General features: G+C 40.9%; 2 protein-coding genes and 2 long non-coding RNA genes across 11 annotated transcripts; 1 reads left to right on the top strand and 3 right to left on the bottom strand.

Moving 5' to 3' along the window:
* Positions 1 to 40,335: 40,335 nt before the first annotated feature.
* On the bottom strand, positions 40,336 to 222,512 carry ARL15 (ARF like GTPase 15). 8 transcript variants are annotated; one of them, XM_081213203.1, is made up of 7 exons: positions 222,493 to 222,512; positions 220,196 to 220,382; positions 204,947 to 205,039; positions 131,497 to 131,641; positions 128,032 to 128,091; positions 124,186 to 124,394; positions 40,336 to 40,606 (listed from the first exon to the last, which is right to left on the bottom strand). In XM_081213203.1, exons 2-7 carry the CDS (start codon positions 220,241 to 220,243, stop codon positions 40,454 to 40,456), a joined length of 708 nt encoding a protein of 235 aa, XP_081069329.1. In that variant the 5' UTR covers positions 220,244 to 220,382; positions 222,493 to 222,512; the 3' UTR covers positions 40,336 to 40,453. The 8 variants fall into 8 exon arrangements, with proteins under 8 accessions (XP_081069329.1, XP_081069332.1, XP_081069330.1 ...); XM_081213206.1 differs by lacking the exon at positions 204,947 to 205,039 and having other exon boundaries at positions 222,493 to 222,511; XM_081213204.1 differs by lacking the exons at positions 204,947 to 205,039; positions 220,196 to 220,382; positions 222,493 to 222,512 and adding exons at positions 168,389 to 168,445; positions 186,764 to 187,224.
* Positions 222,513 to 223,303: 791 nt separating this feature from the next.
* Positions 223,304 to 238,911, top strand: SNX18 (sorting nexin 18). Its single transcript, XM_081212907.1, has 2 exons — positions 223,304 to 225,104; positions 237,785 to 238,911. The coding sequence occupies exons 1-2, from the start codon at positions 223,418 to 223,420 to the stop codon at positions 238,036 to 238,038; spliced, it is 1,941 nt and encodes a 646-aa protein (XP_081069033.1). The 5' UTR covers positions 223,304 to 223,417; the 3' UTR covers positions 238,039 to 238,911.
* Positions 238,614 to 262,924, bottom strand: LOC308597475. The gene is made up of 2 exons (XR_014013022.1): positions 262,870 to 262,924; positions 238,614 to 239,773 (listed from the first exon to the last, which is right to left on the bottom strand). It is a non-coding gene; the product is annotated as an uncharacterized lncRNA (long non-coding RNA).
* A 4,629-nt stretch (positions 262,925 to 267,553) lies between these two features.
* Positions 267,554 to 272,105, bottom strand: LOC308597399. The gene is made up of 3 exons (XR_014012933.1): positions 270,815 to 272,105; positions 268,204 to 268,261; positions 267,554 to 267,653 (listed from the first exon to the last, which is right to left on the bottom strand). It is a non-coding gene; the product is annotated as an uncharacterized lncRNA (long non-coding RNA).
* Positions 272,106 to 279,736: the final 7,631 nt, after the last annotated feature.

Below are 279,736 nucleotides of genomic sequence, written 5' to 3'. Positions count from 1 at the left end.
CAGGGACACCTCAACCCAATTCAGACAAAAGAGTTTCTAGGAGAATCTCAATGTTTCTGGGCTCTACCAGCTCAAACTTCCAAGTTGGGATATATGATCACCCTTTTCTGTTTTCCTGCCCCAGTAGCATATTATCATCTCCTCCCTTTCATTGATCAGCCTGAAGCCCTAGTTCAGGCATCCCAACTTGGCGCCTTCCGAGTGTTTCAGATTACAACTCCTCTCATCCACCACAGCTGGGCTCTTTGGGGCTGATGGGAGTTGTAGTCCAAAACACTCAGAAGGTACATTCTACAAATACAAGCTGTAGAATGAGGGGACCTGGCACTAGGAATCGCCTACACCTGTGTTTTCAGCACTGAACCAAAACAGAAAAACAAAGGCTGTGTAGAGCAACATATAAAGTGCACGCGTACACACACACACACCTGCCAAAGAATCCAGGGGAACCTGGGAACACAACCTGCACCATCTTTGCCTTGGTGGGAACATGACCTGCAGCATCTTGTCAAAGGTTATAGGACTGGTCGTCCCATGTCACATTCACACGATACATTTAAAGTACTATGATACCACTTTGAACAGTCATGACTTTCCCCCAAAGGATACTGGGAGCTGTAGATTGTGAAAGGTGCTGAGAGGTTTTAGGAGACCCCTATTGCCCTCCCTGGATGCGGGTGGCACTGTGGGTTAAACCACAGAGCCTAGGACTTGCCGATCAGAAGGGCGGCGGTTCGAATCCCCGCGACAGGGTGAGCTCCCGTTACTCGGTCCCTGCTCCTGCCAACCTAGCAGTTCGAAAGCACATCCAAGTGCAAGTAGATAAATACGTACTGCTCCAGCAGGAAGGTAAACGGCGTTTCCGTGCGCTGCTCTGGTTCGCCAGAAGCGGCTTAGTCATGCTGGCCACATGACCCGGAATCTGTACACCGGCTCCCTCGGCCAATAAAGCGAGATGAGCACCACAACCCAAGAGTCGGTCATGACTGGACCTAATGGTCAGGGGTCCCTTTACCTTTAACAATTCCCCTCCCAGATATACCATTCCCTGGGTACAGAGACTGACTACTAAGCCACTCCGTGAAGTGCAGCTTTGGGAGGGCAAACCTGTCAACTGCCCCAGAAACTCAGGACATCCGGTTTTTCCTGCAAGAGTACAATGGCCATATGGGGTTCCTTGCTCTGAAGTGATTTTGCCCTGAAGAAAGGGGGGTTGGTCTCGTGTAGTGCGCCATGTGTTTTGGGGAACTGAGCCTCAAAAAGCACTTTTTCAGACCTGGAAGATGGTGTCCCAGATTTGGGTTGCATTGTTTTGGAGCCCAACTCTTACCAAACCACAGCTCCTTTTAGGAGATGCCATGACTATTTACAGTGGTATGAGAGTGTTTATGGTGTAAATGTGGCCCAGTTCCCAGAGAGGTCAGGATGCTCGCCTGTGAGTACCCAGAGCCACCCTCGCTACTGCCTCCCTGTACCCCAATGTAATTCCCTCACCTTAGTAGGGGTGTGTGTGGAATAGGTGTTTGCAGAGCCTTATTCTCAGCAGGCTACGCATCCAATTCTGCTCACAACGATTGAAAGGGGGGGGGGAGCTGTTTGCCCTTAAATCTTTGTGACATCTCTGCTGGAGATTCCTTCCAGTCAAATGAACTTGGAGCTTTCTGCAGGTAAAGTATGCGATCCGTCAATGAGCCAGGTTTTCCCCCGCCCTCCCAATACATAGGTTTCATAATTTCCTTTTAAAATCTACATTAACCTCTCTGAAATGTGAGCTTGCCAAATGACTGTGGGACAGGCTGGAGAGTAGATGATACAACACTGAGCTCAAGGTGCATGCCAGTGTACACACAGGACTTGTGTACATGGAAGTTTCCCCCGTCACTTAGAGACAGTGTGGCACAGTGGTTAGTGTGCTGGGCTGTATGACCTGAGAGGCCCGGGTTCAAATTCACACCCAGCCATGAAGCTCGATAGGTGATCTTGGGTCAGTGCCTCACTGGGGTTTTGTGAGGATAAAATAGGGAGACAAACTATGTAAGCACCCTAAGCTCTTTGGAGGAAAGCCGAGATGCAGAATTAATTAATTCACATGGCTTGGGTCCAGGCTTCCTCAACAAATCTGCCCAGGTGCTAACATCCTTGGGTGAGCATCTTCTTAGCCCCATCTATAGCAGAAGCACGGCTGCTGGTGACATTGTTTGCTTTTGTGTTTTCTAAAGTTGTTTTTAAATGTTGCACTCCCAGTTTGGGAGATAAAGGTAAAGGGACCCGTGACCATTAGGTCCAGTTGTGACCGACTCTGGGGTTGCAGCACTCATCTCGCTTTATTGGCCGAGGGAGCTGGCATACAGCTTCTGGGTCATGTGGCCAGCATAATAATAATAATAATAATAATAATAATAATAATAATAATAATTTATTATTTGTACCCCACCCATCTGGCTGGGTTTCCCCAGCCACTCTGGGCGGCTTCCATAGAAACCAAAAATACACTAAAACATCACAGATTAAAAACTTCCCTGAACAGGGCTGCCTTAAGATGACTTCTGAATGTCAGGTAGTTATTTATCGCTTTGACATCTGATGGGAGGGCGTTCCACAGGGCGGGCGCCACTACCGAGAAGGCCCTCTGCCTGGTTCCCTGTAGCTTTGCTTCTCGCAATGAGGGAACCGCCAGAAGGCCCTCGGCGCTGGACCTCAGCGTCCGGGCAAAACGATGGGGGTGGAGACGCTCCTTCAGGTATACTGGGCTGAGGCCGTTCAGGGCTTTAAAGGTCAACACCAGCACTTTGAATTGTGCTAGGAAATGTACTGGGAGCCAATGTAGGTCTTTCAAGACCGGTGTTATGTTGTCTCGGCGGCCGCCCCCAATCACCAGTCTAGCTGCCGCATTCTGGATTAGTTGTAGTTTCCGAGTCACTTTCAAAGGTAGCCCCACGTAGAGCGCATTGCAGTAGTCCAAGTGGGAGATAACTAGAGCATGCACCACTCTGGCGAGACAGTCCACAGGCAGGTAGGGTCTCAGCCTGCGTACCAGGTGGAGTTGGTAGACAGCTGCCCTGGATACAGAATTGACCTGCGCCTCCATGGACAGCTGTGAATCCAAAATGACTCCCAGGCTGCGCACCTGGTCCTTCAGGGGCACAGTTACCCTATTCAGGACCAGGGAGTCCTCCACACCAGCCCGCCCCCTGTCCCCCAAAAACAGTACTTCTGTCTTGTCAGGATTTAACTTCAATCTGTTAGCCGCCATCCATCCTCCAACCGCCTCCAGACACTCACACAGGACCTTCACCGCCTTCACTGGTTCTGATTTGAAAGAGAGGTAGAGCTGGGTATCATCTCCATATTGATGGACACCCAGTCCAAACCCCCTGATGATCTCTCCCAGCGGCTTCATATAGATGTTAAAAAGCATGGGGGAGAGGACAGAACCCTGAGGCACCCCACAAGTAAGGGCCCAGGGGTCTGAACACTCATCCCCCACCACCACTTTCTGAACACAGCCCAGGAGGAAGGAGCGAAACCACTCTAGACGGTCCAGAAGGATGTTATGGTCGATTGTATCAAAGGCCGCTGAGAGGTCCAGCAGAACTAGGAAACAACTCTCACCTTTGTCCCTAGCTCACCGGAGATCATCAACCAGCGCGACCAAGGCAGTTTCAGCCCCATGATGAGGCCTGAATCCCGACTGGAAGGGATCCAAATGGTCCGCATCCTCCAGGCGTGCCTGGAGTTGTTCAGCAACCACGCGCTCAATCACCTTGCCCAAGAATGGAAGATTTGAGACTGGGCAATAGTTGGCCATACTGGCCGGGTCTAAAGATGGTTTTTTAAGAAGCGGTTTAATGACCGCCTCTTTCAGCGGATCTGGGAATGTTCCCTCACAGAGGGAAGCATTCACCACCCCACGAAGCCCATCGCCCAGCCCTTCCCGGCTTGCTTTTATTAGCCAGGATGGGCAAGGATCAAGGAGACAGATGGTTGGTTTCACGCGTCCAAGCAGCCTGTCCACATCCTCGGAGGTAACGGATTGAAATTGATTCCATGCAACTTGACCAGACAGAGCTCTAGCACTCTCCTGCCCCAGCCCTGCTCCCACGGTGGTGTCTAGCTCCTTCCGAATATGAGTGATTTTATCTGCAAAAAACTTTGCAAAATTGTTGCAGGAGATCTTGGGGTCTTTACAAGGCCCCGGTGGTAAAGGTGGTTCCATTAAATTGCGAACCACCTGAAAGAGTCTCCTGCTACTATTTTCTGCAGATGCAATAGAGGCGGTGAAGAAAGTCTTCTTTGCCATCGCTATCGCCACTTGGTTGAGCTCTAACTTGTGTCCGGTCAGATTCAGAGTGAGTTTTCTGCCACCGACGCTCTAGACATCTAAGCATGACTAAGCCGCTTCTGGGAAATCAGAGCAGCGCACAGAAATGCCGTTTACTTTCACGCTGGAGCAGTACCTATTTATCTACTTGCACTTGGACGTGCTTTTGAACTGCTAGGTTGGCAGGAGCAGGGACCGAGCAACGGGAGCTCACCCTGTCGTGGGGATTTGAACCTCCGACCTTCTGATCGGCAAGTCTTAGGCTCTGTGGTTTAACCCACAGCACCACCTGCATCCCAGTATGGGAGATAGGTGGGATATAAATATAATAAACAAGCAAGCAAGCAAATGGGAAGCAGGGCAGGGCAGCTACAGCTATGCATCCCTTTGTGCTGATGTACAGAGTGGTGTCCCTTCAGCCAAAGGGAAGAAAGAAAACCATTATGGCCAATGCAGCTTTTTGCATGTACTGCAAAGCTTTGAAGTAGCAAGCGCCCAATAAATGCAAGAGAGCTACATTTGCTTCAACCAGACACACTCAGGAGAAACACAGCTGAAGCACAAGGAAACATTTCGAGGAACACACTGAGCATGGATCTTTCTGGTTGTGACATATTGTGCCCTGGCAATTAAGAATAAGCAATTCCTACGAACTATTTTTAAATGGCTTTTCCTCGAAGACCGGCTGAGCAGCTGTGGCCCAACTCTGACTCAACAGTTTAATTGTGCACAACCAATAAAATATGTGTTTACAACCCATCTGCAATATGCTGTGCTGTCAGCATACAAAACTAACCAAATGTGCCAGTGTCTCCTGCCATTAGGAAGCAGAGCAGGACAATAAATAAATAAAACCACAGTACTTGTGCTCCATATTAATCTATATACAGTGGTACCTCGGGTTAAGTACTTAATTCGTTCCGAAGGTCCGTTCTTAACCTGAAACTGTTCTTAACCTGAAGCACCACTTTAGTTAATGGGGCCTCCCGCTGCTGCCGTGCCGCTGCTGTGCGATTTCTGTTCTCATCCTGAAGCAAAGTTCTTAACCCGAGGTACTATTACTGGGTTAGCGGAGTCTGTAACCTGAAGCGTCTGTAACCCGAGGTACCACTGTACAACAACTACCTCTGCTCTTTTTTTATGTTCACAATCGCTCAACTGAACAGATTAGAATGGGGTACGAGCCACGGAACAGTGGCAAAAGGCCCCATCTTCAGTCGCCAGCACGTCCAGGTAGGGCTGGAAATGTCCACCATCTGAAACCCTGCAGAGCTGCTGCCAGTCAGTGTAGACAATACTAAGCTAGATGGAACAATGGTCTAGCTCAGAAAATGGCAGTTTGCTACAGGCACTCTTAAGCATATATACAGTGCTTTAACTCTACAGCACTTTTCCTGTGTAAGAGGTTGTGTGAGGCCCTGCGTAAGACCAGGGATGTGAGGAGGCAGCAGTTTCCATTCTAACTTCTGTTCTGACCTGCCTTTGTTCAGCGCTGTTTCTGTTCTCCTGCAATTCATTTCCCACCAGACACTACATTCTTCATCGCTTCTCCTGCCCCTCACAGCTTTTATAGCCCACGTATAGTAGGAGTATTTAAAATAAGGGTCATCATAGCGTCCTCTTTTTTGCTCTTCAAAATATGGCAACTCTACCCTACTTGAAACCCTGGAGAGCTCCTGCGAGCCGGTGTAGACAATTGACAGCTTGATGGACCAATGATCTAGGTACAAGGCAGCTGCCTATACTATGAATACCCACTTCAAGAAAAAGCATACGTACATTGAAAAGGAGGATAATCCCTTTACCTACTCAAACTAACAAAATGAATTTCAAGAAGGACAAATGTAAGGTTATGCACTTAGGCAGAAATCATCAAAGGCACAAATATGAGGGGCACCTGGTTTATTAGCAGTACATGTGAAAAGGATTTAGGGGTCTTGGTAGACCACAAACTTAACATGAATCAACAGTGAGATGCGGCAATAAAAAAGTGAATGCAATTCTAAGCTGCATCAGCAGAAATATAGTGTCCAAATCAAGGAAAGTAATAGTACCGCTCTATTCTGCTGTGGTCAGGCCACACATGGAATACTGTGTCCAGTTCTGGGCACCGCAATTTAAGAAGGATGTTGACAAGACAGAACATGTGCGGAGAAGGGCGATCCAGATCATCAAGGGTGTGGAAACCAAGCTAGCAGGACCAGTGGTCAGGGGTGATGGGAATTGTAGTCCAAAAACATCTGGAGAGCCAAGTTTAGGAAACCCTGGACTAGATGATCCTTGAGGTTCCTTTCAACTCTACAGTTCTTTGATTCCATGCCCTGCTAACGCTCAGATGGCTGGAATGTGTTCTACGTGGGGCAGCCCTTGAAGGCAACTTGGAAATTGCAACAGGCCTGAGATGAAGCAGTCAGATCACCATTTAGAAGCAATATAATCCCCATTTTAAAACAGCTACACTGATTGCCAGATTCTGGGCTCAATTCAAGGAGCTCACATATGGCAATGCTCATCAACTTGGGGGGGGGAGCAGCCCCCTCAAGTGTTTTACGGGAGGGCAAAAACCCCTTCGGCCTCCAGCAGTTGACTCCAGTGCCTTAGTTTGTTAAAGGTGCTGAGAGTTGTTAGGAGACTCCTATTCCCCTCACAGAACCACAATTCTCAAAGTGGTTTAGCAATCAATCCCTCTTCCCAGGGAACTCTGGGAACTGTAGCTCTGCCGGGGAGTAGGGGGTCTCCTACCAGCTCTCAACACCATTTATCAACCACAGTTCCTGCAATTCTTTGGGGGTAGCTGTGACTGACTAAAATGGTATGATACAGCTCTGAATGTATAGTGCAAGCAGGATTGGAGTTAGGTTACCCCCAAGAAATGGCTTGAAAACCTCCCAACTTAGGTAATCAATTCTGTTGTCAAGCTGCTGATACCATTTTTGTTTTAAATGTTCAACCCACCCTCTTGCAATGTAAGTCAATTAAGAAGTGTTTGTATTTGATATCCCACTTTATCACTACCCTAAGGAGTCTCAAAGTGGCTAACAATGTCCTTTGCCCTTCCTCCCCCACAACAAACACTCTGTGAGGTGAGTGAGGCTGAGAGACTTCAGAGAAGTGTGACTAGCCCAAGGTCACCCAGCAGCTGCATGTGGAGGAGCGGGGAAGCGAACCCGGTTCACCAGATTACGAGTCCACCCCTCTTAACCACTACACCACGCTAGTTCTGTTTTCTGCGACAGCAAAGAAGTCTTCTCTTCTCTCGGCTGAACTTGCCCAGATCCTTCACCCTTTCCTCATGGCAGGACTTATCTCACATACCTTTGCATCTCTATTGTCCTCCTGTGAACTCGTTCAATTTGCCTTTTAATGTGCAGAATCCAGAACTGGACCTAGAACACCGGAAATAAAGTGGAACGACTGACTTCCTGTGACTTGGGAAGCGGCAATTTGTTCACGCAGGCTGAATTCACGAGCCAGTTTTTGCATCACACTGATGACTTGCTTCGCCTTTTGCACATGGGGTTGTCTTCTGGCAGTAAACCAGCAAATCCCCCATCCCCTTTCCTTCTCCAACAAAAACATGGACCAGAAACACTGAAGCAGAATACTGGATCCCTAATTCTGGTGCTCCCCGTATATGTCCCCTAGACTGAAGATGCCATAATAGAGACTCTGTTGGTACCCTGGTACTATTTACCGTATTTTTTGCTCTATAACACGCACCTGACCATAAGACACACATAGTTTTTAGAGGAGGAAAACAAGAAAAAAAATTCTGAATGAAACAGTGGATGTATCATTTTTGTGCTTCATGCTGTGGCCACAGACATGTGATTTGACAGTGAGTTTGGGGTAGCCCAATGCAAAAATCCTGAGAATCCATGTGGATCTGTGCTTTGTAACCACGTTTTTGCACCATTGTGGCCCCAGGCAACAGTGGGTGCGTGATTTTTTTGGTGCAGGCTGTAGCCATAGACAGGCTATGTGATCTGATGGTGAATTTGGGGTGACCCTGAGGCAGAATGCAGGAAAGCAGCAGCCTCCTCTACAGCTTTCCCTCCTCCGTGACGCGGGATCTGATTTTTGCCTCTGCACTCGGGCCAGTCTGCTCCAGGGACCACACATTCACTCAATAACACGCACAGACATTTCCCCTTACTTTTTAGGAGAAAAAAATGTGAGTGTTATAGAGAGAAAAATACAGTAAACAGTTTATCTGCAAGTGGCTACCCAAGGAATACAGTCCAAGGCAAGGTGGGCCTTTTGGTCTGAAGCTGCTCTTCTGTTCTTCACTGCTGGGCAAAATGACCACAGTGACAGGCCTCCTTCCATGCATTTCAAACACAGAGCAGTCCTTTCCCTTTCAAAAGGAGCTTTCTACACAACAGCGTGTCAGGCAGCAGAGTCACACATCATTCATTGCCTATGGCACATAAAATCTAATGAGAGCCAATTAGAGGCATTGTCTGCACAGTTCTGGCAGAATCACTAATGGGGCTACTTATATTTTGGGATCTCTGTTTCAAGAAAGGAAGATAAAACACACCACCGTTCATTCAAACATCATTTACCCTTTTCTGCTTCCCCACATTTTAAAAGACAAAACCAAGGCATGCCGCTAGGAAGACAAAGTTTCTGCCCTCAAGTTTCCTTTAAAAATGCAAACAAAAACCATTTTTAAAACAAAAGCAATTTATTTTCATTTCTTTAAACCTACTGTGGCACGCTTGCTGTTGTTGTTTGAAACATTTCGCAATCTGATGAAGTGGACTGCGAGTCAATCAAAAGCACGTGCTCTTTAATAAATAATAATAATAATAATAATAATAATAATAATAATAATAATAATAATAATAATCAACTTATGAAATATGCGAAGAGAAATGAAATGACACCTGACGCATAATTTGATCTTATTCTCATTATGTCATACCGCCAAACGATAGCAAGCGCCTGGCAATTAAAGGAACTGAGTACCGTCTGCCTTTGAAAACAAATGAAGAAATGCGACAGAAACATTTCTCTCTCATTGTCTCTATAGAATACTTTCCCCGCTCAATGCCAGGGACACTCTCCCTCCCTCCATTCCTTTCTTATAAGATCTCTCTGTCACTTCAGAACTTGTTTTTACTGTTCCATCCCCTCTTTCTTCACCTCCTCTCCCCATTGCTGCTTCTTCATCCTCCCACTGGTTAGCTCCCAGCTCCACCCATCAAGATATCATGTGAGTCTGTGATGCAGGAATTCAATATATTCAGATCAAGGCAGTAATCTTGTTGTAAGACCACCCCCACCCCCACCCCAGTGAAGATGATCTGGGCCCAGATTCAATACATGGAACTGTCTTTACAATTTCATAGATCTTTCTAATTAGTTTCTTTTTTTAAAAAAAAAATTATTGGTTTTTCACCTTTTATAAAGACAAAATACACACAAAAAAGACAAAAGACAAAAACATGTATAATTTCAGAAAATCCTACTTTCCTAACCTTGTTCCCTGACTTCCCCCCACCCCCCTTCATGCATCCCAATTCCCAGAATTATGTCAGCAAATTGGTATTTCTCCTCTTAACCATCTTAATATTACCTCTTTCATAAAGAAAAATAAATTTTTCTAAGTTGGACTCAAATTCCCTTCCATCGATTTCCCATTTTGTCTTAAATAAAGGTCATATTAACTAAACCCAAAGGTCTTGAGTGTTTTTAAAATTCTATTCTTCCCTCCCTCCCATCCCCGGTTTTCGTCCCTTCCCCAATACATGTCCAAAATAGCAATTCTTAGCCTGGGTTCCTCACGTCCGAGGCTTTCAAGTCTCTTTCAGTCCCACTCCGCCGGTCTTGTTGGTAGTCCTTTATGTCGGTCGTCGAATCTCGAAAGAGTTCTATCACCATCAAACCATATTCTCTTCCCACAAGGGCATTTGGAAACAGCTGCTGGAAAATTTCCACAAGGCCTGCATCTTCAGAGTCAGAGTCAAAGTGGAGGCCCCAATCATATTTCTTTATTTTAAGTTCCTGTATTCCATAAACTCCCGGGGCCTCCTCCTTCTTCTTTTGCATCTTTCGCAGATTTGTGGTAGATATGATCCAAAAGTCTCCTTGCTTATATTCCACAGATGTCAGCTTCTGGTTGGTGCTTTCCAACTTTATTTCCTCTTTTTCTTGTTTAGTCTCTTCCACTTCTTTAGATATCATTTCCAATTCAGCTGTGGATTCTTTCTCATTCAGGTCCTCAATACATTCAGCAGAGCTGCTTGTTCCAGAAGTCAAGGTCATAAGTTGTTTATTCATAGCCAGACTCTGCTCTTGTAAGACTCCCACAAAATGAAACATTCTTTCGATTTCCACTAGTAACTTTCCATCCACAGCCATTGTAGTTTCACAGAGTTCCCCCTAGAGGGAATCTGGTTACTTGGTAATCTTTCTCCAACAATCCTCTAACTTATTGTTATTACTTTGTTTCCAACAATTTTAGTTCAGTTGTAACTCATTTTAGTCCAGAGGGATCTTAAATGACAAATTTTTCCACTCTAAACTGTCCGTTTGACAGCTTTGACAGCTGTCAAACTCCGCACCTCTTCCACAAGCTCAAAAACAGGACGCTCCCGGGCCCGGGAGGGGGGGTTGTTTACAACAGAAAGAAAGCTTCCAAAACTCCACTCTCCAGCTCAAAATTTCTTTTTGCCAAATCTTGGAAGTTAAAATCTTTTTTAACTCACCCCACAAAGGGTAGGCTCTCCAGCTTAGTTCTTAAGTCGTTGCTTTAGATCATCTGCAAAAGGGGGGGTGCGGACTTCCTTTTAGCACACACCCCGGTCGTCTCAAATTCACGGGATAATATTCTTAAAATCCAATTCCGTCTTACTCACGGGTTATTCTTTTCAGTCCGAATTTCAAGGAAGGAAGTCAGCGCTCTCCAGTCATGGCTCGCGGCTTCGCTCAACCGAGGTAGCGATCGACTCTCAGCGCCACGCCACCCTCCGTACCCTCTCCGCAGCCTTTAAAAAGGCTCTTCGTGGGTCGGGGGCGCTTAAGGCGCCCACCGAGTCTTCAGTCTGCAGGCTTCAGCGCCTGCGGTTTTTAAGGGTCCCCGCGTCGCCGGCGCAGCAAGACCCGTCCTCAGCTGAGCAGATTCCCTCCGCAGCTCGGAGGGAATCCGCCATTTCCAGATCGCGCCAACCCGGAAGTCCGATCTTTCTAATTAGTTTCTTTTCCTGTCCCTTTTTGGTTTGTGACCTTTATCGTTTCCTTTCTCCAATGTACACCTTAAACCCTATGCCTTGTGTACTTGCAAGGAAATTGCAATGGGATCTATTTTAAGTTTATTTTAATACAGTAGATATCTAGCTTGCCTTTTAGGTGTATTATACTCTCTGAAGTTGTTACAGCAATTCAGTATAACGCAATGCTAAAATTCTAATGTTTACAATAGCAATAAAACCATTAAAATATATATTTTTAAAAAAAACATTAGAACATTGAAATAACATTTTAAAAAATTTACTCTGGATAATTTATGCACAGCACTGAAGCTTTGAGCTCATATATTACTTTTTCTAAAGTGCTCACTCTATTTCTCAGACATTAACTCGCTCGGTATTGCAGTACCTGGGGATACGGAAGGAATTAACATTTTAATGTGAACCTAATTTGTACTTCCCAAAACTATTTGTGAACTGGAATGCATGTATCCTTCCACAGTAGCACTTCTCTGAATTTTGTGATACAGCATTCCAATGTGTACAAAGCTGTGACTATTGGAAGTGTGTATAAAATGCACATGTTATTGAAAATAATGTGTTGAAGTGCATTATACCAGAGAAAACTGCTTGCAAAAATGTGTATATTATGCAAAATGGCATACAAAAATACATACATTTGGAGAAATGCACACTTAAATGCTGAAAACATTTCATCTTTAAAAAAATAAAAATAAACAGATTGATGTGAAAATATGGAGGACTAAACATAAGACTGGAAAAGCTGAGATAAATCAAAACATACAGTTTTACCCATCCACAGTGATATCCCTTTTAAGGTAACCAAGTAAAATCAGACAAACATGAGCTGGAGTCAGAACTTCGCCAATTTATGGATCAAACATTTGTCCCTTTCGAAAGATGTACAATCTGAGACACACTTTAAAAAAATGTGCCAATTATTTTTAGGTTAGCTGTATGCTACTTGGGGTTGCACCCATGAATGCTTATTCTTAATATAAATACTTTTTTAAAAAAATGCAGATGTCAGGCACTTTATTTAAAAAATGGCTTTTCCTCTTCACTCTCACACAGGAGGAAACAGCCCTGATGCATGTACCCTCTCCAAACAAATCACGTATCGTAAGTTATCTTCAACTTACTGATGACCCTTGGGAAACGAGAAGCATATTGGAAGCCTTGCACGCCATGGCAGAGAGGAAGGGAAGTAGTGGCACAACTATAAACAAACTATGAAACACGCAGTTACGGCGTTTGGTGTAAATTGCCCACATCTCTTCCATTCACGTTTACACATATTTTTGTGCCACTTGTGGGACACAGAGAACATCTGCATTTGTCTTGTCAAGGTTTGCAGACTGCACTGACGAGTGTTCCTTCCACCCTTGGTAAAGGTAATTTGGGGCCCAGCACAAAAGGGGTTACGAGAGGGGGGTATGATAGGAGGAGAGACTTAGCAGAAAGAAAATAGCCGGACACTCTCCCCAGCTTGTTTGATGGAGATGCGACCTGGCAGCATTGAAAAGCTTCAAGATTAATGGAGAAAAGGGGGAATCTGACAGCTTTTCCGCTGGTTTCACTTCTTCTGGGTGGGCCGATTGGTCTTGAATGTCACTTGCTACTTAATCTTGTGTATCTGAAACAGACTGACGTGTTTGGGGAGCCCTGCTTGCTCTGTATAGACATCAATTGGTGAGGCAGATAAAAGGAAACTGCCTTGAATCGCTCTCTTATGCCTTTTATAGAGCAATTTCTGACAACAAAATAATTAGTTGCCCCAACCAATGAAACTATCACACTCAGGATGCTCCTCTCTAACCCCCAAAGAGAAGGATTCCCTGTTTATTATCCTTCTTACAATAGCTTTCAAAATTTGTGCTGCATCCCAAAAAATATCTCCTTGCTGTTTTCAGGGGGTTGGGGGAGGAATCCTCATGTACAAGTCTCTGGAAGGTTGTAGGTGGAAAGATTTACAAGCTATTATGACACAAAGACCTGCAGAATTGACTGCCTTACAAAATAGCACCAGAGCACGGATTTTGTAAAAAAATAAAATAAAAGCTCATCTTACATGTGTCCGGGTGGTGTTTTCCTTTTTATATGACATATTAGAGAGAAAGGGGTGCATGTCAGGTGACAACTTGACAAACTTGGGCTGTCTGATAATATTTTGGTAATGGACAAACTTTTTCTTTTTCTTTAATCACCCACTATCACCTACAACAATTGTATACTGTTTAAATTTATAGAAGCACAGCTTTTGGAAGAGATAAAGCAAAATTCCTTTTGGAGTCCCTAGTTACATTTATCTTTTTTAGGTATTTATCAACTGCTTTTCCAAAATTCAAAGTGGTATATGGACTATAAAAACCACTGTAAAGCGGAATAAATACAGTGGAAATAAAAAGCTGATGGCATAATACAAAGAAGCAACAGAACAGAACAAAATCAAGCAAACAACATGCTGGGGGGGGGGGGAACAAAAGTTTTACAACTTCTTCTAAATCCCAACAGCGGTGTAGATTTTAGTGTCCCTCAAGCAGAAAGTTATAGAGTTTAGAGGCTAGTATAGTAAAGGTTTTGGTTCGCATCCAGAGGTTGTGCAAGCAGAAGCAGCCCACACAATTGGTCTTTCTCTTCCACTCTGCAGTCTTCCCTGCAGTTGGGACGCGGGTGGCGCTGTGGTCTATAACACTGAGCCTCTTGGGCTTGCCAATCAGAAGGCTGGCGGTTCAAATCCCTGTGATGGGGTGAGCTCTCATTGCTCTATCCCAGCTCCTACCAACCTAGCAGTTCGAAAGCCTGCCAGTGCAAGTAGAGAAGTACGCGCTGCAGCAGGAAGGTAAATGGTGTTCCTGTGCACTCTGGTTTCTGTCGCGGTGCTCCGTTGTGCCAGAAGCAGTTTCGTTATGCTGGCCACATGACCCAGAAAAGCTGCCTGTGGACAAACGCCGGCTCCCTCGGCCTGAAAGCGAGATGAGCGCCACACCCCATAGTTGCCTTTGACTGAACTTGACCATCCAGGGGTCCTTGACCTTTACCTTCCCTGCAGTCTACCCCTACAATCATTCCCCTGCACCATGGTCTGCTGAGCAGTGCATACAGAACTACAGCGCAAGGGAGAAATAATGCAGAACTGCTGGATGACTCTTGATGCAGTGAGAGGGGAAGGAGTGAAAATAAAAATGAATGGATTGAGCTGCCTTCCACTAATTTAACCACTGGAAATTAACTCTCTGGTCTCAGCTGCTACCATCCTTGCTTGTCCCCAAAACAGAATATTGTCAGATGTCCTCCCTTATGCGTTGTGCTTTCATAATTAAAGGCGGGTTTATCTCTGCCTTTACCTGGAGGTTGTGTGGGTAACAGTTGGCTGAGTTATATTCCTGTGCAGGAATCATTTTGGAGAAAATCTGGCCTTTTTTTAGGTCATCCTCCTTGGTATCATTTTATGTGTCTTTCCCAGCCAGTCTGTTTCTTAATGTTTCTTGTCTTTCTAAAATTTCAGCTTGGATTGAGGATGGGAATGACCAGAATTGACTTATTAGAGTGTTTTTTTTCTATAGAGAAATTGTCCTTTCCGTCGCTCACAGGGCATTGCAAATCATGTAAGGGTGTGCTTTTCCTTTTTAATTTTGGGGTCTCTTGTTTATGATGACCAGACCAGACCTTTTGGACCCAAAACAAAACTGGTCTGCGGGCTCTTACAGGGATTTAGAACATGTAATGTTTTTTCCATGAATCCCTTTATGAGACTTCCAGCATTTATGGCCCAGGAGCACCATTCAGCATCAGAGAATGCAAAGGAAGTCCCGGGCTCAATCCCTGTTATTGCTAGTGGTTGTTTTGAAAAAGAGTAGGCGGGACATAGACACATAGAATGGTAGAGGTGGAAGGCACTGCAAGGTTCACCTAGCCCAATCTCCTGCAATGCAGGAATTTCAACTAAAGCATCCATGGCAGATGGCCATCTGACATCAACATGATGGGGAAAGCTTTGTGACTGAGAACCTTGAGAGCCAACAGCAGACAAAGGATACCCTGCTGAACTAGATGAACAAACAGCCTGACCTAGAATACAGTGGTACCTCGGGTTAAGTACTTAATTCGTTCCAGAGGTCCGTTCTTAACCTGAAACTGTTCTTAACCTGAAGCACCACTTTAGCTAATGGGGCCTCCCACTGCTGCCGCGCCGCCGGAGCACGATTTCTGTTCTCATCCTGAAGCAAAGTTCTTAACCCGAGGTAATATTTCTGGGTTAGCTGAGTCTGTAACCTGAAGCATATATAACCTGAAGCGTATGTAACCCGAGGTACCACTGTATAGCAAATTCCTACCTTCCTGTGGCTATTATTATTATTGTTGTTATTATGCACTAAGAGCCTGATCTCTTAGGATGAATAGGCTGTTTCCCCACCAAGGCCAGCCTGCCCTCAGCCAGCCCCCACGTACCTGCCTCCTTACTAACAGCCAATCCCCGGTACGACCGAAATGCGGTTTGAAAGAAGCAGTCCATTGCAGGGTATCTGGTGCCCATGATAGTTTTTCTGGTTTACAAATGTGTCCAGGGGCTCAAAATGGTCGGTGACCCCTGCAGTAAAGGTTGTAACATGTTTAGGGTATGTCTGAGTTAACCCTTGTTTTCCATCTGTGAACCCCCTCCCTTTGTCCTACAAATAAAGTAAGCACCCTGACCTATAAATAAAGTAATCTCAATTTTGAGGAATTTAGTGAAGCCCATGGTGTGCCTTCTTAATGGAGATTCCTCCCCTACAGATCTCTCCTATGGCACCTTTCCCTTGACCCAGACTACTCGGTTATAATGCTTAAGGGAACTCAAAACCAATCTAAGAGAATATTGCAAGGAAGGGTGGTGGCAGTAACCACAGCTAAGCAGAAATTGAGTATATGCAATTTATTTATTTCACAATGGAGAGCCTCTTAGGTCACAAGGGAAGTAGAAAGTGCCTTTGTAGGGCTCCAGTTCTATGGCGATGCTTACCTATAAGCAAAAAGGAGATGGGTTGTGCCTTGAAAAAAGATCAAACTTTGAGTTTTGTTGTTTCTACAGTTATTTTTTTTAAAAAAGATCTGTTGAAGATATGCACCTGCCACTTCCATGTTTATACTCTTATCAGGATAGTTCTGGTAGTGAAGAGAACAGTTGTCAATTCAATGATGGATCACCAGCGTGTTAACATTATAGACCTGATTCCTTCTTTTCTCTCTTCCAAAAGAGGTATTCCCAGACATCCTCCTATTTTTAAACAACCAGCTGTTCTCCTAGCTAATTGTGTCCCTTTAAAACAAAGCTGCGGTCAACCCCTGATGTTTTTGAATACATGGTGAGCGGGCAACTTCAAAGACCCTGGAATTTTGGGATCTGTTTTATCTAACAGCAGAAGCCCAGGAAACATCTGAAACGCAAACATTTCCGTATTTTGTGTGCTGCTGTGATAAGTAGGAATTTTTAAATTGCTGCACGATTGTATGCAAATCTTTCCCGCTACATTTTCCACTTAGGGCAGGAGTCATCCATGTGGCACCCACGGGGGCACGCATATCCACAGGGGCCCTCCCCTGTCACCCATAGTGCCTCCTCCCTGTACCTTGGTTCTAGAACGCCTTGGTACTAGGACGTTTTGGCTCCTGAATGTCAAAAACCCAGAAGTGTTCCAGTTTTTGAACATTTTTCAGAAGCCCAACATCCGACGTGGCTTCCAGTTGAGTGCAGGAAGATACAGCAGCCAATCGGAAGCCATGCCTTGGTTTTCAAACTGTTTTGGGAGTCAAATGGACACCCGGAACGGATTAAGTTTGAGAACCCAGGTTCCACTGTACTGAAGTCAGGACTGAAAGAAGCAGTATTATTGAGGACAATAGAATAAGTTGTGGTGCATGCTTGATTGTGGTGTGCGTGTTGTGTGGTGCCCACAACAGGTTTCTCCACTTCACAAATGTGTCCAAGAGCCTTTGCCTTCCAGTGAACACGGACAAACATTTTACTGTGTTGTAACATAAGGTTACCAGATTTTTTTTCAATGAATCCAGGGACACTTTTCAACGTCAATGGATTTTGTATGGGGACTGATTTGTAAAGCGGGGGACTGTCCCCGGGGAACGGGGACATCTGGTAACCTTATTGTAACATACTATGGAATACACACAACTACTTGCTAAGCAGGTCATCTCTATCATTCTGCCAACCAACAATGAGAATCCGATTGCCCTACAGCACCCGAGGAGCAGCACAGGGAGGTCAACATTGTCTTGATCAGTTTGGGTAACATAACACTCACTATACTCACAATCAGAGGCTATTTTTCTACCTTTTCTCTAGTACTTGATGTCAAAGGATGGGAACAGCCCTAGAGGAATACAAACACTTCTGGACACACCACAGTTAGCCTGACTGGCTGGCCACCTAGGCTGTTGCTCAGGCTTAATTTCTGATTTTTCCCATGTGTGCAAGCTCAGCATGAGGCCTTTTCATGGTTTCTGGGCAGAAAAATCAACCTAGCAACCAGAAAAGAAATTCCGGTTGTTTTCCACAATCAGTTTCCTATTAGTTATTCTTTAATAGAGCAACCAGCTGAAAAGTTTTCCTTTGATTGTCTGACAGGAAGGGAAAATCTAAAGGTAAGGAGCAAGACTAGAAAGAAGATCCCTCAAGGAGTTTAGAAAGAAAACACCTTCTGCCCTTTCCTAAAACTGTAGTATGGACAAGTTTGTTTTTTTATGTTCTCCCTAAACGCTTGACTATGGTTGCATTATATTGTGCACTGGCTCTGTTTCTAAAACATCCCCCACTTTCTGTATTGCTGCTGTTGTGATACAAGATTAGCAGTGTTTTTTGAGCAAAGAAGCTCCACACTAGTTTTTAATACAATGGTACCTCGGGTTAAGAACTTAATTCGTTCCGGAGGTCCGTTCTTAACCTGAAACTGTTCTTAACCAGAGGTACCACTTTAGCTAATGGGGCCTCCCACTGCTGCCGCGCGATTTCTGTTCTCATCCTGAAGCAAAGTTCTTAACCCGAGGTACTATTTCTGGGTTAGCGGAGTCTGTAACCTGAAGCGTCTGTAACCCGAGGTACCACTGTATCTTAGTAATAGCACAGAACATTTTGTTTGTTTTACAGCTTTTGGTAACCCCTTGTTCACTGTAGGCTTGAAGTCCCTTTTTAAAAAACGAACATGACCTTTATATAGCCCATTCTGGAGGGTGAAGTTCACGGCCTCTCCCTTCCATTGGCTTTCCAGTTCACATCCTCTCCACCAGTGAACTGAGGGCCAGGATTGTGGTTGGTGCTATGTGCCTCCCCTGTCAATGCTCCACCTAGAAATGTAGCTGTGCCACCAAGCACAGCTCTCCAGTGATAGCTCAGTCGGTAGAGCATGAGACTCTTAAACTTAAGGCCGTGAGTTTGAGCCCCACATGGGGCAAAAAATTCCTGCACTGCAGCGGGTTGGACTAGATTACTCTCAGGATCCCTTCCAAGTTTACAATTCTGTGATTAGAAAGGCGGCTGGATTTGCAAACCAAATTCAGATTGTGGGGATGAGGGCAGAACTTGTCAGCCTTAAATGTGGTTAGCCTCTCTTTGCTGGTGTCACACAAAACAAGGTGTAACAACTGAAGGGAAAGGGAATTTCCTGCTGAGAATGGCATGGGTGCAAGTTCCAAACCATGGCATGCAAGGAGAAAGCATTACAGTATGTCTGCTGCACCAAGAAATAAGATATTTTAACTGCACGTGTAAACTTTTTAATTTGGACTCAAAACCAGTTAAAATATTTTCTGACTGCCTTTTCAGAGATTTTTTTAAAAAAATGCCAAGTCACCAATATAATTCATATTTTCAAGTTAGGCAATGGCATTAGAAGTACTGGCAGTAATTCATGTAAAAGGTGCTCCCTCATTCAACTTAGGCAGTTATGAAAAAAGATCAGTTTAGCACTGAAAAACAGCAGATAAACAAACAGGGAGGATTTCTTATTCCCTCTGTTCTTGCATACGGGACTTTTGTGGGTGGTGCTATCTGATTTCAAATCTGCAGGAAAGACTACCACATCTCCCATCCCCGCCGGCAACTCATTTGCACTTTACAGTTTTAATATCTGCAAATATAGGCGCACGGCACTCTTTTGACATTTCAGAACCGGAGGCAATTAAAAAAACAAACCACAAATGCCCTTGACCCTTCTAATTGGAATGTCTGGACGCTGTAATCCTAAATTACAAACATGGCAGACTTTATCCTGGATTCTAACGTATTCCAACACGCTTCATTAGGAGAAAGAGATTAAAAATAGATTAAGCTGCAAAATATTCTGGTTTTTTTTCCTCTTTCTTTTCAACCAAAGTACTCACTGTCTTTGCTGTGAAGATTTGCTATATGGTTCAGTCAGTATATACAGCGAGCTCCTTTTCTTGGATGTGAGGGGGAGCAATTGGGAGGACGTCTTCCCTGCATTTTGTATCTTCCAGGCTATGAAAAGGTTTTAGGCCAGGCTGAGGGGAGCCTCAGACCTGGCAGCTGAATAACAATCTTATTACAACTGAGCTCAGAATGTCTTCTGCCTTAAATTTCTCAGTTCTCAGCTGGTTTTCCTCAGAACTGCTTCCTATCACTAGCTGCAGTAAACTGGAGATATTAAAAAATGTGGTTTTTATGCTGAGGTCCATCCACCTGTGTGTATTAATTTTTTGCACTGGTTCAGATATTATCGTTATTAAGTGGATATTTCAAAGGGTTTTATACAGTATTTATACATGGAGGCGAAGGTCAATTCTGTGGCCAGCGCAGCTGTTTACCAGCTCCATCTGGTACGCAGGCTGAGACCCTACCTGCCCACGGACTGTCTCGCCAGAGTGGTGCATGCTCTAGTTATCTCCTGCTTGGACTACTGCAATGCGCTCTACGTGGGGCTACCTTCAAAGGTGACTTGGAAACTACAACTAATCCAGAATGCGGCAGCTAGACTGGTGACTGGGAGCGGCCACCAAGACCACATAACACCGGTCTTGAAAGACCTGCATTAGCTTCCCAGTACGTTTCCAAGCACAATTCAAAGTGTTGGTGCTGACCTTTAAAGCCCTAAACGACCTCGGTTCAGTATACCTGAAGGAGCGTCTCCACCCCCATCGTTCTGCCCGGACACAGGTCCAGTGCCGAGGGCCTTCTGGAGGTTTCCTCAATGCAAGAAGCGAAGTTACAGGGAACCAGGCAGAGGGCCTTCTCGGTAGTGGCACCCTCCCCCCAGATGTCAAAGAGAAAAACAACTACCAGACTTTTAGAAGACATCTGAAGGCAGCCCTGTTTAGGGAAGATTTTAATGTTTGACGGACTATTGTATTTTAATATTTTGTTGGAAGCTTCCCGGAGTGGCTGGGGAAACCCAGCCAGATGGGCGGGGTATTATTATTATTATTATTATTATTATTATTATTATTATTATTATTATTATTATTTTGGAATGGTATTTACCATATATACTTGAGTATAAGCTGACTTTTTCAGCACATTTTTAATGCTGAAAAAGCTCCCCTTGGCTTATACTCGAGTGAGGTGGGTGCCAGAGGAACGAGCAGCCCAAAAGGAGGCCTTTCGGGCTGCTTGTTCTTCCTCTACCGCTGCCACCACCACCAGGTTTGTGGTGTGGTGAACCGGCTTATACTCAAGACAATAAGTTTTCCCAGTTTTTATTGCTAAAATTAGGTGCCTCAGCTTATATTTGGGTCAGCTTGTACTTGAGTATATACGGTATATATGTTTGTAAGCTGCTTGGTGGAAAATATACTTGAATGATAAATCCATTAAATAAATAAATTCACCCATGCATAGACCACTTTGGTTTCTACTATCGTGATAATGCTGGCTTGAACCCAGATTTAATTTTCACTGCAAATACAGTCTTCCACACCAGTTTGCTTTGCTGTGGACCTGCCACCAGATTAAACAAACTGCAGTCAATCGTTCATTAATCAAAAATTAAATTTGCACATGGATTAAAAACAATAGTTCTATAAGCAAGAAGGTTGGTTTTTAAAGCAAAATGTATGCTATTTTTTGTTTGTTTGTTTCTATAGCACATACATGTGAAACAGTAGACATCCTCTCCCAAGTTTGTGAGAATGACAGGGACTTGCCTCTTTAAGATAGTGCTTGCCATCTGTAGCGTTAAGATGCACTTGTATTATACATGGTATTTAAAAAAAATAAAAATCTGCTGTCCAAGTAATCAGGAGCAATTTTCAGGCAACTAAAAAGCTTTCGAAACAATTAATTTAACCAATTATTTGCTGAACCTTGCAACTGTGCTTTGCTACTCTCTTCTCATTCAAAGCTCACCTCTCTCGTGTTTCCCTGTTTCTCCACCCAGGTTGAGCCTCGTTCTCCCTGCCACCCCCTCCCCGCCGATGCCACCCCTCCCTTTCCTGTTTCAGAGGATTCCCAGGTGTAGGGTGTGGCAAATGTTTGGCTTTCCATACAGAAAAACAAGCATTTGGTGACGTCCTGATCACCCGAGGCCAGACTCTCAAAACAAAGCCTGTGTCGAAGGAAATGTCTGCTTAAAGACTTTGGTCTGGCTCCTGACTCTGGGTTCTAGCATAGCAGATTATATACGGTTTAAGAGACGGTTAACAAGTCTGGAGGTTTAATCTGGTCCTGTTCGCCGCGCATGCCAAGAAATCTTTCCCTCCCCTGCAGTTCTCTACCTCTTCACCATGTGTTTTTCATGATAAATGGCCAGTTTTCATTTTATAATCAGGAGATAGCTGAAGTTCCCCAGAAGCTCTCCTAATTTATTATGTTTGTTAAAAGCTTAAGATCTTTCCAAACTGCTCATATTGCATAGACTTTCACTCCCTCCTCGCTCTTTTTTGCCAACCTAGTCTCTGGCCGCCCTCCCCTCTGCCCAACCAATCCATCTAGTCAAAAAGTGGAACACCTCAGGCATATATTTTTTTACAGACTTCTTCAAGTTTCTGTCAAAGCTGCTCTGTTTCATCAGATAATTCGCAGGACTATATTTACATAGTAAAGAAGTTGTCCCAAGCTGATTTCCCCCCAGCAGACTTGTATTGTGATACACTGTTTTACTCACAAGTAAACCCTACAGCTTATCTTCCAGCAAGTGTATTTACAGTCACAGAATACATGAATAGATGAATCTTAATAATAATATTTTATCCCACCTCTTCCCCAGAATCAGTATTCAATGAGGTTTCAAAAAATCAAAACACGGATAAAACCCAGAAAGGTAGAAATCTATAGTTTAAAAGATAATAGTTTAAAAGTATTTGAACTACAATAGAATCAAAACAATATAAAAAAACCAACCCTATTAAAATACAGATAGTAAAAACAGCACAGCACTATTAAAAGCCCTTTCCTTAAAAAGAGTTCCCCAAAACCTGTTGGAATAAAATGGTCTTCACCTGCTGGTGGAAGGAGAACAAGGAGGAAGTGTATCTAGGAAGGGAGTTCCAAAGTCTGGGAGCAGCCACTGAAAAGGCCCTGTCCTGCATCTCCACCAAATGTTCCTGTGACGGGACTGAGAGAAGGGCCTCTCAGACCCCTGGACCATTTTGGTCAGTGCTATCTTCCACTGAACCTGGAAACTGATGCACATGAAACATATGCTCTACCCTTGAGCAGTTGCTTCTCCCTGGCTTAGTGAATTGATCTTAATGTCATGACTCAACTTGTTTAAGTCACTCTGAAAGGGCTTCTGGGATCTGTAGAGCGGTGGCCTAGATGTGCAATGGAACATTCTCAAGAGACTTGTCTGGGAAGGCAAACTCTACTGCATATAGTATGTCTGTGAACTTCATCATATTAATATACTTCTTCATACATCTTAGCCCTTAAGTCGGACAAATAGCATGTTTGATGGATTTAGTCTACTAAGTCTTAAACCCAGTTCCCTCAAAATTGAGGAAAGTGGCCCATAATCCAATTACGTACAGCAAAAGATGTAGCATGAAAGACATTGTTGTACAGTGGTTAGACTGTCAGACCAGGGATGCAGACACTCAGGGTCTAATTCCCATTCAGGCATGAAGTTCACAGAGTGTCCTTGGGGAGGTCACTGTTATTTTATGTATTTATCTGGCACATTTCTTGCCTGGCCTTTAGATAACATGGAGTATGGGTAATCATGTATGTCACCTTGAACAAAAAGTACAATAAATAATGGCACCATGTAACATAACGCATTGCATGCGAAAGTGTGTCCTATCAAATGTCCATTGACAGAACCATCAAGCAGCTGCAGACATGGATAAAAATTGAAATATATTGTCAGATTTTAGGAAAACGGGACAAATGCTCTCTGCCTTCTACAATGATTTATGGATGTCTGGAAGCTGGGAGTCTCTTTGAGCATGGAATGACAAGTGAGAAGAACTCGCTCCACATTTTCACTAACTTCATATTGCGTGGGAAGGGGACTTTTGAGCAGGGCCTCTCCTGCTGTTCTGAACAGGTGCTCCCTAAAATGTGCCAAGATTTTTTAGTGATGCATTTTCTGGTGAGGACCTGTTCCCCTTCCAAGAACACTGCATACCTTGGAAGAATAACAAACACCCCATCCTTTAAGCAGCTTTTTTGCCTCCTGGCCTGAGGCAGATATTATTCTGTCCATCCATTCATCGATCTTACCTTCCGCTTTTCATCCTGACCCATTTCAAATTAAAACAGACCAGAGCACAGAAACACACACATCACAGATGAACGAATGCACAGGGACAACTACTAAGCACTGGCAAGGTAACTTTTGCTCTGGCAACATGTACAAGCACACGTAGAGCATTATGTTAAGTGGGCCAAAGCAGGAGGGCTCGCCAGGGAGTGTATTGGATGTGGGGGGACCCAATAAGCCCAGGTGATTGCTTGTTTCACACACGCACACATGCTGTGAGGTCACAGAAGTGTCTTTTATGCATCTGTGTTGAAGCCCCAGCTCCATTGGTTTACGTACTTGCCATTTCCCAGCTACAACCAAATGCTCCCTTCCCTCCTCAACACCAAACTGTGGCGCTGTATTCATATGGAAACACTTCCTCAGAGATCGGACGCCTTGGAGGCCAGCTGCTTTTTTCAAAAAAAAACAGCAAGTGTGATTCCAGCAAGATAACTAGTCTGCGAAGCAAAATTTGCTTCCAGTAAGGCTGGCAAGAGCCAGCAAGATCATATAGCAGCCAGCTTGTAACAAACATTTCACAACCATCCTTTCTTTCTTTCTAGTTCTAACTTATTCATTCAAAGCCCTTGGATTATTTTTATTTCTTGTACTGTGCTTCTCTTCAGTCAAAATAGCTCCCTGACCTAGTACTTTCCATCCCCATATTTAAATTAACACTCCAGACTAGGCTGAGTTATGTCTGCACCATATATCCTCTCATTATATTTTTATATCATTGCCAGAGATGACACAAGGCATTTTGCTGCCTGAGGCAAAGGGCAAGATGGCGCCTCCCATTCCGTGCACAAACACCAACTGGACTGGCTTGGACTAGAATCTTCCACTGGACCTGAAGGCATCAGGCTAAGCCACGTGGTCAACCTTTGCCACACTCAGTGTGCAGCAGCGGTGAAAAAGGCAAATCCCATGCTAGGGATCATTAGGAAAGGAGACAAAAATAAAACTGATCTCATAAAGTTGTTATACAAATCTTTGGTGTCACTGCATTTGGAATACTGTGCACAGTTCTGCCCACCTTATCTCAAAAAAAGAAAAAGGAAAAAAGAAAATGTGGAGTTGGGGAAGGTTCAGAAAGGGCAGCCAAAATGATCAAGGGGATGAAACAATTTCCGTTTTTGTGCTTTGACTGTATGCAACTTCTCTTTCTCCTAACGCTAGCAGGAGAAAGGTATTCCTGTGCCCGACTTTACAAGTGCAACTCTCTATTCTGGAGGGCTGTCAGAAGACATCCATTTGAAGGCCTCCTCTATGGTGTATGGAGTGCGTGTGAGTTTTCTTTTTTCTCATGTTCACAGATACATTTACAGCAACATCCTGCACATGCCTACTCAGAAGTTTGTCCCACTGAGTTAAATAAGGTTTACTACCTGATAAGTGGATAGAGGATTGCAACCTTAGTTGATTATAACAGGGCTTGCCAATGTGAAATTGTGCACATTGCTGTCTAAAATTTCCACGTTTCTTTGTAATCAGGAATCTCTGGAAAAATTCTTTGGAGATCATCTTGTACCTGGAGCTCAAGTATACAATTTGTGCTAGCAACATTGGATTGTACATGGTTCCAGGAACTTGAAGTTTAGATCTCCTTGATTACAGGGAGCCTTACTTCTCGGCGTATCTATAGAATTTCAGCCTGAAAGCCACTGTTAATACAGCCATGCCATCGAAAGCTTTCTGTATGTAATTTCTGTGTGAGGCTCCTGTTAAAGATAAAGGAGTGGGACCAATTAAAAAAGTGACTACATCTACCAATGACTGTTTGTTTGTGGCATTTACACTACTGCCCTTTAGCCATTTTCTGACTTGCCCACTGCCCCACCAGCCCCAATGACCACCTGTCACTGATTACTACTATAAGTAGGTGAGACAAGAGGAAGGGATTTATGATTACTGTAGTTTTTGGGTAAAGTAAGGAGCTTTGGGTTGTTTAAACAGGCCTTCTTGAAGTTGGTGTCCTCCAGGTATTTTGAAATACAACTCCCCATCAGACAACATAGCCAATGGTTAGCAATGATGCAAGTTGTAACCCAAAACATCTTGAGGACATCAAGTTGAGGAAGGCTGCCCTGGGCACTTCCTATCCACTTTCCAACACATCTTTTGCCCTTAATTCCTCCCCCCTCAGTTTTTCTCTTATCCTTTGACCCCACAGGCAATCAGTGACATGCCCTACCTCTCTTCCCGCCATTACTTAGAAAAAAACAGTTCAACATTCTACAGCAATTCAAATACTTGATTCAGAAAAAAAAAACCATGTAAAAATATGCAGCTTATAGACTTGAAAAAAGAGAGGGGAAATGAACGCATTGCAGCATTATTTATTCTAAGTTGTGAATTTGAGTTTTCTTGGCGCACGACCTGGGATTGCTTCCTGTAGAATTTTGGGATTTTTGGCACAGAATCTTGACTCTCTTGCTCATAAGTAATGGCTAACCCAAGAACAGTCTGTCTTCACATTTTCCCTTGATTCTCAACATTCTGTTTTCAAAGCCAGAAACAGGAACTCTACACTTTTTTGTGGTTTTCATAATTTTCTAAATATATTCGGAAATGGCACTGTTTTCTCTTTCTTGATTTGTAGTTCTTAAAGTTCTTCCGTTCTCTCAGAACCCCACCCCCCAAAGAAATTTCAGAAATCAGTCAGATGCCATCACCGGAAGGATACTGAATTAGAAATGGATCTGTATAATATATCTCTATATGTTTACTCTTTTTAAGCAAGAGGAAAATACTGGTGAGCAATCTGACCATGTTTTCTGGAAGGTAGTTTGAAAACCCATTGTCCAGCAGGAATGAGCCTGGATGTATTGGGCCCTACTCTGTATCGGGCACAGAGAGACATCTTGGATCAATTCCATGCAAGCCCCCCCTCAAATAGTTGGCCCAGCTTCTGCAGCACCAACCAGCTGTTAAAAGCAGTAAGTTGGGGACTCAATCCAACTTTCTCTGTGTGCTCCATTTCCCTGAACAGGTGATCCACCAGCCTGCTATCCAGCATGCTTTTACATGCAGGAACCTGTGGGTTGGGGCCAATATCGCTTTTAAGTAAGTGCCGTGCATCACCAGCCTACCCCCTTTGGGATTCAGACAGCACTTTACAACTTGTACACACATTTTTGTTAATTACAACAGCCATCCTACAACTTTCGTTCCAGTCATTCAACAGTGAAACTCAGACAAGCACCTTAAGGGGGGGGGGAGTGTCTGCCAGACAGCAGGCCTTTCCAAAAATAAGATTTGTACCATTACCGTTTGTTGTTGTAGCAAACAAGCGATGATCTATATACTGTTCATCTCGTTCCAAGCTGTTTTGCTACCAAGAGAAAATGATTTTCAAACATCCAACCGCACTAGGCTCACAGTGGCCTGGGCTTCAGCCAGCACATTCAAGAGAGGTACACCTTGGTCGAAAGCTCTGTAGTGTTGACAAGGTAAGGCTGCCAGGACCAAAGAGTTCAAATTCGTCTTGGCATCATGTGCTCGCTAGATATTTCACAGATGTATTGGGGAATGGGAAGCTGTTGAAGACGAATCTGTTTCTCTGGAAGCACATAAGCAACATATCTTCTGGGGAGTGCAGGCTGTCCAAAGGCAACCTGAGCTGGAAGAAAAGAGGTGGCAATGCCAAGTATTTTCCAGTAAAGCAGATGAAAACGAATAAAGGAAAAACGCAAAAATGTCGGGGAGGGAGGCACACTCCCCCCCCCCTTTTTGTGTGAAAGAAACCAATAAAAGTCTACAGCACAATCCCAGAAAGTGAAGAAAAGAAATAAAAAAATTGTGTCCCATTGACTGGAAATGGGTAGCTACATTTATGGGAGGAGGTCTTATTAGTCAGCATGGCTGCAGGGTTTGGCTAGACCATAGATAAGCTGGCTCTTGACTTAAGACAAGAATCAGCTGGAGGGGCCCCACTTTTTTGTTGACACTTTCAAGTCTGTTCAGTGAGTCATCAGCTGCCTCACAGGCACTTTAGAGTGGATTAATGCTTGACTTCCAGCTAACACATTAGACCTCTTAAGAAAAGAAGTTGTCAATAAACTATAAAGCTCCATTTCTATTACTTACATAAATTACTTGGTAGCCACCTGAATTAAATTTAATGGAAAGAAGTCCTATTGACTCAATTAATTAATTAATTAGGAAAAGGAGGAGCAGAGATACACAAAGAGTGGTTTTATTTTGCAGCGCCCTTTTTTGGAAAAACCCTTAATATCATATTTACATGTTGTTTACTGAACTGTACTGTAAGATGACACTAACAATATTTATAACCCCACCCTGAAAATCAAGTTATGTTCAGTGGCTAATAATCACACCATCCCTTTAAAAACAGAATGACAGATCAGTGACAAAATTCAGAATTTGTAAACTATGATGAAATCGTTCTCTTGCCTTTATCCCCATGAACAACTGTCCTGTAACTGAAATAACATTTGGCTTTTTGTATTATGAACATGCGAGCTCTTTAGACTTCTGAATCAAATGCCTTCCTATGAACACTCTTCAATCAGCCGATCAGTTTATTTTATATTTTTGGATTTTAAAAATTAGCAAATAATTTATGAAATTTAAAGACGTGTTATTTACAGCTGAGCTTTTTGGAGGATACAGACACACACCTAATGGCAGGATCACAGAATACTCTTAAATGAATGCAAGTAACTACGCATGCATAGAAAAGGTCATGTGTATATGAACCAGCCTATTATGGATATGGCTGGCATCAGATTTGTATTATTCCAGCAACAATTATACCAGCTGCTTGCAAGGGGGGGAGGGAAGTATTGTGTGAATCAACAGCCAGTGCTGATATGTCCCTAAGAATAAATGTCAATAGATTAAGTGTGCTGGCAATATTCTTCTGCTCACATTACTTCCCCTTTCCCCTGGGATGAAATTGCAAACTCAACCAGTGCAACTGGCACTAAACCAAACATATTATGTAAAATAGCAACTAGAAGGGATAATACTGTGGGGATATAGGATTCCTTTCAGGATAAGAGAAAGCCCAAAGCAATCTTAAGTTATATTAGGCATCACTACAACTTTGATTTCTTTCCACACCTTTAACCAATTTTTTAGAGATTCTCTAGAGACACAGCTTTTCAGGCAGCATGAAAATGAGAGGTCAAAGAAACCCAACTGTTAATCTTCATATTCTTTAATCAAAGAATCAAGGTCATCTGACTTGCAGACCAGAATTGATGTAAACCAAAATGGACATGAAGCCTATTGCAGCGATTGCTACAGAAGAAATGCAAGTTTAACTCATTGAAGCAGTCTTGGGACTACTCCAGGGGTGGGAGCAGATGCAAGACACTGAAAAGGCTGATATGTAACACAAAACCATGGTTTTAGCCACCAGACTCACACAGTCCGTATCCTGCACAGTCGTGTGGACAGCTTCGGTAGAGTTTACTTTTATTTTTAAAAGAATCCTGGCTTAACGTTACACTCAAACCAGGGATCCTAGCACAAAACAAGCTCCGGTTGGTTTAACAACCCAGCTGGGTTTCTTTAACACAGAAACAAAATCCTGCCAAAGAGCTTTGCCCAGCCCTGCAGGAGGGAGGTGTGTGAACTCAACGCTCTGCTCACACTCATTCAGGCTTGTCCATGTAGTGCTAAATGACAGTTTGTTCATATTTATTTAGTGAAATATACTTGAAGTCGAGAGTGGATCTCATGCTCTTTATTCAGCTCATAGTGGTGAGGAGGAATGGAAGTTCCCCCAGAATGTCTGCTTTATATACATTATTTACACAATGGGCCCCACGTGATTGGCTAATTCTGGTATTCTCCTGTAAGCCAATCAGGTTGTGGATTCACTTCCACCTGGAGCTGGATTGGGTGGCTCCTGTGGACCAATCAGACTGCTGCATTCTGAATCCTGTTGTTCCAGGACCAATCAGACTGCTGCATTTTGGATCCTATTCAACTCAGTACATAACATTTAGTTAAAAATATATACAGTCGTACCTCTGCTTACGTATCCCTCTGGATACGTAAACTTCGGGTTACAAACGCGACAAATCTGGAAGTGTATACTTCCGGGTTTTGCCAGGCACGCATGCGCAGAAGCACTCAATTGTGCCGCATGGGTGCGCAGAAGGGTGCCTCCAGTTACAAAGTTTTCGGGATCCCGTTCGTAATCGGAGGTACCATTGTATACCACTTCAAATGATAACAATCTCTAACCATTTACAAAAACATAATAAAAAATGCATTCAAATTACCAAAAACTAGAGAAAAATGATACGTATCTCATAAATGAAATGGGAACAGCATACGTAACAAATAAAATAAAGATAAAGGCAGCCCCCCCGCCCCAAGCCTGGGTAACCCTATGTCTTTGAGAGCTGCTTAAAGGTCATCACTCCCTCTGCCTCATGTATTACAGGGCATTCCAGAGGGAGCGTGTTACCACCAGGAAGCCCCACTTCCATGGCATCACTGAGGGTGGAGTTGAACATAGCACTAAGTGGGGTATGCATGCCTCCCTTTCCTCACCCAGTTGCTCCATAAACCCTTTCTGGGTGTTCATCCAATCCCTTAGAGCTGATTCAGGGTACAGAGAGATGGGAAGGGAAAGTCCCATTGTGTGAGAAGACCTCATTCTGTGCATGCAACAACTTAGTTGAATCCTGCCCTAAGAACAATTCGCTGGTTTTGGAACAATTAACAAGGTCTCATCCGAGGATCTTAAAAGATTAGCTCGGTATGTACTAGGGGAGGCAGTTTGCTAGATCTCCTGGTCCCACATTGTTTAGGCTGCAAACGTCAACAACAAAACCCTGAACTTGGCTCATTACCTAAAAAGCAGCCAGTGCAGATCTTCCATCTTTCTCTAATTTGGTACTATGCCATGCCCCCACAGCAGACACTGTGTGTTATGCCACACACCCCACAGTGGTCACTTAATGACAGGTGCCCTTGGCACCACTCTTAATAAAAATAATCTATAAAATGATACACATTTTGATTTTTTATTATGTATTTTTGGGTTTCATTTTCATCCTTTTAGTCCAAAGTGAAAGGCTGAGCATCCCACTTAAGCTCCTTGGTAGCTGCATCTTGGGCTAGCTGCCGCTTCCAAACCACATTGTGGCTCAGCATGGTGTAGCATATATTCCTTTATGCAGCCTTTTCCAATTTGGTGCTCCCCAGATCCCCCAGTCAGCACAGCTACTATTGTCTGAAACATCCAGAGGACACCAGCTTAGTGAAGGCTGCTGTAGAAAAGAAATATTGCATGTGTACAGTCCCATAACTCAGGTTTGAGGCTTGTCCCTACCGTCACAAATACACACAAAGCCCATTTGGTTCTGGTCAAAGGTCTATCTAGCCCAGTAGCCTGCTTTCACAGTGGCTGAACAGAGTGCAACAACTCTTCCCAATTGCAATTGCCAGCCACTGGTATGCAGAAACATCATACAGAGTAGGTAGACCAGAACCATCGTAACTTGTAGCCACTGATATTTGCTCAATCCTCTTTTAAAGCCTTCCAAGCTGGCAGCCTTGCATCTAGCAGGACACTGAAAGGAGGAGAGCTTGTTAAGGTGTAGGAGCCAAGTTCTCATTTAGAGCGGAGGATGGTTTCTGTAGAGTTATGTTTATTATTATTTATCACTAAGATTTATATCACACCTTTCCAATAAAATATCCAAAGCCAAAGCAGCATATAGTAGACATAATAAAACAGGACAGACAGTATCAAACAACATCAAGGAAAACAGGTTTCTTGTTGTCAACTTCAGCCTTTGTCAATGTTACTTGTCCCAGCACTATAAAGTCATAAACTCCTTTTTAAACACTGGCTTCCCAGAAGACATTACCCAAGTTGAGTAAGCTCCCTTCATGTATTATTTTGTGCTAGCGACTATGTTCAGTGTGTGCGAGGCTAGAATTTATGACCTTCCAAAAGTATTCATTTTATTATGTTTATAATCTGTCATTTCTCCAGGGAACTTGTGGCAACATACATGGTTCTTTTATCCTCACAGCAACCTTATGAAAAATGTTTGGGCTGAGAGATAGGGATTGCCTCATGGTTATCCAGTGAGGGGGGATCTGCATCTGGGTCTCCCCAGTCCTAGTCCAACCATTTAACCACTCTGTCTTCCCACTTGCCATTGATTTTGCTTTATTGAAGGCAACTTTATAAGCTGTCACCTTTATGCAAGAACAAACACCACGGTGCTTCTGCAGAAGCACAACTGGACACCTTCCTCTGCCCCAGCTGCAACAAAGCATGTCTCTCCTGCATTGGTCTCTACATCTACAGCAGGCGCTGCAACCTGCCAGCAGTTTGACCTCACCATCAAAGGTGCACTCCTCCATTGTCTCCCAAGACAGATGGATGCCAACCAACCAATCAACATAGGAAGCTCTCTTATACCAGGTTAGACTACTGGCCCATCTAGCTTAGTAGCGTAGGCCCAGGGTTTCAGACTAGGGACATTCCTAGCCCAACCTCGATATGCTGGGGACAGAACCTGAGACCTTCTCCATGCGATGCAGATGCTGCACTACAGAGCTATGGCCCTTCCCCATGGTTTGCTTCAGATGAGCTTTAATTATTGCAGTTGGCAAGTAGACATCCCCGTGATCGTATCACTTTTCCATTACTGTCAAACAGGCAGTGTGAAATGTCATTGTTCCCCACCACAACCCCCACAAATTCAATTTATGACCTTATCTTTTGTTTCTACCAATCACAAAAGAGCCATAGACTTTGGGGTTTGTGGACAGCACCTAATGTATTTTATAGATGAGCTTTGCTACGATATGCAGCAACTTCATCACATAATTAATTTACATATAAGTTACACATTGTCAAGTTCGTCTGACTTAATATTGGTTCAAGCTTAATTACAAATGTGGAGGCTGTTGAATTTTGTTGCTGTTTTTTTCGTTTTGTTTTTTGACAACCAACCAATCAGGATTCAGAAAATCCAGATGGCAACTACATAGCATACTATTAGCAGCCCGGCTGCATCCCAAGACAGTCCCCGCTAGATATTTCTTTTACCTCATTATAAAAGAAGTGAAAACAGACAGGAAATCTTGGTTTTCAAACCACAGTACGTGATTCTTCTAATGGCCAGGTCAAAAAAACTCAACAATAATGCATCAACATACCAAAAGGATCACATGACATTTGTGAGGTTAGATCAAGTATTAAGTGAACAGAGGGAGCTTATTTACAATCTGTTAGACTAGGCTCCTATGGCCCTGTCACTGTTCACTGGAGATGGGCCTGAACCAAAACCTCAGGCCTATTCTGAACTGTGTGTGAATTCAGATCCTCATCATGCAAAACAAGACGGTTGGCAAGGGTACTTTCACATCTCCAGGTGCACAGAGTACGCTGCAAGGAAGAAGGAATAATCTTGTGGTTTTGGCTGATGCCTGGGAGCCAGGAGACTCGGGAATTTTAGGCACTCGGATACTTCAGGACGAAAAACACACATAATGAGAGTAAAGAAGCGAAAATACTCAGCAAGTGAACCTTGTTTTAATAATAAAAGCAGGGGAGGAACTGAGTTATATTTAACTATAATAGCATATACATATTGTATCTTTGGCACATCCCAAGGACTAAAATTAGTGAAACATGGTACTATATCTTGATATGCATTTGTTTGTAGTAACTTCTATAAATATTGTTGCCACTTCCATGGGGAGAAGTGCTGTCAATTTATCACTGCTGGCTAGAATTATTTTCTCAGCTGTGGAGCAGGTTAATTGTGGACACTAATAGAGAGGAATGCAGGGTAAACATTCCTTATACCATTAATGTATGTCATTATTTTAGCAGCTGTATGTTACCTTATTTACTGTCACACTAAGGTCATGCTCATTACTTTAAAGGTAGAGCAGCAAATAAGTGAACACATTTGCACGGTGCAAATTCGACAGGCAAACTTTTAGCTGTTAGGATTCCACTGACGAAGAGAGCCTAATTAAAAGTCAACGAGAACTAAAGGCTTTATAGTTCACAGCCTGTGCCTTCTTAAATTCAAAACGACTTTTAAAATTACACCTGCCAATATTTAAGTTTATTTGATAAATTAAAGCTGCAGTTCTATCCATACTTATCTGTAAGTCTTACTGAACTCAACAGGACTTACTTTTGAAAGACATGCATAGGACCACACGCTAATTAATTACATTATTGTGTACCGCTTTATATTTCAACAGAAATCTGCAAGCGATTTACATATACCAACAAAAATCCGTTTTAAAAAACACAATGGAGTGGGAGTGGTGACAACCCCACATTAAACACTAAGCAATACTATTGCTGCTAATTATTATTATTTACACATTTTAAGCAAGATAAGTAGGCAACAACAAATATCTCAAAACAATGGGGAGAAGTAGAGATGTAAAAAAAAAAAAAAGGAAAGCTTTAATACCATATCAGAAATGTTACCCTGATTGTTGGGATGAAACTGAGCGGCCTACCACTATCACAGCACTGTCTCATGAACTGGCAGGACAACAGGGAGGAGGAGGAAGATTCTGGTGAGGGGTGCAGCCAGGACTGAGACAGACTGGGGCAAACTGGGGATGGGGAAGGAGAGGTTGGTGTAGGAAGTACTCACAGGATGATGGAGGAGATGGGATCAGTGAACAGGAACCAGAGCAGCAGGACTCATCACCAGACCCAGAGAGGACCCCATTTTCTGAACACGGTAGGCTCTGGGGTGTAGGGGGCAGCGGGTGGGGAGCACCAGGAGGCCGAGGCAGGCAAGGGCCCACAGCCCAGCTCACTAGCTGGCTAGGTGGGGCTTGCTAGCTCCAGGAGGAAGTGTGTGATTCCTCAGCTGGAGTAGGCTTGGAACAGGTGAGGGTCATATGCCTCATCAAGCCCAGATGCTGCAATCAGCATGCAAAGTATAAAAGGGCAGCAAATCTGAGGTGCTGTGTCTGCTCAACTGCCCATGTCATAGCTGTCAACTTTTCCCTTTTCTTGCGAGGAATCCTATTCAGAATAAGGGAATTTCCCTTAAAAAAGGGGGGGGGGAGTTGACAGCTATGGCCCATGTTGATGGACCTCAGCTTGGATGTTCTGGAGGACTTTGGACATGTGGATACGTGGACTGCGGACTTTCACACTTTATGTGCATTGCTGCCTTCACACAACAGCTGATATTGTCTATTTTTAACTGCTATTTCTTTTAAGGAGTGATTTATATGAAGTAGGTATATGCATTCAACTTGGGGGGGGGGGAGTTGTGCTATACCAGCTGTTGTGTGAAGGCAGCAATGAACATGAAAGGCAAAAAAATGCCCCTCGATACTGCCTGGAAAGCAGTGGACTTATATACATACACAAAATTTTATTGATATATTGTAAGATACAAGGTAGTATTATATTATAAAGGAAACACTAACTGTTAAGGCGGGTTATCTAATAGATTCTCCCTCCCCGTATTATAGATGTGAATCTAATGTTAGTGGCCTCCCTGGGGTCATACAAAACATCCACTCTGTTTGCATTTTAATGTGAAGCTACTTCATTTGCATTTCTCAAATGAATACACAAACAGAAAAAAGCAATCATTCAAAACTTTGCTTTTCTGCACGTTTTGCAATACAGTGCTCCAACCAAAACAATGCTTATATTAGTGTGCATTACACTAGGCAAGATTACATACAAAACTGTGTTTAGTAGATGAAATGCACATAAAAATATGTCCGCATTTTCATGCGGACATTTAAAGAGCAATTATAAACTAATGTGGAAATGGGAAGAACAGCAATGAGAGAAGTGAGAAACTCAGAGAAACTGAAATTGACAGATTTTATGCATGTCAAAATTCAGAATCCACATTGATTTTTCAGGAAAGCTAAAGACCAGATTCCTGCTTGGTTGTCTTATCTTTTTGCAAGATCTACTGGAACTAGTATTCCAGCATAAATGTTCTTTGTACAGATTTTTTCATGATTAAACTTTTCATCATTCAATACTACTTTTATTGAGATAATGACAGTGTAAATAACTACAGTCAGTGACCATTTTCTGTGCGTCTCATTGACACATGAATCTGCACACATTGCCATGAACCTGAAAGTGGTTGGGAAAGGGGGTGGCATGGACTTATGTGCATTCCACCGATGCATGTGGGGGCCAGAAATGCAACCCCTGCTTAAACAGGGAGTTGCCTGTGCTGCAATCTCACTATATTCGCTAAATGAGTGGCTGGGCTCTTCTGCATTTCAACGGGGCTTCTGCAAGAAACAGCCCTGAACTTACGAGGTCAATGAACTTTTTACAAACGAAACACACTTCTAAATGTTAATATTGATGGAAACATTCATATTTATGTGTTCTACAGAGAATTTATTTCCATTTTGGTTAGAATTTATTTCCATTTTGGTTAGCATTTATTTCCATTTTGGTTAGCGTAAGTTATATAAATCACAAACAGTTCTTTCTGCATCAAAGTTGCCTGCATGAATGTGGTAAGTATCAATGCTGTACTTTTAGTATAAAATCAGATATATGGTGGGTTAGCTGTGTCAACCATTGCTATTAACTAATATACAAACCTGGGTAATATAAATTATTTGGCATTATAAAAAGCAACTCTGTTAAGTACAAAAATCTGCTAACATCTATAACTTTTAAAATGCAAGAAGCTCAGTATTACGACACGTATTTCTCTTTTACAGTATTTGTATATGTAAGCTGAGACACATGACACATTATACAGAGGAGGATAAAGAATACTGAACACATTAAAGATGTTCAAAAAGGCTAGCACTTCCAGAAATATTAGCACAGGATATAAACATGGAAACAACACAGTGAGAATCTCAGAATTGATAGACACAAGGAGTCACTGACAGTTGTAAAGCATTTGATGTCTGTCAGAAGGCCTGTCAAAACAGCTCCTCTTGGATACAGATTGATCATGTTTATATTCTTACTGTCAAACTAGTATAGACAGTCATAGGTTTGAGAAAACCCCCAGCGCAGGTGCACACACACACACACACACACACACACACACACACACACACACTCGCACACTCATGCACACACATACATCAGTGTGACAGGTGTCTATAAGGATCTTACACCACAACATCTTTCGTAAATAAAAGAAAAGAGACAATGTTCATTTTTTAATGAATTTCCACAGATTCTTAGGAATGGGATTCATTTCATCTGTATGATGAAGGCCAATGAAGTGCCTGAAGGACTGTGTTGCTGTTTAATATACATTCAAGATCAGTTTAGATAGAAACATGGCATTAGTTCATGAACTGTGTTCTTTTAATGAAGAGTTTAAACGCATCAAAGTTCTACTGATGTTTAAATTCAGCTACCACACAGAACCACCAAAGAAGAATGAAAAAGAAAGGGCTTCTCTGCCACCCTTTAGCAGATATGAGGTATTGTTTCACCCTGCAGTATGAAATGCAGTATGGAGTTATCTAAGAATTTTCATCAGAAATGTTTGATAAGTGATATTTCCCTGTGTACTAGGCAGGGGCAAGATGAGGCAAGTCAGGTGGCAGGATCCACAGGGGCCGCAATGTAGACCTTGATTTCCTCCCTTGTTCCTGATGTAGATCTTCACTCACCCCTTCTTCCCTGGTTGGGAGCGCTGCCATTTTATGGTTTGCTTCAGGTGCCAAAATGTCTTGGGCTGGCCCTGTCATTAGGTATTGTCATAAAGGTTCTGCAACCCATCCTTATGCATTTTAACCATAAGAATCTCCCAGTGGGTTCAATGGGGCTTTCAAGACAGTGAGCATGGGATTCCAACCCTAGTCTATATTTACACTACAATGCGGCTAAAGCTTTATTTTCTGTTTTGCTAGTTCAGCTCTTCTTTTGTTATAGTTTTGAAGCCCTTAATAGTAGTGGATGGTCCTCGTACAACTAGAAGGCAAATCCCTTTCAACAATTTGAGGCACATCAATTGGTGAAGACACTCCTTTGAACTAACAGAAATTGGGATCAGTTAAGGGGTAAAAAGCAAGTGAGAATATTGTTCCCTCTTTGTCTGCACATCCCCTCTTATTTGCACATTTTAAAATGCACACATAAGCCTCAACCGTGTCAAAAATAACATATCAGGAACCACCTGGGTCAATGCAAGGAACCATAGCCCACCTCACATGCCGCTGATTTCTTTCAAATAAATTAGGCAGCTATTGATCGGAGATAAATCATAACACTTTTTAAAATATTTGAAGCTCCAGTCCCTATAAAAGGTGCATTTCAGGTTGCAAATGGGTACAATATGATGGCAAAATGAATACATACCTTTAGTTGTCAGATCGCTCTCAGCAATCTTTCTCCACTTTGCTCCAAATCCTATTTAGCAGTCACCCGACTACTAAATAATGTACCATGTGGCATTCTTCACAAGCAACTCACAGCTTATGACAGATGTTACCCAAAAAAATCCAATGGTGTTTATTAAAAAATAAAAATAAAAAACGTAGGTTCACAGATCAAAGTGCATTATATATTGAGAAATTGTTTGACACCCTTCACTTTTCAATAGTATCTTAGAGTAAATTATACAAAAATTACAAGTGGAAGATATTCTGCATTTAACTTTGGAAATTAAAACAAAACAAAGCTAAAAATACAGAAAGATGTCCAAATGCTACAAAACCACCAATGCTGCAATATTTTACCAAGATCTATTCCACTCCGTACTTGGTAGAGGAATATAATATTCAACATTCAAACACAACTTATGAAAAGCTATCCACTGCTGTATTATGCAGGAGTGGTTGGTGGGGCAAATAGCCTCTTGACAGCGGTGCCACTGCCACTTACTGATGATGATGATAATAATAATAATAATTTTATTATTTATACCCTGCCCATCTGGCTGTGTTGTCCCAGCCACTCTGGGTGGCTTTCAACACATGAACACACCTACTGGGATGGAATGTGGGTGAGGCATGATGGCAGTGAGGACACAGTGGTGCAGGCCCACTGGCAGGCCCAATCTGGTGCTTCCACTGTGCACCTGCACTGTTCCAAACTGGCTGATGCCTTGTCCTTCCCCCATCCTGGTACAAGCAATGCCACTGCCGAGAGCCCAGTTTCATAGTGCTGCACCACTGACTGCTACAACCAAGGCAGTATTGAGCTCTGAAGCAGTCTGTGGGCTTCAAGACTAGGTAAACCTGGGGAGAGAAAGGTATACATTCCTGGAACTAAATGGAGTGCTGTCACATATAACAAAAACAACAACAAAAACATACTGTGGTCTGGGTGAAAAGCTTTCTACCAACATTCAGTCTGGTACAGCTTGGATCCCCTGAAAATAGGGGTATTTAAGAAACACAGACTTTTGAGTATAGTTCCAAGACACTGACTTTTAAAAATAAAAATAATTCCATGGCCTCTAGGACTTCTAGCATAATACTAGTTATATAGAATACATCCAGTGATTATTTAAACCTGCTTATTGTTCATGCTCCGTTATCTGTACTAGAAGTTAGCCCCGATTTCACCACAATTTTACACAATCATCAGCTTAACTGACATCTACAATTTACAAAGGCTATTTTTTGAGCACTTGAGATGCTTCCAAATTGATGGATAACAAAATACTGATATGCCTATTGTCATTGCCTCACCTTCTGCTAAATCAATGGTTCGTCTCTAAAAAGAATTAAAACTGTAAATGTTAAAAGGTAGGTGTTTGCATTCAATAAGGCTTCTGACTAGTCTTTGCATTAAAAAATGTGTTCCTTGGCTTGAGAATCTACTGTGGTTCTCAGCAACTATAATTTCCAGATAGCTTGTGTGCTCATCCCGCTTAATTACACAAGTAATGGCCAGAGACCTGCAAAACATATTTTCTTTTCAGGAACATCACTAGATCTTTTAGTATCCAGTTACAGATTCTTTTAAATTTTGTATATGCAGCAAAATTCTGCATTAAGGTCCTTCTAACAACAATGTATAAAAATGGCATACGGTACACAGAATTGTTGGTAAACTAAAGGTTCTCTCCATTTCAGCATAGACAACATTACTGAAAAGAACCACAAACCTGATTCACAGAACTTATAAACAGGCTTTCCAGGCTAAATGCAAAAATATATTTATTGCAAGCTCTAACACAGTCTTCTGTATACCAAACCATAATTCAGCTGAAGGCGAGACAAAGAGGAACAATGCTGTCTGAGAAACATCTGAGTTTTCTTCACATTCTTGAAGGCTCAAGGTCTCTGTCTTCTAGTAAATTTATCAGCAGGCCAAAGCTGTCTTTTACTGCTTCCATATCATCCAAGGAGCAGGGCTTAAGTATCCAGCGTTTTCCTCGTGCAAGTGGTTCAAGTTCCAAATACTTTTTGATCTGTTTTTTAAAAAAGCAACACGAAAAATCAGTTTTTGTATATACTTTTCGGCTTACTTTTCTTTTCAAGACAGAAGGTGTTGGAAGAATCTTGAACGCTCGTTTTTAGAATTACTTTGCAGCTGTTCTTGAAATAGCTTATATGCAGTGACACGCTGGTGTTTTTGTTGGGGGTGAATGATCTGCTGGGAACCACCATTCTAACAATACATTTAGAAGCACAGGAAGATCTTTCAAAGAATTAGATTTCATTTATGATACAGGCCACCCCTGATTATCAAACACATTATTTCATCTTCAGAATTAGAACTTAACTTCTCACCTGCAGTACTGTTGTTGAAAAATGCAAAATATTTATCAACAAGAGAAATATATTTATTGAAAATCTATTGAACAAGAGAAAATGTATTTATCATGGTAACTTGCAGTGCACCCATTTCCTTGACAACAACATTGGAGGTGTTGATCATACGTAATCAGATGTTTCGTGTGGATGACAGTCATAGCATCATAAGTAAAAGCTGAATAAGACCCTTCAATTATTCCTCTGGACTTGTAACTTTTAAGCCCCCGACCCACCTTTTAATTTTACACAAAAGAGCAGCTAAAGATAAAATGAACGGCCGTAGTGACAACATCTGTATTTGTAACTCTATAATGAATAAAAAGAGTTCGTTATATTTCTAACAAGTTTGCATGTGAATGATAAAAGTATCTTATGAATGACTTGTGGCTCAGTCAGTAGAGCATGAGACTCTTAATCTCAGGGTTGTGGGTTCAAGCCCCACTTGGGCAAACGATTCCTGCATTGCAGGGGGTTGGACTAGATGACCCTTGTGGTCCCTTCCAACTCTGCAATATTCTATGATTCTATTATTCTCAGACCAATAGTCAACATATCAATGGATTTCATTAGCCTCACTTGTAATAGCAGATACCAAAAATCTTTTTTACAATAGGAACCCATTTCATTATTTCAAGCTCTTTGGACAGTGATTAAGACCATTTAGGAGAATAATGCCTTGGCAGGCATTTCTCAAATATCTGTACAAGGCACTGAGTGTATGCGAGGGGGGAAGGACTAAAATCTAAATATATATAGTACTATATTTTAGGATTGCCATATTTCAAAAAGTAAAAATCAGGACTCCGCCAAAGTAGTAGTAGTAGTTGTTCTTTTTACAAAAATGCCAAAAAAAACCATGAAATTTCGATTGACATGCTTAAAATCCAGGAAATACCCCCTGGATGTCAATTCTGCATTTGAAATCCCTGTAATGTCTGGAAAAATCCGGACCCATGGCAGACCTATGTATCTATAAAAATCTAATATACCTAAAAAGATATATATAACCAAGATACAATCTATATGCAATATTTATTTACTTGTAAAGTGATTTAAAATGGAGAAGATTAATTTTGTTAGCTAAAGTATGGATTTAATTTTTCCTTTAAAGACATACTTCAGATGAAATCCTTGATATTACCATTTAGAAAGGCAAGAGAAAGACTTTTATTTAAATTTAGATTTTTTATGATAAACATAATTTGAACACTAATGAAACAAATGGCAACAACAACATTCATCTAAACCACTTCCTTGGGTTATTAAGGAATAATAATTTAGAAGCAGCTTGAAAAAATGCATTTTTAGAAGAGACACACAAGAATATGCTCCCTTTCTCCTATCTATACACTTATGATATCTTACCAAATTATCCCTTCTACGCCAGTTTTATTGTGGCTAAATTAGCAACAACAGTTAGACAATGGGATTTGGATCTCTCTCTCTCGCTCTCAAAAATAATTCCTATCATAGTTAAGGTAAAGTATAATAGTATATCATTAAAAATGTAACCCACTTAGGTAATAAATTCCATAATGCTGTTCATACATACACTACTAAGAAGCTGAATTGAACTATAATTATAGGAACGCATGCTATGATTTTGGCTAGCTGAAAATGAAGGTTTTGCATGGATGATAGTACATTAACCGCATATTCTGAAGCAAAACGAATGACCACTGTGGCTTGTTTCAGCAAACGCAATCTGACAACTATATTCAGGGAGGAAGCAAAAGCTGTACAAAGCATAACAAACCACGGATCTAGCGCAGCCACTTGATAACAAAGCCAGCTGGTGCTAAGCTGACAAAAATGGCTGAGTAACCTGAGATTTTCACAAACCTCTAATGTAAAGAATGCTTAGCACACACACACACACCCCTCCTGGAAGAGCAGCGTTCTTTGCCTCACTAATTATACAGGGGCCTGTATTCACCAAGGCAGTAAAACTACCTGCTGGAATTAAGAATTTTCAAACACATTATTTGAAAATACTAAATATTAATTTGTTTGTTCTTTTACAGAGAGCAATGACTAAAAGAAAACCTTTTAGACAATCACCATTCATTCTCATTACTCAGTAACATAAATAATCAACCAGAGCCCAAATTTTTGCTTTTATTAATCTGACAACAGTACCCATGTTGACAACCTAACTCATGGTAGTTGCTGCAACAAGAGGAAATTAATAATTTCATGACAGTCTTTGATGTTCCAAACTCTAGTAATATCACCCCCTGCTCTTATGAACATTTTTTTTACCGTGTACACACGCACGCACGCACGCACACACGAGAGAGAGACAGTTTCTTTCTGGCCACAGTGATAAAGAGAATTAGTAGTATATGTAGGTCTCCAATAAAGCAGTTAAAAGATTCTCCAGCTTCACTCTACATTGGAGGTATAGTCATGAGAAAAAGAAAGTGAACTTTCTTTGAATTCTGTGGTTTTACATATCAGGACATAATAGCAATCATTTGTTCCTTATCAGGTCTTAAAATTAGGTAAATACAACCACAGATGATTGACACATGACATACAGTGGTGCCTCACAAGACGAAAAGAATCCGTTCTGTGATTCTCTTCGTCTAGCGGTTTTTTCGTCTTGCGAAGCAAGCCCATTGACGGATTAGCGGATTAGCGCTATTAGCGGCTTTTAGCGGCTTATCTGCTGATCGGATCAGCTGATAAGCAGCTTAGCGGCTTAGAAAAAGGGGGGGGGAACCAGCAGGAACTCGCAAGACATTGTCGTCTTGCGAAGCAAGCCCATAGGAAATTCGTTTTGCGAAGCACCTCCAAAACGGAAAACTCTTTCGTCTAGCGAGTTTTCCATCTTGCGAGGCATTCGTCTTGCGGGACACCACTGTATTACACCGTGATATAATTTATTTAACAGAAATAAAGATGGAGAAATAATGTGTGAAAAACTAAGTACACCCTTTCTGCTGCCATAGGAATTAAGAGACTAAGTAGCAGACAGGGGCTGCTAATCACATGCCCTTGCTTAATTGATCATCAGCAAGTGTGCCCACCTCTATAAAAGACAAAGTTTTAGCAGTTTGCTGGTCTGGAGCATTCAGGCGTGTTTTAACACAATGCCAAGGAGGAAAGATGGCACAAGGCTCTTAGAGAAGCAAGTGCTGCTGCCCATGAAACTGGGAAGGGTTCTAAGGCTATCTCCAACGAATGTAAAGTCCATCATTCTACAGTGAGAAAGATTATTCAAAAGTGGAAAAAGTGGACGTCCCAGCAAATTCACAACAAGGAAGGTCAGTCCGTGCAATGCTCAGAGAAATTGCAAAAACCCCAAGAGTTACATCTCAGGCTCTACAGGCCTCAGTGTGTTAAATGTTAAAGTTCATGACAGTACAATTAGAAAAAGGCTGAACAAGTATGGTTTGTTTGGAATGGTTTCCAGGAGAAAGTCTCATCTCTCTAAAAAGAACATGGCAGCATGGTTTTGGTTTGCAAAGTTGCATCTGAACAAACCACAAGACTTCTGCAACAATGTCCTCTGGACAGATGAGACCAAAGTGGAGATGTTTGGCCATAATGCACAGCACCAGGTTTAGCAAAAACCAAACGCAGCATAAGAGACAAGCACCTCATACTGCCAAGCATGGTGATGGAGCATAGCTGTCAAGTGTCCCTTATTTGAAGGGACAGGCCCTTATTCCAGCGCCATGTCCCGCTGCTGTCCCTTATTGATGGATGTCCCTTAAATGTCCCTTAAATTATGTCCCTTAAATTTCAAAGGAAGCAGCTCCCCTCCCTCCCTCCCTCCCAGCCAGGGAGGAGGGAGGCTCCAACTGTGTTGCTTGGCTATGCTGCTCACCCAAGAAGTAGTCTGGGGGGTGGACGACTGGGGGGTGGAGCTTGCATGCCTTGTGTGTGGCTAGTTAATGCAAGCTGAGGGGTTTTTTGAATGCTGGACGCCATTTTGTTGCACATGCTGCTGCAAACTTTGCAATGCAAAGCCAGGCCGGGGAGCTATCGTAAGTTGAGGCTGCATAGGCCTTGTGGTGCAAGTGATTCAGATTCTATTCAGTTGAACCTCTGGTTACAAAGTTGGTTGGACAGTATTCTCGAAGCTACCAGCATGAGTTTGACCAGACTGCAGGAGGACAGGAAGACTGGAATGCCTGGAACAGGTGAGGCTGCAGGTCCCTTATTTTGGCTGCTGGTCCCTTATTTTCAAGGCTGCTGGTCCCTTATTTTCAAATCTGTAAGTTGACAGCTATGTGATGGAGGGGTGATTATCTGGACTTGTTTTGCAGCCACAGGACCTAGCACATACAACTACGTCCCCATTAGTCAGCATAACTGAATATTCTAAATAAAAACCCCAAATGAATGGCTCACTTCCTCCTTTCAGTACTGAATGATAAAGACTTCTGAGAAGAAAAGTCATTTTTTGCAAATAATAAAAGGAAATCATTAGAGACAGCAAATCATCTTAGAAAGGTGTGGTAACAACAATCTGGTCAAGGGGTGCCAGCAGAGGTGGATTTAGAGGAGTGTGACCAGTTTGCTGTACTGGTCACTGAGCCGAGAGGGGGGCACCGCAACAATGACTTAGAATGGAAGGCAAGAGGTGGGGAGGGTACGCCAAATGTTGGTACTGCACAGGGTGCTGCTGAAATGTGAGAGCCCAAAGTCTGCCACTGGTGTCAGTGCTTTAGGTATAGCTACTGCTATCAGCATGCAAGATCAATGGATTCCTGTAGTGTGTGTGTGTGTGTGTGTGTGTGTGTGTGTGTGTAAAACAGCTCTCATTTTAACTACCACCCCAGTTTTACTAACTCTGCCAACGTTGCTAAAATTGCCCTGCTCTATTTGCTAGTGCCATTTTATAGCGTTACCTAATAGATAATGACAAATAGCACATGCATTTGAAACATTTGCTCCCAACTGGATTGTAATTGTTTATTCCACTGTCTTGATCCAGAGCATACCGCATTTACTGCATGGAGGGGAGTAAACTGTGCACTTGGCAATTATTCTTCAATTGCAGTGAATGGAGAGACCCACAAATGTAGGATAACTATGGATACTGGAATTCCTTTACCCAAAGCAATCTTACTATGTGCAGTACAAATTTTTTAAGCCACAAAACCACACATATACACAACGGGTTGGATCCAAAGAAGAATGAGTGGAACTCTTCTCAAGCAATGGGAGCTATAGCCCCTGAACCTGCTCAAACACTCCTGGGGATCAAGGAACCCTCTGATATGGGAGGAGGGATGAGACACAGGGAGCAGGAGGAGGAAATCAGAAGAATTTGGCCAGGGTCCCTTGCGGAAGTTCCTTTCTGTTTGCGCAAGGCGTTTCTGGATCCGAGCCAATACCTGCATTACAAAGCCAAATACACATATAGAGTAAGAGATGATGACAATTTTACTTAAATAGTACAGAGATCATAATTAGATATATTGTGAGATATGTCACACCTAGTGAAAAGCCTGAAGGGTGACAGCATTTAATTAGCTTATTTGTGTCCCAAAGTTAAGCTTCTACTCTTGCATCCTATTTGTATTATATAAAAAATATGAGTGGCACTAAGAATGGCACCTGGTATACAACAAAACTGGACAATATTCTGTTCACTGAAATAAGTTAATGAGTCTAAGTCCCAAACTCGAATATCAGAGACAACCAATTACCCTGTCTGAAACACAGGCTTGTAAAACTATCAGGTACTCGTAAAATGGTCTGCTACACACGAGTAATATGTTGTTTAAATGGCTTGTTTGACTAGATGCATTCACCATGAAATTGATTCTTTTAAAAGACTATTTTTAAACTAGATACAAGTTAACTTGCATGGGCTGAAAATGAGAAAAAAACCTGGCATTATAAAGGGTGGGCTTCAAGTACGGGTCCAATTTTATGAGGTCGAGGGTTAGTTGAATGAGAAACTCATCAACTATAGCCATGTCCCATGCAGGAACCAAGGAGACTGCATACCAGTATATTATGCTGCAATTTCCATGTCAAGGGCTGTAAGGTCTAGTGTTACTTCACCACGCTGCTTCCCTCTAAAACATCACAAAGACTTACAATATAATGTATTTGAAAAAATAAGATAAGGAACTGGGAGGAAAACGCCCGTCACCCAAATCTTTTAAATGTAGGAGCAGCTTGTAAATACTATTATATTGAATATGACACAGTGTATGTGATTTCTGTGCATGGCTGACAGTTTGCAGCTTAAATCCTGGCCACAGTCAAGCACCAAAAGCGAGATACGGTGTTATATTCATGGACGGCAGTGCTTCTGAGTATAACAAGGGACCTCAAAGTGTTATAATATGGTAGCACTTTATCTCTAAACATCTCTTTAAAAAATAAGTTGAAAAGGAACAAAATGACCTGTGTGAGTGAGACTATGAAGCAGAACTTAATCACCATTAGTTAAGTCGCATATACATAATTTATCAGATATCCATCATACCTATACAACAAATTACCAAGCAAATATAGAGAGGAATAAAAGTCTGGCTGAAGCAGAACCACCATGGCATTGTGAGGGTAAGTCTTGTCTCTTTAACCCTTTAAGGATATTTGATAGTGCCTACAAACATATAGATAGAGGTGATCCAGTCAACACTGTGTGCTTAGACTTTCAAAAAGTTTTTGATAAAGCATCTCACCAAACTTAAACTTAAAAGTCATGGAATAAAAGGAGAGGTCTTCTTATGGATCAGTAACTGTGTTTTTATGTTTTTATACTGTAAACTGCCCTGTGATCCTCGGAAGAAGGGTGATATATAAATTTAATAAAATTAATAACAACAACTATAACAACTGTGAGAACAGGATGTGGGACTAGCCAGATCTTCAGCTCCATCCATCAGGGCTCTTCTTACATTCTTTTTCTAAGCATCACTAAATTAGAACTGATGTGCTAGCTGGGTTGGAGGGAGATTGCATCTTCCCTATGAGAGATTGTGGTTTTAGGGTTGAGAGAATATGATATTTCCATAACCCAAAAGAGAGATGATTCCCACTTCCTTCAAGAGAGATCTCTAGGATCCTTCACAGCAAACGAGTCACACAGTGCATTTAACATTCTTGTAAAGATGATTGCCTGGGGGGAAAAACCTATCCGCTAGTTCCTGGTGTAGGATTTATGAACTAAGGTTTGTTTGTAAGAAATCCCTTATATGCCATTAGCAGCAGGACTGACCCTCTGGAAGTGATGCCGCAAAACTGTCACTCATTCAGAGCACATTCACTGTTAAGTTCATATAGCTCCAAAATGAGTAATTTGCATCCTTAGAAAGACAACTGAACTAAAATTATTGTTTTTATTATTCTATTTGTACTCCAAAATAAAACATTTCCCCCTGGAAATGCAAGATGCCAAGTTGAAAAGAGGGTAATGGGAGTATAAATGGGAAGAATAAATAAATATGTGCTACAAAAATGTTTATACACTAGCACCGGGAGATAATGTAACAGCAAACTGTTCTGCCAACTGGAAAAGTTCAAGCTTTGGAGTAGATTCAAATTTCAAACCCCGAAAGGCTAGTCTGTGTTGTGCCACCGGATGATTAGCACCCACCAAAGAGTGCCAGCCACACTGTTTTGTTTTTAAAATAAGACCAGCTGCAGACAGATTCATGGAATGAATCTCTCTTCATCTTGTCTTTCACACCACAGGCAATGTGCCACATTGGAATCTGAAAGAGGAAACAGGCATAAGTGTCAGGAGAACAACAAGAAATGAAGCTTCAGATTACACAGAGGTAATAAAAATGCCTTGTTTCAGAGTGTGCCTAGTCCACCACAGGGAAGATAGAAAATTCAAATCAAATTGGCAAATGCAGCTGCAGAGTGATTCTCCAATGCCAGTACATGCCTGGAGTATGGTTCTTCTGATTTCAGACTCAGAGGAGATGAAGGAGAATGAGGAAGCCATAGCATCATAGTTTATAATGAACTGTGATTTATATGGTCAGGATTCAAATATGTGTTTCTCTTGGCAGCTTTGGTTTTATCATGCAACACTGGAAGGTGGTGGTACTGTTGCATGAGAAATTCATGCCCCAAACTCTGTTCAGTGTGCACAACTATTTACTTTTTTTTATATCCCGACTGGTAAGTACGTTTATATTCTTTTAAAAAGTGTGTGAGGATTGATCAAGGTACTGTACAGGTAAGACAAAAGAGCAAATTGCCTGGGCTTACACTAAGGGGGGGGAGATTTGTTCAACAATTATGCAGGTCAGGAACTGCGGAAACCTGTTGCCTTAAAGCAACAGTGAATGACACAAACACACACAGAAAACAGCACATACCAAGTTACAGAAAGTCACAATTACGGTTTTAGAGATACACAACAAGAAGTTTGAATCATACAGTTGTTAGGATCATAGTACATGAAGGAGCTCCATGTTGCATTCTGGTGCTATATGGTGTTGTGTTGCTATGTGGCGCCCTGGCTCTGGAATTTTCTCTCCAGGGAAACCTGCCTGGTGCTGAGTGATTTTTTTTATTTTTATTTTCTTGCTTGGCACCAGATGAAGACCTTTTCATTTGCCCAGGCTTTAAGGATTGCTGACTTGCTACTTTATTTTCCAATGTTATTTTTAAAAGTTCTGCTGTTATAAACTTATTGTTTTAATTATTTATTGTATTTTTAAAAACTGCCTGGTAAACCACACCAAACATCTCTTCAGTTGTACCAAATGTCATAATAACCCTGTTACATTTATTTATACAAAGCAGAACCCAGCAAAACAAATTGTGGCAGTAATTAGTATTTCCACACTTCCAGGGCCCCAAAGGTTTGTCTGTCTGTGAATGTGTACTCTATTAGTAAGTTAATTTTCACATAGCTTTAGGCTCTATCAGAAAATGTTGCCTGTGCTTTCCCATGGTTTGGCGCTACCAAAAAAGATGCCCAGAATTTGGTTTGGCTGCAAATTCTCTGACTATTGGGACACCAAGTCTATCTAGGACAGACATCTATAAGCCTTCTTGAGCACATCAACACTGGCAACACTTAATTTAAAAATACTTTTAGCTACTGAGGGCTGATTCACACAAGTGAATGTTCACCACTTAGTGATCGTAGCAGAAAATGGTGTTTTGCTAGTGCAAAAGCACCATGAGAGATCTATGGGTAGGGATTTACCTAATGAGTCGTGTCAGCGGAAGCCTGTGCATGGGTGACTGGGCAAAGAATTATAGAGTTAGGAGGGACCACAAGGGTCATTTAGTCCAGCCCCCTGAAATGCAGGAATCTTTTGCCCAACGTGAGGCTTGAACCCACAGCCCTGCGACTAAGAGTCTCATGTTTTACTGACTGAGCTATCCAGGTGAGCCACTTCAAATGGCTTGGAGTACCTGATCCGGCCAGTGGGCCACCCCTGATCTAAAGGATAGATAATAAAAAAGCAAATAACCTGACCCTTGAGGAGCCCTGATAGACAGAAGAAAGGAAAGGGAGAATGTATTCTTGATGGCGGAACGCATGGTAAGTATGGTAGAAATACTGTATGAGAAGAAAAATTTCACAAAGTGCTAAAACTAGAGCAAGAAAGAAGAAAATAATGAACAACTGTGTCAAAAGCACTGAACAAGAACCATATGCTTCTTAGACAGTTAAATAAAATTAAAGTAAAAGAGTAACCATTTTGGAAAAGATTAGTGAATATCTTGTCTGTTGGTTGCAGTGACAGAGAGGCGGTTTCTGCTCCAGAGCTGCAGCCGATTGGTAGAACACGTCTTCCGAAGTGAGGGATGGGGAGGAGAATGTGTACATCCTAGTTGAGAGACAGGGCTGGTTTGATTGATGTTTCTTCTGCTTATTTGCAGATGTTCCCAATATGTTTTCAGTGCAATTGCATTTTTGTTTTTTGCTGTTTTACTACGATTTTGCTATGCTTTGATTGTTTGATTGGAGACATTTGGGTCAAAAAGTAGTATATAAATTAGTCATAACACAGCAGTATGTTTTTTTGTATATTGTAGTATGTTTACATGAGAGGCTACACAGATTTCCTAAGGTGGAAGTTTGTTTCAGCATCAGAAAATGCATGAAGCATCCTGTCTGGTTTTGAAGGCTGGAATAAAACAAAAACAAAATATAACAAGAAACGAGTGGGCTGTGAGGAGTGCCCAGATCAGAAATGATGTAGCCAAGCTGGAAGGACTAAACAAATGTACAGTATATGATTGCCAAAAATTGCAAAAGATGTGCAGTACAGAATATGAATTTGAGGGAGAGGCAAGGAACCAGAAACTGTTCAACAGTTAGGACAATTAATACTTGCGTATGTTTTGAACACACACAGCAAGAATTGCAATTCCCATATCAGAGTCATTTTCAAAGAGGTTCAAAAATATTTCTCAGTTCATCCTAGCCAAGATGAATAATGGGAGGTTTATTTTACATGGATCATCTGCCATCCTATCTGCAGCTTGTGTCAATGCAAGGCAGACAAGCAACTCGGCAAAATTAATGCACCCTAAAAACCCAGACTGTCTGTAACATTTGATTCTATTGGAGACTGCAAAGTCTCCATTACATCCTGGAAGTATTAGCTTCATAATATTATCATTTTGCCGTGACAATTAACTTCACTAACATAGTAGCTATGAGGCTGCCAAGTCATTCCTGGAAGAACTGCTGGGGACGAAACACAAATATACATATGCTAACAGAACAGAGATGTATCGTTAATTTCTGCCAAAAAGTGCCATGATTCAATGAGTTTTAAATATTAACACCATACATGCTGAAGAGACAGTCTGCTAAAATGTTAAATTATTTTTCCTACTGTAATTGTGTTAGTTGGTCTCCCCTCTGCTACTTTACATGAGATGGCACAGTGCCCTCTTGCTTAGCTATCAACTTCATTTTTCTGAATTCTATATCTTCATAGAATTATTTTCAGAATTATTTTTGATGCCGATAACATCAAAGCAAAGCAGATTTGAATAAACTTGGCATCTGCATTTTTGAAGTAATATGGTCAATACTGATGTTGCCCTATCTATTTTAGTAGTACAGCTGGTGAACACTTGTTGAGGGATTGAACAAAGTCATTTTAATATATGTTAGTATTGGGATGCATCTAGATTAAGTTGTTGTAAGGTTAAACAGAGGTGAAGTGGATTAAATTACAAAGGCGGAATACGATGGAAGATTCAGTGTCTGAAGCCAAGGAAAATCTGTGCAATAGAGCCAGGTGAACTCAAGAGCCATTTGAAGAATACAGTAACCCATTTTAAGTGTAATTTTTTTGAGTGATATCCTTTAATAAGGGAGCACAGCAAGTTAGTTCACTAGCAGTGACTTCTTGTTTACAGTAAGAGGAGGTGCAGATCAGTACTCAAATGCTGAATTGCTCATGTGAGCAGCTATTGGTATAACTAAGCACTGTCTGAATGAGCACAGTAGAAACATCACATTTTTCTTTTGATAACCATATGGAGAGAGCAAGGCACTTGCATGTTTACAGAGAGTCGGGTCATGAATATGTGGACAATACAGATAGTAGAGGCCACTTCTCATGTTATGTAGTCTGACTTTGCATGGTGGGACGTTCTTTTCCTCTGTGGAGCAGGACATGAGGAAAGTCTGACTGGTAACTATAACAAGTTGCCTATCAAGTACCAGGCTCTTGCTTTGCTTCTGATTGTTTATTTCTTATAAGTGCTCTTCACTGGCCTTATTTGCGCATTTTGCCTCATGTGACTACAACCATGCAAGGCAGGTGAGTGGGTCCACTTGTCCATCCTGCATAAGCCCCTGCATCCCACAGCCAAAGAGATGCTGGTTGTGTTTATCAGCTGCAAGCCTATGTTCAAGAGGCTGCTTCACTGTAGATGTGCCTAGCCCCATCCCCTTGCCTCATGCAATTATAATTGTGTGAGGCTGAATGTTTCTTCAATCGGAAGGGAAGACTAGCTTATATAGGGGAAAGTTGGTAGGCCAGGTGATTAGGGCTGTTTGCATTATTTATCATATATATATATATATATATATATATATGCAGGTTTTGGTGTCTTCGGGTGTCTTCCCGTGTAAGAGTTGGGGTGTCTAGGCGACGTTTCGACGAGGTCTCACTCGTCATCTTCAGGCTGGTGCTTTCGGCTTCTTGTTACTAGAACAGAGCAGGATCTCAGTGTTTGAGTTCCTATAAATACTGTTGAGGGGGTGTGGTGTATAGCCTCCAACGTTCTGGGCAGAGAGGGAGTTCCCAGGTTAGTGTGCCTTTTCTTCTTTTGTTCCTTAATTACTTGAGGGATATCTTGAGTGATTTCTTGAGTGATATTCTGAGTACCACTTAGGAGGGTCATTAGGTGTGGATTAGTTGCTAAAGCTTTCGTGTCTTGACCTCTTGAGCTTGTGAAGAGTTTTTCTGAGATGCTGCACCCCCCTGCAATCCCTACACAGATCTGGCTGGCACAGGGCACAAAACCACAGCTCGCCCCTATACACGAAGCCAAGCCAGAGCACAACTAAGTGCAGTACAGCCATCTTCTCAGAAAAACTCTTCACAAGCTCAAGAGGTCAAGACACGAAAGCTTTAGCAACTAATCCACACCTAATGACCCTCCTAAGTGGTACTCAGAATATCACTCAAGAAATCACTCAAGATATCCCTCAAGTAATTAAGGAACAAAAGAAGAAAAGGCACACTAACCTGGGAACTCCCTCTCTGCCCAGAACGTTGGAGGCTATACACCACACCCCCTCAACAGTATTTATAGGAACTCAAACACTGAGATCCTGCTCTGTTCTAGTAACAAGAAGCCGAAAGCACCAGCCTGAAGATGACGAGTGAGACCTCGTCGAAACGTCGCCTAGACACCCCAACTCTTACACGGGAAGACACCCGAAGACACCAAAACCTGCATTCCTGTACCCGTGAAAATCTACGAAAGCAAATATATATATATATATATATATATATATATATATATATATATATGCCCCCATTCTACAAATTGCACTCAAGGCAGTTTAAGATACTATAAGACACATTATAAAACACTAATACAACAAATTACAATATTGTTAATACCAGCCATATGAAATTATGCCAGAAGGAAGAGCAGAGCCATAAAATGTAATGTATTACCAGATTCGGAAGGAAAACAAAAAGAATTTAAGCCACTGACTGTGCCCAGCTAAATTACATCAAACAAACTAAAAGATGTGAGGAAGATCTCCTTGTGGGAAAAGCTGTACAGTCCATGAGCAACCATGGAAAAGGTCCCACCTGCCCCCGCCAATATCTGCAGATGGGAGCACAAGGAGGACTTCCTATGAAGGTCTCAGTTGTGATGGAGGTTCCAAGGGAAGCAAGTGAATCTTGTGATTCTGAACTTTGGAATGTTGTCAGGAGTGCACAGACAGTATAAACAGTCAAGAAAGTGCTCCAAGGCATACATAGGATCCAGGTTCCCATCACAAAGTATTTACACCCTCGGTTTAAATAGTGGAAGAGAAAAGGAAAAGGGGGTCCAGATGACAAAGATAATGGCAAAGGTAACAAGTGACAACTGGTTATGTAAATGACACAAATACACATTCATTCTGTTTATATGGTTGAGGTCACTGTATGTTTTTAGGAGGTTTAAGATAAGTTACAACACATACAGTAAATGCATCTCAATAGCTATATTTAAATAGGCTCTATGATGCCTCTCCCAAATCACAAAACGGATTCTGCAAGCCTGTTCCCACAATATCAGTTTAATTCCACCCACTTGCAGCCACTCAAACAAAAATGTTCCCTAAGCTTCAGGCTTTTTTGTAGAAGGACCTGCACATAAAAGAGCTAAGAGAGGTGCATACATACTGAATCATAAGGACTGAAATGTAAGCTGCAGTGAGGTGGTGGGAAGTCACGGGTGGAAAAAGATTTGTATGGGTAGATGTACTGTATAATGTATTAATTTAAGGATTTATGTTGTAAATAACTCAAGAATATATGTATGTACAATCTATACTCAATAAAAATTAAACATAAAAAAGAAATAAGGACTGAAAAGTAATGAGCCAGGTTTGTGCCTTTGCTTCACATTTACAACTGTCTGAAAAATCAAAGTGTAGACTATTAATAGCCTGAACAGATGTTCAAAAGATAGCTGTTTGGCACCAAATCAATGTGATAAGATACTAAAACCTATTAACAATGAACAAATTAAAGAATAATGTGGAACAATAAACCATCTAGAAAGAAAATGAGAGAGATCATAACATTTGATCAGAAAGTTAATATATTTTTATTACTGCCTGGCAGCAGACTAGTAATAGACAAATTAAAATGTGTGCAGCAAACTGGGAGTTCAGCTACATGATAGTGAAGATGACTCCAGACAGCCCAATATTTATAGCAAATGAAAATGAATTTGACTAGACTTGGCATCAAGATATTTTCCTTTATGTCTTACATTTATACCTGTGCTTGGAAATCCTAGAAGAATCGAAAGGCTACTCAAAACCATACAATTATGGGTGAGAATAGGAGTTTTCACTGTATGTTAATATTTCAAACTGTCATGACAAATCCATGACTAGATGATAGGCCTTTATGGAACAAATCATTTCACTACTTAAATATACAACACAATGACAGCTAGTTTTATAAAGGCAACTTATAAATGCACACATTAATAAATGCCAAAGGTTATGAAGCATTTGGATTCATTTTAGTAGGGCAGCTAAGCTAAGGTTTAGCATAACATGTTATCTGAACCTGGGATAGTAGTTAAGGTCCCTTCTTTCTTTACCATGATCTGTAGCCAAGAAGAAACAATTTGCTCAAGCATGAGCCTAGTCTGGGTGACAAGCTAAGCCAAATGTTAGCTTAGCTGCCATCCCTGCACTGAGCTAGAACATCTAGGGAGGAGAAAATGAGCTGTAATTTCCTTCTTGGGAGCCAGCGTGTTTGTGCCAGCCATGGTTTGGCTTAGCGCGTTATGTGTGAGTGTAGTCAGTACCCGATATTAGGGTACATTAATCTAACCAACCAAAAACAGAACGTATGTAAAAGAATGTAAAACAATATGCTCAATATACTTAAGTACAAATTCTAGAAGAGTTTCACATCAAGAAGAATGTACTTAGATACTAGAAATATCCTAATCCATTCAGAAGGAAACCCTTTTAATTTCCATCTATTTCAAAGGAAGTTAAAGTACATCTGTGGATCAATTACACTGAAATACTAAAAGCACCTCATGTTGGCTAGCTAGATCACGCCAGTTGTGTTTTGTATACATATTCCAATATTGATGTTGAACATTATGCAAGAGATGGACAGACAAGCAACAACAGTTCCTATAACCCATATTATATGTATTTTCCACTTCCTCTCTTACAATTCTGATATTTCAAAAAATGCATTGGGAATTATCAATCAATATATGTCCATAACAATGTTTGAAGCTGCATTTTATAACACACAAACACATTAAAGGGAGCCAGGCTCTTATCATACGCCAATTGCAGAAATAGACTAAAGCATGTGGCACAAGCCCACAAAATGGTTTATGTTATATTGCTCTTTGTGTTTTAAAGCCCAATATATGTCTGAATTTTTTAAAACATCAGAGTAAAGCAACGTAACTAAATACATGAGGTCAATGACTGTGATTCAACTCTTCCACTGATCTTAACTGAAGACTTAAGAAAAGGAGCCAAGGAAAGTAATGGGGAAATTGTATTTGTCTGACCTTGTGACAGATCTGTTAAAGCTATGAGCAACTTGACAGGTAACATCTGGGTTTACCGACTATGGGAATTTGGAAAGTTGCCATGCCCTTAACTCTTCTATTATAAACCAATCTTCTGGTGGCTGCTTTAAAAAAAACAAAAACTAAAGGAAGTTCCAGGAGGTCGAAACATAACTATTCTTATGGGGGGGGGGGACCACCATTCACAGTCTTCCTGGATGCTTTTGCTTTCAGCGGGTGGGTTTAAATGGCAGTATGCAACATGCTGGAGCTGTTCAGCTGTCTAAAATGGAAAGGAACTGAGTAATGCACTGCTTCAGTTGCATATATCATTTCCCTGTTCCCTTTGTTTACAATACTGCTTCTAGTTTAGCACTCTCAGAAGCAACGTGAAGGGGCTAATGCCACGGTCTGAAGTGGCAGGAAAGCCAAAGCAGACTCTATGAAAAATGAACCATTCATCTCTTTGCATTAAAACAGATCCTTCTATATTTGTAACCTCTTCATCTCTCTGCCAACAAACAGAAACTTTTAACACCTTTAAATTGCATGCCTGGGAATTAGTCTACCAAATTGATTTGAGATCTTAACTTGGAGTTGTTTCCAATTCTGGTCCTACTCAAAGTAGACTTACTGAAATGAATGAACCTAAATTAGTCAGGTCCACTATCTACAATAGGCTTACTCTGAGCAGGGCTAATACTGGATACCATATTTTGTAATCAGTATTATTACCTATAGGAGCTGATTTATTTTAGTAATTAGCTTATTTTTCTTTTAGTGGTAATTTACATAAGGGTGGCCAGCCAACATAGTAAGTAATCACCACAGCTTGTCCTGATACTATTTTCTTCTTAGAACGAGCCCTCTATCCCCCAATGATGCCAGGACCAAATGAATGCTTTCCCAGACACAGAGACAATGTATTTTTTCAACTGCATCTCTATTAATTCCTCCAAGGTGACTTGATAGAACACCATAAAATTTTATAACAAAAACCTTGAGATTCATGTTCCAATTCTCTGAAGAAATAAACCAAAATGGATAGCATTCAGGTTTTGGAAATTTGTTTACCGACTACTGTCCATGCCACAACAAGCATAAGCCGCATTGAAAGTACTACCACATATAGACATCTACAAAATTTATTTCAGCATATAAACAGTATACACAGTTGTATTTAAATTAAAATATCCTAGAGTTGGGATAGGTTTTAAAAATAATAATTAAAAAATCCTCCAACTTAATGCCTGCTAGAATTATTATAGCTGAAATGGGCATAATCATGTTTTACACATACCCACTAAAGCAACGAGGCTTACTGAAAGTTACCAGCCACAGCCAAAGCCAAATTTCAAACACCACTGTGGTCCCTCACATAGCTAATGAAATTGGGGCACTATTGCTCCAAAGAGCTGCTTGATGTCCACTATGTGGGAAATGAACATAGAGATAAGCATTTTCTTTTATTAAATATAACATCATAAAGCAAACAATGTGTGAGTGTTACCTTGTTCCCCAATTATCCACTTTCTCTTAGGCAGATGAAGTTAATTTCACTGTAGACAGTGCTGGAAAGTTTCCAGAAATGGAATTCACTCAGATAGAAGAGGCACTTGCTTTGGCTGTTGGAGTCAGAGAGTTTAGCCGTGCAAGACTGGCACTTGTCTGTATTTGACTTGATGCTGAATTCTGATATTTTTTGCAGTGACAATGCAAGAAGAGACAGATAGCAAGGAGACAGCAGAAGAGGAGGAGAAGGTGTGAGGAATGTGGAAATATGGAGCTTTTTGCTTTTTCTTAGGGCAAATGGACAGATATACCCTGTTCAAGCTGCACAAGACCAGGTGTCAGATACCCAAAGGTGGAATTACATCCGAACCTGACATCTCCAATGGCTTTAGTGCCCTGTTACTTAAGAGGACCACATAGGTAGAAGTGAGTTGCCAAACTAATGGACAGAACACATACATGCATTAGTTCTACAAGTTTACAAGGATAGTTAGATTTAAGGGGGGGGAGAGATAATGCATAGTTCCTATGACCTACCTGATTAGGGATACCAGTTCTGCAAGCAAGGCATCTTGGGCAGAAATAAGCTAAAAATGAAACTATCTGTAGCAACTTTCTTTGTTATAGGTAAAGTGTGCAAACAAAAAGCAATACATGTTAAAAATGAAGCAAAAGTATCTTAAAACTCTACACAGTGTCAACTAGTACATCAATCAATGCTATGTCTAGAAGACTCTTTTTGTTGTTTAAGTCCAAAGGTCATACCAAATCTAGCAAACTATTTGATATTGTATCACAGAATCAACGTAAAAGTGACAACATAATCTCAACCAACATTAGCACACAGGATGCCAACAAACCGTTCTTTCCCCATTTAAGCACACAAAGAGCAGCGTGCATAACAACTTTAACACTAGACTGTTCGAAATGGTTCAGAGCCTAATTAACAGACTGCCACTAGCTATTCCTGGCTGCCTATCAGCAAAACTATGTCAAATGGCTCACTCCTGTATTATTGTGCCCAATTAGAAACATGCAATGCATTTTCTTTTTTCTCCTGAAGATTTATTTATTCACAGAGAGAATGCCCCTTCCTGCAACTGCACCTCCAGAAGTCAAAAGGAGCCGACCACAAAAGAGCTGGCCCAACTGAAGGATGCTCAGGTCCTACCTGAAGGCTTGCCACAGGGGTCTTGGTTGGCCACTATGAGATGAGGGTGTTGGATTATGCGGGCCATTGGCCTGACCCAGCAGAGTCTTCTCATGTTCTTATGAGAAAACTAAACAAGTATTTCAATGTTTGATCTCCAGTATATTTGCAAGTGAAAATACCTTCCGCTATGTGTAGCCAATAACCTGACATAGTACGGGGCAGCTTCCAAAATGAGTATGTCTGTGTATGCTACAATTCATTATTGTAAGAAACAGAATTACTTTACAAAACAGTACAGGTGTATTTGGATCCTTAAACACTGCACCATGATGAACACTCTCCCAATGAAGACTCTGTAGAAAGGGGTTCAGTTACTGACTGTTTCTCATCCACTAACCAATTTGGATGACTATTACTTCTGTGAAATTCTAGCTCCAACAGCTATAATAGAATATGAATGAAATTTACCAGGTTTTGTTCTCTGTGCACTACTGGCCTCAAAAAAAAGTATAAACTCACAAGGTAATGGTGTTATCAATGCTCAGAAGCAGGTCAACTAAGGGCTAAAATAAATTTAGCACTGGGTTATTTGTGTTTGGGTCTCCAGACTTTTTCCACTTCAAGAAAGTTGGGGAACCCAGACTCCCCCCCCCAATCTAAATCTAAATCTTTTCTGATGAGGAAGAAAAATATGGATACACCAAGTGGCACTATGTGTAATTATTTTTTTTAGGGTGTGCAAGGGTGAAGGGGAAAGTTTAAACACCCTCTCCTCCAGTACAACAGTTCCAATCAAAATTAGGGGGACCCACAGCTGCTTTTAAGTTGGGGGGGGGAGGAAAAAATGTTTGGAAATCCAATCACAGATCTCGTAAGTCACATCCAGTTTGTCCCCAGGACAAGCAAACAGCAGCAGTTGTGGTACAGTGAAGCTAATAATGCCAGTATTTCTTAGTTAAATGACTGAGCAGGCCAGCACCCTTCTCTGACTTTCTATTCTGTGGTCTTCACCCATTTTTACATCCCTGCCGCTCTCTGGTGGATGCCAACGCTCTAGGCTCAGCACCACATGCTTCTTTATGATTTATTTAAAAGATTTTTGCCCTGCTTCAGGTAGCTTGCCACATAGTTAAAACGTCACTATCTTCTTAATTAAACAATTAAAATCCCCACAATCAAAGGCAGCCATAAAATCATTTCAAAACACAGCATATCACTGAAAGAAAACCCAAGCAGGTATCAGAACAGGCTCCAGGACAGATTTAATTCCCTGAAGGCCAACTTAAAACAAGTAGACTTCCCATAGCCTCCAATGACTGATTGAGAAGCATCAACAAGAAGCAGCTAGAGCTGTGCTGCTAGCATACACTACAACTATATGGAAGCAATGATTATCAGCAGGGTGGAGGGGAGAAGGAAGGCATCTGGGCCGCTTAACCAGACTTGGTGAGCTTGGTGTGTTTCATGGGTGGCCTACTCAGGAACAGATAGCTACATCATAGGTAAAGTCTGCCTGCAAAGAAGACAAATCTTTTCTTGTAGCTGGTCCAAGATTATGTAACCACAGGGATCAAGAAATCTCATAAACTTCATTCTAAGTGAAAGGAACCATCTCTCTTACTGATATGCCCCTAAGAGCAAGCAGCTGTTCTCCACCTCCACAAGAGGAAAAAACATGCACAGGGTGGAGGGGTGGGGAAATCACCTTCTTGTGAGGAGGGAAAAGTATGTGTGGGAAATCACCCTTTGCTACATACAAAATCTCCTTCAAGGGGCGGGGAGATGTGAACTAACCACACCTGAACGCCTCCATAGTACTAGTACAGTAACACTTTGCATAGAATAATCTGTACACAGAGGAATGTGTACAATCTCACAACGTTACAGCAATAGCACAATGAATCAAATGAAGCTTTTAGCCCAATAAGCACAACTCTATTTTGTAACTGACCTCTAACTGAAGAAATGCAAAAATTGTTTCTGGTGTTATACTAGAATCTGAAATGTCTCTACATACTGAAGAAATGAATTATTTTCAATCCTCCCACTCTTACCCGGGAGCAATGTCTGCTTGTCACTTAGATACCTGCTCATAAAGAATATAAGTAGTAACAAGTTGATTTAAACAATTTATTGCCAAGAGTAGAAGCAGAACATTGTATTTGTCTGCCAAGCTGATTAACCACCATAAACAAGCCTATGCCCTTTAGGTTTAACATGACCACACCTCATAGCTATGTTACAAAAGAAAATACAGCTTTCAAACTCACTTTACATAAAGAATGTATTTCTGCTTACTGGCCTAGATATTTAAAGTACTTAGTGGAATGTGATTATATTGTTTCCCATTTGCAGAATCTGCAAGTTTGTTAGCAACAAGTCTATAATACATTATCACCCTACCCCATAATTGTGACTGGTCTTGAAAAACTCTGTATGCATGTACATGTTTTCTAGGGAAGGTTATTATGTATGCTTGGATAGTTACTAATGGCAGATCTTGATATCAAGATGCCCAATTCTTACTGAATGAAAAACAAGGTCAGATTTCTTACATGATAGTAGAACTGTTGTGTTTCATCCACAGAAAACATTGAAGCTAATCATCTTTGTTTATTGCAGTTTAGTTTATTAATTGTGAAAGCTCAGGAGGGTTGGCACTCAGAAGTAGTATGATATAAAAGCCAAAGTTTGAATCCAGCCATGTAAATTTGTCTATACTGGTCTTGCTTATACTTCACAGTAAACCATAGTTAATGGTTTGCACTTCAAGGCCCCCAGGATCCCACCCCCCTTGAAATAACTTCACATTGACACTTATTTTAGTTTAAATTTTGGGCAGATTTTGGCCACAACTTTATTTAATACAACCATGTGAGCAGTATTGGCTCCAAACTATAACTGACTCCACCTTTCTGATTGGTAGTCTAAAAGGGTAAACCACACGAGGGAGCAACATTGATGAAGACCAACCAAAGTTCACCCCGGGGTTCCTGTGGTCTTGGCATGGCCCTAGCCCCTCAAGCGGATGTCGGACGAGATCCAGGACCCCCAAATTCCTTTACCAGAATACCCTGTTCCTGGAGGGGCAGGTGATGGCTGCACCTCACCTCCCCCACAATTCAATGCGCCAATGCAATGCCTAACCACCACCTTACAAGTTGTGACGATTGCTGAGGGGGTAGGCGAAAACCAAGTGGCTGCAGCCAATCTGCCAAATGGAAAAATTCCTACCCAGCCCCTGTTCCAAAACAGGCGACCCAAACCAAAGCAAGGCCAAAGCAACACTGCCTAACACAAGGGAAGGGGGCGGGTGTTCGGCAGTGAGAAGCAAGTACCCCCAATTACGTTGCGCTGCCTTTCTTAACAGCCCCTGGGATCACGCCACCCCCAGGCGATTGGCCCAGACAGCCTGGCGTGATCCCAGGGCTAGGGCTTGGGTTACACCCCTCCAACTAAATTAACCCTTGGTGTGCCCTGAGTGCCCTTGCGCAACTAGGACCCTCAATTAGGAGGATCCTATTTGCAATGAGTATGCACAGGAGGTTGGATGGTCACCTGTCATGGATGCTTTAGCTGAGATTTATGCATTGCAGGCAGTTGTGCTAGATGACCCTTGGGGTCTCTTCAAACTCTACAATTCTATGATTCTATGAAACCATGATCTCTAGCTTAGCATTATGTCTGAACTGAGGATCATGGCTTGTCTTGCTTACTACTACTACTACTACTACTACTACTACTACTACTACTACATTTATGAGTCACTTCCCATGAGGCCACCTAAAGCAATTTACAATGACATATATAAAAGTTACATCTTTAAAAACAATTGCATATATAAAAACAACTAGAAAAATCAACTATAAATATAGCAATGGTTTAAATCAACAGCTGCACACACATCAAACCAAATCCCAAACCGATACCATCTGGGATAAAGATTTTACAGGACTATCTACTATTGTATTGTGAAATCAGATTTCATAGCCAACACATGACTGAGAATGAGAACTCTTGGTGTGGCTATATTCAAATTAGTTAAGGTACAGACTTGCACTGGCCTACACCACTTTGGAAAGAGGGCTAGAGACAAATGTGACAAATAAAACAAATACAAATCAGGGAGGTAGCCAAGAAGTAACTAAAAGCAGTAGTTGGAAAACAAAATGCTTGATCGATTCTTGCCTTAGAGATTCCCTACATCCCTACGTATTACTATAATCTCTACAATCAGTAAGACTGTAATATTTAGCATATATATATAGTGCCTTTGAGTGTTCAAAGTACTTCATTTACATATTTTGTAATTCTTTCAACAACCCTGTAAGGTAGTTCAGTATTATTATGCCCCTATTGCAGGAGGAGGGGTCGAGAGAGTGTGTTGTTTGCTTGCTTAGTAACAAGCAACTACTGTAGTGAGTTCATGGTAAATTCAATAGCTGTTTTCTAGCCCAATCTCTTAGCCACTATGCTAGATTAGATGCAGTTTGGTATCACCCATATTTGCCCTTAAAGGTGGATAACTGATTACTATCAGCTAGAGTCCCAGGGCTATGTAGATTACAAACTTCAGATGCAATATGCAGTCACATGATTCCCAAAACAACCACTGTGCAGCTATGCTGTTGGCATTTATGCAACTTAACATCAGTTATACCTCTTATTTTAATATAATTCAGGTGCACCGCATTCCCATTGTTCAATGAAGCTTATTCCCAAGTGAATGTGTATGTATATATATATATGTACCTGAAGAAAGTCTCATTTAATTTCATATGACTTACTTCTGGGGAGACAATGGCTAGGATAGTGCGGCACATTACTTGAAAAATTGAGCTTGTCAAACAGTTGTTCATTAAAGATATACAACATAAAATGTTACCTCATTCCAAACTACAACTCAGCTTCCCAGATTAGCTAAAACAGCACATGAATAGTAAACAGGTTCAGTTTACATGTGCAAATTAAATGTTCCCCATCACAGCTGTGAAACCTCATTCTTCAAATGGTGCTTCCAATGATGACAGAAAATGGTAGTACAAATGATTAAAACATTCTGAAAAGTCATGAGCCAGAATAGAACCCAACTGTCAAAGTATTAGCAATGCCCTGACTTCATTACAAGGGGCCAAACTGCAGAGCTACCCCCCCTCCACATTCCTGTACAAGAATGTACACTGTCACTTTCAAAATATACTTTAAGGATTTTGCATTTATTTTGTTAAAAGCCTTCATGTGAAAGAGCTAGTATCAACTTCCTTTTCTTACTATTGCATTTTATTAGATTTCTCTCTCCAAATGGCTGCCAGTCAGTTTAAATTTGTTTAGCACATTAAAAAATTTAAAAAATCAGATGCCTTCACCTGATTCATGAGTAGGTATGTTTACAGCATATACGTAATAGACAGAACTAACTGCAAACTAATTAATCAAAGCTAGTACAAACATATTAATAAAAAGCAGGGGAGACAACAACCTTTAAGATATAGCACAAAACAGAGAAACTTTACAAAAAAAGAAGCAGCTCTATTCAGAACTAATTGATCAGGGATTCAAAATATGCATAGCACTTTAAGATGGTGGTAACAGCACAACATAGTAAAATATTTAGCATTTACAGAGTGCTTTCTGAGTGTCCAATGCACTTCACATGCATCATCTCAGTAATCCTTACAAACAACTTGTAAGATATGTCAGTCTTATAATCTCCATCCTGCAGATGGGAGAGAGAGAGAAAAGCCTAAGGCGGAGAGATGGCGAGTTCCCCAAGGCCACTGATTAGTTCATGCCAGATATACGATTTGAACTAGAGAATTAGTAGCTCACGTTCAATCAAATTATTTGCACAAAATAGTGTTCCAATGTACACGGATGCCATTTCCACAGTGCCTAATGAGCTAAGCACTATTTTCTCTACTCGTGCTTCAAAAAAACACAGAACTAGTGCTAAACATGCTCCTGGTGTTTGGGGTTCCAAAGAGTGATGGTGTGTCTGGCAGAAAAAGAAGGGGGAAAGACAGGAAAGACAGGCTAGAAAAGCAATCAGAAGTGCTAGGTGCATGTGCAGCAGCAGCAGCAACAACAACTATATCTCCCTCTTTGCATGAAGTGATGGGCACAGTAAGTGGTGAGATTACTAAGTGCCTCTGCCACAGGGAGGGGAGAGGGGAAGGGTCCCCTCCCGTCTTTAGGAGATTAGTTGCATATGCTGTTTTGAATTAATCTGTTCCCAGTGTGTGTGTGTGTGCTCTTTTGGGTCAAAAAGTGGCATATTAATAAACCAATGAATGAAGGAATGAACACAAGGGCTGAAGTTTGAACTTGCCCTTTGGTAGAACTACTAAGCTTCATCTGCTATCTGAAATAGCTTACTTGATGGAATATAAGATAACTTTATTCCACCAACCACTGACATGCCCATGTTCAGTAAAGACAGCTCCTGAGGGGGGAATAGTACGGTTTCAGCTGTCAATATAATGATTATATAACTCATGGGACAAATATCCCTATCCTAATCCCTTTGAAGGGGTTTAACTTAAGGAAAGGAAGTCTTCCCCCTTCCACTGCCTTTTCCAATCTGTAGGCGGAAGGTGTGGAGAGAATGTATTTCCAGGAAAGTAGGTAACTATAGTTCTCACTGTTCAAAATGATGAAATAATAGAGACTGGAACATTGCCTAAAGCAGTTTTCTGGTAAGGGCAATTAGACATGAAAATATCAACATACATGCATCCTGAACTTACAAGCGTTTTTTTCCCATGCAATACCAGACGTTCTCTGCCATTCTCATGTGGCAAGGGGGAAAAAGACACATGCCTATAAAAATAGCAGAGGGAGGTTGAAAAAGAAATCAAGTTTCTTTGAAATACATTTGTTTTCCATTTATGGGGCAGATATAGCCCGAACATAGCACCAAGTTAGCAAAAGAAGAGTTAATATCTCAGCAATCTCAAACAAGTCTTTCATGCTGGCAAATCTGGAGTAGTAATAATACATAATGTACTCAACTAGGGAGCCAGATCTCCAGGCAAAGATTTGAACACCTGTACGGAAAGACAGGGGGAAAACCGTTTACCCTGCATTAAAGAGGAAATTCCCTGTGCAGGAGGGGCAAGGCAGCTGCAAACCATTTCTATCTATGCCCTGAAACGCACAGTCCTTTTATGCCCCCTGTCCCATAGCAGGCTCAGGTGTCTTACTTTGGAAAATAACTGGAGATTGTGACTTGATAAATACCATGGCCATAATAAAACCGCAAAACAGCATTGAAACTCCCAAGTATTAGGCTTTTGAGTTCTGAATACAACCGAAAGATTTCCGTTCAGATTTTATACACAAAATCTGTCTCTGGGCCAGCAATTCAGATGGGAACATAGGAAAAAAGGAATGTGTTTTCATTTTTAAAAAAGGAAATAAAGGACAAAGTAGAAAAGAGTTGCAAACAGTAACATCACAGTGGCAAAGGATGAGCTGAAGCAACCCTGTTTAGCTGAAACAGATACAGAACATATGAAACAGCCATTCATTGTTAGTGGGTGGTTCCCTAGACCTGATGGATGGGAGGTTGCCTGTTTTTGAGGTGGTTACACTTCTGAAGGAGTAGGTATATAGCCTGGGGGTATTTCAGGATCAATCACTATTGTTTGAGGCTCAAGTGGCCTTGGTTGCATGGAGTGCCTTGCTTCTGCTTTGGCTGGTGGCTCAGCTATGTCCCTATCTGCACAGGGATAGCTTAACTTCTGTTGTCTATGCTCTGGTAACCTCTAGGTTAGATAACTATAATGCATTACATATGACACTTCCTTTGAAGACAGTTCTCAAACTGCAGCTGGTGCAGATTTCAGTGGCCCGATATTCTGAGCATAGAAGAAGAAGAAGAAGAGGAGGAGGAGGAGGAGGAGTTTGGATTTGATATCCCGCTTTATCACTACCCGAAGGAGTCTCAAAGCGGCTAACAATCTCCTTTCCCTTCCTCCCCCACAACAAACACTCTGTGAGGTGAGTGAGGCTGAGAGACTTCAGAGAAGTGTGACTAGCCCAAGGTCACCCAGCAGCTGCATGTGGAAGAGCGGGGAAGCAAACCCAGTTCACCAGATTACGAGTCCACCGCTCTACACCACACTGGTTATAACACAATAACAGAAATCCTCACCTGACTGCACTGACTACCAATTAGTTTCCGGGCCTAATTAAAACTGCTAGTTTTGACCTATAAAGTCTTATGCAGATCAGGATCCCAATACCTCAAGGACTTCCTCTCCCTATGTGAACTGACTTGGACCCTGCAATCATCACCTGAGGCCCTTCATTGTGTGCCCCCTCAACAGGAGGCCTGGAGAGTGGCAAAACAAGAATGGGCCTTTGCAGTGGTGGCTTCCCACTTGTGGAATGCTCTCCCCAGGGAGGCTCACCTAGTGCCATCACTACAAAGCTTTAGGCACCAGGCAAAAACTGTCCTTTCCCACCAGACCTCTGGCTGATGAAATTATCTATGGCCAATATGATCCGTATAAATGACAGTGATGGGATTTCAGTGGAAGCACAATACACTGCGGAACAGAGATGTATGTCTCCTCCAAGCACAGTTCTGAGTTATAATTAAATGAATAACGTATTTCCCTAACGAACAGAACTTAAACATGACACACTTAAGGGATGACCTTCTACAAATAGACATTATGTCAGAGGCCTATTTCTCCAGTCAAGATTTAATAAAGGCCATATAAAATGCTTCTGGGGAGCACAGCTAAGGAGACAAGCTTATTTTTGCCGATTCAGATTGAAAGCTTTAGAGGCCTGGTTCCAGCCTTCAGGCAGCATACTGCATTGCTTGCCAATGCTTAAAGCTGTTACAACTAGGTACACATGCACATGCCAGAGAAAATAGAAGAAAGTATTAATTGGAATGATTGCAAATACATTCTTCTTCATAAATTATAAAATTGTTGTTGGCCAAGATTGGATTTAAAATAGAAATGCTCAGAGATTTTTATACGGATCCGTTACAGTGTTTGGTGCAGCTATCTGAATCTGATCAAAACAAGTTTAAATCTATTTGCAATAATCTTTCAAAGATGTCTTATTCCATAAATAATATTCAAAACTGGCTTGGGATAAGTTTAAAAGGTTTTTGTTGACACTGGGTTTTATGTTAATGGATGCAAATAGTTGAACACAGTGCAATCTTTTCACAAATAGATCATTTTACATTCTATGATAAGAGTTGAGAATTGCAAAGAAAACTAAAAGACAAACTATTGGCCCAGACCATCAATAACACTAAGCAAATCAAAGTATAAGAGCCCCAAACAAAACTGGGAGAGGAGATATCTGGTTAGGTTTTAGACAGACCATCCAAACAGCTGGAAAAGATGTTGATTCTCTTAGGGAAATTTATAATGCATTTGACTCATGTTTTTGTAGAGTTGTGGATTATCCTGTGGGATAAGAAAGAAAGAGCAAGAGCCAAAAAATTAACAACAGTATCTGGAAAGTGATACTATTCCTCTAGCTTTTTGCTAGTTCTAGTTTAAACACAATAGGAATAAGGTAAAATAAAATTAACTATATTAAATGGTGGAAAAACTGTTTTTCAATTAAGTGTTTGCTAACTAAGCATTTTTAAAAATCTAAGCATTTAAAATGTGGAATAAAAATAAAATAAAAATAAAGTACCACTCTATTAAGAGTAGAATCATACTTTATCTTTTGCAGTGGTCACAACGGATTCATTTTTTAATGCTGAATTAGAAAGAGTCAAATTGGATGTAAATCATGCTAACACATTATTCAAGGCTATTCAACATCTTCTATATGAAGCCACTGGGAGATCATCAGGGAATTGGAAGTCATAATGTAGTCACAATGAAATCACAATGAAACTAATATACAGGAGTTCCTGGTCCTAAAGGAAGGATAGGCAGCCTGTGACTCCCCAGAAGTTGGACCTCAACTCCCCTTTTCCGTTACCATTGGCTGTGAGAGTTGCAGGGCTACTCCCGGTCCTAGAACATATTTAAAAATCACCACAATCTATTCCTTCAGGCTACAAAATTCAAACTGAGTTCTAGTATTGTAATGGTCATCACTGGGAGGTCTTAAAGAGACATCAGTTGAGTAATGACCCGGAAACTATAACAAATCCAGAATGCAGCAGCTAGACTGGTGACTGGGAGCAGCTGCCGGAACCATAAAACACCAGTCCTGAAAGACCTACATTGGCTCCCAGTACATTTCTGAGCACAATTCAAAGCATTGGTGCTGATCTTTAAAGCCTTAAATGGCCTCGGCCCAGTATACCTGAAGGAGCATCTCCACCCCCATCATTCAGCCTGAGGTCCAGCTCCAAGGGCCTTCTGGTGGTTCCCTCACTGTGGGAACTTGAGGTTACAGGGAACCAGGCAGAGGGCCTTCTTGGTAGTGGCACCTGCCCTGTGGAATGTCAAGGAAATAAACAACTATCTGACTTTTAGAAGACATCTGAAGGCAACCTTGTATTGGGAAATTTTTAATGTCTAATGTTTTACAATTTTTATGGGTTGTAAGCTGCCCAGAGCGGCTTGGGAAACCCAGCCAGATGGGCGGGGTATAAATAATAAAATTAGTAGTAGTAGTAGTAGAGCAGTTCTGAATATATAAGAGCAGAAGACAGCTATAGTTCAGTGGTAGTGCATGCATCATTTCCTGGCATCTTTAGGATCTTGAAAACCAGGACTGAGAAAGACCTAATCTAAACCTTGGAGAGTCACTTCCAGTTGGAGTAGACAAATACAGTGCTAGATTAAACAATATAGGGCAGTTTCCGATGTGAACAAGGGGTGATTTTATACATTTTAAGATAACCTTAGATTTCACAAATGCTATGCTGAATCATGGAATGATGATGAACTACAAATCATTAATGTTAAATGATGAACAAGTTCAGGTATTAATTTTGTTTTGATAGCCCAATAATAAGTCATCACAGTTTAAGCAGATAACAACAGAACAGATAACTCCAATCCAGAGTCCAAAAATAAGCAGCCAACAAAGAAACCTAAAGGGACTTCCTAATCAGTCCAAAGAATTTAAGCACCAAGCCCAGCATTTACTTAATCATAAAACTTATAAACCAAGTACAGATGAAGGCCAACATATTCATTATATTTACTGAACCATGAAATTTTGACTCCATTTAAAGAAAGGTCATTTCAAGTTGCAAGTTTGAAAACTGAGTTCAAGCAAAGCATGAAGGACCATCTTGTTTGAGTAAACATTTATAAAGTTCAGGCTCTGATTCCCCCACCCGCACCCCACAAAAGGCATTTGGACAGAAGGAAGAGTCATAATAGCAAGCTCATCAAACCAAAAGCGTTTGTCGTCATTATTTAAAGAGGAATATTTTGTTTATAGAGGAATATTATTAGATCATTGGTTATGCCCAAGGAAGAATTTTGATGTTTGTTTCTTGAATAGCAGTATCACCCCCAAAAAAACAACCCCACTATGAAACTCAGAATTTTAGAATCAGCTTGTGATTGAGTCTGTGGTTCAGTTTTATTAAACAAAGAATTCTAGTGAGTACACACTTGTTCAAGAGCATGCTTAGAACAGTGTACTGGACAATATACTTCTAGACAACAATAAAAACATGATAGAGGAATAAGATTATGTATGCATGGTGTGGAGTAGGTGCATAGAAATAAGTTTTTCTCCCTCTCTCATAATACCAGAACACAGCCCCATCCAATGAAGTTGAATGTTGGAGGATTCGGGACAGTCAAAAGGAAGTACTTCTTCACACAATGCACTGTTAAACTATGGAATTCGTTGCCAAAAAATGTAGTACTGGTCATTAACTTGGATGGCTTTAGAAGAGTTTTAGACCAATTAATGGAAGATAAGACTATCAATGGCTACTAGCCCTGATGGTTGTATATTGCCTCCAGTACTGGAGGTGTTGTACCTGTGTACATCGCCTGCTGGTGAGCAGAAATGAGGAGAGTGTTGTCTTCACGGTTTGCTTATGGATTTCCCATAGCTAGCCAATGTGACAACAGGATGCTGGACTAAATGGGCCTTTGGCCTAATCCAGCAGGGGGCTCTTCTTATGTTGTTACCATTATTTCTCACCTACATGCTTCTTTATCCTGCATCTTTTCTGCAAGGATGTCATTTACTCTGAAGAACCAAGATACAGAAAAGGGTAAATGCACTTGCATTTGCATATATTCTGATTATCGGAGTGAGTGTTTTACTCTGGGTACAAGCCTTACTGTAAAACTCCCAACCAACAATATGAAAAGGTCAGCTAGGTAAACTGTCTTATCTGAAATTACAGGAAAGCTGATCTCTTGTAACAAGAAATTAAACTGGTGTGGCCAATGAGCCAACAATATTAAGTAATGATATGGACTGAATGCCTCCTAACCTCAGTGCAAATCTCTGCTATATACTACATTGCATATGCAAGTCATCAAAGCTGCCATAAACTTCTGCTGGATGCGTTTACAAGATCTCATTATGTTCTGCATAATGAGCCTGCACACACAGAACCATCAAACTGGATATAGTTTAGTTTGAGATGGATTCCCAATTGATTTCTCCACTATGAACTGTTGGATAGATTTATATAACACGCTAAACCCTGCCCAGATAACGTTGATCACCTGTTTCATATCCAATCCATTGTGTTTGTTCCTCCCACCCTGAAAATCCCTATATACAAATGTTGGTAACAATATGCTTCAATGAAGACATAACTGTAGCATTAACTATTATGACATACATATTTTTTTTTATCTTTTTAGATAAGGGTGGGAAACATTTATTTTTTTAAAAAAAAGGCTCTTAACTTTCTATTTAAAGTCTTTCTACTACCCCAACTCCCACATAAGTTCATTGGTCATCTAGTGCTCTAGACATTCAATGTCTGTCCAGGCAAGTAGGTTTCTACTGGATACTTCATCCCAGAAATAAATAGGTTTTTTGGCTACAACTATTTCTTCCATCCCAGCTCCTAGGACAGCTTGTCATTGTCAAAACACTATAAGAAAGCCCAAGATTAGAGTATTACTTTGGAAACTACTTGCACAGAGCTCTGGCATTAACTAGGAATTAATGAGGGACCATTCTAGGTACTGGAAGTTGAACAGGGCTACAGATAAAATGGAATTCATATATTTGTATTTATTTAAAACTTTTCTTAACTAGCCTTCACCAGAAGATTCTGGGGGAGGGGGTGCAAAAATGTGAAAATAATCCACACAAGATGAGCAGAACTAGCATTCACATGCCATTTCCTAACTCAAAGAGTACATATGGTGAAGCAGTGTACATAACTAACACTGCTAGGTTAGCTGTGATACAAACAGTTAGAATAAGAAAAACTATTTTCAAAAAGGTCACAAAGGCTTGACCTCCTCCACACAACATGCATGTAAAGTAGATATATAAGGTGTGCTTTTATGAGCAGCTTATGTATCATTCAATTGGTTTTTTTTTAGTAAAGCTTTAAGAAACCAAACTAGGCATTATCAAGAGCAGAGCAAACAAACTGCAACAGTGTCAATATGTTAGCTTCAAGATAATTGTCATTGATTACAGAAGCTTCATAGATATTTGTGCTGTCCTGTGGGAACGAGGCAAAATGTGCTGAAACACTCAACCACGGTGATACAAAGGGGCACTTATATCTCAGCAGGATGTGTGGATATTTCTATTTTGTGCATGATGTGGATTTTCATAGAAGACCAAGAAGAGTTTCCTCATAGTGGTAATGTTAGAATGTCACTTATCTTATCTAAACTTTTACGCTGTTTTGTTGTCATATGTACCAAACATTTTTGGAGGCCAATGAGCAAAAAATAATAATACACAACACCAGGGATCAGCAATTTAGAAATGTTTGCTAGTTTTTAAAACTATTTTAAAAGGCAGCTGTGGAAACTGTAATAGTTCATAACAAATCAAGGTTTTTCATAGGCCACCCATGTAATTATTTTTTAAAAGAGACTTATTACAACTAGAGAGCAACAGTTCTTATCGCAAAATTAATTTGTAATTAATATTGTCTTTATCACTGTTTTTATTTGTATTTTTGTTTTTCCCCCTTTTTGGTGTATCTATATCTATATCTATATCTATATCTATGAGTAACAACCCTGCTTTAAAGAGAAATTATTTTCCCAAGAATGAAAAGTTTTCTGTCAGAAACTGACAGCATTACTTTTCTTAACAATGAGTGTTTTAGAAGTTCCCATTAGTTTGGAGGAGGCTTAAACTGAACCACCAGAGTCATCACTGGTCGAAAAAGCAATTATGCTTTTGTTTTCCATGTTTACTGCATGGAAATGGAATGGGAAAATAGGTTGAGTTCATCTAGATCATATACTACAATATAAAGTATATAATGTGTAGCTCAAAACTAAAGAGACGTTACCTGCTATAACTAAATATTCAACATATCTATTAAATATATTGTGGTATCTATTAAATAAATTGTAGTGCTGCATATATTATAATTTTCTCTATGGCTCAATTTTAAAAATGTGGAAACTAGAATGCAACACACTTTCCACCTTTATTTTCTATGAAACAAAGAGACAACGGGCAACAATCACTAAGTATCCACTGGATTGTGACCTTTCCAACTACTTGACAAACCAACTGGGAGCATGACATCTTTATTTACAACACTTTTTGACAATGTTTCAAGAGGGTCAATGATATTGTCTGTTTGCAGCTGTCATCAGACAGCTGTTTTTTTCTGCTGACCCATGCACTTTCCCCTCATTGTCACTAATACCAGTTCTTTCTTGCAGCACTGGAAACATTGACTCGTCATGGTGGTTCCTTACTGGAGTTGTGTTTCCTGCCCTAAAGCTTCCATTTGCATAATCTACTAACATCGCTATACCTTATTATATAGTTTACTGACAAAGACTCAAAGTTTTGGGTCTGCTAAGCAGATTACAGAATTCTTACATCATGGGATAACTTCCATGCGGAAATTTAAGTGGTACATGAGTGCAAATCATAAATATGGTAATCCTATAAAAGAGTGGGCTATGTCAGCTTCCAACACCCGATAGCCATTTACAGTGAATTAACTGTAAGATCACATGTTAGATATATGTTTAAATAGGTACAGTAAATCCTATATAGGCGTATTTTCTGTGTTGGAATTTTGTTACAATTAAAGAGGCTCTTTTTGCAAATGGGAGCATTATTATAGCTACTTAGCTTTCATTAACCTGCTCATAGTGCAAGAGTAGGCCAGTTTTCTATACAACAGATGATTTGAAATCAAGGATTAGCTAGAATAATGTGCTACTTGCAGCTCCTCAATGCGGCCACCCATAAAGGCAGTACGAGGCAGAAGCATCTTTTGTTTTAATAGCAGACCTCATTCAGCATGTCAGAACCATCCACAGTATCATTAAGAAAGCATAGAATGTTGCCTAATGTTGAAACAGACCACTGTCATACTTCATTACAGGATTATTTGCTCTGGATGCACGGGCTTGCATTTGAACAGGTCTCAAGTCTACCACCTTTGGTAAAAAGTAACAAGTGTCAATTCACTAGGATAGGTAAATGTTTCAGAACAATTACCGTATTTTTCGCTCTATAAGACGTCCCAGACCACAAGACGCACCTAGTTTTTGGAGGAGGAAGACAAGAAAAAAAATATTCTGAATCTCAGAAGCCAGAACAGCAAGAGGGATCGCTGCGCAGTGAAAGCATCAATCCCTCTTGCTGTTCTGGCTTCTGGGATAGCTGCGCAGCCTGCATTCGCTCCATAAGACGCACACACATTTCACCTTACTTTTTAGGAGGGGAAAAAGTGAGTCTTATAGAGCAAAAAATACGGTATATTGCATTTGCAAATTCTACTATTGCTCTACTTTCTCTTGCCTTTCTCCATAAAGCTGCCATTTTTTTGTTGCTTTGGTGGCAAAGCCCCAATACAGGAACCCTGCTCTATAAACAGTGGGCTGGATCCAAAGAGGCTTCTTCACTCACAGCAAGAGTTCTTTTGTGAATCCAAAGGCCTTCATTCTAGTGAAGACTTCTACTAAAGTTAGAAGGCAATTCTGCATCCCCTCCCACACTGTTCACTGTTTTCTGAAGGGAAAAGGAGGAAATTGGGGGGGGGGGGGGAATCAGCTTGCCCTTTCCATTAGCAGGTGTCAGAAGCATTCTGTCCATAGCAGAACTCTGCTTTCCAGATCTTGAATCCAACCCACTCTATCTGCTCATGTGGAAGCCCACACAATATAAGAGATCCTCAATTATTGATATTTGGTGTGAACAAAAACGAAACAAAGCCATACTGCAACTGTTAAAGATTCAGCAGAAACAGCCAGACCTTCAAAAGTGTTAACACTGATGGCTGCCCATAGCCGCAGATGATCTGCATAGAAGTGCTGCTCCATAACAAAATACTGCAAAACTTTTTGATTCAAGGAGAATAGAACTGCTCCTCTGGAAGATCTCATTGGCCTTGCTTTTTTTCTAAAAGAACCTAATTATATCTTGGGTGGTAAGGAAGCATAAAGTTTCATGCAACACCTTTATAGTTTTGAACATGTGTAGTAACTGCAATGATTAGTTTATTTTTATAATGTTGCATCCAATGCTTTCTTTCTACTAAAGAAATAAATTTGACAACAGAATAGGGGCAGAACATCATTTTGGTGGCTGCCCTTCTCTCTGCAGCCCCCTCCACAATTATTATTTTTTGTAAGTTATTTTTTATCCTGCCCTTCTACTGCATTTGCAGAAACAGAAGATGTTGTATTGATGCCCTATAATGGGAATTTATACAAGAGATATAATGGAAGACAAAATGCTTCATATTAGAGATATGGGTCAAAGCAAAAGTTGCAACTGGAAGATAAATGGCACTTAACATGCCCATTTTTTTCCCAGGAGAGCTGCTATCTATAATTAGGGAGAAGCTGTATATACATATCCACAAACTTGTTTTCTGAAGGCTCTTATCTACTTCTCTGCCCATGCCAGATTTTATGATGATGAATATGTTTAAACAGGGAGAGAGAGAGAGAGTAATATACACACATTTATTTTCCACTGCACCTTTAACAACCATTTCTGTTACAGATTACTGTGCTTTTCTGCTTGAACAAACAGAAGAGAATTGCAAGAATGGAAGACACTACATAGGGGCGAACAATCTTTCACACTCAGTGGCACCAATGGAAGAATGTGCCATTAGCTTGAACAGTTCTGTTCACTGACAGACACTACGGTAATATGCCTGGAAGCTGCAGTGACTGAAGACATTGCATCAGAACATTCAGAATGACTCAAGCAGGACCACCGAAACACGCAGGTGCCACCAAATACAGCAGTAGCGTGTTTCATTTACACCCTTACGTAAGATTCAGTGCAACAAGATTGTGACAGGGTTTCATGATGTTCTGTCAGGAACAGAACTTTTCAAAACATTAGCATACATACTATAGTTAGAGGTGGGAAATCTATAAAATACCTAATAATTAGAGACCAGTCTTGAAATGCTCTCATGTATATATAATTTTATATTTTAAATTATATTCAGTCCATATAATTCATGTGGGGTTTTTGTTTATTTATTTAGGATATTTGTATAACGGCCTTTCAGGCAAACCTTGCAAAACAATTTAAAACAACAAACATAAATTTGAGCTATATAATAAAACAGCTACTGGGGGGACTTTTTAAAAATTAGCTCCTCTCCTCCAGGGACAAGATGATTGTTGAGTAGCCTTGTGGTAGTGGTTGGGGAAACAGTGAGACTCCCTTATCTGGAACATCAGGAGCCAGATCACAGACTCATAGCACTGTAGAGTTGGAAGGGATCCCTATAGTCATGTAGTCCTACCCCCTGCAATGCAGGAATCTCAACACACGATCCCTCTTCCAATTTGAAACAATACTGGACCCTGCTTAGCTTTGCAAATGAGCGAGTGGTTTTATTGCTGTGCAGCAGTCTAGGCTGCTCTGTCTACTCTCGTTAAGCTACTCAAATTGCTTTTGTGAGTACAGTGGTACCTCGGGTTACATACGCTTCAGGTTACATACACTTCAGGTTACAGACTCTGCTAACCCAGAAATAGTGCTTCAGGTTAAGAACTTTGCTTCAGGATGAGAACAGAAATCGTGCTCCGGCGGCGCGGCGGCAGCAGGAGGCCCCATTAGCTAAAGTAGTGCTCAGGTTAAGAACAGTTTCAGGTTAAGAACGGACCTCCAGAACGAATTAAGTACTTAACCCGAGGTACCACTGTACAGTGAACACAGTGCACGGTTGTTGTTTTTAAATCCAAGCCATAGTATGCAGATATGCCCCCAAAGCAATACATCTTATGTGGGAACAGGAAATATTGCAAACCCTCCCTGCCCTCACACAAAGAGGGCAAATTATAATATAAAACATTTAACAAATTGTGTCCAGTTCCAGGAAAAGTATTAGGCTTTAAGGTGCTACTAGCCTATTTTCTCTGTGTTTGGTCTGATGCACTAATATATTTATTGTACCATAAGCTTTTGGGGACTAGAGCATGAGTCCTATTTTGGGATATATGTAACTGAGGAAAACACAGGTTTTTTCCTCTTTTTTAAGAAGAAGGAAAATTCTTCTTTGTTTTGGCAAACTGCAGCAACCCTGCAGAGACATTTTCCTTATGGAATTTTTATGTATCAAAAGAGTGGTAAATACAATTATTGGAAAGTACCTCAGTGTTTCTTTACTGACTAGGGCTTCACTTAGAATAAAAGTATTATTATTTTAAAAAATTAATTGTTAAGCAGAATATCAGTACCAGCTGGGAATTTTGTAACAACCTATTACATAGAAATAGTTTGTATTAAAGAAGGGAAATGTTTAAAGAGTCAAATTCCAGCACTTGTTCTCTGATCTCCATTTCATGAATTTCTGTAGGACATTACCAAGGCTACATTTGTTCTTCAGTCCAGTACCTGATAGGGAATTCCTACTATGTCTGCAAAGAAAATTCCCCTTCCTCCTAAAACAAAATAGGGAAGCCCCTGCTGCATTCATGTGGACCTACCATGGAATAGAAAATGCCTGCAGATTTGGCAACAAAGTACAGAGAAGGATTTTGTAGATGCTTGGGATACCAGACAAAATTAAATGGCACCCCAAAGTTGTCTTTAGGTGTCATCAGACATGCTAAAAAAAAAGTGGGTGCAAGTCTTTTTTTCACACTGACCTCATTGTTCCAGTGTTAATATCTGAATAAACTACTCTGGGTGAATGGTTGAGTTTCCACTCCAATGGAATACTGGAGAAACGTGTGAAACTTGCTGCTACAGTAAACCTGTGTGGCTGCTTGATGAGCTTGGTGGGGAGAAAAGCAGAACTTGACCATGACCCCATGACCTCCTTGGCCATGCCCCTGTGACATCCTAGCAGCCCCAGCAGGTCTACTGGGCACCAGCTGCCAGTGCTTAACACAAATCCAAATATTTGTCAGTCAATGAAGCACTGTGAAGCTAAGGTTGAAACCAGATGTGGTGCTATTTGCACAATTAGCAAGCATGAATGGCTTTTAAAAACTAAATTGCAGGTGCAAGGTCCTGATCTGGATCAGGACTCAGGCCTGGTAGGTAGGGGGGCTTTAAGGCTTCATTCCCACTCTGGCCCCAATTCAGGTCCAGTCCCCACTTTTGCTATTTACATTGGGTGGAGGAGATCCCATTGGAGCTTTCTTCCAGTACAAACAACAAATGCAAGAGGCTTCATTCAGATCAGGACTGCAGCAGGGAGTAAAGAATTAAATCAGATCATCCCCATGCCTCCAATGTACTTTTTAAAAAGCCATTTCCACTGTTGCTAATGGTGTGAAAGACGCTGTGTTTAGTACGGTCCTTAGGTGATCATGTGCAGACTTATCAGAAGATCCTGGCCTAAAAGAACACATTAGGTAACAACAAGAGTCCTGTTTAGGGGTTCAGTACCCATGGGTACCCAATACAGGAAGAGGCCAACTGAAACCTGTGAGACTATCCCCACCCCTTGGAGGAAACCCAATGCAAGCTGAACTCTCTTCAGATTGGGCCAATTACGTGTGAGCTAGTGGATGTTGCCAAACTGTATGTTTTGAAGGGCTGTGGTTAACCCCATGTGTTCCTGCTGGCCTCTTCACATGCTTGGAAACCAAGACCTGAATAGGACTAAAGATAACAGAAAGTTTAACAAGCTGTCCATATTTCAAAAGTGTCGTGTTTCTCCAGTAACTACTGTTGTAAAATCATTTTGAGAGTGCAAAATATGAGAGTCTTAAATGATAAATTTAGCTAATCTTACAGAGGATGGGGGGGGGAATTGTTTGTAACCGAGTCTTCTCTCAAGTTAGAAGCATATTAGGATAGTATACACAAGTTTCCCTTGAGACATCAGGTTATCTTGAGCAATCTCTGAATCTAGACAATACAAACACTTTAAACCAACAGCTCATAATTCTACTGTGAGCATCCAAACTGAATGCACATGAATGCACTTATTGTTGCACTCTATGAAGATAATACACCATGAACACCCATCTTAGAAAAGTGATATTATCCATCTTATATTATATCAATAAGAGCCAAAGATTATAAGATGGATCTATCAACAATTGTGCTTCCAACAAAAATATGAAACCAAATTTCCCTCCCCAGTGAAACCCCCATCATTATTTAAGTCCTAATGTATATAGGGTTGTATCCAAAGGTTCCCTTTCCTTGTTGGAAGGGCTCCTGGGCTCATTTGGTTACATCCAATTTACCCTCTATAAAATGCCAGTAAACCATGTTTTTTTTCCTAGCAACATTAAAATAATGCTAGATACTAAAAGCACAATATTATATTTCCACTAAATAAAGGTAAATAAATAAAAGATGTGGAAGATGAACTTAAAACACACACACACATGCAAAATGGAGGTACTGTCAGCATTGTATATTATTAGCATTGATTTGATTTTGACTCAGCCTTCTATCCCTCTACTTCAGTATAAGGGACCACGCATATTAGACATACACATGAAGAAGAAAAATCTGTCTCCTTTTTTCTTTTCAGCCATTTTCTTTTATGTCCCCTAAAAGTAAAGCGTACAATGACAAAAAAAATAAAATAAACAAATCTGCTCACTGCCTTGTAAATTAAGCTGGGTAGTGGAAAATAAAAATGTGTAACTAAGGCAAATGAGTGGAGAGAGGTTAAGAGACTTGCATTTTCTTTAGACTTGGTGCCTAATCATTTGTAAAGGCTAATGTTTCCCCAGCCACTGGCTTCACAGGAACAAAAGATATGTCTGTTGCTAGAAGCCAATATCAAACTTATTCAAGATTATTAGAGTGCTTTAAAGTTACGCATGTGCTTCAAAATTTTCAGCTTATCTGAACCCTGGAATGTATGATGCCTAAGAACATCTATCAACAAATATTCATTTATTTATCAACCTAATGCTTAGATTAATTTCAAAATTTGGCAGCTTCACCAATTCCCCCCTCCCCCATTTTTCAGGTGCACAACAAATCCTGATAATTTTTTAAATTGTGTTTGACCAGCTTTAACTGGCTGCTATATAATTTGTCACCTTTTATCAGTGAGCAATATGCCATTAAATCTTTAATTTGGCGTTTCCTCTTGTTTGCAGTAGGCTATATACTATTTAAAATCCAAAGGACTGCAGACATAGATGGTGGATAAAAAATCTGTGAACCATAAGTAAATCCTTATAAGGAATGTACAAAAAAAAAAAAAAGATTGTTCTTCAGTCAGACTTAAGCCATTACTTTCTTCAAAAGAAGAAAAGACACAAGTTAAGAAAAAGACACCGCCAAAGACCTTCTGCTCAAATGTGTATCTCCATGAAGTTTCCTGCTGAGTGCATATGAATGCACTACGATCTGGGAAAAGGATCCAAATAGGATTTCAAACATCCAAAAATTTTAACTCAAACATTTAGGTATTTCACCATGCTGCTATTCATTCATGCACTGATCTTTTTGTCTTAGTTTAAAGAGATGCTAAACAAAAGAAGACGAGCTCTACATGTATTTACATTCCAAAAGTAAGCTCCCTTTACCATCCCATCCCCCGCACAAGTCTGTCATCCCTTCATAGCTAAACAAACCGTAAAGTCTAACCCCATGTTCCTGAAGCTATATGTAACCAACACAGTTAAGCAAAAGGTTCCTTGAAAAAGAAAAAAAGAGGGGAACCGAAGAGGTATTAAAGTCATTATAGCTTCATGTACTGTTTTGACTATAAACGGCACACACTCCAATACTACACGTAGACTAAACTAGCTGAGGAAGGAGATCAGTTTCTTGCCTATTTTGGCTTTACTGAACTCTTTGTTCTTTAAAAGCTTTGGTCACTATTAGCCACTTGTGTCTTATCACTAAAACATACTGTTAAATGCAGCTTCCTGAAATAGTAGGAGTTGAAAAATCTATATCGTACTGACAACAAAGATATTTCAAAGTATGACTTAATTAAGGGTTATAGAAGATTGCAACACTCCAAGTAAAGTTCTAAAGAACCACAGATTAATCAAGAACGTGGCAGGGCAGAAGAAACTCATCAACCTAGCCCATCTAAGGGAAGGAAAATGCAGATCCTAAACCTCTGCTGCCTTCTGGCTATACTAAATCATAAAAAAGGCTTTGGGAGTAAACCCCAAGGAAAAATCCATACCATCTGCCTTGTGGGACACCTTTGGAAGAAGAAAAGGCTAAAGAGTAGACCCTATGCAACTCTGGAGCCCCTGAGATGGTTGAATAGAATTTTGTATGCCTCTTCCTGGCAACTCCTGCAGCCAAGCTGGTGCCAAATGTACTGCTCTGCTTTCCTTTGGACCACATCATCGAGACCAAGAGAGGGTCTTGTTGTCTAGGCAGCTCAGGACCTCCATACACATGGCTTCTATCCCAGAGACGTCACTTTGTTGCTGCTAACATTTGACTTCACCCCCAGAGGTGTACTCCATTGTCTCTCGAGACAATGTCAACAACAATATCATTACATGGCTCACTGTAGCAGCTATCCACTGAATAGCAATCTCAACACTTTCTCCACAAAGCATTGCAACCTACTTTTCTCATATCCAATTTTTTAATGTTTAGCTAAATGCCACCAAGCATACAACAGCATAACAGAGTGGGACATCATTTAAGATATTATTAGAATGAGCAGCAGAATTCATTGTGATAGCCCATCTCCCTTTTTCATAGTAGTAGTGATATGGAGAAAATGGTAGCTGAAGAGATGGCAGGGTTTCTCAGTGGGAAATTTTACTGTGAGATGTTGTAGATTTGGACCATAAACAACCCAAAAGCTCCGTGGAACAAAATACTATTTTTCCATGTTTTAAATTTTGGCCATCATTTGACTTTTGGGTTAACATGAACAGAATGGAAATATAGGGAATCCTTGTTCTTGGCTCCCAAGGGGGACAAGAAGCAAGGTGTATGTAGTGTACATAATTGAACAAAAAGATGTGCAATGCTTGTGGCTTACTGTGCTTTGAAGCCTGGATATATGAATATATAATTCACACATGGGGTTTTCCCGTATCAATCACGATCCAGAGTAATACTGCAACCATTTAAAATTCTACTCTTTAAGAAAAGCCCTGAATTTCTTATTACGTTTATATCCCACCTTTCCTCTAAAGAGCTCAAGCTGGCGTACATGGATCTCCTCTCTCCATTTTATCATCACATCAAATGCTGACCAGAAAATTCACCATAAACTTGTGGCACTGTGTGCTGGTGATAATCCTATATGCACCTCTCTTCCCTTTTAACTTTTTAGAAGAGTTCACATTCATGGTATTTTGTTCTTGCTCAACACATATTTTTCCCATAGAATGTAGCTCTTCAGTTCTCTACAGACATCCAGAGAGTACCACACCTTGCCCCACGGAAGAACAAGAGAAGGGCATAGGGAAGGGAGAATCAGTTCCTGCTGGCAGTGAAAATGAGATCGCACTTTTGGGATGAATGTTAGATGTGTGTGAAGGGGAACCAACTGGAGCAGTTTTGACAAATAAATAAAAGAAGATTGAAACAGGAACTGCTAAGTACGGAAATAATGCATGAGCCTGAAACAACTAAGACAAAGAAGTCAGGAGTTTCACATGGCCATTTTGAATATAGGCAAAATAAAAAAAGACTGATTCCAATAAGGAGGGGGAGGAGCTAAGTACATATTTCCTGGTTTGATATTTTAACTTGTTAATTGCCTAAAGATCACTGCAAAGGCAGCATAACCCAATCTATGGTGGCAGTTTCTACAGAGAGATCCTGAGAGTGATGTGATGGAGGATGTCACAGAGTTCACCTGCATGCCATGCAATAACAATAGCAACCAGAAAGGCTTTCCTGAGGAAAGGAGATGCAAGTCACAAGAAGCCTAAGGTTCAAACAGTTTACATGTTAGCTGGAATAGGACTAGAAAGAAGCTTTGACAGCTGGCTTAACAAATACATGCACTTTAAGATGCTGCTGCAAGAAATAGTTCATCAAGTTGAAGTCACTAATAAGATAGCAACTCTTTGACAGGAAAGTAAAAAGCACATTTTGGCCATATGGATTCACAGTAAGGAGAAAGTGAATTCTGAACATCTCGGATGAAGATGCTAACAAAAAGAGGGCCAAAAAAATGGCAAATCCCATCAAAAATAAGACAGCTACTGCAGCTGCTAGCATCTAAATAGCCACCTAAGGTAAATAAAAAAAGGGTAAAGGATCCCTAAACAGTAAAGTCCAGTCAAAGGCAACCATGGCGGTGCAGCGCTCACCTCACTTCAAACCAAGGGAGCTGGCATTTGTCCAAAGACAGCTTTCCGAGTTATGTGGCCAGCATGACTAAACCACTTCTGGCTCAACAGAACACCGTGATGGAAGCCAGAGTGCACGGAAACGCCATTTACTTTCCCATCACAGGAGCACCTATTTATCTACTCGCGCTGGTATGCTTTCGAACTGCTAGGTTGGCAGCAGCTGGGACAGAGCAACGGGAGCTCACCCCATTGTGTGGATTCGAACCGCCGACCTTCTGATCCTGCACCCAAATAGGGTGAAGAAATAAACTAGCAGCAATTAACAATGAAGGCCAGGAGGAAGGAGTGCAGCCTAAATGGAAATGATGGTTCCATTTAATAGGTGTGGGACCGATCGAAAAGACTACAGCACGTCACTGAGTCTTCCCCCAAAAGTACAAAGCATCAGCTGAGAAAACAGGGAGAAGGACTGTCAGGAAAATGCTGTTCTCACTCACTGTGTACTGTAGGACCTGTCACCCCTTCAGTCCCAAGGTGCCTGAATGCATCACAGGAAAAAAGACCCTGTGCTGACCAAGAATGGGTCAGTAAAAGAATGAAAAACACACACCTCTAAATAAAATACTAGCTACCATTACAAATATATTGAAAGGAGAACACAAGGGAATTTAATTTCATTTCATATTTTGTGAGAAGAATAAGGGATGGAGGGAGGGAAACAGGAATGTTCTTTTTAACTGAAACACTTTTGAGCATGAGTCGGAGCATCATTTCCTACTAGGGAACATAGGATATATCAGTTCCTTGGAGCCATAAAAATTGCAAATCCCATTCTCCCTAACAATTATTTCCAATCAGGGAATTCTATGGGTGCAGAATCCTGTGTGGGAGTTCAAAGAGACCATGAAGAATTATTAAGAAATGTAAATTAAAAGATAATTAAACCACTGGTTTAATCTTTACTAGGCATCTTTCTTTTTTAAAGTTTTTAAATCCACACAGTTTTTGGCACATTTCATACTTTCTTTTATTCTATTTTTTTTAGTGTTGGCTATTTACAAACAAGTTAATACTATATAGAAAAACTGTGAAGAATATGGTTCAAACACACACAGGAGAGGGGGAAAAACCTTCTGCATCCATCTTGTCTTGATGCCCTTCTGAAGAGCAGATTCATCTGTATATTACTTAAACTTCCCCAGTGAAATTCAGGTGAAATCCCTGAGGCTCTATAAACAGTATGCACTTAGCTCAACTATAGAACATGGTATTTGCCAAGGGGGAATTAATTATGTTTAGCTTGGTCTATTAAGAGTACCATTCAGTGTACAATCATTGTATCACTACATGATAAACAAAGAATTAAATCTTGAAAGCAACATGATCTACATTGCCGTGGAGAAAAAACAGTTTCCTATTAGGTTTCTGAAGACTTTAATGTCATTAACAGCATCTTGCATAATTATATCACACATAATACCAATTATTGAGGTCTATAAAATTATGAGAAAGGTGTATGAAATTATGCATTGTGTGGAGAAAGTGGAAAAGGAAAAGTTTTTCTCCATTTCACCTAACAGTAGAACTCAGGAACATCCAGTGAAGCTGAATGTTGAAAATTCAGGACAGACAAAAGTGGACAGTTAAACTAAGCAATCCACTCCTACAAGAGGCAGTGATGGTCACCAACTTGGATGGCTTTCAAAGAGGATTAGACAACTTCATGGCTATGAATGGCTACTAGTCACAAGGACTCTGCTTTGTTTTAACTGTTGGAGGCAGTATGTGCCTGAATACCAGTAGCTGGGAATCACAAGTGTGGAAGAGTACTTTTGCAATCAAATTCTCCTTCCTATAGGCATAAAGGTAAAGGGTAAAGGGACCCCTGACCATTAGGTCCAGTCGTGGCCGACTCTGGGGTTGCGGTGCTCATCTCGCTTTATTGGCCGTGGGAGCCGGCGTACAGCTTCCACGTCATGTGGCCAGCATGACTAAGCCGCTTCTGGCGAACCAGAGCAGCGCACGGAAACGCCGTTTACCTTCCCGCCGGAGCGGTACCTATTTATCTACTTGCACTTTGACATGCTTTCGAACTGCTAGGTTGGCAGGAGCTGGGACCGAGCAACGGAAGCTCACCCCGTCGTGGGGATTCGAACCTCTGACCTTCTGATCGGCAAGTCCTAGGCTCTGTGGTTTAACCCACAGCGCCACCCACATCCCCCTATAGGCATAGCCTTACATTATTTTTGGTCCAAACCTCTCCGGTAAGATTAACATTTTCTGAGATCTTCTGAGAGGTCCAAATGCATTTATTAGTTATTGGAAGCAGATAAATATATTAAATCAACTCTGGTATGAAATTATCAGATTTTAGGAATTAAAGGTATGATTTGAAATGAAACATGAGATTACATGCCCTAGAGTTGGCACATTTCTGTTCTACTATTTAGTATGTCATTTCGTTGAGGCAAATAGATAACACCAAGACTGTGCTTGTGATAGCTCTAATAGGCACTGACATGCTTCCAAGCTAGATCTGCATAACAGTTGTGGTCATTATCCTATTGTCAGTACTCAAGTGTTTCAGGTCATCCAATTCTCCCTTATTATATGGAATTGTTTATGGACTTATTGACTATATGTCTGTAACAATATTGTAGCTCACGCAGTGACTAAAACATGGTGACTAAAAGGTTCAACTAAACAACTTATAAGAAATGTTCAAGAGGAATTTTGCCTTTAATGAAGTCAGGGCAATGTTTCATCCTACTTAGCACTCTCAGATTCTGACTGATGGTAAGTCCTGTATATTTATATGTAAATTGTAAACTATAGCATGTGGTGGACAATAAAATGATTAAAACATCAGAAGCATTATAAAATCATAAAAGACCTAATAAGTGGCCAACACTGTATTCAATCAATGCCATAAAGATACTTGGTGAAACAGAAATATTCCCAGCAGGTGATGATTGAACTGTATACGGAGACTGAAGCAGAGTCCAATATGTGTCTGTGCACTTGGTTTAGTATGTAGTCAGTCTGCAACTCAGCTCATACCTATTTCTATAGCCAAGACACTCTAGAACAGTTAATGTATGTGCTGAACACAGCGGGTGGCTATGCCAAATTCAGCTCAAACTGATAATTATGGCATTCAATCACCATCATGTCAAAATCATCAGTAGAGCTTTAAAAGGAAGTTTGCTGTTCTGATGTCTCAGTTTGGAGCAGTGGCGTTGGAAACAAGCAACATATAGCCACCTTAAAATATCTAAAGGACTGTCACATGGAAGAGGGAACAACCTTGTTTTCTCCTACTCTGAAGGATAGGACCCAAACCAATGGGTTCAAGTTACAAGAAAGGAGATTCCGACTAAACATCAGAAAGAATTTTCTAACAGTAAGTGCTGTTCAACAGTGGAACGGCCTTCCTTGGAAGGTGGTGGGTTCTCCATAATTGAAGGTTTTTAAGTAGAGGTTGGGTGGCCATCTGTCATGGATGCTTTAGTTGAGATTCCTGCATTGCAGGGGATTGGACTAGATGACCCTTGGGGTCCCTTCCAACTCTACAATTCTATGATTCTAAAAGGCTTAGTCAGCCAATGATATAAGTGATATCCCAGCACCATACAGAGGTCTATAGCTAGAATGGCATCAGCTGAGTCACACTACAAGATGAGTGCCTTTTCTCACATTACAGAAGACTGGAGAATACAGGATGGTTTTCAACTGTTCAGAAAAGATATACAAAAATCGTGTTTTTTTTGGTGTTGTTTTTTGAGGAAAGGCTTGACAAATGCAACTTTGAACAAATGTGTTAACATACTGGATAACAGTCTCAGATCCTCCTGGCTGATTTTCACCAGCTAGGATGGGCACTGATTCAACTTACAACTGATTGCTCACATTTTTCCAACCACACCCATCACATTAGTGGGTTATATTAGGACAAGACAGAACTTCCACATTCTTTGGTTTCAGGCTCTTCCTTCAAATCATCACACAGTCATAGGCTATTCAAATATGAAATAGTTGGGAAATTAATACAAGTTACCCATAACGCTAGGCAGAGACAAACTGATTTACTTGGGCATTTTTCACTCTAGGACAATTTAGTTAGAGATATGCTATTCTTCTAGAAATATAGCACAGATTCTATGCCATTACATCTTCCATCAATCCAGAGATAGGCTAAAAGAAAACACCCACAACCACACCACAATTTGCTATATCTTAATTTTGTTTAGTATCCTTCGAGAGCCAGTGTGGTTAAGAGCGGTAGACTTGTAATCTGGGGAACTGGGTTCGATTCCCCGCTCCTCCACATGCAGCTGCTGGGTGACCTTGGGCCAGTCACACTTCTTTGAAGTCTCTCAGCCCCACTCACCTCACAGAGTGTTTGTTGTGGGGGAGGAAGGGAAAGGAGAATGTTAGCTGCTTTGAGACTCCTTCAGGTAGTGATAAAGAGGGATATCAAATCCAAACTCTTTTTCTTCTTTAACCAGTTTACTCTTCTTTTTTGAAAAAAAGGGTTCTGTAACCTACTCCAAAATGCATTGCAATGGCAAGGCTTTAATCAGTGTTTTTTTTCGGGGGGGAGGTGCAGGGGTACGCATACCCCTAAACACTTTGTGAATCTTTGTACTTTTTACTGTGTTTATTTTCCCCGATTTGAACTATAAAATGGTGATTTTCTTGAGTCAGAATGAGAGTACCCCAAAACAGTTTTTAGGGGGGAAAGCACTGGCTTTAATTGTTCAGAAGAAGTACTGAATTTGCATTTAGTTTGATCAGTGTCTGAGCAAATATGAAATGAAAGAAGCTTAAGCAAGAAAGACCTAAATACTATCCTGGTACAACTCATCACCCTACCTGGCACAAATATGGATAGCATACCAGGACAAAGAAACCTCCAAGGATATTCTTGCAACAGCAAATAATGACAAAGGAAACTAGAGCTCCAAATGGCTCACCCAAGAAGCCCCTTATGCATTTCAAGCAGTTTTGTTTTCTTTCTCTAATTCCATCTCTATACACATGCACTGCCTTTGTCACTCAACTTCACTGAACACAAACACACACTGATCTTTAAACTAAACTGCAGCTCTTAAATAATGCATTACTTCGTAAGACAAAAAAAAAATCAGTATTAAGATTTACGTTTTTTTCAATTAACACAGCATTTAAAATACAGCATATAAATATAATTTTAACAGAAGTTGTAAGAATTTAATACAAATATATGTTGAAAGCAACAACTATAAAAACGTTTCTGCCTGCATCCTAAAAGCTCTCAAGTTACTAACTTCCCAATGCCTGGTTTTAAGTTACTCCACCCTTATTATTTAGGCCAAGTAAAAATAAATATATAATTGACCAAGGAGGAAAAATATTTTCCTTGTAACCTCTGATGAGGAAACTCTGGGTACACTTCCATAATATTTCACAGTATTTTAATGGCATAACTTTAAAGCATGCTAAAATTCTTCCATCAACATATAAAAGCATCTCAGCTCTATAAATAAACATCAAAACAGCAACTGAAATACTATCATAGCAACTCTATTGATGCCTGTGTAGCACCACAACACTTTAAAATAGGCTAACTAACAGGGTACAGCTAATGTACCCTGGTGCAATGACATCAACAATTGCAATCAAACAAATAACTAGCATGTTTGCATCTTTTCCTATCTTTATCATTTGAAACAGAGTTTAGTACTTTTCATTATTAGGGTGCCAACAAAAAATGCTCAAGAACAAGAATCAATTACCTGAAATTACAACAGAACTGGAGAAAAACCAAACAAGGAACAGACATAAAGACATAGAAATCTCTCTGCACCGAGACACAGATGAAAAGGCTGTGCTCATCACACCTGCCCTTGAAAGATCACTCAAGGTCAAATTAACATGAGCATGACGATGCACAGCCTAGTGCAGCCTTCCCCAAGAAGGTGCTCCCAAGATGTTTTGAGTCACAACCTGCATCATCCCTGACTATTGGCCGTACTGGCTAAAGCTAATGGCACTTCTAGTCAAAACATCTCCGAAGCGTAAGGTTTGAGAAGGCTGGCTGAGTGAATTCCTTGGACCTATGAAATATGCCTTTCAATTTTCCACCACACATTAGAGTCCAGCATTGACAGGTGTGAGTAAAGAAAATATCTCTCATATTTATCCTTTTTACCCTATATAATGAAATCCACATATATACACATATACCACAGCTTCTCATAGCACACAGAAGATCATTCTAAATGCCTAATTGGAGTGCTATAGCTATACCATCTATTTCATCCTGAAAAAAAATACATAAATATCAGTGTTAATAAGTGTCTACCATCTACCATCTACCAAGTGTCTACCATCTGACCAAACTGTGGGAGGCAGTGGAAGACAGGAGTGCCTGGCGTGCTCTGGTCCATGGGGTCACGAAGAGTCGGACACGACTAAACAACAACAACCATCTACGCAGATCTCCACTTTAGCAGATTTAAAATTACTTAGCTTTAGACAGCCACAGGTAAAAGCTGTAAATAATAACTGCTGTGTAAATGTACACATTCTTACCGATGAAGTGTCAAACCATACATAGAGGTCAGCTGTGTTTTTAGTTAATAAAGCTTTTGAAGTTTTGTTTGACTTCCATTATGTGCTAGCAAGAGTTTCAAACACTAAAGGAAAATTCCTAAGATAACCCCATTAAGGATTATCACACACCTACTCATTTAATTAACAATACCATGCTTAAAATCGCAGTATTCTAGCAAAAACAGATCTCCCATATTAAACAGTGTTGGCAAATCTTGTTATGGGTATAGGAAGTTATTTCTGCATGGTACTGCACTTGATATCCACCAGCAGGGAGATTACCTTCCTAGTGGTTGTCACTATGTGACCATCTACAGCTTTCTACTGCAGCTCACTGATGGGAATTATTCCTCAGTGGACTATGTATGCAAAAGCATCAAACAACTAGCTCTGATCTTTGTAGATACCATTGCTCCAGTCATTTTGTGATTTAAAAAACATATATACAAGAGGAATATACACGAGTAGTCAACAGTTGCAGGGGGGAAGTCAGGCTGGCTTAAGCTCAGAATGAGCTCAGGCTTGCAAAATAGGTTAAAAATAATATTTAAAAGTTTCTTTGGCTATGTCTGAAGTAAGAGGAAGAACAAGCAAGTGGTAGGTCCTCTGCGTGGGGAACATGAAGAAATGCTGTTGGGTGACAGAGAAAAAGTGGAACTGCTCATCCCCTACTTTGTCTCTGTCTTCACCCAAAGGGAAAGCGATGCCCAACCTGGTGATAACAGAATGACGTAAGAAGGGAACTGCAGCCCAAAACAAGAAAAGAGGTAGTAAGGGAACACCTAGCTACTTTAATGAATTCAAATCTCCAGGGCCTGGGTTGAACGAGGCAACTGTTAGGTGGATTTGTAGTAAGTTGATTGACTGAACCGAAAGAGTACTCATTAATGGTTCCTTGTCATCATGGAAAAAAGTGACAAGTGGGGAGCCACAGGGTTCTGTCCTACCCGTTGTTGTTCAACATCTTTATAAATGACTTGGATGAAGGAAGAGATGACAACAAACTGGGAGGGGTAGCTAATGCCGCAGAAGACAGAATCAGAATTCAAAATGAACTAACAAAATGAATTTCAATGGGGACAAATGTAAGGTTCTGCACTTAGGCAACAAGAACTAGAAGCACAAAAATATAGGATGGGGGACCCCATTGTTCTGGATTATGTGAACTATTCTGCACTGTTCCAAGTATAGAGGAGCCAGAGTAAACAAAGTAATGATCTTGTGCACCCCATTCTGATCCAATGATCATACAAATTTATGTAATCATTATGGCCCTACTTCCTAATTAACAGCAAAAATACATTGTGTGATTTATTTCCTTCTACCACAGTCAGCCAACAAAAACATCTGTTGGAGCAATATTATCTTTTAAAGAGTAAACAGCCAAACAAATGGGGAAATTTGTCAATTAGCTTTGCCATTTGGAATACTATCCTTATTAGCAACAATGACACTATTTCTTGGCAAGATGAATGCAATAAAATCATAAATTTTAAAGATAAATATAATTTAGCCTCTGACTACTTCCATGTACTTGGTAATGTTAGCTCTAACATTGCCAGTAATTATCCTTCGTTCAGTGTCTATTCTGTATCTTGGGGCATTCCCAGAAACTCTACATTGCAAAGACTAGATGTTGGATTGTGGCGGCATGGAGCAGGTGTGTTTTTTATCAGTTACATTTGGCAAGACTTACTTTTTCAAGACCTGGCTTCCAAGCCTTTGTAACCTCAAGATTTGATTACTGTAATGTTGTGCTCTTGACTTCAGAGATAGTTCTGAGGCTTCAAGCTTAGCATAGAAAAATGTAAATCCTAAAGCGAGGTACATGGCACAGTAAATATGTACCAACGTCTGGGGACAATTCACTGTGCACACTGTGACCTGTTCATTATACTTTACCTTAACCATTTCACCTGGCCAAAACTTCTGAGAGAAGGCAGGACAGAACAAAAACTTTTTTCACAACTTGCTATGTGTGTGTCATATTCTGAAATACGTGTTGATTCTTCAGAACTTATGCCCCCAAAGAATGTACAAGGGAAAGGGAAAGTGTTTAGAACAAACTTCCAGGACTGCTTTCTCTCTCACCCAACCCCCACCCTAAAAAATCCTATAGCCAGTCACATGCAGGTAATCATCTTTTGTTAGTTTCCACTTCTTCCTCATCTGGATCAGTTTCAACTATGTGACAACAAAGAAATGAAACACCAAAATAGCAGCAGCTACATATCCTCCGCATGACAGTGTAATTTCTTTTGCCTTAAGGCAGTGTCTAGCACTGAAATCATAGTCTGTTTATTTCCAACTGGTGCTACGTTAATATCAAAAAGGCTTAACTCTTCCTGATATGCATCTGAAGATAGATTGATGAATTTGAACACTATGTTCATATTAAAATTAGCAGAAGCACTCACTATTGCCAGCCCATACAGAATACAGGTGTGAATAACTAATCATTTAATTTCATATGAACAATAAAGATGACCTAAAACAATTATTCCAGTTATGACTACATATATATAAGTTCTTCAGACTTTTTCCTCTTTGAGGAACCACTGCATTTAAAAAAATACTTACACCTTTGCTGGCTATCTCAGGCCAATATCACCATGGTTCTTCTTTGCCATACATTTTTATCCCTCATCGCTGCACATTATCTATGGTGGCCCCTTTTTTGCTTAAACTTAAAATATAAGAATATAAACACGAAGTAAAAGAGTTTGTGTAGGTGTAGATAATGTGACTTGCATCTGAGTAAAAGTGGTAACCTACCTCCCACAAAAACTAGCCACACACACAAATATATATGCGGATGCACAGATGCATACACAATTACACTCACCAGGGAGAATTCTGGAAGTTAATCTTTTTTGAAGGAGAGTAGGAGCAACGTCTGATCAACTAATAGGTAGTGATGAGCAATAAAATGCCACTTCAAATTCAACTGAAGTTATTTATGTTACACTTTGGGCCCAAGTGGCTCAGAACACGAACACTATATTAGATGGCAGGGCATGTTTGCATGGTGAGGTGCTGAGAGAAGAGACTCTCATCTTACTTTACTCATTATTGTGCATTAAAAAACCCCCCAAACTACTGATCCTTCCAAACACACACACATTCACTCAAAACTCCGGAGAGGGATGTTGTTTTTCCTAGAGAAATGTATTCCACCAAAATACTGTTGTGCTTATTAGAGGTTTTTGAGAAGCTAGTTCCATCAGTTACTGGAATGATGAAGGGGAAGAATTTGAGTGCCTCAGATGTTTTCTCACCATTCTCAAACCCACCCTTCAAGTTCATGTGGTTTCTAAGTCCTGGGTTGTCCCAACCTGCGGATAAAGGCTTAACTCCCAGCAGAACACCATAACAGATTACAGAATGGATTGACTGAAATCAGTTATTTAAATCAGCAAGAAAAATGTCAATTTAAATAAAGTTACCCACTGATGCTTCTTCATTTGTATCTTAAACAGCATTGCTCATCTGACTATTAAACTATGTTAATTTAAAGCTAAATAGAATTCTGCTTTCAATGTTGTCTCATTCTTGCATTATTCTGTCACACTGTACACATTATGCATTACAGTGGTGCCTCGCAAGACGAAAAGAATCCGTTCTGTGATTCTCTTCGTCTAGCGGTTTTTTCGTCTTGCGAAGCAAGCCCATTGAAGGATTAGCGGATTAGCGCTATTAGCGGCTATTAGCGGCTTTTAGCGGCTTATCTGCTGATCGGATCAGCTGATAAGCGGCTTAGCGGCTTAGAAAGGGGGGGAGGGGGGGGGAAACAGCAGGAACTCGTAAGACATTGTCATCTTGCGAACCAAGCCCATATGAAATTCGTTTTGCGAAGCACCTCCAAAACGGAAAACTCTTTCGTCTAGCGAGTTTTCCGTCTTGCGAGGCATTCGTCTTGCAGGGCACCACTGTATTTCCTTTGTTACCTATACAGCAGTGGGGGGGCTGTTGCTCATAGCCTGGATCTTGCCCAACTTCTAGTAGCCCACCAGCAGCTTCTTACCTCGGGAAAGTACCTCTCTTCCCTCTGGAATGCTGCCATTCCTAGAATGTCTTAAGACAGTGTTAGAAACTGAGAAATAAGAGCTAGGAGCTAAATGGTACCTTAAACCTAGGCTATGGGGGGGCAACAACAGAATGTCTAGGTGCACTTTTTAATAACAAGAATACAAAGCTGAAAATGAATGAATAGCAGCTAAAATAATATGTTCATTTTTCACATGGTCTAGTCCCTCCCCTGTCCACCCCCTAATATTCTTAAGAGGGTCTCTTCTCCAGTCTTCAGATAGTAGCTGAAAGTGGGGAGGGAGAAAAAGGTCCTCCTTTCCTTCCACTCTGCAGTTTTAATCTGAAATCTTAGGCACAGTACTGCGGCCACAGCTCAGAAACTGCTCGTGCTAATGAAATTCTCTGTCGCAAAATGCGCCTAGAAGAATGGGAGTTTCGAATACTGGTCTTAGAACATCAGGAAAGCAAACATGAGCACGAAGACCATCTTGCAATAGCAGAGGGAGAAGAGGCACTTTCCTAAGGCAAGCATAGGGTTCTTCCTCATCATAGTAATTGTTTAGGAGAAAAGGTTCAACTCCTCCTAGCCCAAAACTGTGATGGGAAGAAAGGGAAAAAATTCCTCCCTAAAGCAGTGCTGGGATAGGAGAACAGCCTCTCCTATCCAGTGGCCCAGTGTCGCAATGCGAATTAAACACTTTGACACTCCACTGCTGATCAGCAGACTATCAGGGGGACTGTCTAAATATGTGTGTCTGCCTGACTGAATATGTGCTTGTGGGGTGTGAGGTTAAGTGAACAATTCCATATGTGAGTCCCATTGAGTTCAATGAAGATTTCTCCTAGGGAAGTAGGTATACAAATGCAGCCAAGAATGGGAACCAGCACAACAGACAATTTTCCAGTGCGTTGCTCCTTTCTACTTCACCCTGCCCTGGCTCAGTCCCACCCTCCCAAAGAGTAGCCTAGCCAATTGGTCAAAGCAGGCTTGCTACTTACTAGGGAAAATTTTCAGGTTCAGATGATATGTTCAGTAGGCACAGTGTTATCAATATTTGAAGAATTGCTTCTTCGCTTACACAGAAAGGTATCCCTTAACTCAACTCTGGCAGATGACATTCATTCAGTTTAGAGAATAGTTGTACAGCTAATATAGCCTTGTAAGCCCCTCTCCCATACATATAATGGTTAACTTTCATTGGAAGGGTTCTGATGTTTAATAGGGCCCTCTTCTGCTCCATAAGCCTTTCAAAGGATTTTTCACTCTTCTATCGTTTCATCTCCTGTCACACTTAACTTGTATCCCAAGTTGCCAGCTTCTTTCATCCTACCTGCTCCTTCCACATTCACTACTTCTTCCGGTTTTGTTAGACTTCCCCTCCATTCCCACTATTATTACTAATTTTGGGGCTACTGCTACTATAGTTGGTCTAACCAAAAAGTTCCTGCATGACCTGGGCTGCAGTGTTTATGCCCACAAGTTTGAGAAACAATTGTGTAAGGCACCTGAAGAGAAGCATCATATGCACCCAGGTGATTTGAAGCAGAAATTTCTTCCTGTGCCTTATTAAATAGGACTTAAATGGTGGTCATCAAACTCCTAAAAGATGAACATGGTGTTTCTAAAGCTTAAAACTCTTAACACTGGCATGCTGATGAGAAGAAAGTGGGATTTTGATAGAAAGGAATGACTTAATTGGGCACGTCAGACATTGTAGGTTAACCTACACTTGTTCTGTGAATTTAGCAATTGCCTATTGGTATGATGATCATTCCAAAAGGGTGTAGCTTGTTATGCTTACTAATTAGATAGATTTAAAGCATTTTAAAGACAGATGCTATAATGTGATTTATGGATTTGTTCTGTCACCTGGGAATGACCTCCTGAACTCTGCCTTACAAGTCTAGCACTGCTACTCATTTCAAGAGGTAATCTCCCTTTCAAGGGAAGCATTTGATACTTCTTGAAGCAACATTAAAATGCTGCAAATGAATCGACACAAAATCAAAGGGAGTACTGCTAACAAGAACTTACATATGCAAATACAAGCTTTAAGGCTTGAAAGATTTTCACAGGGCAAATTATGAAGACTACAATGGACTGGAGCAATATAATTACAATTCAGGTTAAGAGACTGTGCAACAAACAGAAAGTTAGGCATGCCAAAACCCTACTGCAATTGGTAAACTTGCTTGTACAATTCATAATTAAGCACCGAGGTCCCAGTGACTGATATTTGTTTCGTAGTACATCTGTAAATCTGTTATCAACTATATGGCTGGAAGAATGATTAGAGATGTTGTTTTTTTAATTGCTGCTTCTTCTAGGATCGACTCATTGATGAACTCTGCTGCTTTGGGTCACAGGACTAAGTCATTCATATCAAGACTTAGACACTAAGTAAATGCTCAGTTACATCTATTGAAGATGACTTCTTCAACGCTTCCTTCTGAGACTGACATGCACTGATTAGCAGAATTCAGCATTCACTAGCTTTTTGAACAATATCTACATTCATAAGAATGTTCCATGAAGAAACACTAGATGAATAACACTAATGAATCTTCTCACCTTAACATCAATATATCATGAAATAGGAAGTTATTGGCCAATTATGAGAGTAACAATAAAAACTGGTTCATGAAACGCTCAAACTATCCAGCAAAATCTTTGGCTGCATTCACGTGGCTGTTTATTCCATTTTCACAAGGTTTCCTTAACTGTTAATTTCCACATTACAGTTGAGATTTCGCACGGTGTAAAAGGCATTTCCAGAACTATCGTGGAATATAGCGCATTATTGGCAAATGGATTTTTTTTCTGGAGGCAAATAACAGATATGAGCTACAGAAGTGGCTTTTATATTGTGTGAAAGCTCAAATATAATACAGAACTTAACAGTTAAGGAAAAGTCATGAAAATGGAATAAACTGCCATGTTAATGCAGCTATAAAACAATCTGCGCAAAATATGAAGAACTGAGATCCTGTTTTCTATACACTTTAGTCAGCATTAATAGCTACATAAAACAGTTTCAAGAGATATCTATAGCAATGGCATTATAATTGTTAATTTAAAATATCAGCTCTTTATTTATTCAGCATGTAAGGAGACAAAACGAACCTTAACATCGTTCCCTTCTTCATTATGGAAGCACTATTTTATTTATATGTATGATTTACTATAACGTATGTTATAGGTTTTTGTTTATTTTGAGGCTGATGAATTTTTTAAAAGGCACTTTTTGCAGAATTTGTTAGGGACAGTCACCCAAGGAGGCAACATAGACTATTTCATAACTTGCTACCCTTTTCCAGTCAAGATAGCCTCACAGAAACAATATATTCAACCAAATTACTGCATTTCTCATGACAAAATGACACCTTGAAACAGCAGGTTGCATGAAAACTAGCGATCTTATCATCTAAACTGTTTTCACAAACATTAGAATGAGTTTATCCTACTTTCAGATATTAAATAACAATGACGAATTACAATATCTTTGTAATATCTTTGTAAGGTACAATATCTTTGTAAGGTTTGAGGAATTTATTTCTGTGAATCCCCATACAAACTGATTCATTTTTTTAAAAAAAGATATTTATTAGAAGTTTAAAAATTACAGAAAAAAGAAGAAAAGAAAACAACAAAAAAATTTAACAAGACATACATTACAATACATAAAAAAGAAAGAAAAAAAAACATAAAAACCAATACAACAATACAGCAAAAAAGAACAATAACATTAAAACACACATCCAATATTCCATATCTTTATCTTTCATTTACTTGTTTCATCGACCTCCTCACACCTCCCTTTTTGTATTCTAGTTTAATTAATTATTTCAGCAAATTCTTTCCATCTTTCTCAATTTTTGTTAAATAATTTATCTTAACGGTCTAACCTATTAATTAACTCAGCAAATCCTTTCCATCTTTCACTATATTCTGTCATTCAATTTACCTTAATTTATTTTAACCTTATCTTACCATAAAATACCTTAAAACTTAAAACTTAATACCTATTTATACATAACTCCTTATATCATTTCTACTAAAGCCAAATAGTTTCATTCCAACATTTTTCCTAATACTCATTAATTTTACACTAATTCTCAAAATATTTTTTTTAAAAAAACTTTCTTTCAATCATCATCCAACGTCTCTTCTTCCTGGTCTCGGGTTAAGTCAGTCCTTACTGTCCATTCCATCTAGTCCATCAACCTGGTGATCTTATGTCTGAGGCTCTTAAGTCTTTTCCATGTCCCTTCTGCAGATCTTCTTCTTGTTTATACCTGCACTTTACCTTGTCTTTTGTTGATCTTTTTCTTAATTTCTTTCCTTTCTCATTGAGGAGTAGGTCTCGGGGGGACTCCAACCCAACAATATCTCCGTCTCCCCTCAACAGATCAGCCCATTCTCCACAGTCAGCACTGTAGTCCAGAAAGAATTTAAAAGCATGTTTCAAAGTCCCTCCAAAGTTAAGAGCCCCCGCAACTCCAGACCCCCCCTGGCCCAAAACCAAATCCCAAAAACCAAAACGTCCCTGCCTAGGGGGATCCATCAAACTTCCCATCTCCCAACCAAACGATACTCCCTCTCTCCATGTCTGACTTTCTCCAGGTTCAGTCTTCAAAAACAGCAGCTTATCCTCCTGCAGGGCCTCAGGTTTCTCCATTTGTGTTATTTGAGGTTCAACAGCAACCTCCTCCATTATCTTCTGCCCTTGCACTTGCCCTGTCAAAACAGATTCCTGGGTTGGTTCCTGAATGGTTTCTATATGAGTATTCACCGTTTGTCCAAAGTTTTTGACTGCAACAGTCATCAAATCCATCTTCTCATGCAGCTGCTCCAACAAAGCACTTGTCTTGCAAAAAGCAAGCACCAAAACTTCTTCTAAACACATTTTTATCCAAGGTCAGAGTCTGGTCTCACGATCCTTAATCTCCACCGCTGTGAAATCCCCAGATCGACTCCAGCAACAGTTTAACAAGCTCCCTCTAGAGGAGACAATTTCTATTTGTATCCATCTTTTGAAAGCAGGTCCAACAAAAGAAAGTTACTTTCATTTTTCAAATATTTTGTTTCTTTTGAATGCAAAAGGCAACATTGGAATCAATATGTTTCTGTTTTTTAACTATCTGTCAAAAGACGTTCCATTCACAGTCAATGAACTTCCCCAAAAATTTCCATCTCTGACACCCCGTTCCCAGGTTTGAGACGGTGGAAATTTATCTTTCTTTACTCTCTCTCCTGCAGGCTTAAACAATCTAAGATTCGCCCCCTCTTCTCCTGCTTCCAAGAGGGGTTTTAATGGTTATAACTGAAGGAAACTTAGTCCTTTATATATGACTTTCCTGACTGTAGCTTGCAAAGTTTTGCTTCAGTCTATTTACAAAAGCGGAAGGCGGACTTTCTGTTTAGAACCTTCCCGCTTCGGTGCCAAATTAAAATGTTTCGTAGTCCAATTTTCCGTTCTACTCGCGGGTACTTGTTTAGAGTCCAATTGTCCACAGGAAAAAAGTCAGCGCTCTCCGGCAACGGCTGTGCGGCTTCACTCCGTAAAAGTAGCAGTCAATTCAAAACACCGTGCCGCTCACCCCACGTCACTTTGGATCCCCGAAAAGGGGTTTCCCTGCGAGTAGGGGAGGCGCTGTTGGTGTCAGCCGAATCCCACGTTCCCAGGCTTCCTCCGCCTGGGATTTTTGAAGGGTCTCCACCTTCACCGTGGCGGCAAGACCCGATTTTCACGGAGCGGATTCCTCTCGGTCAGAGGAACTCCACCATTGCCGATGGCGCTAACCCGGAAGTCCCCATACAAACTGATTAATATCCCCAGATTGGAACTTTGTTCCCTGCCTGCTTTCCCCCCACTGAAGTTCAAAGATTTAAATAAATATGTTTGTGCAGATTAGGAAAAATTGCAGCTTAATGAAGAAATAGGGTTAAAGAGGCCTATGTGTGAGCAAATACAAGAGTGACAGTGCCCATAAATATACTGAGTCAGACCATTAGTCCATCTCGTTTAAAGTAAAGGTAAAGGTACCCCTGCCCGAAGGCCAGTTGTGTCCGACTCTAGGGTTGTGCGCCCATCTCACTCTACAGGCCAGGGGCCAGCGCTGTCCGGAGACACTTCCAGGTCATGTGGCCAGCGTGACGAAGCTGCTCTGGCGAGCCGGCACCAGAGCAGCACACGGAAACGCCGTTTACCTTCCCACTAGAAAGCGGTACCTATTTATCTACCTGCACTTAAGGGTGCTTTCGAACTGCTAGGTGGGCAGGAGCTGGGACCGAAAGACAGGAGCTCACCCTACCGCAGGGATTTGAACCGCCGACCATGTGATCGGCAAGCCCTAGGCCCTGAGGTTTTACCCACAGCGCCACCCGCGTCCCAATCTAGTTTAGAACTGTCTATTTTGACTTCGCAGCTGTTTTCTAGGGTTTGGGGCATAGGCCTCTACCAGGAGATGTCAGGGATTGAATCTGGAACCTTCTGCATTCAAAGCATATGCTCCACCATGGGGCTATGTGCCTTCCTCAAGCTTTTGCTTAGCATGTCATTTGTACCAGGACTTGCAGTTTGTCTCTGTTTAGCCTACAGCTCCTGGTTAGTGAGAAGAGAGCTTAACTATGAGTCCTGATTCACACAACACACTAAGCCAAACCCTAGCCTAGCTTAGCTTGGGACAAGAATAAACTGGACAGTGAAGAAGCAAACTGGCTGTGAGCACACATCTTCATCCAGCCTTCGTAACCCAGAGTTTGGCTTTTCATATGTCAGGGCTGGAGTCAGATGCAGGTCAGCTGAAGAAGCAGAGCCAGTTGTCAGTGACATTAACTTTTTATTCAAAGCAGTGAACATATAATCAGAAACACTCTGTAGGTATTGCCCTATGGAGTGGTTGCCAGGACTGGCGGTCCCTGCCTTCCACCCCCTCTAAGACTCTTCTGCTGGATGTTTTCCAAGCAATCTCAAACTATGTCTAGGCATCTCTTTTGTTCTGCCCTACGCACCACTCGGCCATGTCCTTGGAGACAAGGTGGGAGGGGAGCTTGTCACAGTAGGAGAGGCAGGCTCCCTGTTTGCTTCTGGAGCCTCCTGCTTCAGCCTCTGAGTCTGAACTGCTTCCTGTTGCAGGCTCTCCCTGCTCACTAAATCCTGTTGCCCCTTCAAGCATCCCACAGGTCTCCCTCTGATCTATCCTCAGTGTCCCACCACCAATCCCTGGGCTTTGAGCCTTTTTCCTCTAGGGGTTTCCCGGCTGGTGTCTCCCACCACACCTCATCATCCAGCCAGTCCCTGACACCATGTCATGCAAACCAGCTCAAGATGTTGTTTCATTCAGGTTTTTACTGCCATGGCAGAAAAATGCTACAATTAAAAAAGCCAAGTGAACATTTGTTCTCTAAGTCAATTTTTTGCAAAATCTTATCCACAGACTCCTAACAATATAAACATTGCAGTTAAGTACAAGTCATGAGTTATGGCTCCTAAAGGATGCACTGAGATTTTCTAAGGCAACTATATGAGCATTTTAGGATTAATGCATTTAGCCTATTCCATATTTCTTTCTTCATAATACTGTTAGGATGCAAGCCCAGCTAGGACAGGTTTGAGTGATTTTTTGCATTCCCTAGGATTAATATACATACTTATCTATTAATTTAAAAAGCAGCTACACCCTATCTTATGGATTAGCTTCAACAGTACTACAATAACCCATTCTCTTCAGGCTGAAGCCCAAGTTGTATGCCTTCCTGCATCTCTTCTATTTGGCTGGGGTTGTCCACAGTTGATTGGAGAAGCTCTAGCACAGTTGAATGGGGGGAGGTGAGAATAACTTGTACCTGATTTAGGGCCAGTGATTAAGACCCTGGTGCCAGATCCTATAATAACTTGCAATACCCCACTTGCTTGTATCACATCAATCAATCTCCTTTATTGGCATAGTAAGAGTATGTTGTATACATGGATTGAAACACAACACAGGTAACGAAACACAGTAGGAGGTACTTTTGGATAAAATTGTCCAGACATCCTAAGATAGAAAGGTAGCTCTTAGGACCTATAGTGACCTAATTACATGGTGTCACTCAAAAGACTTGCCACATTCTCCACAACATCATTCCTACAATTATTCAACAGATAGGTCACCCTGGAAGAGTCAGTATGATGGTGTGACCCCTCCTTCAATAAGGGGGCCAAATATTTGTCATATATTTTTATATATAGAATGGGCAATGAAATAAAATGTGTGTGGTGGATTCATTGTATCACATAAAATGGCCACAGGCGCATCTCATCATCATCTGTTTTGGAAAATATAAACTAGGATCCTAATCTATAAACTAGCCTTCCCCTTTCCTGGTGCTGCCCTAAACCTGCAGGCTACAACTCCCATCAACCCTGATCATTGGTCTGCAACATCTTGAAGGTATGAAATTGTGGAAGGTTGGTATGCTTTTACGATTCACCTTTTTTAAAGAAAAGTTGTTTTTAATATTGTTTTTAATGCTGTAGTCTGCCTTTGGACCTTAGGGTGAAGGATGGGAAATAAATAACTAGATATCTATCTGGGCAAGCACATTTAGGGCACACATGACTATGCTGGGGGGGTGGGGTGTGAAATGCCGTTATACAAGTGTAAATCCTTGCACTGATGGGATCGTTACTTAGCACAGCACTGGATACAAGCATAACCCAAAAGTGAAACCCACTTTGTATTCACCCTAGATGTGTAATGTATTTCCTGTATCTCTGATTCTCATCTAACATGTTTTGGTAGATACTTCTGAGTATGTCAATGTTCTGTGCCCAGCACCTGTTAGCCTGGTGCCCAGCCCAGCTGACATTCCAAGCGTGTCCCTTAAATCCACAGCTCCCCTGTGACTGTGCGAGCACAGACAGATGCAAGCACAACAAAGAAAGCCAACACTGGTGCACACCAGCTATCATCACTAATAGGAGACAAAGTTAATTTCACAGTCTGGGAGGAGCAAGTGCTCCAGAGATCTGCTGATGCATTACTCTGCAATTGATCCATTGGTCTACTGCTAATACAGGTATGCACCTATATTTTGCCATCAGTTAGTGGTGGCAAAAGAGAAAGTACCTTTCCCAAGAAGCACTGTCCTTACCAGTAAACTAATAAACAGCTGTTTGCATCTTTAAGGTTAGGATCCTCCACCTTTGTTTTGCAGATGGAACTCTAGTGGCACCCTGCAGTTCTGCACTTAAGTCCAAGTACAGACCGTGCTTGGAATATCTATTAAGGATTGCACCCTGCCCTCTCATTTGCTGCCTGATTTCTTTTAACACATGTCTGGCAAAGCTTCAGCTCTTCGAACTGGCAGACTTTTGCTTAATTGCTGTGATGATCTGGAAAAAAATAAAATGATCAAGGCAGCGAGAGAGCAAGCACCAGGTGTACAGCTAACTATGCAAGATAAAACAATTCCTTCCATGCAAACAGATTTCAGAGTTATACAAGCTTCCTTTTGCTGCTTAATTCCAACTGTAGTAGCTTGAAATATTTAGTTCTTCAAAAGTAATGAGCAACAGTCTGCGAGCAAATAGGTGTGTTTTATATCATGCTTGTTCTGGTTGAACAGTATGACCTTTCTGCTAAGAAATTACAATTAGAGATAAAATTTGTTGGACAAGGTGATGACTACAGAAACAAAAACTGAAGTTGATAAGCAGCAACCAGGCATTATTGCTGGGCTTGCTCAGCATTTTCTTAACTGTCTCCTGGAAACTCTCACGTGGATATATTTCCCCATCCAATTTAGAATACAAGACTTTGCATGGCATTAAATAAAACACTACTCCAAAGGATTTTTGATAAACATTTAACTGTTTAGCAATACTAAAACAGACAGTTAATTATAGAAAAACATGTCAGTGCACATATGGCAGCAGGATAAATTATGCACATCTGGATTACTTTTGGCACGAAATACAGTTAAGTGTCTACAGCCAAATTTAGCAATCTGTCACTAACAATATGTACATTTATTTTGAAGATGTTAAGGCCTCAAAGTAATTTTTTTAAAAAAACAATCTTCATCAACTTTCCAGATCATCTTAAGAGAACAAACAGGTGACAAAACATATTGCTAAAATTGCCCATGGCTGTATAAACAGGAAGAATTTCAAATCTCTTGCAACAGACACAACAACATCCATAATTTAAAGGAATTCTATTCCCTCATTGATGTATGTTGAAATCTAGGATCAAAACATTTTACAACTAACAGGGGTAATCCGCACAGTAACTGGAAAGTCTGTTTGGTACTGAGCAATGGTATCTCTAGTAAAATATATCATCTGCCAACAATTATTATTATTATTATAGAGTAAAATACAACAGAATCACAGCTTAAAAAGTGCATATTTGTTATTTTGCAGGGCAGAGCTGAACAGAAAACAAAACAAAATGATTTGTAAATTAAGCTGCTCTTTTTTGGGTATAGCAAAAAATTAAATCTGGGCAAATGTGGATTACCATGCAAGACTGCAGAAATAAGTCTTATTGAATTCAATGGGGCTTACTCGCAGCTAAGTAGGGTTAGGATTGCAATGTAATTATTTTATGTAGTTATTGTTTTTATATACATACTGCTTTTCTACCCAAACACATAAGATGAATTGCAATTTAAAATATCAACACAAACAAATGCTACAAAATATTCTCAGACTGACATCGAGAGCACCAGCTGCCCGGATTGGGCTTCCTTGTTTCTGCCTTGCTTCAGGACACAGAGATCTCCAATTGCTAGTAAGGCAATAGTCCTGTTCTTTTTAAAATTTCTATTCTGTCTAATTTCCTAGAGAAACTCAAAGTGGCTAACAGATCAAATAACAGAATGAAAAACGCCCACAATCTAAAGCCAGTCACAAAATAAAAATATTAGCATAAAACCAAAAACAAAAGAATGGACAATTCCAAAGCATCCATTGAAGTATACACCAAACCAAGCCAATGACAAACTTTATCAGCTGAAGGTCTTTTTAAAAAGTAATATAAATAGGCTGCTAATATACATTCAGCCCAGGTTCTCCAGATGGCTTTAAAAACATGTTAAAAATGGAGAACAAGCCTGTGATTTCCTGTCCAACCTAAAAATGGTGTGGGTGCAAAGGATCTAACGTATGGTGTTTGAAGACAACAGTGCATTGCCCCTACTCTAAAACAGAGAATCATTACGTATAACACATATCCAAGAGTTGGAAAGAATGTATGCTTTACTGAACCATTTAATTCCTTCAGGGAAACAGACCCACCCACCCTGCTTCTAAATGTAAATTCAAGTGTCTTTATAACAAATTCAAAGCCAGTAACCCAGCCAGCACTGTGCTTCAGCTACAAGCCATGACAAACAACAAACCAGCGTGATAAACAAAATAGCAGAACAAAACTTGTATGAAAATGGGGGTGAAAAAGGCAAAGTGAAAACAGCAAACAACCTGACATCACATCATCAAGGCAATCCTGACCCTCAGGAAACAAAACAATCATTCCCAGCTCTGCAAGAAAGCAGTGACAAGGAAAAGCCTAGCAGACCACGTTGAAAGCTGGGAGTCTGGGGAGCACCCAAAATGATCCATGCTGCACTGAAGTGGTGGTAGAGGGGGATTATGGCACAATGTTGGAAATTCATGCCAAACACCAGCTTGGCCTTCCTACTTGGCCCCTCAGAGGACTAGTCCAGTAAAATTGTCCAGCAACAGCAGCAGAGAACCCAACAACTATCCTGACAAAGTGCCTGTATCACAAATACAACCTATTTTACACAGTAGCTATAATTTATTGCAGACATGTTGGTTACATTCTGAAGCAAGCTGTAATAACCCAAATTACATTTTTTAAAAAAATTCCTTCCATATCGCTTTTGCAGTTTGGGGCCTTTCTTTCTCTCATTTATAACTGTATAAATGTTCAACCTTTCCTCCAAGGAGCTCAAAGCAGTATGCATGGTTATCTGTGTCCCTAACAGCCCTATGAGGTATGCTAGGTACAGAGTTGGTGACTGGACTGAGGTCACACAGTGAGCTTCATGGCTGACCAGGAATTTGAAGCCTGATCTCTCAGGTCCTCTCAGCAAACTTTTTCAGCAGGGGGCCAGTCCACTGTCCCTCAGACCTTGTGGAGGGCCGGACTATATTTGGGGGGGGGGGGCAATGAATGAATTCCTATGCCCCACAAATAACCCAGAGATGCATTTTAAATAAAAGCACACATTCTGCTCATGTAAAAACACCAGGCAGGCCCCACAAATAACCCAGAGATGCATTTTAAATAAAAGGGCACATTCTACTCATGTAAAAACATGCTGATTCCCGGACCGTCTGCAGGCTGGATTTAGAAGGCGATTGGGCCAAATCTAGCCCCCAGGCCTTAGTTTGCCTACCCATGTCCTAGACGAACATCAACCACTACACCAAGCCACTACCTTCCAGACTATGCCATAAATATCTCTACAGATCTCTTAATACTTCTCATTAGTTCTTTGTAGTCCAAAAGCAATGAACACAGAGGCAGACTGAATTTGATATTATATATAATTTTTAATGATACTGAAGTAAATAATTTAATCCAAATCGGAATGCTTTGTAATACTTGTTTCCTTCATAAAGATTTTAATAAGTTCCCTACAACTGAACTTTTGTGGAAGCCTGAAACTAGACTGCAGACAGGTAAAAAGTGTACAATGTAAGCTAATGTTATGATAAGCTATAGCAGCATAACCTTTGCTATGGGAATACAGCTAATAACTTGTAAGGGAATCCATGGATAACTTTTGTCAGCTACAGCTTGCATCAATCTTGTTAACACCCCTTTTATTATTTCAAAAGAATGTAATGCGATATTTCAAGTTTTGTTTTTATTACTATGTTCTTTTAGGTAATCCCCACAGTTCGTTCAGCCCATGCAACAAACTCACTCTCTGCTACAGCAAAACACATTTGTTGAAATTTGAAAGCAGTGCAAAGATCTAAAGGTCTACTGCTAGACGAATTTTCTTGCCAGGCACATGTACAAACATATCTTAGCAGACAGTTAAATTCTTCTAAGGTCAATCACTCAAAAATAATATAAATGGCTGCCTGCAAACAAATCTTCGGCAAACATTAGAAACCAATGCAGAGTTGAGGAAATGCATTCATATCTCATAAATATATCATGAAAAGTGTAAATTGCTTTCAAAAATTTAATATTAGAGCTTTGATTATAAATACACCGTGGATCTTAAGTGCCAATTTTATTTAAAATGTCAACAAATACTCAGCAACAGATAGGAAAATATTGAAACCCTCATTAACAAATGACAGCATTTTAGTAATAATTACTTTGTGTTATTAAAACTCCACAGTGCACCAACTGGAGCCAGATACAAACTGGTAGTTGATGTGTATGTGACAGAACCAAATACTAACTGGTAGTTCAGGAGGCAGAGCCAACTACCTACTGCACCCCAGGAACTATGCCATTTCCATATACTGCTGCAAATCTACAGCTGAGTTCTAACAGACTAGAGACCCTAAAGGTCTTCTTTTTATGGTGAAGACTATTTGTTAATTCCCATTTTCCACCTACTAAGAAACCTATGCATTTTGCCTAAAGATAAAGAAGGCCTGGTTAAGAGTCAGCACAATGAGTGCTGCTAGCACAATGGGGTTCCCCCCCTCTCCTCCCCCCATTCTGACCTCCAGAAATTGGCTCTGTGGGGTCAGAAGAACTCCAATAGCAGACAGGAGAAGGGAGATTGTTCCATCAGCACATGCATTCTACTTGCCTGACAGGGCAATAGTCTTAACACAATGTTGCTTTCCACCTTCTGTTTGCTATGTTTACTACAGAGAGTTCTGGAGAACTAAAAAGCTTGCACACTTTGGTTTTGCCCTAATATGGGACAGCACATCTTCCTTTACTTTACATAGCCATTTGCTCAAACATACCATAAGTAACAAGATTCATGCCTGCTAGCCCTACCTCTCTAGCATACGTGTTCTTTGGACACTATGTAGACGCATCCTATACATCCAACCATCAGAGGGGATTGGGAGTTACAAAATTAGAAGGGAGACAGGGTCAGCCAATGCAATCCCCTACTACGCGCTGGATCAACTGTCTGCACAGGAAAATTTATAAGGGGAATGTCATAGCTCAGGAGCAGAGTACTGCATGTGTAAGAACCCAGGTTCAATTCATAACATTTCCAGTTATGGCTGGGAATGTCCTCCGTCAAAAAGCCTGGGAAGTGAGTCTCTGCCTATCAGTGTAGACTGAGCTTGATGGATCAATGGCCCCGACTCAGTAGCAGCTTCCTGCACTCCCAATACCAATATGTAGCAAGTAATATATATTTTAATATGACACAACATTGTAGTAGCAAGGTAGAATTTTCTTGGCACTGCTGATAACTTAGCAAAACGTAACTTTTAAACTAATGTCTCATCTGATTACACTCAGGAACATTCTGTAATTTTAATCTGATAACGTGCCAGAAATATGCTCACAGTCTATATGTACACAGAAACGCACAGACACACACACACACAATTAAAACAAGAACAGCAATTAATTAGTAGCTTAAAAGTTAAACATACTTTTTGAACTACTACATTTGAGCTATTTGTATAATTAGCTGTAATCCTTCTCATACCTTGTATGTTGTGTGCCTTACATTTGATATATCTAGGTATTGCCCACATAACTTTTTCTGATGGAAAATAAGTTTATTTTCTCCAGCCAGTGTCCCAATATAAATTATAGCAGGAAAGCAGACTTCTACAGTAAATCACATCTTATTTTGCAAGGCTTCAAGGTTTGAAGGACATCTCTGCTAAAGCTTTCAGTAACACGCAGCTTGCTCCCAGGGGCTTTAATTTGCTGCTATGGTGGTCCTCACATTGTCTTTTTAAAAGTAGTAACTATGATACATGCTGAACAAAACCTTCTATTATTTGAGAGAACCAGTGCTAACCTTACATCTTGTGTTGTACGAGATGTGTCTATGCCATTAATTGCTTTTTAAACACTCTTTTATGGAGCAATAAAACTGGTGAGCTGGTAGACATGTCTAATGACTTTAACACAAAAGAACAAAAAAAGCACAAGACAAAAAAAGCATATACAGTACATAAAACAGTATATAGATTCCAACTTGGAACACAAGTTCTGCCAGCTCCTCCTCCGAGCAGTTCTTTTTTACCCTAAGAGGCTTTTGAAATATCTCATGAAGACTTGGCATATAAATATTTCAGAAGAAGAGAGAGGTATTGTTATAACACAGTAGGCTCCTGAAGCGTAAAAAGTGGAGTTTTCCAAGGGAATAGGCTTGTTTTTCTAAGGCCAAATGTACTGTTTACATTTAATTAGCAACAGAATTAGAAGGCACAGTCCTATAAACACTCAGAAGGAGTAACTTCTGAGTAGGAGAGTACAGGATGGCACCAATACCTCTGTTCCACTTGTGCAATGGAGTTTCTTTCTATTCACCTCTGCAGCCTATCACACACTCTCAAAATGTGCTCTGGAGGGTTGGGGAACCTTCCAAAGCAGATGGGGGAGCGAGGAGGGGAGAGGAGAGGAGAGGATGAGTGGAATTCTGCTTGTGCAGAATTGGATACAACCCTAAGATTTCCATGAATGACTACAATGAGCCCACTATAGTCTTAAGGATATGGGCCACAGTATCACTAATTTGAAAGTCAGATCTCCGATTGTGAACTAGTGTGGAAGTCAGATAGTTGTGAGGCAAATAGTAGAAGGACAGAGAACCTCAAGAAGATGAATCTGCTGCTTCATGAAAAAATTTTCTAGCTGAAAACAGCTGCCTAAGTAAAATTCAACGTGACTACAACACATTAAGGAACTCAGTATTAGTTCTCAGCCCCTCTGACCTCAGAAATCATCCGCCTAACCATTTCTATCTAGAAAATCTCATATGCGGGCCAATTTGCCTATAGCCAATTTCCAGACATCCTACCTATTTTTGGCAGGCGATTACATGCAGATAATTCTTGTTATTCAGTAGTTCTCAAAATCCCCATTGGTCGGTCAATTCCCTGACCAAAATTCAGCATCTAATGTGAACTATTTAAAAATACCTATAAATCTCATTAAACATCTCAGTTGCTCAAACATTACACAGTCTTTAATAAGAATTAGATTAAAAAGGACACAACTTTTGTACAAGATAGTTTGACTATGGATGCAATTCTAAACACACTTACTAGCAAGTAAGCACCACTGAAGATACTGGCACTTAATTAAACCACAAGAGTGAGATAATGTAAAACCCTTTGTCTGTGAGGAGTGGGGAGAGAAAGTATTAATATCTCAACTAGATAGCATACTCACTAAGAATTAAAATGACAAATAAAATCCTAATTTGGCATTACCGGAGTATATGGGGTAGCTTATGGAAAGAATTTAATCCCCTTTCCAGAGAAGCTAGGAACATAGACCTCCTGTTCTTACACCCAGTTCTGTGATGTCTGGCCAACATTGTAATTAAACTTTCATACTTTCACTGGATAGTTTCCAGTGACTTACAACAGCATGCAAATGGTGCAGGTGCCTATAGTAAGCTCCAAGAGAAGGGGTGTGGGTTGGAAGTAGCCTATATAGCCAGCTAAATGCTACCAGGTAGGAAATGTTCCATGAAGTACTACAAGTAAGAGCAGTGCAGGCAGCAACACAATGATTGGGTACACAAATAAATATTGCAAAAGACTACCGTGCATGATCCTTTGGTATTCCAAGTCATTGGTAGCATTCATGTTTCTGCAAAAGCATGGTATTTATGCTCTGGGGAGAGGGGCAGCTTTCCAACAACATTTTTATGAAATTTTAAAGCCTTCAGTGATATTGTATTGCGAAAACCACAATCACAGAATCGAAAGAGGAATCAGTGCAGCAAACCCAGTGGCAAAGCATCCGCAAGAGCAGGCAGTCCAGCCATCTCTTGAAGCTTTCCAGTGGGAGACCCCTCACTCCATTAAATGGTTCCAATGTAGAACCGTTCTTACCATTCAATCCAATGGTGCACATATGTACAATCTGTTTGGTAAATACAAGGAGACCAGTTTGCACATTTTTATGCGATTTACATTTTAAGGATGGGGTGAAAGTTTGAAGCAGGAGTGTTCTGATCATGTGAACATCCCTGCTCAAATAGTTGAAAGAACTGAGGTGGGCGCAGCTCTTAATCTCCCTGCCATGTGCGTAGTATTTCAGCGTGCCTCAATGACAAGGACTTCTTCACTGGTATTCACAAGGCCTACAAGTAGGAAAAGTGCTGCTGAGGACTGAAAGTTCACATTCCTTCCCACAGGGGATGTTTGGGGCAAGGGTCTTCTCTGTGGGGACTGAACTTTTACTTTTCCCAACAGCCCTTCAAATTAACCCCTACATAAACTGATAGAGAAGATGTCTTCCATCAGTTTGGATAGTGGGGTTCCTGGAAAAACTGTCTCAAAGCTCCCCTGCACATAGAAAGAGGGGGTTTGTTCCTAGCACCCTTTCATCCACAAGCTTTATTCAGGGGGTCCATGGCACAATTCCCCGTGAACAATTTGAAAATTGCCATGGGTCTTGGTGGACCACTTAATGTTTTTTCTACCCATTGTAGCAATTGCAATCAGCTGTGCGAGATGCAATATGATTTTTAATTGCATTTATACAGACATGCCATGGACTACCTGAATGAAGCTGATGGATCCTAGTTTCAGAACCCTTGTCTAAAGTATGCACAGAGCTGTTTTTGTGATCCAGTGGGCATAAGACTTAGTTATCTAAACTTATAGGAGAATACAAAAACAAAGTGTGCCTTACTGTTTAAGAGCATCCATTTGTTTGGCTTCCTAACGCCTGAATGAACAATAACATAGCTTGGAAGACTGCACTTTCATTTTTGTAAATGACAGCTGGGCCAGAAATAATCTTTGCTACACATCAACGACTATCAGTGCAACAGCTTAAAAAGTATATGCACACATCACTTCAGTTCTCTTAACACCCAAGTGTTCAACACTGCTTCCAATGTAGTTTCAAGGCAAAAAATAAAATTTAATAAGTGGTCATAAAAGGCACGCCATTATCAATATTCTTTTTAATATATGAAAGCATTAGTGCTTAAATTACTATTTTACCAACACAAAACCGTCAACCATTAGCATGGTTGTTTATACTTGCATTTAAAGCTAAATGATCGAATAAAGCTAACATTCCAAACCTTTGGGAACTATGATGCCAACCACGTGCTTGTGCAAAAATTCCCAAAGTATCAGAAATAAGAATTCTTTTGGACAGAAGAGTTTTAAACCTTGTACATGAACAGCAGATTTGCTTTGGTGTTCCCTGACCTGTCATGAAATAAACCAGGCTTACTACTCTGGTCTAACAAGTCTTTTTCACACTGTTCCATCACACTGCATCTCTTCTCCACAGATACTACTACTCTCCCACTCTCTGTCTAGCCATCCTCCCATCAAAGCAAACAAAATGTTCACTGTAACCCTACATTATTGCTCATTAGATCATAGATTAGTGGAGTGGAACCGCCTGGAGTTCCCAAATGATAGTGACTCTTAAAAAACCCCAAAAACCATCCATGCCAAATGAAGGAAAGAAAGACTGAGCATGGGGTCACCCAGATCAATGATCAAAAGAGACCAAAGGATGAGGAAAGTCCCCCCCCCTAAAATATTCTGTGTCATAAATCAGAATACAATCACACAACCTTCCCCTCTTTTTATTCATTTTGATATGCAACCATTTGAAGTTTTTTCACCCTTTCAAAATGTGGAAAGTCAATTTCCTTTTTTTAGCATTCTCAGTTTTCCATTTCTTTAAGGATTATTTATTATATCTGTCTATTGGCCTTTCTTCAGAAACCCAAGAACTGTGCCCATAGAATCTCAGTCCCTTTCAAGGTACTGGCTGAACTTGGATCTACTTACTGCCAGCCATGGAACTACACCATGGAACACTTTAATGCCATTTCTTGGACCCAAATAATAATGCATAATTATTTAGTAATTAACATTTAGGTTTCATTCATTTCTCCATTCCAAGATACAGCTTCTTAAGTGAGGAGTACTATTATGCCATTGTATCATAGCTTTCTGACTGGCAGCCAAGGTAATGAAGACCAGCCAGCATTTTGAAACAATGTATGATTTCCAGTAACTAATGTCAAACTTTTTCTTTAAAAAAATCAACTTTGTGGAGAAACATTTAAAGTGGCCTTATTTAACACCCATGCAAAGGAGGAAAAGCAATCTAACATTCTGGAAGCAACTTCAAAAGTAACCACGAGAAATGGAATTGACAGCCAGCTCTACATTTGAAATGCTTTTAATAATCTTTGATAGTAAGAGGTTGCCCAAAGAAAACAGTAAGCAAGTTGTGTTTTTCTACATACTTGGCAGAACAGCTAAACCACAAACTAATTCTTATGAACAATGGGGGCGAAGCTAATAGCAAACAGCATGCTATCTGACTGTCCTATAAAAGGTGTAGAAATATAGTCCAGAATCCATATTAGACAGACACATACTAGAGAAAACTATGCAGAACCACAGATTAATTTCCTGCATTTGTTGTCTCAGCACTTTCCACTGCAAAAGACACAAGCTTCTACAGTGGTACCTTGGTTCTCAAACTTCAATCTATTCCGGAAGTCCGTTCAGCTCCCGAAACCATTCAAAAACCAAGGTGTGGCTGCAGGAGCTTCCTGCACTCAAGCAAAAGCTGCATTGAATATCTGACTTCCGAAAAACATTCACAAACCAGAACACTTTGTTCCAGGTTTCTGGCATTAGGGAGCTGATTTGTTCCAACAACTAAGCCGTTCGAGAACCAAGGTACCACTGTATTAAAAATGAAAGCAACAGTTTTGTTTCTTTGGCAGTCAAATATGCTTCAGAACAAATCACAGAATGGTTCAGTTTCCATGTACAGTCTTTGTATTGTGTTACAGTGGTACCTCGGGTTAAGTACTTAATTCGTTCCGGAGGTCTGTACTTAACCTGAAACTGTTCTTAACCTGAAGCACCACTTTAGCTAATGGGGCCTCCTGCTGCTGCTGTGCCACCTGAGCACAATTTCTGTTCTCATCCTGAAGCAAAGTTCTTAACCTGAAGCACTATTTCTGGGTTAGCAGAGTCTGTTACCTGAAGCATATGTACCGTTCACCCACTAATAGGGAACCTGAAGCATATGTACCCTGAGGTACCACTGTATTATCCTTTAATACAAACACACACGTGTTCTTTGCAGATTTTCTACTACAGGCAACCCCCAATTTGCACAGGGGTTGCATTCATGACCCCCCATATGCGTTTGTGGAATGCGCATAAGCCTGCCCCATTACGCCCCCTGTTTGGCACTTTTCCAGGTCCAAAGTGTCCCATGCACAAAATGAACACACAAAAAATGGTTGCTACCTGTATTCTTGCATTGGAATCTCACATTTGTGTTCTTGAGTGAGAAAATTGTTGTTGTTGTTTTACTATATTCATTATATTTACTATATTCAGCAAAAAGGAGCGGTCAGGCTCTGTTTTCACCAAGACCAAAAAAAGGATGGCTATGGTGTACATTTAGTATTTCCCACAGTATTTCTCATTGCTCACACTGACTGGAGAATTAAGAGTACCAGAACATGCTTGCCAACTAAAACTGCTGAAATGGTTATCACTTTATTTCTTTTAATTGCTCTGTTAATAACTGCTGATGATTGAACGTCAAGAAGGTCACCTTAAATTCCCCACTTCCAATGCCTTGCTCTTGGGAACATAAAATGTATTCCAGTCTTCATGCAATGCAGCTTTGCAAAGCTAGTTTGGAACTTAGAGCTTTCTCCAGTATTTCAAAATATAGATATAGGACAGCGCTATACTGATTCAAATGGGTCTTCTTTAAGCAATGAATGTCTGGATCTAAGCTTGATATTTATGGGGAACTGGAAACCTGACAAATAACGTATTTGTATAGCACAGTCACAGGTACAGGGCTTGAAGCCAGATACCAGAGCAAAGCTTCCACTGCAGCCATTGTCCAGGCTACTAGTTAAGACTACAGAGTCGAAGGCGTGTTCTACCACATTTCTAACACCTTTCGGAAAATAATTAAATATTAAAGCTTAATAGTTAGCTAAAATCAGTTTTGCTTTGTCCCAAAATAGTATTCCAGATCTTATTCCCCTGAATAAAACTGTATTGCTATATTACATAACAGACTTCCAATAACGTGTTTGAACAAAACAGTTATGTCCTCAGATTCAATGACGACCAATGATAGAATACAGTTCTGGCAAAATAATCATTACAAGAACTTAATTATATTAATTACTCTGCTTCTAGCTGTATAAAGATTGTTTCTAGATTCTGGATAGCTGGTATGTCACGTTTCTCTGAGGGTGTATGCTTGTCTGCTGCTGAATCATTGTTCGCTGTAGAAATGAGAGGGGAGAATGATTTCCTATTCCTCTAACAAAGTGCCATTATACACTAGACAGACTACATTTCAGAACAAATAATGGAACAGACATTGCCCTTAGCATTATCTTTAATTCAAAAATTCAATACATCCCACTTGGCAGCAACATTTACAAATTATAGCATATTCTTTCTACAAGTTAAAAGCTAGTAGTAGATGCAACACCAGTATCTTTTTTACATTAGATTTAAATATAATATAGTAAACTCTTATTATGCTAGAACACACTATATAACCTAGCTGACCATGCTGGAAGAATGGCACAAATACATTGTTATTCATTACAAATGGTCAGTTAGGTTATGGCCAACGTACCCAGATAAGCAGCAGCAGTATATCACATACATTTCCAGTGTAAGTGGAATGCACTATATTTGTAAAGTTGCCAGGATGACAGCCTTAGGACAGGTCCTGGCCAGAACTCTTGCAATATTTCATTTCATTGCTGAACCTCAATGTTCCGTAACTAATTTCCACATATTTCCCATACATATGCACTTGATCCTTCTGGGACTGCAGTAACAGCTTTTTAAATCTTATTTCTTTTCTTCATAAATGCTGGATTTGCATGATCACATCAATACCTCTTGAATTCGTGTACACCCTGATGAATCCCATGTCACGGGGGCCCTTCAGATAGAATGGCTGTAGCCAAAATATAGGCATGCAAAACAACTTGTTTCAGCAAAAGCTAAACCTGCTTAACAGAAAAAGCTGGTTGGTTTTTAAAATGCCCTCTGAACAGGACGAAGGGTGAGGAAATGGCCTGCAAGAAGAACTGCCACAGCTGCATTCAGGTATCAATGGATCGCAGAATGCAGTGCTGAACATGCCATCTTCTCACCACGAGTGGCTTCTCCAGGGTGGCAGAGCCACCCATGGTCTACAAGAATAGCCGAGGTAATATTTCTGGGTTAGCAGAATCTGTAACCTGAAGCGTGTGTAACCTGAAGCGTATGTAACCCGAGGTACCACTGAATAAGAAAAGGCATTCATGGAGAGTTCTGGCACCTCTCCTTAAAAAATAGCACTGGGGATAACCTAACCCCTTTCACCTTTTGACTTTTATAAATAATTGTAAAAAAATTATTATCTCCCCTCACCCATTGCTGAAATATTTAACCTTCAATTAATTTTGGGCAATAGTGTAATGTTCTATTGGAAATAAAAATTGGAAATCCCTGGAAAAGATATAGCCTTCTTGATAAATAATGCATTTTAATTACTGCCGTTTCCCCCTTAAATTGATCGTTTTTGCCAACTTTTTATTGTTTTTAAGTTTGCTTTATAAGGGATATAAAATTAGCTTGCTAAGGTATATTTAACTGTTTGGGTATAATGACATTTAAATACCAAAATTGTTTTGAACCAATTGGTAATTGCAGCATACCAGGAAGGGAAGGGGGCAAGGCATTTTAAGTACTGAACTACGAGGTAGTCAACTAACAGAAGATTCTAAATGTCTTATGAAACCAGCCCACACATCCCATTATGTCCTTAGGCCCTATGTTTGGAAAAATACAGACCCACTTTCCTCTTGGCCCCTCACTATCCAGTTCCATGTCTTCATCACCATTTCCACAGGTCAGGGCTTTCCAGGTCACTGCCTATTCTTTGAGGCAATCTAACAGTCTGCTACTTGACTTCTTGTAACTCTTGGGTGGGTGCCAACTGGACCCGTTGAATTGTAAGTTTTTATTTTGTCTAATAAGCATAGAACTTCATCTATTGTCACCACTATCTGCCTCAGTTCCTAAGACTTCCCTTCTACAAAGGTTAGTTCAGGCACTGGGATCCGCTCTAAATCTTCCAAGGGTCCCAACCACCTCCCTAGATGGCTTCCTGCTATTGATAAATTTAAATAACTTCTTCTTGTTCATCTTAATGTTTATAGCAATGTGTTCATCAAATTCTTTTTCAACATCCCTTACTGTCTGTTTCCACATTTTTCTTGCCAAAGTTTGTGGGTTTTATGGTTCTCTACATTTGGACAAGTCTTATTGCCTCTATAAGCTACTCTGACTCTGAACCACACTAGCAACCAGTGGTTTAGAGCAGAGGTAGCCTTCCAGATCTGCACCAGGCAGCATAATCAATGGTAAGGGAAGATGGGAATTACATGTAGTCCAATAATTTCTGGAGAGCCACAGGTTTCCCATCCCTGGTTTAGAACCTTGAACTCATCCAGCATATGACAGACAAAATCTGGCAGCTACTTTGTGTTAGAACTGTTATTTTTTCCTGAAGTGAAAGCTTCATTAAATGTTGTGCTGTGTAAGTACAGATAACCTCTTAAAACCAACAGTTTCAGAAGCACCCCGCCCAAAATTCGTATTATATTCAATTGTCTGTAATAGTAGTCCAACAATTTGTTTAAAACAGAAGGTTGCTGATTTCCAGGAGCCTCACGTGGCACAGTAAGCTGATCCATCAAGACATCAAGGGTGTAGCATTTGGGTGTAGTCAGGGCTGCATAAGGAACATGAATGAAGGGAATTGCTAAGTAGTTTATCTTGGCCTAGGAAATTCAAAGTCTTGCCACTGGGCTTAAGACTCCTGTTGAGTTAGGATGATGATACCAGGGTTGTAACTGACTTCCTATTCTGATACTCTTCACTACATAGTTGTCTGGGATGGAGGAAAGGCATGGTGCTTCACATTTATTTACACCAAAATGCAACTAAGAGTTTGACTAAAACAGACTTAGTTTGCATTATTATCACATGAAAATCCTCAAATATGTGCAAAAGGTAATGCATGGGTAACAAAGAAGACAAATGGTTAACAAATGTGTGTGTCAAACTCTAGCAAATCATATCATCAGGTCCAACAACCAACAAGCTTCTGTAGGCAAAAAACAAAAACCCATCACAAAACCCACGAGAGAACACCTAGATAAAAATCAAACTCCACAGAATGGACAAGCTTGCCACACACACAAAACTGTGAGTCGACAAGGAAAAAAAGTCTGAACAGGCAATTAAAAAGAGGGGAAGCACAAGGCCCAGATGGGTTTTCAATGGAGTACATTTTCAATGGGTATCTATAAGAGCTTCCTAGACAGCATTATAGAACCATTCAGACAAAGGTTCCTGGACGCCATTCAAAACAAAGGCAGCATTATAGTAATTAGCAGAAAATGGAATGCTTAATTAACTGGGAAAGAGCCTACACTTTGCTCATCATACAGCCCCATCAACTGATCTATTTGGATGCCAAGAAAATAGGTAAGGCTTGCCGCTAAGACTGGAAAGATTTTCTCTTTTTCCCCAAATTAATAAACCAAAGCCAAACTGATTTGACCCAAGAGGCTGCTGCTTCTCAGTCACCCTTAAGAAGCACTGGGGTTTCTCAATCTATTTAAAAAACAGCTTGTTCAATAACGTATCAGGATTGAGAGCCAGAACTTAATGTACTGAAGAGAAGATACAACATACACTGATGAACAGAAGGGTTTTGTGTAAATAAAGGCTTTCTTGATTATTAAAATGGCTTTAGGCTGCTCCCATCTGGGTTCTAACAACAGAGTGGAGACATCCACATATGAAAACCCACACTGGGACAAATGGGGACAGAACACATTCTTTTTTCTTTTTTCAATTTTTTTTTTTTCCTTAAAGATTTCCCTCGCTTACTGAAGCACGTGCATTGTCTCTTTCTTCAGGTTGTGTTTTCTACAGATCATTTGGATTTGTTGTGAGACATTGGTGCTATATACAGTATACGGTTGGGAAGAAAAGAGTGGGGACGGGAGAGAGGAGTGGGGTGGTATAGCTTATGTTCTTTTACTTAGTGTATGTGTGGGGCTTTTGTGTCAGTGTCACTTGGGTAGATTCTCTTTCTATTTACTTCTTATGTTTCTTTGTTGGTGAGAGAGGTTGGGGTGGCCTAGGGTGTGGTTGATTGTCTTTGGTTGGCTGCAGTGGGATTTGTTTGTGCGTGTGGGGTGCGAGTTGTTGGGTCAAGTTAGCCATATTGAATCATATGCTGTGGGTGGGTTCATGTTGTTGTCTTGTTGGGCTGTGTATGTGATAAAGAGGAGCCATACTGGAGTGAAGGCGTCCTCTTCTCTTTCTCCCCATGTCAGTTTCAGTCTATTGGTTAGCTTTTCTAGTAAGGCTGTTTCCCATACTACTTGATACCAGTGTTCCATGTTTATTCCTGACAGGTCCCTCCAGTGTCTGGCTATGATGTTTCTGGCTGCTGAGAGTAGGTGGGTTATGATATCTTTATGGTGTGAGTGAGCATTGTTATCTTGGAAGATGTTCAATAGGGCCAGCTCTGGATGTTTTAGAGGAAAGGGTATGCTGGTGTGGGAGTGTTTTCGATTATGTCTCTCTCCAAGTGTACCTCTTGTTTTGACTCATCTTCTAGAATGTATGGGATTATGTGGCACACTTGGTTGGCAATGTAGTATAGTTGGGTGTTGGGGATTCCCCATCCTCCTTCTGAGGTGAGGAGGTGCAGGTGTTTGGGGCTTATTCGTGGCTTTTTGTATGAGAAGATAAACAAGTGTAGTTTTTTCTGCCACTTGCGGCATTGGGTTGGTAGAATCCAGATTGGAAGGGTTTGAAATAAGTAGGTTAATTTTGGAAGGTTGATCATTTTGATCATGGCTATTTTAGCTGAGAGAGTGAAGTTAGGATTACTCCATTTCTTCAGGTCTTTGTGAATTTGTCACCATAGGGTTTCTAATCGTGGTGGTATAGTTTGTTGAGGTTTCTGGTTATTTGTACCCTAGGTATCTACTGGATACGGCAGAGTTTTATCTTTGTGATGCTGGTGAATTCTTTTTGGAAGGCGAGTGTTGAAGCACATAGCCTCAAATTGTGCAAAGTTTACTTGTAGGCCCAAGGGACAGAGCATATTCGGAAGCATATCTCTGAAGTCCTGTTTCTAATATTAACCTCTGAAGGAGGGACTTCTCAATGCAGGAAGTTCATCATGTTCCAGAGATTTTGAACATGCAGATCATTCTGGATAAGCAAGGAAATTCCAGCTTAGGATATTACATTACAACTACAGGTAACAAACAGTGAGCAAGTCATGCTTCTTTAAATCCCTACTTCCTCAGTGTCTAAACTGGCTTACTGAATATTAAATATGACCCCTAAAGGAGTTTTTCTCTGTGATTTGCCTCCTGTATAAATCATGTGTTTAGAAGCAGCAGCACATTTCTTAACATTAACTTAATTTGTTAAGATGATCAAATAAGAAAGCATAATGTTCAATGTTAAAACAGGAAGTCATCAATGTAAATATACTATCAAAAGAACTGGAATTCTATATCATCTTGGCAGCATGCAAACCAATAGAAAAAAGCCACAATATTACACTGGGCATTTGGTACCACCCACTCTGGAATATACTTATAATTTAAAAAATCACACCTAATTTGAAATTTTGACAGGGACTAGAACCTCCAGAGACTTTTTTAATGTTTTTGCATTTCTTTATGACATAAGCAGCTGACCATCATTTTCAAGACAACTCTTTTCACAAGCCTGGCAAAATTGGAACTATACTTGATGATTCGATAAAGTTGACAGTCTTTACATAGACTTTGTTATTCTAACTCATATGCAACTACTTGTTCTACATGCCTATTTTATAGCTTTGTTTTTCATCTTTTAATTTATGTCTGTAGTTATGATTGTTATATATGTTTTATATATATTATAAAATGAAATAATAATAATAAACTTTACCCCCCCAAAAAGGAAGCCATAGAATAGAGAAGCTATAAAAATCCTCAAGTTTTTAACATACTTTAAGGGTATGGATACATGTACATTGCTTTTCACATAAGCAAGTAATATTACCAAAAATTATGGATCTGATTCCTTGGTTTGCAAATTAAGTTACATGTGTTTTTCTTCTTAATGGGTTGGATAAATAATCTGTACAATGCTATTTTTAAAAATGCCATATATAAAGAAAAATATTTGCTTAAAAAGCTTCAAATTTGGAAAACGTACAGTATACCTCCCACAAGTCAATACCACTAACAGCTGTTGCAGAATCTTCTTGGCTCTTGCATAGTTTTAGGCAAAAGGGTTTTGGAACTACTAATCAGCAGTCATACAACATTTCAGATTGAAAAATGCTCTGTGGTCTTCAAGATTGCCCTTCAAGGTACCACTGTCACTATTATCACCATATTAAAGATAGGTAACCATATCTGAGAAACAGGCCACCCAATGCATATATAGTAAAGAGAGGAAATAATGTTGACCTTTAAATTCCTAAACAGCCTACGACCTGGATACTTTAAGAACTGCTTCATCAATAGGAATCTACCTAAATAATGAAATCAGCATTGCATGCCAAGGATCCCATTCACGTGCATGCAAAGGTATGGGCTTCTGAATTCACATATCCCCATCAACAGTTGCACTCTCCTAGCTTCAACACCACCACCACCACACATCAGAAATGTCAAAAAGAAAGACCACGTATTTTGACAAGACAGCACTAAATCCCTCTTTCAATAAATGCATAATTTAATGAGCATCGTTTTGCATTAAGCACAGAAGATTGATTTTTCTACTGCTAGAAACTAATGAACACCTAGGCTTCATTTGTCTCTTTAACTAGAAGTGTAACTCTTGTTTGAGTTAGGCTTTTGTCTTTCTTCTTCTGTGAAAGGATTAAGTCTACAGCGAGTCAACTCTTTTAAAAAGCTAATCTGAGATCTAAGAAGGTGCCTTACATTGAGTTAGACCATTAGTCCATCGAACTGGCAGTATCTCTCCAGGGATTCAGACAAGTGTCTTTTCCAGCCCTACATGGAGATGTAAGAGAATTAACTCCGGGCTTTCTGCATGCAAAGCATATGCTCTTCCACTGAGCTATGACACCGACACATGTACTTTTGCGAACTTTTCATATTAGTGAAGGATACAAAAAAGAAAGAAAGAAAGAAATGGGGGAAGTACAAACACTAACAGGTTTATTGTTGCAGATTAACTTCTCGTGGACTACAGTACCACTTCATCAGTTGCATGAAGCTACACATACGATAGAGCAGGTTTAATCTATGATAGTTTGTTCCGGTTTTGGAAATTTCAATTGGCCCAGAATTTGAGAGCTAGGTTAATGTTTGGTGTTAGCTGCAGGAAGTGCATAAAACAAGTATTATGTGAGCCTTCCTGCTTGCTCATTTGTTTCCAGGCTAAATTCAAGGTTCTAGAGCTCACCTTTAAAGCCCTTAAACAGGTCTAACTCCAGGGTACTTGAGAGAGCTGGTTCACTTATGTTCCTTCCATTGCAATTTGGGAACGAACACCTGTTGAAAATCCTACCATTTATCAGGCTGGTGGCCACGATCAAACGTTCAGTGTAGACCCAAATTATGGAACCATAATTACAAATGCACAGTTTTGCCCATTCCTCACAGTAACCATATTATAGACAAGATTAACCCTCACCCTCCTGGAGTTGGAAATCTGTGCTAAATTTTTAAAATATTAGGAGCAGGAACTGCAACTTAACCGCTAACCATTAGCATGAGAGTAAACATGAAAAGCTTTTATACAGAAGTGTGTATATTGCTGGGAGCTTCACGCATTGGAGGACAGAGAGTGCTAAGGCTGTTCAAAAAATGAAAACAAGATTAAACTAACAGCAAAAAAAAAATTCCCAGATTAAAAAACAAACAAATAAACAATGCAGGCAGGCACTTTCAATAGCTTTTGGTGAAGTCAGTTAAAAGCATCATTTTCCCCTTAAGCAAGATGCGTTGAAAGAAGAATTCATCAAACCCTTACAGGTCCTGCACATCACACAAAAGGTCCATGTGCAGAGTGTGTGTCTGTGCACTCTCTCTCTCTCTCTCTCTCTCTCTCTCTCTCTCACACACACACACACACACACACACACTTCCCATCACAGCAAATAACTAGGAGCATCTAAGACCTTGCTGTGTTAAACATACCTCTTGTACTGAACGAGCTGCTGGCTTGTCCTGATGATTGGCCAATATTAAAAATGGCAAAGTGCATAACTGTGGATGCTGAAGCGCAGAGTGCAGTTCATTTCTAGCAATTTCTAAATCATCTTCTGAAGAGGCACTGTCTAATACAAATATTACTCCTTGGGATCCTTGGTAGTAACGACACCAGTACTTCCTAATATTGTCAGCTCCTTTAATGATAATTAAAAACAAAACAAAAACAGAAATGTTGTCAGACCAAAAAGAACAATAAGATTAAGTACTCATTTAAATAATCAACTAATTTATGCTGTGAACCGCCCTGAGATCTTCAGATAAAGGGTGGTATGCAAATTTAATAATTATTAACTAATTCCACAGCTTGTATATAAAAATAAGCGAAGTCAATCTCTGCTCCTACTCATGTTCATATTTTAACCTTTCACACTCTCAGTACAGTGTTATCAACTTAATGTGACATATTTTGGTCTTTAAAACATGGCCAATCTTCTCTGTTCCTAATACCAATATGGCTACTGCTTTCTGGCATTACTTTTGACATTTTAAGTGTTACCTGTTTTGCGAATTTTTTAAAAGTTGGATAAAAATATGTAAATAATAAAAATTCTTTACTTTCATCACAATACCTTCATCTCTCTGTAGTACACTCATCCTAATACCTCTCTGCTCTATTTAATGGCTTCACTTCCCAATTTACAAATATTATTGGTTTTTAAACACTTTTAACTCTCTTTTGGACTGGTCCCTGCCTTCCTTACCAGACACTCCACTACTATTCTCATAATTCCTGCCAGAGGTCTTCACAGATCCAATGCCACCTACCACTTAAGAATTTTTTCCCCCAAATGGCATTTAACCCTTTGTACAGCTCCTTTAAAGGCTACTTATTCTGCAGAGCCAATTTTTATACGGACTGGAAGAACTTCAGCTGATCTAGAGAGAATAGAACTTGCAAATCATCATCATCATCCAATAGCAGTTTATCAACCCTAGGACTAAAAAGGGTAAGTGAATTTGCCTTTTGTTTTTCCATTCATTTTTACTTTCCCCTGAAACATCTCCAGCTGTCTGTTACTCAGATAATGAACTGACAGGACAATTTGTCTGTTCCAACTCAGAAATTTTGCCCTTATGCAACTGCTAAGCACCATATTGGGCACTAACCCAATGTCCTCATAGAAGGCTGTCAGCGTCCGGCAAAAATAAAAGCAGACTGCAAGCCTTACATAAATGAGAGTTCTGTTTAAATAAAACAGTAACTTTTTCTTCAAAGGAAAAAAGAGAAGAGTCATGTTTCTCAAGCAATCTTTTTCATCTGCAATTTATGTCAGCATTTAACAGATAGATTAGCAGCTGACCAATTTAATCCCATGCAGTGAGTCTCCTCAAAATGTAAAACTGAAAATAAAGTTTTTGATTTTTCTGGAGCCACACTCAATGCATAAAAGAGATCATTAACATGTTGATCAGTAGGGTGATCAGAAACCAACATGCTAGAATTTCATATAGGTAAATATATCCTTATTAAATAAGTTTAAAATTTTAAAGATTTGCCTTTTGTAATAGCCACAGAACTAAAGTTGTTTGGAATTGAATACAGCAAACATATTTTGCCAGAGACGTAATATGTCCTGATTTCTATCAATATACAAGATTCTACTCGCCTCTCCCTTCCTATTTCAAGTTTCCTTTCAGATTTCCATTCATAAGCAACTCAGTCTTGGGAAAATTACCAGATTTCGAACCAGTATCACATCCAATACTTCAGACACAGTTCATAGAAGATTCTCAGTTCAGGATTAGGCAGATACTACTGGCAAACTAAACAGCTCATTGTTTTTTCCCCTTTGGTTCCCAATAAGCTTTCTTGAGTTGTTCCATGAGTATATGGATGAAATAAATAAATACTTAGACAGCAGCCTTGGACAGCTTCCTCCTTTATCTGAGGCCACTGGCGGCCATGATTATTATGTTCTGCCACCACTGTCAGAGACAGTATGCCTCTGTTCCTGGGAATCACGCGTGGCAGACTGCTGTTGCACTCATATCCTGCTTGCAGGGTTCCCACAAGCATCTGGTTGGCCGCTGTGAAAACAGAATGCTGGACTGCATGGGCCCTTGGCCACTTGAGCAATATCGCCAAATGGGAAGCATTTCATCATTAGCTACTTTTAAGAGCAATACTTCCATTAAAGGGGCATCACCATACAGAACTGTTTTCTGTATAGAAACAATGGATACAGTGGTACCTCGGTTTTCAAGCGCCTCGGAAGCCTAACCTTTCGGAACCCGAACGCCGACAACCCAGAAGTAATTGCTTCCATTTCTGAACGCGCCTTGGAAGTCGAACGGCTTCCACTGCATTTCCCCCCTCTTTTTTCTCCATTGACTTTGCCGGCCTTCCTTTGCGCCTCAGTTGTCGAACATTTCGGAAGTCGAACGGTCTTCCGGAATGGATTACATTCAACAACTGAGGTACCAGGGTATGGAGATTTAATAATTGTGGATTAGTATCTTGGCTAGAGTCTGCTTAGTAGATGTAAGTAATTGCAGCTGTAATAAATTGCAGTTTTAGTGTGGTAGCACCTACACTTGGGAACTCCCTGTCTATTGGCATGAGGCAGGCATCTTCACTGTACCACTTTTGGGGTGCTTAAAACATTTTTGTTTAGCTAAGCCTATCCAGGCTCATATGTGTTGACATGTTTTAGTCTTTTTTTTACTGTTATTTTAAATTATGTTTAAGTGTTTTTATTGTTTTTTATTGTTTTTAATTGATCATTTTAATACAGTGGTACCTCGGGTTACATATGCTTCAGGTTACAGACTCCGCTAACCCAGAAACCTAGTGCTTCAGGTTAAGAACCTTGCTTCAGGATAAGAACAGAAATCGGGCTCCAGCGGCATGGCAGGCCCCATTAGCTAAAGTGGTGCTTCAGGTTAAGAACAGTTTCAGGTTAAGGACGGATCTCCGGAACGAATTAAGTACTTAACCTGAGGTACCACTGTACTTATAGGTTTTACTACACTCAAGCAGTATCTGCGTTTTGTTAAATGAAGTAAAATAACTATCTCTTCAATGTGTACTTCAATACAGTAGCCTAAATTGACAATACCATTCATATGAATTAGGAGGTTCTCAGGTTTTTTGCTACTCAGGGATCTGTCTTGGCTAAAGTTTCAAAAATTCTCATTCCTTACTCTGGGTGCACACTCTTTCAAGATACCACATTCCCAGCATTTGTATGGATTTTATTTTTAATGCTTTACTAGTCCTGAACCAGTGTCAGTAGTACAATAATCCATCTCTGCACAATACATGACATAAGACAGAAGTAAAAGCCAGATCACTATTGCAGGCCATGTTCAACTAATGAGTCCCACTAGCAGAAGCCAGCAGAAAGTCTTCTGCTAGCACAACATGAATCCCCCCTCCTCCCCGCTTTGACTGGGAGAACCCTCAGAATAGCATGCTGGGGGCGGAGGGAGAGGGTCGTTCCATCTGGCAAGCCGAAATGTTTGCACTAACAGAACTGCCATAATGCTACGTTGAATTCCTCCCTTTAAGTAGATACATAAATTATGGGAGTTGTGCACTGCAAAGTAGAAATGCAAGCTCTGCACCTCAGCTGCTATTCTGAATTTCCCTTGCTTTCATCCTGCATCATGTCCACTCTAGATTGTACTCCTTTAAGCTTATGCTTAGTATCTAGCGGTCACAGGTGCTTGTTAAGTATTAAATAAAGTATTATTTATTATCATTAAGAGAGAAAGACCAAGAAATGGAAAACTACCAGTCAGATATTCAGTTGATTAATAGTGTTATACCTCCAAGCTCTTTTACATTCAAGATGGCATTCTGGAATGGCACTGCTTTTATGCTAAAACCTGAAATCAGAACAAAAAAAGTTAGTAATTTTTGCAGTGCAGAGGCTATCCAAAGCAGTATGCTTGTTAATAGTAGTAGTACTCCTCTCTGCTTTGGGCCTTCAACCTCTTGTGATCTTTAAGTGCCTGGGCAAGGTTTCAAAAGTTATCTTCTCCCTAATCCCTTCCCTAATCCCAGGCCCTTCCCTTTCCTCCATTCCTCCAAGAATCATTTTGCTGCCAAAAATATTTAGAATTACTTCAAAACATGAATCATAGAAGCAGGATAGTTATATAAAATAAAACAGTGTAACAGTATTTTGCATAATTTTGACAGAATTAGGGACAATTTTTTTTATTTTTGGAAAGGAAGCAGAGGAGACACACGCTTCCAAATTCTGTTTTCCATATTCTATTTTAGCTGATTGTAAAGTTTATCCTTATTCCATCCAGATAATAGGTACAACAGCAGTGGATTCAAAAGGCTGATGGAAGATTATCAGTTGCTTTCCAATTCTGTTTATCTCTCTACATTCTTTCAATTCATACCACTCTGTGAAATCAAATTAATCTCTCTGTAATGAGAAATTGTACAAACTGATATCTAAATGCAAAATTCAGAGCCTCCCAAACTCAAAAATAATGTATCATTACATATTTTCAGAGACACCTGGGGCACAACGTTTTTTTTAGGATTAGAACTGGATATACATTTCAGTAAACCTGAAGCAGTGAGTGGGTTAAGGGTGCGGCAGAAGACAAAGGATGGAAAGGTGCCAATCTAGAAACAGCTGCTCCAGGCGAGGTAGGAACAGTTCCTTAAACTGGAGCAGCTGGACTTCTCTAAAAAGGTATCTGCAGGAGGACAATCCAGTAAACACTGCTTCCTCACATTCCTTTAGTCCATTCACCTGCTACCCAGCACCTAGGATCAGGGCCAAATGACCCAGTCTACAGTGATGCTTTCCCAGTTTCCCTGGAACCCTTCAGCTGCAGTGCAGACTACATGTACAGGCCTCTGCAGTAGTCAAGTTTTTCTTTAGGACAAGTTTACTACCCATATGGGAAGAGAGAGTAGTCAGTGATGTGTAGGGGACCTCACTGCTGGCTCTGAGTAACACTAGAGGACTCTTGGGGTCCCTTCCAACTCTATGAGTCTATGGGATAGATTTGACCCACTCCTGGTGCTTCCATACCTAACCCTCCAGAAATCATTAAAATTAAGCAGCTTTGGTTACTTATTTCAATTGTTTTGAGTGAATCCCTTTAGTTTGCAAATACATCCAATGTTGCATCTTCTCCTGGGTATGAGTATACAAGGCAACATAATCAATTACTTACCAATTGTATTTTTATTTTATTTTTTTGCTCACTGCCACAGTGCACATTTCACACAATAAACAGTAAGAATGCAGAGGTTAGACTCAAATCCTGCCTAGGCTATTTTCTTCTTCTCCAAAACATTTATATTGATTTTTCAACATTAATAAAGTAAATCAAAATAAACAAAGACAGAATTTATATGTCAGTACACATAAGCTCCAGCATTCAAAATTTCCATTGTTTTAGGCGCATTTTGCGAAGGGGAATTTCATTAATGCAAGCAGTTTCTGAGCTCTGGGAGGAGTACTGTGCCTAAGATTTCAGATTAAAACTGCCACTGCTGGAACAACAGTAGACCTTTTTCTGCCTCCTCACTTCTAGCTCTGAGGACTGGAGAAGAGACCCTCTTAAGAATATTAGAGGGGCAGGCAGGGGAAGTATGGCTTTTTCTTTTGGAGTCTTCAGAGGCGGACTAGACCATGTGAAAAATTAATATAAGTTTTTAGCTGCAGTTTGTTCATTTTCAGCTTTGTATTCTTGTTATAAAAATGTGTGCCTAGACATTCCGTTTTGGCGGCCATAACCCAGGTTTAAGGTGCCATTCAGCTCCTAGCTTTCATATCTCAGTTTCTAACACTGTCTAAGATGTTCTGATAAGCACAATACTTTTCGGTACTGTACATATGTAGGACACTGAACATATTACACATATTATGTATCCATTTTGAAGCCCCTCCAGAGATGAGCATGCGTGCCCAGTGGTTTCATCTTATTTGTCCATCCCAGTCAATTTCTGCAAATGTGAATAAACAAACCCTACTGTGTGTAAAGTAAGCTCCCTATTTTAAAGGCTTGGTTAAAATATACAATACTCAGTCCGCACCCCCTGCATTTGTACTGGATCATATAGACAGAAGGGTGCCATCAACTTTCTTCAGTGAGAAGCATCCTTAAAACACAATATGAAAATATACTAAAATTCCTACAGCAGCTACTAATTAACTGAAGGGCTTCTTTAGTACGAAATCTGTCTTGGGGTCAAACTACACATGATGTTGGAACTCCATGTCTTTCTTTCTTTCTTTCTTTCTTTCTTTCTTTCTTTCTTTCTTTCTTTCTTTCTTTCTTTCTTTCTGAAAAACCAGCAGTGTCTTATACATGACTGGATCAGGACCACAGCAGAGCTAAGTCCAAGTAACCCCCCAAGAAACACTGCTATATACTCCAGAAGGGAAATTAAAAGGCTTAAAGGCTTAAAGTTCTCAGGTTTCCCCCTTCACAGCTTATCACAACCTGGAATGGAGAGGATTTAATTGAGACCAAAGAAGAGAGATAAAGGCTTTGAGCTTCTCCTCTTGTACTATTGCCCAAAAACAAACAGCTGTTTTCACATTAAAAACACCTAATGAAGCCCATCAACAAAAGCCCTGCACAAAGATTTCTGCTTGTGCAATGGGGCTTTCCTCCCATCTCCACCTGTACACCTCCAGCGGACCTTGAAATCAGCTTTCAAGGAAGAATCCCCAGAACAGTGCGAGGGGGGAGGCGAACAGGTATCAATTCACTTGGCAAGCTGATAGGCTTGTGCAGATAAAACATTTGTAATAGCATGATGTTGAATTCCACAGAAATAGAGATGTTTCACCGAACAGCAAGTTCAAATATAATAGGTAGATAATATCCTTGAGTTGTTATTTAAGGGGCATGCTGAGAAATGCAAAATAAACAGCATAGGAAGCCAAATGCTGGACTCCCAGCACAGCCAATAATTTGGGATAATGGCAGTTGTAGTCTAACAAGATCTGGCCTCCTGGTATACAGTAAATATATCCTGCCTATATACTTGACCACTACAGCTTCAAATCTGAATTATTATTTATTAAAGGACACAACAAGCTGCAGCTAAATGGATAGACACTAAATACTCAAATGGGCAACTTTCATATTATTTGCACAGAATTACAATTCAGATATTTACCCCATGGAAGATGTTAAGCATTCTTTAAACACACACTTTACTTTGGTTTGAAATAAGCCAAATAGTTTTGCCACAATTTTTAAAGATATATCTAGTTTAAGAAGTTACATAAAGCATTAGCTTACCTGTTGTCGATACTATATTATCTCTATTTTCACTGCAGAGCTGAGACAGTAGACTAGTCTTGCCAGAGCCAGTGAGACCTATGCAAACCAAGTCATACTCTGGTCGTGGTGGTGGAGGCCCTTTGCAGCAAAGTGCTCGAAAACACTGTTGAGGAAAGCATAAAGAAGAAGATTTAATATTTAATATCACACAATTTTAATATTAATAATTTTTTTAAAAAATGTCCAAGAAAGAAGACAAACAGAATTTTGGTAAAAGTCAATGGGATTACTATGTTGAATCAAGATTACTACAGATGAATTGGGCCTAAAGCACACCCTGTTTTTGCCATATCATTGCATTCAAAGAATTGTTCCAGGTACATTTCAGTATGTTTCTCAAAAGGTTTTTAGCCACTACATTTCACTACACACATAAGACTGCATTCTTAAATATGTCACTCTCTTTAAAGAGGACTAGGATCATTGCTTGTTGCCCAGCCAACATATTTCTTATTAGACTAGGAAAACAAGTAATCCATTTACTTAATCAATATCACATGACTAGCTAATCATAAAATGCATTACTCCATTTGATAAATTATACTGTATGCCCTTTCACAGAGCCAACAACTTAATGAAGGAAGCCCTTCCTGCCTCTTTTGAATTCCTTCCTCAAGTATGCCAAATCACACAACAGGCTTGAATGACCTAGTTCCCTCCTATTTTAATCTTTTGTTATGGTTGTCTCAAGTGAGAATAACTATCAACCATCTTCATATTTCCCATTTATACAGAAATTAAAGGCAAGATGCTAAATTCAAGACACTAAACCTCAGATATACATTACATCATTCAAAGAAACAATGAAAGCATAAAAGTTGCTGTAAATATACAATCGCCAGTTGATATATTAAAAAGCAGAGACATCACCCTGCTGACAAAGGTCCGTGTAGTTAAAGCTATGGTTTCCCCAGTAGTGATGTATGGAAGTGAGAGCTGGACCATAAAGAAGGCTGATCGCCGAAGAATTGATGCTTTTGAATTATGGTGCTGGAGGAGACTCTTGAGAGTCCCATGGACTGCAAGAAGATCAAACCTATCCATTCTTAAGGAAATCAGCCCTGAGTGCTCACTGGAAGGACATATTCTGAAGCTGAAGCTCCAATACTTTGGCCATCTCATGAGAAGAGAAGACTCCCTGGAAAAGACCCTGATGTTAGGAAAGATTGAGGGCACAAGGAGAAGGGGACGACGAGGACGAGATGGTTGGACAGTGTTCTCAAAGCTACCAACATGAGTTTGACCAAACTGCGGGAGGCAGTGAAAGACAGGAGTGCCTGGCGTGCTCTAGTCCACAGGGTCATGAAGAGTCGGACACAACTAAACGACTAAACAACAACAACAACAGTGTTAAAACTTAAGGGGGCTATTTGAAGGTTCATTCCATACTATCACCAGGTCCTGGAGGCAAAACCTTGCTTAAGTTACATTTATGCATAATTATGTACCTACAGCTAAATCAGTGATATTAAATATTATGAGACGAAGTTCAGAGCCCTAACTTTCCTTTGCTGGTAGCAAGAATAGAACAAGAACACCAGTGCAAGAGTGAAGACTCTTCCACAGCAGAACAGTAATATAGAAAAATATGATCCCTTGCACTAATGACCACATTAACAAAACAAATTTGTGCCTATAATGGGCAAGGTGACTCAGACTCATTTATAGATGACTGGCATTCTATTATTTCTGATAATCAGCAATTGGTTAAAAGTTTCCTGAGATGATAGATAGATAGATAGATGTGGTCAGATATATTTATGGCATAGTTGTTGTTGTTTTGTATAATTCAGCACCATTCCAGTGATGTACTGATATGGTATTCTCCCTACCATGCTTCGGTGGCTTCAGTATATAGTTTTATTTCTTAAAAATATATATCATTTCCCACTTTTCAATAAAAACCTATTTTTTTCAAAAAAAAAAGATTACTATTAATAGCAATATACTTGTATGTATTATTCCTTTGCAATATCTTAAAAGCCATTGGTCATCTGAAAAACGAAACCTCATTTTTCCTATGGGACTTATTATTTTGCCTTCTAAGACTATGTCGAATTTTTTTTTATAGATTTCAAAAGGCAAATAAATTCTTAACACATCAGGAGCCAAAGGTGGTAAGAATACCTCAAGAACCTGCTGCTGGAGTTTATAGTGCTTTAGAGAAAAGATTCTGAACATTAAACATGCAGTTATATAAAGGTTGTACCTTCATACTTAACAGATCTGCACCTGTGTTTATACAACACAGTATTTCTTAGCTTAATCACTACAGTTGATTTGTTATTGTAGTTAGAACCAGACAGTAAATATAGCTACGGGACAATAAACTGCATTTTTTTAAACGCCTCAACTTGTTACCTAGATTCATTATATAGAGCAGGGCCTTGCCATTAGAACACAGCTTCATATAACCTGTCAGCTGGTGAACAAAGCTGAAGATTACTTCCCACGTTACAGATCATGGGTTGTATCCAACTAAGTTCAGCTCAGAGTCAATCGACTGAAATTAACATAAGTAGAAGAGGGCTATTGCAGACCTCCCATAAGCATCTAGTTCGCTACTGACTAAACAGAATGCTAGATTAGATGGGTTCTTGGCCTGGTCCAGCAAGGCTCTTCAATGGTTCTCCTTTCTTTATATTGGTAATTAGTCTGTATAATGAAACATGTATTATTTATTTTTACATTTCATCCCCAAAACATTTATTAAAAGAGTGTGTGATAGATAGCGTACAGTGGGCTCAAGCCCCTGCTGCAAGGTATGTGGCAGAATTATACTTATCATCATTATATTAAATGGCATCTCACTAAAAATAAGGTAATTTACCGTACTTTTCCGTGTATAAGACAGAAAATTAAAGGAAATGGGGGGAAATGGCCCAAAGTTGTTGAGCTCTTTTGGGGGAGAATTGACAGAGTTGTTGAGCTTTTTTAGGGGGAGATGTCCATGGTTGTTGAGCAATTATTGGTGGGGAATGACAAAGATCACTCACCCAACTGGCAAACCCTAACAAGCCAAATTGCAGAGGCGGCAGCCAGTCCAAAGCAGCCCCCCTTACGCATCCACAAATAACACACACAATTGACGAAGCAGCAGCCAATCCAAAACAGCCCTTGCAGCAGACACCATTCACCCACTCAACTGCTAGATCCTACTCGCGGATGCAACCAATCGCTCGTCCCCCCTCTGCACTACCCATGCAGAAGATGACCCCCCCATTTTTTACTTTATTTTGGAGTAAAAAAAACATTGCCTAATACATGGAAAAGTACGGTATATGGCTTTGCAAAAGGTTTGGGTGATTATACTTCAGCACTTGCTTTAGCAAAGTACATGTTAACATGCAATATTCCCAAGTACCAAACAAAATCCGCACTGTTATATGATGCACAAAATGCTACACATTTTATCCCCATTCTTCCTATATGTAGCCAGAAGAAGCTTGCCATGGATGATTTATATTATTGTAAGGCAGAGGCTTTGATTTAGCTAAGGATCTGAGTCAGCTGGGTCACTTTGGGATTCAAACATCATTTCAGTACAACATGAAGTGAGCAAAAGAATGCGAAAGACAATAGGGAAGGGTGTAGGAAAAAACTGTCTAATATAGAAGACAGTTCCTACCTACAGTTCTGCCTCCATCTATTATTATTTTGTCGCTCTATGTTTTCATATTTCTACAATCTAATAGGCTCTCTCTGAACCATCTTATTCCAAGTGTTTGCCTCCGCACAAGCCAATCGTAGAGAAGGAAGGTTAGGATTTCAAATTAACAGCTGAAGAAGGGTCACTAGATTTGTAAGTGGATGCTGTGCTTCATCCTTTGATAGCTCATTAAATCAGGAATGTCATCCCTAGAGCTGGATGTGGTCTGTTCCCACATTCCCTACCTGTTGTAGAAAATGGTTTCAGTAAGTATGGACATGGGCTGGCCTGGTTGATGCCTCTTTTTTTCTGAAGTATTAAGAAATTGGGCAATGAATCCTGGGAAAGTTGCACAAACCATTAAATGCTACCTCATCCCACACAAACTACCATACTCCCTAAATCCCAGATTACCAATTACAGAGTCTCAAAAGCTCTTGTAATGAAAACTCAGGAGAAGATAGAAGCAAGCAAAACTAGCAACATTAGAGACAACATTACTTAGACTGAAGAGAGAGAAAACAAACCACTGATGGAAAAACACAAGAAACCAATGAGGAATATAAATATGGAGAAGCTGAGGAAACAGCTCCCCTTGTCATTTCCTGTTAAAATGAAAGATGGACGCAGATTATTCAACAATAGCCTGCAGCACAAAGCTGTGCTAAAAGCCATCCTTTTACAGATCTTCAACTAAGCTAGAAAAGCTTCTTCAATATGATTCATGAATAAAGTATGCTACAAGCTTGGCTAACTGAGCCCTGTTTTGTGAGTACCATAGATGTATTGATAAATATTCTACAACTGCCAACTACAACCAACTAAACAAGCATTAATTTGAACACTCACTCTTCCATTGTCTCCCGAGACAGAAGCATGCCAACCAATCATAGGACCATAGAAACCAAGCATTTGAATAACATTTAAAGGGCTACTAACTGTATTTTAAAACTAATTTAGATGCCTCTGCCATCCCAACTTGTTTGTAAAAGGATCAGTTATACACCAAGCCTGTGAAATTCCATTTCACTCAAACCCTTTCTTGTGAGCATAGCCATCACAGGAGCCCAGCAGCAATTTCATACTCACACAAACATTTCATGTAGCCACTATCATGTGCGAATCAGCCTAAGAAATGGTGGAATTCTTTCAGTATGGATTAAGGAAGAGCCTGAGTGTCAATGCTATTAAACTCCTTAATCTACCCCAACAATATTTGCCCTGTAATCACCAAACACCTGCCGGGGCACCTCAATTGCCAAGAACTGGTACCAGTTTAGAAAAAGGGGATATTTGCTACATTATTTAGGATATAGTCCCCTGCAAGATTGTTATTAATCTAGAAGAAAAAAATATTAATTTAGAAGAAGGAGGAGGAGGAGTTTGGATCTGATATCCCGCTTTATCACTACCCGAAGGAGTCTCAAAGCAGCTAACAATCTCCTTTCCCTTCCTCCCCCACAACAAACACTCTGTGAGGTGAGTGAGGCTGAGAGACTTCAAAGAAGTATGACTGGCCCAAGGTCACCCAGCAGCTGCATGTGGAGGAGTGGGGAAGCGAACCCAGTTCACCAGATTACGAGTCCACCGCTCTTAACCACTACACCACACTACTGATTTATTAAATGTATTAATCTAGAATTAAATGTATCAATCTAGAAGACAAAGAGAGGATGTGAATGAGAGGCATCTCACTGAGACAGGAGAGGGCAGGAAGTGGGGTTCTGGCCCTTCACCCCCAGGTGCTTTGCCATAGTACTCCTCAAACATAACTAGTTGCCTATCAGGATACTGTTTTCTGGAATAATGACAATATTTCATCATTTGCAGGGCCAGCACAAGAGTCTGCACCACCTAAGGCAAGGGACGCCAGTGCCACAGGCACACCCTCCCTCTTTTTCCCTTTGCAGCTGTGAAGAGCTTGAGAACTGCAGATACCCCAGTACAATGCACATGTCGAAAACACATGTGAACAGACAATGAGGAAGGATTAGGTCTCTGCATGTCTTGAAGGGGAAAGTAGCAATTATTATTATTATTATTATTATTATTATTATTATTATTATTATTAGTGCCCTTCGTAAATGGTAGAGCACATACATTTATTTTGTTACTGACACCCATGTCAGGACCATCATTAAGACCCAGTCTCCAATGAGGATATGGCAAAGAAAAAAGCAAGTGTAAAAGAAGGCCATAGAGAAAAGATTTCTCAAAATGAATTAAAATAAGACCAGAACCTCCTCTTAGTTCTGCCAAGTCTCTGTAAATACAACTCTGAAATGATTGCAGAGATGACACCGCATTGACTAGTTGGCGAGATCTAGTTTCAATGTGTCAAGATTCTTCAGTTGTATTTGTCTCTAACACATGCAAAATGTCTATTGACTGTTACATGTTGACTGCTCAGTACATAAACTACACATCTTACCATTTGTGCCAGTTTTATGGGCACAATTTCCACAGATATGAGACATATATTGTAATAAAAAGCCTAAAACTGGGATAAACTGACTTTTTCAAAGTAGGTAGAAAAACACACAAATCTTTCTGCAGGAAGTCGGAACCCTGCAAATACCATGCCAACTCTGAATGTGTGGTGTGAACTCAGTTCTAATCCAGTTCACCAATCTGTACAGCTGTGTTTTCGTCCTGTAAATTTTGAGTCACAAGTGAGATTCCTAAAGCCAAACAAGAGAGAGATTCCACACGACATTAACAGTTTTTAAAGACTACAAATAAACTTTCTCCAGGTCAGTGATGAGTTACCTTTTGACTTTTCCATCGTGTATTATATGCTTCTATTCCAAAGTTTTTATTGCACAAGAAGTGGAAGGAAATGGCTTTTTTCTTAAATGTATGTGGCAAACTCTAGCAAATAATATATACAACCAGGTTTGATATAAAGCTAAAAACGTCTGATGTATGAAGCTACCTGAATAATAGGTTGGTTTAAAGATTTTTTTTTAGGATATAAATTAAGGAGTTTCAACAGTAGCCCTAAACCCAAGTCTAAACCTTCTTCAAACAGTGATGTAGTTACAGGATCCTGGGGCACAGGTCTAGGGCCCCAGTTTACAAAATGAGCAGGAGGGCTCCCACACACAGCAGTGAAGTGATACACATCCCCATTTAAAGGGTGGGCAGCATATCACCAGGAAGCGCACAATCTAAAATTACTTAACTGCACCAGTGTCTTCCAACAAGAATTTTGCAGGTGGAATAAAGGTTTCCTGTGCCTGTAATATTCCTCTCCTTAATTAGGAAAGAGCTGAAATTTCAGAAGACTGTTTCACAACTATTGTCCACAATAGGGCAGATTGTTAATAATAAAAAACCCTTATGAGAAACTGAGCCAGACAATGTTGTTACAAAGCATGTGTATCCTAGCACTTCCTTCTTTGAGGAGACCCCAGTTTTCCGCTCTATTACAGCCGCTATCCACTTCAGTGACTAGCCCTTTCTGTTGTCTTGGTCTTTAGAAAAACACACAATATTTTTACAGTCTTGAGCCTGGGGTTTTTTATATTTGCTTATTCACACACAGTGCTGCGCATTAAGATTACTATTGTATGTTGACTGCAGAAAAACAACAATTTGCCAAAGGCATGGGCTTTAGAAAACAGATCACGGTGCCCTCTGCAATAGAGCAAGAGCTCCAATACGTCTAGGACAAGTAAATGAAAGGAACAGGACGTTGTCGTTTTCTAAAGGGCACTGTTCTTTCGTTTGTTATCTAAAAGCCAGACAAGTACCACATCATATGCGGCTACAGAAGACTAGACATCTTGTTCAATGCAGGACTATAAAAATACAAAGAAACAGATGCACAAAGTTTATTCTACCCTTTTTATTTTTATTTAGCTTTATATTATTGGATTGGGGGTGCTAATGAGCAAAATAGATATTATGCCCTGCCAAATTAAATTATAGGCAGTCATAAAACCAATGTTTTACTTAACCTGACATGTCCAGATTAGGGTGAAGAGACATCCTGATGATAGTTTAAAACTATTAAAATGCAAGAATGAGGCTTCAGTGCTGCGAATTCTGTATGCAATGTACTATTATATTTGCAAGCAGAGTTTAGATAAGCAGTTGTTCAGTTCATTTTAAATAAACAGCCTCCCAAAAGCTTTCATTTGAAGTTGTACAACTTCCTTGTAAAGACCAAGGCTATTTATTTACTCACTGCACTTAATATCCCATCCTTCAGTCTGAAGACTTCCAGGACAATTGGCAAATATTTAAGAACAAAACAATACAATCAGTTAAATGCTGCAGCAGAAAAATGGAATCTCACCAGACCAAATGAGTAAAAAAGAAAAATTAAAAAGTGAAAATATTTTAAAGGCCTGAGAAAAATTTTTAAAAAGTATTCACCTGGTTTCAAAATGCCATTTCCTAGGGACAGCATTCCAAAGTTGGGGTACCAAAACAAGGCCTCGTTTTCCCATCTCTAATTGTGTCCCCCTCCAAAAGCAGGGAGGTGCACCCAAAGCATGGCCTCTGAAGATCATGATGTTCAGAAAATTCATTCATTCATTCATTCAATCATTCATTCAGGGTTGATGCACACATTTTGCAACAACTCACTCTGGTTTGACACCAAGTGTACAATACCAACTTTCTGATGAGGATACCTGTATATGTGTTTTTTCATGTCTCGATGCTACCTTTTTACCTACCTCTTGCTTATACTTGTGCTTCAGACCTATGAATAGTGCCAGAAGCAGGGTCCAAAATATTACAATAATCAGAAGCAGGTGCAAAACAAGGAAACTGTTTTTAGGAGATGATTGAAAGGCAATAAATTAAAGTCATTTTAAGAATGTTCTTCAAGTACCTTTTTCACTCCAGCCTTTTTGAGTTACCTTTTCTGTTTACAAGAACCTGGTGGGTACCAGCAACGGAAAAGTCAGAGAAGCCTAAACTTCCCTGAAATCAATGGGCCATAAGCACTCAACTTACAGATATAAACAGATTACACATCTTTAACTAGCTCTGGACTTCATCCAATCTCTTGTAAGGCTTAACACCATGATGTTTTCAATCTCCTAATTACTATAGTAATACTATTTTCAATTGTGTTGAAAGGGCAAGGCAACTGCCATTCTGCTAACTGTATTTTATTAGTAATTCTTGTTTCTACTTCTGCAAGTCGTTTTTTTTTTTTCCTACAAAGAACACAGCACATTCACCAACTCTTTGTAGCTCCTGGTGGTCTCCAGCACTCCTTATCCTGACTGTTTTGTTCCATATGGTACTGCAACTGAACAGTGCAAAAAACATGACTACCACATGGAAACACGGTGGTGTCCATATCTGCTTGCAGGTTCTGGAGAACTATTTATTTAGCTTGTTTTGGCAATGGCTGCACAAGAAACATGAGAGAGCTCATTGACCAGGTTTGGTGTACTAGAAGCCACTGTAAGAAGCAGGTGCATAAGACAAGTGAAACCTTGTTGCCAGTGACAAAATCTGAGTTTCCACGCTTTTTTTCCTCTCTCCACAAGGTATAGATTGGGAGTATGTTTCATCAGCATCTGCATACTGTGTCCTGGGATCAGATATCACCTTTAAAATGTATCCACTACATGGGAGAATAGGGGGAAATGCCTTTGTTACCTTTCACGTAATTTCATAAACAATGAACACCATGTATAAACCAATACTTTTCTGTATAAACTATAGTTTTCTGTTTCATATTGCTATGTGGGAGAAAAATACAAAAAATAATCCCACTGTTTTACACTGCAGTGACTGGAGAAACTAGGAAAAAGATACTTCCAAAATTGTAGTCTCCATAAAAAAAAAGCTAAACGTGCTTTAAAAAGTGAGAAGAGTGATACATCCACCATCTACTATTACATATTTGGATTAAAACAACAGCCAGTCCCTTTCTTTGTCACCTGGAAAAATAAAAGTAGCCTGCAGTGTTGGTGTGAACAGAATTCTCAAACAGTCATACAAGCCATTAAAAAAACCCCACACTTATCTACTCCTGATATTCTAGCAGGAAGGAATGATAGTCCCAGGGAGTTTTGTTTCCATTTAAATCTCTCTCCCCACACACATCAACCTCCCCCCCCCCCCGGCCCAAAGGCTCCCTACTCTCCAATTTATCTTTTGCTCTGGTCAACAGCTAATGGTTCTTGCCTTGCATAGTAGCTATGACCCCTACATTTGAGGTGGTATGATCAAAGGCGCTCTGGCCAGACTTGGAAAAACATTTCCACTGAGAATGGACATAGTGCCTGTCAAAAGGTTATTCCCACTGTGTAAAGGGAGCAGCTCATGTTACTCCAGTGTAACATGAAAGTTCAAACTCTAGCCGCAGTAATCCACATACATGTTTTTCTTTCTAAAAGCAGCATATGGGACACACTGACTAAAAGAACACACATCCGTCTTATCTGAAAGGGGAAATAAAAGGTTTCCTCAGTCCATCCAGCTGCAAGTCACTGATTTTTAATAATTTCTAAAACACAAACCATCCATCTGAAAGTGGTTCCTATTGAATCCGAGTTTGGGAAGGGGTGGGGGCTCTGTAAATAAATTAGGCTCCCTATATCTTGTAGAAAACAAAATAACTTGGCGGCGTAAATCTTAATGTCAGTGACAGGAAGGCTTTGGTGAACCATTACCATAAATCTGACAAACGCTAATTTGATGGGTGGCTGTATCTGTCTGCTACAAAGCCAGTCTAGACAGTCTATTGAGAAATCCTAAAACACAACTGTTTGTTCCCCGTAACACCATCTGGATATGGCAATAAGAGCCGACCCAGTGCCATTCACACATGGATCAAAGCGCATGCTAATGCCATCATGAAGTCATACACATAAAAAATTCAATCTGAGAACTCTAAGCAATTTTGCTAAGTCCTCAGCAGAGAAACCTCAGACTTCGCTCAGACTCAAGCTAAGTGCATGAAGAGGGAAAGGCGGGGGTGGAAAAGAGAGAGAGAGAGAGAGAACAGAATATTTAATGAGCTTGGCCTTCTAAAGGAATGTTAGGCCACCCATTGTATTGGAAAAGGCTCATGTCACACTTCAGTCATGGCACCCATCAGGGAGCCGCCTTTACAAAACTGATCCGAGGCCTTTCGTAATTACCTGTTTCAGACCAAGCACACAGAAAGAGAAGAAGGGTCTCCTAGGTGTAACTCTTCTGTTTATTACAATAAGCTGTTAGATTGCTCTGTATTACAACAATATTCCAAACTTCTCTCATTAAAAAGTGTACTGTGGCATTAGATCAAAGCCTCAAGGGCCCCCTATTGAACTTGTTTAAGTATTACAAATGTAAAGAGCAAGTCTGGCTGAAGAGGCAATTTCTTTCCCACCCCCACCCCCAAATAAAATAAAATCTTCCCTCCAACTTGAATGGTGTGTCTGTATTACTGCAAGACATATTCGGACCATACTTTCCGGAAGACCCTTGCCCTGACTATTTCAGTTCATCAACAAGATTCTAACAGGTAATTTCCAGGATGCGATGGCCTTTTCCTCCAGACGGTTGTTCCCCACTATGCTGATTTTGCATATTTAATCTCAGAGAAGAGTTTCAAGAGGAACAGACAAATTATGCTTGTTCAGTGAAGACACACATAGTTCAAGGATGTGAGATAAAATGCTTCTTTGGGAGCTAGCAAATGATGTGCAAGTGTGGCAGTAATACTGTTCAAATGCTGTGGGGAGGATCTAATGAACAATGTAGAATTTTCTTTTTTAAAAATCAAAGCAGCATATTGTGGTAGGCTAGAGGAATTTGGCATTGTTTTCTGTGCATTTCTGAATCTCTTACATATCACATACAGCTTTTGAAATTTCTCCTGGTTTGCCATGTGGCAAAGGCCTCAAGATCCACTGGATTCAACAAACAAATTCTAAATTCTTTGGATTCTGGCCTGAGCCACCAGTATTGTCAAATACCAATTTCTACTTCAAACATAAAGCAAAGAATAATGCAATTTAATACAGAAAAGAAAGCATGTGGCCAGAATTATCATCATTTGTCACTACAGGAGTGTAGTTCAGTTTGCAGTAGAACTTAGTCCCAAAACTCATGAGTACCATTTAACATGTACAGTGCATCACACAAGGGTAGTTACACTGGTTATTTATTAAAGTAAAGGGGTGAATATGGTGTTTTATGCCAGAAATGTCTCAATTGAATTGTTTCATTCTATATGTTGTATCAAACTTGTGTTAAGGTTAATATTTAGCTATTATTTTCACGATACTATGCAGAAGTAAGATTTCATTACTGTAATATTCCACACAGTGAATCAGTCCAAGAAGCTTTTAAAAATGTCTTGACTATTCTAAATCAACAGTAAAATATCCTCACCTATATACAGTTATTTCTAAACCCGGGGTTTCCAAACTGTGGTCCATGAACCACTAGTGAGATATAAGCTTAATTTAAGTGGTCCACTGTGTGTTTATAAAAAATACAATTAAAAACTATACAGCATTAGCACAGTACATTACAATTGCAACAACAGGCAGAATAATCATTAACTGGTCCACAAAGACCCTTGGCAATTTTAAAAAGGTCTGCTGGGGAGAAAGTGGGAACCACTGTTCTAAACCAGCTGAAGTTTAATGCACTATAATTTCATCATCTGAAAAACTATTCTTGCAATCCAATAAAATAGTAAAGCTACTGGGTATCGCTAGGATTTTTGTTTCCTTGTTTTCTGTTTCCAAATGCAAGTAAACCGACTGTAATACCAATGTTTGTTCAAGCTATTAGAAAAATATGTTTGAAATCATAATTCATAACCAGTCATAACTTGTGCAAACAAGCTGTTTTAGTATTTTCTCCTACACATATTCTAACCATATTGTAAACAATATTCTCTTTAAATTCCCCATGTGCTGCTATCAAGTGACATTAAGCATAGAAAGATACACCCATAAAGGGGAGTGGGAAGAAAACAGTGGAGAGAAACCCATTTTGATTCATGAAATTTAATAAACAGCATAGTTTACGAAGACCTAAACTTTAGTCCTGCATGCGGGTTATGTGTCAAAAGTCTCAACTGCAGGTATAGCACAGCATATTGAAGAAAATGTGGCGTAAAGTCAGTTCCTGAGTAACCAGGTCTTGGATCTCAATAAAACCCCAACTATGTCTAAGTAGAAGCAAAGAATAGGATGTGGGGTTTAAAGTCAGGGCTGAACTTTACAGAAGCTTCAGCACAGCAGAACAACATCGCCATCTACTGCTCAGTATCATTACCTTTAAAGTCACGCCTGAGATAAACCTAACCGGAGAATCATCGTACTGTAGTGTGTTCCTCAAGTTACTGAACTAGGGAAATGTTGAAAAATTTAAAGAAGTTAACACACTGTTGTTGCTACTACATTCCAGCAGTATGCCAGTTACCCAGGACAAGCAGGAATCACAAGTGAATAAGAGCCTGTGAACCTCACATGAACTCTAGGTTCCTAATATTTTGTGGGCTGTTGCAAGCAATGGTGCAAAGTTCTGTAAAGTTTGCATCTTGTTTTATTCTCACAACTTATGCAAATCAAGCTCTTTAAAAGTGAGAAACTGAGAGTTAAAAAAAACCACACACAAATGTTACTGTGTGGTTAAGCAATCTTCTTTCTTAATAGTGAAAGCTAGCCAAAGCTACTTAAGAAAAGTATAGTACAGGAAAGATCTGAAACCAGGTCCTTTTGGTATATATTCAGTATCTAATCACTGGATCACACTAGTTCTTAATATCTTCAAAGCTGGATGTACACAGCCACAAAATTGCTCTTACTCTGTTTGCTAGCTGAAACAGTACAGAAATGTCTTTTAACATTTAACATTTAACATTAACAGCAGGGGCTTCTCAGTGGTTGCCTCCTGTCTGTGGAACTATCTGCCAACAGTTATTTCCTTTGCTTCATATTGTATGGCTTTTAAACAGGCCTTGTTTCGAAGCTGCTTTTAACAGAGACATGTTTGATGGAAATGTCAAATTTTCTTATTCTGTAATAGCTATACCATTGCTGGTTCTAACTATTTCTTGAATGGTTCAAGTAATACAATTTCTAAAACTGAATTGTGAAATACTTAAAATGCTCCTTTAAGATATTGTTTTGTTGAAATGATATATTGTAGTTTTCTATTTAGAAGCTGCCTTAGGAGGGCTCCCTTTCCTCAAAGAGCAACCTAGAGATACTTCAAACAAATAAATATTTTTGCTGGGGTCAGTGCAGTGTCAATGCTGAACAACTCCCATTTAATATATGCCAATGCTGAATAACTCCAATTTAATATATGCCAATCACCAACTACGGATTAAAAATGTAAGAAAAGTTCACTGCTCCTTCTTAAATACTGTGCTTGATTATGATCTTATCCATATGCAAAATTCCAACCAATTCAAACAGTGTAATAATATACAGTGGTACCTTGGTTCTCAAACGCCTTGGTACAAACAACTTGGAACCCAAACACTGCAAACCCAGAAGTGTTCTGGTTTGCGAACTTTTTTCAGAAGCCGAACATGCTCCATTTTGAGTGTTACGCTTCCAATTTGAGTGCCACTGAGGTCTGTCTGTTTTCGCTATTTATTTTGTGTTTTTGTTTCTGCGGGGTTTTTGTTTTTGTGACTGTGTGGAACCCAGTTCAGCTACTGATTGATTGACTGTGTGACTGCAATACATTGTTTCTTACTTTTATTTTATGGATCAATGGTCTCATTAGATAGTAAAATTCATATTAAATTGCTATTTTAGGGGTTATTTTTAAAAGTCTGGAACAGATTACTCCATTTTGCATTACTTTCTATGAGTAAGCGGGCCTTGGTTTTGGAACGTTTTGGTTTTGGAATGGACTTCCAGAACGGATTACGTCTGAGAACCAAGGTACCACTGTAATACATTTGCACTAGTTCATATTGTGTCAGCAGCCCTGGTTCAGCAATTAAAGCCCTCAGAGGAGCAGGAAATAATTATAATTTCCATGTCTTTTTTGCCCAGACCTAAAGTTAATGACATACATCCCCATTCAAATGGGGCTTTGCTATACAGACAGAATTAAAGTAGAGACAGGCAGAAGATTGATCATGAATGGCTGATTGCCTGACAATCTGTGTCAGGCTGCCTACAGCAGTCTGGGCTGCACTCAGCTCTGACTAGGACAGTCAAAGTGATGAGAAACAAGGACTGAGCACCACTGTAGCTTTACTGATGCACTGGGTTGAGCAGTGGCACGCAGTATTTGAACTGGGCAATGAGAAGCCAGCTAGCCTTTGTTCTTTGGTCTCTCAACTTCTGGTGATGTCCAAAGCAGAAGCAGCTGCTTAGCAGAATTTTCAGGCCAGCATTAGGTAGGCACTCTATTTTTCACTGGATTAGGAACTGATCATGATGCACTGGCATGAAGCGGTAGACTGAGGAGGAGGCCCAGAAACCTGTGGCTACCCTGTAATTCACAATGTTAATATGCTCACTGGCACATTATGGTATGGTGTGAGCTTGTGACTCTCCCCTTAGCTAACCCTGATTGAATCCTGATGGGAAAGGTAAGAGAAGCTACAGTAGCTGCTCAGTCTCAGACCCTTAAGTTCAGTGGCAGGCGGCTCCTCCAGAACTTTCTTGCCCCACCTTTAATGTGTCCATGCATGTCTTCTGCCCCTTATGCTCTTTGATTATGCACAGCTTTTGGGGTGGGTTATGCTTGAGTCTCTTGCCATGGATTCACTAGCATGGTGGGTCAAGTTCTCTCCCAGAATACCCCATCTGCAAAATGGGTACATGATTTCTGTCTTGAAGGTTTTCTTATATGTTTGATCTTGACCATATTTATTGCAAATATTGAAACTGCCTATAGTCTGTGTCCTCTCCCTCTCTTGGGTGATCTGTTTTCAGAGGGAGACTAATACTACCTGCAAATCAGTGAGTCCACAGCAGAAAACTCAGTGCTTTAATGCAGGGATAGAAGTGACTGGTGGCTGAAAAATGGAAAGCTTATACAATAATGAACCTTTCCTAAAGGCCCTGCCCAAAGGACTCTACTTTCCTTAACTGGCTATTTTGTGTCTTATTCCAGCCAGTGAGCTTCAGGGCTCTGGTTAAAAGGGGGGTGGGAATGGAGTGTCCAGGTTGGAAGTGTACCTAACCCCAATCTAAAGGAATGTAATCTCTAGACCTCTTTATTCACATGAGGTTGTCAACAAGTACAGAATGCTCCGATGATGAGAACATGGAGAACAGTTGGATCAAGTCCGGCATCCTGTTTCTGACAGTGGCCAGTGAGATGCCTTTGTGAAGACCACCAGAAAAGCACAAAAGCAGCTACCCCTTCTTGCTGATGGCAGCATATGGTATTCAGAGAAACATTCCATGTGAAGTTTCCATTTTGCCACTCATCGGACTGTATTTCATAGATTGGCCTACCTCCCCCCTTTTAAAGGCCTCTTTAAACAGGGAGCCATCAAGGCATCTTGCAACATTGCATTCCTTAAGTCAATGATGCAGTGTGTGAAATACTTTATTCAAAAACTAATTTGGGTGACACCAAATTATGGTACTGTGAAGAAGGAAGGGGAGAAAGACAATCTTCCCACTTCTTTCATCATTAATAATTTTACAATTTTTTATTATGTATCTCATTCATTAGATATTAATAAGACAGTTGAAAAGAATCCTGCTGAAGAGTTTGAACATTAACAATAATTCTCTAGTTCAGGAGTCAGCAAACTTTTTCAGCAGGGGGCCGGTCCACTGTCCCTCACACCTTGTGTGGGGCCAGCCTATATTTTTTTTTGGGAGGGGGAGATAATGAACAAATTCCTATGCCCCACAAATAACCCAGAGATGCGTTTTAAATAAAAGGACACATTCTACTCATGTAAAAACAGGCTGATTCCTGGACCGTCCGTGGGCCGGATTGAGAAGGCGATTGGGCCGGATCCAGCCCCTGGGCCTTAGTTTGCCTACCCATGCTCTAGTTGTAATGTAGACAAGTGCTATCCCAGAAGGCACATTGCATCTGCAAATAGCGTATATAGAGCTGAACATGGTTGCAGAATCTATGCAGAAACAGCTACCTTTCAGCATGTCCTGCTGGCAAGTTCAGTTGCCAAGGCCACGGCTTGTCTAAACCAGTCTTTCACATCTGAGTTTGCAACTGGAGGGAGGAGGAAAATTTGGCCCAGGCATCATTAATTGCTGACCCATATAATAAACTTTGCTCAACTTGTTCTTTAAAAACAAAGTGTCTACAATCTTACATTGGCAAACACGTATGTGGATTTTACCAGACTACAGTCCAACTGATTTTGTTCCAGACAAAGCACTATGGGACGTTCATCTTTAAGACAGTGGGCTCCAAATGGAGGATAGTTACGAAGATGTCAAATAAAAATAAGACCAGGTTTACTGAAACACATATTCCCTTTCCCCAGCAGAGCTCTTATTACAGAGAAACATTGCCGTTGAGAAACCACTAGCATGCAGCATTGGAACAGATTAGTGAGAAGTGTTTCCTTGCTCCCACTGGACATTTCTTAAAACAATCCCAGCTCCTCTTAGCACATAAATATTGCATAAACAACAAATGCAAACAGCAAAACAATCAACAGCTTTTGTAGCTTCCTACACCAAGCAATTCCAAAATGGTGGATTAAGAACTCCCAGTGAGCCCTGTAGAGACTGCTGGTTGCTAGTTCGCCAATAGCACAGAACCAAGGACACTGGGGCAAGATTCATACATTACTGGAAACACTGGCATGGGGAAGAATCATTCTGCTTACCGATACGGTTTCTTTCTACAGATGCTAAAGGAACAGTGTGGGACCAGAAGTCAGAGAAGCGGCTCCAATGCCATTCTGGTTACGTTTGAATCATGCCCAAATAGGCCTCCATTCATAATTATAGCAGTACCAGTCCACATTTGCCTGAAAAAGTGGGCTCTTTGCTTTCTGCATTGTACTGCACATTCTAAATTTCTCAGTAACACTTTTGACCTCCCATAATTCTGCGGGAATATGTGGAAATATTCACACAAGGTTTGCAAAATGGTTTATAATTCAGAGGGACATTCTGTATCCCGCACCTTCAGCCTTTATTTCTGCTTTTCTCCAAATGATATCAATGCCATTTGCTATTAAATAAATTGCACACAGCTTCTATATCAAACATACTTTTATAAGTCTCTATTCAGTTGGCATCAAATTCTTCCTAAAATTTTGTGAAGGACAGGAACTGATGTTAAAGTTCCATAATTCTGAGGACACCATGGGGAAAACTGCTATGCTAAAAAAAATCAACTAGATTTTAAATCACGAAAAGCTGGTATGAGGAGTAGGGTTTTGTCTGGTTATCTTAGTGGGCAGTGACATACAGTACACATGGGTTATATAAACTAGGTAGCATTGCACCAAAACATAGTATAAGTAGACAGTTTTAGGTACTTTCTCCAGAGAATGGGGCAGGGGGAGACTGCATCTATAAAAGTTAATTACAGGTGTTCTTTCCTAAAATTTGGAAGAATGGAAATTGTTGATTTCTTCCAAATTGTCATTTGTAGCACAGACATCGTTTCGCAGCACTTTACTTAAGGCCAAACTTTTCATGGGTCTTATGGTGTCAGCAAGGATGGGGTGGGAATGGAAGAAACTGTCACAGGAAGACCGCCGAGAGTGAAGGTGGTTCTGGGGATCATTCTGATTTTGTGTGGGTTTGCATTTATGTGCAAGTCCCGAGCACATAACCCCCGTGTTAATTGCTGTCTTACTGTATGTACTTCTTTATTTCCCACAACCAACAGAAATGAAAAGGGTCAAGGGTCTTTATATAAGATCCATCTTTGGCTCCTGATAGCAATCGTTAGCAGGTAAGCGATATGTGTTTATTGTGCATAGAGCACTGGCAGGAAGCTAGAAAATAGTTTGCTTCTTATACAGAGAAACACAACTGACACTAGATTGTGAAAGAAAAGGATAGGAAAGTATTGTGGACTTCTATTTTTTGCAAGAGGTAGCCAGACTGGTTGGAATGGGCAGCATATATATTTATTTGGGACATTTTGACTTCAACAGAAAGTAAGTTCAAAGGCAGAACTTGAAACTTTGAAATCCTGGGAAAAGAAAAAAGTCTTCTTCTGGTGCCAAGAAGATAACAAAGTAGGTGCACCAGGTGATTCCCTCCGGGGGGTGCGGGGGTGGGGAGTTCCTCAAGACTACCAACACCAGGCACTCACTGTCTCTGGATGCCACACACCTCACCTCAGAAATATTGGTTACTCCTGACAGATGGAAGGTTCTTTCCAAGTGGGGCTTTCATTCTAACTGGAATTTCCTTGCAGTTTTCTGTAAACTGCTTCTTAAGTTCCCTGGAGTTAAAAAAAAAAACCCCAGAAGAAAAAACAGCTTGAGATGTGGAAGAGAAGAGCTGATAAGAAGAGAAAGAAAACATGAAGATCCCACTGGATGTGCAGAATTGGTTGTGCAACTCTCTGGATTGTGGCCTGACTCTGAAAGACAATTCTAGAAATCCAAGTCTTCCCAGCTGTCCTGTGACACAATGCTATTGTCTCATCATGATGAACCATGTCCAGAGACCAGGGCTTTTTTTAAGGCCACCCAATTAGTTTGGTGGTTGGTTATTCTATATCACTGAGGCCATGAAATCTCAAAATGCCATTAAAAACAACTATTGATGTTTGACAAAGTTAATTGTGCAGACAACAATGCCAAAGCAAACCCATTCAGTTGACATGAAGTGCAGCCATCTTGAAATTATCTACTCATAAGATAATGTAATATAAGCAACTGTGCTTCCCCCACTCCATCTGAGTGAGTAGTGTGTGTGTGTGTGTGTGCGCGCGCGTGTATTGGTCAAATATTTGTCATTCCTTGGAAACATCAGGATGCAACAAAAATATTTATTACTTTAACAGATAATAGAGACCTTTCTCCCTCTCACAGTATTAGGGTGGGGCATCTGAAGCACAGAGTTGGGTCACTGCCTTTGTAATTCTTTGAAAATTTTAAAAATTTAAACAACAATAAACAAGCCAAGAAACACCACATGTAGTGTCTTTGTTACACTCATTTTCCATAAATCATAGAGAGCACAAATTCAGTCTCCAGACACCTCAAGAATCTCATTATTAATCAAACAACAGTCCCCTCAAGGTAATGGGTGTCTCCAAAATAAATGGTGACCTAATGGCGGCCTGCAGCTTTCCCCTTCCCCCTGTCAATAATGTGAAGAATGGAAATCAAATTCCCAAGACATTATCCTGTTTTACTAGCCCTATCAGCTATCTACTATGGTGTGTGAGCTTTTCTGAAAGGGCTATCTGATATGTTCTCCCATACTACTTTTCTACTCAGAAATCCATTTTTGTTTTCCATTACCTGGGTATCTCCATCCTCACCACCACCAAAAACAGCCACACCCAGTCCTTGTACAACACTTCCCCTATTGTTCCATATAACATTTGCAAAGCTGCCTGCCATAGCCTGACCATCATCGATTTTAGGCAAGCTCCTAAGGGCCGAGGTTTCTTCATTCCCAATAAAATATTTGAGGGGTGCAGTGTCCCCCAAGTTTATAGGCATTGCTATTCAAATGGTGTGTGTGTGTGCTATGTCATGTAGACCAGTGTTTTTCAACCTTTTTTGGGCAAAGGCACACTTGTTTCATGAAAAAAATCACGAGGCACACCACCACTGTGTGCGGAGAGGGAGATGTCAGAGCCCCGCTGCTCTCTATGGGGAATCGGATGAGAGCGGACCCCCTGTCCGCTCTCATCCGATCCCATCCGATCTGATCCCCACCCAGGATAGATGGAAAATAGGGTGGACATAGTCCGGCGCCTGCCTAGTGGGCGAAAATTTGACTTTTTTTTTAAAAAAAAATCTTTCGAATTTTTCAATTTTTCCCACGGCACACCAGGCAACATCTCGCGGCACACTAGTGTGCCACGGAACAGTGGTTGAAAAACACTGATGTAGAGCAGGGCTTACCTGGGGCCCCCTAATACTTTATTCAACTTGGCAACCCTGGCTGTGGCCCATTATTCACAAGAAAACTGATGGCTAGATAAAAGGCATTCATGCAAATATACCCAACCTTCTCTGCAGGTTCTTTAGGCTAGAATAAGCAGGCGTATTGCAGACAAAGAGCTTCAGGTTTTGTTTTCTATTATGATCTCAACTCTTTTTGGCCCTATTTCTCTTTTATGGATCCTAATCTCCAGTAAGTCTTAAGGAAATTGCCTCCTTTTTAGAAAACCAACGTCCAGATGTGGTGGGATGTTGGAAAGATGGAACCATTTTTCAGCATGACCATTTTAATATACCAGCATATGCTGCTTCCAAAGAATATATTTGGGTTCCCACTTTTAGCAAATGATGCTCAAATGACTTGGACAGTAAAATGTCTACCATCAGGCATCAGCCAAAAGAAAAGAAAACAGTTCAGGAATCCAGCCTCCACCTGGTCTAGTGAAACAAGCTCACATAGCGCATTTCTCCCGTGAAATGTACGCTTGAATTGTTGCCAGACGACGGAAGCATCTTCTTCACCACAGTGTGATTGTTAGCTGCCTTTCCACAGTGGAGGCTTGCAGGGAATCTATCAGTGTGAATGGTTTGAAAAAAATACATAGCTGCCCCCTGCTGCAAATATTTGGCTTAAAAATAGGCCTGCCAGGTATGTCCAGTGGTACCAGGTTACATACGCTTCAGGTTACATACGCTTCAGGTTACAGTCTCTGCTAACCCAGAAATAGTGCTTCAGGTTAAGAACTTTGCTTCAGGGTGAGAACAGAAATCGTGCTCCGGCGGCGCAGCAGCAGCAGGAGGCCCCATTAACTAAAGTGGTGCTTCAGGTTAAGAACAGTTTCAGGTTAAGTACGGACCTCTGGAATGAATTAAGTACTTAACCTGAGGTACCACTGTAGTTTCAGGACAGAGGTCATGTGGAATTATTAGAAAAAGCTCCTTGATCGCCATCCCAACATATTATTTCTTTAATTTAGTACTCTTAATCTTAGGGTGCATGGGTCTGAGCCCCACACTGGGCAAAGGATTCCTGCACTGCAGGCAAGGAGTTGGACTAAATGACCCTTGTGGTCCCTTCTGAATACTATGATGCTATGATTCTGCATGTTTCTACTGTACTTTCTTTAAACTTTTCAAGGTAGTCTTCACAGTCCTCAATCACCCTCCTTTTATTCTCATGACCACGCTGTGAAGTGATTAAACTGAAAAGGAGTGTAACTGGCTCAAGGTTGGGGACATGTGAAATTAACTGGATATGATCATCTACTTATTTAGACAGAAAACATATATTCGCCATCCCCATTCTGCACATTCTTTCTCTTTCTAGTTCAGATAAACCACAGGAAAATATTTAGTTACCCCTGTCCCCCTTCTTCCATACATCTATACAAACATCCCGATGTTTATTCTGATGCTTTTTTCATGTTCAGACTTTTTGCTTAGAAAGTTACTGGCCTGGTAACATTGCACATTTGTAACATATTACTGCAAACTTAGGAAAACACACAGTAGTGTGAGTTTAAGACACAATCAACACTGTAAGCAACCTGAGATGCCTTATTTTCTCTAGCTACAGTCTGCATTTTGCTATTTTACATTTTTTAGATTCAGATACAATTACAAAGGACTTATCTAGCATAATATTTATAATCAGTTTACCAAATTCATTGAAAGAACAATATCAAATTTCATCTGTGTCCATTTCACTTTACTTGTTTCTCAAGTTAAATGATATCATTTAATGCATGGGTCTAAATTAAAACTTTGTTCAAAATGCTGAAAATCATGATGACATATCTGAATATAATAAATTATTTTATAAATAAAAAGATTCAAATTATTAATAACACCCTCTTGCCTGTCTAATCATTCTTTTATTGAAAGTAGAGTTTGCAAACATATAACAACTTCATCAGTGACTATAAAGGAAGTTAATTATCTGTGCTCTTAATTGTCCCGAGCACTCCCAGCCCTCAGTGAGGACATGCAATTAGAAGTTTAGCTCTTTATAGGCAAAGCCATGGGTAGGCAAACTAAGACCCAGGGGCCTGATCCAGTCCAATCGCTTTCTAAATCCGGCTGCAGATGGTCCAGGAATCAGTGTGTTTTTACATGAGTTTAATGTGTGCTTTTATTTAAAATGCATCTCTGGGTTATTTTTGGGCACGGGAATTCGTTCATTTTTTTTTTCAAAATATAGGCTCCTCCCCCCCCCCAAGGTTTGAGGAACAGTGGACCGGCCCCCTGCTGAAAAAGTTTGCTGACCCCTGGACAAAGCACTAGATTACAGCAGCTCCTAAACTGCAAGAATCACATGCACTGCTCATGCTAAATAGCTGGCTAGGAATCTCCTTCTTCAGACTTGTGCTCTAGCCAAACAGTTGGTACAACAGCACAACCACTCCTCCAGCACAGTTAAACCCCCTATTCTGCCGTAGTGCACACAAGCAACTGGTGACTTTCCTGAGTGGCAGCTCCAGCTGCTCCTGTTGCTTTAAGACCTCCTTGTCCCTAGAGACACTGGGGTAGGGGGTGGCCCAACTCTCTCTGGGGCTGTCTCTCCCTCTGCAACTGTCTCATCCACCTCTGTGCCTTCCTGCAACTTCTTCTCCTTTTCCCCCATCTCTGACTGCCCATAATCTTCCTCTTCCCCCTGCCTCATAGGCGATACAGAACCTGACAAATCACTGGCTCCTTCCACTGGATCATCTTTCTGGCCTCCTGCCTCCTCTGCCCACCCTTTCGACTCCTACCTGTCCCTAACATCAATAGTTATTTTTTTTAAATAGTGGATTTAGTGGAAACTTGATTCCCAAAAATGTCCATTAAGTCATTACTTTTAATTCAATACTTCTCAGCTTGTTCTCATTCCCACCATATGATGAAAAGTCCCCCCCCTTTTTCCTCTCTATGTTTTACATCAGATGCACAGAAAAAAATGTATCCATCATAGTTACCTGCATTTTGCATTAAAAAAAAAACACGGGACACCATTTAATAAGCTTGATAACACAGCAAGCAGATTTCTTTTGTATAATCTTTAATATGAGCATTTAAAAAAACTGCAGGTGACACTCGCCATAGAATCAACACTTGTTGTCCTCAGTTCTAATCCACAGTGGAAAATGTCTATTCAAATATTACCCTTGTCATAACATGTGTGTGCGATCTAAAAAAATGAGGGAAGGGTACAACCCTAATCCTTAATCCAGCTAGGATCCAGTGGAAACTCTGCAACAACAGAAAGTAGAAGAAATACTACTTCCAACAGTGTTTCACACAGTAGCCAGCAGAGGCCCCCCAAATGAGGCATGGGAGGTCAGCTAAGGATCTGCTAGATACTTTGCCAGTCCAGGTCTCAGACGGAGGACTGACACAGCTGCCACAAGAAAATAAACAAGGAGAAAATACACTCACACCCCTCGTGCCCTTGGTTGTTGCAAGAAGCAGTGCTTCAGAGGCGGCAGTTAATTTAGGGTTCGAATCTTATGTAGTTTCTGGACCAATGGTCACTCTCACTCACAAACCTTGAAGGAGGTTTGTGAAGCAGGTTCTGCTTCTCTTCCTTTCCCAACAAGAGTAATCTGCTTCACAGCTGCATTAGCAAAGCAATGTAACTCCTTATCATTTGCTAGCTCTTCAACCAAGCCCTTTAGCTTACTAATATTCCAGCCTTTAAAATGTGTTTGTGAGAGGGTGGTGGTTGTTTTGTTGTTTCTGCCTTAACTGTTTATTTGTGCTTTTATCTTGTATTTTTATCTTGTGAACCACTCTGAGATCTTTTGATGAAGGGCGGTATATGACTTAAATAAATAACAAATAATTCCTAAGGCTGGGCCCAAATCACTGTGCACCCATGGTGATTCCCCCTTTCACGTTATAACGCAGTGCCCCCAAGGACTGCTGCTGCAAAGGAAGAAAATTGGCCACCACCCCCTCCACAAGAGCACATAGAAGTGATTTCCATACATGCCTCTCGCGGCTCTGGCTAACTGTTTTATATACCGTATTTTTCACCCTATAGGACGCACTTTTCCCCCTCCAAAAATGAAGGGGAAATGTGTGTGCGTCCTATGGGGCGAATGCAGGCTTTCGCTGAAGCCTGGAGAGTGAGAGGGGTCGGTGCGCACCGACCCCTCTCGCTCTCCAGGCTTCAGGAGAGCCCCACCGCCAGCCCCACAAGCTCGGGGGACAGCGGGGAGGCGGAACGCCGCCATCCCGCTGTCCCCCGACTTGGTTAGAAGGCTGGTGGGGGAGAGAAACCTTCTCCTCCCTGTAGCCAGCCCCGCAAACTCGGGGGACAGCGGGAGAGGCGCAGCACGCCTTTCCCGCTGTCCCCCAACTTGGTTAGAAGGCTGGCGGGGGGGAGAAGCCTGCTCCTCCCCGTCGCCAGCCCCGCAAACTCGGGGGACAGCGGGGAGGCGCAGCGCGCCATCCCGCTGTCTCCCGACCTGGTTTGGAGGCTGGCGGAAGGCTCCCCCCTCCCCCAGCCCCGCAAGCTCCCAGAGCCATGCCGAAGCTGCGCGCAGCTTCGGCATGGCTCTGGTTCCCATTCTGGGGGCTGCGGTCGGGGGAAGCTCGGGCTTCCCGCGCCCCAGCCCCGCGCCTGGGGGGGGGAATAATTTTTTTCCCTTTATTCCCCCCCAAAAAAAATCTAGGTGCGTCCTATGGGCCGGTGCGTCCTTTAGGGCGAAAAATACGGTACATGCATTCTGTCTTATTTCATTTATGAATAGCTTCCTATAAAACACCCCAAAGCAATTTAAAAATAAAAACATTTAAAATATACACACACAAAAATTAAATTATTGTAACCCAATGTGGGAGCTTGCAGTGAAGGCAGGCAAGAAATCAAATTAATAATAATAATTTCTAGTCAATAGAGACAGAATCTGATAATATATCTCTACTTAAAAGGCTTGTTGGTTACACATAGCCTATAGTATCTTGTATCTGCTACATAATTGTTTATTTTCTTTCACTTGCAGTTTTAAAAGGATAATTTAAAGAAAAGGGGGGGAAAAGAATGCAATTGCAACCTACAATGCTATATCAATCCATGTAATCCATGTAATGTTTAGGAAGATCGGGGACTTTCCAGGTGAACATACTCTAACGTCTATGTTTCACATAATGTCAAAGTATTATGAGCTGTTTACACCAATTAACTGTACTGCAGTTTGGGCAAGAAGTTATTCACATGCCATTGAGTTAATTAAAGATTAAATTGCACCCTCTAGTGGTACAATGCATACTTTGAAAAAATGTAAGTAGCTGTGCAACTAGCCTTGTTTCAAGATTTTAAGTGCTCTCTTGCTGACAGAAATTCAGGTTGTTAATCCCTTATCAAGTAAAAAGCACCTCAGATGGAGTTAGGAGAGAACAAAATCTAAAAGGTAACTCAATACTGTTGGATAGACATTTCAAAATAAATTGCATCTTGAATTTTAAAAGTTAGAGTCTACATGATTCCGGTTAGCGTTTCAAAGGAAATAATTCCTAAGGTTCTTGCTTTCTTTGTTCATTCTTTCCTGCAGTTTGAAAAAAGTACTCCTCAGCATTGTGATGTATTACATATTTATTTGTAACACACCCAGTAAGCAGAAAATAAGGCTGATGTCCTGAATATGTTTACTTGGATAAAAGTTTGATTCAGTTCAATCAGACTTATTTCCATGTAATCACACAACATCTAGAGACAGAGGTTAGATCTCTCTTTTTTTTACAATTTTTCATCATTAAAGAATACCTTGGAATTTGTATAAATTCAATTTAGTTTGTTACATCTATACCTTTCCTTAATCCTTGGAGCTCAGAGCTGTATGCCTGTATTAATGTGGATATACAATCAATATCAGTGCACACCATAACAAATCCTAGCCAATGCACTGGATTCCAACCAAGGTTTGAATTTTGCTAAGTAGCAACCCAGTGGAATATGAAGCACAGCTTACACAGCAAAACAAAAACAAAAACAACACAGACTCCTGATTGTAACCGCAACAAATCACTCAATTTATTGATATAGAAGGTTAAATAGTATTATTAAATGTTATGAAAAGGATATGAAATGGAATTATGAATGTTTATAGAACTTACACAGAAAATAAAATGTATAGAAATAGAAGAAAAGATAAAATACTTTAAGATAAAATATTTTAGAATAAAACAATCTACAAAGAATTGAATTTAAAGCAACAAAGCAATTGGATATAATATGTAGGAATCACAAAACAATCAACCAGTGTAAATAATATAATCCCCTAACTCTCTCCAGCCCAGGCTTCCGCAGACTCGGCCTTCCAGATGTTTTTGGCCTACAACTCCCATGATCCCTAGCTAGCAAGACTAGTGGTCAGGGATGATGGGAATTGTAGTCTCAAAACATCTGGAGGGCCGAGTTTGATGAAGCCTGCTCCAGCCCATCTAGCTGTAAAACAATTCTAAGTTCCCTAACATATGAGATCAATAAAATTCAGTGTTACCAATTAAGAGCAGTAGGACAGTCCTTGTAGTCTTCATCTTGAGCAAGGCAGATAGCAGATAGCAAGAAATGAGGAGAACTTTACAACCAGTAATGGGGTCAGGAGCTGGACCTTTCCACTAAATTCTCTACTAACTTTACTACCCATGTTGGTGGGCCCACATAAGACGTAGACTATGAATTGCTATAATCTAGCTGAAATGGGAAGAAAATGAGCAACTGTCAGCAGAAGTCTGGCACACTCCTGCACTGGTCTGCAAAAATATGCTGTCACCTTTGTTTTAGCTTCATTCCCTCCACACCGCTATTCTAATCAAGATCTCAATTGGTCTTACCTAAAGCAGCAAAAATGTGCACATAGGCCCAAGCAGCTTATACAGAAGAGACACAGTTCACAGAGACAACTACATCAGGCCACCGCAGTTGCCGATGATGTTTAAATATAACAAAGGCAAAGGTCAACAAAATAAGCACAAAGTACATAATATACAAATGTGTGCCACCCTTTTTAACACCTGAAAAACGTAAAGCATTACAAATTACTGGAAAGAAAAAGAGCAACAGCCAGGAAAAGTAGTACTGTATCTATTTCCTTCCTTCCTTGCTTCTTCCTGATAATGCCCTTTTTACTCAATCACTCATTCTTCACTATAACTTTGGTCACATTGATTAGACAATGTAGCATTAAATATTAAACTTACAACCTGCAACTGCAGGGCTTCTGATTGGATAATCATGTACAATCAAACCATTTGCTATCTTGGTGAATGCTGGGAAGTTACAAGGCTTGATCTCTTGGGAAGCAGGTCACTTGACCATTAAAACCAGGATATGCTGAGAGGTTTGCCTACCTCCCAGCTCTCAAAATAGGTTTATTTGAAGATTGCCCTTCCTGCTGCTCTAAAACAGGAAGAATTACAGCTTTGTTTGCTGCTTCCTGGAGATTGTTCTCTTTCTTCTTTTCCCTGAAAGTTTTAAATGAGAAATGCAAACATCTATGGCCGAGCCACTGGGCAGGAGGGACACTGCAGCAGAATGATTTGTAGTGGTGTACAATCTGAACTGTTCTGAAGTTATTCACAAAATGAGTTCCCCTTCCCCGTAAACACCTATTGAGTATGTCCAAAGCACAGTTATTATTTTTTGTAAAAGAATTCAGGTTACATAGAGCCAACCCCCCCAACTATTATTTGGAAAATGAGAGCACTGTAGAATAAGGAATGACATCAAAGAGCATTCACTCCAACCCCTGTAAATTCGCGAAAGCCATGACTACAGCATCCCTGACTACAGCTGCTCCTCCGGTTCATGCAATCTTTCCCCTTCTTTCACAGTCTAAGATAATCATAAATGCCCAATCAAGATGTCACAACAAACTGTGTTTGCTACTCACCATAGTTTAGTTTAATCCAAACCAACCAAGGAACTTCCAAGTGTGGTTTCAGTCCCTGGTTTGTAGGCAGCTATGCCCAATTCAGACACGATATCACCATATCATAGCAAACTATGGCTATCCCAAACCATGGAAGAGTGGGGGAAGACAACCATGGAGACACTCTGAAACATCCAGCCATTGAATGAGAATTGGTTCCATGATGTCTGCACTGAGTCACCTAAGATTATTCAGTTCTTGAACACATTACTTACCATTAACTTATGCTTTAAATTAATTTCAAGTACATTATTTCACTATACTAGGGACGCCCAACTCCCAAGAGACTGCAATCTACTCACAGAAAAAATTTTTTTGGGGGCGGTTCAGGTGAAAGTTGCTGAGCTTTTTTTAGGGAGGGAAGTTCCGTTTGGGGGGGGGGAGGTTCTGGCAAAAGGAAAGGGGATTAGTCGCTCATCAAAAGAACACTATGAAAACCATCTGCCTCACAGTGAAAACTTCGTCTTCTGTTCCAGCGATCATGCAAAAATGGAGGGTGGAGCGAGGAGGTGGAGCCAGATGCTCTTAGACAAAAGCAAAGGAAAATAAGCTCGATCAACAATGATCGACTGGAACCTCCTGGGAAACGACCAGTCAATCCCGATCAACCTGTTGGACATCCCTGCACTATACAATCCATTGCTATTACATACGCAAAGTAAAAAAGATTTTGACACCTATAAAATAGGCAGATACATCATTCTCTTTCTTCATTAGAATGTAGGTACTGCATATTCTTCCTTACCAATTAAATATTGGTTTGAGTAAATCTAACTAAATGGGATGAATAAACCAGCCCTTTCAATCACAGTTAATTTTCTCTTGATACGAGTAATATAGCAAGAGGGATGAGAATTGTATGTGTATGGCAATCACCAGGAGCACAAGATTGTAACTATCTGGAAGAAACTAAAGCAGAGGCAAAACACTAGAATCATAATTCTTCTATGATAATAACTGTTTTACATTTACAAAAAGAAACTCGGTGTTCCTGTTTCTGGCTTGGTGACTAGATCTGCTGGCATCAACATGACAAAATACCTATCACGGTACAAACAAACAAGTTTGGACTCCCGGAGCTCTAGAGGGCTTAGCATATGAAGAGGCTGAAAATCCCTGCTGAAGAAACAATGCTGTAAAAAAAAAGTGCATGAAGTGACTCAAGATCTAAAAAGAATGTTCTGTCCTAATAAAAAACAAACATAGATAACTGCTTTATAAAAAATTAAAACACAAATGTCAAAAATCCTTTGAGTGCATGGCTTTTTATAAGCAATTTTATAATGCAAACCATAATATAAGCACATTCCACAAACTTTTTAATGCAGTAATTTAAGTGCTTATATGCCGTATGATTGAGCTGGTGTAAATTTTCAGTTTGTTTCAATTACAGAATTACATTGTGTTGGCAAATATGGCTAAACCCAAGTGCTTTCAATGAAACCAAAATTACCATTAAACAATTCTATTCAGTTGACAGAAGCCTGGAGTTCATTTCAGTTACCCTAAAACCAGAGGCTCTGCCCCTGATGATAATGGGATTTGGACCGGGCCTGATATACACTGGAAACATACATAACTGCTGCACATAGATGTATATCCTGGGAGACTTTTGCTTCCATGTTAACATTCCTGGAGTTTTATATACCATGAAACTAGTATGTTAAAACCATGAAGAACCATACTGAAGAACCATGCAATGTTTGCACTAATGTTACCTCATTACAAACAGTTTTGAAGCACTTGAAGTCTTCATATTTCATAATACACGTAAGAAAACACTAGGTTACAGTAATGTAGTCAATGAATTGACATGCTTAGTAAGTGCTCCTTATCATGCATTGAGAAGCCACTGTAGCTGGAAGATGTGTGGATTATGCTTTGAACATTTATGGTGTGCGTGAGAAAGTTCCTACAAATTTAGTTTGCATTGGATTATTTATATCTGCATCCTGTTTAGAGAATGAGTCCAGTCCTGTTTAAGCCATTTTTGTATATTCTTTACTAGAGTTATTTCTTACTGATGGAGGCCTCCAGTCAGCACTTGCTTCCTGTCATTCACACCCCACAAAGCGGATTTCCACCCCAAGCAAGAAACAGATTGTCTTTTGAATGCATAAACTTTTAAAACAAATGTCTGCTCCTTTTTTACAACTTTAGTGGTTAGAATAAAAGCAGACATTGAAGCATTAATAACCATAGGTTCCTCATAGTTTTCATACACAAGAAATCATTTTAGACCCAAACTACATATGACAGCAGCAGGCCCCCATTTTTACACAATTCTAAAGGATAAGAACCCATCTTGGCAACCCCCACAGACACACCTTCAAGGAAAGTCTAACCATACTCAAAAAGAATCCAAACACAGATGGCTATGTTGGCCCATGATTTTATTTTATTTATAAATTCTTACTTGCCTTTCACCTGAAGTTCCTAGAAAGGATTAAAACAACATCAAAATCCAGTATTATACATACGGCAGGAGTTTATAGCACCACACCCGGAGCTTAAACAGTCTTCAGCCCGCTGAAAGCAAACTTTTAGCTTTTAATTAGAAATGCAAACAGTGTTACCATACTAAACATGAAGTAGAGATTCCATCAAAGAAAAGGAAAGAAGAACCTAGCCTGCCCTTGATTATTTTAGTCAGTCTCTTACATCCCCTATGCTTATCAGAGACAAACTTAAAATAAAACCTTGTTATCACCTCATTCACTTACCAAAGCAATGGCAATTCATCCATTACTATGACTACTGAGCAACAGCAAAATGAAGAGCCACTGCATTTCTCCTTGTCACTTAATGCTGCAGTTGCTACTGTCAGGCAGAAGGAGAAAAACGAAAGAGCTCTTTAGCTGAGTATGCTAAGTTGAGACCAGATGAAGGTCACTGAAGCAGAAGTTTCATTCATTGGAGAATGTGCCTTTAAAACACCCAGGAGCTTCTGCTAAGATTTTGTGGGAACACAAGAGTTCAACCACTGTTCTTCATGATCAAGTTGACAATCAGTTGCATTTAGACCCAAAGACCTATTTACAAATCCTTGTCCATCCATATGTTCCTCAGATAACTTTTAGAAAAGGTTTTTCCTCAGCCTCAAACAAGAGTCTAAAACAGGGGCTGGGAACAAATGTGGTCCCCCAAACCTCTTTATCTGGCTAACTCTACCAAGCAAAAAAAAAAAAACCCTCCCCAGGCCACAACCCTCACTGGCCCTGCTTCACACCCTCCTCAATGTTTTTATCTAGCTGGAATATGTCCTCTGGCAACACTTCCTGCTTGCCTGGATGGAGGGCAGAGAGAGCTGTGCAAGAGAGTTATAAAAGCTAACCTACTGTTAAAAGGTAACATTTATATTACATTTTAAAGTGGGTGCACATTTGCCTTTGGTGTGTGGTCCTCAGAGAGTTGCCCAGAAGTGTGACCTTCAGGCCTAAGGGAGTTCCGCACTCCTGGTCTAAAATGAATCTGCAATGTTACCTTGCCTCCAGCATATATACACAATGCTGTGAACGAGGAAGTGGATTATTATCTGGCAAGGACAGGCAAAATGATTGTTACTGAGCATACACATCAGTTACACAGAAACAGGATTTTATCAAGTTTCTCACTGTATTCATTGGGATTTACTATCTCTCACAGGTAATTTTAATGCATTGGTTAAACCACAGGAATTTGGGGTGCAGGAGAAAATCCTATTATCGCCAGCCAAATCATTGTACACCAAGGCTAACTACGACCGAACAGATGGATGGTGGAATGCAATATGAAAGATGATTTTCCTCTGTTATTATGCATTTGGGGTTTTTTTTCCCCTGCTTGTGTCCATCACACAATAGGAAAGGGAGGAGTGCACAGGATATAGCCTTAAAGCTATGATAAATTGTAATTTTATTTTCCTTTTCCCCCCACAATGGGAAGCAATGGAAAATAGCAAAATGCAGACTTTTCCATACTGTATGAGTTCACTCCAAAAGCATTTCATTATATTGGCTTTAAAAGACTGACACTACATTTAGAACTATTCTGTTTATAGTGGTAGCTTTTTCAGTGCCTTTATTGATTTTATACAAGTACTGCTTTCTATGGCTTTTAAGCTGACTTTTGCTAATTTTGTGCTAGTGCCACTTTTATATTAGTCTGTTTGATTACATAAATATGTATATATTGTTATAAGCTAAGTGCTTATAATGAGTGAATAATTTCACCAACGAAGTACCTTTTCATAATAAAAATTCAAGTTACTTATAATAGAAGGCCAGTCTTTGTGTTCACCACAGTGTGTGACAGTACACAGAAACAGTGGTTGTGGGGAAATAAATCCACAAGGTTGGTTACAGTAGATTGTCACTGTTCTCAGAATCTAGAAGGAAAGCATTATAATTCTATCACTGACCAGAGGCTGCGAGCTGCAGGTGGACAGTGCTGTGGCACTCATGCCCCGCTTGCAGGCATCTCACAGCCATGTGGTTGGCCATCCTGTGAGAACAGGATGCTAAAGTAGATGCCACCCCTGTGATGGCCACTTGCCAGTGGCTGGCATGGCTAGTGTGCATAGGCACACTATACATATACAAGGCGTACACACATACCACACTCACGAGACATGCAAGCATATAGCACTTTCTTGTTCTCCCTCCCCCCTCCCACAGTCAGAACCTCATACATATACACAACAATTCCAGCTCTACCTCAGGTGGGAGTGGCTGGATATAGAAATGAGCAAACCAGTGATATTTTAGGGAGCAGGCTAGCAGGTGGGGCCCATTACTTACATCATAGGAGCCTACACAACATAAAACACTGTGCTGTATGTAAGTTTCATCTTATTTGTTTTTTATCTCATATTTTGGAAATGTACATCGGGTTTTTCCCCTTTAATTTTTTTGGGGGGCGGGCAAGAGAGTGGGTCCTTAGCTATAGCTTCTTTAGCTTATACATAAATCCGGAACTGCCCATACTTAATAGCAAGCTGAAAATAAATAGTTCTGCTTTCCTGCAATAATATACTGGGTTTTTTTAAATCTTGGCTATAACGTATTTCTGGTGAATATCTGTTTGCTCATGTATTTTTTTCTTCAATGTGCAAAGTCTATAAGGTGCCACTGTAGCCCCTTTCAGTAAAAAAAAAAAAAAAAAGATTATGTACTCTGCATTTTCCATAAACAGGATTTAAAAATGTATTTCTTCATTTCCAATGCACATTTTAAAATAAAAACCAAAAAGAGTTAAATAAAACCAGGCCATATCCCATGTTTGCAACAGGGGGGAGGGGAGTTAATATAATTTTTGGACAGAGTACCAATACTAAAATGACAGTCATTGGCTTAATAGTGCATATTATATATTTATAGTCCCTTCCTTCCAATGCTAGATGTCAGCTGTTTAATGAGCACAAACACCACCCTCCGCCAAGACAAAGGGCTGCACACATTCACACTTTCACCTAAGCATCCATTAGTTCTTTGCTCATATGTTCCCTCATCACTTTCCCCATGACAGTTACTGGGCCAGCCTTTGGCAGAGAACACACACAGGTGGCTTGCTCTTCCCTTACGGCTTTAAAACTCCCTGCTGTAATCCTGTCAATTCTTAGATGACAAACACAGCCCAATTAGATTAGCATTTAGCAGGGAGACTTCCAAAGAAGTTTGAAAGCTGCAGCAAAATGAACTGACAAGTCAATAAAGAGGACAGGATATGGCATTCCTCTGCCAAACTGCCATAGAACCAGACAGATTCTGGAGTGCAATTAAGGACCCACAACTGTTCTTTAAGTCAATAGCTGCAGTATCTTTTTAAAATTATTTCTAAAGTTTTCCAAATTAGATAAGCCTGCAATAGCATCCAAAATGTCCAGTTGTGTTGGAAGCTGACCTTCTTAGGCCTACAGTTCAAGGAAGGAGGAGAATCTACATTGAAAATTATTATACAAAGGTACAATGTCTCAATTTGAGATGCAGCAATATCTAGAGTAATCCTTTAATGTGCCTGTGCCTACACAATTGCTGGACATCTGCCCAATCTAGGATTACACTCTTCCTCCTCAGAATATGAGTCTGCACCGTTTATGACACATTACTTCTGTTGGGAGCTGCCCAGAGTGGCTGGGGAAACTCAGCCAGATGGGCAGGGTATAAATAATAATTATTATAAATAATAAATTAGCCCAATGCAGCCTAGGACCCATGTACCTACAGGACTGCCTCTCCTGGTATGCCCCGCGGAGGACCTTAAGGTCCACAAATGACAACACTTTGGAGGTCCAAGTCGCAAGGTGGTTAGATTGGTCTCAGCTAGGGCCAGCACCTTTTCAGTACTGGCCCTGACTTGGTGGAACGCTCTGTCACAAGAGACTAGGGCCCTGCGGGATTTGACATCTTTCCGCAGGGCTTGCAAGACAGAGCTGTTCCACCTGGCCTTTGGTTTCGACTCCGTCTGACCCTTATGTTTCCCTCTCCTTATGGTTTTGATCTATGGGCTACTATTAAAATGAAGCAGCATTTTAAATTGTATTTTAACCCATATGTTAAATTGGTTTCCCCCCCCCCATTATGTTTTTATTGTAATTTTACTGGTGTTAGCCGCCCTGAGCCCAGTTCTGGCCAGGGAGGGCAGGGTATAAATAAAAATTTATTATTATTTATTATTATTATTATAATAAGCTGCCTCCTTCCTGTAATGTTCCTTTATTATATATGTGCACTGTGGTCATAAGCACTAAATACTGCCAAGGTAAACTGAACAATCACAAGGAGTATGTGGACATTGCTTCCAAACTACATTTGTGCATACCATCATGTGTAGGCAATATCCACATCCACAATTGGGACAAGTGCTCCTGGTGAAGGCAATGCACAGCAGTGTCTCAAAGCTGACTGCTTATGTGTGACGGGTCCCAAACTAAATGGATAACATATGGAATAGGGAGAGAATATGGGATGGGCCAAGAACAGTTCCTTCCTACAGCAGTGCTTCACCTTCCAGGAGGCTGGCAATGTTGGCATAGAAAGTAATAGTATGATACCTAAAAAGTAATTGTATGATATACCCATGCCATTGGGTCTCCCCATTTTAAATGCATGACCTCTCACGTGAAAGCAACAACCATGCTGCATAGTAATATAAGAATCAGTATTCAGTTGTCTGTCTATAGTTGGTGAGCCAGCTGATATTGAATACACAGAAGACAGAGATGCTTATGGTGATTGGAGAAGTAGATATTTCTATCCTGGATGAAGACACACTGCCCCAAAGCAACAAGTTCACAGCTTGGAGGTATTTCTGAAATCCAGAAATACAGGTGCTGATGGTGGTGGCAGATAGTTGATGATGCTTGATTCTGATAGAAAGTGCTATGCCAAAATGTACCCCCATCCAGAAAATAAGGACATTGGTACTGTTTAAAATGCCCGATTTCACTACGGTAAGGCACTTTACATAGACCGGCTCTGGAAGACAGTCCAAAACTGCAGTTGTTTTAGACTGAGGTGGTACAGCTTTTATCCAGTGCTAATACAATTCAATAATATTACAAGAGCTCTACTGGTAACCACTTAGCTTTCCAGGAATGATTCATAGTGCTGCTTTTCACCTTTAAAAAACCAGGACTCTATAAAACCTTAGGAACACTATTTCCATTCCAGCGCTTTCAGTTCAGTTAACAATGCCCTATTGCAGGTGTAGTCATCAGAAGCGAGGATGCTTGCTACAAGCAGTGCAACCCTATTTGGTCCCCTCAACAGATAATTCCCCCCACCCCATCAAACACATGCAAGATCTATTCAATCAGTGCTTTTGGCAGAGCTATAAATATTGTGATGTGTTTGGACATGTCTTGGGTTATAACTGGGGCAGCACTAGTTTGCCTTTTGCTCAATGCTTGTAGGGTGTGATATTACTGCTATGATTTATAGATAGGTTCTATTATAGCTGTGTAATTTATGTTCCTAGCTTTAAAGTCAAAATGTTGTGAATTGCCTTGGAAGTATCTGTATCCTCAAAAAAGGAATATACATGAGTAATGATGGAATAACAACAACAACAGCAACAACAACAACTTAAGGAACTTGTGTAAATGTATAAAGCCAAACACTTCACCACATGAAGCCAACTTCTACAGGACACAATTTAAGCACAATACACTGGCTGGAAATACAGAATAGCTACAACAGAGGATCTAAGGCACAAATACTAGAATTCACTTTGCAAGACTCGAGCATACATTGCATCAAAAGATGGCATATTGCTTACCGTGTAAATGCCAACTCTACAAACAGCATATGAAAGCTGGATACATCCAGACATTTTCTAAAGAAATTGAAATACAATATTACCAAGTATTATTAGTGCTGGGGGAAGGGAAGAAATGAGAAATAAAAGTGTGCTTTTCTTCTTCTGAAACACAGGTTTATGCCACATGTTTTTTCCCATCGTAAGTTTAATCTTGGGAGGCTGCAGGAATTTTTTAATAACTGTGCACAAAGGTTGGCCAGAATAACAGGCTCCAGTTCCTCCCACTGTACCACCATATTTTGAAAGAAGGTGTGTGTGCCTATTCTAGTTTAAAACTGTATTTATCATCACAGGGTTTTGTGCCCATAAAAATATTTTAGCTTTCATGATTACATTTTGCAGTGAACCCCTGAGCACCTAAATACGAAAAAGTGACATAGAAATAAGTTGTCCACATTATTTTTTCATACAGCACTACTGAGGCAGGCTCATAAAAGCAGTTCATTCCAAGAAGTGTTATGTGAGTAGTTTGTCCCAAACAAAAAACATATATATGTACACATGCAGACATCATATGCCATTAAGTTGCCTAGAAGGAGGAAAGGAATCTTAGATCAGAAGCTCAAACACAGACCTATACGGGGCTACTATATTCCTTGCTTATATGGCCTCACCCCCCCCCCAATTCCTGTTAGAGCTCTGCTTCAAGTGGTCATATGAATGAAACAATATATTTCAGAAAGACATAAATGAGTTCTCTTTTTCATAACCTGGTTTGGCAACACCATGTATTTCTTAAAGATAGACCTGTTTTTAAGAAATGTCCCACTTTCAAGGACAGCAGAAAACTTTGGTGTCTTAAAAATATAAAATATAAAATTCTCCTTCACAGTTTGAAAGTTTTACATTGAGATTTTATGTATGAGTGCAGGCCAGATAGGTGGGCACAGCACACAATACACTAAACCTGCACAGTGTGTTGGTGATTCCATGATTTGTGCTACTAATTGCTTCCTTAGTAAATGTGAGAGATATCGCAGGCCACAAAAATGGTTCCTTTTTGGTCCTGATTGAGTGGTTCATTTTTTATCCTGATCGATCATGGAAGAACCATATTTTGATCCATTTTGCCTGACTGACAGTTGACAAGGAGGAGGGGCAATATATATTGGTACACAAGAGCAGAGGATTACAGAATGAATTTGTGCCTTTGAAGTTGCAGCCCTACTTAGATTGTTAGCTCTTCTGCAGCAGGGAGTTAACCTTCTCTTCTGTTCCTGTGCGCTGAAAAGAATTCAATAAATAGTATCTCTTTCAGTTGTATGCATACCAAAACAAGCTGTCTGTTAACTGGGACAACAATCTGGCTAGCTAAAAAACAATGGGTTGTATGCAACTAATCTTTACTCAGAGTAAACCTACTGAAATTAATGACCCTTAGTCATGTTCATCCATTTCAGCTGGTCCATTCTGAATAAAACTTAGTTGAATACCACCCACCGACAGTTATGCTCTGGGTTTGTTTTTTTCTATAAGATATATGGTTTAGATGCAAAACTATAAAGCTGAACTTATACTGTACTTGCAAGACAGGAAAGTCCTATCTGGTACACTAGCTTACCTCCCTCTGTCTATATATTTCGATGTTAATTACTTTTTTGTTTTTTACATCATCTTTGATAGTGTGTAATTAAATAAGATATAATTAACAAACCAAAGTTACAAAATATAAGTTAAAATAAAACTTTTAGATTATATTGTGTACTGACAATGACTTTCCTGTCTTCCAAATATAATTAAAAGTTGAGCTTTAAAGACTTGTATCTAGCATGCATCTGATTTTGGATGAAAAAAAACCAGATTGTAACTGTATTAGGTTGTTCTAAGGCTACTATTAGCAATTGCTTTAGTTAGTTGGATTGTTTGCTGTCACAGAAAACAACTTGCTTTTGGTGTGCATATTTCTGTTAAACAAGCTTTTAAGAAAGAAAATGTAGCAAGTGTATGCAATACTGAGGTTTCTCCCAGCCCTCAATTTTCCAGTACAAGGAAATTTCAGCTAAATTTCAACATGATGAAGCTTAGTACAAGAAGTTTAGAGTCATTGTTTTAGTAGGGAAGCCAACACATACAACAAAGGTTATGTAACTTCAGTTTGAATTCTTATTCAGCACACAATTAATTTGCTTTTGACCTTTAGCGAATGCTACAATAATAAGGCTTTTCAGCTGCAAACAAAACCAAGATAAATACAAAAGGAGTGTAACTTAAATATAAAACTTACTGTGTATCTGTACAACACCCTTGTGAATAACAAGACTAGAAAATGTAATAAATATATTCAGCCATCACATACAAAAGGGAAAGGTTAAGTTTGTAATTAGTTTTACAAGAGGGCTGAAAGAACAAGTACAAGCAAGACTGTAGCTTCTCTATAGTAACTCCTTAACACAAACTGAGGTGGAATCTACACATATTTAAAAATGCTGTGAAAATGTTGTTGTTTAAAAAATGGTTTTGAAAAGTACATTGAATTTTGCATAGCTCACTGTCGCCATCTAGTGTCACATTTGTATATTGCACTTTGCAACTCATTTAAAACGTTTTATTTGGAGCTGTATAGCTGAGTCCTGAGCAGTTTATTGCTTTCAGCAGCATTTTTGTAAAAATGAAAAAAAAACCCACACAGCTAAAAAATTATTAAAGCTGCTTCCCTCCAGAAATGAATTCAGCCTTATATAGAAAGTATTCCATATCTGACATAGGTCACTATCCTATCTTTTCTGCTAAAACAAGCAGAAAAATCATTGTCTGCCAAGACGCTTGGCAATTTTCAAGTGATCCATGGGGAGAAGAGTTTGGAAACACCGATCCATCTCAATAAGTCACTTTGATCCTATGCTAATGTTCACTTCTGCGAGGAGTGATATAATTGACAAACATAAACAAAAGTGAAAAGTCACTTGAATTCTGGTCAACAGGCACCTTTACTTCCATTTGGGGTCTTTTCAGGAGACATTACTGTCCTATCCAGTCATCTGTAATCCTTCCTGCTCAAGACAGCATCGTTCTCCATACATAGCTCACAGATCAATAGCTAAGTGTGGCATGCCTATGTCCTGTGTCATGTACAATCCCGAGTGTAGTGGGGGGTGGAGGAGATGTCTCTTGGCAACTGTAGGACTTGCAAAAACCACTGTCTGGACCTCATATCCAAGGTATACTGTATATTTAGATCTAAAAAGATAATCCAGTATGACATGGGCCATTTCTATTTTATCTTGCTGCTTTTCCATTTTTATCATGCTGTTTTTACTATCCTAAGCATTTGTATTGTTATCTGCTCCACTAAGCCTTTGGGCTGAAGAGTGGACCATTACGCATAACAGAAAGTACCTTACATTGCACTACAAATCACCTGGAGGTGTCCCATAGGAAGTAATTCATTAATGAAATAAATAATAATAGTAATATTCTTAAGTACTGATGAAGAACCAGTATTTTTAGTATCTGCTCTTACTTTAGCACAGTTAATAATAGATTGGTTTGATACAGAGGGTCAGATTCCACTTCAAATACTTTAGATATACTGTTCACATAGATTATGAAATGGGTAAACAGGCCCATTTAACAATTTATCTGCAGCAAGTGGCTGCTATACCCATTAGCACAGTGGCTGAAACGGCTTAGAAATATCTAACTATATAGGTGGGCTGACTCAATGATTGCACTCTCAATGCATATACTGTAAAAATGCATAAGAAAGCCCTGGGGGCTTTTTCAGTGTGAACTACGGCAATAGCAAACAGCTAGTGTGTGTGTGTGTGTGTGTGGCGGGAGAACTATGCATCACAATCCTAATTAAGAAACAAAGAGAAGTCATCATAGAAAAATTCTTTTTTTACTGTTCAGCAGGCAGATTTGCTATGGTCAATTTTCACAATGGTATGCTGAACCACTGCAGCTTATGGTTTTGGAAAGACACATTAAGAAAGCTGGCAAAATTTGCACAGGTATTATCAGTGAAACAATTAGACGTATCAGCAATTAAATACTGTGGAAATATATATTTTTAAATGTCCCTCATATGGTAACCTCAGCTCCGCAGACTATATATGTAGGACAGGCCTCACCTATCAGAACAGACCAACTTTCAGGGCAGCATGGACTGTTCTCTAGCTTCCAACTGTAGCCTAGGTAAGAGCCACTTATCTTTTCTAGAGATATTACCCACAGCAATCTACTGTGTCCAACAGAGGACAGATCTTAGGTAGTCTGAAAGCCATACAAATAAATGCTTATTGCTAAAAGTATTCCTGTGGATAAGGGGGTGTGAATTGCAGTTTTAGCCATGGATATTTATATTTTAATGTTTGTGTATTTTAAGCAGGTTATGAAGAAAGTGAGTGAAGACTATCAAAACTATTGCAAGAGATTCCTATGGGCCTATGATAAGAAAATTGAGAAAGGGTAGGATAAATGTATGGTTATGAAAAGTAAGCAGGGCAATCCTTTACCCACTATTATAATTAAGGAGCATCCAAATGTATACTGTATTTTTACATGTGTAACTGGAACATGCAACACAGATTTCTAAAGTTTTCTGAAACAGTAAATAATTAAAAGGTACCCTTTGCCACAGGCTACAGCAAAGAACTGCAACAGGTTTCAATGAAAAACCATAGTAATTCATAAAATATTGGGTGTGTTTGCGTGCCATGGCAAGCCATGGTTAATGGTTAACCATGATTACTCCGACTCCAGTTCTCCCCTAGAGCAGGTGGAAGAAACAAAACACAATCCTTGGCATACATCCAAACTAGGTGTTGTACTCTGTTGGGCTCCAAAATAACCACAATCTAAGGCCAATGTCTGTTCATGGCTCACCAACTGTGGCTTGTTTGGAGAAAAACAAACCAAAAGTCCAGTTTGGGGTGTAATAATGTTAAGCCAAGGATTGTGTTTTGTTGTTCCCACTTGCTCCATAAGAGGAGCAAAGTGGGAGCAATCTGCTTAACCATGGCTTGCCATGATGTGAACAAAGCCAACAAAGTGTGGCCATGTGTCCTAGTCTGGAGAGTCTAAATCTCTTGTGATGATAAGAAACTATAAAAAGGGGGAGGAGTGGCAAAACATAGCTGGCCACCCTAACCTAAAAAAATGTTCAACAACTTTGGTCTGCACCAGGCTTGCTATGCTGCTGGGGAAAGCAGCAGAAAATGCTAGAGGTTTATGACCTTTATGATATTTTAAAAGTTACCTGGGTGGGGGGCTGTGTATAGCAGCAGTTCAACTAATTACGGATTACAAGGAATGAAAAGAGCCAGAAAATAACAAGAGTTTCAGCGGAGGGTGGAAATATGTTGTCTGGATGGCAAGTCTACCTGTGGCAGATTTACCACTGAGAAACAACAGAGGGGTTCTCCTGGAATACAAGATTCACAGATGACAAGTCTACACAGGCCTGGCACCATTCAGACACCAGATCTCCTAGAAATAGGAGACCTGTTTCCTGATTATAGTTACTTTTATTTTATTTTATATTTTAGGACTTGCATGCTCTAAACTTAAAACAAAAAGACAGGCTTTGAAATGGAATATTGTGCTGTGTGTCAGTTAGGATTTCTTAAGAAAAGGTTCAATAACCAGCTAAAGTTTTCAATGGTGGGCCATTTTTAAGTTTCATTTACTTACAGTTTACTGCAGTTTTCTGCAAGGAGTTTACATGGTGAGCATGAAAGAGAAAACAAAACATTTGCACTCACAAGTTGTTTCAAGTTAAACATTCAAGACTGCCAGGCACCTTCATTTGATGCTTAATCAAAGCCTTGGAACAAGCAACAGGGAACTAAGTCATGATGCTATATTGTAACTATCCACACCAAGGAATGCTCTCAGAAATCATGCAGGAATAAATAAGCAATGTGTGTCCACAGGGAGCCAGTGAGAGACTGTTTCCCCTGCAAACATAAAACCTAAGTTATCACTTCACAGAACTGAAGCCGATGCTTGATTCAACAGTAGATAAGTAACATTATAGAACAGTAATATTTAAGTTCCAAAGTCCAACCTGAAGATTCCTCTTGCAACGTATCCCATTATAAAATAGCTCCACTTTAAAAAACAGAAACAAAACAAATTTGGTCAGGTTGCAGGATTTAAACTGAATAAGTTAAAAACAAAGGTCTTAGAGAAAAATTTAACAGTGATTGAGAGAGAGAGGTTTCAGAATGAGACAGGCTTAACGGTGGTTAAGAAAGTGAAATACCTGGGGATTAACATGACAGCTAAAAATGGGAATCTATTTAAAGACAATTATGAAAAATGCTGGACTGAAGTGAAAAAAGATTTAGAAATCTGGTCAAATTTGAAGCTTTCACTGCTAGGCCGTATTGCTGCGATAAAAATGAATGTATTGCCTAGAATGTTGTTTCTGTTTCAAACATTGCAAATTTTGGATAAAATGGATTGCTTCAAGAAGTGGCAGAGAGATATTTCTAGATTTGTCTGGCAGGGCAAGAAGCCTAGAATAAAATTTAAAATACTAACGGATGCAAAGGAAAGAGGTGGATTTGCCCTGCCAGACCTTAAACTTTATTATGAATCAGCAGCTTTTTGCTGGCTGAAAGAATGGCTGCTTCTTGAAAACACAGACATTTTGGATTTAGAAGGCTTTAATAATGTATTTGGATGGCATGCATATTTGTGGTATGATAAGGTCAAAGTACATAAAGCATTTAAAAATAATATTGTCAGGAAAGCCTTGTTTAATGTCTGGATAAGATATAAGGACTTACTTGAAAATAAAACCCCAAGGTGGTTGTCACCGATGGAAGCGAAGGCTCAGAAAAAGCTCAATATGGAGGCCAAATGGCCGAAATATTGGGAAATTTTGGAACAAGAGGGAGACAGATTGAAATTGCAGAGCTTTGAAAAACTAAAAAATAAAGTGTGAGATTGGCTTCATTATTATCAGATAATGGAGGCATATAATTTGGACAAGAAAATTGGCTTCCAGGTGGAAAAATCAAAATTGGAAACAGAACTGTTAGAACCCAAAACCAAGATTTTGTCAAAGATGTATAACTTGCTGTTGAAATGGAATACTCAGGATGAAACGGTGAAATCGGCTATGATTAAATGGGCACAAGATGTTGGACATAACATAATGATGGCTGACTGGGAACAGTTATGGACCACAGGTATGAAGTTTACGGCATGTAATGCCTTAAGAGAGAATATTATGAAAATGACACCAGTCAAGCTTGCAAAAATCTATCATTTGCCCGATAATAAATGTTGGAAATGTAAAGAAACTGAAGGTACATTCTTTCACCTTTGGTGGACGTGCCCAAGGATTAAGGCTTTCTGGGAGATTATCTATAATGAAATGAAAAAGGTATTCAAATATACCTTCCTGAAGAAACCAGAGGCCTTTCTCTTGGGCATAGTCAGCCAATTGGTGCCAAAGAAGGATAGAACTTTCTTTATGTATGCCACAACAGCAGCAAGAATACTTATTGCAAAGTACTGGAAGACACAAGATTTACCCTCCCTGGAAGAATGGCAGATGATGGTGATGGACTATATGGAACTGGCGGAAATGACTGGCAGAATCCGAGACCAGGGAGAAGAGTTGGTGGAAGAAGATTGGAAGAAATTTAAAGACTATTTACAGAAATACTGTAAAATTAATGAATGTTAGAATGATGTCGGAATGAAGCTAAGGGTTTTTTAGTAGCAATGTTATAAGGAGTATGTAAAAATGGACTGCTAACAGATGAGAATATACAGTTATTACATATTAAGACAAAGGACTAAGATAAAAACAAAGAGGGAAAGGATTTGCTGAATTAACTTACTGAACTGGAATACAAAAAGGGGAGGTGTGAGGAGGTCAGGGAAACAAGTGAATGAAAGACAAGATATGGATAGACTGATTTGTTTTTATTTGTTTTTACTTTTTTGTATTTTGTATTCTCTTTTTTCTTTTTATTATTATTATTATTATTGTAACTTTTTTGAAAATTTAATAAATATCTTATAAAAAAAGAAACAAAACAAAAAAAATACAATACATACGTATTTCTGTAAGCTTTTGATTTAATTTTACTTGCATAAAAGATAAAGATTTTTTATTGCAATTCCTAATCACACAGGGCTGCACTGATTTAAGAACAGCCACAGGGGTATATCAGTAATAAAGTAGCAGCAGTATTTTCGTATCAGTATGCATTTGACTTTGGCAATGTGGGCAAGAGTTCTTCACTGGGAAAACAGGTATCAATTGTGTCTGGCCATCATAGGGAATTTGCTCCCATACCCTTAGCATTTCTTAAAATGGCCATAGGCATGAGAAGAAATACAAAGGTGGAAGTATGATCCTCTTTTACCACCTTCCCTCCAGCAAGATGTAGAAGAGTCTGAATGCAGGCTTTAGCCAAAAACAAACAAAAAACAGACAGGTCTCAAAAACATATTACAGTGGTACCTCTCGTTACATACTTAATTCGTTCTGGAGGTCCGTTCTTAACCTGAAACTGTTCTTAACCTGAAGCACCACTTTAGCTAATGGGGCCTCCCACTGCTGCTGCGCCACCGGAGCACGATTTCTGTTCTCATCCTGAAGCAAAGTTCTTAACCCGAGGTACTATTTCTGGGTTAGCGGAGTCTGTAACCTGAAGTGTATGTAACCTGAAGCATATGTAACCTGAGGTACCACTGTATAGCACATATGATTAAAGTGTTGTAATACACACCACAGATATACAGAAATGGCAGGAAATTACCAAAAACTCAAGGCGCAGCCATCAGGAAAATGTTGGCCATGCCCTAACAGGCATGCACACAAGCTTCTGTGGCAGACCTCTACACCAAAAATATCTTTCTGGTTTGATTGTACAAGTTTTTGAACATTGCTCTGCATAGGCACAGAAGCCAAATGTGTGAGTGCATAGAGACCAAGGACTGCTAAGTGTTGGAAACAAATTAGGTATCATATAACTCCATGCTGAAAGCATGAAAATTGCACAGTTCAGGTGATCTCTCAATAATCCATGTCAACAACAGATGTGAAGAAGCTGGAGTTACGAAGAGTGACAACTGCCAAGGTGCACTGAACATACATACAGCCTGCTTCAAATGAACCCTGATTATCCTCTGTAAACTAATCCAGCTGTTAATTGGTATAGTAGTATATTGAACACAAATGAGACTCAGAGGTCCCCAGCTGAGAGCTCACCGGGTGTCCTTTGGCAAGGCAGCACACTCTCAAGCCTCATCTGCACTATAAATTTAAAGCATTATCAAACTACTTTAAACAGTCATGGCTCTCCCACCCCCTCCCCCCAAAAAAAAATAATCTCTGAACTGTAGTTCACAGACCTACAATTCTCAAGAGTTGTTTAACCATCAATATCTCTTCCCAGGGAACTCTTCCTTGACATCCAAAACAGGATAATCAATCAACATTATCATAAAAAGAAAATTATTTATGATACTCTGAAAATTATTATGTCTCTTCCAGCCTCCACAGTGCGAAGCAGACATAACCAATCATTTCTATAAAAAGAGCTGAGGAAAAAGAAGGGGGGCAAAGAAACTCAATGAATACTACATGGAATTTATTTAATCTTATTTTCTGAGCTGTTGCTGAGTCTGCTTCTTCATATCTGTCATGTTTATCAAGGACTTATAAAAAATGGTTTGTCAGAATTAAGACCTTCTCTACCCTTTTACATGTCAAATTGTCTCTTGATTTGATGTATTTCTAAACATGCATCTGGGCCTTATATTCAAGAGGTGTGCTCTCAGTCTACAAATCAGGACTTTCTTGTTCTCAGTGTACAAAAATTATAATGATCCAATACTGTTTTATGATTATGATTATTTTATTAAATTGGTATGCCACCCTTCATCTGAAGATCACAAGATAGTTCACAACACAGAACTACAAAATGAACACACCAAATAACCAAAACAACATACACCAAATAACCCTCCCCCCACAAACATATTTAAAAGGACATTGATTATTTAATCAGTCAAAGGCCTGGTAATTGAGAAATGTTTTTACCTGCCACCTAAAGGTATGCAATGAAGGCACCAGACGGGCCTCCTTAGGGAGAGCATTCCACAAATGGGGGGGGCACCACACCAAAGGCCTGTTCTTGTGTTGCCACCCTCCGAACCTCTTGTGGAGGGGGCACACAAAGAAGGGTCTGTTTATGATTGCAGGGTCTAGTTTGGTTCTTATGGGGAAGGGTGGACCCTTGAGGTATTGCTGCCCTGAGTCGTTTAAGGCTTTACAGGTCAAAACCAGTACTTTGAATTAGGCCTAGAAACTGACTGGCAGCCAGTACAGTTGGGCCAGAAACAGTGATGTATGCCCAAACCATCTGGCCCTGGTAAGCAAACTGCCCACCAAATTCTGCACCAGCTGAAATTTCTAAACTGTCACCAGAGGCAGCCTCACATATACAGTGTGTTAAGGTAATCTAACCTAAAGGTTACCAGACCACAGACAACAAGTTAGGTTATCTTTGTCCAGATAAGGGTGCAGTTGGGCCACCAGCCAAAGCTGATGGAAAGCACTCCATGCCACCAAGGCAACCTGAGCCTCAAGCAACAGTGATGGATCCAAAAGTACCCCCAAACTATGCTACTCTCATTTTCCCATCTCCTGCCCTCTTCAGAAAAGCCCTCTATCAAAAGTGTATCTGCAGTTGTCCAATTTTCCTAACTACAAACATGTAGCAAGCTTGCTGCAACCCCTCCACCACTCCCAAGGCAGATCACCAGTACTTTTAAAGAATTTGAACAAGGATGGAGAAAGCTTTGCCTGCAGATTTATTTTGAAGCTTTAAAATACATAGGAGCCCTGCAAAAAGACCAAACTTGATAGCTGGGAAGCTTTTATCAGGCATGTGACCTGTTGACATATTATAGAATCACAAGAATAGTACATGAGTATGAGCATGTAAAACATTCTAGACCTATCACACACCTTTTATCAGCACAACTTGCAGCTTAAGAATGTTCTTCGTCTTACTTTGTCAACAATGTTGAATTGTGGTTAAATCACTCTATAATACCAACCTAAGATCAACACTGAATATAGTCATTCTGCCATATTAACAGCATCTTTGCACACTGTATGCCACGTGTGAGAAGTTTTTGAAAATTACATTGTTGTAGGGCATTCCCACTCTTCCTATTCTCAGGAGTTGTTATTTTGATAGAAAGTTTCTGTTATTTAATAAATATGCCTTACTATTTTCAATCTTTCTACTTTCATGGAACCATTTCCATGTTAACCAGATTACAAAGGGGAAGGCTATCCTAGAGCAAATATTTCAGGCTTGAAGGATCTATTTAAGAAAGAAACAAAAAACAAGAGTTTCAGGGCCAACTGCCTAAAGCATGGGTAGGCAAACTAAGGCCCGGGGGCCATATTCAGCCCAATTGCCTTCTAAATCCGGCCTGCAGATTCCCCTCCCAAAACTTCAAGCCTTTTTTAAAAAATCAGTGTGTTTTTACATGAGTAGAATGTGTGCTTTTATTTAAAATACATCTTTGGGTTATTTGTGGGGCCTGGGAATTTGTTCATATTTTTTTTTTCCAAAACATAGTCTGCCCCCCCCCCAAAAAAAGGTCTGAGGGACAGTGGTCTGGCCCCCTGCTGAAAAAGTTTGCTGACCCCTGGCCTAAAGCAAGTCATAAGCCTGGTTTTTATTTGCCACTTTTCTCTGTTTTATGGCTTTATTAGAGATATATTTTTGTTCTTGCATTATTGAGGGTTGACTAGGAATCAAATTTACATTAGTGACTGTAGGGAGGGGGGCTTCTCCATCAGCCTCCTTTTCCCCTCCCAAAACTTCAAGCCTTTTAGAGCTCAGGGGATTCTCCTCCATGACTCTAATCTTGCTGTTTGCTTCCTCTTCCGTGAAATCAACATATCTGATGGCAGTATGAGGTAGATGTCACCATCACCATGGTGACAGAGCTGGAGTCCAGGGCTAATCTGCACTCACCCCAGGCACAACGATGAGTGATCCGTCATAGCCAGGGGAACAAAATCAACACTTGCCCTGTCATCTGCCCCCACAAGGATACAAGACTAGCCATGAACTCAGGCATCTCTCTCTTCCTTGTGCTCCACCTCAAAACAGTGATCGACTGTAGGGTCTAATTACCAATTGATGTTAACAATATGATTAGCATTTACAACATGTCCTTTTTAACAATTAAAAGCCAGGTCCAGTGGTGGGGGAGTATCTGGATTGCAGCATCCAGGAGACGAGTGCTAAAGTTCACCCTCTGCAGCAGAGCTTTCCAAACTTTTCATGTCAGTGACACACGTTTTAGACATGCATCATTTCGTGACACAGTAATTCGGTTTTACTAGAAAACTGGAGGTTAGACTAACCCCTTTCTAGCCCAGGGAGGAGTGTAAGGAGCGTCTGCATAACACACCTACACCCTGCAGCCAACACACTAACATCACGACACACACTTTGGAAAGCTCTGCTCTACAGTCACAATCTTTGTGAAATCCCCCCCACACGCACACATAAACACACACATACCAATATGAGTTTTCTTTCAAAAGCTAACTGCAATATTTGGGGAAGAAATCACTTCATTGCTGTCACAAGTAGATGTACCCTGTGACACACAGGGTGACACACTGGCCCTCACCATCATCTGCCAGCTGAGATTATATGCTATAATATATCCAACACTTCCCAAATACAGTGGTGCCTCACAAGACGAAAAGAATCCGTTCTGTGATTCTCTTCGTCTAGCGGTTTTTTCGTCTTGCGAAGCAAGCCCATTGACGGATTAGCGGATTAGCGCTATTAGCGGCTTTTAGCGGCTTATCTGCTGATCGGATCAGCTGATAAGCGGCTTAGCGGCTTAGAAAAAGGGGGGAGAAAAGGGGGGGGAAACCAGCAGGAACTCGCAAGACATTGTCGTCTTGCGAAGCAAGCCCATAGGAAATTCGTTTTGCGAAGCACCTCCAAAACGGAAAACTCTTTCGTCTAGCGAGTTTTCCATCTTGCGAGGCATTCGTCTTGCGGGGCACCACTGTACTGAGTATTTTAGGGGGAAATTGGCAGCAGTAGCCAAGGAATGTCTCAGGGATACTTGGCTGCTGTTACCAACTACTATTATTCCTACTGAAGAATACTTGATCAGTTTCCAAGGGAACCTCGGATTCCCTTCGGAGACCATTTGAAAGCCACTTCTCTAAATTATTCTAGATACAAACATAGCTAAATACAGTTTTATAGACAAACTTATATTGGAAGCTGTAAATCATTCATGCAATTATAAGTTTCTTGATTTTGAAGCCCAACTACTAGCACAGATTTATCCACGAAGCTTTCTAGACAGCTTTTTAAAACAAAAATGAGGCAATTTACATGGCCTAGGCAACCAACATTTTAAAAGTGTTGGTCATCCATCACTAGATATGTCCAACATTAGCATTATTGCAACCTGATTCTATGGAGTTAGGTCTACCAAAGCCACGTCCTGCTGAACATGCAACGGGCTGAATCTGCCATTTTGAAAAAGATGGCAAAGCTGTATCATTAAGAAAAATATGTACATGCACACGTTATGATTATTGTTCTGATTTTAGTTTTGTTTAAGAGGTTGGGTTTTTGTTTGTTTTTTGGCAAGAAGTAGGAAAAGAAATCATATTAAAGTTCCAAACTCTATTCTTCTGTCTTTCCTTTCATACATAGCAAATCAAGCAGACTACCAATCCATAATAACTAGACATGTCAAAAAGTAGGGATTTGAAATTCTAGTCTCACATTTCATAAAAGGTATCATAAATATAATAGGGTACCATCCTTTGGGTGAGTTACTGCAGAAAAAGAACTGATACAGGTACATTTTAAGAACAGCAAGAGCAGGTGCTGAAAACATTTTAAAAGAAAGAAAAGCAAGCATGTCATATTTTCACAACGCACACCATTAGCAAACAGCGAGGCTGCATGCAGTAAGACAGCAGAAGGGAAGAGCAAGAAGCTGAGAAATAGGTCAGTCTGAGCTCAGCTAAGAGCATTTTGTAAATTTCCCACATACATGAGCCTATTTCAAAATCAATTAAACATACTAAGTGTTCAACAGAGTTCTGGAAAAATCATGCATTTCAATGTTTCCTTCAAAAACACATGAGAGACAGATTTATCTAGATACAAGTTTCCAGAAAATCACTTGAGAAATCTCCAGGTTTCCAGGGAGCTGCAGCATGCTTGCTCTTGGAACATTCAAGTTCATTACTAGTGGTCCATTAACTAAGCTCTTAAAAACAAACATACCATCTCGTTAAACATCTTCTTTCCCAGCATAAAGACTGAACACAAATGTTTTGGAGACAAATGAATCCTTTACACATAACTATAATGTGCAAACTTTCTCAGACCTCACCATTTTATTCTTTTTCAGCAGTAAACTGTTCGTTTTTGTTTTCATTTCAGGGAGATGCAGTAAGGTAGGCTAACCAAAAAGCTATAGAAATCTATTTCGGTCAAATACTGCTCCCATTTTAAGCAATAGAGAGTCTTGCCGAACCTTAAACACAAACCAATTTATTATGACATAAGCTTTCACAGACTACAGTTCACTTCATGAACTAAGATCCTAAGTTACAGGTGAGGTTGGTGTGTCTTAGTGTGTGTGTGTGTGTGTGTGTGTGTGTGTGTGTGTGAAAGAAAGAAAGAAAGAAAGAAAGAAAGAAAGAAAGAAAGAAAGAAAGAGGTTAGAGGTACCGTATTTTTTGCTCTATAAGACTCACTTTTTCCCTCCTAAAAAGTAAGGGGAAATGTGTGTGCGTCTTATGGAGCGAATGCAGGCTGCGCAGCTATCCCAGAAGCCAGAACAGCAAGAGGGATTGATGCTTTCACTGCACAGCGATCCCTCTTGCTGTTCTGGCTTCTGAGATTCAGAATATTTTTTTTCTTGTCTTCCTCCTCCAAAAACTAGGTGCGTCTTGTGGTCTGGTGCATCTTATAGAGCAAAAAATATGGTAAATGAAATGTGGGATAGTACTGAAAGTGATAATTTTGTGATCATTCACAAAACAGTCATTGGTGATCAATGACTGGTAAGCCAATCAAAACATGTAGCATTAATTTTTAAAAAACACACACCTTTGACAAGCTCAGTCCAAAATTGATAGAACTGAAACTCCTGGTGAACTGTGAATGAGCTTTTTCACATTCCAGTTTCTCTTTGAAGTTTCTTTGTTCAAAGATTGGTACTTCTAAGGTCAGTTACAGAGTATTCCATATGCCGAAGTCTCCCCCACCCCCACCCCACCCTGGTTTCTTAACATTGTCATTTCTGATGACAGATTTCTGTCTGTTTATTCCTTTGTACAAAGACTGGTTTGTTTGCCAAGAAGAGCATTGCTGGCAGAGGGTGGCATACCTCATATTGCAAGACGAGCAGGTGAATGAATCCCTAATGTTGTAAATGACATTGTTATGTCCCGTAATAGTGTTGCCACAGTTGGCAAACATGTTGGCCAATAACTAGAGACTAATTTCTTTGTTTGTATTTCTGTTTTGTCAACTGCCATTACTGCTGAATAACTGTTTTAGGTTGGTGAGCTCTTTGGAAGCAAGCCCTGCAAGAGGTTAGTGCCATTGCCCAGTATGTGTTGTAGATTAGTAACAATACAGAACATCATAACAAAAAACTTCAAGGAGATCATGAAAGTGCCAAATTACAACAAGTACATAAGAGGAGGATCCTGGATCAGGCTGATAGCACATCTAGCGCAGCATCCTGTTCTCACAGTGATCAACCAGATGCCCGTGGGAAACATACAAGGAAGATTTGAGCAAAACGGCACTCCCTTCATGTGATTTTCAGCAACTGCTATTCAGAATCATTACTGCTAACAGCTCATGGCTAGTTGCCTTCCACAACCCTCTCCTCCATGTTTTAAAGCTATCTAGGTTGGGGATCATCACTGGCTTCTGTAGGAACAAGCACCATAGTTTAACTATGTGTTGTATGAAGAAGTACTTTCTTCTACCTGTCCTGAATGGCAAATGCAGTTCAATGTAAACAAGTGTAAAGTGATGCATGTGGGAGGGGGGCCATTAATTTCACATATCCACTTATGCCGGGGTCTAAACTGGCAGTGAAGGACCCCTGGTCTCATTCCTAGTCCTTCACTACTCAGTTTGGAGAGGTCCTTTTGGAAATCTTAGTGATCTTTTGTTTTAACTACTCTGAACAATTTCACTGCTCACTTCTAACTCTAGATTGTTTATGAACAAGATGAAAGCTTTTTGAAAATACACTATGTCAACCTCTATCTAAATGCTTCTTGACACTGTCAAAGAACTTGAATAGATTCGTGATATAGGATTTTCCCTTGCTAAAGCAATGCTGGCTCTGCTTCAATAAGGCTTACTCTTCTATATGCTTGGTTATTTTATCTTTATAAATACTTTCCACCAGTTTTAATGGGACAGATGTTAACTGGCCTGTAATTTCCAGGATCCTCCCCGGTTCCCTTTCAAAAAATTGGTGTTGCATTGGCTGTTTTCTGATCCTCAGGTATGGAGGCTGATATATGAGACAAGTTACATATTTTTGTGAGAAGATCAATTTCACATTTAAGTTCTTTGCAAACTCTTGGGTGGATTCCATCTCCTGTGAATTGAATTGGGACAAAGTAGTTGTATTTTTATTAGCGTTAATTGCGTACTTTTATTATGTGTTCATTGGTATACAAATACCAGGATATTATTCACCAGCTACAGTTTTGTTAATTACATAATTATCGCTGTATCTGGACTTTCTACATCTCATTTCCTTCTGAGCTCACAATTACAATTCTGCCCCTCCTCTCAAATATGTTACTATATACCTGTAACTCAGCATAACACTTCATACATCTGGTGATATGGGCTGTTGCCCACAAAAGCTTACACCATACTATATTTGTTAGCCTTTTAAGGTAACTCTTATTTAAAAGCAGGCCCCCCACCCACCCAAAAAAATATTTTTGGTCTCACAAACAGAAGCACATTCCACCTCAAAATATCAAAAAGTAAAAAAATTCTAACTCCTGTTAGGATAATTAAACCAATCTTACACATAGATTTTATGGGCCAATTTATTCACACAGGCCTTTCCTATGAGGATTTGACAATTTGAGAACTCAAGCAGTGAAATTTCAAGAAACTATAATGTAAGTTTCACAGGTGCAGTCTGCACAAATGTTGGTCACATAAGTTGGCATCTCTTCATATATTCCTTTACTTCTCAACCACTTTATAAGAATCTGAAACCAAGGAGACATAGCAATTCACACCTCTTCCATGGAGCAGCATATCAGAACACTAACACTTTATGACTAAATAGCTTATAATTTACTTTAATTACTTGCAAGCGAGTGTTAACCATTAAGTGGCAAGATATATTCTGAAATGCAAAGAAGTGAGTTGTTTGAAAAGCACAGGAAAACATCACTGCTTATTTATACTCGAGTCATAAATCCAGCAACAGAAAGTACATCAACACACAAGCAAACCAAACCATGTGTGTTTGTTTACTACCAGTTAGCTAAACTTTGTTTTGTTTTACTTTAGATTTGAAAAATCATCCAAGCAAACACGTTACTGTAAAGTTCTTATTTCATATGTAACCGCAATTCGGATTTGTAGTTGCCAGTGTTTTCATGAACCTGAAAAGTCATTCAACCTTGGAGCAAACACCCGAGATAAAATCTCTTTTTGTACAAATAAGGGCAACAGTCATTAAAGACTGCTAAGTGTTACTGCTGAATACCAAACTAGTCTGGTAAAGAACTACAAATGCCCAGTTCCAGTTTGATGCATTCAAGCGTTCCCTCTGTTTATACATTTAGGAGGAAAATTAGTGACAGAGGTCAGGCGTTTAGAAGTCTAATAACCAAATCAGTGGGACTATAGTCCTCTTTAGGAAAACCACTCTTGCTCACTGGCCTTTAATAGTTTTAAGTCTGATTAAAAAAAAAACACCTGGAGGGTGAGGAATGCAATTTCCTAATCGAGAGCTCACAAGACACAATAGGGAAAGCCTCTTCCCATCACCCTACCCTGTCAACAATAGAGATAGAGAGAGAAACTCAGGTTTGTTTGTGAAACTGATGCTAAAAGGACCTTCACAGAACAACTAAATTTCACTTATTCAAAAAGCACAAACAATTCTCTGTTAAATCCAAGAGACCTTTTATCATGTGCTGTCACCATGAACCATTATTTACAAAAAAAAAAAAAGCATACAGAGATAAAGACATAGGAACGTGCAGAATTGGAAACAAACTAGAAATGTATTGGGAAGGGCGATTTCATTCAGTTTAAGTCAAGTACCTACCAGATAATCCATGAACTAGGGTAACAACTGGGATTAGGCGTTAATAGGTCACAGAGTAGCCTGCTTCTTATCAAGCAGTCTCAAGGTGGGTGAAAACGTCTGGAGAATGATAAGAAGTGGCTGTCGTCTCAGCGGCTCCTAAGGAAGGAAAAATCTCAGGGACTACGGTATGGAGTTGCCGTCGCTGTGAGGAAGCTTCCCGGAGGGCGGAAATCAGGGAGATCTCGGTCAGCGGTCTCAGTAACTGGATCTCCGAGGCTGCCAATGTACCGCTGCTCGCCCTGCACCGTCTCTGCCCGCGAGAACCCGGCACGCTTCCCTCTTCGCTCAGCCTCAGCGAGCAAGCACTCAGCAACGCTAGCAGCGCTGCTTTTGCAGCCAGACCCAGCAGACAACTGAGAAGCAAAACACGAGCCCAGCCCAACCAGGCGCCCGTGCAACCCGCTGCAGCGCCCGATGTTTCAGGAACAGGGAGAGTTTCCCCCTGTAGCGTCACTGTCAGCTGATCATACACGTGAGGCGAAGAAAGGAGGCTCTTAAAGGGACACACATGCTTTCCCAGCCTCCCTACTTGGTTGGGGCGTGGGGGAACTCAAGGCAGATAGGAGGAGCGGGGGAACTTGAAGGGGGAAGATCGGGATGTGGGAGGGAGGGAGGCGGTCGAAGGGGGCAAGCTGTGCGTCAAAGGGACGCACAGGGGAGTTGACGGGAGGAAGGCACGAGAAAAGCGGCAGGAGGGCAGAGGGGAGGAATGAATGGGAGGGCTGCAATGCAATAGGAGTGGCGAGGAAAGGGGGTCGGGGAGGATGCAGGTTTCAAAGCTGGGCCGGTACAGACCAGGAATGGGGAACCTGTGACCCAGATGTCATCAGTCCCAGCCAACATGGCAAGTGGTCAGGGTTGATGGGAATTGTAGTTCAGCAGCATCTCGAGGTCCACAGGTTCCTGATCCCTGGCACAGACTTTGCAATACCACGAGTGGTTTAGAACAGGAAGAGGGGCATGGGAGAGGGACTTAGAAAGGGATGGAAGATGCTGTGAGGTAAGCTGGTCGAAGAGGAAGGCATGGTAGACTACAGGAGGGAGGGAGGACAGTCCTATGAATGTTTACTCCAAATTACGCTCCACTGAAATGAACGTGCATGGGATACGGCTGTATGGTATCAGTAAAAACTGAGAAGAGCTTACTTCTGAGGTTTTTTTAATCACACACACACACTTAGGCAGTGCACTGCATGGAGGACCAGGAGAGCGAATAGCAAGTGGGAAACCCGTTTTACATTCTGCATCCTCTTCCTCCGCTAGTTAACCGGCATCATAAGCCGTACTTTCTCCCCTTTTTTTCTTTGTCTGTTTTGAAAGAGACTACATTGGAGGGTGATATAGACTGACTTCTTGTCACTTCTCTCCACCCCACCACAAGATGCGCAGGGATTTAACAGCTTGAGGTGGGGCAGGAACCAGAGCTGCTGCAAGACCAGGACCCAGTGATGAATTGGAAGCAAGGCAGTTGGATTATATACAAGAAAACTGAAAGCTGCACCTCAAATCTCCTGCTGCGCTGCTGTTGGAGTCCTCCCCAAAATTACATTACCTATCAAAAGCACTCATCACTCATTCGTCATCAATCCCCTGCTTGTGGCAGCAGATCCCTGCAGCAGATCCAAACTGTCTGTCTTGTAACTTTTTTACACCAATACATTTTGTATAAAGTCTTGCTCTCTCTGGGAATGGAACCTTACCTATTCTCCCTAAATGTGAGTAAGATCTGGAGTAAGAAAGCTCATGACCTCTCATTGCTGCTTCCTTTCGTTTTTGAAACTACTTCCCAATCACAGCTACAGTAAAATCCTGAATATCTGAGTTGTTTTCCATTGAGTAGCATAAGAACGTAAGAGCCCTGCTGGATCAAGCCAATAGCCCATTTAGTCCAACATCTTGTTCTCACAGTGGCCAACCAGGTGAACCTGAGTGCAACAACACTCTGCCCATCTGCAATTCCCAGCAACTGGTGTTGATATTGTAACCCTGTTCTCTACTTCTCCACCAGGGAAGACCAGCAGAAAAGGCTTAAAAACAAAACACATTGGATGTTTCACTCTTGCCTTCTCATTGGTCTAATTCAGGGGTCAGCAATCTTTTTCAGCCGTGGGCTGGTCCACCGTCCCTCAGACCATGTGGTGGGCTGGACTATTTTTTTTGGGGGGGGGGGATGAACAAATTCCTATGAAACACAGATAACCCAGAGATGCATTTTAAATAAAAGGACACATTCTACTCATGTAAAAACACACTGATTCCTGGACCGTCCGTGGGCCGGATTGAGAAAGTGACTGGGTCGCATCCGGCCCACGGGCCTTAGGTTGCCTACCCCTGGTCTAATTGGTGAGGTCTGCTTTTCCTAAACTCCAAAAGTTTCTTGCAAAAAAAAAAAAGCCTTAAGAAAAATTGCATTCTTATTTATTGCATAGTACCTGCATTTTGCCTCATGTCACAAGTTCTACAAACACTAGATAGTCTCTGAAAAATGAAGGCTGGGCTATGGATTACAATTCATGTGGGGAGCACTCCTTGCAGAAGCCCAGGGCTGGTGGCACTGAAGAAGCCCCAAGGTCACAACAGGCAACCCTCTGCCTGCTTAATCATCTTCTCAGTGAAGTCTTGCTAGGTAGGCTGAAGACAATACTTTCCACCATCAATTACATAATGCATAAGTAGGGTTTCTCTTGCTAAGATCAGCAGCAATTAGATAGGCACAGACGTTAATTGCTTGCCTCAAGTTCTGTAGGTTCTTAATTTGCAGCTGCTAATTTGAGTATTTTAACACTGCATTTAGTGGTATGTGGAAGAATACATGATTGGCCCTTTGCTGCATAGTCAGTACTGTATTATGCTTGGTGGTGGTGGTGGGTTGTTGGTTTTTTTAAGTGCTATTCAGTGTGCAATGTTTTTAAAGCAGCAATGTACATGAATAGCAGCACAAAAAGTACATAATTGTTTAAAACACACACCCAGAGTTAAGCAATTCTACATTATTGCCTTTTTAAAATGGGCACTTGGCCTGTAAAAGTGCAGGGAAGGGCTCCCTTCATATAGATGAGACTGCCTTATATTGTTAACTTGTCCATAAAATCAAGTATTGTTCATTTTCCAGGGTTTCCAGTGGGGATCTTTCCCAGTCCTGCTGGCCAGGCTCCTTAACTAAAGGTGCCAGAGAATACACCTGGAACCTTATACATCCAAGGCATGCATCAACTACAAATCTGTGTATGCACAAAGACACAAAAAATTATCAGAAGTGTAAAATTATGCAGTATAATTTGAGGACTGACTGTCTTCAGATGTGCCTGCCCATATGCTAAGAACTTCAGCTGAGGCCCTTCTTCAGACAGTCCCACAATATTAGGTGTGGTGTGGCTACCAAGAAGACATAGGACTGCACTTGAACCACAGCTGTTGTTTACAGAAGTAACTTGGACAGGCTTGCCACAGCAGTTAGTTAGGATACTTGAGAGCAGCAAAGTATTAAAGAAAGCTTTACATGTGTGTTTCAATGTGTTCTAACAGGCAAGAATAGTAAAGGAATAATTTCCATAAAATGGAATATGTAATGGTACAAGGGCAAATACAGGAAGATAACAACAACATTATTATTTATACAGTGGTATCTCACTTTATGAACAGTCCTGTTAACGAACTATTCGGTTTACGAACTCCGCAAAACCGGAATTAGTGCTCTGGTTTGTGAACTTTACCTCAGTCTACAAACAGAAGCTGAACGGTGGAAGGGCACCGGCAGTGGGAGGCCTCATTAGGGAAAGCGTGCCTCATTTTAAGAATGGATTTGGTTTAAGAACGGACTTCCAGAACGGATTAAGTTCGTAAACTGAGGTACCATTGTATTCCGCTCATGTGGCTGGGTTTCCCCAGCCGCTCTGGACAGCTTTACAGCATATCTAAAAATATCATAAAAACATCAAGCATTAAAAACCTCCCAATACAGGGCTGCCTTCAGATGTCTTCTAAAAGTTGTGCAATTCTTTTAACTTCTTGACATCTGAAGGGAGGACGTTCCACAGGGAGGGTGCCACTACCAAGAAGGCCTTCTGCCTTAACCTCTCCTTTTCTCCTCAGAATTAGTGCTCAGTTTCTGAAAGGTACTAGAGCCAAAATTGGCACTAAAATCACTTAACTGCTTTAGAAACTCTTTAATCTCAGGTGTGGGGCAAGTTTGGGGTACCTATTAGTATTTTATACATGCCTCACATCATTATCATGTTCCAGGGCTGAGCATTAGCCTTAAAATACATGTTTGGGAGATAAGCTCTGGTGATGCTGCCTCAGACTAAGTCAAACAGATCCCATCCACACAAGGATCTCCACATAACTTTCCTGGCTTTGTACACCCCCCTTTTATCTGAGGGAGGGTATGGCGGAAGGAACAGAAAAGTGGAAAAAAGGAAGCTGGAAAGCATTTTCATTTCAAACTACCCTCCTCCCTGTCCACATTTCCTGGAGTGATTGTTTGGCTTTAATAACAGAATAACAGCAGGAAATGTAAAAAACAAAACAGGGTTCAATAAATAGAGGCCAAAATATATGAGAGGCTCAGATTTTATACTCAGCCATAGCAAGTGAATAATGATTAATTCTAGCATTGAAGAACAGCTCATACAAAATAAACTCCAGTGTTTTAAGAAAGAGTAAGTGCAAGTTGCTATTATTACTGCATTGTTTGCTGTAGTTACCAGGGGCAGTCAGTCTGCACACTAGTCAAATTAATCAAACTCTGTTATTGCTCAACAAACTGGGGAAAAGTTTTAGTCCCTTGAATTTCTAAATTGTTGGTTCAGGCTTTATCATTAGCAGGTCATTTGATTGGTGACCCTTAAGTTTACCATTTCAACTGAGAAATTGGAAATGCAGATACAGCTGTGGTCCTCATGGAGATTGGGATGGCATGCAACAATATTATGAAGAAACATTAGAAATGCAGGACTCAAATACTTGTAAAGGTGTTGTTGGTTGTTATGCTGACTGAGTCAGCAAACCTCATCTCCCACTTTTATACCTTTCCTAAGTGTTAGAGTGGAATTCCAGCAAGTGCTCAAATAGCTTTTTATTGCTTAAGAGTCTGTAATATTCATAATACATCATTTTCACCCACTTTCGTTTCTGATAAGATACTAGAGAATGAAATATGTACTATAAATGGATAATTTCTTTCAATTTGATACTCCAGAAATATAAATCAGTTCCTTTTTTCTACACTAGGAAAAAGAAACTCTGTTCCTAAACCTCACTACCTTGCGGCTATACTCATTTGTGACAAAGGCTTTGGGAGTAAACACAGAGGAAAAATCTATACCTGCTGTCTTGTAGGACATCTTCAGGAAAGGAAAAGGCTAAGGAATAAACCTAGTGCTTTTTTCAGGGGGTACTCAAGAGTACACAGTCCCAGCACCTCTCTCTTTTTTGGTTAAAAAGTGTGGCACTTACTGTAAGAACTTCATGGTGAGTACCAGTAAAATCTGGAGTGAAGTCCTAAGATGGTTGAATATTGTCTTGTACACCTCCTTCTGTCAACTCCTGTAGCCTAGCTGGTGCCACATCATTGAGGTCTTGTCATCTGGGCAGCCCAGGACCTCTGTACATACTACCCAGGCTTGCATCCCAGAAAGCTCACTTTGGTGCTGCTAATGCAACAAAAACAATTCAGGAGACAGCAGTTATGAGTTACTAGATTTTTCAGTCACAACAGGTGCTGTGATTATCCAGTGGTTTCACTTCACCCCTGGTGGATGGACGCCAACACAATATTTGTAGAATGTTCTTTGGAGTCAGGCCACTGAACCTGATCTAGGCATCTGGGTTTTCTCTGAGAGCAATTCTGAGACAACAACACTGAGACAAAAAAATCTGCTTCCAGTAGTTAAATGCCTAACAAAGTGTATAAATTCAAATCACTTGATGAAAGTATTTGAAAGTATTTATTTATACATCAAGCTTGCCTCCTATACACATTTTCGACATATTGTGAAAAAAGAAAACAGATTAAGCAACTGTATGTCAAGCTAAGAATGCTGCTAGTCAAGTTGTTCAACTTTCTCTCATCTATGACACTGGATGCATATGATATATTCATAATGTCTGTGTTGTAAGGAGATTTCATTTGCAGTAGATGTTCCTTAGGACACCTCCCTAATGGCCAATTCACATAATCAGGGTTTAAAAAAGAAGAAACTAGGTCAATGTGGAATGACTTTCAGTTATATCTTAAGCTGAATCTTCATTCCTTGTCCAAAATATGGCATGTATGCACAATACACACACGGCAGAATGAGGTGATATAAATATTTTTCCAGGACATTGTGATTTGCAATCTAAATCACTGCTGAAACATTAATAAAATGGGCAATATACCAACAGGTTATGTGTTCTTCACAACTGATTGCATTAATGAAATCAGAATCCATGCCCACTTTGAATTGTTGCACATACATGTTAGGCACATTTAAACCTATTTATTTCAATGGTTTTAAATATGTTTAACCATGCTGGATAGTGGCAAGCATCTTTCCCCCCTGTTAGTAACAGAAACACCATTTCCTCAATTTCCCACCTTCATCTATCTGTCCTCATTGATGCTTCAGAAATGTATGAATATGCTATTACCATATTTAATGTCTGCAATATTTTATTTATGAATAACATGTTCATTCTACCCTTCCCCCAAGAATGCTCTGGATAGTACACCTTGTTCTCCCCTTTGCCTTATGCACCCACCCTGATTTTGTCTTCACAACAATCCTGTCAAGGTTGCTCAGGCTGAGATATACTTATGGTCACAGTCACGGTCACAGTGAGGACAAGGGCTGAAGATGGATTTGAACTAGTCCAACATTCTAACATAATATAATAATTCCAGCATCCATTCTCAGGCTAAGTAGCAACTCTAAATTAAAACACAGCTGGAACTGAGTCTACAGACCTTCCATTGTTTAGCCTATCTTTATATTGTTCCTTTCCAGGAACACTACTTTGCAGTCTAAATATTCTCATTTGCATTGCTGCTTATCTGAGTTATATTGCTTCAGTTGATATCAATTAAGTAAAATCAAAGTACTTTAGCCAACATTTGTTCCATTAGTCAAAATTCTGTGGCAAAGATAATGGGTTGTATTCATATTTCTCCCTCTGTCAATGAAGGGCACTTTCCATGTGTAAATAAAACTCCAAGCCAGCAGAGCCTCTCAGTCTGCTTACTGGACTCACTAGTGAGAAGGAAGAGGAAGCAATTTTCAGCAATCCCCCACTTCCCTCTGCTGTATTCTGCTGTACTCTGTACCACCTTCCACACTTTCCCAGATGATCCAACAATCCTCCAGAGCAGATTTGGGCGGGGGGGGGGTATGGAACTATTCCTGGAGCATCCAGTTAGTGGAGTACCATTGATTGGGACACATTCGCTATATCATGATACCAAGTTGAAATTGTCGGCATCCCAGTTGTGACACCTCACTCACTAGAACTCATCATTTGGGCAATTATTTCTCCTAGCTTCTCATACTTTAAGTGTCAGTGTCAGGGGGAAGGACAAAAGGAATCCTTGAAAACTAGTTGATAAAAGGACTACTGTAACATTTTAAATTTTTGTTGCATTATGTAAAGTCTTTTAATTCACGGTGTGTTCTGAAAGCAACAAGCAGAATACAGCCCTAGGCAAAACAAGAACAGCAGACAACTGTGGCATCTAGGTGAGTTATGGGTGTTAACGAGGCACAGTGCATTCAATTATAGGCAACAAACTAGGAAGTATGGTTTGTTCCTCTACTCTCAAGGTAACAGGAGCTTTTAATTGTGGGACAATATTTTGTAAGTTACTACTTTCTACTGTAGCAGAAGCAAAGGCTACATTGAGAAAATTATCTCATTAATTTAATACTCTGAAGAGTCATGTCTGGATATTAATTTAGTTTAATAGCTCAACTAGAGCCCCTCTCATTCAGGAATTTTCTTTTCTCTTTATGGAAAATGTGTGCATGCATGCAGCAGTTCTCAATTTGTGTGCCTGTGATGTCTTCCTTCCTATATTACAGTAAGCCCCTGAGGGCATTACGGTACATGTTTGTGCATGCAAAGCTCACTTCCAAACATGCACTAGAGTTGCTGGACTGTAACCTCAGCATCTTAGTGTATTTTTCCTTTTTTCTATGAAAAGGTATTTTTACTTTGGATTTACTCACATTTGGACTAGAACAACCTACTAACTGAAACAAAAGTTATAAAATCAATAATATATCATATAAGATTTTAACCATGGCCAATAATAAATTTAAATAAATATATATCATGGTATAAATGTCATTAACCATAACCATTTTTTACCTGTCATATACAAATTAGATTTCTGATTTATTCTCCAGAAAAAGCATAATACACTTTAGTTAAGGAAGGAATGAGATCAGGCAAAGAACATTAAGAGTGGAAGATTTTCAGTGTTGGAAACGTATTAAAGCCAAGAGGGTGAAGTGAACTTAAATGGAACCTTGGGGAATACCAACAAAAAGTAGAAAAGAGAAACTTAGAACCATTAACAGAAACTTAAACAATTGGTGAAAAAGAGCATGATCCATGGTAATTAAAAGCAGAAGAGAGATCTCAAGAAGAGAAAAACAGGGGGAGAAAGAGACTTAGCACAGAGTAGATAAATTGGGAACTGGGCAAGAGCAATTCTGAATGAATGAACAGATCAAAAATCAGACTGATGCAAATTAATGAGAAAACAGTGGTAAATTTAGGAGTCAAGAGAGCAAGCTTGCCTCAGGAATGGCATATATTAGGCCTACCCCAATCTGCTCTTCCACTACAAACTGTGAGTGAAAAAGTGTGGCTATTCTAGAGTGGTGAAATGGAAGGATCCCAGGTGCTATTCTGAGAAAGGGAGAGAGAAAAGGGTAACCCATAAGCACTAAAGAGTGGGGAAATCTTTTGTTGTAAGAAAGTGGTATATAAATCTAAATTTATCTTTAAAAACCCAAAAAACATAATGGATTCAATCCAGACTAGTGAACTCCAATACATATCCACTGAGAAGTATGCGTCATTTAGAAATAGGATTATCTTCCAGGTAAGCATGCATAGGAATGCAGCCTAAGACCTACTTCGTTCCCATTAAAATCTATGAAAACTATGATACAGTAGTACCTTGGCTCCTGAACGCCTTGGAAGTCAAACATTCCGACTCCTGAACAATAGAAAACCGGAAGTGAGTGTTCCAGTTTTTGAACGTTCTTTTGAAAACCGAATGTCCAACGGGGCTTCCACAGCTTCCGACTGGCTGCAGGAACTTCCTACAGCCAATCAGAAGCTGCGCTTTGGAAGTCGGACGTTTCAGAAGTCAACTTCCGAGGTACAACTGTACTCATGACTTGTTTAAGTTCCATACTTGTTGCAGAAATGAAAATTGCTGAATATGATTGCATACTAAGGGCAGATATACACCATACGTTTAAAGCACCAGACTTTCCCCCAAAAGTCTTGGGAACTCAAGTTTCCTCCTTGCAGCTACAATTCACATCACCCTTTAACAAAGTACAGTTCCCAGGATTCTTTGGGAGAAGTCATGTGCTTTGAAGTGTGTAGCATGTGTTTCAATATATGGTATGGATCTGCCCTAGGTGTGACTAACTTTTTCAGGATCCAACCCAATGAAGTTTATTTTATGCATTTGTTTTACTTATACTTTATCTATCTTTTAAAAAATCTCACACACTCTTAGGCTGCATGAACAGAAACATACATTGCAGATCAGCAGTAACAGTTGCCCTCAGTTCTGTGCTGGTCAGGCAAAATCTAAAGTACTGTGTCCAGTTCTAAGCACCGCATTTTAAGAAGACTGTCGAATTAGCTTAAGAGTAGCAACATTGTGTCCTCTACTGTAGGGGTAGGGAACCTGTGTTCCTACAGATGTTGCTGACCTGTAACACCTATCAGCCCTGATCATCAGTCATGCTGGTTGGGGCTGATGGAATCTAACATCTGACGGGAGGCCACAAGCTAACTGCAACCTACTAGGAATTTTAAAGCCTGTGGGCAAAGCTAATCAGTTTTCCATGCCTACCGGCAGGTCAGCAACAACTAAGTGTTGTCTTTGCAAAGCTATTGTGATTTCACAATACCATTCTCATATTAGGCAAAATTAATTCTGTGCTTGTCAGACCCTGCCCCCCTTTTGGGAATGAATTGCAAGAATGAAATTGTATCTGTAGGCTTGCCGCAATATTATTGACTAGCAGCTGCAGCAACTCACACAAAAATGGCAAGATATTGCTAGCCTCGTTCTCCACAGCAGTCTTTTAAAGATAAATTGCCCAAAGTCACAATTCTACAGCCTAATTACACCATACTGAAATCTTATTACAGGAAAATGTGTCTCCTTGTGCGTAACTCAAAATACAAAACAAATTTAATAGATACAGCTAAGTGCAGTGTGCCATGGCACCCTGGGGTGCCTTGAATGATGGTCAGGGGTGCCACAGGCAACACTGGCCTCTGTCCCTCTTCCCTTCCCTCCCTCCATTCTCTGATGCCCTCTCGTGCCTCTGCCTCCCAAAGGCTTGCATAGCTATTTGTTGCAGTAGCCCTGGCTACAAGCTCCCCAGGTAAATTGTGCGTCTGGAGCCGGCCAGCAGATGCTGGGTGCCTGGAGCTGATGTGGCATCAAAGCAAGCAAGCAAGCGGGAGAGGGAGCCCAGCCAGTTAGTCTGCCAGCCCTTGCTGCTGGGAATGGACAGACAAGTCCCAGGCCCATGTGGGGCAGTGTAAGTAAGGGGTATCTCTCTTTGGGGCAGGGAAGCAATGCTGTTCAGAGATCAGCAACAGCCACAGCAGCTGCCCAAAGGACTCCCAAGAAGAGGAGAGGAGGCTGAGGGAACACTCTACAAGGGAGGGTGTTTGAAAAAAGGTGAGAGGCTGCCAGCTCTGCAGGAAAGGGGAGACATAACTGGGCACCTGAATCCTACAGGGGTGCTGCAGAAAGAATGTAGTCGGTCAATGGAGCCATGGACTTGAAAAGGTTGAAAGCTGAAGTATTCCTGTGGTATTTTTTCCAAACCACAAGGTGTCAGTATAATACATTTTCCTGGGGATGTGTTTAGAATTTACAGATCAAATTTTTGGTAACTGTACAGGTCCCACAGTATCAAAATTCCAAATTGGGATTACATTCTATAAAGGCCAACTAACATTAAAACGAAGAGTGAACTTTCAAATAATACACAATTGTTCTCCAGACTGAATGTTCAATAAACTTTTATTTCTGAGGGTGCCATTCAACTTGTATTGTCTATGCTTACAGTTCTGTTTTGATTTTTTAAGGAGTAAGGCTGTAGAGCAATGTAATGCTATAAAATTTAACAACACAGACTCATTATCTATTACCTTTTGCAGGCCATGCCTCTTCTGTATGCCACAGATCCTTTCTTATAAAGGTATTTTATATATCCTAACATGCCCTTTAGAACTTGTACTACATTTCAAGTACATTACTGCAAGTTTTCAATAGACTGGAATCCAGGAATCTTGGTAGTGCTGTTCTAAGTTGACGGGTAACATCAGTAAGACATGCATATTGCTATCTTAAGAATGTCTGAGCACTGCAACATATTGCTGCACACCATCCCAATCTCAGAGTGGTGCAAGATTCCAGGGTTCCAGGCGCTTACACTGGGTTTGGATTCTTCAGAATAAGGCACAGCAGAGACTGTGGTGTCTTTATGATATATGGTTTAGTTACACATATATACAACCTGAGCCTACAATGGATGGGTTCACAGCATTAAAACGCCAAAAGTGCCTTGCTTCTCCCATAGCCACAGCCTTGGATTCCAACAGAAATCAGATATAGCTGCGTCTCCCAGCTGTCCAGCCTCCAGCTAACATAGCACAAATCTTAACACTGGCTTTTGTCTTTCTAAGTACCAGACAATTGAGGGAGAGGGCCCACCAACTTGCTCTCTGGCACAGAGTCACTTCCTTTGTTACCTCAATGACCCATACTTAGGTCATTACTTCAGCAGGAAGCTATGCTGGCTATTCCAGGAACTGAATCTGTGCTGGATCATCAGCAGTAACATCTAGACCATGGGAGCGTTTCAGCCCTGTTCTCGAGTTTGTTCAAAACCCAAAACAGCTTTATCTTGTTTTCCTTTCTTTGAATTTGTGTCATTTAGATTTTTAAACCTTTTTGTAAAAGCAGCACTAGAATTTTCACAGTTGAGTCTTCAACCCCTTATTATTGTGCTTTGCCTTCTTCAAGTTTGGCTTTGTTTAATACTTGCTATTTACCGTATTTTTCGCCCTATAACTCCCGCGGGCTCCCCAGGCTTGCGGATATCTGCCCGAAGCCCGGGGCGCGCTGCTCAGCGCGCCCCGGGCTTCGGGATGCAGGCTGCTGTCCGCAAGCCTTGGGAGCCCGGCAAGAACCCGACAGGTGTGCACCGACCCCTCTCGCTCTCCAGGCTTCAGCGAAAGCCTGCATTCGCCCCATAGGATGCACACACATTTCCCCTTCATTTTTGGAGGGGAAAAAGTGTGTCCTATAGGGCGAAAAATACGGTAGGTTTTCAAACCTTTTTTGTAAATTCAGTATTAGAAACCGTACTTTTGAGTCTTTAATCCTTTATTACTGCGCTTTGCTTTACCTAGGTTGAGCTAGGATTATAATACATCAGAATTTTGGGGGTTCTACCCTTGTTTGAATTTTGGTCATTTAAAGTTTATGATTTTTCTATTTCCTTCTGAGGAAACTGAATAGTTCAGTGAAACGAGGTTTGTAGCCGGCATCCCGTTAAGGCTTTGTTCTATCTTAGGTTTTTCTATTTTTTTTCTTAAGCTTTTTGATTTTTATTATTTAGTTGATTTCCACAAGATAATATTTCTAGTCGATTACTTCTCGTAATTTTCACAGTATTTCATTTGTTTTGTGCAATTTCTCAGTTCCCTGGCTGTCTTTTTTCTATTGGTTTCTTATACTAATGCAGCAGAACGGTGGCTGTATTTAGCTGAGGAGCCAAACTGTAATCTGCATTGCCTATTTTTTTTTTTGAGTAAAGGAACAAAATACATTCCTTTTAAGAATGACATCACTAGACAAGAATTGTTAGTATTATTTATTTATTTACTTATTTATATATATACTGCTTACATACCAAGAGATACACAAGTACAGAGGTCATTTGATGTCAATCTGTTTTAGTGTATCTATCTCAAATTTCCTGCAGTCCCCAGTTCTAGCCCTACTACAGTTCTCATTTAAGCCTTAAATCCTCTTGTTTTTATTTTCAAAAGGTGATGTACTTACAATCCATTGGCACAAAAGAACAGTAAACAATCAAAGGCAGCAAATATTGGTCAGAGAAGATGTTTCTAACAGTCTGATTCTGTTATTCAGTTTCATAGGGTAAGTTCCACTTACTGTTTTTTTCCGTGTTTAAGATGCTCCCATGTATAAGACAACCCCTATTTTTTAGAACCCAAAATTTTAAAAATCAATATTTTTAACATCAAACAGAACAACTTTGAGCTTTTTTTGCAGAGGTCACCCAAAGTTAGGGTTACAATATTTCAAGAGCCTGAGCCCGAATCTGAGCCCAGACTGCCTGCCCAAACCCCTGTGCATTCACCATCCGTGTATAAGACCCTAATTTTTTTACTAATATTTTTTAGCAAAAAAACTTCATCTTATACACAGGAAAATATGGTAAATGTCTCTCGTCTAATGCTACACTAGAAGTGAGGAACCTTCTTGCAATTATGGACCAGACTTTCTCAGAGAGAAGTGACTGGGGTCATGTATCAGTGATGGTGGGGTCAAAGCATAAACATCGAACTATACATTCATTGATCTATTCACACATACACATATACAAGCTTCACTTGCTAATACAATTGTGAAGGGGGCAGAATGCAGCCTTCAGTGAGGAGGAAGGAATGTGGCCTAGGGAGAGTGCCATAGGCTGGATTGGCGGGCTAGATTTGGCCCATGAAGCAAATATTTACCATCTCTGTTGTATATCATAAGTGTGTGTCATAACACCAGTTGTCAGGCCAAATATACACTTTCTTGGAAAATGCATAAAGAGATAACTTACAACACTTCTAGTGTGCTGGTATTTCCCCCTAGTCTCTGCATGGCACAGCCATACAAGGGCCATTTCATCCCACTCATAAGGCCAGACAAGTAGCATTTTGGCCCATGGGAACTTGAGGCAGCTGGTACAAACAGCACCAGTTATGTCTACTATAGCTATTTTGGGGCAGCGGATCATTGAGTCCGTCTGTTCTACTCTCCAAATAAATTGTGCTTCTGTTGTAACCACATTTTTCTTTACATCCCAAACCTTAATGCAATTCAGTTACGATCTTCAGCACACATGATTTCCCAAATTGCATGAAAATCAGGAGTTTTCACTTTTAAGCAAACATTATTAGAATTGGAGTGGTATTTAGAAATATATGTCCTATTTATTCCTGCAGCACTCACCACCCTGACTTAGGTGCCACATTATTAAGGAGGATAACTGTTAACTGACCTTCCCTGATACCTTTGGCAACTTCCTAATACAAGAAATCAACTGAAACTGAAAGTAAACTCTGGCATGTGCTTGATCACTTGTGCTATGGATACATGTTTCAAGAAAGTATAAGTAAATAATTCACTTATATATCAGCGAACATTTGAAAATCTCAGTTAAGGAAATGTGTAGCAGTCAGACTTTGGAACTCTCTCCCCAGAGAGATCAACTTTGCCCTATATAGACTTAAAACCTTTATGTTTTGAAAGCTCCTTGGCCTTTAAGGGCTTCTATTGACCACCACACCTACATTGCTTTTTGAGGTGGCGCTTTTTAGTAGGGTTTTATTGATATTTCATTGCTGCTGTCTCAGTTTAAAATTATTAATTATTAATTTTAAACTGCCTTGAAAATCCCTTTGCAATATCTTAGATCTGAGCTCTCGGTTCAGCTTTATATTAGGGCCAGTTTAGCCATTTAAACTGCAATCCATAAAACATAAAGGGTCCTGCAAGGTCAGACCAGAGCTTTATCAAGTCCAGCACTTACTTCCCACAGCAAGCAAGCAAGGTGATGCTTCATGGTAGTCCACAAATGGGGCATGAAGACAATAGCTTCTCCTCCTATTGCTGTCCAGCAACTGGGATTCTGAGACATAGAAGTGCCATATAACCACCACATAACATTATGACCAATAGCAACTGATGGACTTATCAATCATGAATACATAAATCTTCTTTTAATGCTAGATAAGAAGGCTGCAGACTCATGTGCTTAAAACTCAGGTATGCTGGGTTATGTGTTGTGGGATAGGATGAGAACTTAACAGGAGAAGGAATGAGTGGATGGGTGAGGGAAAATGAACCCTGACCAGCCACAACTTATTTCTCCATAGCCCACCATCTTTGATGTTTTTCTCTCCAAGGGCTCACTTCCAGTCCTGAAGCCTGTGAGGGAGGAGAAGGAGTTCAGGCAATGGACTACAAGGAGGTAAGCTATGGAAGGGATAAGGTTCTAGTGCACTCATTTTGCTCCTTAATTTGGACCCCACCTGTTCTTACACCTTGAGTATCATCAGAGATCCTAGATTCAGCAACTGTCATGTATGGCTTGGCATTTCTGGTTGTGACAGGAATTCAGCTAAATGGAAGTGGCCTCTCTACTGAATGATCTCTGCTCCAGCCATAACAATTTAACCCATGACTCGCTGCCATTATGAACATCTCCATATCAATTACTCCACAATCCTGGCAGCTACCGATGAGCACAAGTAAACTCATGTGGAGTTTATTCACCATAGGAAGAGTGGCCTAGTGCTTAATATCCAAAAAATCAAAGTGCTGAACCAAGAAGCACAAAAGAACTTCTCTGCACCACAAATCCAACTTAATGGCGTAACATTTTAAAGTTTTGATCACTTTTCCTACCTAGGCAGTTATCTTTCCAGCATCACCTGAGCTTTCTCCCAAATGAAATGCAGAGTGTTTGCCATTATTCATATATTTAAGGATTCATGTTTCTGAGAATGGTGGTTGAGAGACTAGCTATGAACTAGAACCCAACTTAAAACTTTTCCATATCTTACTAGGTGGCCTTAAGCTTCTGTATTTTTCTCTGTCTCTCACAACACACAGCATAGGGCTATAATAGTACTGTAGTACAGCATTTATGCAAGGATTACTGAAATGTATGCAAAGCACATAAAATGTTTTAAGTACAAAGTATTGTTACTATGTATATAACTTATTTTGAAACTTACATCACACCATCCTTTAGGGCACATAAACTCATGATCAGACTCTGAAATCTGCAATACTTTGCATGACTGGCTTGTAGAAATATGTCTCACACAAAACAGATTTGGCATCTGGATACTTTTCCTTCCAGATTCAGTGCTTTACTGTGGCCTGCACAGACCTGCCCGTTAATAATTTCCAGAGTGCTATCTGCTCTCAAGGATTTCTGAGCAGCAAGACAGTATGCTACTTGAGTTCATTAGAGCAATCACTGTCATATTCAAGCTAAAATAATTTGGACAAAACAGTCAAGATGCCATTAAGCCCTATAATGGGACGGCCTGTGGGACATACTAGATGGTGCTGATGTTGACAGTTTTTCTTTAAAACATTTGAAATAGCAAGCTGACTGCCAAAAGTAGAGAGAGTTATTTTTACAGTTTTCTATGAGCATGCAGCATGCTCTATTTGTTATCAGATGTTAAGTACCAGTTCTGTCCTGTACTTCAAAGGTGTCTCTGCCTCAACAACAAATATAAGAAGTGAAAAAAGCAGCCAAGTAGCGCTGCAGATTGCCTATGTCACTGGAAGGGGCTGTCACATTTTCAGCTGGCTGGAGTAAAAAAAAATCTGTTTTCCTCACACCAAAATACCTATAACTCTGTCACCAAACCCAAAGGGTTGTATCCAAGTGAGTTTTATTCAGAAATCAGTCATATCCATTTATTCAATAGGTCCACTCTGAATATGACTAATATTGGATACAATTCCAAGTATTTATATATATTATTGTCCCTTGGGATGAACTCCAAAATGCTCTTAGAAGGGAGTAAGCCCCATTGAACACACTGGGACTTAACCTTTGAAAAATAAGCACATGGTTGAAGTGTAAGAGTGCATTAGAAACAATTAAGTTGAAAATTAATACGTATTTTAAGTTCAAAAGCTTTTATCTACTTACAATTAAAATATTCCTTAAATTATTACCTCTTCTCCCCAAGTGATATTGAAAAAAATCTACCCTTAGGAGAAAAACTTTGGTGGGCAACCCTGAGTCAGTTGAGAGGAGTTGGAGCAGTACCACTTTTGGAAGGTGATTGCAACCACTGGTGTTTAAAACCCAGAACTTTTTGTATTCTAAAACAAGCTATTCTTTAAATGAATATATTACAAATGTAGAAGTCTGGTTTTATTTTGTTTTTAAGTACTAGATGGGGCAAATCAATATTGTTGGTGGGATGGTTTCTGTGTATGGACTGAGTCCAGCCAACCTGTGGCCTGCAAACCTTGAAAATCTTGGTTTTCATGATTGCAATGCACATGATTTATTGCTTAATCAAATGGCCGCTACAATAAGTAAAATAAGATTTAATACATTGCTGATATGACTCAGAAATCATATCATGCATTTCAGTGTATCTGTAGAATCAAACCAGTCTCCCAGTTTGTTTATAAAGGCACCTCTCAGTTTTTGTGAAGCTACGGTTAACTGAGCTAATGTAAGTAATAATGTTAACACACATTTTCAAAAGGGACTTCTTTTTATAAGATTGTGACATTTGATAGCCCAGGTAACTGACGTGACAAAAATCTTCGCCAGGGTAATTTAACAAATAATGGTTAACAGAAAATATTTTCCATTTCTTTATAAGAATGTAAAAATTCCTTTGGTTCACCAGGCCTTTTAAGTTCAAACTATCTATGTACTGAGAGCAAAGGAGCTGGAGTAAAGCCTCTATGCAATTAACACACTGTTATCTCCTTGCATGGTTCTTTAATGTGAGGATAGCAAGGATACAATCTAGCAAGCATGTTTTTTTCGTTTGGGTTTTTATTTTATTCTCCCCCCCACCCCAATGTAGTAGAAATACCTGGCAAAATCTCAGAAGCCAGGAAGAAGGCTCTGGAAGACTGGCAAAGGACAAGAGCAGGATTTCAGGTCCTTTCAGATCTCCTTCATCATCCTAATGACCATAAGAAGCAAAATAAATTATCTTTGTATTTCTAGTCTTGCATTTAGTGATGAAAACCTATCCACCACCACCCCAAATTATTGGAATCTTGGCTTCCCCTGTAGTGCTTGAGACCCAGGTAGCCTCAGTGGATCTACAGATTCTTCTCTTCACCTCCTAGGGCTAAAAGAACTCACCAATTTCCCTGCTGATACCAATGGACTGATGGGTTATAACAATTTATAAATAGAATGTTAAAACAGTTAAACTGAATTACAGTCAAGAAAGTAGTATGGATCTTAAAATATATATCTCAGCTGCCAAAGGCCCAGGGTCAAGCATACGATGAAAACTATATATCAAAGGTACCAAGTGCACCTCTGTGCGGAGGAAATTCTACAACTTAGGGGCTGCCATAGAGAACGTCCTCTCCCAGGCTGCCCCCAGATTTCTGAGGGTGGTGGAATTACTAAGAGAGCCTCCACTGCCAATTCTAACACATGAGAAATTCTGCAGGGAAGGAAACAATCTTTCAGATATTTGGGTCCTATTTTATTTAGGATTATAACACGATCCTCCGTGCGCCAGTAGCAGTTTAGTCATGCTGGCCACATGATCTGGAAAGCTATCTGTGGATAAACGCCGGCTCCCTCAGCCTGAAAAGCAAGATGAGTACCACACCTCATAGTAACCTTTGATAGGACTTAAGCATCCAGAGGTCCTTTAGCTTTTTATCTATAACACTAATTGGGCCCAGAAGCAAAGAGCAACTGGTATATCTTTTTTTAAAAAACAGGGGTTATGCAAGTTTTAAATGGAAACTCAATAACCTGACTGCTGAATTTTGGTCCAGTTGAAGTTTCCAAGTCATCTTCAAGGGCAGCCCCATGTAAAGCATGTTATAATACTCCAGTCTGAAAGTTACAAGATAATAAATTACAGTGACCAGGAAACCTCTATCCAAAAGAGGGTGTAGCTAGCAAAGCAGATGGAGCTGGAAAGAGGCACTCCACATCATCAAGGTCACTTGAACCTCCAGTGGCAATGTTATACATCCATTAAATAAACAGATTCAAGCTTTGTACTTGAAGAAAACATCCAGAGAAATCAACTTATTGCTCATGATGCAACAGCATAAACAACTTGCATTCACTGTAACAGTATAGTTTTAAAAGAAATAAGAATAAATAGGGGGGGGCATATACCACAATATACTGATGTACCCTGAATCATAACAAAAAAGAGAAAGTGTAGAATAATGCCATACAAATGCCAACTAATGAAAACGACAGCCTTCAAAGCAGCTCAAGCGCAAGTCCTATAAATAGTGGTCAATTGTCAGCTTGTCAAAAGATGCAGCATGCCTCTGGATTTGAGTCACACCCAGTGAAGCAATAAGCTCTGCCAGAGCTAAAAATAATACACTATCTCAACTGATAAACTAGTCTGTAAGTGAGTGTACAACTGGAAAGGGTACACTACTCTGTTCAAGACTGTTCTGTTCCAGTTGAACAAAACAAAGCAGCGGCTTTATCAACACTGTTTCAGCAATGGAAGGAGTAGTTATACGGCATTGGGTGGAAACTCCAATACGTTATCAGGAGCATTTTGCTGATCAAGATTTGGATGCGTGCAAACTAAACCACTCTCTGTATGCCTTGCCAGGCCCAGCCTCAGCCACTCAGACAAAGAATATACATACAGTCAAGAGTACTGCTGAAAAAGAGCAGAACCATACAGATGAAGAAAAGCCTAAATTTCAAGTCTTACTAGATGTTGTGCAGTTCCGTCCTGAAGATGTTATCATTCAAACCTTTGAAGGCTGGCTCCTGATCAAAGCTCAGCATGGACCCAGGATGGATGAACATGGCTTTATAGCCAGAAGCTTTACTAGACAATACAAATTGCCAGACAGAGTTGAAACAAAAGATCTGAATGCTCTTTTCTGTCATGATGGCATTTTGGTTATTGAAACTAAGACCCTGAGCAAGAAATGAATTATAGACTTTTTGTTACTGGTGAGACAATATTGTTCCTACTATAGCTTAAGCAATTATGTACTGTGGTGCTCTGCATGCAGAACTGCATTTACAATGAAGATAAAGACAAGCCTTTGCATATTTTACCCAGTTTGATTGTTTGATGTGAAAGACAGTATTTGCTCCCAACAGCTGCTGATGTACGGACATTCATAACAAGGCTATCTGACAGAACAGCATGAAGGCTTGAAAAGATGTACAAGATGGATGCAAAAGAATGTGTAAAGGGAAGGTTTTACTAAAGAAGAGCAGAAACAGGAAGCTGCATTTGGAATCTTAAGGCACTTGTATTCAAGAGGCAAAAGATTTAAGCCTAGAGCATACTTTTTATTGAAATAGGATTTTCATGCTGGAAACTGCTGCATTATTAACACTGTGGCCATGATCCGAAGAAGTAATTTGTGTATAAGTAAACGAACCAGACAGGTGGACCTCTCTTTACTATAGCAACTATAACAACTCCTACTCCTGAAGAGGTAAATCAATTTCTAAACTGAACAATAACTTCTCAGTCCCAGATATATTAATATACTGTATTGAACAATTGATCTTCAAAGTGTTTTTCCTCCAGCAAAGATTTGTTATATATGCTCTTCTAAATACTTCAACATTCTGCTTTTGGGAGAACAGCAGCTGTGTAAGTAAGTCTGCTCCTTTCAAGTGTAGTTAAAATAAGTATGACTGCTGAGCTATGAATAGTAAAGGAATTCAAAGGAGAAAGAGCCAAGCTAAATACAGGCTCTCATCACGGGCACCTGTCATTTGGAAACATTAAAAGATAAAATATTGTTGCAATTTATCTAGATGCTTTTTAATTTTATTACATTACCTGGACTAAGACTGTTGATGCAAAAGAATGCCAAATCAGCTCTTGCCATCAGCTACATGCACTGTTGGAGGACTTAATTGGGGGGATGGGAAGGAGAAAGGAGTGCCTAAACCAGCCCCCAAGACTAAATCCCCATATCTATGAGGTGATCAGTATTGTCAATGATTTGGAAGCATGCTTGGAATGAACCACAGTTGCAAACTGATTGCTGCCTTGAAATTCTATTCTGTCTCCAGCTCAGCAGCCTTTTACACTCCCAGCAGGATGATGCATATATAAACACCTCTTTCTTTGTGTATCATTAGCTGGATCAGGTTAATTTTAAGTTTAAGATCTGAAAAATTGCTCAAAATTTATGAAGGCAAACATGCATCTGGAACCATACAAAATGGGGAAAGCAACTGAGTAACTTAAGAGTAACAACAACAAGAAACAGTAGAGAATACTATAGTGCTTCCAAGCAGGGGCTTGATCTGCAGGTTAATCTTAACAGGTTGTTGAGAGATCACAAATGGGTAGTTGGGAGCAAACTTTTTTTTTTTTTAAAAAAATATTTTCTTCAGAAAGGAAAAATCTGGATTAAATCAGAGTTGGCATTTTTGATCCCTCTTTGTTTCTCTTTATGTATTTCCATAAGTCATTACAGTTTGGGGAGACCAATATTAAATGATAATCTCAAAACATTTTATGAAATATCTGCAACTGGATTTCCAAGGGTTGATATATTACAGCAGGAATGTCCAACCAGTAGGTCACAATCTACCAGTAGATTCCCGGCTGATCCTGGTAGATCGTGGGATCCTTGTCATGTGCATAAAGTTAAGGGGGGGGAGCTAAAAAAAACCCCTGTGCAATCCACGTCAAAAGGCAAGTAGATAAATAGGCACCCTCCCTTCAGATGTGAAGGAAATAAGGAGCTATCCTATCTTTAAAAGACATCTGAAGGCTTCAGGGAAGTTTTTAATATTTAATGCTGTACTGTTTTTAACACTTGATTGGGAGCCGCCCAGAGTGGCTGGGGAAACTCAGTCAGATGGGTGGGCTATAAATAATAAATTATTATTATTATTATTATTATTATTATTATTATTATTATTATTATTACCGCTCCAGCGGGAAGGTAAACGGCATTTCCATGCGCTGCTCTGGTTCGCCAGAAGCGGCTTAGTCATGCTGGCCACATGACCCGGAAGTTGTACGCCAGCTCCCTCGGCCAATAAAGCAAGATGAGCGCCACAACCGAGAGTCGGCTATGACGGGACCTAATGGTCAGGGGTCCCTTTACCTTTTTTTAATCCAAAAAAAGCTCAACAACTCTGGACAATCCACTCACCCCACGCACACTCCTCCTCCCTCCAATGACAATGGGTAGATCACTGTCAGTTTTTTAATGCTGGGAGTAGATCACAGTCTCTTGAGAGTTGGATGTGCCTGTATTACAGTATAAGTGCTACATGTGACACTTTCTAATCTGATGAGACACAGTTATGAGAGGTCTGCAAAAAGCACCACTATTGCTCATAAGTAGTACTGTGAGATTTTATGAGTTCCATATCACTGCATGACATACATAGTTTAAGGCACAGTCTGACACAGTGATAGTCTTTTGAAAGTATCTGTTTGCTTTCTTCAAGTGCCTGGGCCCATGGATGCCATTGTATACATTGCAAAGCAGATGTCATCAAGCCATATTAAACTTCCTAAGCAGCTTATATTTATAAGCAATCACAAAAACTGTTCCTGACAGTATATTTTTTTCTGCATGTTATACTAAGCAATTTGAAAATATTTTCTTTTAAAGTTCTTAAGGCCAATAAACAATAATGCTCCCCATCCAAAAGTATCATCCTTCAAACCTTATCCACAGCAAGATTAGATAGCCAAAACCACCCAGTGAGCAAAATGTTTACAAGGCACTTCTATTTTAAGTTCAGCATGAAGTAGATCGCATGAGGTTTCCCTTCAAATTAAAAGACATAACATTGTGTACTTAACCTAATTAAAGTTTCACATTTTATTCACAACTATTGAGAGCCTTGCCTCCTGTCATCTGTTACCCCCATCTCCCTTTTCCCCAAGGGATGGCCTTTTTTGGCTTGGAGAAAGTGGGAGCAGAGTGGCAAAGAGAACCTGACACCAAAATCTACATTGGTAGAATAAAAACCTAAAGGTGGATAACTTAGAAGATGTTTTTCGTTTTGTTTCTCCATCTTCCACTAACTTAAGTAGACATCTATTCATAGAAATCAAACAAAATTATTTGCATACAAGACTTAAGTTTTTGAATCAATGAGTTTAGCACTTTGAACTGAAAGATACTTCACAACATGATGGCTTATGTGTGTGGTACGGAAGCTGTACTACCCGGGACAGGTTGGGGTTGTGCAGAGTTGTTAAGGCAGCAGAGAGCATTGTTGGCTGCCCACTCTCCACCTTAGAGCAGATTTATGCCACAAGGTGCCATAGGAAGGCACTGGACATAGTAAAAGATCCATCGCATCCTGGTCACTGTCTCTTCGAGCTCCTGCCGTCGGGACGGAGATACAGGACGATGAAGACAAGAACGAGCCGTCTTAAGAACAGCTTCTTCCCCAGAGCAATCTCGGCCCTGAATGGGAAGCCTGGACTTTGAAAGTCATCTAATCTTCCTTGCGGTATTATACTGTATTGTTTTAATTAGTGTTTTTATAGTTGTTTTGATTTTGTGTGGAGTGCCCTACCTGGGTGGATGGAGCAGCCAAGTAATTTCGTTGTTCCCGAGAGGGGGCAATGACAATAAAGATATTATTATTATTATTATTATTATTATTATTATTATTATTAACAGATTTTTGAGTAAATCAAGCCTTTTCACAGTTCTGATTCTTGGAACTGAAGCTAGTGTTATCTGCAAAATTCACATATTAATCTGATTAGCATGGGAAAGGAAGTGACTTTAAATGTATTTCATCAGTCATTTTGGCTTGTAATTCTTAGATAATGAAAGTAAATCAGCTGACATATTTCACAGATATACAATCATTATTTTAAAAAAGCTTTAAACAGTACCTCATTCACATTTAAGAAAGATCAGCTGCTCACAGTTCCCCAGAGAAATTGATTGATGCAACTTAAATCTTAGAATGTGGTAAGAATTTGCTTAATAGCAATCGTACAAATGAAGCAATTTAGCAACAGAGGTAGCAAAATTTTAATATGTACAATATAGTGCCATTCCCTTCTGACATGTGCTAGTATGTTCTCGCACTGTGTTTTATCAGGGAAAAAAATATGAAAGGAATACTAGTGGGAAGAACAGATTTATCAACATAGGTTTGTTTACAACAAAACTATAGATTAGTGGTGGACTCCCCCCCCACAACACACACAATTACTGTTAGCTTTAATGTAATCACATATAACGCTTCATTGTGAGCAGAAATGCACTTAATAACATATTTTTGTGAATTGGGGGGGGGCAGATTCCCCTAGAGGTCCTGGGTACCAGATTCCTCCTCCCTTAATTTCTAGATTTAGTAAATGTAGAAGATTACTAAATACTTGAAGTCTTCACCCAGGTGTGAGACAACTTAGCAGTGTAAAAAATCAGACTGAATCAGTTTCCTGGCCTGGAACTGCCTGGGGAGAAAAACCATCATGTAGTACAAGGAAAGTAATGGGCAATTGACACAAACAGTTACCCTGTGCGAGTGTGAGCCCCTCCTCCCATGAGGGGATGATGAGCAGGGACAAAGGGCATATTTAGGATTTCAGTGTTTGATTATGTAACCTGGGAGGGAGAGTTCCATGTGGGCAGTGGGTGGTAGTGTAGGCTGAAGGAAAACTGGCCTTTAAAAAAGGCGTTTTGGAAAGGGGGGCAGACAGAACTCCATGTGGGGCTGGCTGGGAGAGGCTGTACACACAGACTGGGGAGCATGGCAGTTCTTCTGCTCTGGGCCCAAGCTTGCTGAAACTATGAGGGCAACAACAAGATAGATGTACTCCATCCTTCAACTCAGGTGTAAATACGTGTAAATGAACCATATTTCTTCACCAGCCTGACCCATCTCTGCCTCTTGACCTTCCTCCTTCCTTGCTTCAGTTTCTGCCTCTGATTCTGGACTTCTCTCTGCCACAGACTTTCCCAGGTCTATAAGTGCTGTTACCTCTTTGCTTTCTGACACCTCCTCTACCCAGTCTTCTACCACTTCTCCCTATGATCACTCATCATTGTCCCACCATCACTGTCCTGGGAGAGACGCGGTGGCTTGGGCAAGTGCAGGCTCCGCGCTGCCCAAACGGTCCACCCGTTGCCTTCCTCCCCCCAGCTGTAGGGCGGCTGAGTGGGGGGAGGAGGCAGACTCCGGAGGCCCCGCGGTGCGCCCTGCCCCTATGGGTAGCTCATGCTGCCCCAGGCGCCCAAGCGGCTTCCTCCACCACTGCCAAGCTCTGAGCCTTCTTCGCTTGTTGGTTTCCCCAGCTGGTTTCTCCCATCATTCCTCTGCATCTAACCAGTCCATGACAAAGTTCTTTTTCACTTAGATTTCTAAGCTAGAAAGTTAACTGTATTACTACTTTCAGTGCTTTTTTTTTTTAAGAAAAAGAGATGCTGGAACTCATCATGAACGTCTCTCTTGTTCACTTATAATGGCAATGGCACCCACCTGAGAGGTGCCAGAAGTGAGTTCCAGCTGAAAATAAGCCCTGACTACTTTCATATTCAGTCAAATAAATTACCCTCTTTCTTACATCACATTAGAATCTGTATTTCATCTGGATATCTGGACAACGTACCTTTTCTGTCTTAGAAGAACTGTACGATGAGAAATGCTGATGTACTTCCACTTTTTTAAACCCTCCTCATCTCAAAACCACACATGGTATCAACTCTCAACAGAAATTACTTATCCAAGTTCAAAATATCTGCAGAACCGGTAACTCTGGTTTCCAGGGAAATGTTCTGTTGTTACTCTTTCAAAATTCTAAAGCATATGGTTAGAGCAAAGCAAATCACCTCTCATAAAATACAGTGAAAACTATACTTTGAGTTATTATTTATAATGAACTCAGGAATGATCTGTGTGTGTGTCAGCACTAAGTCTGCAAAATAGTATTTTGCTTTTCACTGGTAAACTGCCTTTTCATATTACAGTACTCAAGGTGGCTTACAATCCGTAAAAATGTATTTTATTGAATAGTTTCATAACTTCATTTCTGACACCTCAAAGATGAGTCTGGCTCAGAAGGGTTTTCAGGGCCAAATAGCACCTGATGCAAATTGCAGCTTTCCCTCCTCCCATTGCTTTGGGGCAATGATTTTCAAAGGGACCACAACAAGGAGGAAAGTGTTGACCCTCTCCCTGTAATCCTGAGCCTGTCTGCCCCTACCCTGCCCTGCAGCTGCTTTTTGCATTTTTTAAAAGGTTCAAGAAACTTAGAGATGCATTTCCATTGCCATCAATGGGAGCTTCCTTGTCCCTCAACCTCCATTTGACCACCCAAGATACTACATTGTCCACGAAGAAACACTGTTTGTAAGTAGTAATATTAGGATAGGTAGAATTGAAATGTTTGTTTATTTTCATACACCCAGTGCCAGCCCACCCATGAGGCGGGGTGAAGCAGCTGCCTCGGGCAGCAGAAACCCCCAAGGCAGAACCCTTGTAGGTCCCCAGCTGGGGGTGCCCACAGCTGCTGGCAGCAGCACTGGTTTCAGACAAGATCTCATGAGAGCTCACCAGAACCTGCTAGCATCATCACCACTTCATGCCACCACTGCACAACCTAGGTAAGGGATGCTTCAGCAGTGGGGGGGGGGGGAGCGCAGGGCCTCATGTGGTGAAATGGGAACATGCCGTCTCATACATCCATTCCCTTTTGCCTTCTTAACCCTTTTAATAAAATCTCTTAAAATTGGCTGTTGGAGTTGTTTGCACCAGTCTCAAAGCGATACTTCCTCACATGCCTAGACTATTAGACTTCATGTTACATGTGTGTATCAGTGGGATTTCACCATGGAAAGCAAGTTGCCCTGCTTCTGTAGGGACAGACAGGAGTGGGCTGGTGCTACTCCTCTTCCCTGGCATACAAATTGGTGTTCATCACTACATCTTGTAAGACGGCATTTCATAGTTTAAATATGTGCCGTGTGAAGAAATGCTTCCTTTTGTCTGAATCTTCCAACATTTAAATTTATTGGATGTCCCCTGTTCTAGTATTATTAGAGGGAGAAAAGTCTATTGATCCACATTCTACACACCATCAGTAATTTTATAAACCTCTATCATGTTCCATTTTAGTCACCATATTTCTAAGCTCAAGACCTCCAAATATTGTAATCTTTTCTTATGGGGAAGTTGTTCCCATCACATGATCATTTTGGCTGACCTTTTCAAGACTTGCAATATCCTTTATGAGGTGTGGTGGCTAGACATGTGAAGAAGGCTCAGGGAAAGAAACTGAAAAATTGGGGGAAATTTCTTGGTTTTTCTGTTCTTTTTTCCTGCTCCTTCACATCTCCACTTGCAACCAGAATTGAATACAGTATTCAAAGTATGGGTGCACCACAGATCTGTATAATGGTATTATAATTCTGGCAGCTTAATTTTCAATCCATTTCTTGATTATCCCTAACATAGAATTTATTGCTTTTATAGCTGCTGCACACTGCATTGACATTTTCCTCTGGCTATCCACTACAACTGCAAGATCAAGTGCCAGCAGAAGCAAAAAGAAATAGCAGTAGTGCGGAGGAGCATGTGAGGTTTTGAGTTCCCTGCCTCTATATCCAATACATGCAGTATCACCAGGATAGAGCCATTTCTTTACACAAAGAATAAATTTCACAAGAACTGAAAGTTAAAAGTTACAAGGATAGCTATAGCTGTTTCTCAAAATCAAGACTTTCATGTTCAGCTGAACCCCAAAATCCAAGTTCTATTCAAATGTATATAAGATAAAAAATTACTGGTGATCAAATATATTTCAGCATTTATTTTCACTGATTGCTGAAAGACCATGTATTACGGTGCAGTATATATTTTCTCTGCTTTTAGCCTGGTAGCTTGATTTTCTAAAACGTTTGGTGCCCCCTAGTGGTATTACGTACATTAGTTTCTAAAGTTCTGTATGAAATACTGATACAATTAGAGCTAAATAAAATAATTTAAAACAAAGAAAGCCAATTCATAATATACTGAAAGTATACTTTGTTTCTCCTGGAAGTTTAAATCATGCTCTTTTAAAGTAGCACTACTTCCTTTGAATTCATCTAGTCCAGGGATGAGGAGCTGTTTCATACTTGTTTGATGCCAAATCCCACAGAGAACACAGCAAGGATGGGGGTGAGCAGCAAGGCTAAGCACCCAAACCACAGATAGCTCAGAGTAAGCAATTCATCCCAACAAGGGTTGGAAGTAGCCTGAGGCCATTGTATCCGGACTACTTCCTCCAGACTCCACCACCCTGTAGAGAACTCCGGAACCTTAAGGGCCAATCCTCTTGCATGAAGACGGGCACTCTCCCTGTGTATCAGAGCCTTTCTTCTGGTGCACTCCCTAAACTGCTGGAGTGGTGATATATGGTGGGAGACATCTGGCTTTTCAGGGGAAGGTGGCTGTGCAGGGCTGGGCTCTAGCCCTATAGATCCAGTGATCTGGGAGGTTTTTCTGGGGGCTGTTTTCCAACAGCCTCAGATGCAATGGTCTCATTATCTTCAGCAGTCAGCTCTGGCTCTGACCCTGATATGGTTCCCCATCTGGTGCCCCTGCAGCCCCCAGGTCTATGTCCAGATCACTGATAAGAGTCAGGCAGGAACTCCAGCTCCAGCTCCAGCTCCAGCTCCATAAAAATGGACACTGGTTAGTAATTAAGGCAGTTGCACAAGAGTCATGGTTTCCCCAACTGATCTAGTCCAACACACACACACACACACACACACACACTCCATCTATCACAGTAGCCTATCACAGAATATTAACCAACAACAACATATTACCCTATCACAAAACTGAAATATTGTAGATGAATTATTTGATTCCATTAATTCAGAGGTATAGCAGATTGGTAGTAGCTATCCTGCGACTTGGGAGCCACACACAACTTTTGGGTTGTTCATTTCTCTTCAAGTTCCAAGCGGGTAAATAAAGTGATGTTTCAAGCCAACAATTTATTCTTGTTTTTCCTACACCCCCAGCAACATACTAGATGTGAAGTGGAGAAAACATGGGGAAAGGGAACAGTATTAGCAAAGACTGTAGCACACAAGTGTAGCTAGTGGCTACAAACCAAGGGCCATCCTGTAAGAGAAAGAATGAATCATAATGTCTTGGCTCAGGAGCTTTATTATTACTGTATTTTTGCTGTCAAGGAGGGGAAGAGATGCTTATTGGATTTTCTGCCTCAGGTTCCCAAATAACTAGCCTGACTTGGATGCTCTGTTCCTTAATTTGGTGGGAGGCGGGGGGGGGGGAGCATTTGCTACTTTGCTTCAGGCAGTAAAATGTATTTGGCCAGTCCAGAGGAAGAGGATCTTTAACTCTTTGCCCATGTCATGGTCCTGTGTAGCATTATAAACAGGTTTCTTTCTGGGGGAGGGGAGCTCCAATTTTTTGTTAAAGCACAAACGATGAGTTAAATCCCCCTTCCTTATAGTCCCATGGTGATTTATCACCAGCTGCTGCCCCCAAGTTATTTATTATCTACACAAGAACTAAAAATGTCAATAACATAAAGTTTAGTTCCACTCTGAGCAATGAACATACAAATCTGAATTTACCCTGAGTCTGGCTACCAAAACTATTTCATCTGCTCACAAAGGCCTTGACACCTCGTTGGGAACATCCATTAAAAACATTTCTTTTGTGTTCTCTATAAAAGAAATAGGTTTAAATATCTCACTGCTAATCACAAATTGAATCAATATTTCATGGTATCATCTTGTTAACAGTCCTGCTACTTCGGAAGCTCAGGGGTGAATGGCAGAATACTACCACCCAGACAGAAGAGGGAGTTATATCAGCAGATTTGCTGGAACCCATGATTTGCAGAAATGCACAAAACTTTAGGGGAGAGGGAAAACAAAAAAATCCCAGTCTGGAATGAGCACGTTCAATGGAATGGTGGGGGGGGGGGCAGTAAAACAACTGGGAAGGGAAATGGAGTGGAACAGCATAGAAAAAAGCATGGTTAACTGAACAGAAGTACTCCACGGTGCAACTTTTTGTTGCAGGTCCCACTTGTACCTTTTATGTTGTTGTTGCACTGACCTTTGCCTTCCCTCACCTATTGCACCTACCTTTTATCACCTCTTACTCATTTCATGGTGTTTTAAAATGAACACTGAAGAATGGACAATGTCCTTTGCTCCGCAAATCACCTAGCAATATGTTAAGTATTTATCAGAACTACATTCCACTGATTTCAATGCCATAGTTCTAAGTATGAAGGCTGAGAGTTGCAGCTTAAAGATTTTTATTTTAAACAGATGGAATATATTGTGTTGATTTTAATACTTTAAACTTTATGTGTGGTGTACTGTACTGGAGACCTTACTTAGAAACATTTTGTATGCATTCCATAATTTTAAAGCTCTCCCTGCACCAAATATCTGACTGAGACTCACACAACTTTCAGAGCACTGCTGAACACAGAACAAAATTTCCAAAATTAACAAGTGTCCCCCTGTTCAGCCTGCTACTTGCTTATATGTTTCCAGGCAGCCCATTAATTATTTTTCCCCTGGAGCAAAAAACTCATGAGAGTGCTCTGACAACAACAGCAAATACACATGACAAGGTCATATAAAACACATGACCAGTCAAGTTTATATCACTGGTGTTACTGAGGTTTTCCAATAATATATATATATAAAACATATCAGTGAAGTCTATTTATATTATGGACAGAGTGCAAACTCAAAGCCCATTTTCAGTATCCTTCCAACCCAATCCTTCCAATCCACAAAGTTATTTCTGCAGCTTTACCCTCTTAACATTTTTCTAAGGTGGTCAATATTTACATTGGTGGGGAAAAAACCAGAGTATAACTATGTATCTACACACAGCCAGGTCTATTACATACAGAGGTCTATTCTGAAACTGTTATGTTGTACCGTTACACAGTACAACACAGTATTAATGAGGTAGGGTGGCATACAACGTCCCCTCCATTTCATCCTCACAACAATCTTCTGTGGTGGATTAGGATGAGAGGTGGTAGCTAGCTCACGTAACTCAACATGATTTGTGGCTGATATGGGATTTGAACCTAGTCTAAACCCATCACTAACCTCTTCACTACACTGACTCTAAGTGTGTACATCCAGACTAAATCAGGAGAGTTGCCACCACATTGGCACCCTTGGAACCGTACAAGTGCACAAAATCAGAAAGCACTCTCCCACTGCAGTCTTAGACTTGATAGTAAAACCAAGCTGTTGCTTCTGCCTTACTGCCAGTAATCATCCTCAAATACAGACATATTCTCCTGTGCTCCACAACCAATTATAATTTCTATAATTTCTACTACTGTTTTTCGTTATGTATACATTCTGTCCCCTTTTTTATCCTGGTTATGCATACATTCTGATCCCCACCTTTTAGTCAAGGACTGAAGTTGGACATACTGCATTGCCATATGGAAACAGTGACCAATGTTATAAAGGTAAAGGTAAAGGTACCCCTGCCCGTACGGGCCAGTCATGTCCGACTCTAGGGTTGCGTGCTCATCTCGCTCTAGAGGCCGTGAGCCGGCGCCGTCCGAAGACACTTCTGGGTCACGTGGCCAGCGTGACAAAGCTGCAGCTGGCGAGCCAGCACCAGCGCAGCACACGGAAACCAATGTTATACTTACTACAAAAATGGAAGAGTATATGAGACCAGAGTTTTGAGGATGAACAAAATAAAAATTCCAAAATACAATACAAATTAAATGTCTTATACTAATAACAGTGTCAAAATTATTTTTGCATTACAAAAAGAAATTGTAAACAAATACAAAAATCTCTATATAAGAAATATGTAACTGTGCGGTATAAGATAATCAACAGATAACCTACAGCGAGACTAATTGGAAGTCATTTTTAATTTATTGTTTTACAAGTTTTACAATCGTTCACATCATTGGGAGTACAAAGAATGTTAGTTATAAGAATTGTGTTGTTTCATATATTGTTACTGTCTGTTTGTCAATTTATAGTTTGTTTATTTGATTGTATGTTGGTTTGTTTGCTTTCCTGGCATAAATGTATTTATTTTAAAACAATAAAGATATTTACATTTCAACACTCAAAAAAACAAAAAACAAATACAGTCATACCTCAAGTTACAGACGCTTCAGGTTGCGTTTCTTCAGGTTGCAGACTGCCGAAACCCAGAAGTACCTGAACAGGTTACTTCCAGGTTTTGGCGGTCGCACATGCACAGAAGCTCCGAATCGCAACCCGTGCGTGTGAAGACGCATCGCTGCGGGTTGCGAACCTGCATCCCGCACAGATCACGTTCGCAACCCAAGCATCCACTGTACAAAAATCTTAACCTGCAGGCTTTATTCAGACAAAGTATCTATAAAATGAAATTAAAGAATGCAATCCAGTAGATTTACTAAAATAGAATGAATCAAGAAATCCTTTAGAACACAAGCCACTAGGGAACTGAAACTGAACTTTTTCTAGTTCCTTTTTCTTTTCTTTTGTAAATAGAGGTAACAGTACAGCCCAGAGAGTAGTTTGAAAGCAGCTGACACTTATAAGAAGTCCTGACCTCCTGTGGAGGAAGAACAGAGTGATACAAACCAAATAAATACATATAGGTGGCATATTGTATGCCACCAAGGTCAGTGTCATGATGGCATGCTCCCAACCATGCTTCAGATTTAATGGTACAGCACTAAACTAGAGATGCGACAATTTTGCATGAGTTTTGTTACTCACACACACACACACACACATTTTTCATTAAATTTTTTCACATTCCATTCAATTTACTCATACAATCATAATCATCTACTCCCCCCCCCCTTTCCATGGCTCTATATATTTACCCATTACAGCTGCATATTCTGGTTATTCCATGTTTTATTCTCCTTCCTCTTCATTATATCTTTATATACTTTAAACCGCTGAATTTACTCCAGCCCTGCTGACATTTTAATCTGTTTAACATGATTCTTCAGATATTCTGCAAACATTTTCTACCCATCCCACCCTCTTCCTGGTCTAAAAAAACCCACACATTGGCAGTCAAATATCAATTGTATGTGCACAAAATGGTTGCTGCCTGTACTTTGGAAGAGACTCAGTAAGTAACAGAAAACAATTCCTACCTGGAAGTGGGAGTTCATGTTTTGCCTGCAGAGTGGAGGAAAGTGCATGAGAAATCCTGGTTATGTCCTATGTTGGCCTATGGGAAGCACATGCTTGCAAGACAACTAAGGAAATTCCTCCTATTCAGTCATTTGTAGGATGCAGAAATGAGGCTCAGTGTGGCTTCATGCTTGCCCATATACAAGCCTAGATATAGAAAAATAAGAAGTTTTTTTCTATTATGTTGGTTTATGTGATTGGTATTTTCCCCAAATCCCACTCATAGTCTTGATGGTCTGAATTTCTATCTTCTTCGTCACAATTTCTGATTTTTTGTATTCGATTTATATTGTCACAACTGGTGATTTAGCTTTGGGCAGGGACTAGACAGAACAAGCAGTTAGGATGCACCACAACCCCCTGGGTACTTGAAGGTTAGGCAGCCTCAGAGGCTTTAGACTACAAAAACATTCTGCAGCTACCACCATACACATATATTGTAAACAATTAAGAACTGCGTACTCAAATTCATGTTTGGGCTAAAGGTGGGTCCCAATTCTGAGCAGATCCGTTGTGTCCACATGCTATTTGGCAGCTACATGAAACCACTGAGAAGTCACCTAGGAAATCTGGAGTAAAGTGTCATCTACACCTGGTTCCACTTCTCCTGGCCATCACACCTTGGGTTGCACTTAGTGTCTTGAGCCTAAGGTTGTGTTGGTCTGCTACCTACCTGTAACTAGAACTAAGGTTGTGATCAGTGATTTAGGGATGGTGGCAAATAGAGTGAAACTTAATATGGATAAGAGAGGTGTTTATGATTGGGGAATCACCTGATCTAGGAGTAGGTTACAGCCTGATTGGGTTCATAGATTGAAGGTAGTCTTGGCTCTAATGCTGTCTGTGAATATTCAACTGCCAGGGGCATCTGGTGTCTTTTACCAGTTTAGGTCTGTGATGATAGCTGAAACTTTTCTTGGTTAGCAATGATATGCGCATTTTCACTCACATTTTAATAACATCCAATTCAGACTATTTCAGTGTGCTCTGTGGGGGACTGCCTTTGAAAAGCATTCACAGGCTAAACTAGTTCTGAATGCAGCACCAAGAATATTTAACAGAAGCTTACTACTTCAAGCATAACACGACAGCATTGTGTCAGTTTCATTGGCTCCTAGTGGGTTTTCCAGCCCAATTCAAGTGCTGTTTTTGATCTTTACAGCCCTAAAGGAGTTGCAGTCTCCTAATGGGCTGTCTTGTCCCAGATCTATCTTTTCACCCATCTTGAGCATCTTTCTCCCCCGTCATCTGAAGTGTAGCCAGTAGCCATGAAAGTCAAGTCATTCTTCGTAGCGGAATGCCCCACTACTCACAGTGGTGGCTGGTGCCTTTTGGGTCTAGGAGGATGGAAAGCACAGAGACCAGTGGAAGGTGGGGCCAGATGCCATGAAGGGCACAGCCAACTAATTCTAGTTTTGTCTCTGTCTATCCTTCTCACTAGAGGACACGGGTGACGCTGTGGGTTAAACCACTGAGCCTAGGACTTGCCGATCAGAAGGTCGGCAGTTCGAATCCCCGCAAAGGAGTGAGCTCCCGTTGCTCGGTCCCTGCTCCTGCCAACCTAGCAGTTCGAAAGCACGTCAAAGTGCAAGTAGATAAATAGGTACCGCTCCAGCGGGAAGGTAAACAGCGTTTCCGTGCGCAGCTCTGGTTCGCCAGAAGCAGCTTAGTCATGCCGGCCACATGACCTGGAAGCTGTACGCCGGCTCCCTCAGCCAATAAAGCGAGATGAGCGCCGCAACCCCAGAGTTGGTCACGACTGGACCTAATGGTCAGGGGTCCCTTTACCTTTACCTATCCTTCTCACTGCTGAGTTTGAGAAAGGCAACCTGAGACAAGGAGAAGGAAACTATCAGACAGGGAGACCCACAAAGATGGTTATAAGTAAGAAGGCAGCCGGGGGGGAACTGAGGTTATAGGACCAACCTAATAGATTATCTTCCCTCAGTAAAGGTTCTGCTGTTTTGGAGATTATAATTGTTTGTTTTTAAACATTATTTCAAAAATTGTAGTTTAATAACACGTATAGCATACCATAACTCCAGTAACTAGTTAAATAAATCATTTCTGTCCTAATTTTCTATAAAGCAATGTGAAACTGTAAGCATATTGATTTAAATAGCAATTTGAATGTAACGCTGCAAATATTAATAATAATAATAATAATAGTTGCAAACCAATCCTGCGAGTGTTTACTGTCGAGGGAATGCTACTGTGCTCAGTGGGACTGCGCAACTCTGAATTTCAGCCAAATAACCCAATCCTAAATTTACCCGTAAGTAAATTGAACTATGTTGTGGGGGATTGGGGGGTGCGTGTGTGCCATTCCCTACTCAGGGTCGTAGCTCATGTTGGTGAGTTGTTGTTGTTTTTGTTCTTTTTACCCGCCTAATTTAGGTCTCTCGGCACTTTTCCTGAAGTAAATATCTCCTCAGTTTCCCGCCTTCTTCCCTCTCTCGCGCGCGCTCTCTTTCCCTCAAGCCTTTCGAATGCAGCGGCTTCTCCCAAGGCAAACGCCAGAGGGCAGGCGGGGGCCACGGGAAGCACAACCCCCAAACGGCAGCCCGCCCCCTCCCTCTTCGCCCCCGGCCCAATCGATGGGGGCGGAGGCTCTGCGCTCGGCTCCCCAGTCCTTGCCTCTCGGCTCTGGATTAGCAAAACTGGCGACGTGGGACAATCCCCCGGGCCCGGCCCCTTCTACACACACACACGCACTCACACAAACACGCGGGCGCGCGCGCGCACTCCTCTCCCTCCCTCCCTCCCTCTGCCTTTCTCGCGCACACCCCTCCGCCCAGCCAGCCGACTCGGACGAGGTGAAGCGGGGACTCCAGCTGCTGGCGATACCAGTGACGGGGCTGCCTCGTCCCTCCTTCAGTCGCTGAGGGAGGGCAGCAGCCGACACGGCCTGGGAAAGAAAGGGAGGCGCTCCCGCCGCGTCCCAGAGAGAGAGGCAGAGAACTCGCAGGGGCGAATCGTGAGGAGAATAAAAGGGTCCCGGCGGGCGAGGCGGAGGAGACGCTGCTGCCTCCAGGCGAAGGGAGCAGCGCCGCCAGCCGAGTGGGCGGGCAGGACCTGCGGGTCGGGGGGTTGGGGGGCGTGAGCTGCGTTTGGTTGGCGGCGCTGTGGGGCGGCCCGCCCGCGTCCCCCATCCCCGGCTGGGCTGCGGCGGCGGCGGGACCATGGCGCTGCTGCGGGCCCGCGCGCTGTACGACTTCAAGTCGGAGAACCCGGGCGAGATCTCCCTGCGGGAGCACGAGGTGCTGAGCCTGTGCAGCGACCAGGAGATCGAGGGCTGGTTCGAGGGGGTCAACAGCCGCGGAGACCGGGGCCTCTTCCCGGCCTCCTACGTGCAGGTCATCCGAGCTCCCGTGGCCGAGCCCCCCGCGCCTCTGCCCGTGCCGGCCCCGGCCCGCTACGCCAATGTCCCCGGCGGAGGCTTCGAGCCCCTGGCGGCGGTGGTGGCGGCGACGTCGCCCGCCACAGCCTTCAGCAACCCTCCGCCGGCCCAGCAGCAGCACCACCATCATCACCACCAGCAGCAGCAACACCAGCAGCTCCCTCCGCCGGCAGAGCCCTTCCAGCTGCTGCCTCCTCCACCGGCCACGTCGGGCTTCTCTTCCTTCCAAGCGGTGCCTCCCTCCTACGGAGGGTCCTCCTATCAGACCAGCCAAGGCAGCGACGACGACTGGGACGATGACTGGGACGACAGCTCGACGGTGGCGGACGAGCCGGGCGTCCTGGGCAGCTCGTACCCGGACTACGAAAATGCAGGGATGGGGGTCGGAGGCCCCGGTGGCTCCTCTGGCAGGTACCGCCTCTCCACCCGCTCCGACCTGTCGCTGAGCTCCCGGGGCAGCCAGCCCGGTGCTCACCTGCACCACCCGGCCGCCGGTGGCGCCAAGAGCTCGGCCACGGTGAGCCGCAACTTGAACCGCTTCTCCACTTTTGTGAAATCCGGTGGCGAGGCCTTCGTGCTCGGAGAGGCGTCGGGTTTTGTGAAGGATGGTGACAAGCTGTGCGTGGTGCTGGGCACCTACGGGCCTGAGTGGCAGGAGAACCCTTACCCTTTCCAGTGCTCCATCGAAGACCCCACCAAGCAGACCAAATTCAAGGGCATGAAGAGCTACATCGCCTACAAGCTGGTGCCAAGCCACACTGGGCAGCAGGTGCACCGGCGCTACAAGCACTTTGACTGGCTCTATGGGCGCCTGGTGGAGAAGTTTCCGGTCATCTCGGTGCCGCATCTGCCAGAGAAGCAGGCCACGGGGCGCTTTGAGGAGGACTTCATCTCCAAACGCCGCAAAGGCCTCGCCTGGTGGATGGACCATATGTGTAGCCACCCGGTGCTTGCGCAGTGTGATGCCTTCCAGCATTTCCTCACCTGCCCGAGCACCGATGAGAAGGCCTGGAAGCAGGGCAAGCGGAAGGCTGAGAAGGACGAGATGGTGGGTGCTAACTTCTTCCTCACAATTAGTGTGCCTGCTGGTGGTCCTGCTGCTCTGGACCTGCAGGAGGTGGAAAGTAAAGTCGATGGCTTCAAGAGCTTCACCAAGAAGATGGATGACAGCACCATTCAGCTGAACCAGACAGTCAATGAGTTTGCTCGCAAGCAGGTTACTGGCTTCAAGAAGGAGTACCAGAAAGTGGGGCATTCCTTCAAGGGCCTCAGCCAAGCCTTTGAGATGGACCAGCAGGCTTTTTCAGTTGGCCTCAATCAGGCCATTGCCTTCACTGGGGAAGCTTATGATGCTATTGGTGAACTCTTTGCGGAGCAACCCAGACAGGACCTCGATCCAGTGATGGATTTGTTAGCTCTGTATCAAGGACATCTGGCCAATTTCCCAGACATAATCCATGTCCAGAAAGGTAATGTAGTTTTAACTATATCAGCTTACCTCTTTCACCCAATTAAATTTGTATAATAGAAGTTAGACTTCTGAGTTATTGTAGTAAAATGTTCCAGAGGAGTATAATATCCATGTTAGTTTGTTGCATCAAAACTAAACAGTCCTGTAGCACCTCAAAGACGAATAATGAATGGTCACTGTGCTAATCTTGTACAGTATACATTTGACCTTTGTATGGAAATGTCATAGGTTCTGCCATCAGGATTACATTGCCTTCCCCCCCCCCCCAATGTTTGCCTTTTTCTCCTCTTTGTACCAATATGTATATATAATGGGCCAAGTTATTGAAGATAACCTCATGTCAAATTTGGTTCTAGATTTGATTTTAGGCCACAGTCCTTTGCACACCTACTGGGCATAAACTTCACTGGTTGCAGTACTTCTGAGTAAGCATTATAGGATTGGGCCATAAATTTATTAAAGACTATGGCAGCATAAAATAGTTAGTCTTTAAGGTGGCACAATATGCTTATTTTGGTAAAACACTGGAGACAATTCTGCCTCAGAAGTTAGCCTCTTCTGCTAGGATTTATGGACTCAAGTTATTAAGGAAGTGCTGCATATAAGGAAGCTTGTTTCGAACCCTTAATGGTATGTTATTACCCTACCCTGCTCCCCCAAGCGGGAAACTCTACTTGCCTATCATACTCAGGATTTGTGTTTGTTTGTAAAACAGGAGTGTAGTGAGGTACTGAGCAGTATTTTAAAAGAGTATACTTGTTTAATTGTGTCAGAGAGACCATTGCTTACTGTGTACCTTGTGAGTAGCTTCAGGGTTTTTTAGCAAGGCGAATTCAGCCACAGAACACTTTAATTAATTTCAAGCCACATATGAGTTGTTTGGATCATTAATTAAATGAACATTAATGTGTATCACAAAGGAGCTTTTTAGAAAAAACAAATACACTCTCTGCTCTGTCTGGATTTAAGGTTCACATTAGGGATGAGGAGCCTGTGACCCTCCAAACATTGTTCAGCTGCAACTTGCACCACTCCTAACCATTGGCCCTGCTGAGTACAGCTGATGTGAATTGGGAGTTGAACAACAAGCTGCAGGGCTGCAGGTTCTCAGTCCCTGTAAGATTTGGATGCTTGGGCTTTGTTCCCATAACCACTTTGTAAGATTTGGTCATAGATGTACAGCCATCTAGTACATAAGTACCTAACATTTCCGGGGTGGATTTTCTTCAAAGGCATGTAGGATTCTCTTTGTTTCCTTGCACCTGGTTTTCTACTGATCTAATGTTTCTCTATTTTAGATTTTAGGCCAGTTTACATAAATGAAATCTAATACAATACAATCTAATACAATTCAGAGCTATGTGATGAGGTTTGACTTCCTCTGTGCAGATACAGCTGTGAAGTTAGTACCCATTCTTGACAGTGTGTTCATCACCTTGGTGTCTAATTTCTCTGTGCAGCTCTAATCAGTTAATGTGTTCCACATATCAAGGGCCAAGGATAAAAATGCCATCCTTTTTGGTTATCACTCCAGTCAGGACTATTTTTCATCCAGATAGAAAAACTTAATATAACAAAACACAGTGAAAAGAGAGGTGGGAATTTTCACATGACATTCAAAGCTGTTGAGGTAGGTCTTCCAGGAATATACAATTATTCTTGAAATCAACTGTAACTTGAGTATTACATGCTAGGAGCCTATAAATACATTGCTAATAAACCTTTTCAGCATTTGATGGTAGTGTATTGATAAATGCTCTCATGGTTGCATTTGTATATTAATGCCAAATACATTGTAATCAATGCTGTTGACCTTAATAGAGGTTGACTTGTTTTGTCAATGGATTATAGTACGAGGTTTTCCAATTGTGTAAATGATGGATGATAAAAGATAATGACACTCTGAGAATACTATTAACCTACGTTTCACATTTGAACACTAATTTCTCACAGTAGTTGCAGCAAAATGCAAGTTGGACCATGAACATGCAAGTGCTTCATGATTCTTAATGATTCTTAATCTTTATATAGACAACTTTTCAAAAATTGCCATTTGAAGGAATACCTGCTTCTATCAGGTTATAGGCTATGTATTGCATTACAGTGCCATTCTTCAAACTCATTTGAAATGCTGCCTGCACCTTCAGGGACAATGTGATTGCTGTGTGCCTTTACAATCGTGCTACAAGAAAGGACATGGTTGATGCTATTCATTCGCACTATCATCATAATTCAGAAAACATTTAAAATATGAAAACATACTATCATTTTCACTATCATTTAAGTGCTTTCGCTTGGGGCGGTAATTGTAGCTGGATTAAATACAAGTTATTTTACATGGATAGGGGTAAGGGTTTGTCTTATGAAGGAAAAAGCAATAATGGATACCTGCCAGCTCTTGAAAAGATTGGCTTGTAAGTCAGCCCATTTGAGTAGAATTAATGTGTGCCATGGATTCGTGTTGGCAGGCACTAAGCCAGTTAAAAATGGAAGTAGTTGTAGTGCAGATATTATCAAGCTGTTCCTTGGCCACCTTACATGTATTACTTGTGTGCCTAAATACTGTAAATCAGCCTAGATGTAAACCCACCGCAGAGTTTTCTGCTGACATTATCTCAAGATGCAGTACCTTAGATTATGCCAGCACAACCTGTGCCCCTTCAAACTAAGCACAACCTACTGGTCATGTTTAGTGACCTGCCAGGTGTTTGAGAAGGCCCTGTTTGAGTCCAAACCCACAGGAGGTTTATTGAGATCTTGCTAGGCTAGTATACATGCCTGGCGACCTACATTTGGCTTGCTGAGTCACAGATGATGCATGCCTGACCCACTTCCTCAATAATTTGTCAGCATTTTACAGTGTTTCACTCAAATCCTTACATAGCATGCTACTGCTTAAACAATTTCTCAAAAATATTTGTTTCATTTTCTAAGTATATAAGCCATATGCTGTTTATCAAAATGGAGTGTATATAGTGGATAATGCTCTGGAGTTGGAGATGAGAGGCTGAGAGCTCTGCTCAGATTTGAGTTTACTTATTGACTTTGAGTAAATCCCTTGCAGGGTTGTTGTGAGGATAAAATGGATTAAACCTATATACACTGCCCTGTGCCCTTCTAAAAGAAGGGTAGTGTGTAAATATAAAATAAATACAACCTGTAATAAAATCAGCAGAGCCTTTCATGACCACATAATTACTATTATTAGCAATAGTACTTATGTTGGGCAGAACTCAGTAAGCTCCTTGGTATTCCTTGGAGCAGTGAAACAAGTAGGAAGATGGCTAGAGTGCAAATGGTAGAAGACTTGAAGTGAATCTACAGTGTTAGAGCTCATTATTAAGTCTACTCGGTGTCTGTGATGACAGCAAAGAAGCAGTTCTTTTCTAACACTGTTATATATCCTCACATTACTGTCTGTTGGAGTTTTTTGGGATGGTGTGGGGCATTCTGCCCATCTGACGATGTTCAACTCTTGGAGGTCCACTGTGATGTGTTTGCAAACTTAGCACAACCTAAAAAAAACAAATCAAGGATAAAATTGCTGGCATCTACCATGTCTAGGACATCACAATTGAATTGAGTCAGTCACCAAATAGGGGAGCAGTGTTCACCCTGTGCTATATGTGGTCCCATGTCTCCTGAAGGGACAGGTTTGTCACTTACAGGTGCTGCTTGATCCAAATTTGTCATTAGAAGTGCAAGTTGCTTTTAAGTTTTACCAACTTAGGCTGGTATGCCAGCTGCAACCCTCTTTGTCCAGAGATAGCATGGCTGCATGGTTGCACTACTCTAATGCACTACTCATATGTGGAGCTGCCTTTGAAGAAAATACAGAACCTGCACTTAGTACAGGCAACCGGGGTAGAGTTCCTGGCCCTTGCGCATGTCTGCAGAGCATGCATAAGCCCCCCCCCCGCATTATGCCCCACTCCTGTTACACCATTTTCCAGGTCCAAAATGACCCAGTCATGTGCCAATTGAACACGTGCAAAATGGTTGCTGCCTGTACAAATGTGGCTGGTAGCTCACTAACGGATTGGGCATTATGAGCATTTTAGGCCAGTGCTATGCCACTATACTCCAGTCTGTTTCTAGTGCAATTCAAAGTACTGTACAAGTTTTGACCTGTGAAACATTTTACACTTAGGAGCAAGGTTGAAGGATCACCCTTTTCCACATGTATCTGTGCATTAAGATGCTGTTGTGAGCATCTCTGTCCATAGTTTAGGGGACATGACAGCTAGACTGTTTTTTTGTGCAAGTTGTGAGGGTTAAAGGAAATAACACCAGGTATCCAGGAGCTTCACTTACGACCCTCACTTATGTCTGCAATAAATGTGACTGGTCACAGGGTGTATCAGTATAGTTAGTTAAGCAAGTAAACAGCTTTAAATGAATTTTTAAATGCCAGCTGTGGTGTGGGTGAAAGTGTTTATGTGGTTGCTGAAAATGGAATATGGTAATAATCTATTTTAAGTTAGCGTAGTTTATCAAATCATTGATGAAATTTTGTATAGAATTGAGAAGCAAGCCATGCTTGCTCACATACATGACAGCACAATAGGAGGCATCTTAAAGGTTAATAGATAATGTGCTAGTTTCTCTTCCAGTTATCCTGGTAGCCCATTCATATAGATACAAACTCCATTAAAGACTAAAGTTGATTTAAAGCCCATGCTTAGCACTGTAATGTAGTTTAGACCAATGAAACATTCTCTCAGGGTTTTAGCTTGCCAAAAGTGATGCATTGCCTGTGTGAAAATATTTCTGAGAACTTCCTTTTCATTCCACTCCCCACCCCACCCCTGCAATGTTATTAATGGAAGTGAGCAGCCTTCCATATACCCACACAGCAAAGATGAATTCCCATCCGCAGTGCCACATGTGTGGACCCTCCTACTCTTCTCTTTACCAACTGGGGGAGGGTGGGGAGTGGAAGATGGATCTCTCATCTATTTTGTATCAGGCAGAAGGCACACAAATATGGCTCTCATTGATTTTGTGCCATAGCTCCTGTCCTCCAAGTTCTCTGACATAAGCACAGGGGTCACTGACAAGCATATATCAGGGCTGGCTAGAAAGCTAAACTAAAATTTACAAACCTTTGAGAATGATGCATTGGTCCTTTTGTGTGTAGTGAAAAAGCTGGGGGAAAATACTGTTCTAACATTTCGCAAGAAAGTATCCAGTAATATTTGATGTATTGGGGTGAAACACTTTCCCAAAGTCTCGTAAAATTCTCAACTGCACAATAGTATGCATGTGTACTCAGAAGTAAGTGAAGTGAAGTTACTCTCATGATAAATCTTGGTTTGTCACCTAAGTCACTCATAATGAGACCCTGAGACCCCCAGGTGTAGGAGATATATAAATTCAATAAATAATAATAAATTATTTATTTAGAGCATTTATGCCCCGCTCTTGAGCCAAAAAAGCTTCCAGAGCAGCTCACATATGGTCAACTAAAGCAGGCATGAACTCCTGAAATGTTTGTTTTTGTGAGTTTTTATTATGTACCAAAATAATTTGCATTGAGGGAAATTGTTAGATTTTTCATCTTGTAAGTCAATTGCAGTAGTTTGAACATTGAAAAACATGGAAATCTAAACATGATGAGTACCTTGATAATGATTTCAATCAATTTGCACTAAGCACTGTTAACTTAGACTGGTGTTTGGTTTCAAACTGGCTCTCTAGGGATTTAGGCAGAAATTTTTCCCAGCTCTGCTTTGCCAACTAGAGAGGCTGTAAATTCAGTTTGCATGGAAAGCATAAAAGCACAAAAGGATTAACAGGTTGCCCATCACAATCCACTAGGGTGAAACAAGCTGCAAGTCCAGTTGAATAAGTACATTTCTGCTACTGGGCCTACGAAAGCCTTGTGTGTTAATTTTGAAATAGCTGAAGTTCCTAATGATTGTTTCCCACAGGCATTGTTTCTTTCTGCGTAACTACGAGTCAGGTTCCTTAAGCATTTGTACCTGTTCTTGCATGGAGTGTAGTTTTGTAAGTAGTGGACTAGGATGTGTGATGGTATTGCAGTGAAGGAAAGGGGTTTCTTCATAAGTGGTAACATGAAAGTGTTTCCTTATTTCAGCCAGAAACCACCACCTACAACTTTATTAGGAAATACATTTACAATTCCTAGTGCATGTCTGTTTAAAAAACAACAACCTGTCAGCCAAATTCTTAACTGTCTGTTACTAAAGCTGGAACATATGTTGAAGCAACTGATAATTTAAAAAGTTCAAATCAGGGTGACATTTTGCCAGAGTTGAAAGATAATGAATTTCATGGATCAGGTTTCAGCACAAAAGTGGAAACCTCTGATCTGAATTTTCATCCACAGAACCTGACTGCAAACTCGAGTTTTGTTTGATGCAAGGCTGTTGTTCTACATCTGCCTTCAGATTTATGCAGATAATGTGTCCCACACTAATTGCAGTCATCAGGAGACAAAACAAACTACAAAAGCACTTATACTGAATGGCTTTCTTTAAGGAGCAAGTAATCTGGCCCCTACTTTGTAACATCAAAGACCATTATTTTCTTTGCAGCCTGAAAGCTCAGGTTGGTGGCCAGTAGCTAGAGGAGTGAGCACACACAGAAACTGATGTCATAACTGCTCTGTAAAAGCTCAGAAAGCAGTTGGGGATTGCACAAGAGCAGTTTAAAAAGGATCTTGGGGCAAGGGTGGGGATACTGTATACAGGCACACCAGTGACAATGCCCTTTGGGGGATTTGGTACTGGGGGAAGTACAGTGGTGCCTCGCAAGACGAAATTAATTCGTTCCGCAAGTTTTTTCTTCTTGCGAGTTTTTCGTCTTGCGAAGCACGGTTTCCCATAGGAATGCATTGAAAATCAATCAATGCGTTCCTATGGAGACCGTCCGGGGACAGAGGGGACCTGTTTTAAAGCAAGGGAAGGGGCAGCGGGGAGAATCGCTTCTCCCCATTGCCGCCCCTTGGTTCAAAAGGGGTCCGGGGAGGGGACAGAGGGGAAGGCGCGCGCCAGATTGCGGGGCTGGCAACGGGGAGAAGCGATCTTCTCCCTGCCGCCCCTTGCTTCTAAAGAGGTCCGGGGTGCGGGGGCAAGCTTCGTTTTGCGAAGCAAGCCCATAGGGAAATTCGTCTTGCAAAGCAACTCGAAAACGAAAAAACCTTTCGTCTTGCGAGTTTTTCGTCTCACGAGGCGTTCGTCTTGTGGGGCACCACTGTAAAGAAAAACTCCTACTGGTGTGTGTACACTATTGGTCAAATTATTCTCAAACCAGACTACATTCTATAATAAATACAGACTATGCACACTGATCTTTGAACTCTCATGGGTTTTAAGGAGTACTTTCTGAATTCTGTGATGAAAGGGTTCTGAAGTAGAAGTGCTACAATAAAAGCAACTTGGTGGATACCCCAAATAGCTGCACCCCCCACTGATTTTAGCTTTCCATTCTCAAGCCTGTACAGTGGTGCCTCGCAAGACGAAAATAATTCGTTCCGCGAGTCTTTTCGTCTTGCGATGTTTTTCGTCTTGTGAAGCACGGTCCGTCACAACTGCGCCTCTTCAAGCGGCTTTAAGAAAAAAATCGCATGACGTTTTCGTCTTGCAAAGCAAGCCCATAGGGAAATTCGTCTAGCGAAGCAACGCAAAACCGAAAAACCCTTTCGTCTAGCGAGTTTTTCGTCTTGCGAGGCATTCGTCTTGCGGGGCACCACTGTACATTTAAAAACTTGCATTGACAGGATAAAAAATTTAGGGTGGTGTTTGTTCCAAAAGTTAAAATAGAAACACAGGGTTTTTTTACACTAGCTCCCTTACACTGCTGCATATGCCCATGGCAGTCTAAACTGTCCACTATAGTAGAATTTGCAATGTGTCACTCTGAGTTTTTTATATTTTAAAATTTGCTGAATAAGAAAGAAGGGTATTTGTGTTTTAAAGGGGGAAAATAAAAATCTCTAAGAAAAAATAACATTGTAGCAAATAGAGGTTGATAACTATTCTATGACTTCACTTCCATTTCAACTTTTATGAATGAGTGACTCTAAAAATGCTGTAAAGTTAGGATGATAAAGTACATTGTATGAGTAGATTCAGCATGACTTAACCCTCCTCTCTTCCCTTCCCAGCTGCTCCCATCCCCACCTATATCCCTGCTACAGGGTCCCCCAAACCTAGATCACATAGTGGGCGGGGAAGGGGAACTCCTGTAGTGCAAGCAAATCTGCTCCGCAAGTGGTCCAGCACAGTTGGGTGTCATCCATTGTCATTAATGATATCCTTGTGAAACTTCCCAATTCCCATTCCTTTAAAAAAAAAAGGAAGAAATGAAGGAAGGAAAAAGCTAATGTTGAGCTGCAACTTCATTTTTATAAGCCTACTTGTTTTGAGTTAAGGTAACCATCTTGCCACAAAACCTGTATGAGTCATAGTGTTCTGTAAGTTGGCATGGATAGTCTCAGTGAACACAATAGGACTATTGCTCTTTATGATTCAGCTGGCTAGGATACTGCAGAAGCACCAGAATTTTCTATTCAATAATACTAAGTGCAGCATCTGAATTGTTGTGTGGGTGAATGGGCATTCCCCAGCCTGGTGCCTTCTAGATGTTGTTGGATTCTAACCTCCATCAGCACCAGCTGGAATGTCAAATTGTCACAGATGACAAAAGTTGTACTCCCAACAACTGGAGGGGACCAGGTTGGGGAAGGCTGTGGTAGACCATTAGCGACTGTCACTTTTAGCATATTTTTTTCACAGTGTAGTGGCTAACTGGAAGTGTGATTTCAAAGTGATTTGGTCTTTGATCTTAACCCCTTTAATATTAAGTAGATGAAAATTTGACTTAACAGCTTTGATTCCATTTCCAATTGTGTTAACTGTATTTCTGCATTAAGTAAAGTGTGTGATTTGTATAGCAGTATTCAGTGTTTTTAATCTAAAGCCATAAATGTTCTTCCTTTGGTTTAAAGGAATGTTTAAAGATTCTAAATGAAGGTGGCTAATTTTGCCTGCTTTGACCTAGGATTTTAAAGTTTGTCATATAAAACTGCTGCACAGCAGGGAAGAGGAACCTGTGGCTTTCCAGATGTTGCTGGACTACAGCTCCCATCATCCTTGATCCTTAACCATGCTGACTAGGGCAAATGGGAGATGAAATCCAGCATTTGGAGGGGCACAGGTTGCCTACCACTGTTTGGTCCAAATCCTGACCTGTTGTATCTAGCCTACTCCACTATATAGATTAGAGATTCTTACTAGAGGGGGTTCTCCATCAAATAATTATTGTTTTTAAATTTTTAATAAGTAAGTATTCATAACTTGAGGTAAGATTAGTACATATCTTCAGCTGGTGTGCCTATACATGCACCTGCATTTTGCTTTTACATAGTTTGATTTAGAATTCAGGAAGAGAAACTCTTTACTATATATTTTTTAACATTCAGTGACTTCCATGCCTGATGGAGGACAAACAGAATTGCACAGAGTCCTCTTCAAATTGTTCCTTGAGGCAGGTGTCGTACTCTGTAATCCATTAAGAGTCCTGCAGTTTGTGATTTGCATCTAGTGATGTTAAAATCAGATTTATGAAACAGATCATTTTGGGGCCAAAACATATACTTGTTTCTACTCTTGACTGCCATACGAAAGTTTTTGCTGGGATTGGTAGAGAGTTTATAGTACACAGAAGTAGCACTCTCCAGCCTGTAAGTGCTGGTAACCAGGTGATGTCACCTCAACCAGCCTACAGGAAATATACTAACATTCTTGATTTATGTATTTTTAAAATATAGCAATTTTATTTGCAAGTTCAAAAGCTCATTTAATGATTCTGTTAGTTCCTCCTTCAGATCCACTGTCAGTTGGCATGGCACTGCTACAGTATATTTATTAGGACTTTTGTTTTTACGTTTCTGATGAAAAGCCAGCCAAAACATTTTTAGCTCCTACAGCAATACAGCCAAGCCTTATCCAGGTCTGAAAACTATTAGAAGTATTATTTACAGGATCAAGTAAGCCAGAAAACAAGAAAAGATGTTAGTTTTTATTTATTTAAAAAGAGAACTGCTGTTAAGAATAATACATCTTGAAATACTTAAAACAGAACACTGCTTGCAACAGCCAAGGGGAAACAGGAATGTCATGAGGCCAAGAGAAGGCATTTTTAGCCAATTGCATCATTTCTTCTTGTGCATGTAGAAGCTTCACTATAGCTCTACTATGATCATATAGCTGAGTCTTGGCTGTGTATACATCATGTAGCCTCACTTTTTGCAAGCAGGTGGTCCACGATCCATGATGGAAAGCTACTGCAGGCTTAAGTTAGTTGGTAGAGTTCTGATAAAATCCTCATTGTTTCAGTTGGTAAGTTTTATTCATTCTGTGTGCCAGTGCAGGGTACGTATGGCCATAAGCTTGCATTGTTTATCCTAGCTGAAGTATTCTCTCATTACTTGTGCATATTGTGCATAAATAATTGGAAATGCATGTCTACTACTTAAAATGAAAAAAGTTCAAAACAAATAAGGCTTACTCTTTGTCTGACAACAACCAGATGTTGTATGTACGTCAAACGTAGCCTAAATCTGTTTTACTAGTTAAACAAACATTTTTATTCAGGGAGATGGCTCACCTTTTGTGTTAATCGGATTTTGAAGTTCTGATCCACAATTGTTTTGAAAATGTGCAACTAAAGCAGTCAAGTGACTCAAAATTATACATCTCTCAGTAATGTCTCGCTAAAGATCCTGTGAGCTCTCTGTGACTCAGTGTGACTCAGAAGTGGTAATGGAAAATATGCAAGTGATATCTAACCCATTCATCCATTGTCTGTTTGCTTTTTTTGAATATACCTTACAGATTTACGACTCTTCTTTGTTTGCCAGACCTAGCCAGTTCATTTATTCATTTCTTCATTCATTCATTCATTAGATTTATGTTTTGGTCCTATCATTCCAGTAAGGCAGTAGTTTTCAGACTGTTCTGGTACCTCAGGACCCTAGCGTTCCTTCCAAGTTTAGGCTTCTCAGTGAGAAAATCAATAATGGCAAAGTTTCCTGGAAAGCAACTTTCCACCATAATTGTTTTTTCCCTTTTATGCATACCCCTAGGGGAGTATTGAGTGTGTTTTCCAAAAGCACTCTTGAGAATTGTCAATGTACTTTGAACTCACTGTGCATAGGAGAACATACTCTAGAATCCCTTGCAATTTGGAAGAGTTCTTCAGCAGATAAATTGGTGCGGAAAGGATTCTAAAAGCTTTAAAATAAGTGCTCTAAAACTGGATTTGGCGTGCATGTGGTTCTCACATGTTTTCAGGAAGTGGCTTAGGCCAATCTGGTGGCAGCTGCATCCTTTTTGAACCAAGCTGGCCAAATCATCCTTGTATAGAGCTGCCAGTTAAAATCCTACTGTAGCTACTTACTGTACAAAAAGAAAACAAAAGTTTTAGTATGGGACTTACTTGACCATAGAGGTAGATAGTTGCTTAGGGTCCCCATTTCAAGGGGTATTTGCCACAATGGTCTCTCCCCCTGACCTCAGCGTATCCGATGCTGTCAGCATTCTCCACAATTCTCTGTGAGGATATACAACCTTCTGGGACACTGTTGATATGAGGTTGCCTGTGTCTTTTCCCACCCAAGGTGCTGAAAAGAAAACTTGAGCCACGCCTGGGCAGAACTTTGTGAAGTGTACACCATTTGGAAATGTACAAATTCCGTTGCAACAAACAAAAATATGTTTGCAATGTGTTGAACATTTAACCTCTTTTATGCCTTTTTTATCTGAAAGTTTTACAAGGAGAGCTGTATGTAAGTTATGGAGACAATTCTAAAGTCTGTTTTTGCCTTTTAATTACTTAGATTGCTGTGAAATTACAACTGGAATCTAGAAGTTTGTAAAATTGGATCTGTCTTATTTACTTGAGCAGTGGCTATAAATTCAGGCTTGTTGGGCTGAAAGTCTTACAGAAACACAGAATTGCGGGAATAGTAGTCTCACTTCTTTGCTCACTTTCTGTGGCCACACTGAGCACTCCAGAATTCACATATCTTCATTAAACTTGTTTATAATATTACTTTTCATGAAATGAACAGAGCTGAATTAACAATCAGGAGCTCTTCTTCACTTTTCACTTCTGGTTTACCCCTGAATGTGAAAATGTAATATATATATGTTAAAGGTGTTACCTTAGGATAATGTCATCAACTATTAACCTGTAATCATGCAGAAGAAAAGCTATGATCACCTTGAGTTCAGTCATCTCTTGTATTTTGCAGCAAAGTGATGTAAGTATGGTACATAGTACTGGTGATCTGAAATGCATATTCTAGGTGGAGTTTGCTTACAGCAAACAATTGTAAGCTGACTTGTAGGGTGAGGTAAATATTTCAGCCCAAGGCAGCTTACAATTGATCTTTTAAAAAAAAGATTTCAAAACCATGTCTAGGTATGGTAAGCACTTTGGTGCTACATGCAGAACGCACACTGGTTATACTATGAAGTATTGCAGAGAAAATCTCTTAAGCAAAGGTTTTATTATGTCATAGAATATAGGAACAATTTCAGAATTCTTTAGACTGTGAACAGCAAGCGTAATTAGCAGTATAGCTTTTAATTAGACTTGTTCCAGTCATCTTTTAATTCCAGTATATCTTTTTTGTTCATTATGCAGGAGCCCTTACCAAAGTGAAGGAAAGTAAGCGGCATGTAGAAGAAGGGAAGATGGAGGTTCAGAAAGCCGATGGCATTCAGGATCGTTGTAACATTATTTCTTTTGCCACCCTGGCAGAAATTCACCATTTTCACAAAATTCGAGTGAGAGACTTCAAATCACAAATGCAGCATTTCTTACAACAGCAAATACTTTTTTTCCAAAAAGTGACACAGAAGTTAGAAGAAGCTCTTCACAAGTATGACAGTGTTTAATATGCTTAATTCTTGGACTTTAAATAATGGATATTTCTAAGCTTGTGGATGGAATGAACAACGGATACAAACTCCACTCTCAAGTATCTCTAGACACCTTTTGGGATGGTGTACAAGGATGATTTTGTAATCTGTTCTGGAGTCCAACTGAACCTAAAATTGCCTAAGGAGGACATAATTATGCCTATATAGTGGAGAACTGTACTACACATTGTAACTAAGTTATACTCAAAATGCCTACACTACCATTGTAATGTTTTTGAAATAATGATTATACTATTTGCCTTACTGCTTTTTTGAAATACGGTATTTTAGTGCATAATATGTTGTAGACCTCAAAACCTTTTGGGTCTTTAAGGAAGTTGGTTAGATAAAAGCCTGCTTCAGATGCCTTTTTAAAATTCTCTTTGGTATGAATTTTTAAATTCAGCCAATTCTCTGTTTACAAATTCCTGTTAGAGCAGCTATGCGATTTTGTGCCTTTAGAATTACAGTTTTTCATTATTATTATTTTCTAGTAAACCACATTTCTATGACTGATTGAATGAAGGGTTGGCACCTCTGATAGGGCCTGATTTCAAACCTCACAGTGACTGAAAAATAACTTGTCATGTAACTTGCACACCTAGGTATTATGATAAATTTTGGCTGGAAAAAACCCAGGATTTAAAATCATTTTAGACTTTGTGCTGATTAAAAATACTATTTATTATTTGTACCAGAATCTTAAATCTACAAGCAAGATATCAGCACTGCTGTATTTCCTTTCTTAACATGACAACGTAAAATATTTCACTGTAACATGTCTTTGAATAGAAACTTTGGACCACTTATCTAATAAAAGAATACTGAAGTATATCAGTGGGATAAGAATAGAGGATCAGTGGCTCATATTTGTATGTATGTATTGTTTGTGAGAATTGCTTAGCATGGCAGCTGATTTATTTGGTCATAAACCTGGTGTTACATTGTCAACTGAAACTTGCAAATCACAATTTGCCAGTGCGGCCAAACCAGTCACACTATCCTAAAACTGCCTCTGTAGGAGTGTGCTTTGTGGCATAATATGCCTTGGCCATCTGCAATATCAGCAGCGGCATTGTAGTGTGCCTAAGGACTTACCTAAGCCCCACAATTATTATTTTTTAAAAATAGTTCCCCTAATTGTAATTTCTTAAGTCAAATAACAATAATTTTGAAATACTGTCTTTATCCTATAGGTCTGTTTCCTTTTAATGTAATTAACTAATCCACAGAACGACCCAACTGCTTCTGCAAGCCAAAGGGGCTTTGGATTTTAGTTCCTTAAATAACAACCACTTGTACTGAAACAAACAAACAAACACCAGCAACTCCTTTAATCAGTTTTAAAAGTAGATCTGCTGCAAACAAAAAAGAAAACAAAAATCCTTGTGGTTGTGTGGCCCCATGCATTCATAGGACAAGCTTACTTCCAGCTTTAAAGCAACTGCTAATATGGAACTTTGCAACTCTAGTAGCACAGGTGTGGGAACAATATCACCCATACAAGAAAATTTACCAGGTTCTTTCTCGTATTAACTACATTTTTTATGTATGTGCATGTGTAAAGGGGAGAGGGAGAGAGAGAGTGAGTAATGGCAATTCATCATGTCGACATAACAAAAGTCAAGCTTGTAAGTTTTGCTGTAAGATGAGATAGTAGTTGTTCCATGGCACTAGTCTTCCTGGTTTCACTGTTTTTTTGTTTCATTTCCTGGTTTTAACCAAGGAAGAAAAAAAATGAAGTCACAAGACAAATTCCCCATCTAATCACACAATGGGGTTACCTACTAAGTCTGATGATTTAAAGTAAAGAAATAATGTGAGTACTTCCGTACATATGTGTACATTGTGCATTATCATATTTTCACTTTCAAACCATTCTAGAGTATCCTGAAACAAATCTATGTGACATTATGCATCCTACTGTACATAGGATACCTGGACTACTAGGAATTTGTCCTGTGACCAACAAGCTGAGGATGAAGCACAGCCTTTGAACCTACCATGCTCAGACATGCATACTAGGTTTGGGGGGCATTTTTCTTTGGTCTTGTGGATTTTATATTTGCCGAGGAAGGTTCTTTAATTCCTTATGCAACAATCCTTCAGCTTCTGGCTCTTTTATTGGACACTTATCCAACGTATATTACCGTATTTTGCGCCCCATAAGACGCTCCGGCCCATAAGACGCACCTAGTTTTTTGGGGGGGAAATAAAGGGAAAAAATTATTTCCCCCCCAGGCGCGGGGCTGGGGCAGCCCGAGCTTCCCCCGACCCCAGCCCCCAAACAGGCAGCTCTCTGCAAGCCGTGGGAGCCCAGCGGTGGTTCCCGCTGCTTGAGGAGAGATCCGCGAAGCCTGCACGTGCTGGGATCAGCGCTTGCAGGCTTCGGGATGCCTGCAACTCTCCCCAAGCAGTGGGAACGTTCCCGCTGCTTGGGGAGAGATCCGCGAAGCCTGCGCGTGCTGGGATCAGCGCGCGCAGGCTTCGGGATGCCTGCAACTCTCCCCAAGCAGTGGGAACGTTCCCGCTGCTTGGGGAGAGATACGCGAAGCCTGCGCGTGCTGGGATCAGCGCGCACAGGCTTCGGGATGCCTGCAACTCTCCCCAAGCAGTGGGAACGTTCCCGCTGCTTGGGGAGAGATCCGCGAAGCCTGCGCGTGCTGGGATCAGCGCGCGCAGGCTTCGGGATGCCTGCAACTCTCCCCAAGCAGTGGGAACGTTCCCGCTGCTTGGGGAGAGATCCGCGAAGCCTGCGCGTGCTGGGATCAGCGCTTGCAGGCTTCGGGATGCCAGCAACTCTCCCCAAGCAGTGGGAACGTTCCCGCTGCTTGGGGAGAGATCCGCGAAGCCTGCGCGTGCTGGGATCAGCGCGCGCAGGCTTCGGGATGCCTGCAACTCTCCCCAAGCAGTGGGAACGTTCCCGCTGCTTGGGGAGAGATACGCGAAGCCTGCGCGTGCTGGGATCAGCGCGCACAGGCTTCGGGATGCCTGCAACTCTCCCCAAGCAGTGGGAACGTTCCCGCTGCTTGGGGAGAGATCCGCGAAGCCTGCGCGTGCTGGGATCAGCGCGCGCAGGCTTCGGGATGCCTGCAACTCTCCCCAAGCAGTGGGAACGTTCCCGCTGCTTGGGGAGAGATACGCGAAGCCTGCGCGTGCTGGGATCAGCGCGCACAGGCTTCGGGATGCCTGCAACTCTCCCCAAGCAGTGGGAACGTTCCCGCTGCTTGGGGAGAGATCCGCGAAGCCTGCGCGTGCTGGGATCAGCGCGCGCAGGCTTCGGGATGCCTGCAACTCTCCCCAAGCAGTGGGAACGTTCCCGCTGCTTGGGGAGAGATCCGCGAAGCCTGCGCGTGCTGGGATCAGTGCTTGCAGGCTTCGGGATGCCAGCAACTCTCCCCAAGCAGTGGGAACGTTCCCGCTGCTTGGGGAGAGATCCGCGAAGCCTGCGCGTGCTGGGATCAGCGCGCGCAGGCTTCGGGATGCCTGCAACTCTCCCCAAGCAGTGGGAACGTTCCCGCTGCTTGGGGAGAGATCCGCGAAGCCTGCGCGTGCTGGGATCAGCGCGCGCAGGCTTCGGGATGCCTGCAACTCTCCCCAAGCAGTGGGAACGTTCCCGCTGCTTGGGGAGAGATCCGCGAAGCCTGCGCGTGCTGGGATCAGCGCGCGCAGGCTTCGGGATGCCGGCAACTCTCCCCAAGCAGTGGGAACGTTCCCGCTGCTTGGGGAGAGATCCGCGAAGCCTGCACGTGCTGGGATCAGCGCTTGCAGGCTTCGGGATGCCGGCAACTCTCCCCAAGCAGTGGGAACGTTCCCGCTGCTTGGGGAGAGATCCGCGAAGCCTGCACGTGCTGGGATCAGCGCTTGCAGGCTTCGGGATGCCGGCAACTCTTCCCAAGCAGTGGGAACGTTCCCGCTGCTTGGGGAGAGATCCGCGAAGCCTGCACGTGCTGGGATCAGCGCGCGCAGGCTTCGGGATGCCGGCAACTCTCCCCAAGCAGTAGGAACGTTCCCGCTGCTTGGGGAGAGATCCGCGAAGCCTGCACGTGCTGGGATCAGCGCTTGCAGGCTTCGGGATGCCGGCAACTCTCCCCAAGCAGTGGGAATGTTCCCGCTGCTTGAGGAGAGGTCCGCGAAGCCTGGAGAGCGAGAGGGGTCGGTGCGCACCTACCGCTCTCGCTCTCCAGGCTTCAGCGAAAGCCTGCATTCGCCCCATAAGACGCACCCACATTTCCCCTTCATTTTTGGAGGGGAAAAAGTGCGTCTTATAGGGCGAAAAATACGGTATGTTTGTATTTCATCACTGTTTTTCATGGATTCATCACAGATACAGGGAAAAGGTGAAAAAATTAACTTCTAATGCTAAACTGATGTGCGGACTCCAAAGCTTTAGTCTTGCTCCCCCCCCCCCCAACAGATTATGGGGCAATCTAGTTTACTAGGAGTGCATGTCTTTCAGATGTTTAGCAGGCCTGCCATTACACAGAGCAGGCCAAAGTTGCTGTGATGTGTGAAGATGGTGCACAAATCAACCTCTGTATATTTTTATTTATAACAGCCATTTTATATGCCATCATTTTGGGCACAACTCAACATTATAAAAACATCATAAGATCAACAACCAAAGCTAGTAAAGGCATCAGTAGCAGCAGCATTAACTGCCACTAAAACCCTTTAACCTTAAGCATAATAAAACATAGGCCGGACTAAAATAAACATAAGAGCCCTGCTTGATCAGACCAAAGGCCTATCTTGTTGAGCATCCTCTTCTCAAATTGACTAGTCAGATACCTATGGGCAAGCAACATGCAACTTTAGAGCAACAGCTCTCTTCCCCACTTAGGATTCATAGCAACTGGTATACAGTAATATTGCCTCTGACAGTGGGGTAGAGCATAGCAGTTGTGGCTCATATCCATTAATGAATTTGTCTTCTACATCTTGTGGAAGCAAAATTCATAATTTAACTGAGTTGTGAGAAAAAGTTCTCTGAAAAGATTCTGATACAAAGACAACCAGTCCTTAAATGACAATTCTTTAAAACTGGTATACAATTATGCAGCGTTGAGGGTCAGTATTCCTCAAGTATTCCTCAGAACCTCTGCTTCGTTCTCCAGTGTCCAGGACAGACATTTTTGCACCGTCCTTTAAGTGGGAACACATTATTTTTAGCTGAAAAGAGATTCCTTCCATGAGATCTGCAGACACAGTGAAAGAGGCCTGAAGAACAGGTTTGAAGGGACTTTAGCAGCATTCCCTCTGCATAAAAACTCAGGGCTTTCCCCCACTCTCCTTTGAACTTTCCTTGTGATAAAGGCCAAGCAAATAGTTTGTTCCATGAGTTATGTATGCATATGGGGCACTGAGTAACACTGTGGCTTTCATTTTAGTAAGTGTTGTCACTGGATCTTCCCAGCAAATTTAGGATGATAGTCAGATTTTAAAAACCCAAGGGAAGGGGAGTGAACATGTAACTTAGCTTAGGGATAACTGTTCATATGGTTGCATTCCGCAACTTGTTACTGTTTTCAATGGAATGTTTTCCATTGCCAGTGACCACAAGTTAACTGTTGCTCGGAACTTCTTGTTTCTTTTAATGGGAAATGGGTAACTTTTCATGTTGAGCTGCTTCTCTCCCTAAACACTGAATGATACAGTGGTACCTCAGGTTACAAATGCTTCAGGTTACAGACTCCGCTAACCCAGAAATAGTACCTCGGGTTAATAACTTTGCTTCAGGATGAGAACAGAAATCGCGCTGCAGCAGCAGCGGCAGGCCCCATTAGCTAAAGTGGTGCCTCAGGTTAAGAACAGTTTCAGGCTAAGAACGGACCTCCAGAACAAATTAAGTTCTTAACCCGAGGTACCACTGTACCGTGCTAAGAACAGATGTGGCTTCTTAAGTACACTGAAGTGTGCCTATACGATTTGCTTTGCTGAATTCAGTGCATGGTTGTGCTGTTTCCACAGCTTATGGTAGGGGACAGACTGGATTTCAGACAGTTGTGTTTATATCTTTTTAGTGGACTGACCTGCTACAATGCTATAGCAAGCCCTTGAGTCTTTCAGAAGACTCATTCACACATTACACTGAACAAAGGTACAATCTGTGCAGATGTATGAGTGTTCGTGTGTAAGAGAATATGCTTGTTGATTTTCACAGATCAGCTGGTGGGTACATAGGTATGCAAACTGTACATTTGGTAAAGGTTACATGTGAATAACTACAAGTGCACAGCTCAGATGTCAGTATACACAGGTACACAAATTGTACGATGGTTGGATGTAACATGTGAACACCCCTGAAGACATCTTTATTCTAATGTAATCGGGGTGGCAGGAGATAGTGACCAAGTGGAATTGAACTCCCTGCACATCAGAATTAAAGAACTTTTATCAGTAAATAACAAATCCACAAGACCAAAAAAAAAATACCCCCCAGACCAGTTATCATTCTCACATTTTGCCCTGTCTTATCTTGGAACATCCTCCTTCAAATGGATGGGCACATTTAAAACACATTTATGGTTTGTTTCAATACACGAAGAAGAGGAGGAGGAGGAGGAGGAGGAGGAGGAGGAGGAAGAGTTTGGATTTGATATCCCACCTTTCACTCCCCTTAAGGAGTCTCAAAGCGGCTAATAATCTCCTTTCCCTTCCTCCCGCACAACAAACATTCTATGAGGTGAGTGAGGCTGAGAGACTTCAAAGAAGTGTGACTAGCCCAAGGTCACCCAACAGCTGCATGTGGAGAAGCGGGGAAGCGAACCTGGTTCACCAGATTACAAGTCCACTGCTCTTAACCACTACACCACGCTGGCACTATAGCCAAAGTAACTCTGATCTTTGGACATCTGTGACATCACAGCAGCAATGGCCAGTGAACTAGAAGTTAATGAGCAGCATTTGCTCACTCCAGATTTTGTCTTTTGGGAGTTTCTGGTTGTTTTTCGGCAGTGGCAAAATTGCTGTGTTTGTTTTGGTCTTTTTTGTTTTTGTAATTTTTCACACATTGTGCTTTAATTTGACATCTCCGTATCTGGTAGCAGCAGCCACAGCTTGCCCTTATGACTGTGGGTGCCTGGGGCCACATGTCATCACTGGGACATGTGCTAATGCTACCTCAGCACTTTGTGGGTGTCTTGTCCCCCCCCCCATTTAAAATATTGAGGGGACTAGGGCACCAAGGAGTTGGTGTGCCTGTCTGGTAGCAATAAAATGCACACAAAAATCCTGTTTTCCATTCAAGTCTTATGGCACTAGTGGGACAAAATGAAATGCTGAATCCTATGTATGTTGGTCCGACAGTAAACCCTACTGGAGCTTACTCCCAAATCAATGTGCTTAGGATTGCAACCTTAATTATTTTGAACTGTTGTCATTAAACAGAAGGTTCCACTCTGAGAGCTCTCCCAAGTGGAAGGTTGCAGTTTCATTGTAGTTTTGATTGAGCCATAGCAATATTGTCTGCTCCTTGTTTTATTTTAAATGCAAAAAAAATAGTTCAGCTAATATTAAATGGAAAGAGTTATACTTGGAAGTTGTGGAAAGTCGGAGCCTGTGGGAAATGGAGCAAAGATACAAAAATGCCTGGCAAGCTGGAGACCTTCCAGGGCAGACTTCTAAGAACCATCTGAACACTCCCTGATTCATGTAACTAGCAGGGCACGTGACTTTACAGTGGTTCGCTTAAAGCCTCTTACAGCTGACCTTTGTTAAGACATCTTTTCATTGTGCTGACACTTTCTGATGACTAAAGAGAACACGAGGTTTTGTGTTCTCCTGTGATTACTCATGCACCAGGAACCTTGTTAGCACTAACCTTGCAGTAAAGAGCAACTCTTACAACACACTGTCTGGTTTCCTGCATTCCTGCTGTTGGCGCCTCTCCAAATTCAACCTCCCACATGAAACAGAAAACTCAACACTTTGATTACAGCAGTTTGCTCTGAAAATTTTGGGGCTTTTGCAGTGCAACAAATAAAGTTGATCCAGAATCACAGTTTAAATACTTTGCTGTGTTAATTAGTTGAGGTTAGACAAGTGTGTATGTGCTCTAACAAAGCAATCATTGCAGGCCTCACACATTTTTCAGCCAAGGCTGTGGAAGTGTTTGCAATAACACCAACTTGCTGAGATTTCACTATGTAGACATCAGCCGAGCCCTCATTCCTGTGCCAAAGTAAATAGTCATATAGTTTTGTATTGCATTAGTATGTACAGCACAGCCTTATGGGAAGGTTTCAAAACTTCGAGTGTGCCCATGTTTATATTGCTTTTATAGACTACATTTTAATGGGGTTTGCATGGGAGTTCAGGTTTATGTAATGAAACAATAGAGATGTTTCTGGTGTCTTTATGGGGGTCCTGCTGTGCCAAAGTAATGATTCCATTCCTCATCCTGATTCATGGTCAGCATTTCATGCTTCAGAAATTATATGAGCCACAGTAAAACTCAAGAACACTTTAATGCCAATGGTGGGCAATCCAATAAAAGCTGGGGGAGGCTAAAGCTCATTTAAATCAATGGGACTTAAATACAAGGTGTGACCGGAAAGTTTGATGAATGGTCACAGAAATCGGACAGCAAGAAATATTTGAACATGCAATCGACATCGGAGACCCACAAAATGCTCATAACTGTGTACAAAGATGAAGCTGTAACTCGAAAGACAGTGTATGAGTGGTTTAAGCATTTCCATGACGGGTGGCAAACCATCAAAGATGACTCGGTCTGGCAGGCCGTCAATGAGCAGAACGGCAGCAAATGTCAACAGAGTTTGTGAGATATTGATGCAGGATTAGCATTTGTCCATCCGAATGATGGCGGAAGAATGGCATATTCTGCATGAAATTGTTACTGAGGTTACTGAGTTGTCCCACCCTCCTTATTCTCCCGATCTGGCCTCACTGGATTTCTTTCTTTTTCCAAAACGGAAATTACACGTCCAAGCTGCTGTGACGAGGGAACTGAAAGCAGTATGAAAAGAGGACTTTTCCAAAAGTTTCCAACAGTTCTACGAACGTTGTCAACAGTGCATTGTATCAGAGGGGGGCTACTTTGAAGGCCTGTAAGGTATGTATGTTCAAATATTCTGATTTCTGTGACCATTCATCAAACTTTCCGGTCACACCTTGTATGTTACAGTGCAATCCAAACCACATCTGCTCAGAAGTGCTTGCTGTTGATTTCAGCAGGGCATACTCCCAAGTAAATGGGGTTGGGATTGTACAGGTATATATTGATCTTAATAGAACTGAGCGACAACCCCCTGCAACAAACACCACCCACCTGCAAAACTGCTGTTGGGAATCTCATATTTACTATGTAATATCTAATGTAGTCATTTGTGCCCAGCTTCTGGTGAGCCTTAGTGTGTGTTAAAATCTCAGCAACGCCATAAAAATATTCCCCAAATACGTTTTGACAAATAACACTTTGGTGTTGGTGGTCCCACAAAATAAAAACAGGATATAATTTAAAGTAAGCAAGGACCCAGCTTTTTACTGGGCTGACCTCCACTAGTGTAGGAATATGCAGGGGTTTTTTTAAGCACTAAACATTTCACAGCTTCCATCAATCTGTATTGGTTTTTGATATCCTATATTCAAATGCTGATGGGAAAAGTCAGACAATCGTATAAAACTGCTCCTTACAAATCTCTGTGGAAGCCACAGTGATGCTGACTATGGGGTGATATAAGTAAACATAGTAGGTTGGGTGCTTGACAAGCTGAACATGCTTGTATGCATTTGATATTTGTTCCATCTGTTCCCATATTCCAAGGCAGACAGAAGGTAGATCTGGGGGTGACTTGCAGTAGATTGGCAATGGTTTCTGACTCCCAGTTGACTGCTCACTAGAACCAAATATCACCATCATGTTACCCCAGTACTGCAAGAATTGCACCAGCTGCCAGTTAGTTTCACTGCCTGGACACCATTTTGTGGTAGGAGAGGATAATATATGTTTAAAGTGAAAAGATCGTAAGATCACCACATGGAACTATGTGCATGCCACTGAAGCTGTTTTGTTTTGTATTTTTCAGTAAGTAAGAAAGAATGCTGCAGTGACCAATATCAGCATCGAAGGCCCATGCCCTCAAATGCTGGCAGTAGATCTGTTTGTCACTGCCCCATCATCTGTTGCTCTCTGGACAGCCAGCTGATGGGGCTCTGGGCTTGGGGGTTCTATACCTCAGACCCAAGGCTACTCCAAATCACTGTACCACCTAAGGATAAAGAAAATATGATGGCCTCACCCTTCAGAAGCCTATTGGCCTGGCAGTGGAACCATAGTTCAAGGCAGGTGATGGGGCATCATCCTGCACCATATCTGAGAAATCAAGGTAGCATACACAGCTCTGCCTTTCAACACTTCCCCGCCCCCTAGCATCTGATGCCTGAGGCAGCTGGCACATTCTGCCTAATGATAGGGCTGCCTAGATCCAACCTCAGCTACACCACTGATTATAACAGCAAAAACAAACAAACAAGGCCCTGACCTAAGGAATGTTGTTGAAATGAAACATGGTGCACATTCAGTTCTGACGTAAAAACAATGCTCAGAGATGCACATTCCTTAATTCTATATTTGTCTGCACACACCCCTTAATTTACACCTGGCTCCAACTAATGGACTTTAGGGTTCTAACAATAAATGAAGTGTGACCACCATGGTTATACTGCAGACACAAAACTTACTTCCTTTAGGAAGCATGCTTTGGAAAGACTGTTAAGTACAGCATCATTTGCAGGTATGAAATCCCATGCTCCCTGTTCTCTCATGGAAATGAGGTACATATATCTGCAATATCAGAGAGACAGAAAAGAGGTTCTCTACTCATGCTAAGTAATAAAACTACAGGACAGTCTGTGCCTGATGACTACCAATCAATAACCACTTTCCTGCCTTTCCTGCACATTAATTCATTACAGTTCTGTTGGACTTGGAGATAACATTAAAAGACAATAGGATTTGCTTTCACCTTCTCGGAAGAATATAAATATTGCACTACAATGAATTCTTTGTGATATCAAAAAGAATGTAAAAAGAGGATCTATTCCATGTAGGATTATAGAATCAGGAAGGAAAAATTGCAATACTTAGAAGAACTAGATTACTCTTTTAAATCACTAAACCTTTATCTTTGCCTTCGTACATTCCTGTTGACATTGTGGGGGTTTTTTTATGATGACATAATTTAAGCGATAGATTGCATCCTGTTTTTTTCTTTTCTCTTTTCAAAAGAAAGTGTTGTCGGTTTCTTCAGTGTTTTACATAAATAAAGAACCTAACAAATATTTTAGGTTTGGGAGACAATCCCATGGGTCAAGATTTATGATTTACTTAGGCCGCAATCCTAACCATGTCTATTTGGAAGTAAATCCCACTGAATTCACTGTGGTTTACTCCTAGGGAATTGGGTTAGAACTGCAGCCTCAGGCTGCAATACTTAGCAAACAATTGGAGTTACTTTTCAGTAGAAGTAGCCAGGATTGTGCTTTAAGGATACAGTACTATTATTATCTGGGAGTAAGTCCCACTGAATTCAGTGGGGAATTTGCTAAATGAAAAGTTTGGTTAGTTTAACAGAAGCCAGCCCTGCCTGAGGCATTCCAAGTCCCAGGTCTATCTACCAGTAATTTTGCCAATGCTTTTGCATATGCAGATCACAGTAGAAAGTATAACTAATATCAAAGCAATATTAAAACTGTTACTAACTTTGACTGCCCTTTTCTTTTTGATGAGGAATTGCTGGTTCAGAACAGAAGTATTCACTACTTCTTTCTTTTCTTTTTTTACAGGGAAACAATAGATGAGCTTCACAGCTGCGGCACTGCTGCCTTTCCAGCTGAAGAATGTCCCTAATGTGTTGGAAGCAAGGCAACTACTTTCCTTTGGATGCTAGAATTTCCAAGTACAGACTGATTCCACAAATGTCAAGACTGCTACATCTCAAACTGCAGTCTTTCGTCAACCATGTGAATTGGCCCAATATTTTGTGCTGAGAGCAGGCCTGGTGCCAGCTGTTGGCCAGATTAGGTATTTGCCAAGGGCCCCAGGGGATTAGAAGGACCCCTTAAAGGGCAGACAAGCCTGCACGGTCATTCACCACCCTCCCAGCCAGACTTTTTAGTGGTAGGTGTCAGTGCTGCTTTTGAAGAGGAGTCAAGCTCAGCTCCCATCCATGGTGGCCACCCACCATATTAAGTTACCCCCTATACAGTGCCCTGGCTAATACATAGATGAAACTGATTTCAAAGATAGAATAATAGAAGTGTAGTGTTGGAAGGGATCCTGAGGGTCATTTAGTCCAGCCCCCTGCAAGACGAGAATCTCAAGTGAAGCATCCATGACAGGTGGCCATCCAATCTCTGCTTATCAACCTCCAAGGAAAGAGACCCTACCACCTCCCAAGGAAGTCCGTTCCATTGTTGAACAGCTCTTACTGTCAAAAAGTTCTTCCCAATGGTTAGTTGGAATCTCCTTTCTTGTAACTTGAAACCAGTGGTTTAGGTCCTACCCTCCAGAACAGGAGAATTCCATGTGACAGCCCTTTAGATACCTGAAGGTGTTTCACTTTCAGGAGAATGGTGTGCAAGTTCTGTCACATTTAATGAAACTTCAGGGGAAGCAGAAGTTAAGTCATTCCAAAATAAGATATTGGAGCACTCCAAATCATTTGGCCATAGTAAATCTAGCTGAAAGGCAACACATAGGGATGTACATTGATTATTGCAATGCATCCTTAATTACTATTGCTGTATAATTATAAGTTTATTATATTGTACAATCTTAGAACGTTGTATAACCTCAGAAGGCGTGTGGTTGTGAGGCGGCATGGTTGTGACAATCAAAATGGGATGTACTTCAGAATTGGTCACTACATTACAGCATCCACTTGTTTTGTTTTCTGTTTCACCACAACTATCTTGTATTACAGGATCTGGCAAGATTACAGGCAACAGCTTGACACGACAGGGTCAAAGAATGACAGTGTGATTCTTTCATGTTTATTCACTAGTTGCATTGTGTTCAATGGGGCTTACTCACAGTTAAGTGTACATAGGATTTCTGCCTGAGTTATGGACATAATACAGCACTATGCATTTAAAAGCCTTTGGTCGGAAGCAGTGGCTAGCGTGGGGGGTGCAGAGGGGGGCGGCCGCACCGGGCGCAACATCTGGGGGTTAGGGTTAGGGGGCGCAAATCCACGGGTTAGGGGGCGCAAATTACTTGCCTTGCCGGGTGCTGACAACCCACGCTACGCCACTGGTCGGAAGAGATGAGGGATTGTATATTTTTAATAGCAAATTAAACAATTCCCCTCTCCAGGGTAGTCTGAGTAGTACTATACTTTCTTAACTTCTCTCCCAGTTACTCATAGCACAATATTTTTATCTTTTCTTTCCCTCTATCTAAAACAAGTGGGGGGAAAGCGAACACTGCATGATGCAGTCATGCAAGGATGACTTACAAAACTATCATGTGACTCAGGCAGATGGTTAGATCACTAAGAAGGGTCTCAGGTGATCTAGCCATGAGATCAGCTAATCTATAAAATGTTGTGTGGATAGCCTTTGGGTGAAGTCAGAGATTGCAGCCGGATAAGAGATTTATGAGTGAGCCACTTTGAAAGCTATCTTAAAGTAGGGTTAGGAGAGCGATGCCAGTGTGGTAATTGGTATTCCATTTGGGGCCCCATGCTACACTTCTGCCAAGCAAGGCTTTTATGCAACGTGAGCTCCTGACAAAGCATCCCATGCAGATATAAAATATCTGTCTTAAGAACTGCAGCAAACATAGGGTCAGAATGAACCCCTAAGGGGGGAGGGGAACAGGTCACATCCAGCAGCTAGTGAAAAACATTATGTCCAAAGAAGCCACATGCTGTGTAATTCTCTTGAGTCTAATAAGCAGTGGATGAAATGCTGATTCACTGAAACGAGTCGCACTGCATAAACAGGAAACTGGAGTTGCGGCCACACAGAACCATCAGAGCCTCTGAGATGAATGAAGGGATGATATTGAAATTCTATCCGAGGGTAGAAAATCACAAACTCTACACTGGATGGCATTTCTTGCATTTAGAAGTCGAATGCGTATTATTGATCTTATTTCCCCACCCTTTCTTCCTCTCAAAATGCTGACCTGTTTCTACCATCTGCTGAAAATATCATAGACAGCACTTAGAGGCCTGGGCATTGATCTCCGGAGACACCCTGCAGCTTTTAGGGTTGGTTCTTTCAATGTCTCCTGCTTAGTCCCATCTACTGAGATTGATCTCTGTGACAAAAAAAAAAACACCTTTCAGCTGTGCGGAATTGCAACTTGTCTCCCAGTGCTATATTAAATATTTCTAAAATACATCCCGGAAGCTTTTCAGATCACAGTCTGTAATGACTTGAGGGTGTTAGCCATGCTGTAAGTTGGGAACTCTTATGCATGTAAAGGTTAAACGTAAAAATATACCAGATATTTGGAACGTTTAACTATACGATTTCATTATCATAAGATAATGAGCTGGCTCCTACAGGAGGCAGTGATGGCCATCAACTTGGAAGGCTTTAAAGGAGGATTGGACAAATCAATGAGAATCAAGCTGTCAATGGTAACTGGCCATGACAACAATGCTCTTCCTCTGTGGTTGGGGGCAGTAATGCTTCTGAATACCAGTTCCTGGGAACCACAGGGAGGGTCAGTGCTGTTGTGCTCAGATATCAGGGATTGTGCTGCACAGATGAGGAATGGTGGGAACCTCCCCTTCCCCCTGCTCCTGGTCAGGATCCTGAATATTCCCAGAAACAGTGGGACAGTATAGATTTGGAGCACTGGTTCGCAGAGGGACATACCGGTAGTTCAGAAGAAAAAAGTTGGGAAGAACTGGGTGGTAAACAGCTGGGAGAAGAAGAACCAGGAGAAATAGAGTTAACATACTCCGGTATGTTAACATACCGCTGGTACTCTGGCCAGTGGAAGTGATGATATTCCAGCTGAACTATTTAAAATTTTAAACGGTGATGCTGTCAAGGTGCTACACTCAATATGCCAGCAAATTTGGAAAACTCAGCAGTGGCCAGAGGATTGGAGAAGATCAGTCTACATCCCTATCCCAAAGAAGGGCAGTGCCAAAGAATGCTCCAACTACCGCACAATTTCACTCATTTCAAATGCTAGCAAGGTTATGCTTAAAATTCTACAAGGCAGGCTTAAGCAGTATGTGGACCGAGAACTCCCAGAAGTGCAAGCTGGATTTCGAAGGGGCAGAGGAACCAGAGACCAAATTGCAAACATGCGCTGGATTATGGAGAAAGCTAGAGAGTTCCAGAAAGACATCTACTTCTGCTTCATTGACTATGCAAATGCCTTTGACTGTGTCGACCACAGCAAACTATGGCAAGTTCTTAAAGAAATGGGAGTGCCTGATCACCTCATCTATCTCCTGAGAAATATCTATGTGGGACAAGAAACTACAGTTAGAACTGGATATGGAACAACCGATTGGTTCAAAATTGGGAAAGGAGTACGGCAAGGCTGTATACTGTCTCCCTGGTTATTTAACTTATATGCAGAATTCATCATGCGAAAAGCTGGACTGGATGAATCCCAAGCCGGAATTAAGATCGCCGGAAGAAATATCAACAACCTCAGATATGCAGGTGACACAACCTTTATGGCAGAAAGTGAGGCGGAATTAAAGAACCTTTTAATGAGAGTGAAAGAGGAGAACGCAAAATATGGTCTGAAACTCAACATCAAAAAAAACGAATATCATGGCTACTGGTCCCATCACCTCCTGGCAAATAGAAGGGGAAGAAATGGAGGCAGTGAGAGATTTTACTTTTTTGGGCTCCATGATCACTGCAGATGGTCAAAGCAGCCACAAAATTAAAAGACTCCTGCTCCTTGGGAGAAAGGTGATGGCAAACCTAGACAGCATCCTAAAAAGCAGAGACATCACCTTGCCAACAAAGGTCCGTATAGTTAAAGCCATGGTTTTCCCAGTAGTGATGTATAGAAGTGAGAGCTGGACCATAAAGAAGGCTGATCGCCGAAGAATTGATACTTTTGAATTATGGTGCTGGAGGAGACTCTTGAGAGTCCCATGGACTGCAAGAAGATCAAACGTATCCATTCTTAAGGAAATCAGCCCTGAGTGCTCACTGGAAGGGCAGATCGTGAAGTTGAGGCTCCAATACTTTGGCTACCTCATGAGAAGAGAAGACTCCCTGGAAAAGACCCTGATGTTGGGAAAGATGGAGGGCACAAGGAGAAGGGGACGACAGAGGACAAGATGGTTGGACGGTGTTCTCGAAGCTACAAACATGAGCCTGACCAAACTGTGGGAGGCAGTGGAAGACAGGAGTGCCTGGCGTGCTCTGGTCCATGGGGTCACGAAGAGTCGGACACGACTAAACGACTAAACAACAACACTCTGGTTTGCTGGAAAGTGTCCAGCCACTCAGTCCAAGGTCAAGGAGATTAGATAAGGTAGCTGCACGGAAGGCACAGTGGTTGCGAGATCAGGTTGCAAGACAAGGAAGTGATGAAGGTGACTTGGGGGAAGTGGGTGTTAACCTTAATTGGGAGCACCTTTACTCCAAGAATGGACTCTTTGTTCTTTCGCTGTGATCATTAAAATCTCTTTAAATGGTAAGAGACTATTTTTGCTTTGTTCTGCTTATCCACGGCCAAAGGGAAAGAGGAAGCCACTTCCCCAAAGCCTGATAGCAGGTCCTGCTTGCAGGCTTCCCATATAGTCACCTGAGTGGCCACTGTGACAACAGAATGCTGGACTAGATGGGCCATTTGCTTGATCCAGGAAGTTGTTCTTATGTTATTTAACCAATTGTTTGACTCTTCCCTGGTCTTTCAGTGATGCTACTGCTGTTGTGCAGGTGGGATTTGAAAGTAGCTTGTGGCCTGTGAAATATGCAGAATTTGCTCTTGAAACTTTGATTAGGATCACCAGGATCTGGCCAGGTTTCTTAGAGGAACATTAGACAACAATCCCCCCCCAAAAAAACCCCTCAATGTTTCTGCATTCTGATTTCTTACTTTGGCTGGCCCATTTTCACCAGCCAGTAGGGCAGAGCCTTGGTTTACTCTAGCCGCAGCCATGATCATGCTGGTTGGGCTAATGGGAGTTGTAGTCCAAAACATCAGGGATGTACCAGGCAGCCAATAGCTGTTGTATTAGATGCATAATAATTAGATGAAAAGGTTATTTCGTTTACATTGACTTGAGAAATGAGTTTTCTGAAACAGTCTTCTGCTGCAATGGCCCTGGGCTTCAACTAAGGTAATGGGTGAATTATTCATTGTGAATAATTTATCCAATCAATATAGACATTTTTTCATCAAATGAATGATTCATTCCTTGTTAACATGTTCATTATTCACCCAGTGCCTGCCTTTAGCCAAATTGCAGATTGAGTCCTGCGGTTCTGTGTGAAATGGAAGGATGGTGGGTTTCTCTGAATTTTCTTTCGCCTGGATTTATTTTTCCTCCTTGTTCTGTTTGTTATAGTTTTAGAACTGGCAGAATCAAAAATAACTTAGGAGCGTATACTCAAGATCATGGACATTTCCTTCCCTGACACTAGGTCACAAATGTTCACACTGTTTCATATATAAACAGATAACACAGAGAGAAGAAATCCATTTCCTTCCACAGTTGCTTTTTTGTGCAATGTTTAGCAAAAAAAATGTGAACTAAATCTTCCTGTTTTTCCTCTGCATTATTCTCTCCTCTTGATTTTCCCCCCTAGTATACTTTTCACTCTCTGCCCATTAACAAACATACAAACAAAAATACGCCTACTTTAAATTGGCACTGAGGCAAGGTTGTTATCTGAGCTACTTAGGTTTTTCCTGTTTCTTAATTGCCTTAAGCGATGCTCTGTAAAATAAGAGTTTTGAGAACATAAGGATGGCCACTGAGGTTGGCAAGGTGGGCATTTGCCAGGGCCACATGCTCGGTGGAGGGCCTCAAGTGGGAATGTGTACAAAGGAGAACAACCAAATTGGCAAAGGGTCTGAAAATCAAGCCTTATTAGGAATGGTTGGGGGAAGACTATCTTCAAATATCTGAAGGGCTGTCACATGGAAGGTGGAGCAAGGTTGTTTTCTGCTGCTGCAGATGGTAGGACCCAAACCAATAGATTCAACTTACTAAACAGGAGAATCCAACTAAACATTAGGAAGAACTTTCTAATATAGTTTAAGTCCACCTTTTTTCTCAGGAAACTCTGGGAATTGTAGCTCCTTGAGGGCAATAGGATCCCCCTCAGAGGGACACGGGTGGCGCTGTGGGTTAAACCACAGAGCCTACGACTTGCCAATCAGAAGGTGAGCAGTTTGAATCCCCATGACAGGGTGAGCTCCCGTTGCTCGGTCCCAGCTCCTGCCAACCTAACAGTTCGAAAGCACGTCAAAGTACAAGTAGATAAATAGGTACCGCTCCGACAGGAAGGTAAACGGCGTTTCCGTGTGCTGCTCTGTTTCGCCAGAAGCGGCTTAGTCCTGCTGGCCACATGACCCGGAAGCTGTACGCCGGCTGCCTCAGCCAATAAAGCGAGATGAGCGCTGCAACCCCAGAGTCAGCCACGACTGGACCTAATGGTCAGGGGTCCCTTTACCTTTACCAACTCTCAGCACCCTTAACAAACTATACCCCCCCCCCGAATTAGGGGGGCTGTAGTTTGTGAAGGATGCTGAGAGTTGTTAGGGGAGCCATGACTATTTAAAGTGGCATCACGGTGATTTAAACGTATGGTGGGAATGTGTCCTAGGTTTTACTTGGAGTAGGCCCATTTAAATTAATGGAAAGAAGTCAGTCATAGTGATTAATTTCAATGGGTCTGTGCTGAGTAGGACAAGCATTGGATGCAACCCTAAATGATACAACTGGGAAGAGAAAAACCTGTCACAGGAGCTGCTCAACGGTGGCAGGTACCCATTGGGACTGATAAGACAGAAGGCAGGGAGACCAACAGTAGACAGAACTAAAGGCAATGTCAGGCAGAGACAACCCCTGGCTGGTAGTAAGAAAGACAGCAGGCAGGTGGGAGCTGGCTAAGGGCAGACTGAGGTTGGTAGGGCAGTGCCCACTTCAACCTAATGCACCAGCCTAATGCACAATAAAATATTGACACAGAGTTCTAGAAACCCTTATTTTCATGGTATGTGAAAGGTTAAGATTCATATTAACTGGAACATTTAATGAACTGAGCCAATCCATTTCAGACATTTTGCCCTTTTAAAAGCTGAGTTGTAATCCAATTTTTACTCAGACTTAAACCTATTAAAACTTTTTTTGCTTTTCAACTGTTTTTAAATTTTTACACTTTTATTGTATGGGTTTTTTTAATCTTTTGAATGTTGTAAACTGCTTTGATATATTTTTATGATTCAGTGGCATATACATATATTTTCATAAATTAATAAATTAAATGAGTGTGCCTCATATGCCCATTACTTTCAACGGGTGTTCTCTGAGGTGGACTAACACTGGCAACAACACTGTGCTGTAATATTTAGGCAAGGCAGGAAAGAAAACCCAGCTTGTAATTAACAGAACAAGAGTAGAGTTTGTGGCTGTGATTATGATTCAGGGTGGCATTCATGCATAATGTGACCCTGGGGGGAAAGTATTTAACCTGCCTGTGCCCCATAACAATGCACCTGTCTGCGTGGGTGTGAGCAAGGAGGGGATGTGACATTGCTGCGTGTGACAGAGATATGCATGACGCATGGTGAGACACAGACAGGGCAGTGTTAGGCCACTGTGCATGAAAAGACACACAGTGCCTGGTGCTCTCCCGAGGCCATTTCCATTAAGCTCCCTTATGCTGATTAATCCATTATCTGCACTCAGCTTTAATCAAGATTGTGAGGTACACCCAGTTCTAAGCATTAAACAAATTGGCAAGGTAATTATTATGGTGCCACTGAGATGCAAATAGCTCTTTCAGCTGCATTGGTGACTAACGTTTGTTGGGCTTCTCCTTCTAACGTTCAGGGATGACATTCTGTGGTCACTGAATCTCTAAGTGCTTCTTGTAATCAAAATATTGTTATAGTCTCCAGTTGCCACAGATGCTCTAAAAACACACCAGCGTTTTTAATTTTGTAAGTATCCATAAGTTGGGATTTGGATCTTTCAGAATCCCCTCTTATGAAAATATCCCCAATACCTAAAATCTTCAGTGGCTGTCTTGAAAAGGCCACGCAAAAAGTAGGAATGGGTCTTTCTATGACACTTTAAAAAAAATTAGCAAGATTTATATGCCACTTAATTAAAAAATAAACTATTTCAATAAAATGGAAAAGGCCTTTCCCTTTGTGCTGCAGTCCTGGTGAAAATCAGCTCCACCTTGAAGCTGATATTGATCCCTTGTTGACCTCCCTTGGCTCAGGGAGGGAAGCTCCTAGGAGCCATGGTCATTTTTGAGGCTTGCCAAATGTATTCCTCTTTCCACCATTTCCACATAGTTCTCCACAAGCCAAAGGCTAGTAGAAGTCAAAAGTGTTGGAATGAAGGGGAGCGTGGAATGATACAATAAAAATTAAACCCTTAATTAATTTTGCCTGCATGCATGAGAACGTTTTCGTCTTCTTCTGGCATCTAATCTCATTGGTGCTGTAACTTCACAGCTCCACAGTAGGGTTGTGCTGAAGAGTGGATGATTCTCTTTTTCCGCAGGAAGACCCATAATTGTATACTAGATAAAAGAGAGAATTACATACATAGCAAGGAATTAAGAGATCCTCCCAGACATTAGCCCTGAAGCTCTAGGGTGATTGTGGAACTTTGTAATCTGAAGCCTTTGCAGCTGCTGAATTTCTTGTGACGAAACCTCTGAAAGTGTTGCATGCTTGGTTTTACTCTGAGTATACGAGGACATAAGACAAGCCCCACAAGATTGGATTGAGGATTCAGCTACCGTACTTCCTTCAGAATGCTGTTTCCAACAATAACCAGCCAGATACTTCTGGGTCCAAAAACTAGGGTAGGAAGACAAGAACCCTTCTGATTTGCTGGGACCCGAGCGGTGTGCAGAGGTTTGCTGCCTCTGAACAAGAAGGTCCTATTTTACTATTATGGCTAACAGCTATTGATAGATTTGTGGACAGTGTCAATAAATAGCAGGAGTGAGAAATCTCAAGCCCAGGAACCAAATGTGCCCGCAGGCCCTTCTGTTTGACCCAAAGGACTCTACCTAGGCAATTTATCACAAGACCATGAATCACATTTGAAATAATATTTAGAATCTATTGGACTCCATTGCGTTTGTATATAAAAGGACTGTCTAACGCAGATTGTCGTTGAAGATGTAATAAAGGATAATGCCTATTTGAAACATATATTCTTACAGTGACCTATTCTCACTGTGTTTGGGGAGAAAGTGTTGAACTGTATACATTTGACTGTACATCAGCAAAACATCATGTTCTGGCCTGGCGTTGCCTCTCTCCTATTTTAGATGGTAGTGTGTGTATTCTTTCATAGTGTGATAAGTCAGCCCTGCTTGAAGACCTCTGACTCATTTCACCAAGTGGGGCTCTGGGCTTCTTCCCTGGTGGCACCACTGCATAAACGGAAGCTCAAAGCAGATACTTTTTATGTTGTCGCCTGGGACTCAGCATTTCAAAGGGAGCCTGAGAATGAACCTTGGTGAGCCCTCACTCAAATTAAGCCCCGGACTTTAGGATAAAAGCCATGGAATCTTACTGGCACTCTGCTCACAGCAATAATAGTTTCCAGAAGAAAAGCAATGTTTTCCATTGGGAAGAAACCCATGGTTACAAGAGTTATTTCCTAGCTTACCGAATGGGGAAGACTGAGCAAACCATTGGCAAATGCTACAAGCTACTAAAATTAGACCATGGCAGATTTGCTATTTTATACGTTTGACAAATGCAGGCCTATAAGAAAAGGGTTTTTAAGGGAAGCATGACAACATTTCCCGACTTACCACATCTAAACCAAAATGAGTAGCTACTGTATGTAGCTGGTGGCCAAAGAGGCAACGCTCTGTGGTAGGGGAACTATGAAGGAAGTATTTAGTAAAACTAATGGTCATGGACTGGATGAGGGCCAATCATAGACAGAAGTACAATTTATAAATGGCTTCTCTGCCCAGTTAGGTGGTGTTCGACTTGCTTTGAAAGAGGTTTTATTCCCCCTTAAAGGAGTAGGCTTGAAATGTAGGGGTGCTTCTAGGCTTGAGCTCCAGGTGGCCTCAAAGCACCTTTTACTAGTGTCAGCTGACCCTACTTAGGCACATAGGACTATAGGAAGTTGTCTTATACTGAGTCAGACCATTTGGACATGACAGGTGCCAAACAGGAATCTTCTGTGCACGTACTAAACCCCACAAAATAACTTTTGCTTTCACCATCTCCCTAACTTATTTTTTAATTATTTGAAATTTTTGTTTAAAAAAAGAGTTTGGAGCTTGGCTGGCATGGGCATGAGAGATTTGGGAGGGGTGGGGGGGGGAGAGCAGTTGATGGTGTTTTTCTTCTCCACATATATAGAGAGAGAGAGATTCAGAAAACAAACAAACAAAAAATACATAATATCACCTTACAGTATTCAGAGAACTAAAAAAACCTAAGTCCCCCTTACCCCCAGCATCCACTGACCCTCTCTCCAGAGAACTTAATGTCATCAGCATATCCAAAGCATATTCACAGTACAGCAGGAAGAGACAGATGACATTACTGTATAGAAAAAGAGTAGAATGCATACACCTATCAGTCCTAAAAGGTTTTTTTTTTGCCATTTCATGTGCACCTACGTATAGGTATCATGCCAATAGTCTTGAGAAGTTTTCCTAAAAGACTGATCAATAAAATAATAATAGAAGTTTTCCTAAAAGACTGATCAATAGAATAATGGAAAAATTAAAATATAAGCTTTTTTCACAAGGAATTTCAAAAGTCAGGGTGCTGGGAGAGAAAGTCTGCTTCCTTATATCCTCTCCCTATAAATATCTGGATTCCCATACCTTTTTATAATCTTGTGCCATCACCATTTTCCAGCAAGGGAAGGGTATTATTCCTGGCATCATTTTAAAAGAAAAAAGAAAAAAGACGTTCCCTTGAGAAATCTATAATATTGTCTGACATCTGTCACCTATTGACCACTTGAAAGACACTGTATTGCTTGCAGCTATGCCATCTGGATTTTTGAGGAACATCTATAACCTATTTCTGAACTCAGTCAGTCTGAAAAAGGATGTGTGATGACTCAAGAAGATTTTGCCAGAATGCAGCAGCCAAATTACTGGCGGGGTTCCATTTAGAACTCACAAAATCCTGTTTTGAAACAGCTGCATTGGTTGCCTGTTTGTTTGGGGGCCCAATTCATGGTTTTTGCATATGACTTGGGCCCTAATTATCTGAAAAAGTCTCATTCCCTTCAGACACTTGTGTGTTTAGATTGGCGGGGGGGGGGCTCCTTGGTAGTTCCATCGTCCGCATTCATTTGAAGGGAAAGGGAATTATCTGTAGCAGCATTCCTTCTCTACAGGGGGGCACCTGGCACTGTCCTGGCACACCCACTAGGACTCAGAATTTGAACCATTACCACAACTGGAGGATTTCAAAGTTTTATTGATGAAGTCGGTAAGCATCCCAGCATGTGTACAAACAGGTAAAATATGGCTATGCTTAGCTAAGATGTTGATTCAACACTTGACAGGCCCCCTGCACTCTCCCTTCGAAGAGTAGAGCAAGCACAGCTTTTTGGCATGATTGACTCATGAGCCTTAAGACTAGTCAAGCAAATGGGAACTCCTCCATAGTGGTTGGGCATGCATGGTCAACTCACACGGGCACTGTCATCTCTACATCCTTTCAGATGGAGGCAGAGATGACTCGGCCAGCTCATAGCCAGACCTATCCCCGGGTGCCTCTATGAAGAGGGAGGCTCTTCATTGACAGGGGAAGGTGCCAGAGCCACTTCCACAGTTGTTCAATATCGTACAAGTGGGCCTGTCCTCTGGCAAGCCAGTAGGCACTTCCTGAACTCTATCTCCCAATCCTCTGTGACTCTCCCCAAGTCACATATCCTCCAACATGTTGAGTCCCCAAACCAGGATGCACGTCTTCCCATCTGTGTTCCTGCATAAGTTGCGTGACACGTATGAGATCACGGAGGCCAAAATACATGCTTTTTCGGGGCTGTGCTCTCCCAGTTCCCAAAAATGCATGCAGTCCTAAATAAAGCACTTGAGGGGGGCTGTGGTCTCATGGTGCCTGAAAACTCATGTTTTTGGGTACCATTTGAGACCATAGCCCCCCAAATGTGCTTATTCCAGGGCAAGTTCTCTGCATAAAATTGCTCAAGAACACAGTACCCGAAATGGCTGCTGTGCTCTCATGGGAGAAAAGGAATCTTCTGGTTTTCTGGGATCCTTGCAGGGTCTGAGGTCAGACTCCTCTTGGAGTCCCAGGTTCTCTCCCTGGGCCAGTCTCTTCCAATTCTTCAAACTCTTTCCATTCCTCCTTATCATCTCACCAACCTCTCCATGACAGATCTATAGAACTTACAACAGGCCCCTTCATTGAGTAGCTTTCATTATATGCTGAAGATGCACCTTTATATCAACTGCCTTTGACACCTGAGTCTATATTTTAGAACCCACCTTATTGTCTTGATTGTTTTAACTATTTTTTTATTGGATTTTAAAATTGTTGTAACCTGCCTTGGGCCCTTGTGGTAATGGGTGGGAAATAAACAAACAAATATACATACAGGCATGCATACATACATACATATACATACATACCAGGAAAATTATTATGTTCTTAGTTGTCTGACATATTCCACACCCTCAAAGCCACTATGTTGTATCAGGACCAAATCTGCATTTAAAAGGTTAGCTGAGAAAGGCTCTGTCCTGTGCACACCCAGCTAAGGAAGGCAAATGGCCGATAGTTAGTTCTTTATTTATGAAAGTACACACAGCAGCTCCTAATGACACAAATGCGCACATGCCTCTAGAATCTAGGTAGCTGGTGTTAACTTTTCCAGGTTTGTGCCTGGCGAGGCAGTTGGGTGCAGCCTCCCCACACGCCCTGGCCTCCCCCCCCCCCCCGGTCCAATGAGACTTTTCCTGCATGAAGCCCCTTGTGGTTCTAGGAGACAGTGGGCTGGGTATGGTGGGGATTCGACCAGCCCACCCCTTGCCTGAATAGACTTTTCGTCTGCTTCTGACACATTCTGTGTCCCCACCTTTGTCTCTGACTGCTCAGACCCTTCCCTTTCCCCCTGGCTCCTGCCTCTCAAGTGGCACTAAAACCCATAAATCACTGGCCCCTCTCCTGGGTCAGCCTCCAGCCCCCTAACCTGTCACACACTTGTCAGAGCCCTGCCAGTCCTTGACATCCTGCAGTCCTGTGCATACTTTTCATTTTTCTTTTTGAATAAGCTGCATTTGATTTACTGCTGAGTAAACAGGATTCAAATGAGTAAAACTTGCAACCCTAATGACTGTATAAGTGGGGGAAGCAATCAGCATGGGAAGCAAATGGTAAGTACGTAAATGTCCTAAAATCAGTTTTAGGAAGAGATTAGGGTGTGGCTTCTTCCCAGAACAAAGCTTGGCCTGAGATGCAGGTCCATGGCAACCAGCCTCAGATTATATGCATGGAAGGAAAAATTGGAGACGGCTGTAGCTACAAGAACTGTAAAGAGAATTGTGTGCCAAGGAAAAGGAAAAGTGTAATAAGCTGCAGCTGAGCATTCACATATTAACTAGTGCAAAATGTACAGAATTGTATTGATGGAGAATGAAGGTGGATTGTTTTCATTTTAGGAAAGGACATGGGTGAGAACAGGAGACAAATGCCCCTTTAACAATTACCAAGGAATAAACAGATAGCAACAAACAAATTCTCACATGCCTCAAAACAGTATCTGTGAGAATTTTCTGGAATATGTTTAGCCCAGAAGAGCTCTGCTAGGGACCCTCCCACAATGGATGGGAGCCAGGAACATTTTAAATGTTGGCTTTAAAAGAACAGTCAGTTGAAATAGATATATGAGAACTAATGTTTTATATGATTCATTTATTTTATTTACAACCTGTTACACCACCCCATCACAAATATTTCGGCGGGTAACAATATGTCAGTCATAAAAATCACAATAACACACTCCCTATCTCTAGAAAGTGAAAACCAGACTGAATGATGCCTTACTTCATTTCCAGAAGATGTTCAAACTCAGGCTTTGGTGAGTCTTCAGGGGGAAACAAATTCCCTAATTAAAGGCAGACAGCAACAATGTCTGTCTGTACATTGCTAAGTATAATAACTATTGTATGCATTATGTTACAAATTATATTTTAGAGAGAACTAAGGATGGGTGTAGTCTTCTCCTGCTTGCTAGGAGTTTTCCCTTCCTTATTAGGAAGAAGGAACAGATGCCAAGACTGTCTTAACCATTGTGTAGGGCACAATGTAGCATATGCATTAGTAATTAATTATTATTATTATTATTATTATTATTATTATTATTATTATTATTATTATTATTATTATTATTATTATTATTATTATTATTATTAATACCCCACCCATCTGGCTGGGTTTCCCCAGCCACCCTGGGCAGCTTCCAACAAAATATTAAAAATAAAATAAAACATCAAACATTAAAAACTTCCCTAAACAGGGCTGCCTTCAGGGGTCTTCTAAAAGTTAGATAGTTGTTTATTTCCTTGACATCTGATGGGAGGGCGCCGCAGCTGTAAATTCTAATCACAACTGTAAATTCCAGGCCTACTGTTCACCCATCTTGCTCTCTGCTCTGAATGGCCTCCTCCTCCAACTTCAGTTGCTCTTAACTTGGTAGCTGGTAATAGATCTAAAGGCCACCTTAACTAAATACGCCAGTGTTGGCACTGGCCTATCCTATAGTATGACTAGGGGACAGCGCAGGCTGTGGTACTGAAAGTGGCCCAAGGCCCGTTGGTGGGTCTTGCCCCACTGTTTGAGAAACACTTTGCTAAGGTGATGCTTATGCTGACTCATTCTCATAAGTACAGATATAGCCCCTATATTGTTAGTTTTCCATTACTGCATTGGACATAGTTGAATGCTGACATCGTCATTTGGCTGCACTTTGAACAAGTGGTTATCATGAAAACTGTTGTCAGGGAAATGCCATTTCAAATCAGTAAGGCTGATGGTTGCAGTGATTCTGAGGTCACATTTTTACACAATGTAAATAAAATGTTCCCATGATAATGTTTATAGCTACTGATCCTTGAGAATGCCAAATTAGGCAGAGTCAACCTAAGAATGATCTAGGGATGAACTGCATGGATATTTCTTGGTCACAAATATTCAGCAAGGCAGCTAGGAATTCAAGCCTTACTCGTGTAATCTTGAAGTAGGTTTGTTTCAAACAAACCATAGTTATGATTAACCACAGCTTGTCAGGTTCAGACAAGGCAACAGGGTACAGTTAATCAAAAGCAGAAGTGAAAGATTCCAAAGTCCGTGTGACCACATTGTAGGTAGGAAGAGTGCGGAGGATGAAAGACCTAGGCTTAACTAGGTTTATTTCCATTATAATGAACCATGGTTTATTGTGGAGTTCAAATGCAACTTACACTCATATATGCATAGCAGGAAGAGAAAATTGCTGCAGTTGCCAATATGTTTTTGGAACGTGGCAACACTGAGTTTGATTGCCAACATTTAACATTCCTCCAACAGAATTTGCACAAGGGTCAAAGAATGTAACTCATACTGTAAATGGTACCATAATTATGGGATTATCTACATGGCATAAGTATTTTTCTTTATTTCAAGCAGAGGAACAACTGTGCCAACAAAGCATTGCCGCTCATTTGGAAAGCTGGTTTTGCCAGCCCTGTCTTGGGCTGGAACACCAGGAAAAAGCTGCTTTTGGCGGCAACGTTTTGGGATCCCAAGAGTATGTCTATGTGACCCAGTCTTCTATTTTAACTAATCAGACATAGATCCAGAACATTCTTTCCAATTTCTCCTGTCCAATAATTCTAGCGTATGGTTAAACCAACAAGAGATTTACTTTTTTTTAAAGGAAGGAAAGTGGGGGTAGGAGAAAGCCCAGTCTGAAATAGCTACTTTTTATTTATGCATTGTGCCATTTTTAAATTAGGAATAATACTGTGTGTCTGGTACATTTGTATTTATTTTACGAGTCATACTGAAATAACTCAGTTGCTTCTTAGGGCAAGGGTGGATGAATAGCTGCTGCTTTTTATGAAGCCAGCTGCCCTGACTTACGGCTTGCCATTTCTCCAAACTTTTACAGTTCTCCTTCAGTGAGTCTAAGCCTGATTATATTATCTTTTGCTACAATACACCCCCCCCCCCTTTTCCAATGAACCTTAGCTGGAACTGCTCCCAAAGGAGTCCTGAGCATGCATAATATGAGATCTGTACTTGATTAAACAGAAAAAAATGTAAATAAACTTTTCACTGGGGCTGTAATTTCCTCCCCTGGTTGTTGTCCATCCCCAGTGGCACTTCATTATATATATTTCTTTATAGTGTGAAATGCCTTATGATCTTATCTCTATCATTCCGCACCTGCCCTGCAAGGTAAGTGAATTTTATTGCTATTTTACAGATAAAGATATGAACATGGGAGAGAGAGTGAGGCTCTTAACAGAGTAGCTATGGGCAAACTTCCCCCAGGATTGCGAGACCTCGGGCCCAGGGGTTAAGTGTGGTCCCTTGGGACTCTCCCCAGGTCACCCCCAATAGCCTTACTTTATAACCTCCATGAGTCTGTTTGCGTAGCTAGAATGTGTCCTTTACTTGGGGCCAGCCCCCCCAAGAGGCAAGGTGAGGTGACAGCCTCAGGCAGCAGGATCCACAGGGGTGGCAGACCCAATGTAGATTTTTATTCCCCATTTGTTCCTGATGTTTCTGATTATCTACACTCACCCCTTCTTCCCTAGCAGGGAGGGAGGTGCCATTTTGTGGTTTGCCTAAGGTGCCAAAATGTATTGGGCTGGCCCTGGCTTGAACTCTGATAATACTTATTGGTTGCCTGGATAGAAGACAGAGAATGGTGTGTGTGTCTGATCCAGCTGAACCCTAGAGCTGTTAAGCACTAAATGGCATAAAGGCACTGCGGCCCCAGTAGTTTTCCAAGAAGAGTGGTATGAAAATATTATAAAAATATATTTGAAATGAAGTGATTAGATATATCAAGGGTGTGATACAATCAGTTAATTTCTTTTAAAACATTCATCTTTTATCTAATTAATTTCAGCTATGCACAGTGAAACAGACAGCTAGTGAGACAGATGATTCATGAATATCATTGAACAGTCTGGCAGCATTCCAAAGGCATGCGAAATCAACTCTTGCTATTCTGGCCAGATCTGGGTAAAACAGGCTGGATGGTTGTCCTGCCTGCACCATATCCTGCAACTTTATTTTTCAAATCAAAAGTTCAGAACGTTACATTTGTCATATGTAACAGCTGTTTTCTGAATTGGAAGTAGCAGCAATTTCCAGTGTACTCCAAAAGAAAATTTCGCACAATGGAACCTGACTGATACTTGGCCTAGAATGGAACAGAAGACGTGGTTAATTGGTTGTGTTCAGTGTCAAATCATTGGCTCAGTATTATCTACGTTGATCCTTCTCTATAGTCCTGCCTTTCAACTCAGAGCCATTTGGAAATGTTGCTTGAATTGACTTATGGACTTATTGCAGTCATTAAGAATTAACATGACATGTGCTCCAGCCTTAGCAACTGTCTTAATTAAACAATTGTCTTAAGTTTGATGCTTTTGCCAACACGGGGTGCTTCTAGACAAGAGCATAATATTGTAAACATGTTGTTGACTTGAGATATTACAAACGGTTCACTAGCAACAGGCTTTGCTTTTGTTTGTTTTTTTAACTTATCCGTTTTTCCCTGGGCTGGCATTTTGATGAACAGCACCAATCCCACAACAAATGCCCATCTGGAACCACACCAGCCTGCAATTTGAAAGCTTTACAGCTTTCTGCAATAAAGACTGCCCAGTATCTTAGTTGAAGATAAACTACATATTGGGAGGAGATACACATTCAGGAAAAGTGCACCTCTTTATCATAACCAGACTTACATTAATGTGAGTTTATAGATCCTTTGTTCTATGCTTTCTTATTCTGCTCTTCAGTATTCTATATTTATAAGCAGATATCAGAGTCAGTGTTACTACCAGGAATGTTAAATGCAGTACCACATTAAATCATCTAATCACAGTAATTATTAGAGAAAAATGGGAAGCAGCTGCTGTAACACAGCACTTTGGTTCCAAAACTAAAGACAGATGGGCATGATAATACAGCATTATTAATGACACACTTTGCCTATCTATTTTACATCGTATTTCCCAACACTGGCAGGTTAGTGAAATGCAAGCTCCTTTTGTGATCTCACCCTTTGACAAAATAGATAATAGAATAAGTTGGTGTTTTATTTTCACATGCATCAAAGATATATGAGCTGAGCAATTCATTCACCGTTTTTTGGAGTTCTTTCCGTGCTAGCACCCTTTTGATCACAAAAGTTAAGTGAAAGAACATAAAAGAGTCCTGCTGTATCAGATCAAAGGCCCATCTAGTCCCACATTATGTTCCCACAGAGGCCAACCAGATGCTTAGAGGAGATCCACAAGCAAAAGTACTGTCCAATTCTAGTTTTGCATCAATTGATAGTCAGAAGCATAAAATTTCTGATACTGGAGATGATAATATATAGCCATCACGACTAGCACGAATGGAACATTACTCTTCCACAAGGAGGTGGAAATGGAAGTTGAATTAAAACGGAAGTTGCACACTGTACCACACTGCTATACCATCTACAAAAATAATGCAACACCCATCTCCCCATTTACACGATTCAACGTACTGTTCCATGCCACTGCAATCTCTGAGCAGTGCAAGATTCCAGGGGTATGAGGCACTTACCTAGGGCTAGTGTTTCCTTTTGAAAATGAAGCACAGTGGAGACTATGGTGTCTTTATGGTTTATTTACACGTATATACAACCTGAGCCTGTGATGGAGGGCTTCACAGCATTAACACCCCAAGAAGGTCCTGCTTCTCCCATAGCCACAGCCTTGGATTCAAGCAGAAATTAGCCTCTCGCTCACTCTCTCTGCCTTCCCAACCTCCAGCTTTTTTCCTCCAGGTCACATCACAGCAATCTCTGCCCGCACCTCCAGCTTTGCCCTTCTACCTCTATCTAAGAGCTGGAAAAGGAGCCCCACCCATTTGTTATCCAGCACAGAGCCCCCTTTCCTTTGTTTTCTTAGTAGCCCATCAGCCTTCCTTTGTTCTCTCCCAATGGCCCCTCACCCAGGCAATTACCTGAACACAATATATCAGGGCAGTTCACAGAATAAAATACAAGATAAAAACACAAGTAAATAATTAAAGCAAAAACAGCAAAGCAATACCCCCCTTCTTCCCACAGACACATTTAAAAAGCTGTGGAATATTAATCAACCAAAGGCCTGGCTGAAGAGGAACATTTTTGCCAGACGCCTAAAAATATACAATGAAGGAGCCAAGTGAACCTTCATGGGGAGAGCATTCCATAAATGGGAGCCACTTAAGAAAAGGCCCGTTCTTGTGTCGTCGAGTGCCCCCACCCACCCTGGACCTCATGGGGAGGAGGCACATGAAGAAGGGCCTCAGATAATGAACTCAATAATCTTTTAAATGATGGTCGTCGTAGTTCAACAACAACTGGGCAGCACCATATTGACTACTCTGGCATAATGTGTGGCATCAAGTCAAGCAGACTCAGAGCCAGATTACTGAGGGAGGCAGATTTCACTCTGAAGTGCACACAGAATATATATGCAGGGGGAGGATGTGGTTACAAAGCAACTGAGAAAGTCTGGCAGCAGTAGAGAAGCAAATGAATTCCCTACAATGAAAATGCATTTTATAACAGCTAAAAGATTGTCAGCCTTAGATTTAGCACTGTCAAAAAGTACGGGCATAAAAAGGTTTCCATGCCTCCTATAAAACTGGCATCAGCCAAAACCATAAATGCCTGTCCTGCTGCAAATGTGAAAGAATGTCAAAAAAGTGGCAAATTTAGTCATTATGTTAAAATGTGTAATATAAGAGGGAGATAAAGTCTCAATGCAAAGGGATGTTTACACTGGGCAGAAACAGATGCAAACCCGCATGGTTTCTTCATTGGCACACTGAACTTTACAGTTCTGGCAGGTGAGTGGCATGGGCTTCTTCTCAATAATAATCACAAAATGGTGAATTTACAAACTGGCACTCTCGGCTGTTCCAGGTAGCAGATTTTAATACACTAACTGCATAGCATTGTCTTGAATGTGACTGAAACAAATATTTGGACTGAATTTGGAGCAGGTTGTTTCAGTCCACTGAGAAACAGGGGGCACAATTTCTGAAGAGCTGTCACCCTCCCCCCAAAAAAAACTTTTTATGATGGTTCAGAGAAAACAGACATTTGCTATGGCAGAGGCAGGTATTTTTTATTAACCCTCACTCCCCAGAAAAGTGATGTCAGCTACCAAACCTCTTCCCTCTCAAACAGCATTCTAGGAAACAATTATGCTGCAGCTCTGTAGCACACTGTTCACTCTTTCTGAGGTAAAAAACTGCTGCAGCCCTGAAGCACATTATTCACTTTCTGAGGTAAAAAAAATGCACAACAATAGCAAATGCTGATCTTCATACTTGAGAGTTGCTAGAGAATCACTCAAAGCATTTTGCTTCCAGAGGGCAAGTGAAAGATGGCGCCTCCCTCCAACCATGTACAAAAACTGACTAGACTGGCAGTTGAATCTTACTCTAACACTGGGCATAGAATAGTGTCTTCCTCTGCACCTGAGGACAGCAAGCTAGCATAGGGGGGCAGGACATATGACCTACACAGCTCTCTCCTTCCAACTTCTTGTTGCTACAGCTCTCTGCTGCCTCCAGAATCTGCCGCCTAAAGCAAAACCTCCTCTACTGAACTCCAGCCCCAGAGTTACATGTGAATAGAGCAATGTTATAGAAGCTGTGTGGCCTCAAATTAAAGACCTGGCTCACTTACATAAAAGCTTTTAAACAAACAGAGGAGAAAACCAAAACTGTCTCCATGTGTTTCCAAAAAGACCTTGACCACAAAGCTGGAAGAGACTTTCTTGATTCTGAAGAGAAATATTTTCTTTAGATGCCAAAATGTAATGGCAAGTGGGAACCAAGTGTTCCATGAGTGAATGCAGTGGGGCAGGGGGAGCAGTTTTAGAAAACACCACCAGAAATGAGAGACCTTGAACAGCAGCCATGTTGAGATTGGTTGCAGTCAGAATTACACAGTGTCAGATAAACTTTGCTCTACACTCCTGTCTTCTGTTCCATCATTCTAGAACAGTTTGCATGTCTCCTTGGCTTGAGCTAAAGTAGAAACAAGATCCGTGAAATGTAAGGTAGTAAAATAATTTTGGGAAATGATACATGAGTTGAAAAAAATGTTGAAAGTAACTTTTTCTAAAAAACCAGAAATCTTTCTTTTAGGAATTCTAGGTGCCGAAATCCCAAGGGAGCAGAAAAGACTATTTATGTATGTTACCACAGCTGCGTGGATGTTATTGGCCCAGAGATGGAAAGAAGATAAAGACCCTACCAGAGAGGAATGGCTGGTTAAATTGATGGATTATGCCAAAATGGCTAAAATGACCAGAAGAATCAGAAATCAGGAAGTCCAAAATTTAAGGAATGGGGGAAATTTATCTCAAAAACCATTGTAAACAGGTAAAATTGTTATAGGATTGGAATAACACTTGTAGTTTAATGGTGAATTGTGGGCATAATGGATATGTAAAAGATTTGGATTATCATAAAAGATGCAGGAGGAAATGATTCACAATAGGACCCACAAAGGGGAGGAGGGAAGTCCAGGAGATTCTTTGGAATCTTGTTTCTGTGTTGTATGTTGGATATGTGATTGTAAAACTTTAATTTGAAAAACCAAATAAATAAATAAATTCAAGAAAGAAAGAAAGAGAGAGAGAGAGAGAGAGAGAGAGAGAGAGAGAGAAGATCTGTGATATACCATCTCACCTATCTAAGCTTACTTAGAAGTTAGGATCCATTGAGCTTGCTCCCAGGTTTGCACAGTATTGCTGCCAATAGCAGATGGCATGGTGGGATGGTAGCACTCCATTGACCTCCTGACAGTCGAGTCATGATGCTTACCAGAAAGGAGAGCCGGAGGAATGAGGCTATGGGGAGTTTGGCAAACACACTGGCAAAACCATGACAGCACTCTTGCTGGTGTGTTTACATAGCATTGGCCTCCCTGCTGCTTCACCCCACCCACTACTAGGGTAAACAGCTGTAAGTCCACTGCTGGGAGATCAGATGAGCACTATTACCATACTGTCTGCCACATAAGCAAGCTATCCCTGTTCCTACCATTTGGATGCTTTGCATCTCAAGGGCAGTTGAAGAGTTTCTTTCTTCTTCTGGTTTTGCCTGCTGTTTGTGTCTTTTCCACCATGTAGTCATGCAAAGACCAGATACCGCAAAGCCCTAATCTATCCCAGCCACATAACATAGCTTCAAAGTAGCTCGGCTTACTCCTTCTCTCTCTCTCCATTGGCATGTTTTTGGTTATCCATGGATGAAACACAGATAGATAAGAACTTTCCATTATCACAGGGGGAAAAGATGGTGAGATGCCATCGTGGTGGGTCGAAAGTTATGGGCTAAGAAGACAAGCTCAGCCTGCACACATAAATGTTACCTTGCAGAAAGGCTTTCAACTAGATGCAGATGGCAAGGCAAAAGGAGGAAAAGATTGAAACCAGTTGTCAGGGAGCTTTTCTCTGCACCGTAAATTATAGAAGGCCATGCTCACATAGCAGAAGCATTGAGGGGGGAGTTTTTGGGTTACTGCTTTTGGTTTGATTTTATATGTTTTGGACTTGTTGTGAACCTCCCTGAGACCTCTGGGTATAGGGTGGTGTATAAGTTGAATTATTATTATTAATAATAATAATAATAGTCAAGAAGCAATAGTTTTTGAGACAATCAAAGGTCTGAGGAATGCACTGTTCTTGTCACACCAAAAGAGGCATGCAAATAGTTAGATGATGGGCTACATGAGGGGCTGGATAAAGTTGGGGGAGAAATTCAATAACGTTCACTTCCTGTAACAATATACAAACTGAAACATAGCTGTCCTTTGAAATTTGCACATTTCTTAATTTTGTGATGCAGTTGTTCAGGAGGATAAGGTGTGCAAAAATGTGTATATTGCGGGGAAAGTACATAAAATGTATATATTAATGAAAATAGAATTCAACAAATATTAGGCAAGAATTCATACAAAAATGTGCAGATTAGAAGGAACATATATTAAAATCCTGACAAACTTTTTTTCAATAGAAGAAAATCACAATCCAACACAAAAGTTAAGATTGGAAAAATGATATATGGACAGAACCAAAATAGACAGATCCGCCCCAGATTCAGGAGCCCGGTTATCACTGGATTTCTCAGAATCAAAGTGACATGCTAGACATAGGAATAGCTTTCATGCTCCTTACCACCTCCAGCCTGGTTTGGACAGCCTTTAATTGTTTTGTAAGGTAAAATTTTCTAAGCTAAGCCTGGCTTGTGTCTTATAAACTGTCTTGGTGACACTTTGATATTCAAATAATAAATTGATTACCATACAGTCCTGTGCCTGTTGGCTCGGAAATAACTCCCACCCTATGTATAGGATTGCCACCTCAGTTTCTCTTCATGCTCACAAAGATTGCCTGTAAATAAGCCAATCTGTTTGCTTTGCAGTCATGGTGCAATGAATAAAACATCTTGGATTCAAATTCCTCTGCAGCTATTAGGACTAGCCTGTGGGGTGAGTCATGCTGTAAGGTTACCTAAATTGCTCTGATGAAGACAACCTGTATATTATCTTTCTAGCCGGGGTTTATATACTGGGACTAGTAAGAGGGAGACAGACAGAAATTCAGTCAATAATATTGGAAATGAATATTCAAATGGCCTTTGCTCTTCAACTTATATTGGGATTTTATCAGCAACAGTTCTGGAATGTTTCTGGATTGATTGATTGATTGATTGATTGATTGATTGATTGATTTTGCATACCATATGAGACATAATATGGAAAGTATTCTCCTTTAGTTCGGGGGTGGGGAATCTTGTGGTCCTCCAGATGTTGGGCTCCAGCTTCCATCAGCTGCAGCCAGCACAGCCAATGGTTAGGGCTGGTGGGAGTTGTATTTCAGTAACATCTAGAGGACTACAGGTTCCTGGTCTCTGCTATAGTTCTACAGCTTAATTCTGGTTCAAAAATATAACTAAAGTGGAAACCCACACCCAAATATCCATTGTTGTCCAAATGCCCAATATCTAATTCGGTGTACTAAATGCATCAGAATATTTTGTTTTGTTTTATTTTCAAGCATTTATTAAATTTACCTCTAAAAAGCTTTGGTAAACTGTTTTAGCTCCACAGAAAATAGCAATAAATATGCTGGTTCTGTTTCACAGGGTGCCTCTACCAGAGCAGTTGAGAACTACTTTCTACTGAAGCAGGTTCAAATTAAAGATCAGAGCTAATAAAATCATGTTGGTTAGTTGGGCTTGGCTCATAGGCTGCTCTGAGCTGTTCTGCCTTCTCTTGAAACCACTTTTTACCTCTGGGAAGCTGTGAAGATCAATGACTGGAAATAAGAAAATGTGTGTCACAGTTGCCTATGAGGCTGAGGTGGCAATTTTGGTAAGTCAAACCTAATACAGTGGTACCTTGGGTTACAGACGCTTCAGGTTACATACTCCGCTAACCCAGAAATAGTACCTCGGGTTAAGAACTTTGCTTCAGGATGAGAACAGAAATTGCGCCGCGGCAGCAGCGAGAGGCTCCATTAGCTAAAGTGGTACCTCAGGTTAAGAACAGTTTCAAGTTAAGAACGGACCTCTGGAACAAATTAAGTTCTTAACCCAAGGTACCACTATACTGGCAACCTTGAAGATTAAAATACATGTTCAACAGAAAACATTTCTGTTAAGAGATTTGCAACTGAAGACCTTTTACAAGTGCCTTGTACTCAAGCTGACAGTAGTTCCTGAATCTGGAATGTCAGGTGTGCCAAAGGAGAGAAGCAGCCAGATTTGCAAGGAAGCCTTTTCACAATAGACCAAAGTGGGTCTTGTGACCTCCCTGACGTCATATAGGAGCATACAGATCAGACTGTCTCACTGGTCTCCGTAACAGGGGTTCTCTGTTGTTGAGTTTCTGGGATACAGCAGCCCTGCATCCCCACTTGATAAGAGTTCGGTCTCATTCTCTGGAGGAACTGGGTTCCTCCGGGGTATTCAGAGGAGAAGTGCTGTTAGTTCAGTGTATTAGCAATTGGTTTGCATGCAGGAGGTCTGAGGTTCAATTCCTGGAATGTCCAGGTAGGGCGGGAAGAGGCCTCCATCTGAAACTCTGGAGAGCCACAGCCACTCAGTGTGGACAATATTGAGTGGATTCAGTATAGGGCAGCTTCCGATGTTCCTATTCAGAAGGGCCCTTCATTCAAGGGAGATTGCATTTTAGTTACTGAGCAGTTACTGAAATAAACATCACACCAGCTCTTCCTGTTCTTATTCTGACATTATATATATCAAAAGCCATACAATAAACAGCAGTGATACATTAGACACACATGCCACTAGCCACACATGCGAGTCATTAAATCTTGGCAAATGCATCAGCTCCTTCAAATATTTGCTGATGTGGGCTCCCACAGGATATTTTTTCAAAAGAAAGTCTGGTGTACACATACGTTTCATATGCTGAGTTTGCACTGATGTGGGCTCAGCCAAGGAAACAGGTTTCTATAAAATATTGTGTGCTTTCTGGTTTTATTGAAATCCCCATACCTCACATTCACTGTAAAAGAAATCTGACAGTGAGATAAATTAAATCACTACCCTATATAATATTAAGCTGTACTTTTCTCCAAAAGGTGACACTCTTAATCCTGCTATATTCTACATTCTGTCAACAACCAAATTTATGGAACTGGAAGCAATTCACAATCCCTTCATTCTCCTTTATGAACTTTCAAAGAATTTAATAAATGAAGTCTTGAGAAAGGGTTACCCAACTCACTTGAAAAAAATAATCACGAATAAGATTTTTTGGTTGTGTTTATTACATCTTTCCTACAAGAAGTTCAAAGCAGCATTACATGGGAGTTATTTATCTTCAGAAAAACATCATGAGGTTGTGAAGGTTAGGCATTCTGTTGTACCTCAACTCACCCCCTAAGACCAACAGCCTTCTAAAGCCAATGTCCTCCAGATGTTGTTGGACTCCAACTTATGTCTTGATTACTGTAGTGGACTCTAAATGGGGCTTCTCTTTAAGATGGTCCAGAAACTGCATCTAGGGCAGAATGCCATCACCAGAGTACTGACAGATACTTCTGCATGAAAGAATGTGACACCTATTCTGTGGGATTGTCCCCGGCTGCTTATACCTCATCAGGCCCAAGTCAATGCAATAGTTCTGACTTACAAAGTTTTGAATGACCCAGGTACTTGTCCAGAACACCTGTTGCTATATAGAGTAGTCTAGGCTCTGAGATTGACAGGGGATATGGTACATTACGAGGAGACATAAGACAGGGCCTTCTTTGTAGTAGTGTCCTGGCGCACTCTCCTGCTGGAGGTGCCAATGGCTACATCATTAGTAAACTTCCAGCATCTGGTTAAAACTGGAGATACTTAAGTAATTCTAGCTTTAACTGATGCCTAAGGTATTTGTTTTTTTGATCTGCTGTGGTCATACATGGTCCTAAGGCAAGAAGGGGAAATGGCATCAGTTAAAGAGAGCAGACCAACCCTTCACAGAGCTTAAAGACATGGACTTTCACTGCCAATCTTTTTACTCATCAGCTGGTTTCACAAGCTGTGTTCAGACATTCACCTGAACACACAGTGTTTAATAGTGAGGGCAGGCCAGGCAGATCCCACCACAATATCCTCAGTATCCTGGAGAGTCACTCCCAGTCAGCGTAGACAATACTGAACTAGATGGAGTATTATAGGGCAGAGTCCTGTGTGCCTATAGGATTTTGAGCTGCAGGCCTTCCAAGCACTAGATGAACAATTTAGCCTCTGCTGAGCTCCTCACAAAGGACCTGTGTGTTCCTCCCAGTGCTGGAGAAAGAACTGAGCAACTGCTAGCTTTTCATTTTCTTTTGTTAAAATTCCAAAAGCAGTAGGTAAATCAGCAACTAGGGATAGGGAACCTCCAGCCCACATGCTGAATGCAGACCTGCAGGCCTCTTTCTTTCTCCAGCTCTCAAGACTCCTTCCAGACCACACATACCCTCTTTCACCCTGCTCCACACCCTCTCTGAGCACTGGCTGAAATGTGTCTTTGAACTGTGATAGCGCTTCAAGCTTGCCTGGGTAAAGAATGGGGTGGGGTGAGGAATGTAGAAACCTCTGGGTTTTGCATGGATAGAATGCAGCCTCCATGTTTTCTTTCCCAAAAGACAATACTGGGTACACCCATGATCTACATCTCTCTGGTGTAAGTCCAAAAGGTACAATAAACAAAGTTAACAAGGCAAGAGCTAAGAGCTAATGCAAACACATAGCCCACCTTGAGTATACGAGCTCGGTCACAAACACTAAAATAATTCAGCCACTATTCTTTTTCTATTTCATTATACAAACCCAATCTGGAAATGCAAAACCCAGAACACCTGGATAAACTTTCGTTTACCACTTCTTCTTTTCAAAAGCAGTTTAAACATCTTTTGAGAATGACCTTTCTGTACTCAATACTTAAGGCTGATTTTACCTTGCTGTCTGTAGCACTCTCTTCTTCCATTCCTTCCTCACCACCCCCAAGAAACACACACATTCAAATGCATATCTTGGCAAGCTTTGGAATTTTTGGCGCTTGAGCTGTCTGCTTCCTGTCTTTGTTATGCTTGATACTTCTAAGATTTTGGCTGGCTTCCAGGAATGAACCTCTTTGATATAAAATAGTAAGTTTCTGGCCTTCTAAGAACATGGCCTAAATAAGGGAACATGGTGATGGGAAGCACCTGTTCAAGACTGACTAATCATCGTCATCATCGCCATCTGAATAACTGTACAATTCCAGGGGGAAAGGGCAGTGGAAAACCATGCCTGACCAGCAATCTCTCTTCAGTAAGATGTAATGCTTTACTGTATTTCGGTATGTTAGGGCTGGGTGAAAGTGGCCCCAAAAATTCTCCATCTCAGTTGCAGATGGCGAAATAGTGATTATGCTGATGGTCTTCACTGAATATTCTCTGGGAAAGCAGAATTCTCCAAGCATTGGGAAGAGGCCAAAAGAGACAATTCTGAGAAAATTATCTTCTGAGAAATTTCAGCCTGAGAGCCAGTGTGGTGTAGTGGTTAAGAGTGGTAGTCTCGTAATCTGGGGAACCGGGTTCGCGTCTCCGCTCCTCCACATGCAGCTGCTGGGTGACCTTGGGCTAATCACACTTCTCTGAAGTCTCTCAGCCCCACTCACCTCACAGAGTGTTTGTTAAAATAAAAAAATTCCTTCCTGTAGCACCTTAAAGACCAACTAAGTTAGTTCTTGGTATAAGCTTTCGTGTGCATGCACACTTCTTCAGATACACAGAGTGTTTGTTGTGGGAGAGAAGGGGAAAGGAGAATGTTAGCCGCATCGAGACTCCTTCGGATAGTGATAAAGCAGGATATCAAATCCAAACTCCTCCTCCTCCTCTTCTTCTTCTTCTTCTTCTTCCTACACGCACCACTAGGCAAGCTGCCTCCACACCTCAAGGGAAAGGATGGATACAGCATAAGGAGAATGTAGGGCTGGGAAACAGGGGAACAGGAGACAGTGAGGCATGGTAGCTGCTGTGAGCAAATACGTTCTTTGGACATAGACCTGGTGAAAACCACACATGACAATTGCAGTTGGATGTTAATTGCCCCTGAAGGTGCTTTGCATCAGAGAAGGAATGGGAAGGGAGGGCTTAATTCTTTCCCTATCATTGCTTTCTCTCTGAAACTTCAACACACCCAAGCATTTTACCCTAGTGTGGCTCTCCAGACCCCTGTTTGCAATGTAAACAAGACTTTGAAATACACTGAGGGGGGAAGTGGCTTGTAAATAGCCACTTGCCTACGACAAGCAGGTATTACCTTTAGACAACCAAGTTGGTAAGGAAGCTTTTGTGAAGCTCTCTTTCCTTTTAAATGTGTTGATGGGTTACAAATGGCTAAACAGTGGCTGGTGAACTCATGTTTCTTTTGTTTCCATGGGCTAATAAATCATGTGAGACATACATTAGAGAATATCAATGTATTTGTTGTTAACAGGGAAATTATGCAGAGAGCAATGTTTTTCAAAAGCAAGGGGCAGCAGGAAGCAACATACAAAATTGATGCAGTAAAATATGAACCATATTGCAACACTCTGAAACTCTTTATAATAATTGTTTTATTAATGTTCCAAAGTATACACTGTTTCTAAAGGTCATCCAGAAGCAAAGAACAAGCAAAATTTTTCTCATGTACTGTATGTTTCCTGAAATTTATATTCTCTCCTTGTAGAATCCTTTTCAAAAAAAC

This window comes from Podarcis bocagei, assembly GCF_964188305.1.
Source record: "Podarcis bocagei genome assembly, chromosome: 11".
In the NCBI taxonomy this organism is placed as follows: Eukaryota; Metazoa; Chordata; class Lepidosauria; order Squamata; family Lacertidae; genus Podarcis; species Podarcis bocagei.
The sequence above is the reverse complement of the archived record's forward strand: the minus strand, read 5'-3'. Positions and strand labels throughout refer to the sequence as shown.

Coding starts and splice junctions, on each gene's coding strand:
- ARL15 (XM_081213200.1), bottom strand. CDS start 132,582: ATGGATAGGTTTGATCTTCTTGCAGTCCATGGGACTCTCAAGAGTCTC. Junction 131,642..132,408: donor CACGGACCTTTGTCAGCAGG/GTGATGTCTCTG, acceptor TTTCCTCAACAG/TGTTTTCGAGCACTTTGCTG. Junction 128,092..131,496: donor TAATATAGTATCGACAACAG/GTAAGCTAATGC, acceptor TTCTGATTTCAG/GTTTTAGCATAAAAGCAGTG.
- SNX18 (XM_081212907.1), top strand. CDS start 223,418: ATGGCGCTGCTGCGGGCCCGCGCGCTGTACGACTTCAAGTCGGAGAAC. Junction 225,105..237,784: donor CATAATCCATGTCCAGAAAG/GTAATGTAGTTT, acceptor TTCATTATGCAG/GAGCCCTTACCAAAGTGAAG.